Source organism: Myotis myotis, unplaced genomic scaffold (genome assembly GCF_014108235.1).
Source record: "Myotis myotis isolate mMyoMyo1 unplaced genomic scaffold, mMyoMyo1.p scaffold_m19_p_9, whole genome shotgun sequence".
Taxonomy (NCBI): Eukaryota; Metazoa; Chordata; class Mammalia; order Chiroptera; family Vespertilionidae; genus Myotis; species Myotis myotis.
The window spans coordinates 25,232,025-25,434,948 of NW_023416401.1; the positions used below are offsets into that span (position 1 = coordinate 25,232,025).

Here is a 202,924-nt window from a genome sequence, read left to right on the forward strand (position 1 = left end):
ATTCTGGTCAAAGGCATGAACCTTGGTTGTGGGCACATCCCCAGTAGGGGGTGTCCAGGAGGCAGCTGATTGATGTTTCTCTCTCATCAATGTTTCTATCTATCCCTCTCCCTTCCTCTCTGTAAAAAATCAATAAAATAGCCAAAACCGATTTGGCTCAGTGGATAGAGCGTCGGCCTGCGGACTGAAGGGTCCCAGGTTCGATTCCGGTCAGGGGCATGTACCTGGGTTGCGGGCATATCCCCAGTAGGAGAAGTGCAGGAGGCAGCTGATCGATGTTTCTCTCTCATCGATGTTTCTAACTCTCTATCTCTCTCTCCCTTCCTCTCTGTAAAAAATCAATAAAATATATATTTTAAAAAAAATCAATAAAATATATTTTAAAAAAAAAAAAGAAGAAGAAGAAGAAGGGCTGGCCTGGCTCTAAGCTTAGTCCAAGTGCCAGATGCCAAGTGTCTGATTTGGGACTCAACTCCAAATCAGAGCTTCAGGCGCCATCCAATGGCTATTGAAGAAATTGCAGGACAAAAGAGCAGATGAGAAAAACCCCAGAGAAGGCGGTCCTAGCCATCGCCAAAGGAGGGAGCTTTGCGCTCCTGGCCACCCCATCAGTTGGCGTCCTCAATCCAATCAGACCCCCCTAGGCTGCTGCCTGACCCAAGTGGGTTTCTCTCACTGCGTGATCTTGAGCAGGCAACTCTGCCCTCTAGGCCTGGTTCCCCAACTGTAAAATAAAGGTTTGGGGCAGATAAAGTCATAAGTCAGGCGCTGTGGTTTAGCACTTTAGCCCCTCAAGTCCATGTAAGATCTCAGTCATCAATTATTCCGTCCCCACATACTCCAGTCACTCCTAACCACACACGTTCATGCTTCATTCACCTGTGAAATCCTCTTTGGCTGGAAATCCTACCGAAATTCCAGCCACAGGGTAAGGCTTGGCTGGAAGGTCTGCAAAATGGGGGTGATAAAGGCAATAATTCCTACCTCACAAGGTTTTTGTGAGGATAAAATGCCAGTACCTGCAAATCACTTAGAATAGTGCTCAGGACTAAGCGCGTTAGCTGACATTATAAGAATAATTAATAGCTACCATTGATTGAGAGGCATTCATTGTGCCAGGCACAATGCCAGATGCCTTAGAATATTTCCTCAGTTCTCACCATCACTCTTGGGGGTAACAATTTCAATCCCCATTGACAGACATGGGAACAAAGAGTAATTTGCGACAATCACTCTAGGACTGGAAGCATTTTAATCTTTGCATTTTCTTACATGCACTTGGAAAATGGTACTGGTCTGTGCTCTGTACCACAGAGGGCTGGTTTTAGGGTTGTTGTTTTTGTGGTTTGTTTGTTTGTTTGTTTGTTTGTTTAAGGAGCAGAGGCAGAGAGTGTGGGGCACAGGCTGGGCAGGCTGAGGCCTGCTCTGCGCCGAGGTCCTGGCTGATACCCTCTCTTCTTCCTACCTAATGCAGGAGGGAGATGAAATCCAGGCGAAACTCACCTCTCCGCCCCCACCCCGTCCATTTAGGGGCTCAGTTACTGCCTCCTGCTTCCTCGCCAACTCCCCGCCCAGTTCCAACAGCTTTTCCGTCAGGTTTGGGGGCACCACGAGATAGGTATGGCCAGAGAGCGAAGCGTTTGACCCGCTGCGGAATGGAGGGGGCGCAGACTTGCGCAGACCCCAGGGGTTCCCCTGGAGGCCCCTCCCTTCCCGCAGCCGGCAGAAGGAGCCGTCTGTTCTGGCTGAATAAACAAGGAGGGGGAAGCGGTGCCCAGGCCCCTGCCCCCCAGCCCGACCCCCGCACAATGCGCCTTTCTCGGAGGAGACGCCACTCGGGCGCCGCAGGAGCGCGCTCCGTCTGGCCTCCCCTCCCCCTGGCGGCGTAGCAAGACCCACAAACCGACCCCGAGGAAACCAGATTTTTTTTTTAAGAAAAAGAAAACAAGCAAACAAAAAAAGAAATCCAACAAAGAACTGAGAGCAGAGAAGCAAGCGGCAGAGCGTGCGGACCCAGCACGCGTCCCCGGCCTCCGCAGTCAGGCTTGTGATCCGGGCGAGGCCAGCTCAGCGCTGGGAACCCGCCAGCCCCTGGTCCCCGACAGTCCGAGCCCAAGGGGCTCAGGCTCAGTCCCGCCCTGGCGCCCCGATGGCTCAAGAGGGGGCATTGTCCTTGGGGCCTCACCCCTGCCCGGTCCGGGCCACCGCGGGCCTCACATATGGGTGGCCAGCTGGTTCTCCAGATCCTCCAGGCGCGCCGTCAGCTGGGCGAGTGAGCGGTTAAGGAAACCGGCGGGGATCGAGGGGGTCCCGTCGCCTTCACTCCAGCCGGCGCCCCCAACTCAAAGGATATGGTTCTGAGTGAGACTCTCGAGCGCCCCCAGCGTGCGGCCCTGGAACTCCACGAGGCTTTCGCACTCACAGGGACTCCGAAGCTCTGTCCCGGCGCTGATGCCCTCCTCTGCCAGCCAGGGACAGAGAGTCAGGGGAATGAGAATCTGCAGGACCAGGGGTCCCTGGCCAAGGCCCTGTGCTCTGCCTCCACCCAGCCTGTGGTTGAGTGTATGGGCCTTGGGTTCAAACAGACCTGGGATGAGTCCAGCTACATACTAGTAGCTGTGAGATATTGGAAACCTCACTCAACCTTTCTAAGCCTCGTTTCCCCATCTGTAAAAAAGGATACGAGGAAATCTATTCATTGGCTGGTACTGAGGATTCTATCATTTGTGTGTGTGTATACACACCTTAGAAGAGTGTTTCTCAAAACTCGATGCTCAGAATCACCCGGAGATCTTGTTAAAATAAAATAGTGGCAAGAGTTCACAGCCGCACTCTCCAAGTGAAACTTTATGCAGTGATGACATGTTCCATATCTGCCCTGTCCTGTGTGGTGGCCACAAGCCACGTGTGGCTATTTAACACCTGAAATATGGCTTTGTGTGACTACAGAACTAATTTTTTACTTTAATTGTAATTAATTTAAATTAAGTGGGCACATGTCCCTGGTGGCTACCTTATTGGGAGCGCAGATCCAGAGCACTGCCTGACACAGTAAATACCTGACAGAGTATTTCAACTAGACCAGCGGTTCTCCAAGTGTCCCGGGACAGGAAGCATCAGCATCATCTGGGAAGTTATTAGAAATGCAAATTATCAGGCTCTACCTGGATCAGAAACACTGCAGTTGGAGCCCAGCAATCTGTGTTTTAACTGAACCTCTAGGTGAGTCTGACGCAATAAGTGCCTTATAATTAAATTTGGCCCCCATTTTTCTTAGCTACATAGAAAATAATGGTGAATTTGACAAAGGATGGTACCTTGGATTCATTGACATTCTGTAAACATGTGGCATTTTTAATGACAGCACAATGCCTGGGCCTCCAATAAAGAATTGCTGTTATGATTTTAAAGGTTACTTCTTAGTCTTGTATGCATCCTTAGCAAACTGCTGTATGTCATCCATTAATGGCCTTGGTGACTGTCCCACAAAGACTCCTAACTTTGCAGATGAGGAAATCCAGGTGGGGTGGGGAGGATCTGCCCAAAGTCATACAGCCAAGTGGTGAAGGGCCTCAACTCCAGATCCCAGATTTCTCTTAGGATTCTAGAGCTGGAGGCAACCTTGGGTAGCCAGCACCCTCCCCTGTTACAGAAGGGAAGTTGAGGAATGGGTGGGGATTAAGTGTCTTATCCAATGTTACACTGTGTGGGACATGAGAGCCAGGACAGGAAGGGCCCTGAAGGAGCAGCTATCCGGTGCCTCCCCAATGTGCTGGCTAATTATTAGAATTAGCCTGGGGGTGTATGTGTGCATGTGTATATGCATATACATACACATACACACATATACATATGTATCCACCTATATGTATGTATATACAGCTGACCCTTGAACAAAGCAAGGATTAGAAACTCTGACCCACTGCATAGCTGAAAATCTGCAGATCACTTAAGTCAGCCCTCTGCATATGCGGATTCGTTGACCTATGAACAACATGGATTTGAACTGAGCGAGTCTACTTACAGGCATACATTTTATCCACATATAAGTGGACCCATGCAGTTCTGTGTGAGAGAGAGAGAGGGAGAGAGAGAGAGAGAGAGAGAAAGAGAGAGAGAGAGAGAAAGAGAGATTCCCTAGGCCCAGCCTAGCTCTCCTGAACCTCGCTCTGGAGGTAGGGCCTGGAAATCTGAAAGAAGAGTCACATCTTAGGCCTGGGTTAGAGTCTAAAGACTCTATGGTAAAAGCTACCCCCAAAATCCCCTGTATAGCCTCTAAAGTACAGTTCACAAGGTTCAACAGCTCTCTTCTCCTCCTTCACAGCATTTTTTCAGCTGAACACCATGAAGTACAGATTGCATTTATGGGCTACATTGTTCAAACGAAAATACATAGCTTTGTGTACTTGAAACACTCCATCCTGCCACTTTGCCAAGTCTGTACAATTGAATTCCAAGTTAATGAACTATAGAAACGCTGGTTGGCATTCCTCTGAGAAATTTGCCCCAATCATTCTGAACACCCACTAGTTTGGGGGACAGGTCTAGCCTAGTCTAGTGCTTCTTAAACTTTAACATACATACAAACGTATTTGGTTCAAGTGCAAAATCTAATTCATGTGGCCTGGAGAGAGTTGGAAATGCTGTTCTAACAAGCTACCCAGCGAGGGCCCTGCTGCTGGTCCCGGGCCACACTTCGAGTAACAAGGCTCTGTCTAGTGAGGCCCACGCCCTGGCTGTAACTCTAGGAGGGGATGGGGGTGAACAGTAAGGGGAGATATCAGAGGTTAGGCAAAGAGAGAAGGGGAGGGGCCGAGCCAGACGTGCTCACCCGGGCAGATGCTGCCTTTGAGGTTCTCCAGCAGGTGCGTCATGGTGCTGAAGTCAGGGGAGTAGGACACGTGCAGCTCTGCGGGCTCGGAGGCGATCTGGCGCAGCTCCTCCTCCACCGCCTTGCCCACGCCCACGGCGTACATGACGATGCCTACGGAGGGTACAGGGGGCGCCCTACACCTCAGGAAAGTCACCTCCCCGCGTCCAACCCAACCCCACGCCAGCGCGCCTCGCGCCAAGCCCACCTTCCTCCTTGGCGCGCGCAGCCCACACTGAGATGTCATCCTGGGAGCGGCCATCGGTGAAGACCAGGCCCACGCGAGGTACATTGAGGACGCGGGGCCGTGCGCCCTGGGCCTCGGAGAAGCTGTGTTCCACCATGTGGCGCAGCGCCAGCCCAGTCATGGTACCGCGCTCCATGTACTCCACAGCCAGGACCGCCTGCTTCACCTCGGCCGTGGTGCCATAGCGGCCCAGAGGGAACTCTGTGCGCACTCGGCTGGAGAACTGCACCATCCCCACGCGCGTGCCCTCGGGGGACACGTCCAGGAAGTCCACGATCTGGTTCACAAAACGCTTCACCAGCTCGAAGTTCTGAGGGCGCACGCTCTTGGAGCCATCGACCAGCAGAACCAGATCCACGTGGCCCTCCCGGCACCCTAGGCAGTGAGGAGAAGGTCTTGGATGGAGGAGCAGAATCTTGGCTGGCAGCAGCCATCTACCCAGCTCGTCACTCATTCATTCTATAACAGACACCATGTGTGAAGGCCTTCCGGGGCCAGGCACTGGCATGATGTATTGTTATTATTATTATCAGCATCATTACAACCTTTGCCATTTATTGAGCGCTGAGCACAACAAACCAGGCAATATGCTGAAAGCATCTTAACAATAACAATAATAATAATAATACCCACAACTACAATCGTTAGTCTTTATTGATCATCTGCTATGTACCAGACAGAATCCTAAACACTTTACCAGTATTAACAATACAAAATAAAAACAAAAACATTATTATTTGACATCATACATGACGATGCTTACTGTGTGTCAGGCACTGGGCTAGGAGCTTTATATGTTGTTTCTCAATCTTCCCAATAACCTTGGGGATTATCCCCATTTTCTGTAACTCCAGGTTCTGAAGTATAAAGTGTTTTGCTCTGGATTCCATAGCCAGGGTTTGAAACTAGGTCTGTCTGGCCCCAAACCCATGCTCCTAAGCACTCTGTAATGTTGACTCCCCTGTTCTGAGCCAGGGACTTTGCTAGTCCTGAAGGTATTTCAACAATAAATGTAACATAATCCTGGTCCATAAGGAAATTAGGACAGAGCAGAGCAGTCAGACGTGCCCTATGTTACAGCAGAGAGCCTGAGGTAAGAATAATTCACTCTTCCTGGACTTGGTGAGGAAGGCTGCATGGAGGTGGTGACAGTTGACTTGGTCTTCAAAGAAGAGTGGGACTTCTCCAAGGCATGGAGGGACATTCTAGATGGCGGGGGCAGAATATGCCCAGGCATGGAAGTTCTTGACATATTTGGGGATAGACAGGCCAGTCTGGCTAAAGTGTTCAAATGTGGTAGGAGACAGGCTTATGGGGTTGGCTGAAGCTAGACTGTGATGAGCTAAGGCAGTCGTTTCAAAAATGTGACCACAACCCACAGTAAAAACAACAACAACCATAATAATACATCATGATGTACTACATATGCTCAATTAAAATTACGTTTCATGAAATATTTATTCTTTCTACATGCTGTAAACTCTATTTTTTCTTTCTTTCATGTTAATATTGGTTGTAACTCCCTAATTTGATTTCATTATCCACGAATGTGGTTGTACTCCCCATTTGAAAAATTCAAGGGTAAGGCATTTGATCTTTATTCTGTAGGCACTGGTGAGCCACAGATGGCTTTTGAGCGAGGGAAGAATGTGATCAAATACAGGAGTGGGCAAAAGTAGGTTATAGTTGTTTGTATGGAAAATAATAAATAATCAACAAACAATAATACAAAAATAAACTTTGTGTTTCACGTACTCACAAGTGTAATCTTACTTTTGCCCACCCATGTATGTATTTTTAAAAAATTAATCTTGGCTGGCCAGTGTTGCTCAGTGCTTGAGGGTCGATCAATGTACCAGGAGGTCACCATTCCATTCCTAGTCAGGGCACATGCCTGGGTTGTGGGCTCGATCCCTAGTACAGGGCATGCAGGAGGCAGCCAATCAATAATTCTCTCTCATCATTGATGTTTCTATCACTCTCTCTAAAATCAATTAAAAAAAATGGCAACAGGGTAAAGAATTGAAGAGAAAGAGATAGAGGCAGGGCAGGGCACACCCTCCAATGCCATCACCACCACCTACACTCACACATTCACACCACACCCACACCAAAGTCAAGGGTGCTCAGAACATGAGCAGTGGGGCAGGGACAGACAGTGTCCCCTCCCACCCATAACTCACGGTTGCAGCTCTTGCCATCTGCCTGGAGTTGCCGTCCATCAGGGCACAGGCAGCGGTAGGTGAGGCCGTCACTCACACACTGGAACTCACACCCATGGTCTATGCCATTGCAAAGGTCCCGAGCTGAAAGGAGAGACAGGTCGGGTTAAGTCAGGGTGGATTCCACTAGCTAAGACCCTTTGCCCCTCTGCACATGGCAGGAGACCCCTCCTCACCATGACAGCTCCTCCCATCAGGTAGCAACTCGTGGCCTTCTCTGCAGCGGCACCTTGGCCCACCAAGGGTGCTAACACACTCATGCTGGCAGCTGTGGTTCCCAAAGCTGCAGTGATCAATGACTGGTGGGAAGGGAAAGGCAGTAAGATATCGCTTCTGATTGGAGCCATTAGAGACCTCAATCCAGGGTACTAATGTGTGTGAGGGGGGCGGGCAGGGGGGGTGTCGCTCAACCCTGCAGCTCCTCTGGTCCTGCTGGAGTACAAAGCCAGCTCTGAGTCAACAGAAATAGGAACCTGGGGAACTGACACAGTGGTGCTCACAGCCATGCGTTTCTTCAGTGCACAGGTCAATGGCTGAGGAAGAGGGGAGGCTGGCATATACTTTGGGGGCTGCACTTCTCAGCCATGACAGCACAGCTTTTAAAAAATACCCACGCCCCAACCAGCTGGCACGGCTCAGTGGCTGAGTGTCACCCTATGAACCAGGAGGTCGATTCACGGTCAGGGCACATGCCCAGGTTGCAGGCTTGATTTCCAGTGTGGGATGTGCAGGAGGCAGCTGATCAATGATTCTCTCTCATCACTGATGTTTCTATCTCTCTATCCTTTTCCCTACTTCTCTGATGCCTGTACTGCAATTCCCAACTATCCTGATTTAATTAACCTGGGGTGGTAACCAGGCATCTGTGATTCCTATATGCACAGGCCTCCTTGCTCTGGGCCAGGTGGCCCTACCAGCTCAAGACCCAGATGCATCCCGGAGTGTGCCTTACTAAGCCAGGATTAAGACCGAGAATCCACAGCTGTGGAAGACAGGGCCCCTGCCCTGAAGATGCTCACTGACTAATGCAGGAGGACTAGATCCTGCCACTTCACCCATCTGAGCCTCCATTTCCCCACCTGCAAAATGAGGAAACAATGGAAGAGAGCCATTGCTATTTACAATTTCCTTCTGGGGAAGGTGAGCTATTGCCCTGCTGCGTATCTTGATGGCTTAGATGTGCAAAGATGGCCTGGTGCTGCACTGGGGAATAAGGGCTGGAGAGAGGTGAGTTATCCTGCATAAAAAAAAAAGTGAGAATTTGGGGTTTCTAGAAAAGAGGGGGAAGTGGAGAGAGGAAGAAGAAGAACAAGACAAATGGTGTGAAGATGAGTGGCTGTGTGGGTTGAGAATGCCAGTAAAAAAATCCCTTGCAGTGGGTGACCAAGGGCTTTCAGGGTCAAGGGTGCTTAGTATTCAATTATTTATAAAATGGATGTTTCAGGGGACATCTGTAATACTTTCAGCAATAAAGATTTTTGAAAAAGGATGTTTCCTTTGGTGTGTGTACTGGTATGTTTGGCTTTACTGAGATGTAATTCACACCTGTGTCCACCCCATCTTTAGTGAAATGGGCATATGCACGCACTTACAAGTACACACACATGTTGTTGTGTGCACAAGTGTGTGAACCAAGGAAGAGGCTGATTTATGCACATGGAACAAGGACAGCATGTGTGGGGTTGAGAAATTGAGAGAGGATCCAAAAACTGATTGAATTCTGCAGAAGCTCAGAGTGAGAGGGGGCCACAGAATGTAAGCACTTGGGGAATTCCCGGAGATCTGGGGGGCAGGGGGGGGGGGGTTGGGATGTTCATGGGTCATCACATGGGATTTCAAACCAGTTTTGTTAAAGTTCTAGAAACAAGAAACCCCCAGCGGACATTATGGGGATCACATGACCTCATTTTCCAGGTTGTGGTGAGGTTGGGAGATAATGTATGCAGTGCTCCAAGCACAATGTCTGATATTAACTTGGCACTCAGCACATGGTATCTGTCATTAAGATGAAAGGAAGGGACACAGATACATATGAAAAAGAAAGTCCCAATTGTACAAGCAAAGGCATTGTGTGTCGTGGCTTTTCCGGAGGCAAAAATAAAGAACCCGGCCTTGAAAGATTTGCAGGTGCAGGGAGGAGCAGGAAGAGAGCCCAGGTGAGCAGCCCAGGTGAGATGCAGAAGCAGGAATGACAGCATGTACGTGGCAGGGGAGGTGGTGTATGGAGACCATAAGTGAAGACTCCAACAGTGTCTAAGTTACAGAAACTGTAAAGACGTGCCTGTGAGAAGACACAAACACATTTGGGAGGTGTATTGGAGCCAGGCAGGAGACGGGAGGATGCAAAAAGCACACTTAATTGCGGGGTCACGGTTTCTAGCTGTGGTCACATCAAGGACTTGTGTGGCTCCAGGCATGCCTTCCCTTTCTCAGAACTATAAAGCGAGGGAGCTAGACTTTACTTCCAAAGACCTTTCCAAGCCCTGACCGGTTTGGCTCAGTGGATAGAGCGTCAGCCTACAGACTCAAAGACCTTTCCAAACGCATTGGGCTGATGCTGGGGCAATGGGGGGGGGGGGGGGGGGGGACAGGGGGGGCTCGGAAGGCTCAGGATGGCAGGGCGGGAATAGTTCTCACCCAAACAGCCCTTGTGATCTGCAGCTAGCTGGTAGCCGGGGTTGCAGGTGCAGTAGAAGGTGCCAGGGGAGCTGACACATTGGTGCTGGCAGCCGTGTCCCCCCTCAGCACACAGGTTCTTTCCTGAGGACACACAAGAGTAGAACAGCAGGGGGCAGATGGGCAGAACCCTCCAACAGGAGACAGCTGGGCGGGGTCAAAGGCAGGAACCATGATCAGGTTTGGACTTAGGTGGGATATGATTCACTCGAGAAGGGCCGATCTGAGTGGGAAGGAAGGCTTCGGGAAAGAACAGGGCCTGTTCACAGCCCCTGTGAATAGGCTCAGAAGAGGGAGGCTGGGCTATCTGTGTAATGGGCTGGGGCAGGACTATGCAGGTAGAGGCGGAGAGGCGCTGAATCCAGGTGGGCGGAGTCACCCAGGTGTGACGCAAACAGCTCTATCAGCTTGGAGGAGGAGCTAAGGTGCGAGCAGGCGGGGCCATGCCTGTGTGGGCGAGACATGACTCTTTGGAGTGGGTACTGGGCCCTCATCTTTGAGGGGCGGCGCTTCCAGTGCTGAGGGGCGGTGTTGGAGTTGGACATGAAGCCTGTGGTAAACCACAGCTCATCCTACTTGGAGAGTGCGCCAAACGTTGCTCCTGGTGGGTGAAGCCGAAGCAAAAGTGGCCAGAGCTGGCCTGTGACACAGCGTGGCTGCGCGGCTGCGTGAGGCCTTGGGCGCCTCCGCTCTCTGGTGGGCGGGGCCCCGCCTGGGAGGGGGGGGGGGCACTGGGGCAGGAATGGGAATGGAGGCACATTGAGCCTCGCTCCAGCGCTCCCCAACTCACCACACAGCCGGCCCTGGAACTGCAGGCCAAACTCCTGGATCAGGTCGAAGGACTCAACCAGGAAGACGTGCTCGTCCAGAGGGGGCGAGGCCATGGCGCGCAGGGAGCCCACGTCGGCGCGCTGCACCCCCACCGCATAGATCTCGATGCCGCGGGCGCGCGCCTGCGCCGCCACCTCCGCCACCCGATCCTGGGGCCGCCCGTCGGTCACGATCACAGCGACTCGCGGCACGCGCGCCTCCAGCGGGCGCGCGCCTTCGGCCACGCTGAAGGCCACATTCATGGCGTATTGGATGGCCAGCCCCGTCATGGTGCCCTGCGCCAGGGGCACCAAAGCGCGGATGGCGCGCTCCATGTCCTCGCGGCGCGAGAAGGCTCCGAGCCGGAAGACGCTCTGCACTTGACTCGAATACTGGATCACGCCGACGCGCGTGGCGTTGGGCCCCACGTCCAAGCGGCGGAGGAGGCCCACCAGGAACTGCCGCATGGTCTCGAACTCGAAGGGGCGCACGCTGCGCGAGCTGTCAATCACAAACACCAAGTCCAGGGGTCCAGTGCGGCACCTGGGACCTGCGAGGAGACCAGGAAGGACTTTTCTAGGTCAGCGAAGCCTCCTTTCCGAGGAGATCCCCAGGGAAAACCAGGGCGGAATGGCACCCTCCCTGCATAACAGCGCCCACACTTAACTACCCTGGCAACTGCACGGTAGATGCCTTCACTCGCCCAGCATGTGTGAGGGCCTGGGCCGGGAGATTTCACCAGTCCTCTATCCGACAGCTCTGAGGGCCATTTCGAGGAGGCATTACCCCTTTGGGAGAGGGAGAGGGAACGTCGCAACTCAAATGCCTGTAGGAGCCAGGCGGGCAACATAAATGAGTGAGCCGGTGGGGTAGGATGGCGGGCACCCAGAGAGCCCGTATCCCTCCTAGAATGGGCAGCTGCAGCCAAAATTGCATGCAGCCATGCAGATCTGTGTTAGCAGATCTTCGGATTTTTAAAGGGAAGTCCCAAATACGGATTTTTATGTGAAATCTCTTGATTTTTTTCAATTAGCTCTGAAAAATTTAACACCAAATGGGCATTCTGCATGAGCCCAATCTTGTTATCTCTAAGCCGCATCCTGCAGATGAGGAGACTGAGGCCCAGAGAGGTGAAAGGGTGAATTCAAACCCAGCCTGCGGTGTGTGTGTGTGGGGGGGGGGGGGGGGGAGGCGCTCCAAAGTCTGGCTTTTCTCTCCCAGCAGGCCTAGCTGGCTGCAGACAGAAAACCTGCTTCTGTCCCTCTCCCCTCGCTGTCAGGACTGGGCCCCTGCTCACCTTGGAACTGGAGCTGGGTTTCCCAGGGCTGGAGAAGGAGCAGCAATATGGGCAGTGGTGAGCATGGGAGGCCCCTCATGGCACTTGGGGGACAGGAAACGGGGTGTCAGAGCCTGGAGGGAGGAAAGGAAATGGCAAAACAATAGTATCTGCAGAACCCTCATTCTGGGTGAGGGGCACTTGGAGGTGTAGGAGGGTCCTGGGTTTATTTTACTAATCTCTCTACTTTCGTGTATCTTTTCACAATAATTAATTTTCGTTACAGTGAGATTGCTGAATTCCTTGTGCCAGGCACAATGTTAACCGCTTCTCACGCATTGTGGCATGTAGCCCTCTCAACAATTCTGAGACACGCTGTTTCTGTTCCATTGTACAGATTAGGAAACAGGCTCAAAGAATTTGAGCGCCGGAACCCAGTCTCACAAGAAAGTGGCTGCGCCGGGAGACAATCCTACACCCAGGGGACTGGTAGCGACGTGTTCCACGCCCTCGCTTCCCGGGGAGGAAAACCTCTGCAGAAGGAAGCCATTCCCCCCGCGGGTCCCCTTCCCCTCCCTGTACAAGGCGCCTCTGTGTGGCTGTCCTTCACACACACACCACACACACACACGCTCACACACACACACGCTCACACACACACTCACACACTCATACACACAATCACACGCGCGCGCACACACACACAATCTCGCTCACACACACGCGCGCTCACACGCACAATCACGCACGCACACTCACACACACACACACACACACACACACACACACACGCTCACACACTCAGCCACACACCGCGCCACCGCAGGCCTCCGGGAGCGCTGAGCGCTCCGGTTGAGAGAGTAAGGGGCGGGCACTGCGTGGCCAAAACCCACCGCGCACTTGAACTCCAGGCTTAGTGCCTGACTCCCCTCCAGCTCTCAGGAGAAGCCGCCAGGGGGCGCCTCCCGGGCCTGGCTTCGTTGGCTCGGTGGCCGTGGGAAGCCCACATCTGCCCGGCAGGTGCCCCTGCCCAGAGCAAACAGCGGGCCGGGAGCCCGGGGCCTTGAGATAAGGCGGGGGTAGGCTATATCCGGCATGAGGGCCGGGGAGCAGGCGCGCGCAGGGTTCTGAGGGCGGCGGCACGGGCGCACCCGGAGGGCTGTGAGGGAGCAGAACGCGGCCATGGACCCTGTGGGGGCAGCAGGTGAGCGTTTACCCTCCCGAGGCCCTTCGAGCAACACGAGAAAGACTCCCATTGTACAGATGGGGAAAATGAGGCCCAAGAAGGCTGCCCGCGGAGCTGCAAAGGAACCTGGGACTCCTTGTTCCCCTTCTTCCTTTTGAGTTGCCTGGCAACCTGGTGTCTAGGAGCCACTGGACCTCTTTTCTTTGCATTCACTCCCTCTGCTCTCTACCCTCTCCCGCGCCCCGGTATTGCTGTCTCTTGGTAGGGGGGCCAGCCGCCCCTAACCCAACCGCAGCCCCGCCCCTTCCCCCAGTCCGTGAATGGGCCTATTCTGAGCAAGGTCGGTGCCGCCGCTCACTCCAGGCGGCTTCCCGTCCCGGATCCTCTCCGCCTCCGCCTTCAGGCCGGTGGAGGAACAAAAATCCGTCTGGCAGAGACCGTCACGGAGGGTGACTAAGCCAGATGTGCCAGCTGCTGGAGGTGGGAAAGCGTGGAATGCTTTCTCTAGCTTGGGCCACAGCTGAGGCCAGCATCCCGCCTCCCCACCCCCCAGAGCAGGGGCGTTTTAAAGGCACAAGAGGCTTTTGCCACCTCCCATCCTTTCCTACTTTCAGAAGCCTCCAGGCTCTAAACCCAGTCTTGATTCAGGCCGCCCTTATCCTGCTCTTGGCGTGAGCAAACACCTCACCTGGCATCCTACTGTGGCCCAGGAGCCCTAGAAAATCAAAACAGCGCTGCCGCCAAGTTCATCACCTTTCCAACCCCCTCCTTCCACAAAGGAAGGAACTAGGTCCAGAGACACTGGTGTCTCTCCCAAAGCCACACAGCAACGTGGTGACAAGGCTGAGCTAGAACCCAGAGCTCCTTGGAGGGGTGACTCAGTCCTGGGTTAAAATGAACGATTTGGAGATGCCTTTCGGGTGGGGAGAGCGGGCCCCAGGGGGAGGAGTGCTGTGAATAATTCCTCAAGAGCTGGCTGAAGGGCGAGCACCTTGAGGAGGTTCCAGGAGGTTCCGAGGGGAGGAGAGTAGGGGAAACGTCCCCTCCCTTTTTGGTGGACTTGCTGGTGTGGACTCAACTTGGAAAGGGCCCCACGGAGGTGGGAAGGGCACTGCGGGTCAAGGGCGGGCACAATAGGGGTGCCGCCGCGGCTGAGTGCGGTCGCCTGGTCGGGCTGGTGGCCTGCTCCCCGCAGAACCCCCAGGCCCTCTGACTCACCTGAACCTGCGAGACGACTCGGAGGCGCGGCCGCAGAGCGGAGCCGACGGGCGGGGCCTCGCGGGCAGCTGGAGCAGGTAGGGCGCGGGCGGCGTGCCCGAGGCGGGGACAGCCAGGCAGCTGCCGCGGGCGCCGGCGGCGGCGCATTTAACCCGGGCGGCGGGTGGGGAGGGGAGCGCGGGCTGCGACCCTCCCACTGGCAGGGCGATCCCCTCGCTCCGAGGGCGGGGCGGGGCCTGAGCGGCGCCCCCGGCTCCAGCCCCCGAGGGAGCCGCCGACGCGGCCCGCAGGGCCGGAATTCGGTGCCGCGGGAGGCTGGGCGGCCGCCCCTCCGCAGGCGGGATGCGTTGGAGGCCTCGAGCCACTTCCCCGGGGGAGCCCCAAGGGTGGAGCGGGGCTTGGCCGGGCCGCCATTTGCCTGGCCCCGCTTCCGAGGGCGCGGCCGGCTCCTGCCCTCCGCTGCCCCCTCCAGGGGTGAGGAGAGGCCCTGGACGCGGGTCCTGCGAAGAGGGCAAAGGGTTCCGAACAGCCTTGGTTCATGGCTCTGCCGGGCCTCACTGGTCGTCCCTCAAATCTCTGCCACCACGGACTCCGTCACACGTTCTCTGCAATTTCTTAAGTCTTGGGCCCGCCCACCCGCACCCACCCTCACCCACCTTCATCCACCCTCACCCACCCACCCTCACCCACCCTCATCCACCCTCACCCACCCTCATCCACCCTCACCCACCCTCACCCACCCTCACCCACCCTCATCCACCCTCACCTACCCTCACACACCTTCACCCACACTCATCCACCCTCATCCACCCTCATCCACCTTCACCCACCCTCATCCACCCTCATCCACCCTCACCCACCCTCATCCACCCTCATCCACCCTCACCTACCCTCACCCACCCTCATCCACCCTCACCTACCCTCACACACCTTCACCCACACTCATCCACCTCCACCCACCCTCATCCACCCTCACCCACCCTCATCCACCCTCACCTACCCTCATCCACCTTCACCCACCCTCATCCACCCTCACCCACCCTCATCCACCCTCACCTACCCTCACCCACCCTCACCCACCCTCATCCACCCTCACCTACCCTCACACACCTTCACCCACACTCATCCACCCTCACCCTCCCTCACCCACCCTCATTCACTCTCACCCACCCTCACCTACCCTCATCCACCTTCACCCACCCTCATCCACCTCCACCCACCCTCACCCACCCTCACCCACCCTCACCTACCCTCATCCACCTCCACCCACCCTCACCCATTAGAACTCGCAGGCTGAGAAGCCATCAGGCCCTAGGCTCAGCCTGGCCCCCTCCACATGGCAATGGAGGCCCTGCAATCAAGGAAAGTACAACTGAGACAGTAACAGGCCTCTGCTCTGCGGAGGAAGGAGGGAGGGTTATTCTGACCAGGGAAAAATGGAAATGCTCTCCTCCCCCAATCCCAGGATACTGGGAACACGGGTTGGGGCCCTTCAGCCTTTGCAGGTGTCTGCCAGAAGGCAAGAGAGCACTCTGCTCCCTGGGTCCAGCAAAGGCTACTGTCCCCTGGCATCAAGACTTCCCTGGGTGGGTCCCCTCAGGGTGCAGGGAGAGCCAGGCGCCCTCACACAGTCTGCCTCCACCCCAAGGCCAACACAAGTTGGGTCTTTGTGCTGCTGGGCCATCTCCGCAATGCTCCAGGCGTGGAGCCAGCCCAGCAGAGTGGTGCCTGGGTGGTCCCGGTGGGCTCACTGAGAACCGCACAGCCCAAATATTTAGCTCACAACTTGCATGCGCCCACGAGTGGCCACCACTAGAACTTTATTTCATTCAACGTATGTGCGCTTCGAACTCCATGCCACCTCACCCTTTGCTGCTCCCTGCTGTGGCCTCCCAGGGCATCCCCAGAGCGCACCACTGTCCTGAGGGAAGGCGTACGCCGGTGCTTGCAGCTGCAGTGCGAGCAGACTGTGCGGATCCTGCACGCCAAGGTGGCCCAGAAATCATACGGAAATGAGAAGCGGTAGGTGCCTCATCCGCCCCTCCCAGGTCACTTTGGCATTTGGCCCTGTGCGCACCTCCTATTAAGCACTTTTGGAACCTGAGGAGGACTGGGGCTCAGCTATTGGCTGATCATGGGCCTTTTCCTTCAGCCACCAATAGTCCCCACTTTGGTCTTAGCAGAACCTCCCTGGGAATCTACAGTCTCCATTCATGCACTCATTCACCCATTCATTCATACTTTCATTCAACAACTAGTAACTGAGTGCTTGCCATGTGCCTGGCTCTCTGGGCACCGCTGGGCACTGGGCATATAGCTAAACAAGACAAATACAGTCCCTGCTCTCATGACATCTTCATTCTAGTGTCGAAGAGACAGACAATAAAGCCCCCGCAGTCAATGAACAAGATCCCGACGAAAGCTGGAAGGGAATAGATAGTGCAATGTGATAGAAACAGAAGGGAGGGTGCTTTTGCTAGAAAGGCCAAGCTAACGTCTGATCTGAGACTTGAATGTGAAAATGGAGCCGGACAGGAGAGAGTCTGGGGAATCGTGTTCCAATGAGGAGAAACAGAAAGTGCACAAACCGTGAGGCAGTACCAACACGGCCTGTTTGAGGTACAAAAGAAGTTCCGTGGCTGCAGTTTGAGAGGGGGTGGGGATGTAGGAAGTAAGTTGGAGAAGTAAGCAGGGGCCAGGTTATATGAGGACTTTGAGTCTAAACCATTGGAGGGTTTTAAGAAGATGAGTGACATGGTTGGCTCATGGTTTTACAAATAAAGATGTGGAGGTGCCAAGAAGCCAGTGGGTCCTGGGTATGTTTTAAAGGTGGAGTGGAGAAGGCTCGGATGTTCATGGGGTTCACAGTCTTGGAGGAGCCTGGGGAGGGAGGTGGGAAAGGTGGAAGGGGATTCTTTCAGGTTTCTGCTCCCTTTGAGATGCCTACAAGACAGAACAGGGGAGATGATACAGGAGCTCAACGCTTACATGTCTCCGCAGGTTCTTCTGCCCCCCGCCCTGTGTGTACCTCGCGGGTCCTGGCTGGAGGGTGAAGCCAGTGCCGGGCCAAGGTGAGGACAGACCCCAGGACTGGTCGCCTTCCTCGGTAGGGGACCACGCAGTAGGGATTGGGAGCCGGGCGATTCGCAGACCCAGTCTCGCCGCGCCCTCTGGCGGCGGAAAGTAGGCTTGCCTGGCACCTGAGTTCACCCGGAGTCCTCCCGAGCCCTCGGGCGTCCCTTTCTAGCCCACCCAGCAGGGGAACCGGGGCCCACTGTCTGCGGTTACATGGGACTGGACGGCGCATCCGGCAGCGCCGCCGAGACGCAGAAGTTAAATTTCGAGGAGCAGCCCGACTCCAGGGTGAGTGCATGGGAGGGGGTCCCAGTCCTGCTCCCACCCTCGCCTCTTCCTTGGGGAAGAGAGCTCATCTTCTCTGCAGAAGCCACGCGACAGGTAGGGAGGGTCCTGGACACCGAGGGTCTGCAAGGAGGGTGCACCGAGAGCTTGGACTAGGCCGCTTCCGTCACGACGGGGCGGACGTCAGATAACTGGGGGAGCAAGGTTCACCCGAGGCGGACAGCTGGGATGAGCCGGCCCCACGCCCTGAACCCCTAGGAATTCGGTTGCGCCAAGACCCTGTACATCTCAGACGCAGACAAGAGGAAGCACTTCCGGCTGGTGCTGCGGCTAGTGCTCCGAGGCGGCCGGGAGCTGGGCACCTTCCACAGCCGCCTCATCAAGGTCATCTCGAAGCCCTCACAGAAGAAGCAGTCGCTGAAAAACACCGACCGTGAGCGGGGCGGGGCTGGATCGTAGACGTGGCCGGGAGGTGCCCTCAAATCTGATGGGTGGGAGGGGTTGGGAGGGTGGGGGGAGACCTGGACTGTAGGGGTGGGGTCAGAGTGGAAGAGGCGGGGTCTGACCCGAGCGGTCTAGCTGACCCAGTGCCGCTGAGCTCTGGGAATAAGTTAGAGAAGCAAGGGCAGAGAGAAGAGGGGACCGACACCCGTCTTGAGTGTGCGAGTTAGGGACGGGGTAGTTGGGGGGCCTTCAAACGGCCAGCAGATACTGAACTAGAGACAGATTAAAAGTGACAATAAAACGACAAAGGAAATTCAGTTAAAAAATATTTACTCAGGGCTGCTCTATGCCTGGCTCTGTGCTGGGTGCTGGATCCCTATCAAACAAGGGCAAGTGTCTGTCTGGAGGAACACAGCGTCTCGCAGGGAGAGGGGCATGCATAGAGGATCAAAGAGGCAGTGTGAGACAAGTGCTGTCCTGGGAGCCAAGCGCTGGAGGATTTGAGACTATAAGGGGGGGAGCCTGGATGACAGTGACACCACTACACTCGATGGGAGCGGGGAGGGAGGGTTAGCTTTCCTGGAACACATTCCACGCACCAGCCTACTGGATGCTCACTGTGTCCCTGTGAGGGAGGTACTGTCACTGTTCCCATGTTGTAGATGAGGAAAATGGGGTTTGGAACGTTCATCCATTCATTTGAGACAAACTTGGGCCTATCCTCTTCCAGGTGTCTTGCCCAAGATTGGCAGCTAGGAAGTGGTCCAGCCAGGATTTGGGCTTGTGTCAATGTGACTCCGGAGCTCAGCTCTTACTCCTACACCACACTTCCTGTCTGTTAAGACCCCTGAAGGAGGTCTCCGATCCAGGCAGTGCTCTGGCTGACCCTTGGTATCAGGAAAGGGCCAGGGAGGAGTCGGTGTTATAGTGTGATGGGTGCAGGGCAGATTCTGGAGCCAGGTGGCCTGGCTTTGCATCCTGGCTCTACCCTTTGCTAGCCCAGTGACCTTCAGCAAGTTGCTCTCTTCAGGAGAGATATCATCTACCTCCGAGGGCTGTTGAGAGGTTCAAATGAACTAATACCTATAAAGCATTGAAAACAGTACCTGACCCACAGCAAACTTTAGCTATTATTCAGTGGATGGGAACTTGGGCTAAGTGCAAACTGGGCACCTATAGTATGCCTCGCGCTGTGAGGGGAGAGAGGGAGACGACCCAAGGCTTTCTCCCCAGGTGGTCAAAATCTAATCAGAAAACAAATTGTGACTCTTCCTATGTGAGAGACTGGAAGAGATCAATGTTAAGCCCTGGAAACATTGGACTGCTGTTTCACACCACATGGCCTCTGCTTATGCAGCCCCCCAAGCACTTCTACCTACTTCATGCTCCCCAGCTGAGAGTATACCCTCCTCCAGGAAGCCCTCCTTAACCCCATCCTTACACGCCAGACTGAAATTTTACATTTATGTCCCTGTTTTCCCTCTGAGACCGTGAGCTCCTCCAGAGCAAGACTAGATCTAGTTCTCCCTTTGAGGCCCAGCACCCAGCTCAGTGCCCACCACACCTAGTGAGTACTTGGTAACTGTGTGTTGAGCTGAAGGATGCCCAGGCAGCAAAAGGGAGCAGGCGCAAGTGCAGAAGCAGGACTAAGGCAGGTACTGGATAAGCAGCTGTGAAATATGAATGTCCACTGTGTCTAGGCTGGTGGGCATATGAGTCAAATGGGCACAGGGGACAGACCAGATGTGTCTGGCATGTCCAAGGGACCCAGCCAGGCCAGGGCACTGATTCCACCTCCCCTCTCAGTGTGCATATCCTCGGGCTCCAAGGTCTCCCTCTTCAACCGCCTGCGCTCCCAGACGGTCTCCACGCGCTACCTCTCCGTGGAGGACGGGGCCTTCGTGGCCAGTGCGCGCCAGTGGGCTGCCTTCACCCTCCACCTGGGTAATTACACCAGCGGGCAGGGGCTGGGCACTTGCATTCATTCGCTTCTTTGATCTTCACCACAACCCTTCAAGGAAGGTAAGCTCCGCCCTTGGAACTGAGGCTTTGAAACACAAAAAGACTTGCCAGGGGTCCCAGTGAGGACCCAAGCCCCTGACTCCAGTGTCCAGCCCAGGCCCTCACTCAGCCCGCCCCAGGGGTCAGACACTGGCGAGGATGGCCACCAATGACCCCCCCAGGAGGAGAATCTCCAACCATACCCACAAGACCCGCCTGCGAATGAGGTGGAGCCAGAGGCGAGACGGGCAGGGCTTGGAGCAGAAGCTTGGGGCACTCTGAGATCCTCCTCTTCCTCCCTTTCCCCCCTCACCCCCCAGCTGATGACCAGTCCTCCCAGGGGGACTTCCCACCTCGAGAGGGCTATGTCCGCTATGGCTCCCTGGTGCAGCTGGTCTGCACTGTCACGGGCATCACCCTACCTCCAATGGTAAGGGAAGGGAGAGTCTCCAGACCCACGCAGAGGGCGACCCACGTGGGCAGGGCTGGAGGGTGAGGGCCTGGGGCAGAAAGACACCTATTCAGTTCTCACCCAGGATACTCAGGGCTTTGTGGGGCTGGATAGAGGCAAAGGGCTGGCATGGGGCGGGGGGGGGGGGGGGTCCGCCAGTGCCCACTTGGCTATTGGAGTAGCAGAAAGCTGGCTGGGAGGGTGGCATCCGGCACCCAAGCATCTGGCTGTCACACTTCCTGTCACCTTTTTGTTGTAGATCATCCGCAAAGTAGCCAAACAGTGTGCACTCCTCGACGTGGACGAGCCCATCTCCCAGCTGCACAAGTGTGCACTCCAGTTTCCTGGGGGCCCTCCTGGAGGCGGCGGCACCTACCTGTGTCTTGCCACAGAGAAGGTGGTGCAGTTCCAGGTGAGGAGTAGAGATTATCAGCACCAAGCATCTTAGAAAGTCAGAATTCAGAGAACCACACACAGCATGTAAGACCACCATCGTCATAATGAGCTCTACTTCCTCCCAGGGAATGCCAGAGCCAGAGACTATGGAGACAGAATCAGAGAATGTGTAAAAAAAATAATATTACTGAGCAGTACTCCTTCCCAAAGACTATTAGAGTCATAGATGGTTGGAATATAAAATTGTAGACTGTAAGTAAAAACAACAAATAAGAGTATTGAGTATTATTGAGCAAAGTCCATTCGAATCATAAGATTGTAAGTCATAGAGCTGTAGAATGTTAGGGCACAGCATTGCAGCGTTAAACATAGAATTCTAGAATCCTAACAAAATAGGCCTTCAGAAGGCAGTTCACCCAGCGAACTTATTTAACTCTGGGAGAACTGAGGGCCCTTGTCCAAGCTCCAAGGGCAGGTAAACCGCAGCGCCTGGGGCTGGAACCCAGAACGCGGAAGCCCAGGCCCCGCCAACCAGAGCTCCCGCCCCTCCCCTCGCGTCTCCGCTCAGGCCTCCCCCTGCCCCAAGGAGGCGAATAGGGCGTTGCTCAACGACAGCTCTTGCTGGACCATCATAGGCACCGAGTCGGTGGAATTCTCCTTCAGCACCAGCCTGGCGTGCACCCGGGAGCCGGTCACCCCGGTGCCCCTCATCAGCACCCTCGAGGTGAATTGGGGGGGGGGGGGGGGAGGGCGGGTAAGGGGACTCTGGCGGGCTGCCTGCGCTGGCGGATGAGGCGCTGGGAGGGAGGGCAGCAGGCCTGTGGCCACCCCTTCCCCCACACCTCCCGGTCCCCCCTCTCCCAGCTGAGTGGCGGGGGTGACGTGGCCACGCTGGAGCTCCACGGTGAGAACTTCCACGCGGGGCTCAAGGTGTGGTTCGGGGACGTGGAGGCCGAGACCATGTACAGGTATGAGCGGGGGAGCCTCCTTGGGCCCCGGGAAGGGGAGAGGAGGGTGCTTGTCATCAGCCCTCCCGGATGTCACCGCAGCCCTACCCCCCCCCCCCCGCCCCGCCCCAGGAGCCCGCGGTCCCTGGTGTGCGTGGTGCCCGTGGTGGCCGCCTTCGGCAGCGACTGGCGCTGGCTGCGCACACCCATCACGGTGGCGGTGAGCCTGGTGCGCGCCGACGGCCTCTTCTACCCCAGCGCCTTCTCCTTCACCTACACCCCCGAATACAGCGCGCGGCCCGTCCCGCCGGGCGCGCCCCCGCCCGCCACCGACGCCGACGCCGACGCCGACGCGCTGCTGGAGAGCATTCACCGCGAGTTCACGCGCACCAACTTCCACCTCTTCATCCAGACCTAGGCGCCCAGGCGGCCCCGCCCGGCCCTCGGCCCAATTTGCCGGATGCGAGGGAAGGCCCAGCCCCAGCAGCCGCAGAGGCTCTCGCCATTGACACCGGCCCTGCGGGTCTTCCCCGAGTAGCCGGCTCCTCCTTTGACATCTAGGAAGATGCTCTTTGCCTGCACTCAGAGTGTGGCTCTCCCGCCTTTGTCTCCGTTTCACTCTCTAAATCAATCTGTCTCTCCCTCAGTAACTTTATAGATGTCTGTCTGTGTGCCCTGTCGCTCCATCTTTGACTTTCTCTGTGTCTCACATCGTTTCTCACGCCCAGGCCTGGCCTACAGACCCTGGAGCACGGGTCCTGATCAGAGTATGAGATCTGTCGGGAGTGTCAAGTGCCACCTGGACCCCCGGGTTCTACCCTGGAACACAAAGACCTGCCCTTCCTTGTACTCCCTATGGCTGGAGGCAGGCGCAGTGCCCTTGCCTGAGTTTCCTCTTTGGCTCACATCTTTAGTGGTTGGGCAGGTGCCGGGGCACTGGGAAGGTCTTGCCATCTTAACTATCCACACAGGCACTTCTCTTGTAGGCCCAATAAGATGCGGTCCTGAGGGTCAGGGGTTACTCTGCTGTGCTAGCAGCCCCGCCCCCCCAATCCAAGTGAGACTCTAATCTGTATGACCCACCTGCACAAGGAGAGGGGTGCCCAGTGTACTCCCCCCCCCCCCCACACACACACACAGAGGAGGAAACACAGTGCCGTGAGCAGACAGCCTGTCCTGTGGGCCCTTTCTAGAGAAGAAGCCAGCAGCCCTGACCCTCTGCCTGCCATGGGGGCCACCTGTCCACTCTGGCAATGAATTACCTCTCCCCCACCCCAAGCAAAGATGCGCCCCAGACACAGAGGGGAACACAGGACACAATAAAACTTTCCCAGGACAACTCCAGACACATCTGAGATCAACTGGGCAGTAACCCAGCTGCCAGAGAAGCTTCTCTGCATGAGGCCCGGAGACCAAGTCACAGGCCGTCCCTGCGCAGCCTGCCCACCCTCTGCCTGCTCTGTGCTCTCCAGGGAAGCAGAAGAACCAGGCAGGGTCCTGACTCTGGCTGCTGGAACCAGGCACACATATCACAGGTGCCAGCGACCTGCACTGGCTCCTCATGGTGCCAAACGGAGAGAACCAGTCTGAAATGTTGGTTCAGGGTTCTCACCTCCCCCCCCCCCCACCTGAACTTTCCTTGAACTCTGAGGAGGGGCTCATTTCCTGCAGAACTCCTCCCCCAGAACATGGAAAGCCCCATGAGAAAGAAGATGCTGACAATTCCCAAGAGGTTTGCTCTTTAGACTCCCCAGGACCTCGATCAGCAGGGTGAACCCCCTGTCACAGGGAAGGAGCAGCTTGTTCAAGGCCCCTTGTGGCCGCCGAGAGCGAATCCTGGTCAAGGAATGCAGGGCACGAGTTGAATGGGAAATGTCCCCGACTTGAGTGCACACCTCAGGAGAGCTTGGGCTCCGTGCCTGCGATGGTGTTGAAGCAGGAAGCCACTCGAAGGAGGCTAAGAGGAGTTTCGCAGCCCACCACACAGGAAGTTGGGGCTCAAGGGCCCATCCAGCCCTGCCCTCAAGGACTTCCTCTGCCACTCCACAGGCAGGCATGGTGGAAGCCAAGAACCTAGGTTGGCCTGAGAGCCCTGGCTCAGCCATGCAGCTTGCTTCAGGGCACCCTAGAACGCTTGGTCTCACCCGCACACCCCCCTGGAAGTCTATGACCGCAAAGCTCCAGCCCTAGCCTGAGTTCCAGCTGCTGGACTGTCCTTGGAGGTCCTCCTAGCCTGAGCCTGAATCCATGGAACATCAAACTCCCCTCCCTGCCCATCCCCTGCATAGCCCTTCATCTTTTATCTCCTCCCCCCCCATCACCCAGTTTCTAAGGTCTAAGGACTGACTCCACCCCTCCTTCCACACTAAAATAGGCTTCCTCCTTTCCTCTCCTGCCACTACCACCCTGTTCTCCAAACCCAGCTCAGATGGCACCAACTCCAAGATTTCCCCAAGGCAGGATCGGCTACACAATGTGTAGGGCCCCATGCAAGAAAATGTATGCCCCTTGTGCCAAAATTATTCAGAATTTCAAGACAGCGACAGCAGAGCCTGAAATTAAGGCAGGGCCCTGCTAAGCACAAGGCCTATTGTGACTGGACACGTCACATGACCATAAAGCAGGCCCTGGTTTCAGGCTTTCCACCTTGTGGAACACCTCACTTGGGACCATGTCGCCCTTGGAATAAAGGGCTTTATGTACATTTCAAGTGTCTCCTATAGACTATGAGCTTCAAGTGGAAAGCTCATCGCTGCATATCCTGGAGGGCGCAGTACAATGCTTGATTATTGAGTTGGGCTCAATAAATACCAAATTGCATTCCATTGCATTGGCAGTTATCTGGAGGTTGCAAGTGCAAAGTGAAATCAGCAGGTGGCACTGTTCCCTTCCTGAGAATTGAGTTTGCCTACTGTCAGGGTTCCTCAAGTTAATCTTCACTTTTTCAAGCTCTCAGGACCCGAACCTTCCAGGGTTGAGAAACATTGCTCCCATTCACATTTCCTCCTCATTTTTACAGATGGGGAAACTGAGGCTCTGAGAGAGAAGGCCCATGAAGTTCTCAGAGCAGGTTTGAGGACGGAGCCTGATTTGAATCCTATACTACTGATGCTAAGTCTGGTGCTCTGAGGTTCTTTTAATTCTCTACCTAAGAGTATTTAACACTTTTAGTTTGCTTCTAGCTGGGGGGGGGGAGGGGGGGGGGAGGGGGGGGTTACAAGGGGCAGAAAGCAGGCGGCAGGGCACATAGTGAGAATAAGGTTAAAAATTTGTTCCAAAATCTCCCAATTGACCAGCTTTCATGCTGCCTGAGGTTCCACCATGAACAAACTAACTTTCTGGCTTAAGCATGGACCTTTGGGTCTCTTGCTTTCTCTCGTTTAAATTGGGTTTCCTCAAAGAGAACTCATAACCACGGTGTGGGTGAAATTCTCAGGGACCTTCCTCCCTGGGGAGGATGTGGACTGCTTAGGCAATAGACCATGAAGATGGTAAGAGAGAGGAAGTGGCTTTAAGGGGAATGAAACCAATAACACAATAATAAGTTTTGCAAGGGTCAACATTGACCATACTCACCAAAAAGGCCCCACGGTAAGGCTTGGCTCTGTTCCAGGCCCCAATTGACAAAGGCAGGCAGGGCAGCGGTGACACAATAATGCTTTCAGTGGTGAAGTGGTAAACACCTGCTGTAACTGGCTGCTCGCCACCTGGGGCAGGGGTGGGGGATGGGAGGAGCAGGCAAAGTCCTGGAGAAAGGCACGACCTTGGGACCAAGCTCCTTATGGACTCACTTTGGTTATAAAATGTTGAAGTGGGGACCACTCTACCAAGCTCATCCCCAAACCCCTAGTGACTCAAAATGAGCAGGCAGTTTGGACAACACCAATGGAACAGATGTGAGGGCTTTTCCAAGACTCCAGTTACAAGGAGCAGAGACCCCCTCAAGCCTCCTGGGGCTCAGGAAAACCGAGTGTGGCAGGGGTCTCAGAAGAGCTTTGAGACCAGACTCCTTGCTTCAGAGCGGGTTTGTGGGGCCTGAGCAGCCCCAGTGAAGGAACCTTGACCCAAACCCTTGGATAGTGTGATTGTGAGCACTCTGGAGCCCACCAGCCAGGGTCTGAATCCATTGGTACGTGTGTCAATTTGGGCGAGTTATTTAACCTCTTAGCTAGTTTCCTCATCTGTAAAATGGGGGTGCTAACAGGACCTTACTGTGCGGAATTGTGACGATTAAGTGAGTGCAGGTGTTAGGCACAGAATGGACTTGCCGGTGGTCTGCTAGGTAAAAAGGATCTTACCCACCTCCCAGCGTTGCTGTGAGGATCAAGGATCAAAAGAATTGTCTAGAGTCCGCCAGTTACAATGCCCGCTGAGGCCAAGCTGACGACGTGAGTGAAGCTGGTGGACAGTCTGTGTCGAGGTTGAGAAGCCACGTGTAGGTGGACTCCTGCCTGCAGCAGCTAATTGTTGCCATGCTGCCTGAGAGTTGTCAAATCTTTTTCCCCAAGAGAAGTGAGGAACCTGGATTTTTATGGGAAATGGCCTCATTTCTAGTTGGCAACTAATCAAGGACTTCTGTGTGTTTGTTAAACACGGTACCATCTATGCAACACAGAGGTAGGCGTGCGTGCCCTGCAGGCCACCGGGCGCACACTCCCACTTCTTCCATCTTCTCCAGGCCTTTCCTGGCTTCCCACATCTCTGCCTCCACTGTCTGCCTCCCCAAAGGGCATTTGGGCAGGGCAGTCCTCTCAAGCTCCACTGAAGCCAAGGGAAACAGCCCGGAGAGAACTTCTTAGAAACTTTAAAACCACAGAGACAGGCGATGTAGAAAGTATCAGGTTTTATTATCTCTTTATCAAAAAGTCAGTAACAGACAACAGTGTGAAGGGCTACAAGAGGTGCTCACGTCCAACACAGCCAGAGGAAAGGACCTGGGGATGGGTGGGTGGGGGATGGAGAAGAGGACCCAGCCAGCTGGGAACCCTGGGTTGTGGGGGTGAAGGGTTCAGGAAGTGAGGCTGATTCCCCCCACCCCAGCCAGTGGGGTCAGAAGATGCAGCCTACTCAGGCGAGGCCACCAAGCCTCCTCTCTGGAAGGGAAGGCCATGGGTAACAGGCTCCGATCTAGGGCGTAGTCAGCCCTCCCCAACCCCGTCCTTTGCCCAAGAAGACAAAGGTCACGCCAGCAAAGCTGGGGCTGTGACTGCTAAGCCAGCTTAGTTCTCCAGCAGTGCTGTCCAACAGACAGAAATGGCCTCGACCTGCCTGCTCACTACAGTAGCCACTAGCCACATGTGGCAACTGAGCACTTGAAATGCGGTTAGTGTAACTGAGGAATGGGTTTTTAACTTGATGTAATTCTAACTGACTTAGCCACCCGTGGCTGGTGGTTACTGTATCGGCTAGCACAGCTCTCCAATTTTCTCTTAAATTTGGAGAAATGAGGAACACCAGCTGAGTTCAAAGCAGAAGCTAAAAGGAAGGCAGAACTATCTACCCTCAACTATTCTAGCCCCGTGAAAAGGCACCAGGAACGGGGCAAGAGAAACGGGCAAAAACCTCCCTCAACCATATAAAAATTCACTCACTCAACCGCCCAGCCAACTTCAAATGGGAATATCACACTATCTCCTGAAAAAATATATTTATCTATTTTTCTAGAACCAAGAAAGAATAATAATATATTACTAGAAAAGAGACACAAATATCCCACCATCCCTTACATTATATATTTGGGATCTGCTAGAAAACTATGTCTCAGCAAAATCCACTTCTTAGAGGAAGCAGCTTCAGAAAGGGTCAAAGTCATGAGCAGAGGACTGTAAAGTCTGTTTGATGAAATGGGGAGGGGACTTGAAGGAAAACAGAAAAGTGAGGCCCTGTCGGAAGCTATAAATAGTAAAAAAAAAAAATAAAAAATAAAAATCATATCTCCGGCTCTCCTCTCATTTTCGAGAAACAGAAACCAAAAAACAAAACCAAACAACCATTAAATACAAACTTAGCAGGTACGGTGGAAATGTGCAAGAGAGCAGAGACGGCCTCGGCACCTGTGCACTCCGGCCCAGGCAGAGGCTCTACACAAAGGAATGAACTGTTGAAACAAAAACAAAAACAAAAAAAACCCCTACTAAAAATAGATTTACAAAAATTCTACAAACCCATTTCAATATGAACTTTCAGCTCCCCCCGCCCCTCCCCAAATAAAAAAGGTTGATTTCCAAAAGTCACTTAAAGAGCCCAATGGCCCAAGGTATACCACAGAGACTCCTGTAGTGTGGACACAGTGCCCTTCGATGGGCACATCTCAAGGTGCGGATGGTTCTAGTTCCTTCTCCCAGTCCCTGGCAGAGGGGCCGGCTATGAAAGGGCAGGGCAGGGAGGAAGGCGCTGGAGACAGACCTCCAGCAGGACTCATTCGACAGCCTCAGAGGGGCTCTGGATGAGGCGTGGTCAGTACGGGCTCTAAGCAGGGCCTAGATTCTAAACTGGAAGATGCAGAAATAATGCAATCCTAGACTTGCCTTTGGAAAGGCCAAGTTGAGCCTCATTTTTTTCTGCTGGGACCATGGAGACCCAGCAAATCCAGAGGCAGGCAGGAACAGAAGATGATGTGTTTCCCGTCCCTTACAATGGAATCAGAGCTGAAGATGCTGACAGGTCAGTATTAGGTTGTCCTCCCCCTACTCTAAAGTCCACCCTCCAAAATCCTCCGGCTTCTTGCCCCCCTCGAGTCCAAGCCGTGTCCATGAGGAAGCTTCAGGCGTAGAACTCGTTGGTGGGGGCTTTTTTGTAGATGGGCTTCTTGCCCAGGTCGTAGCTGCCTTCATCCTTTTTCTTCATGCGGTACATCAGCAGCAGGACCAGGAAAATGGCAAAGAGGATGCCCACAGTGCCGCCCACAATCAGAGCTGGGGGGGAAAGGGACAGCAAGGTGAGAGCGGTTCCTCAGGCCTTCGGGTACCCTCCCACGGCTACAGTTGGTTCTCTTACGACGAGACATCCTCACCATCACACCGCCTGAGCCCTGCATGCTGAGGTCTTATTTGATCCTCACGGCCTCACTTATGAGAAGGGGTCATGGGGAGTCACTGAAGACCATAGGGCCAGAGTGGCAAAGCCACCATTCCAACCCCCATCTGTCCGAGTCCAAAGCTGGCTCTTTCCAAACACCAGGTCGATTCCCCAGGAGCAGCTTAGCCGTAACTGAGCCAGAAGCAAGAAAAACTGCGGCTGTGGAAATGGTCACAGACATACATTTACTGCGCAGTCCTCTAGCTGTGCCTGTGTGCCCCTGTACGCATGCCGGCCTACACTTCTATAGACAGTGTATATGCTACCATGCACAGGTGTAACACACTATCATGTCCATCCTGTGTCCTAGATAATTATAGATAGTGGTCTATGATCAGTGGTTAAGGCCTAGCGTCTCCTCCCATCTCCCCCCACTTACAGGTTGTGTGACTTTAAGTTCCTTCATCTCACCCATTGCAAAATCAAAATCATAAACTGTAAATGTTTGTGGTTTCTATCTGCATCCCTAGCACCCTGAGTCGCGCCTGATGCAACAGTAAAATGACTCTCACAGCTGGGCTCAGAGAAGAGCACAGCCCCGGGGCAGCTGGCCAGGGTCAGGCAGATGTGGGCTCCTAACTCCAGGATGTCCTCTGCACTCGGCCAAGAGGCCAGAATGGCTCCTTTCGTTTGTGGAGGGGGCAGGGATGTCTCATGGAATCCTTTCTGTGGCAGATTGAGTCCCCTAATTCGGACTTACTCAGGCTAAGGAGATTAATTTTCCGTCCCTGCACACACTCCAAAGCTATGCAGAGAATGGGGCCACGGGAGCCAAGGAAGGTTCTTTCTTGGCTAAAACTCTATGAAAAGCAGCAACAAAGTGCCCCCAGGAGATGCCAGGAAAAGGATTTCGAGTGCCAACCCCATTCTTGTCATCCGCACCTTTCCCTCCGAGGACCCCAGCTCTTCTAGTAGCTCTCTGCTGGGACTCCCCTCAAGGTCAAAATTCAATTACAGTCTTAGAAGTGACTGTGGTCCTAGATTCAAAGGCCAGGTCTACCACTTTCTGGTTTTATGACTTTGGACAAGTGATTTGGTTTCTCAGAGACATCGTTTCCTTCTCTGTAACAGAATCGATAACCATACCCATCTGATAGGGTTGTTGTGGGGACTCTAATGAGAGGAGAACAAGAATCACATGCACATAGCAAGCACTCGATAAACTCCCAGGTGCTGTTTAAAAAGGTGGGATGGGTCCTGGCTGGTTTGGCTCAGAGAATAGAGCGTTGGCCTGCGGATTGAAGGGTCCCGGGTTTGATTCCAGTCAAAGGCACATGCCCCGGTTGTGGGCTGGATCCTCAGTAGGGGGCATGCCGGAGGCAGCTGATCAATGATTCTCTCTCATTGATGTTTCTATCTCTCTCTCCCTCTCCCTTCCTCTCTGAAATCAACAAAAATATATTTTAAAATAAAGTAAAACAAAAAGGTGGGACGGGAGGGCCCTGCCTCGGCGAGCTCAACAGCATAACTTCACATGAAGATCGTGTACTAGTAGTTCTCTCTGCTGCAAGATGTCAGAGAGGGCCTAACTTCATCCTGCCTCTTGCTATGTGACCCAAGGCCAGTGGGTTGCCTTCTCCGGGCATCAGCTTCCCCTGTATAAGAAACAGTTGCTTAGAATAGATCAGTGGTTTTTAAAGCCACTTTTATGGGTGTTTTTTTTAAGCCATTAAGAAAAAAAGTCATAGAAACCTTAGTTGGTAAAAGCAAAACCTTCTGTGAATCCCACACATGCAGCCGAAAATGAAACTGCGGTTGAAGAAAGGTGGGGGAGGTTTTAAAACAGTTCAACCAAAGAGCCTTAGAAGAAACTTAAAAGACTAAATGGTCTCTAAGGGCTCCTCTAGTTCTGATGGCTCCCCCCCCCCCTCCCCCCGTGCATCACACAGAAAGTAGTGAAGGAAAATAAAAAGAGCACTGGCTCAGGTGCCAGGGGCCCAGGGGCAGGGCTGAGATGGACCCAAAGTCACCCGGGGTTAGACTTCCAGGAGCCTCATCTGCCAGGTGTAGGCAAGGTCCTTTCTTTTGCCCAGCCGGTGTGGCTCAGTGGTTGAGAGTCAACCTATGAACCAGGAGGTCACAATTTGATTCTGGGTCAGGGAACATGCCCGGGTTTCAGGCCAGGTCCCCAGTAGGAGGTGTGCAGGAGGCAGCCGATGGATGATTCTCTCCATCATTGATGTTTCTATCTCTCTCTCCCTCTCTTTTTCTCTCTCTGAAATCAATAAAAATGGAGCCGGCCCTAACTGGTTTGGCTCAGTGGATAGAGCATGGGCCTGCGGACTGAAGGGTCCCAGGTTCGATTCCAGTCAAGGGCATGTACCTTGGTTGCAGGCACATTCCAAGTAGAGGGTGTGCAGGAGGCAACTGATCGATGTTTCTAACTTTCTATCCCTCTCCCTTCCTCTCTGTAAAAAATCAACAAAATATATTTAAAAAAAAAAAAAAAAAGGAGTAGTTTGTACTACTCTTATTAAAAAAAAAAATGGAGCCGGAGCTGCCACATTGGAGAAACTGCCTTGCAGGTGTTACTCTTCAAACCTTTGCAATGTTAAAAATGGACAAAATAACCTTTGGAAGGACTGGGCCTAAAGCAGCATTGTATTCCAAGCAACTGTTCGCAAAGATAATGGGAAAGCAGATATCATGACTGAAAATGAAAGGCATTCTTTAGAATTAGCATCACTATGCTAGTTTATCTGTTTTCTTAGCTATATAACACCCATAGGCACTTCTTCCTTCTATTCATGTAATTATTCCCTTTCCCTATTTCATAAATACCCCTTGCCTTCACCTCCTACTCAGAACACTATTTGAGCCTGAATCGGTGCTTCCCGACTAGCTATTCTTTTGGATCTCAAATAAAACCCTTGCTGCCTCTCACCTTGACCTCATGTTTTAAGTTACCATACCATACTAACAAATCAGAATAGCCCTTTAGAGTTTGCCTAGTTATTTCAGATTCTATTTTCCATGGAGTCGTTGTACCAACCTCAGGAGGTGTCACTGTCCCCACTTAGAGAGGGGGCAACTGAGGCTCATCTCCACTGAGGTTCAAAAGCTTCTCAGCCAAGGTCAGAAGCCTGTCAGGTGATAGAGTCGGGGGTAGGGGGAGGTAGGGGGTGGGGGGAGCTAGCCTAATCCCAAGGAGTGTCTGGGCTTTCAAGGGAGGTTTTCAAAGAATGTTGACTTTTAATAATTAAATCCCTAAGTACCAAACCCAGGAGGTGAAAATGCTTTGAAAATAAGAGAGGGATTTAAGGCGAGTGAATGACTCAGCTTGTCTATTCTTTAGAAGACTTTGATGTGCAATTATTCTCCCCTCCACCAGAGTGCACAGTCACAGCCCCCTTGAGCCCCACCTTTAAGGTGGGACACCCTGAGTGTGGCTGTAAGGGGCCCCTGCCTGAGGCACTGCCTCCCATTGAGCCGTCCCTGTCCTGTGAGGAGCAGGAATCTTACCTGCCAGGACCTCTTTTCTCTCAAAGATGTTGCTGCTCTGGGCAGTGCTGGACATGGACACCTTGTTGGACACATCCTCGTTCCCTTCAAGCAGTGGTGAGAGCCCCTTCGGGATGACTTCATTCTCCTCCAGCTCCTTGGGTTGGGCGGGGACCCGGCTCCCAGGCCCTGCCCTCTCAGGAATGTGGTTATCTAAGGGCACCTGGATGGGGACAGAAGAGAAAGGCTCAGTACAGTTTGGGGAGAGACCCAGGGCAGGGGACAGGGACGTTCAGCCAGGCGGGGAATCTGGTTCTGCCTTCTTGCTGACTGAACCACGTGGCCCTGGAGCAGGAGTCAGCCACAACCTCAACAACTTTTCTAGTTAGTCTCTCAAAATGGGAATGAATGTGACCAAGGGCACAAGGAAGCAGGTGTCCCCACTCATTGCTGCTCAGTGGGTATTTTAAGAGTAACCACTCTGGAGGGAAGGTTTAGCCAAACTGCAGAAATTGCTTGCCCATTGAGGCAGCAATTTTGCCTCTGGGACTCTGCCTTAAGATGCTAATCAGATAGTTGTATCAGATGTTTGCTGTGGTGTTATAATTTCAGAATATCAAAAAGTTATAAACAACTTTTTCATCAATCAGGGGAGCTGGGTGAACTATAATCATGCAGCCTCTAAAAACAGGAAGAATATTTAATTATGCGGGGAAATACTCATGACCACTTTAAGTTAAAAATGTATGGCACAGAATACCCATACAAGCACAGAAAAGGGGCTGGAAACACATCTAAATGTTGAGTGATTATCCTTGTAGGAAAGATGGCCTACCCATGACCACAGTTGTGCCTGCCCCCAAGGATCCCAGGGTCACAAATAAAAGTCTTCTTGCAGAGTGAGGTCACATCCTCACTTAGTCTGCCCCTCTCAACAGGTGTTACAGAAGAGCAGGGGGAGAAGCAAGGCATGCGGTTACTTACCAAGGGTTGGATTACTTCGGGGAAGATCTTGGGGTCCTCTGAGTCATCTGTAAGTTCAGAAAGACTGTGTGAGTGTGAAGTCAGTTACCCCCAAATGAATGATCCTCTTTCAGCCATGGCTGCTGGGAGACCACACTTATAAGCAGCTCCCAAATGCTCAATGTCCAGCAAGTGACCCGTTTCCACTCTAGCCTCAGTCATCTCATCTGTAAAATGGGGGTCCTGACACCTGCCTCCCCGGCTCTTTCCCGGAATGGTGAGGAATGGTGAGCTGGTAGCTGGACAGATGCTTTGTCAACTCCAACCCCTTGCTCAGTAAAGGGTGGGTCCAGGGACCAACAGCACACCTGAGGGACCAGTGAGAAATACAGAATTTCAGGGCCCACTGAACCAGACTCTACATTTTAATAAGATCTCCAGGGGCATCATTTGAAAAGGCAAGACTCCAGATGGCAATATTAAACAGTAGAATTGCAATATTAAAACATTTACTTAGCACTCGGTATGTGCAGAGCTTCAAGTGAGTACAGTGCCCAAAACACAGATGTAATGTCATTTCTCTTCTCATTTTACAGACTTAAAAACCAAGGTTCAGAGGCCACAGGCTGACAGTTTGAACTCAGGACTATGTGAATCCAAAGCTCAAGCTTTGAATCATTCTGCCACCCTGCACACAGTAGGGATGTTCCTAGTAGCTGTCTAGTCCAGCATTCAGGGCCAGGAGGTCACCAAGGACCACACAAGACCCTAGCTCCAGGTCCAGCCCCAAGAAGCCAGGGTGCCTTCACCCACTCCCACTCCCTCTGAAGCAAGGGCTTATTCTTGATTTCCCACCCACACCTCTGCCCTGATACACCCCCAGGTCTTTTTCCTTTTCAAAGGAAGGAAAACACTCAGTTCTTCCCACCCCACCCCACTCTCACTACGTCCTAGGTCAATGGTTCTCAACCTTCTGGCCCTTTAAATACAGTTCCTCATGTTGTCACCCAACCATAAAATTATTTTCATTGCTACTTCATAACTGCAATGCTGCTACTGTTATGAATCGTAATGTAAATATCTGATATGCAGGATGGTCTTAGGCAAGCCCTGTGAAAGGGTCGTTCGACCGCCAAAGGGGTCGCAACCCACAGGTTGAGAGCCGCTGGCCTAGGTGGACAACCCAGGCTGCTGCTCAGAAAACCTAGAGCTACAAACAACCAGGGAGGGTCTCGGGGTGGAAATGGCTGATCCAGTTACTTTGCTTCCTCTTATTTGAGCAGGGAGGAGCACTCTAGGAAAATCCCCACAAAAGTCACCCTCCCATGAGGAGAGTAAACATTCCCTCCAGCCCCGTGCCCCCGGCCTGCCCACTGCACCCTCCATACCCAGATCTCCAGAGCCAGACAGCTCAAAGTCATCGAGTTCCTGCCCGGGCTCCCCCACGTCCTCGTCGTCTGGTAGGGGTCCGGAAAAGTATCGGCCTTGTAGGTCTTGGGGGTCGATGACCTCGGTCTCTCGGATCTAGGGTAAGAAAAGGAGACAGATCAGCCAATAGCCCCCACCGTGGTCTATAACAGCCCCCTGAGCCCCAAAAGGCAGTGAAAAGGGCATTCGAGAAAGTAAACTGAGGCGCTGGAAGGGGACCAGGCCAGAGCCTAGAGTCCTGGGCCTGGCCTCCAACTTGCGTGGGGCCTTAGGCAAGTCTCTTTCCCATAAATAATAAAGGTGGTAATAATCAGAATGTAAATACAGTACCAGGTACCATTTACTAAGCACTTGCTATGTGTCAGGGCCTGTTCTTTAACTTTAACCCTATTTTACAAGCAAGGAAAGTGGGCATTAAAGACATCAAATCATTTTCTTTCGGTGACAGAAGTGGCCGATGGAGGAGTGAGGATTCCATGTCGGGCCGCCTGACTTCAGAGCCAGTGTTCCCACCCACCCAGGCCGGCGGAGGATACCCTAAGCCGGAGTTCTGTGATGCCGCTGAGCTGATTCACCCCCGGTGGAGAGGGCTGCTGGCTCTGGGACCCCTTTCCCAGCTGAGTCAGACTTGGCTGGGACGGGCAGGGCTGGCTCACCCACACCCTGGGACAGCCTCAGGTCAGGGCGTTGCCCAGACCTAGTGACTCAGGAGTGCATAAACACACGCTAGTGTTCAGCCTTCCCAAGAGCTCCCACACATCTTCTCTGCCACCAACACTGTGCGGGACAGGGGGAGGCACAGTTCCTGCCTCAGGGACCCCCTGCTCCAGCGCCCATCAGTGTCTCTCAGCCCCTACCCATGGGGACCTACTGGTCACAGCAGAATCTTAGGTCCACCCCGACCGAGAAGCTTTTAAAAGGAAAGTAACAAAGGCCTAGCCAGGGAAGTAAAGAACCTTCTCAAGGTCCTATAGGACATCAGCTACTGGGCTCCCGACCTTCCTCTCAGCTCCTGGGCTAAGGTTCTGTCTGCCCACAGAACAGCAGTCCTGGGCCAAGTTCATGATTGCACTAATTAATTCAAATATTAAAGTGTCTACTATTTGCCAGAAGGGTTAGGGTTTTTGTTTTTTTTAATATATTTTATTGATTTTTTACAGAGAGGAAGGGAGAGGAATAGAGAGTTAGAAACATCAATGAGAGAGAAACATCAATCAGCTGCCTCCTGCACACCCCCTACTGGGGATGTGCCCGCAACCAAGGTACATGCCCTTGACTGGAATCGAACCTGGGACCCTTGTCCACAAGCCAACGCTCTATCCACTGAGCCAAACCGGTCAGGGCTAGGGTTAGGGTTTTGATTAAGTTCAATACACGCGCCCTCCCCCCGCAAACAGTGTCTCATCTTCTTTTCCAGAACCCCTAACTGCAGGAGGTCAGGGTGCTGCTCAGAACCACAGAATACCAGCTGGAGAGAGGCCAGGGACGTCCTGTCCTCTCATTTCACAGAATTTGAGAGAATACTAGCCCCGGACAGTCACTGACTGGCCCAAGTTCACATAGTGAGTTAGCTACATAGCTCACAGACCAAAGAGGCCAGTCTCAGTTCCTGATGCCCAGGCTGTCCTTCACCCACCAAGGCTGCCAGGGGAGCCCAGGAAGGAATGCTGGTTCCTAAGACAAGGCTACCATTGCAGGAAGGGCCCAGGAGCCTCCTGCACTCCCTCCGCTGGTTTCCGGGGAGAGGCGGGCAGAACCTGTCAGGCCCTCTTCCACTCCCACGCGGGCATAAGCTGGATTCTGGAAAGGGAGCGGGCCAGGCTGGGAGGAAGGCAGTGGGGAGGCACTGTACCTCCCACAGGAGGGGAGAATCTGCTGACCGCTTGGCACACGTGGGGGTGGGGAGCCAGAAGGGGTTAGGGATGACTTCATGGCTGGGGAATCAGGAGCTGTGAGCCGCTGGCATTGGAATTCCAGCCCCCGCGCACAGCCCTGTGCCTGCGGCTTTGGTTTGGCAGCTCAAAAGTAAGGCTTCTCCGCGATTGCACAAGGTGCCGGTCCCTGGGGAGGGGTCCCTGTCCTCTGGAGCCCAGGACCTGAGAGCAGGACCTCCGTGGCTTGCCTAGCTAAGCACTTAGCATGAAGTGTTCTGCAAATAGATGTGTTTTTCACAGAAGTGGAAAGGGCGTGAGGAGGGGTGGAGGTGGGGCTTAGAAAGGTAAACTCACTTGCCCAAGTTCACACAGGCCAAAAATGGTCACACTGGACCAGAACCCAAGCATGGGTCCCCTGTGCCTTTACCCACATACACACACGACACACATAGAGTGCCGGCCTACCCAGGGAGCCAGCCCTGTTCCATGGAGGTCAAAGCAGCTGAGGAGGGAAAGATGGTGCTATGGCCCCTTGTTGGCCTGGCCTGTGGGAGCCAGAGCTCCAGTCCTCAAGACAGCGGCTGGGGTCCCGACAGGGACTGTTTCAGGCTGAGATCCTCCCTCCCCCTGCTTGTCCCCAGGAGCCATATAATGTTGCTTCTGAGCCTGCCTTCCAGTATGTGAGTGTTTTGAAACAGCCAGGGTTAGCACACTGATTGGTTGATAGGAACTACGCCCGTCTTATGCTGGTAACATGAAGACTGAGGGGGTGGGCATGGCATTCCTGCAGCCAAATCTGCAAAAATGAGGCTGAACCAGATTTATTCCCAGTTCAGCCCTCTTTGTGATCACCTGGTCATCCATAGCCCTTCATATTCATACGAGGTTCCTGGAGAGGAAAAAGGACTTGTCTAAGGTCACACCAGGAGGCAAGTGCATGGTCAGGACTCGACCCCACTAGATACCTGTTCTGGCTGTAAAAGGACGGGGTCCCGAAAGGCTGCATTTGGTGAGCCTGCGTGCACTCCTACAGCCAGTCAGGGGCTTGGCAGAATTGTGAGGTGTGCTGATCAGAGGAAACAGGAAATTAAGTTCTTCTTCAACTCCAGCAGGACCCTTTAAGGCAAGGCCAGCAAGACAGGACTGAGTTGCAGGGGCTTGTGGGTAATCATCCCTCTGAGTGTAGAGGTGGGGTGCCAATAGCCCACCCTCTTATCAGCAAGGCTCATTCAGCCTGAAGTATCTTTGGAGAACCAGGCCACCCAGCAGCCAGGCCCAGCCCTGATCAGAGAAGGACCCCACCCTGCTCCTGGCTAAGGATGTGGTCTGTTCACCTCAGCTCACCCCATCCCTGCCCAGGGAACATGTAGTCACACGTGTGTTCACGCACAGGCATCCTCTCTGGGAACCTTGGGTCGCCCCGTCTTTGTCCCTCTCACAGACACACAAGAGATATCACCAGGGGAACAAGGCAGGGGCCTGGGTCTCATGGACCTGCCGGCCCTGGGGCTGGTGCGCACTGGGCTGGTGCCTGGAGGCTTAGAGATGCTGAGAGGTAGGTGCTGCTTTGTTCTAAAGGGACTAGCACCTGCCAACAGAAGGTATCTGAGGCCACCGAGCCCACGCGTCTCGTGTTATAAGCCGGCAGACAGATTAAAGGTCCAGGGGCTTGGCCAAGGTCACCCAAGCAGCTGGCGGCAGGGCTGGACTTGGAACGGAGGTCTCCTGGCGCTTGGGCTGCAGTTGTCCTCCCTCCCTCTTCCAGGGTTTTGGCTGCCCCGAAGGGTCTCAACAGGTCCACCGGCAGTTGCTGTCACTCCAGATATACCCCCTTCCAGTGCCTAGGCTAGAGGCATGAAGCTAGGAAAAGGACCCCAACCCTATCCCAAATGCTACAGCTTTCGTCACCCAGGACAAGCCTGGGGGCTGGGGCGGCTAGCACACGTGCCCTCTGCATGCCGGGCACCAAGCCGGGTTCTTCTCTATACGAGTTCGTTTTGTTGGCACAAACTGGTAGGGTGTTCTACCCATTTTGCAGGTTCGGTTGAGTTATTCATCTGAAGTCACAGAGCTAGAGTGTGACAGGGCTGGGATTCCATCCTAGATCTTTCTCGAGACTACGTCTTAGCCACAGCCAAACTTCTCGCTGCCACCCACGCTTCACCTTTCCACCCCAATCCCACAGCCCACACTGCCAGGCCAGGCCTCCAGGGCACCCTTTCCCCTGGCCAGCAAGTAAACAGAGTTGAAAGTGATATTGCTTAAACAAAAGAACAGAAAGTTGGCTAGGGCACCAGGGAGAAGTTCAGGGTCAGGGCTTGGTTAACTATGAACTGGTTCGAGGAGGGAGGAGAGCCTTCTCCCACCTGGCTCTTCCCTACGGGAGGTAGGGTCAGGGTCCGGGACACACTTGACCCTTCTTTCAGGAGGTGAGACCAGAAGGGCAATGGGTGTGTGTGTGGGGGGGGGGGGGGGGGACAGGTTAGTGAGCAGCTGGGCTCCGTGACTACACCCAGCAGAGTGATCCTGGCAGGAGATCTCCAGAAGGGACCACTGACACAGTCACTCTTTCCCCACCTCCCTTTGAAGGTCAGGCATCCCCCCCAGAATGAGCAAAACCTGAGGGCCACAATCAGGCCTCTCTACGCCCCGGCGGAAAGGAAGGCTCCACTAGAGTAGTTGCCTGAAAAAGCAGACTCATAAGCAAACTACAGGCGTCTGGGGCTGACTGCACATCTCGATTCCTCAGTTCGCTCTTTCGGTAACTAGGGCTCGGAGCGCCTGGCAGAATGAGGAGGACTAAGTGAAATGCATTAGTGTGTGCGAGGGGCCCAGCATGTGGCCTGGCACACAGCAGGTGCTCCATGAATAGCGGCTGTTATTAATCCCCACCTGTCTTCCTTCTGGATAAGGGGGTTAATGGTCAAAGGGTCAGAGGGTCCTGGGAAAAGTTGTTGAAGCAATTCCATTGCTAGAAAGAAGGGGGTTGGAGATACTTTGCAAAGTGAGAAGGGACATACACTATACTGGGTCAGAGACTTTTCCACAACCAATCACGTCCCCTTCAGGCTGTGCAGGGAGAAGGACCCTAAGATGGGCAGAGACCAGCCCAAGGTCACACAACTTGGAGCACCTGTCCTAAGCAGATGAATGAAAATTCGATGCCAGAGTATATCTTGACCAGACTTGGGGATGAAAAAAATATACAGCCCTAACCGGTTTGGCTCAGTGGATAGAGCATCGGCCTGCGGACTGAAGGGTCCCAGGTTCGATTCCGGTCAAGGGCATGTACCTTGGTTGCGGGCACATCCCCAGTGGGGAGTGTGCAGGAGGCAGCTGGTCGATGTCTCTCTCTCATCGATGTTTCTAACTCTCTATCCCTCTCCCTTCCTCTCTGTAAAAAATCAATAAAATATATTAAAAAAATATATATATATATATATATATATATATACACAGAAGGCAAAAACAGCCACACACCAATACACAACCTGGCCTGTGGTACCTGAAGGGTTAAGCCAGGTCTGGGGGTTCGAATGTCAGCTCTGCCCACTCTGAGGTCGGGTTACTGGAACACAATCACTTAGGAGAGTAGCCAGGCCTGGCACTACCAGCAGCCAGCTTTCCACCAAACCCCTGCCCGCCCTCCCCCTCCTCCACCCCAGGGCAGCCCATTCCCACAGCAAGGGCTCTAGGATCCTGGGGTGCCAGCTAGGAATGGGGGCAGGGGAGGGAGCTTCTAGAGCCTCTGGATGTCCCCCTGTCAGGAGCTGACGTCACACCCTGTCACTAACTCCCTGGGCGATCTTGGAAGATTGCTTCTCTGGGTCTTGGTTTCCCCACCAAAGACAGTTCTCAAAGAGACAAGCCTCCCTCTGTCTTGAGGCCTGGTAACCAAGCTGGGCACTGCTCCGATTACCGGTGGAGATAGCGGGAGGGGCTGGCTCCCGCCGGGCTGTGGAGACAGAGGTGCATTGAAGCTGGGGTTTGTAATCTAGGCGGCGGATCCTGGATCCGAGGTCCCTGCTGGATGGCGGGGAAGACATGAGCAAGCCTCCCTGTTCTCAAGAGCAGAGTCGATAGCCTTGTCTGAGCTGATTGGATCAGCTCTGGGTACTGGCTTCCTGCCCCTTCGAAGCCTCCCCTACCACTTGGGGAAGCCACCGTTGCAGACCAAGTCAGTCTGTCCCAAAGACATCTCAGCCCAGCTTCCCCTACTCCTGGTGACTCGCCCAGCCACTGGTCACCCCTGCCCCCATACCCCCAGGCTGGAGTGGTACAGCCAGTCCCTGCAGGCCTGGCCATGTCCAGCAGGCTCCATCAAGTCACTGTTTCCACACATACCAGCCTCTCCCTGCCTCCCCTTTCCATTACCCCAGGTGTCACCTGACTAGCAGCCGCTTCTGCTGTGCCAGAGAAAACTGGGGCAGCCCTGAAGGACTGGGAAGGGGACGTGCAGAGTGAGGGGGTGGGGCTGAGTTGGAGGGCCTGGAGGGAGGGTGGGAGTGGGGAGTAACAGGGACACAGCGGTGGGTGGGAACTTGGATGGGTAGGTAGGGGGACTGCAGAAGGCCAAAGCCAGAAAGAACTTCAGATCAGAGTGAGCTTTGGGGGACTCCTAGAGCCCTCTGGAAAAAAGAAAGTTTTGAACCCCAAGAACTGTAGCCATCGGTTTACATTTTCAACATGGGTACAGGCCACCTTTCCAAAGCCAGCCTGGGCCAGGTTAAGAACCCTTGTCTAGCTGGTAATACTAAACTAAACGTAAGCCAGCACTTTACAAGTTTGCCAAACTGCGATTATGACCCTCGAGTGACACAGGTGTTTTATAGAGGACACGGGCTCCCATCGGCAAAGTGACTTATTAACTAACTGTGAGTCGCTGAAGGGTGAGCGGCAGAGCTGGGATGGGACTCGGGCTGTTCTGGCACCCGGCCTCCAGCAGACAGGAGATGTGGGGCGGCACCCAAAGGTCAGCAGCGAGTTAATAACAAACCTGCCCGAGAGGTCGGGCTTGTCGTACGCCTTTCTAGGGTTAAATCAGGCCCAAGTGCTGACAAATGCCTCCTCTTCCATCCTCTCTAGGCACCAGGCAATGAAAACACAGGAAAACTGGCTTTTCAGAACACTACTCTTTCTGTCCACCGTCCCCCCCACCGCGGGCACACACACCAAAGCCCAGAGCCCGATCTTCAATCAGCCTCTAACATGGTCCTCCAACTGGGGAGGGGCACCCTGAGTCCGGGGCTGTGTCCCAGTGGTCTAGCCCCTACAACCCCCCTGCCCCCTCTCCTTCCAGGCTGCAAACTGCTCAACAACGGGTTCCTACAGATTGGCCCAGGAGGGTGGGCCAGGAGGGTGGTGCTGCCGGGAACTGGTTCTTGATTAAATATAAACCCATCAGATAATTAGCAAACAGCCACTTCTAAGATAAACAAATCAGATTTGGGCTCCATCAGCCCCACCCTGGACTCCTCCCTCACCACTTTGTGGCTCTGGGTTAGAAAGGGAGGAAGGGAAAAGGCTTCCCAGAGACCAAGGGGGTGGGTTCCTCAAAGGTACCAGGTAGCATCCAAGTGGCCTGGACAAAGCACACCTCCTCCTACCGCCACTTAGCACACCTCCTCCTACCGGCACGGTACTGGGGCCTTTATTTTCGGTCTTGTCATCTACAAGCCTCACCTCAATCCAGATCCTACAGACCAAGAAACTGAGTGGGTGAGGGGCCCACGCTGTCAGGTAGGACTTCACACCTCTGGAGTCCAGTCTGCCTAACCCAAACCAGTGTTCCAATGCCCTCTAGCCAGGGTCGGGAAGCAAGGAGGGGGGCGTCCAACACACCAAGATTCCTGGGGCCAAATCCAATCTGGACTGGACCAGCTTTGCTCTATAAACTCAGAGCAGTTGCAGCCTTAGTTTTGCAGAAAGAAAAGAAAGAAGAAAAAAGAAGAGAAGAGAAGAGAAGAGAAGAGAAGAGAAAAGAAAAGAAAAGAAAAGAAAAGAAAAGAAAAGAAAAGAAAAGAAAAGAAAAGAAAGAAAAGAAAGACCTGCTCAGCAGAGGCCAAATAACCAGTTCTGAGGAGGACAGGCTGAATTCTCTCCTTTCAAAGTCCACACACAGGGCCAGGCACTGTGAAGGACCTGTGTGTCCCCTCAAGGCCCTGGGCACTGAGATGCTGACTCTTTAACAGGCTTTCACAGGACAAGGTAAACCTCTGGAGCCCATGGCAATAGCCCCACCACAGAGCCATCCTATAGCCAAGAGGGGGAAAGGAATGGGTGACTCAGGCAAGCCAGGCCAGCTACCGCTTTTCTCCAGTGACTCACACAGCCCCGTCCAGCCCCTTTCCCCAATTTTAAACGTCATTTGGAAATCACACCCAGCAGTCCAGGAGGCCGAGGACAGCTAGGAGTCAATTCCTCCCAGGAGGGAGCTGGGGCGGGTAGCCCAGCCTGGCTCTCCCAGTCCCTCATTCAGGCCGCTCAGCACTCCAAGTCCTTGGAAAAGCCCTCTGTTTCCAGGAGCTGGGGATGGCAGGAGATGAATGTCCCTCCCCACCCCCAACTTCTCTTGTTCAGCTCTTTACCAGGAAGGCCAAGAGAGCGCTCTTCCCCCTAGCAGTCGGCTCTCAGGACAGGAAGGACCCTGAAGGGCATGGTCCAACCTCTTCGTTTTAGAGTTGGGGACCCTGAGATCCAGAGATAGGGCATATTGCTCAAGGTCACCCAGCAATTCAGAAGTAGAACCTAAGGTACCTACCTTCAACCCCGCCAGTTTCCTGATCTGGAATGTTGTCTGAGGTCGATCAAGGCAAACATCTAGCGTTGTCACACAGACCTTGTTCTGACCTTGGCAAACCACTACATTCCTTCGAGCATCAGTTTCTTGTAAAAATGGAGATAATCATGCCTACCTCACAGTACACCAGGAGGCATTCACATCAGTATTAAATAATCTCAGTGGGCCTTTTAGAATGAAGTTACATGCCTGAATATTACTTATTCATTCATACAAGCATTGCCTGAGTACTAGCTACACACAGGTGTTTCACTAAGAAGACACAGCAGAGTTCCTGCCTCAGTGTGTGTGGGTGGAAGTGGTGGGTCCACGTGTGTGGGTGGGGGGGCACAACTCAGAATTTGGTGGAGTAGATCATTCCCTCACCAAACATAACTTTCTTTGATACATCTTAGATGTCTTTATAGTTTCCAAAGCCCTTTCAGAATGTAGGTACTTAGCCATTAATAAAATACCCGAGCTGGAAAGGGCTCTGGAGGCCATTTGGTTCAAATCCCATTTGACAGATGGGGGATGTCTACCCAGAGAGGGAAAGGGACTCAACCTCATGGAACTCCCCAGCCCCCACACTGTGGCCCACATAGTCTCCTGGGTGCTTGGTAGCTCTCACTGGTCACTCAAGGGTCTTAGAACCCTGGGCTTCCTCCCCAACCCCACTTCTATGCAATCAAGGAGAGAATTCTCAAGGAAACCAGAAATATCTCTAAGCTAAAGTACACTGGTAGGTGGGGGACAATTCCCCAGAACCGATTGGGCCTGGACAGCCCCACCTGGGAGGTGGGGGTGAGACTCCCTAAACAAGGCTGCCTTTAATTGGCCAGGGAGGGAGTGGCAGGAAGGCAGTTCAGGGGAGTGCTCCCAGCTGGACAGGAAGAACTGGTTTAGGATGGCAAGCCCCACCCAAATGGAGAAGAGGCAGGGTGCTCAGCCCGGGTTCACTTCCCAAAGCTTGTGGCACCTGGGGGTGGGGGGACCACCCGAGGGGAGGGCAGGCCTTTGGCTTACACCTAAAATTTGGGGAGCGGTCCCAAGAGCACTATTGGAGGGGCTACTGGACAGATTCTGATGGTAGATGCTCTCTGCTACCTTGAAGTGGTACCCATTTTACCGCTTTCAGTTCCCTCGCCTGTGGAGTGGGCACAGTGCAACCCCCACCGGCTTCCTTTCTGAGGAGTGCTTCCCACATACCCAACCTGGCGGAGGAAAAGCACCGAGCAAATCATAACTGCTATCAGCAAACCCTCTCCCTGCGCCCCGTTTTCTCCACCTTACAAAGGAGGGCTGGCTGCGTCATCGCTATGGTCTAACCCAGTGGTCGGCAAACTCATTAGTCAACAGAGCCAAATACCAACAGTACTTCTTCAAAATAGACTCGCCCAGGCCGAAAACCGAGTTCTGCGCATGGGCCACGAAGTTTCAATCGCACTGTACATAGGCGCCCGCACGTGGTATTTTGTGGAAGAGCCACGCTCAAGGGGCCAAAGAGCCGCATGTGGCTCGTGAGCCGCAGTTTGCCGACCACTGGTCTAACCTACTGTGATGAGGTCTGATTTTTCTGGCCACAACCTTGGGAGGAAAGGGGGTGGTGGGGCCAAAAGGGGAAGCCCTCTGACCCAGTTAGAGGCGGAAGGTCGGTGACATTAGCCAGGAAGCGAGCACTCCGGTGAGGACGAAACAGAAGAACACCTCTCAGGAAGCAGCTGCTCAGGACTGACTTCTCCCCAAGCTGATGGGTCACCACACGCAGGGCTGACAGCCCTCCCCAGACCACATCCTTCGGAGACACAGCTGTCTGCTCCTCACTCAAGGACTTGCAGGCTCAGCAGTCCCTGAGCTGAGACTGGCAGGTGATTGCCCATGCACTGGCCTCACAATCTCCAGGGTCTTTCCTTTCCTATTGCCCAGGCCCATGGGACCCAGCATGGCATTGCTTTGGCTGCTTCCCCAACTGCTGGGCTCCAACACACCCTTCAGGCCTAGTAAGGACCTCTGCATCAGGGAGCAGCAGGCTTGGGATGGAGTCCCAGCTCAGCCACTAACTTTCTGGCAAGGTTGCCCCTAGTTTGGGGGAGTTATCACCTTCCACCGCAGAATTCCTTGAGGCTGGAACAACCCCAGATCTTTAGACACTAAATTAGTCTTGAGTTATCCGTGGATGGGACACAGCAGCAGCCACTCAGAGTAGCATCAGACTACAAGTTAAGATGAGAGCTGGGAGAATCTGCTCAGCCCCTAATTAGCTGTGTGACCCTGGACAAGTTAGTTCACCTTTCTAGCCTCAGGACCAGTTTAAGAGCAGTAAACAGGGTTGTCAAGAATTAAGGTCGTTGAAGAGCCATTAGAACTGCCATTAGACAGCGATTAGAACACTGCCAGGCACACCAGCAGCAGAAACTGTGCTGGAGGGTTATTCTCAGGGTCGCATTCATTCCTCACCCGAAGCCTGCCCTGCAGAAACGACTCTCCCCTAAGGAAGCCCAGAGAAATGGGAGCCCCACGCAGGAACTGACAACAGGGACTCTACGGACAGGAAGGGGGCACAGAGCCCAGGCCCTTGGAAGGCAGTGGAAGGCAGATTCGTTTGCCCTCAACTTCCCAGAGGTTGCCCCCCTTGTCCCCAGCTGGCTGCTGGGATGGAGCTTCAGGTGGCCCAGGGCTTTGTAAACTAGGACGGGGACCAGTGGGCAGCGAGAAGGCGGCTTCTCCGTGCCCACGGAGGCCCCCTCCCCCCAGCCCCCTTCACCTCACTCTCACTCCATGTGGGTGCTTCGATTTCCCGTCTGCACTGAGCAAAAATAAACACTCTTCTTACATAAAGCCCAGGGGAGGCTGGGGAGGTGGGGGCGGAGGGGGGGGTGCACCGCGAAGTGCCGAGCCCCAACCATCCCTGAGCCCCAACCATCCCTGCCGTTCACCCTTGAAAGAACAGAGTCTCAACTTTGTAAAGACGGAACCTAAAGATGCACTGTCACCTCTAGCCCCACTCCCCCAAGCCCTGGGTGCAGATGGGGAAATTGAGACTCAGCAGGGGCAGGACCTTGCCCCAAGTCACAAGCCAGTGGCAACGCTGCGGCCAGAGTGAGGTCAGGGCTCAGTCCTCCACTCCCCGGCGTGTGAAACCGGGCGCCGCGGAACCCTAACTCCTCCCCCTCCCGAGGACTCGCAGCCCCTCATCCCCAGGCATCTAGGGTTCTGGAGCTGCCCGCTCCCCGCGCCGAGGGGGCGAGGAGGAGGGCTGGGCCTCCGGGCCTGTCCCTGGATCACCAGGGAAGGTGCGGGGTGCGGGAAGGGGTGCGGGGGGGGGGCGGGGGGAGGAAGGTGACATCGGCTTAGTCACGTCCGAGCCTGGAGCCCGCGGCGGGGCGAGGCCTAGGGGAGGCGGGAAGAGCAACAGGGTGGGGGCGCACGGCAAGCGGAGGAGCCCCCCATTCCCACCGGGGCCTCCCTGGGACCTCGGTCGGAGCCAAGTTTCCAACAAAGTTTCCCCGGACCCGGCATCTCCTTAGGGGTGACGCAGCCCCCCGATCCCGGGCTCCCAGGAACAAAGGAGGTGCTGGTCCGCCCCCTCGGGGATCTCCAAGCACCTACCGACTCCGCGGCGGCGGCGGGGGCGCCCACGAGGAGCAGCAGGAGCGCGAGCAGGCGGGCGGGGGCCATGGCGTCGCGGTCTGGGAAGGGCGCGCAGACGAGTGGCCGCCGTCCGCAGCCGGCCCTCCTTATAGGCGGTGGCCGGCCCCGTCCCGCCCCGCCCCCGGGCCCGCACCCCTGCCCTCCTCCCCCAGGAATTCCCCGGGAAAGCTGGGCCTCCGGGGCGCAGCGCTCGCCCGCGGGGATGGAAACCCCAAGGGACACGCCCTGTGCGCGTCAGCCGGTCCCCACCGACCAAGTCACGGTCCTCCAGGAGCCCCCACCCCCTTATTGACTTGATCCCCTGCTAGACAGGCCCCCAAAGATCATTGCGTCTAAGCTTCTCATTTTACAGCGGGGGAAACTGAGGCCCACGGACAGGAGGGACTTGCCCAGGGGCGGCAATGTAGACCAGCACCCTTCAAACCAGGTACGCTCCCCTCGGAGGGGACGGAAGACATCCCAAACGGGGCGCGAACCAATTACTTTAGTCTTTGCCGGCCATAGGGCCTCTTGTCACAATTAGTTAAACTCTAGAGTTGTAGCTCAAAGATCCAATAAATACTTCAAAGAATGAGTGTGGCTGTGTTCTAATGAAACAGTAGTTATGGACACTGAAATTTGAATTTTATAAAAGTTTTACGTGTCGCTAAATAGCATTCTTCTTTTGATTCCTCCCCGCCTCCCCGCCCCCGCGCTCTGCCCACCCCCACCCCGCTCCCCCGAAAATCATTTGAAAATGTAGAAACCATTCTTAGCAATGAGCTGAACGAAAATAAGCCACCGGCAGACTTCTTGGTCTTAGGGTGGCTGAGCTCTGTTTTAAGGGATTTGTTTTCCCAGATTTTGAACTTCCTAAAAAGTTTGATCTCTCAGAGAACTGGTCTGCAAGTTTATCTCCATTCTCAGATCTGTGTTCACCTTTGTAAAAAAAAATAAATTCTGTGCATCCTCCCAACAGTGGGGGTGGGGGTGGCAGGGGTAAATCCTCCCGGGCCCCAAGTACAGGTACTGTTGGGATTATTAGGGGGAAGCATCCTATAATAGTCAAAGTACCAACGGTGCCTAGCCTCCTTAGCTCTTCTGTATTTTATATGGTATACAGATATGAAGATATGCTATCTAGAATAATAAAAGTGTAATATGCTAATTAAACCGGACGTCCTTCTGTCCTTCTGTCCTTCTGTCCTTCCAGTCAAAGCCCAGTCCTGGGTGCCAGCAGCAAGGGTGAAGGATGGCCTACTCTTGCACGAATTTCGTGCATCGGGCCTCTAGTATGATATAAAGATATATATATACCCGCATCGAATCCGAGTCACGGCACCAATAAAAGAAAAAAAAGATATATAGCCGCATATATAATGTGTCTTTATGAGAATATGTATATCTATCTTTCTAAGGCTGAAGCTTGGCTTCAGAGCCAGACTATTTTGGCCTCTGTTGGCATATTATGAATTCACACACTTTGTGAAGAGTTGGGAGTGACTTCCCCTCTTCCGTTCCATCCCTTAATGATCAAAGGATTAAAATCTTTTGAGGCAGACAGCCTTGACAATAAAGCAAGCTTCAAATGCTGCTCAGGCTTTTCCCCACGGACATAAAGGTAAGCAATTTTTTTCAGCTTGGATTTGGAAATAAACTGAGAAAATGAATGCATTTTCTATCAGAATAAGAATTCCTTTTGCAAGTCAGATGGGTTTTGCAATCTTTGCTGTCCACAGAATTGAAGGTGGTTTTAATCTAGTTGTCAGTAGATAGATCATTCAAAATAATTTTTGATGATGGATCACTATGTGATTTTCGTTATCTATCATCACATTGCTATAACAAAACCCCTTTCGTTCCCAACAGCTTCTCTAAGTGAAGAGGGTTTCTCAGTACTTACAGCCAGTGGTACGCTGGTAAATATTTAACAAAAAGTGGTGTATGGGGGAGAGAGGGGATAGTCAGGAAGTACTAATGTGTACCATTTGCTAATTTCTGGGTGTAATACTCCCACCATGGCTGATTTCAAGTTACCAACTTGTGATGTCACTGAATTTGGAGTTGGTTAAGGATGAGCGGTATTTCTACCACACAAATACAATAGGTGCAAATAATATCAAGAGCATAGATAACAGTAAAATGTAGACAAATAATTAGGCAGTGATGAGTTTTGGGTACTTATTTTCTTTGCTTCTTATATAGTTCGTTTAATTGTAAGTTTATATAATTTAAATTTTAGTAATGATTATGTTTAACTACCACCCACAAAATTCCCAAAACTTGAACCAGTACAAGCTGGTTTCAGCAGACCACTGCTCAACAGCTGTAAAAATTAGGAATGAAAAGTATTGCTAAAACGATCTCATTGTAGCACAAACAGTATTCACCCAGAGATATGTGAACTAATTGGGGAGGAAAATCACCCAATTTTACCTTTCGGTTTAATAATTACTTAGCAAACTTTGGGGATTGGTTTCATGAGTATATACATATGTCAAACTGTACACTTTAAATATGTGTAGTTTATTTTATATCAGTTGTATCTCAACAAAAGTGTTAAAAGTTTTTTTTTCTTTTTTTTTGTCTAGGTGTTAAACGTTTTGTTGGGACATTAAAAAACTGGAAATAATGCATTTCCATTATTCTGATCAATTGCATACTTATGATAATTATAATGATAGAAAAATTTAATACCTAATCTTATGGTCATAGAAAGTAAAATAATGATCCAATATTCACATATATTTTTAGACAGAGGAATATGGCAGAGTTATCAATAAGCTATTCAAGCATAAAAATACATATGGTAAAATTTTGTGGTGGAACATGGAGTGGACATTTGAGTTCGAGTAGAAAAAGGAATGATGTAGAGGAAAGCCTGTTCATGTATATTTTTTTTAATAAACAAGCTTTTAATACAGTGAGTAAGTAAAATACTGTACACTGGAAGAGATCTAGAAAACTAAAGCTTCAAGTCTTTTTTTTTTAAAAAAAGTCATTATGTTTCATTGAACCGCAAAGTCTAGAGTATAGACTACACTGAGGGCCAACGTGAGGCCTTGGCATCTACATCCCAGCCCTTCACGCAGAGCAGCAGCCTACTCGGCGGATACCACACTGACCTGCTGCATGGACACAAGCAGTGTGTCCAGCCTAGGGGAGGGCTGGTGAGCTACATCTGTGTTGTCCCTTGGGTATTCTCAAACTGGAACAGGACACTTTCTCAAACTGGAGAAAACAAATAAACAAACAAAAACAATACAAAACCAAAAAAAGACCAAGAGTCCACTGGCAAGAAGGATTAAGTTGGAACGTTCCCCCCCATTCGATGGAGCCACAGCCTTCAACTTCTGGGTTTTGGTTCTTCGTAGGAGCTGTGTTGGGTTCTTGTAAGTGTACTGTTAAACACTGTCGCCGGTAGGGCCTTATAGCTTGGTCTAATGGTGGTGACATCTGTAGCCCCCTCATGTCCTGTGGTCTGTTTCACTGTGTGCTGCAAAAGAACCATTTAGCTGACGACCTCTCACCATCCCTGCTGATCTATGCCTCCTGGACATCTCACAGGCCAGTGGCTTGAAATATTCTGGAAAACTAGTATATTCATTTCCATAGGGGACAGCGTAAATCCCTTTGTTTCCCATGCCTTCTCAAAGCTTTTTGAACTCATTTCTATCTCCTATCCAAACCAGCATGAAATGCATTATGTCAGATTTATGCTTGACAGCCTGCTGGAAAAGGGCTTGGAAAGTGGTGTCATTCACAATCTGGCCACACCCCAGGGAAAGAAGTGACTTGTTTTCATTGAGTTTCGGAATCTCTCTCATAACTTCAGTGTTCCTGAGCACATTCTGATGCCCAGCTGGATGAAAGTCAGGGCCACCAGGGTTGGTGTAGGCCCCATGGACCTGTAACACAGCTCAGCTTCCGCTTCTCTGGAGCCCACTCTAGCACCTTCTGTTCATCAGTGAGGTCAAGTGATTCACGTTGTTTTCCCTGATCTGCTGTGTACAGTTCCAGGAGATTGTTGAAATGTGAGGTCAATACCAGGGCTCCACTTTCCATTGGGTGAAGTAGCTGTTTTCGAGTCTCCCATCTTTGAGTCCAAGTCATTGCATACTGCATATAAACAGTCCTTGAAACATGTGGATCAGTCATTACTAGCCTGAGGAGAGTTCCTGAATAAGCTCACGGGCAGCATGAGTAGGATCCTTGTCCTCACAGAGACATATCTGAAATTTTTGCTCTCCTCATCCTCTAGAAGATCAAAATCAGTGGCAGCATCCAGTTAGGCCTGAATTAACCCCCTTCCAGGATTTCAAGGCTGGAAACTATAGTGCATCCACAGCACTCATGCCTCTTCCAATCACCAGCATAAGTTCCCGAGGCTTCTGACTCTTTAAGCTTGGAGACAGCGTTGTGGGCTTCCCCTCCCCCCCCCCCCCGGGGCAGGAGTGGGGGGGCATCACTGAAGACTCACAAATGTTATCAGAGGCTTGGCTCCCTATAGATGCCATGGAGTTTTGTATCCGCTCCAAAAGCTGCCACCGCTCTAACTCTGTTCATGTATTTTTTAAATGGATGGTTGTAAGTATCAAATTGCTAGGGTATTAATTAACTGGATAGATTTTAAAGAGTTATGTAACCATTTATTTTTAAGTGTATAACTTTACAATGTGTCAGAAATTACAACCTTTATAACTATGTCAACTTTTGATGAAAAAGGTTAGCTGTCAACTAAAAAGTGTACCAGGAAGTACATCCGTTTTCAATAATCATTTAGAGAGTACACTAGCAAAAAAGATCGAAGACTCCTAGTTACTGGAAGCTCTTCTATAACACTTCTATAAAACCCCCTGAAATTAAAAGAATTAAATTCCCCTTCTCCAAGTTCTGAGAATCTCTCTGAAGGTGTGCAGTATGTTTGAATACAGCTAATTGCGGCCTTGTGGGGTTTTAACCTGTGCTCCTTGGATTGGGGGCAAAGGGAACATGGATGGTCACTACTTTTTGGAAGGTATATCTCTATGTAAATGTTTCTGGGGCAAGAAACTTCAGATTCTCTCTTTAGATCCACAACAAAGTCATGATCTCCAAAGAGTTAAAAACAATTTGACCAAACCCTGATGCCCTTGAAAAAGTTCTAATGCATTCTTCTTTGTCTCCCAGAAAACAAAATGCAGTAGTCAAGGTTTTGTAGAACTGAATTGAAGTCCCCAAGTCTCTGTCTGAGACTGAAGTAACAAACAAACAAACAAACAAACAAAAAACACAAGAAAAACAAAAAGCCATCCAGCAAAACAAACAAAACCCACACAGGTTTTAGGATAAGAAGTTCTTGATTAAAATCCTTGTTCCATCACCTACTTAAAGAAGAAGACAGAGATGAAGATGAAGACAAAGACGAAGACGAAGAAGAATGAATGAATGAATAAATAAATAATAAGTAAATAAATCCTTGACATTTAGAGGAAAGTTTGAGAGTTACTTTGCTCCTCAGCAAAATGGGGTTAAAAGGCTAGTTCTTGGGGGTAATTAGGAGGATGGAATAAAGTGATGGCCAGGTCCATAGTACATGCCCCATATTGGTTCCCCCACCCCTTTCTTATTTTCTACCCCTGAGATGGAGTGAGTCTGGGGGATGTTCTTCACCCACCTTCCTTTCAAGCAAAGAAGTAATTTAAGGAGTCAGCAGGCATCCACCTCACACAGCTCAAAAAAGGAGCTGGAATCCAGCCAACAAGGGTGAAGGTCCCCTCCCCCTTCCCCAGGCCTCTCAGGCAGAGCCAACTGAAGCTGGGTGCACAACTGGAGCATCCGGAGACACCAGAGCCACGCGGCTACAGCTCAAATGCCTCCTCCTCTTGGAAGCCTTCTTAAATCCCTCACTCTGTCTAGCTCTCATCTCTTTCCCCTGAGGCCTCTGGTACTCTATCTGTCCCTGTCCTTGAGCAGACATTCCTTTCTCTTAAGTCACAGAATTCAAGGGCATAGGCTTCAGGGTCAGAGAGACCTGGGCTATAATCCTGGCTGAGTAACCTGGGGCAGGACACCTGACCTCTCTGTGCCTCTGTTTCCTCATTTGTAACTTGAGTCATTACGGTTGTTCTATCATGATTATGGAGAGTATGGTGCTTAGCACAGTACCTAGCATGTAAATGCGGTTTGTTTTTATGATCACAGAGGTCTCCTCTGTGTCTGGAGTTATCCCCCTCCCCAACAACTCCTCACACAAAGCAAATAGCAGTAATTATGTCACTATTTTCAGAACAGCTGAGAGAGTGGGTGTGGGGCTCTCTCCCAGAATGGCAGCAACCCTCCACAGCCTTCCTCAACATGCAAATCCTGCTCCAGTTCCAGACAATGAGCTTCCAGAGGCCATGGAATGTCCAGCCACTGTCTTGCATAACTACAGACACTGGGAAGGACCCTCCCAGACCTTTCAACCTCAGAGACAGGCAAATCGATTGTAAGATAGGCAAACCAAGGCCCACACAATGAGTCAGCATCCGTGTAAGGCATTTCAACGAATTCTAAAAATAACTCTCACCCCCTCGGATCACTAATTCTCCTTGCTTTTTTTTCCTTTTCATTATTTTTTGTTATAACACTTTCTTACTTGTCAGCACATATTTATTCTTTTACTTATGTATCATCTGTTTCCCCACCAGATGTAGCTCCATGAAAGCAGGGACACCGACCGTCTTGTTCACAGATGTATCCCTGGTGCTTTGCTCAAGTCAGTGTGGGCTGTATAGGTCACTAGACGAATGTCATTTGGATGTTGTCCTTAGAGGCAAGCATAGAAATGCATTCCTATGGTCATTTATCCAATAAACTTTTTTTTAAATATATTTTATTGATTTTTTACAGAGAGGAAGGGAGAGAGATAGAGTTAGAAACATCGATGAGAGAGATACATTGATCAGCTGCCTCCTGCACACCTCCTACTGGGGATGTGCCCGCAACCAAGGTACATGCCCTTGACCGGAATCGAACCTGGGACCCTTCAGTCTGCAGGCCGACGCTCTATCCACTGAGCCAAACCGGTTACGGCCCAATAAACTTTTGATGAACATCTGTGTAAGAGACCTTTTGAAAAATCCCGGTGAATGAGACATCTTCCTTGCTCTTAAGCAGTTTCCTTATGCATGAAAATAGCCCCCAGTGGGCTGGCAACTTTATGCCTAACTCCTCTGTGTGAAAGCAGCTCTTGCAATTGAAAGGAACCGTGTCTCAGAACTCTTTAAGAAAAAAGTGTGTGGGTTTTTTTTGAAGGATATAGGAGGGCTAAAGACTAAAACAGAAAAGACATCAAGAGCTAAGATGACTCCAGGGGCTGGCTGACTTCTCTCCATCTTTTGAAACCTGCGTGGTCTTTATTTAAGTGTCCCTTTTTTCCTGGATGTGTGCCTCTGATTCTTTGACTGGCTCTCTCTTCTCATCTAAATTTGGGGGACAGCCAGTCTGATGGTCCTTCATTGTCTCCTAGAGTGAGAGCTTTCAGGTCAGACCAGTTCTTGGATTACTAGTTGGCCTAGAGCAGTGGTTCTCAACCTTCTGGCCCTTTAAATACAGTTCCTCATGCTGTGACCCAACCATAAAATTATTTTCGTTGCTACTTCATAACTGTAATGTTGCTACTGTTATGAATCGTAATGTAAATATCTGATATGCAGGATGGTCTTAGGCAACCCCTGTGAAAGGGTCGTTCGACCGCCAGAGGGGTCGCGACCCACAGGTTGAGAACCGCTGGCCTGGAAGGTGAACATCGTCTAGCCCAGGGGTGGGCAAACTTTTTGACTCGAGGGCCACAATGGGTTCTTAAACTGGACCGGAGGGCCGGAACAAAAGCATGGATGTAGTGTTTACTGTAGTGACTAATATAAATTCAAAGTAAACATCATTACATAAAAGGATACGGTCTTTTTTTTTTTTAGTTTTATTCATTTCAACCGGGCCGGATCCAGCCCGCGGGCCGTAGTTTGCCCACGGCTGGTCTAGCTTCTAACATTCCCTGAGCAGAAGGTACGTTTAGTTAAGTGGGAGTGTTGAACATCATCTTTCCTCTGAGCCTGTAAAGTGGGTAGTATTTCTAACAGGCTCAGAGAGGAAAAATGACAGCAAACCTTGTAACAAAGCTGACCTGCAAACCCATGATTGAGAAATACATGCTTTTGCTGTTTGCCACTGAGATTTGGGGGGGAGGGGGGGGAGTTATTTGTTATGCAGCAACAGCTGACTAAGATAAGATTCAAATCCAGTTTCTTTGTTCTCCCCATGTCCCACTGAGCTTATGGGTCTGATTCCTGTTCTCCCCACAGAAACATTTTTTTTTTAATATATTTTATTGATTTTTCACAGAGAGGAAGGGAGAGAGATAGAGAGTTAGAAACATCGATGAGAGAGAAACATTGATCAGCTGCCTCCTGCACATCTCCCACTGGGGATATGCCCGCAACCCAGGCACATGCCCTTGACCGGAATCGAACCCGGGACCCTTCAGTCCACAGGCCGACACTCTATCCACTGAGCCAAACCGGCTTCGGCCACAGAAACATTTCTGAAGTGTCCTATCCTCAAAGGAGAAGAGAGGAAGGTGCTGGAAAAGAGGTTGAAAGATTTGTCCCTGAGAACCACCTGCATACTAAGCTCTTGCTTTCCCTGCATCCCACTCTGACAGCTAGAGAAAGGCATAGATAATAACAATTCTAACCATTGACAGAGTTCTACAGAGTTCTTCAAAGAGGTTTCATCTAGCTATTATTGCATTTGCACACCCAGACAGTTCCAGAGGGTAGCCAGGGCGGGTTTTATTACAACCAGTGTATAGTATAGCTGAGGAAACTAAAGCTCAGAGGGGTGAAATGAGTTGTCTGGGTTACAACGCTTCATCTAAACTCAGACCCCTTGGTTTCCAGCCTGAGGCACTTTCCACAAACTCCGTATTGCCTCTGAGTCTTGCTAGAGACCATTGTTCATCTGAGGACTTTTATGTGGTAGCACAGGGCCACGTGATTCAGGTGCCACAGCGAGTGCAGCTAGAGTGAAGAGCAAGACACTTTGAACCTCAGCTCAGCATCACACTGTAATAATCACTCATTTTCCCTTTCCTCCCAACTTTCTTTGCTCTTTTTTTTTAAAAAATATATTTTTATTGATTTCAGAGAGGAAGGGAGAGGAAGAGAGATAGAAACATCAATGATGAGAGAGAATCATTGATCCACTGCCTTCTGCATGCCCCACACTAGGGGACAAGCCAGAAACTCAGGAATGTGCCCTGACCGGGAATTGAACCATGACCTCCTGGTTCATAGGTTGACGCCAAACCACTGAGCCACGCGAGCCCGGGCATTTCTTTGTTCTTTTGAGGTCCTTTTCCCCAGCCTCCATCCAACGTCTGGTTAAGGTGGAGAGAGTGTATTTTCCAGATGCCACAGAACTCAGAATGTGCTCTTTGAAGACGGCAAGTGCTGTTGGTACAACAGAAAGGTAACAGGGCAGGAAGGTAAAGGACCTCGGTTGAAGCCTGGCTAGCCATTTGATTTATGACACATCTTGGCTTTCTATTTTCTCCTCCTATAAATGAGGATTAGCATGTGATGACACAGGACTGTGACAAACGCTCTGTCTCCTTTGCCTGCCACATTCTTTCCCTGGCTAACTTCACTCATCTTTCAAGTTTACCTCCTCACAGAGACCTTTCCCTGAGGTCAAATTGTGTTCCTGCCCAAGTTCCTTTTTTTAAAAAAATCCTCACTTGAGGATATTTTTCCCATTGATTTTTAGAGAGAATGGAAGGGAAGAGGAGGAGGAGGAGGAAGAGGAGGGGGAGGAGGAGGAGGAGGAGGAGGAGGAGGAGGAGGAGGAGGAGGAGGAGGAGGAGGAGGAGGGGAAAGAGACACATTGATTGGTTGCTTCCACCATAACCAGGGATCAAGCCTGCAACCAAGGTACATGCCCTTGATTGGAATCAAACCCAGGACCCTTCAGTCTGCAGGCTGGTGTTCTATCCACTGAGCCTGACCAGCTAGGCCCACATTCTTTTATATTACTTCCTGCATAACACTCACTGCCATTTATATTTATACAATTATTTGTTTTCTTGCTTTACTGTGTGTCTCCTCTGCTAGATCAGAAGCTGCCTGAGGGAAGGGGCTGTGTCTGTTTTCTATATTGACACTAGCCTAGTGCCCACTACCTAGTAAGCACTCAACAAATACTTGTTGTGCCCTGGCCGGTGTGGTTCAGTTGGTTGAGCATCTTCCTGTGCACTGAGAGGTCACTGGTTCCATTACAGGTTAGGGCACATGCCCAGGTTTCGGGTCCAATCCCCAGTAGGCGTGCATGCTGGAGGCAACCCATCAATGTTTCTCTCTCTCTCTCCCTTCCTCTCTCTTAAAACATATTTTTAAAAATATTTGTTGGATGAGTGAATGAAGCTGTCCCCCTCTTTCTACCCCTCCCACCTACTCCCACCCCTACTCCCCTTTCTCACCTCCCAGGGGGTGTGGTAAGGTGATAATGAACTGTAAGCTGGAAATTCTTGGGCGAGGGTTGGTGGCTGGAACCTCCACTCCTTCCTTTGTTCACTAAATTCAGGTGACACTGGCCTCCTTGCTATCTCTCCAATATGCCAATCTCACTCCTGCTTCGGAAGAACTTCGTTCCCTCTATCTGGAATGCTCTTCCCAGATAATCAGTTGGCTCCATCCTTCACTTCAATCAGATCTCTACTTAAAATGGGAAGTCTTTCCTGATTGCCATTTCTGAACTAATTCCTTATCATTTTTGTTCTCTATTCCTTCCCCATTTTCTGTCATAGCACTACTTGATGTTGTTGAATATTATCATTTGGTTGACTTGTTTATTGTCCGTCTCCTCCATGATAACATAAAGTTTTCATGAAGTCAGAGTTTTTATCTTTCTTCACTTTATTTGTGCATATCTGTATCACCCAGACCAGTTCCTGATAAATGCCAATGAATATCAAGTGAATGATTGAATGAAAAAATGATAATGAAAAGAAGGTGAAGAACACAGCTTTTCTTCTTAAAATGCCCTGAATCCTTCAAGGTCAGAGGAAGGAATAATTTCTAGTTAGGGTCAAGACCAACTACACCCGGCTGTCAACTAAGTGAGCTTCAGTTTCCTCATCAAAAAAGTGGGAATATTGTATCCACAACTCACAGGCTTGTTTTAGAAATTATATAAAGGTCAAATGAGCAAATATAAATGTCTGGCACACAGTAGGTGCTCAGCAAATACTCCTTCTCAAACATGGAGCCACACACAGCCCTTCAAAAAAGCCTAGGTAACAAAGGATTCTCAATCTGGGGGAGAAAATAGGCAGCTGATGAAGTCTCTCTCTCCAATTTCACTTCTACGAGAGGAACTCGCGGCCCAGAGCCCAGGATGGTCACTGATGCAGAGGACAAGGAGCCAAACGCTGGCCTCCCACATAGGTTCCAAAAAGTGTGAGTGTGGGGTTATATAACCTGTCCCTGGGGCACCCATCTCCACTGACGTGTTTTCACCAAACATTCTTTGAAAGGGATCATGTGAGCTGGGCTGTAAGGTAGCCTAGGGAAGGGAAAAGGAAGAAGGTAGGGAGCTGGAGACCCTTGGGCGTGGGGTGGGATTAACGAGAGGGTACCACATTTACTGAGCTTCTACTACGTGCCAGGCACTGGGCTCATTCTGATAGCTACCTAGATCCTTGCCATAAATCTGAGAGATCAGGTATTGCCACTCCCACATTCCAAGAGAAGAAAAATAACAATAATTAATATCACTAACACTTACATAATGTTGACTGTGCATCAGGTAGTGAGATAAGCACACATTTGACACTCTAGGCAGCCCATGACATGGGTACTATTCTGATTCTCATTTTATAGAGGAGGAAACTGAGACTCAGAGAGATGAAGTGACTCCCCCAAGGTCACCCAGCAAGACAGTAGTAGAGCCAGGATTCAAATACAAGCAGGGTTCCAAAGTCCTTAGACCTGTATGAGGACACTTCCCAGGGGGTTTGTGGGGGTGGATCTGGAATGTGACCCCAGCAGCAGTTGTCCTCACTTGCCCATAGCGGGGGCCCAGTGTGGGAGTGACATAAGTGGCGTCACCAAGTGATCAGAGGCTCTCCCCCGGGACAGTTTGTCCCAGCTTGTGGCTGTTTGTCATTCTGCCTCTGACCTCAAGTTTAAAATTTCATTCATAAGTTTGGAATCGCAAAATTGGCTGCAAGAGAAGGGCCCTTAGAGATCAGCTATTCTAGTCCAACCCCCTCATATTACAGATGGAAAAAAACCCTGAGGTCCAAAGAGAGGCACACACATAGCAAGGTCACAGAGCAATTTTCTGCTAGGAGGAGGAGTTGGTTTGAAGTCAATTACAGATAATCTTGTTGTGTAATTACCAAATATAGCTGTACCTCTGAATCACTGGGGAGCTCTTTAGATTTACAGATTTCTGCACTCTGCTTCTGAAGATTCAGACTTTGGCTTGCAACAGGGCCTGGGAATCTGCTATATGATATGTTCCTGAGGTGATTCAGATGGAACAGGGCCATGGACTGCCTTTGCAAGTTGAGTCCAATCCCCTCTTTCATTTTACAGTTTGGTGTTCTAGGAACCAGCACAGGACTTGCCTAAGGTCACATGACAAGTCAGTGTAGTCCTAGCTCAGGCTTTGTGGTCTGAACCCAAAGCTCATTCTTCTTCTCCAGCTGCCTGTGGTCAAATCCTTAAAATGGACCAAGGAGGCTGGCCAAGGGAGTGACTGCGGCTTCCCCAGTGCTTGGTTTCCTTGTTGCACCTTAATAAAAACACAGGAGGGTGCCCATTTCTAGGGCTAGGAATGGTGAGAATTCAAGAGCTGGCATCCTTCACTGGAAAAGGAAACTGCAGTGGGCTGTCCTGCTGGCCCTTGGGGGTTTCCCAGAAACAAAATTCCAGGCTCTAAGGACACCAGCACCAGCTATCCAGCCTGCCTCAACTTCGGACATTTTCCATTTCGGAGAATGGGCAGGGAGAGCCTTCCCTCTGTGGGAGGAGAGGCGGTGGACAGGGTCCAGCTGTGACGTCAGGCGACACACCTCAGGAAGAGCCACACGTTCCAGCACCTGGCAGGAAGACGAAGCTGCTTTCAGGAACTAAGTTAAACCTCTCAAGCACTTCTGCTGCGCCTCTCCTCCCACCACCCTTCCTCCCTTACCCAGAGCTACCTGAGCTGAGGGCTTCACTGTTCCTTTTCCACTTCCCATTACTCCACCACTCGTGTCAGCATGTCAGTTAGCTTTCTTTCTCTTTTCTTTTCTTTTCTCCTTTCCTTTCCTTTCCTTTCCTTTCCTTTCCTTTCCTTTCCTTTCCTTTCCTTTCCTTTCCTTCCTTTCTCCTCTCTCTCTCTCTCTCTCTCTCTCTCTCTCTCTCTCTCTCTCTCTCTCTCTCTCTCTCACTTCTGGAAACGTATCTTGGTGTTTGGAGTCAGATGTCATGGGTTTGAATCCTAACTTGGCTTCCTATGTGCTTCTGACCTAGGTAGAGTCACCCCCTTCTCTGAGCCTCAGTTTTTACTTTTATAAAAAAGGATAATATCTATCTTTTTGGATTGTGAGGCTGAAACAAGATCATGTAGGTATTTAAAAATATGTTTTCTCAGAAACACTAGATCCTGTAATTAGGGACCCGAGGATTTGAATATATGCAGGGTGTGCAAAAGTGGGTTTACAGTTGTGGGTTTACACTAAATATAGTTTATTCTTTATTATTCTTTATTGTTTTATTTATTACTTATTAGCCTACTTTTGCCACACCCCCGAATCTCCTCCCCCCCTCCCCCCAGTGAAACAGTTTTGAGGCATAAAAGCACATGTGTTTCTATCACATAGGAGGGGGTGGCATTAGGATCCTGGTTTCTAAGATAAAATTCTGTCTATCTTAGACACAGCTTTTATCACAGCTTCTTGGGAAATGAATTAGAAAAGGAGCAAGACATAGCCTGGAAAGCAGACCATTACTGTTGCTAGGAAGCCATAAAGGATGGGAACATCTTATTCAAATTAGTGTACATTTAATAGAGCCCAAGGATGAAGAGCATGGTGTAGGCAGTGATGCTGGCATCTCTTTCCACAGCGAAGACTCACCCCTAAAGGGAGGCAGCCGGACGGACTTGGCAATTTTGACTGTAGCAAATATTGGGGCTCCTCTGTTCTCTCTCTGGATTTCCAGTTCAGTCACCCCTCTCCCTGAAGAGGAAAGGCAGGGTCTAGGTCATTTGTTTAATGAAGCTGGCCAGGTTTATGTCCCGTTCTGACAAGCTTGCACGCCCATGGGTGCTCAGGGTGCTGTGGACCTTGTTGTACACATTAAACCACTCCGGATGGTGGTCCCGTTTCTCAGCCTGCAGGGCCACTCTTGTTATGAAGCCAAAGCCCCGTTGGAGGTTTTGAAATGGAACTGCTTGAAGATAACATCTCGGCTTTCCGCCCTCAGGTTTGGCAGCAGCCTGTCCCTCTCCTCAGCACTAAGCCTGTGTGCTGTGCCAGCCCACGGGGTGAGCAGCAGGTGGCGATAGCGAGGGCCCACCCCTGTATTTTCATTGAGCCGAACTGAGGCACCTAAGAGGCTGGTTGAGCTGGAAAGTCCCTCAGAAATCTTCGGGCCTTCATAACTTCCAAACTGGAGGCTAAGTGAACTGTTTAGAGTATTTCCACATGATAAGGGAAATCACATACTTTCTCTTGATAAAGTCTCAAGTTTCTTTACTTTTGTCTGGAATTGTATCACCCAAGGTGATAATACGGTTATCGCATGCTGTTCAGAAGCTCTGGTTGGTAGTTACATGGGTCTTTGGTACTTTGCTTAAATGGGAAAATAGTTAGCAGAGGGTAGATGCAATGCTGGAAAACATTAATGTCTAAACCCCCCATTCCATAAACAGGGAAGCGCAGGTTAGAGAAGGAAGTGGCCTGCTAGTCATGCAGCTCCTACCGCTGGTTGGGAAACTCACGGTGCCTTCCTGGAACCAGTTACGTCCCTTCATTTCAGGGGGGGCGGGGGGGGGGGCTATTATCAATGAAGTGTGTGTGTGTGGGGGGGGGGGTTGTTCTGCCGGTGAAGGAATAAAGTGACTCATCAGTTTGCTGTTGCCCTTTCTCTGTTCTTGACTCATTCAGCAAATATTTACTGACTGTCCACACTATTTGGGCTCAGAAGAGAAGCCTAAGAGGAAACAGTCATGGCGGCAAGCAGTCAGGATCTGCTCCCAGGACCTTCAGGGCTTCTGAACCTGTTGTTTTTTGTAATTTTCAAAATATAAATATAAATAATATAAATATAAATTATATGTATATATAAATATAAATTATATATATATATATAAATTATATATATGGATAAAACACCCACTACTCTGTCTGAGAGCAGGGACTCTCTGTAGTATGAGTCCCAACCTTACCGGCACCAAATAGGTATAAAATCCATGCTGTGGTGTTGCCAACACCTGGATTCGAATCCCGAGGGCCACCAACTCATGTCTTGGACGCAGACAGCATGTTGCTTTCCTTCACTGACCCTCAGGTCAATCACCTGCGGAACGCGAACCATGGCAAAATCGTCGGTGGAAGCATAGATTCATTACAAACATCCCAGACTTTAAGGGAAAGAAAATCCTGGAAATCTTTGCTAAAGAGAGTCAACATTTCCTCTCCCTGGACTACCCCGCTTCCTTCTCCCCTAGTTGCTCTCTTTTTCTTCAAAATTCCCCTCTAGAGGGCACGCGAGCTCTACGATCCTCCAGCCTCACTTCCGACCGCCGTCGCGCCTCACTTGACGCACGCGCACACCCCCGCCGCGCCGCGCCGCCGAGCCGGCACCCACCGCGCCTGCGCAGCCGCGGTCCCGCCCCTCCGCCGCTGTCCCCGGAAACGCTTCCTTCCTACGCAGCCGCCGCAGCCGCTCGGGTCGCAGGAGCTTTGCCTCTCTAGGCTGGTAGGGCCTCTCCTCCATGGTTCGGTCTGTCAAGACTGTTCCGGGGGTCGGCCGGTGAGGCAGGCTGGGCCGCGCTCGGACCTTTGGATCCTCGAGTCGGTCACCGGTGAGTGAACCCCGGGGGAGCCGGAGTACGGGCGGGGCCCGGGCAGCCGGACGGGCAGGGTTTCCCCTCACTCTGGGAATGGGTCTGTCCGTCCCTCCCCCCCTCCACTCCCGAAATGGGCTCGCCTCCTCCGTCCCGGCCCCTCCTCCCGGGCTGGGTGGTGTTGCCATGGTGACGGCCGGCTGGCTGAGGCTCGGCATGTGTCCTGGCAGGTGCCGGGGCGCCCTGGAACCCATGGCGGGGCCGCTTTGACTCAGGCCCCCGGCGGAGGCCGACCCCTGCGGGCAGGCATGGCGGGCCAGTTCCGCAGCTACGTGTGGGACCCGGTGCTGATCGTGTCGCAGATCGTCCTCATGCAGAACGTCTACTACGGCTCCCTGGGCCTGTGGCTGGCGCTGGTGGACTGGCTGTTGCGCGGCAGCCCCTCGCTGGACCAGATGTTCAACGCCGAGGTAGGGTCCTCGGGCGAGCGCGGCGGGTGCCTCGGCTTCACGCAGTGAGCTTTGCGGTCCGACACCACCGGGCTGTCGACCTGGCTGGGCCACCTTCCCGCTTTGAGGCCCTGGGCAAGGCCTCCCCGTACTGAGCCTTTGCTGCCCCGCCTGTAAAATGGAATGGCGAGTGGCTGATTCAGTACAAAGGAAGGGGCCGGGTCCTGGGCAGCCTGACACACCTCCTTGCTGACACTCTGGACTTCACTTCTCTGAGCCCCAACATTCTCAGATGCCAAATTGGGGAGGGGGGACGGGTGAAAGCATTCAAGGAGATGTCATGGAAACTGCCCGGACTTGGAAGTCGGGCCTCCGTTTAAGGTCCACTTACGAACTGGGTGACCTGGGGCAAGTGTCCTCATATTTCTGAACCTCAGTTTTTCTGTTCACTACGTGATGAGACCAGTGGCAGAGAGGCCGTGGACTGCAGTGCAACGAGCCTGTATTTTTTTTTTATTCAAAAAAGCTAGGTCTTCAATCTCGGCCCAAACATACTAGCTCCGGGACTTTGGGCCAGTTGTTCCACCTTTCTGAGCCTGTTTCCTCTTCTGGAAACCAGACAGAATAACCCTCAGCAGAACATTACGAGGCCCAAAGGGGCCTAGGGGTATGGAAGTACTTTATAAAGTGTAATGGGGGCCTGAAAGGTGTTTGCATCTGAGAGGCAGCTGTGGTGTATCGTAATGAGCCCTGTTGGAGCCCTGAGATCTGGGACGGATTCCCTACTCCTGTTGCTTATTCTCTGTGTAGCCCTTGAATAAGTTTTATTCAAAGAGAGGTAAGAATAACAGCAAAAACAATAGCTTTGTGAGGTTGTTGCGTGGATAATATGAGATTACGGATTTCAAAGGCCTTTGTGGGCGGAAAGGGTTGTGCAGGTGTTTGGTCGTCAGTATTTCATCAAGAGGGGTGGAGGTTACACCCCACAGGTCCCTAGCAGCCCCTCTGAGGAGCCTCTGTCCCCCTGAGAAGGGCATGTGGGAATCCGGGGCTTTGTTGAGCCATCTCATGCACACACAACCTGAATTCTAGACCAGGGGTGGGCAAACCTTTTTTTAAAGGATGAGCTAGTAAAGATTTTCAGTCATAACTACCCAACCCTGCCATTGTAGCTCAAAAGCAGCCTTAGACAATACTAAGTTAATAAGTGTGGCTGTGTTTCAGTAAAACTATTTACCAAAAGAGGTGCCTGGCCCTGGGGCCATAGTTTGCGGAACCCTGTTCTAGACCTCACTCTTGCTGTTTACTGACTACAGCACTTTGGGCAAGTTACTTAATTTCTCTGAGCTTTTATTCCTCCTTTGTAAGATGAGAGTTAATAACACCTTCCTGGCTGCTGTGAGGGTTCAAATGAGATGCCATGATGGATGTTTGTGAAAGCACCTTGTGGAATAGGCTGCCGTACAGATGAAGGGGCATATTGTCTTCTGTGCTCTGGGAAGAGTTCTTTAGGGTGAGGTACTGGAGCCTGGAGCTCTACCAAGTCACTTCTCTAGCATGTTTCCATTTGTGATTCCCCCTCAGATCCTGGGCTTTTCCACCCCTTCAGGCCGGCTCTCCATGATGTCCTTCATCCTCAACGCCCTCACCTGGTGAGTATCACCAGTTTTGCTGTCCTGCTTTTGGGGTCTTAGCACTGGACCTAACTTCCTACATTTGGACATGAGACGGTTGGCATTCGTTCCTGGGGAGTGGACTAACATGGGTGGCAGAGGCCAATTCCGGGACTGGCTCCATCACAGGGCTCCTTTCATTGCTGTTTGGACTTAGCTTGAAAGTTCTGTGTCACTCTGTGCATGCTGCCTGTGGGACACCTTCTGTCTCAGATCACTTCCTTGATGTGGAATGAGGTGAGGAAAGGAGTAGATTGGGAGTCAGGAGAACTGGGTTCTATTCTTGGTCCCTGTGACACTGGCCACGTTACTTCCCTCCTCTCTGGGCCTTGGGCTCCTCATCTGTACACTGAGGGGTTTCACTGGGTAAGGTCTAATGTCACTCATGACCACTGCCTTTCTCTTGAGAGGCAGGTTAGCATAGTGATTAAGATCTCAGACTCTGGAGGCAGTCTCACTTGGCATTGAACCTCAGCTTTCCCATTAGTCTAGTGACTATAGACAAGTTAATCTGTCTAAGCCTCAGTTTTGTCATTAGTAAAATTAAGCTAATAATATTACCCATTTTATAGTTATAAGGATTAAATGAGCTAATTCATGGAAGTACTTAGAACAGTACCTTGCACATTACTACTCTTGATCTTACACTGGAGGTTGAAAACTGGTGGGTTGACTCCAATTTGGCTTCCAGATATGTTGTTTGGCTTTCACAGTTGTCAGTACATGCATGGTATTTAAAACATTTTCCCACTTAGTTAAAAGGGTATACTAAAAAATCCAGATTTCTGGCTTCTCTTGAAAAATGAGAGGATTGATTCTAAGCCACACTTCTAGCATGATGATTTACCCAGCTGTAAGTAGCGCTTGTTCCCACTTTAGATGGAACGTTTATGCTTCAGGGTACCACAGTCCTCACCAATTCCTGGGATTCCCCTGAGTGACAGTTGCCATTTGTCATCAACCTGGTCTTTTGCTTTTCTTCTACCCAGCCTGACTCACTCTCAGCATTACCTGCCAGTTTCCTCTAGGCATTAATAATGTAACCCTTGCTTCACACTTAGCTCGCTTGCTTCTGATCTCTGTGCTGTCATCCTAATTGTCCCCACTCCCCAAATAACCTAACTAAGGCCAGGACAACCCAGTGACAACTCACTGCTGTCCTCTCCCCACAGTGCCCTGGGCTTGCTGTACTTCATCCGGCGAGGGAAGCAGTGTCTGGATTTCACTGTCACTGTCCATTTCTTTCACCTCCTGGGCTGCTGGTTCTACAGCTCCCGTTTCCCCTCGGCGCTGACCTGGTGGCTGGTCCAAGCCGTGTGCATTGCGCTCATGGCTGTCATCGGGGAGTACCTGTGCATGCGGACGGAGCTCAAGGAGATCCCCCTCAACTCAGCCCCTAAATCCAATGTCTAGAAATGGGTCCTTTGGACACCCTGCTGGGCAGTTGGCCCCCCAACACATTGGGCTGCTCAGACCCTCCAGATGAGGTCCAGCCCAGATCTGAGAGGAACCCTGGAAATGTGAAGTCTGTTGGTGTGGGAGAGATAGTGAGGCCCTGTCAAGAAGGCAGGTAGCAGCCAGGATCACAGCTGCAAGATTGGCCTCCCATCTGCTGAAGCCTTGGTATCTGGGAGGTCAGCAAAGGGATCTGAACTTGGTATCTGGGAGGTCAGCAAGGGGACCTCTTTCAGGGTAACAGAATTGGAACCATGTCACTCTTGAGCCATCATACCTGTCACCAGCCTGTTATTTAAAAAAAAAAAATCAAGGATATCTGATTGGAGCATACCACTCTTCTAGTCATCTGTCTTGTCTCCTTGGGACAGTGTTATCTTTGTCATGTTGTTGTAGCTATTCTGTTTGGAGAAACACTTGATGTCTGGATTCATAACCCCAGAAAACGATGTAGGTTCAAAGTATTAGGCTGCTGTCAGGGAGAGGACAGCAGATGGAGGCAATCAAGCAGAAGGAAAATGCACAACCTCTGTTGTGCTGTGCATGTGTGCGTGCACCCATGAACCCATGACTAACGCAGTTTTCTCTACTGGGTAGCCCCTCCCCCCCTCCCCCTGCTCCCAGCTTTCAACATAGCAGGCCTTAGGACCCAAAGAAGAGTCCCAGCATCGCTCTCAACCTAACCCTCTTAATAAAATCTCTGAGAATGATCAGGCACGACAGCTCCCACTGAATGTCAGTTCTGGCAATAGGTCCTTCTTCCTGACTTATTTGGAACTCTTCAGTGACAGGGGTATGATGGGTGCCCAGAGATAGGAAGCCCAACCTTCCAGCTCAACCGGTACTTACAGGGCTGAGGGAGATAGGAATTTGCTGTTAAGATTTTTCTTGGGAGTGGAGTGTCCTCTGTGAGGGGCTGCAGCTGTCCTTCCTATGTACATAATACAGTTTTTTCCACGGTTCTGCCTGTATTTACTTGGTAATGCCATGGTTGGGACTGTGAGAGATCAGCATAGCCAGGCAAGGGAGCTGTATGGAAAGAATTATTAAGTAACCTCCGCCTTTGCTGGACCCAGATTGTTCCTCCATTTGGTTAAAATACTAAGTGCAGGGAATTCCTATGTCCCACCCCCTCCACCTGCAGGCTCCTCTGCTACACCTTGGGGGAACTGCCATGACTCTCAGGACTCCTTTCTCGTTTGCTGGTGATTTCTGAACATGTCCAGGGGAACACACTGGTCTAGACCCACTTCTGCATTGAGACCATTGGTGTTCCTCTTTGGATCCTCTGAAGTCTGCCCAAGAGAGCTGTCAGTTTTCAGATTTTAGTGTTAGGGCTACACAGGTGCGTTTTGCATCCCCCGGGAAGCCTTTCTAGCTTCCTGGCCCCAGCCCTCCAGAAGAGGGCATTGAGGCAGACAAGATGAAGGTTTACGAGTAAATGTGCCTGGGCAGAGGCTGGGAAAGTGCAAGGGTGAGCACCTCCCTAACTCAGGGCGCTCTAGTTAAGCTGGAAGGAAGCAACCTGTTAAGAGTATTCTAATCCTGGCTACAAGGTCCAGGAGGCAAGGCCAGCTGAGATGACTTCCCTAGGTTGGTGGGTTTCCTTCCAGACACCACAAACTCTAAAGGCAAGTGACTAACTTTATTTTAAGGAAGGCATCAGCACATTCATGTGGCTGCCATCTCCTTTGGTCACCTGTGGTGGTCGCTTCATCTGTGATGGCACACTTCTGGGGGGTTTCCTTTGAGAGCTTGTGCCGTTCTGCATATTTCCTGTGATGAGAAATCTCTGCCCCTCGAGTGTTAATTTGATTTTTGGATAAGATATGTGACCTCAATGAGATTTATTTTTTATTTGTAAAGTAACAAGAAAAGCAGTATCTAGAAGTTCCAGAGAGAATTGGGCAATGGCAGTGATGTCATTTTAGTAATAAAAAGCGTCTATTGAGTGCTTAATAGATGTACAACAGTGGGCTAAGTGTTTACATCTTCTTGCTCATTTAGTCTTCACAACAACTTCCTGGAATAGAAAATATCTTCTGTATTTTACAGATAAGGAAACTATAAGGAATTTGCCAAAGGTTACAGGTTAGGAGCTGGCAGAGCCAGGATTTGGGCTCCAGTAGTGACATTAATAAACTCATTCTGAAGACTAATAGTTAAAGGTTGTATAAATTCTTATTGGTTAAATAACCTATCACCTTATAATCATACCTCCACACCCTACTCTCCTGTTTTCTGTTTTGTTTTTAAATATATTTTTATTGATTTCAGAGAGGAATGGAGAAGGAGAGAGAGAGAAATTGATAGGCTGTCTCCTACACGCCCCACACTGGGGATCGAGCCTAAAACTCAGGCATGTGTCCTGACCCCGAATCAAACCATGACCTCCTGGTTCATAGTTCGACACTCAACCACTGAGCTACACCAGCCAGGCCCTATTGTACTGTTTTAAATACTAAGAATGTATAGTGCTTTGTAAACATTACTAGCTTTCTAAGAAAAACGGATATACATTTTTTAAAAAAAAGAAAGAAAAACTTATATACTTTAAATACGGTCACAGATTTCCAAGTAAACAGAGGAATGTAGGAAATGTTTTTCTTTGCAAGGATAAAGGAAAGTTGTATCCACCCCACCAGTGAGTTGGTGTATCTCTTGACTTTCTAAGGGTCTGAAGTCTGGAACTCCTTTTATCCTACTCACTACCTAAACGCGGGCCATTTGGAGAGAAGTGGAGACTAGTGCATAGCAGGTGCTCAGAATAGTTTATAACCCATGAGAAGGATGGGAAAGGAGAGAGATGGTGCCTCCGAGAGTGCCTCTAACTTCTAGTTCTGGGCAGCCCTGTCCAGATCAGAGCCAAATGGGGCCAGATGGCAGTCAGTAGGCAGCAGGGGTGGGTGGGAAGCTCCAGGTCCCCATGAGACCTCTGGAGTGCACAGCTCCAATAGGCGCCCCTGGGAGCAGTTTCTTAGACGTTGGACTGTCCTTCAGTGACTCCCAGATCAGGCGGCTTCCTTCTGGCAGTCACAGAAGGCAGTCAGTGTGCAGGCAAGGAGCTCCTGCCCAAGGACCACAGAGCCTTAGGAGCTGGGGGGAGGGGCAGATTGAAGGCACAAGAGCGGCTCTCTGTGGAGAGGGTCTTAAAAGCCACTGTGGTGCTTGAGGTTTTCTGTAAGAAATTAGTGAAGGGTGGTGCAAACAGCATTGAGATGAGGGGGTAGACGGAGAGGAGAGTTTCAGTCCCTGCCCCTACCTGGGCTAGTCAAAATTCTAGGGGTCTAGTACTGAAGACTTTAGAGAGCCGTAATGGAGTGCAGAGTTAAGTCCTGGAGCCCCATTACTAGCTGTGAGACCATGGCTAAGCTACTTAACCTTTCCCTACCTTGGTTTCTTCATTTGTCAGCCGAGAATGATAATAGTACTTCCCCGGGTGGTTGTGAGGATTCACTGAGTCTCATGTGTAGAACACTCAGCACTGGGCCTGGCACTTACAGGAAGTGGTCCACAAGTCTGTTACAGTTTTGCCCTTCCCTGCCCCCAATTGTACAGAGAACACACCTTTCTTCTGAGCCAGCAAGTATTGAGCTCCTCTATGCCATGCACTGCAAAGTGACACATGTATTCTCACTTAATGAAAGAGATAGGCACCATTATTTTCCTCATTTTGCAGACAAATTGAAGATAAGGAGTACATTGAGAGTAAAAGCTAGGCCTGTCTGCTTCCATAGCTTCATATTTTCATGTTCCAGTTATGTTTGAGTGGTACATGACTCAGCTAGGGAGAGGGAAGTGTCGGGAATCCAGATGCCACCTTAGCCAAAGGTTGTGAATGTGAATGTAGTATTGGCTTTTTAATAAACCGCTTGTTTTCTTTAGTGGGCAGTGAGGCAGCTGCTCATTAAATGAGAAACAGGGCCAGTACTGGCCTTGGGGCTTTATTATGGTGCAAAGCCAGGGAGAAGGCATGGAAAAAAGGCCAAACATTTGTTCAGTACCCCACAAGCTGGCCTTGCCTACATCAAGCCTGATTTGCTCAAAGCCCTCTGGAATGGATATTAGTATTCCCGTTTAATAGACAGATGAAATAGCCTCAGAGAGGTCATGTGACTTGTTAAGTCACCTAAACACTTTAATCCCCCTTCTTGTCTATTAACTGTTAGGAAGCCATTTCTGGAGTGGCTTCTGATCCCAAATCAGGATCTGAGCCCAGAAGAGAAGCCTCAGATTGAAGTGGTTAAACAAAGGGATGGTGTAGTGGGGAGACCCCAATTGTGGGATTGTGGCAGGCAGGTTGCCTGAGGACCAAGTGCCAGTGCAGGTGGGGATAAGGCTGGAAGAGGCACCTGCTAGGAGTCACACTGGAGGCCTGCATCCTTGCTCCCCCAGGTGCCCTGGGCACAGTAGAGCCCAGCCTGGGCACACAGGCTCCTGTCTACTTCATAGCATTCCCTGTGGGCAGCTCTGGCTCCCATGGGGCAAAGCCAGAGCTGCCAATCTTAGGGCCCCCAGTTGGGGTTCCCTGGTTAGGCTCCCACAAAGAGTAGTGCAAGTCCTGTCCTTGCCCTCCCCCTGTTTTTGGTTGGGAGCGCACTGTCCTGACCAATGGCCTGCTGAGAACGCAAGACAGAAGTTCACAGAAGGTGGCATGAAAAATGGAAAGTGTTTGCGAGGAAAGATGGAGTAGAAGTTATTTCGAAGATTGATGATGTCCAGCAAGGGAACCAAAATGGAGACTCAGGAATTAGGCTGGATTGCAAGCTGAGTGGGAAGACAGCTCCAATTGAGGTTACTGGGGCGTGCTTGCACAGAAGTTGTGGGGGCTAGGCAGGGAGTTGGGGAGTGGGGGATGCATGGTAGATAGGGGAGCGCTGTGGCAGGAAGACAGCCTGCTGCCTTACCCAGGCAGAGCCCTGCAGAGCAGAGCAGCCAGTGCAGGGTGCCCAGGCTGTCCCACTGCCCCCAGGGAAATGTGTTCCATTTCCCGTTGGTTCTCAGTTGTGCTGAACACCAGTGGGGTGAAGGATTACGAGTAGGAGGGTTCAGGGGTAGCCCCTCATCCTTTCCCTCTCCCAATCTGGGGAGCCCTCTCCATAACTGTCCTGGCTCCTGAGGGTGGGGTGGGGAGGGGAGTGGGGTCAGGGATGGCTCTGCTGCTTTCCTTGAGGCATCTGTTCAGCACATCCTGCCTCTAGGGCAGTGGTTCTCAACCTTCTGGCCCTTTAAATACAGTTTCTCATGTTGTGACCCAACCATAAAATTATTTTCGTTGCTACTTCATAACTGTTATGTTGCTACTGTTATGAATCGTAATGTAAATATCTGATATGCAGGATGGTCTTAGACGACCCCTGTGAAAGGGTCATTCAACCGCCAAAGGGGTCGCGACCCACAGGTTGAGAACCGCTGCTCTAGGGGAAGGAATAGGGAGGATTGTAGTCTTAGAGAAAGCCTGGGCTTTCCTCTTCCCAACTGCATGGTTAGGGCCCTATAGCTTCTACTGACAGAGGGTGACTCCCACTGGATGGATGGACCAGGGCTTGGGGTTGGATGATGTATATGCCAGGTCATATGGGAGCAGTAGGGACACAGTGCCAGGTTTCTGCCTGACTCAGTGCTTTCCATGATCTGTGACTCAGGTGGGGCCCAGCAACACCCATTTATTGACACCAACTCTGTGATAATCAGGGCGCAAGCATGTGCGTGATGGCTGTTTCCTTTGTTCTGAAAAGGGAATGGGGAGCAGCTAGGAGACTGAGGTCAGAATTCTTGCTCCACCTCTCCTAGCGGTGTGAGCCTGGGCAAGTATTTGCCTTCTCAGCACCGTGGTTTCCTTCTCTCCTGGGCTTGCAGGGCCATTGTGAGGCATCTGGCCCTCCAGGGAACACCCGAAAACACCCAGGAAATTTTCCCTTTCTGTGACTTCATAGAGTACTGTCACACGGTTCGGTGAGGTGGGGAGGGGTGCAGCTCTCTGGCTTCTTTGTTCCTGGCTGTAGTCTAGACTGACCTTAGGGGCCTGGGAAGGGGCTGGAAGAAGCCTGAGAGTGATACACACTTTTCCCCCACCTCTGCGGAGGGCCTCTTTCCTCCAGCCTTTCCAGCCCCAGGGAAATAGGCAGAGCCAGCGAAGTATTCTTCAGTGCCATATGGGAAATTTTATTTGTATACTCTCAAATTTTCCCGTCCAACCCTCCCATTCAGATGATTGTATGATTTCCATCCTCTGCTCACAATCTGGCTCCCATCCGAGGTCTACGCTACCTGTGAGCGAGATGTCGGTGTTAGGAGCGAAGAAGGCCTCTAGGAGGCGCTGCTGTCCAAGGAGAGGGCTTAGGCGCAGTGGTTCTCAACCTTCCTAATGCCGCGACCCTTTAATACAGTTCCTCATGTTGTGGTGACCTCCAATTTCATTGTTACAAATTGAACATAATTAAAGCATAGTGATTAATCACACAAACAATATGTAATTATGTGTTTTCCGATGGTCTTAGGCGACCCCTGTAAAAGGGTCGTTCGACCCCCAGGTTGAGAACCGCTGACTTAGGGACTGGACACTGAAATGTCTGGCAGGTTGGAGATGTGGGTTTTGTGAAGGGGAAGCTTCCCTTTCCACTGGACTCCCAAGCCCTTCACCCCCTTCCTTTCTTGGGACCTGATTCTCTCTTGGAGGGGCTGGAGTATTCTTTTTCGTGCTAAGGAACTTTTTCAGAGTACATCTTTTTTGAAACATGAATAAATAAAACAAATGGAGAGTTCACTTGGTCTGAGTGTGGCAGAGCCCTACTTGACCACATCACCTTCCCCCACATTTAGGAATTCCTAAACTGCTTACTCAGACTTCTGTGAGATTCCGAGTCATAGCAGTTTGGCCCCTCTTGAGGCCTCTCCTTCCCTAGGGCCCTAGTTGGATCCTGAGAGGCTCCAGCCTAGCCACTAGGCTGGTGTGTGGTCTTGATCAATGGTTTGCCCCTCTCTGAGCTTCCCTTTCTAGTCATAAAGGTGGGGCCTCCCAGCACTGCCAGCAACAGCCCCCAAGACTGTATTCAGGGGCCCAGCTCTGGGCCTGGCTTGAGGCCTACATCTCACCCTGGCCTGGCAGTGACGTCATCACACCCTGTATGGATGGCATTTCGGCAGCCCAAGTGATGCAGAGCAGAAGCGGGTGCAGCAGCGCTTGACCAAGCGCATGGTGGATGGCCTGCACATCACCCGGGGTCCTGGGAGGTGGATTCGCCTGGGCAGCCCCTCAAACCAGTTCCACTGGTCAGCTACTTGCAGCTGCTCCGTATCCCCTCGGTGGGGCTTCAGGAAGATGACTCCAGGGTCTCCAGTGGGTAGTTGCCTCCCCCAGGCTCCAGGGCAAGTGATCGATGTCTTTGGGACCTCAGGCTCCACTTGTTCTCCATCTGGCACTGCTGCATGTGACTGCTCGACCTTTTCCTTCTCTGGCACCCTCACCTTGGACTTCAACTTCTTAGGCTTCCCTAAGTTCTTGGACTCCAGTTTCTTCTTGGAGCACTTAGCTTCTTGGAGTCCATTATTCTGGCCCATTTTAGTGCAGACAGTGTTGTTCCTGGCAGGGAGAGGAACAGCAGTCAGTAGAGCAGGACTAAGGCCTGGTTCTCTTGCCTGCCCCCAAGGCACTGCTGTGCAGCCAGCTCAGGGGAGCCTGTGAAGAAAGCTGGGGAGGGCCTGGAAAGGAACTTCTCTACCACCCAGAGGCCTTGCACCTCTGGGCAGGGGATGTGGTACCTATCAGCAGCAGGGATGTGAGAGGTTGGGAAGGCAAAAGGCAATGACTAATAAGTTGGACACCTGGGAATATTGATGGTCTGCATCGGCCACTAGGTTAGGGTTCTGTCTGTCTGGATTTCACTTGATGGGGTGAACTAGTCCAATGTTTTGTTTTGTTTTTCAGATTGTGTTCCAAGAAACCCGAGGGTTCTGAGGAATTCCTCCTGTATCCCCTAATGGCCGGGTAAAGGCAGGAGACCTTCCCTCACAACACAACTGGGGTTTGGGGACAGATTTTGAAGAGAGGTTCTGCTGCTTTAAAAGGGTGGGAAAACAATGGGACTAGAGGACCCTGACCCTCGGGCTCAGTGTTTCCTGATTACCTGCATCTAGGAAGCCAACTCAGAGAGAGGAGCCCAGAGAGGTGGCGTTATCCAGAGTATTAAATGCTGGCAGGGATGTGTCTGTCATAGATTGGGTCCCCTGCAAAGCAGCAGCACCGCCCTAACTGAGTATGTGAAGAGGGGCGAGGCCTTGGGCTCAAGGTAATGACAATACTGATGATGATAATGGCCATTGTTGGTTGAGTGCCCATGTGTGAGGCCTGCACAGTGGGATGCAGTGAAGCAGCAGAGTGGCTTGGAGAGCACAGGCTTTTGGAACACAAGCTGGGATCAAATTCGCTTCTGCCTCTTACCATCTATGTGATGAGGCAAGAAATGTAACCTCTCAGAACCTTAATTTCCTCATCTGTAACAGTGGGATAACTGTCTACCCATAGAATTGTTGTGAATAATAAACTAAATGGGAAAATGCTTGTAAAGTACTTAGCATAGTACCTGGCACTTACCAGGTGACTAAAAAATGGAAGATTTCTTAATATTCTGTTGCAACTGATGAGGAAACAGCCCCAGCAGGATGTCTAGTCTACAGGTGAATGTCGGGGCTGTGTTGACCTGAGAGGGGGAGCAGGAGAGGTACCCTCGTGCTCAATACCCCAGGTGGTAGTTAGTCCCATAATTGCATGATTATGACCATGGTTATGATCACAGCTCTGATGATCGACAAGAATGGCTTCAAATTCTAGCTCTGCCACTAGGTCGGATAACTGGGACAAGTCGCTTCATCTCCTGAGCCTCAGCTTTTTATTAGTAAAATAGAGGTCATAAATACCTTTCTCCCAGAGCCTTTGTGAAAATTGGGTTTTCTAAATTCCTTAGCACAGTGTCTGTTCCTAGCAGAGAGAGCTGTTGGGTCCATGTGGGGCCGTGGATGGACTGAGCTCACCTGGAGGAGATCTGGAGGGCCTTCCGAACGTTGAGCAGTGAATTCCAATACCTTCTGGCCAGGCTATATAGTTCTTGGATCCGAGGGTTTGAATTCTTGAGTAGCCTCAAGAGTGACAAGTTTTTTAACACCTGCCAGAGTTGAGAAACCAGAAAAACAGATGTTTCACTCCCCATCCAGACTTTGGCTCAACTCAGCCTGGAGACCCTGGAGAAGCAGTACTGCATGGGTGCCCAGGCTCTCCTCTGCTGGGACCAAAATGGGCCTCTTACCATTCTAAGTCGGTTCCGCTCAGTTAATTTGCTGATAGGCTGCTGTATCTTGTCCTGTGGTTCCTCATCTTGCATCTGAGAGAGAGAGGGGGGGGGGGGGACGCTAACACGGAAAAAAACCCACCCCTAAATGCCTCCATTATACCTCTCCATTTGGCTCAGCATGATTTGACTAACCCCAGACTGAAAGTGTCACCTCTGTTTGGGGGCAGAACAAGGGAGACCATTCTAACTCCTGACCTCCCTTCACCCCTCAGGGCTCCCTTTCCCTCCACCTGCCCTGGTATGGTTGGACTCTTTGTAAGGCCCCTTCTAGATCCAGTCCCTAGTCCAACCTTGAAAACCACACTATTCTGGGGCCTCTTCTTTGCTGATGGACTCATACTGGGGCTGTGATGCCTCAAAGACGACAGATGGAGCAAAACTGGTACCAGGTACTGCCTGAGCCCTGCCCCTCTCAGTTCAGCCAGTACCCAGGCTGGGCATTAGGATGGTCGTGCTGCATCTCCCAGGGAGGGGAGCTGTGACATCACTGAAATGTGTGACAACAGGGCTGGGTCTCCAAGGAGTGTGTGTGGCAGGGGTGAGGGTGAGGAAGAAACGCTCACCTGCAGAGAAACCTGGTAGGTGACAGGCAGAAGCGTATATTGTTACCACCTTCCTGTGAGGTAAGAGAATTATCCCCTCTTTTTAAATAAAAAAGCCGAGGTTCAAAGAGGCTAAATAATTTACTCAAGGTCATACAGTTGGATAAAGGTAGAGCTGGAAACCTAAGGTCTGACAGTCTATCCATGAAATCAGGGGTTCCCAACTATGCTCCTCTATTCATTCATGTCACATGTGTTAACTGTACCCTGGCTACATGTCAGGTGTTCTAAGTACTGGAATAAAAGAAAATTCCTACCCTTAAGGAACTGACATTTCAGTAGAGGGCAAACAAAACAGTGTGTGTATCTGTAAGTGTTCAATCATTGGCTCTCTAAAACAAAGTGAGTGTGGGTGTGTGTTACAAATTTTACTGATAGACATCTACAATAATGAAATTTGACAATACTTTTTATTGTAAATTCCATATAGCCAGTTGGTTCTTACAGTACACTTTTCTTGACTTATGCTTAACTCTTGTATCCATAACCAACCTATGGTTGTAGTGGATGAACAAGTGTAGTTCCAGCACAAATGTTGATATTTTCATTTACACTAGGAGTATGAAAAGTGAAAAAATGAAAGAACAATGATGTTGGAATTCTACCCAATCATCAATGACATGATCAACTTATTTGCTGTATTGAATTATAGTTTTCATATACTGGAGGTATATTTTCTCATTTTGGGGTGTGTGCGTGTGTCCATTTCCATGTAACAGCTATAGACAGGACATGTTTATATTGAATCTGCATTATCAACATTTGCATTACTTTCTTAAGGCTAGACCAGGGGTCGGGAAATTTCTTCTGTAAAGGCCATATAGTTGTAACTGCTCAGCTCTGCTATTGTAATGTGAAAGCAGCCATAGATAATATGTAAATGAGTGGGCATAGCTGTTTTGCAATAAAACTTTACTTACAAAAGTAGTTGATGAGCTGGATTTGGCCCATGCAAACTTCTGGTCTAGACATCAACAAAACAATCAAACCTGATTTATCATGTTACCTATGTCTGTGGTGTAAATACGCCTTCCACCGCTGATTTTAAGCTACCAATGTGATGTCACTGAAAGCAGAGTTGAACAGAAATGAAGAATACCATACCATTATATGTTACATATTTCTACAGATGTAAAGACTCTCAAGAACATAGATAATAGTAAAAGGCAGTAAAAAACTAGAAAGTGATGAGTTTAAGCATTTTCATCTTTGCTTTTAATATAATTAATTAAGCTTGTATAATTTAATTTTTAATAATGGCTATGTTTAACAACCAGCCAGCAGAGTTCCTGAAAATGTAATAGGCTTTTGCGAGCCCTAATGAGTCAGTTCCAGCACACCACTATTCTGTCAGATGGGAATAAGTGTGTGGAGAAAATTAAACAGGGCAGAGAGGAGAGGAGAGCAAAGGTAGAAGGTTTGCTTTATTAAAAGGGTGGAATGGGAAAGATTCACCAATAAGATGAGATTTGTGAAGAGACCTGAGGGAGGTAAGGGAAGCGGAAAGTGGCAGTGGCAGGAGATGAGGGCAGAGGGGGAGCTGTGGTGAAGGGTTGGGACAGATCATAGGAGACTTTAATTTAAACTCTGGCTGCTTTGAATAATCTGCCTGGCTGGCTGCATCAGAATAGTCAGCTTCTCAGGTACCACCCATAGAGCTGGCCAATCTGATACCCATCCAAGTACGGGAATCACTTCACAGCTTCTAGGGCAGAGAGGTGTGCATGCATAGGGAGTGCTTAGCTCCACCTTTTAGTAACAATGAACCAAGACTAGATTGCAGACAGCTTCTTACTGAGGCAAGGTGGTTGGATTCGGCACTGGGAGCTGGTCCAGATGCCTCTGCCATTATGTTCTAGTCCAGACTTTTTACCCCTCACAGGCTTCTCTCTCTTCAGCTGTGCCTACTTAGGGAGTTCATCTCCATGGGGTCAGGGAGTTCTCTACCACCAGACTTTGTACCCCAGAAATGGCTCCCAAAGCCATTTTCCATATTCCATTGTTTGTTCCTTCCATCGACATGGGAAAAACCATTTGTGCAGAGAGAGATGTATCCAGTGACACACAGCTGGCAAGCCTGTAGACTAACTCCAAGGCTCTTGAGTGGAAAAGCACCACTGTTTTCCCCCCTTAGTTGTGGTTAAGTCATGTTAAGTACATTCACATTGTTGTGCAACCATCACCACAATCCATCTCCAGAACTCTCTTCATCTTCAAAACTGACAATACCTAGTAAACAACTGTCCATTTTTTCCCTTCCCCAGCCACTGCAAACACCCTTCTAATTTCTATCTCTATGAATTTGACTTTTAGGTACCTATGTAAGTGAAATTATACAATATTTGTCCTTTTGTGACTGGCTTGTTTCACTTAGCATAATGTCCATCTATCAGGGGTCCTCAAACTACGGCCCGCCGAAAACATTTATCCAGCCCGCCGGGTGTTTTGCCCCCGCTGCCTGTCCTGCTTAGCAGCTGACTTGTCCCGGCCCGCAGTGCGCATGTGTGGAATGTCTGAGGGACAGTGAACTGGCCCCCTGTTTAAAAAGTTTGAGGACCTCTGACTATGTTATAGCATAGGCTAGAATTCCCTTACTTTTGTAAAAATCGATTTGAGAGAGAGAAATATCAATCGGTTGCCTTCTGTTTTGTAGATATGGAGAGGGGGAGGAAGGGAGAGGGAGGGAGGGAGGGAGGGAGGGAGGGAGGGAGAGAGAGAGAGAGAGAGAGAGAGGAGAGAGGAGAGAGGAGAGAGAGAGGAGAGAGAGAGAGAGAGAGAGAGAGAGAGAGAGAGAGAGAGAGAGAAAAGAAAAAGAGAAAAGAAAAGAAACAAAACATGGATGTGAGAGAAACATCAATTGGTTGCTTTTGGTACCTGTCCTGACTGGGGATCAAACCCAGAACCCAGGCATGTGCCCAGACTTGGAATCATACCTGCAACCTCTTGGTGCACAGGATGAAGCTGCAACCAACTGAGCCACTACAGCCGGGCACACCTATAATTTCCTTAGAGGTCTTTTACCTGACTGAATAGTACCCTGAAGCATTGCCTTAAATCTTTCTGCAGTGTAAACAAAAGGTTTTATAGTCACATTCTCAGTTTCACTTTGGACCATGTTTTCTTGTTTGTTTGTTTTTTGCATTGTCCTGGATTTGAGCTTTGGAAGAAAACCATTTCTTAATTTTACCATCATTTCATAATTTTGCCATTTGGAGAGCTTGAGAATTTTCTGCCATCATGTCCTGGCTCTTTTATACGTAACAGTCCTTTCTTTTATTTAGTTCAGGGTTTCCCAAGCTCAGCACTGTTGACATTTGGGGCCGGACAATTCTTAGATGTGGGAAGAGGGTTTGTCTTGTGCATTGCAGAATATTTAAGTATCCCTGGCCTCCGCTAAATAGAAGCCAGTAGCAACCTCCAGCTTTGACAAGCAAAAATGTCTTCAGACATCACCCAATGTCCCCCAGGAGGCAACATTGCTCTCATTTGAGAACTGCTTTCATTTCTCTGTCTCCAGTTGCATTTACTCTAAGCAGCAAGAAGAGTTCAGGTGGCATCTTCAGCACCTTCCTTGGAAATATCCTTAGCTAGATCACTCAACTCATTAGGTACATTTTCTGCTTTCCACTTTACTGCAACACTTTATGCCACAACATAAGAATTCTTCCCCAGTTTCCAATAGTATTTATTTCACTTTCCTCAATGCCCTGACTGCAACCATATCAAAGGACTGAGGCCTCTAGTAACAGCTTTTTCAAGGCACTTTAGGTCTTTATTATACTCTTCTCAAAGTCTATTGCCCAGTTCTAATGTCACTCCCATACTTTAGAGCAGCGGTCGCCAACCTTTCGGACCTCACTGACCACACAAATGGTCCGCGGACCACCAGTTGGCTACCACTGCTTTAGAGTGCTGTGACAGCAGCCCTCTACCCCAGGGCTCAAATCTCTATGTTATCTATTGCTACACAGCAAATTATCCCAAAAGTCAGCAGTTTAGAACAAGAAATATTTATGACCTCTAAGGTTTGGCGTATCAGGACTCCTGGGAATGCACTAGCTCAGTGGTTCTCAACTTTCCTTATATGTGGGAAGAGGGTTTGTCTTGTGCATTGTAGAATATTTAAGTATCCCTGGCCTCCACTAAATAAAAACCAGTAGCAACCTCCAGTTTTGACAAGCAAAAATGTCTTCGGACATCGCCCAATGTACCCCAGGAGGCAACATTGCTCTCATTTGAGAATTGCTTTCATTTCTCTCTCCAGTTGCATTTGCCGTGACCCTTTAATACAGTTCCTCATGTTGTGGTGACCCCCAGATTAATCACAAAAATATGTAATTATATATGTTTTCCGATGGTCTTAGGCGACCCCTGTGAAAGGGTCGTTCGACCCACAAAGGGGTCTCGACTCACAGGTTGAGAACCGCTGCTCTAGCTGAATGCTCAACCTGTTTCTCACAAGGTTGTAGTCAAGCTGCTGGCCAGGGCTGCACCATCTCAGGCTCTATGAGGCCGATGAACCTGTTCCCATGTTCACTCATGTGGTTGCTGGCAGGCCTCTGTTCTCCTCTGGCTGTTGGCTGGAATCATCAGCTCCTTGCCAGGTTGGCCTCTTTGTGGGGCTGTTGACAACATAGTAGCTTGCTTCCCTGAGAGTGAGTGATCCAAGCATAGACCGAAGATGGAAGCAGTGTTCTTTTTTTTTTTAATTTTTAATCTTAAATTTGGAAGAGATATAGACCATCATTTCTGCCGTGTCTTATTGGTCGCATAGAGTAACCTTGATACAGATAGGAGAGAACTGTACAAAGGTCTGAATGAATAGAAGGCAAGGAACATTGGGAGCTCTTTAGGTGGCTGGCTGCAGCATTTCACTTTTATTCAAGATATTGTTCTAATTTCCTTTTAACTTCATCTTTGACTCAGGGAATATTTTGAAGTGTTATGTTTCATTCCTAAGTGTTGTGCTGTTTTCCAGATATCTTTGTTATTATTTATATTTTAATTTTTTTGTATAGTCATAAAACATGTTTTGTATGATTTAAATTCTTTTAAATTTATTAAACTTTGTTGTTGTTGTTTTGGCCCAGAATATGATGTATCTTGAATGTTTTGTGTGCAGTTGAAAAAAATGTTTATTTTGCTGTTGTTGGGTAAAGTGTTATAAAATGTCAATCAGAACAAGTTAGTTGATAGTGTTCAGATTTTCTATAGCATTCATTTTTTAACTGTATTACAGATTTTTCTTTTTTATTTTACATCTTTAGATGTTTAATTAATGTGTTTTTGAAGCTCTGTTTTTAGATGTATACACATTTATGACTGTCAAGTCTTCTTAGTGAATTGAACCTTTTATCATTATGTAATGTCCCTCTTCATCCCTGGTAATTGTCCTTCTTTTGAAGTACTTTTTATGACACTCTAATTTGCTTTGATTAGTGTTTGTATGGTATATCTTATTTCATCTGTTTACTTTTAACTCATATATTTCTTTATAGTTAAATTGGGTTTCTTGTAAACAGTATATTATTGCCTCTTGCTTTTATTCCCCCAATCTAGTAATCAGTCTTTTAATTGGTTGTCGCTACATTTGATTAAAATCTTCCATCTTACTATTTGTTTTATATTTTTTCGTCTGTGCTTTCCTTTTGCTTTTTCCTATTTTTCTTCCTTACTTTGGATTGTTTATGCTTTGTCATGGAAAAAACCTTAACCTCATGGGTACCAAAATGAGACTTACTGTATGCAGGCAAGACACTTTATTACGCATAGCACATCAAACAACATGAACATTAGCATCATTTTGTGTTGGTTCCCTCAACCCTAAGTCCAACAATGACACAGTGGTCCTAGATGCACAGTTCACATATAGTGTGACTGAGAAACCCAGATCCGGCACTTTTATAGCAAGCAGTAAACAAGCTTGCCTTTGTTTTAGAAAGACTAATCTCACCTCTCAAAATTGCCACCTGTATTAACAATCCTGAGCAAGGGTCCAGGTGAAAGAGAAGTCTTGACATATTCAACCAGTCATACTGAACACAGAGAAGCCCAGGTAGGATGCATTCCAATATTTTTACGATTCCATTTTTTTATCTCTACTATTGGCTTGTTGATTATTTCCCTTAAAGGTTTTTTTTAAGTGGTTGCCCTTGCATTTATACCATATATCTTTAATTAATGAAGTCAGTCTTCAAATAATATTATACCACTTCTTATATATGGTAGCATAAGGACTCTTTAACAGTATATTTCTAATTCCTCATCCCATCATTTTTTACTATTGTTATTGTCATACATTTTCCTTTTATATATCTCTGAACCCACAGTGAATTGATATTCTTTTGCTTTACACAGTCTATTACTTTTAAGGTGATTAAAAACAGAAAAATGTTTTGTTTGTTTTTTTTTAAATATATTTTATTGATTTTCCACAGAGAGGAAGGGAGAGAGATAGAGAGTTAGAAACATCGATGAGAGAGAAACATCGATCAGCTTCCTCCTGCACATCTCCCACTGGGGATATGCCCGCAACCCAAATACATGCCCTTGACCAGAATCGAACCTGGGACCCTTCAGTCCGCAGGCCGATGCTCTATCCACTGAGCCAAACCGGTTTCGGCAGAAAAATGTTTTATATTTACTGTTATTCCAGCCATTTCCAGGAATCTTCATTTCAATATGTAGATCCAGGTTTCTCTTTGGTATCATATTCTTTCTGCCTCCGGAACTTCCTTTACTGTTTCTTATAGTGCTGACCTGCTGGTAGTGAATTTTATTTTTGTTCATCTGAAAAAAGTGTTTGTGTACCTAAGTTTGAAACATATTTTTGCTGGATATAGAATGCTGGGTTGACAGTTTTTTCTTTCAGCATTTTAAATACCCCATTCTATTGTCTTATGGTCCTGTAACTTCTAATCATATAACTTCTCTGATGAGAAGTCTGCTTTAATTCTTACCTTTGGTCCTCTGTAGGTAGTGTGTCTTTTTCCTCTAGATGCCTTCATGATTTTATCTTTGGTTTTCAACAGTTGGAATATGTAAATAGGTCATAGTGTGTGTGTGTGTGTGTGTTTATCTGTATCTCTTCTTCTGGGATTGAAATTACATATTTATTAGCTCTTGGACGTTCTGTTCTGGTTTTCTGTTTTGTTTTGCTTTACTCTTTTTTCTCTTTCTATTTCAGTTGGGTGGTCTCTGTTGACCTATCTTCCAGTTCACTGATTATCAGGTGTGTTAAGTTTACTGATGCCCTTGCCAAAGGCATTCTTTGTTACGTTTTTAAATTTTCTAGAATTTTCCATATGACTTTTTTTATAGTCTCCATTTCTCTGCTAAAATTCCCCTTCTGTTTATGCATGCTGTCCACATTTTCCAACAGACTCTTTCACATATTGTTATAATTGTTTTAAATTCTCTGTCAGATAACTCCAGAGAGTTATCTGGGTCTTCAGTCTGGTTCTGTTGATTACTTTGTCTCTTGACAATAGGGATTTTTGTTATTTGTTTTGTAAAGTTCCATTTTGTATATGTGTTGTAATTTTTATTGATTTCTGGACATAATGTATAGAACAGTAGAGACTGAAGACAAATTGTTTATACCTATAAATTATCATCTCTTTTTAAGCCATTACTGTTGAGGACTGAGTCAATTTTGTCAAGAGTTGAACTATGTTTGGGTTTTATTGTTTCCATGATTACATTTAGCATCTGCGGACTCCCCCTCTCAGCCTAGCCACACTGGGCCTTTAGTAATTCAATAAAAACTATAACTGCACTCTCCTTACCTGCTTGTGTGGAGACCTTGTCTTCCTCCTGCTTCATAAGTGTGCCAGTGCCTGCATCCCATTTCTTCTTGGAGGCTCCTGTCCTTCTTTGGAATTCAGGTTAATTGGCTGCTCTGCAACCTCAGCTCTCTGATGGATTCAACAAAAGTTACAATTTTATAGATTACCTAACAATTTAAAAAAACTATTAGTGTGGTAATGATTTTTCTTCCCAGCTTTCTGCATCCTAAACGGAAGCCAGGAATCTAAGCCATCTACTTTTTCACTGCTCCTTTCAACTTCCTTTGCCATCCACTCCTAGGTGCACTGCCTGGGTCTGTCTCTTGGCTACACTTTTCCAGCATAGCCCCCTGAATTATTTCTAGCTTGGATGCTATCTTCCCCCTCAACCCTTACATCTGGCAAATATCTGGCCAGAAGAAGGGACAGAAGTTCCTGATCTGTCACTATCTTGGGGACAGCTCAAAATAATCCATGGAGTCCTATTCCTAGGGATGAGCCTGAAAAGGGGGGAGATGACTTTATGAGCTGAGTTTTTATCCACTATACTCCTAACTTGGCCTTATTCCTCTGTGCTTGGAAATAGGACCAAGCATCTACTCCATCCATTAATGAGGAGTAAGAATCAACTGACCAAAACATTCCCTGGAAGCCGAAAGCTGCCACAGGGTTAAAGAGGAACAGACGGGAGTAGTGCTTATAATCACAGTCTCTGGAGGCAGCCTACCTGGGTTCAAATTCCACCTCCATCACTTACTAGCTGTATGGCCTTGGGCAAGTCCCTTCACTTCTCTGCATCCTAATTTCTGTATCTGTAAATTGGAAATAATAATAATACTTACCTCACAAGGTTGTTAAGAGGATTAAAAGAGTTAATATATACAAAGTACTTACAATAGTGACAGGTGCATAACAAGCTCTGTAGAAGTATTAACTATTAAAGCATACTTCTCTAATTTCAGAAATTCGTGGAAGAAAGCAGTTTCTTCCCTCTCTTAGAACCCATTGCATTCAAAACAGCTAATGTTTACTGAGTACCTCCAAAGTACCCAATTCCTGTACTAAGTATTTTATATGAATTATCTCATAAGGTAGAGATTAATTATTCTTATCTAACAGGCATGGAAATCCAGGATCAGGGAAGTTAACTGTTTACACAGCTGGCTTGACAGAGCTAGGCTTACAACCTAAGAGGGTCTGACTACCATGCCTGTGCTCTCAACCACTGCACTTGTTTCTTTCCACAAACTAGTTTCCTTGCTTGCAAAATAGTGGGAAAGCTGCTTGCTGTGTTTATCTCACAGACTTGTCTTGAGATTCTAATAACAATAGAAGAAGCAGTGCTTTAAGTATTTGTACAGAGTGCTGGTCCCCTGGCATGGAAACCTGAATGTCTCATGAATTTTCACTTCCATTCTTTTCCCCCTCATCTCAGCTTGTTGAACTAATTTATTCAAAACTCAGCTCGGATATCAAGCCTAGATACTATCCTGACAACAGAGGGACTTAAGCAGAGGGTAGCATGTCAGACTTGCCTGTTGAATGATGATTGACTGCAGTGTGGGGAATGGAGTGGAGCCAAGGGAGAGATGGTGGTGGAAACTGAGAGGAATGGTGGATGGGAAAGGTATTTAGGAAAGAGAATCGACAGGAAATTCACATGCATTTTAAGGAGGGCAGCGAAGGACAGAGAGGCGACAAGGACGAGTCCTAGTTCTTGGCTTGCTCAAGGATGTTCGTTGAATGATCAAGTGACCCCGCTGCAGAAGCTTCTCCAACAGACACCTGCCCGCCCGCTCCCCCGAGGAGGACGGGGCTTCTGGAGCTAGGAGCACCACAGGATGGGTGGAAGGGAGGAGGAAGAGAATGGGCACAGTCTCTCGGTCCGGGAACTGCAAGGATACTGGCACTGGTCTGGAACAGAAGGCGCTGCGAGGGAGCAAGCTTTTCCCCTCTCGGCCCGCAAGTTGCACCTCTCCCCTCCACCCCCGCAGCCCGGGCGTGCAGCGCCCCTCTTAGCACCCTGCAAAGCGTTGGCTCACCGCCGGCGTCTGGGGGTGCGGCGCGGAGGCCCACCCCTCTAGCCCTGACCCGCCCCGTCCGGGCGCCCACCCCGCCCAGTGCGCTGGAAGGTTGGGCGTTGGTTCTGCCCAGTCCCGGACCCTGGAACCGGGCTGCCTGGTGAGTCCTAGGGTCAGGGGTCCTCCGCCCCAATGCACCTGCCAGACGGCCGCACTGGGTCGATGCCCTTCCCCTCCGGCCCGTCCTCAGCCTCCCTTTCCCCGCTTGCGCCCTCTTGAGATGTGCGCGCATCAACGTGCGAGTTTGGCCGAGGGTGCCGGGGTGCGGGTTCGCGCTGGTTGCTTCGGGGCTTCGGGAGTCCGAAAGCAGCAAGTGTGCGTGAGCCGGGAGTCCCGGAGTCCGCGCGTGCTCCCGCGCGTGTTCCCGCGGCGGGTCTGCGCTGGCAGCGGGGCGCGGCCAGTGGAGCGGAGCGTGCGGAGCCCAGCGCGCGGGCGGCGGCAGACGGACGCGGAGGAGGCGGGCTGGGCGCGTGGAGGAAGGATGCGGGTCGGGAACTTTTCGCCCGACCTGGAAGTACGAGCTTTCGCGCCCGAAGGGGCTCCCCGCGACCGCCGGGCGAGAGGCGAGAGCGTGTGCCCGCCGCCCCTCCCCCACTTCCGCCTCCCGCCTCTTCCTCGTTCCCGGCTCCCAGGGCCGGTGCGTCCCGGGGGAGACCGGCGGCGCAGCCCCACCCCGGCCGGCGCGGCTCGCTCCCACGCCCCCGCTGCCGTCTCGCCGGAGCGGACAGACTGAGTCAGCCGGGGCGCTGGCGCGGCAGGTAGGGGCTGCGGGCGCAGGTGCTGCGGGAGGGCCGGTGTGTGTGGTGGGAGGACGCGAGCCCGGGCGGCCCGGCCCGGGGAGGGGGGCCGCCGTCACCTCCCCTCCCTTCCCCGGCCGACAGGCACGTCCCTTTTTAGGGAATTCTTTTGCTCTCTCTGACTACAGTGCGGGTGGGGCCAGGAGGGCGCTCTCCTTTTCCCTGGTCCCCAGCCGGGCCCCTGGCAGCCTCCTGCCCCCAAATCTCTTCACCCCTCTCCCAGCACCTTTAGTGGGGTAAACAACTCCCTTCTTCTCTCCAGCACTCAGCTCTGGGGGTCCCTGGGCGGGCAGCTCCTTCAGTCTTGTGAGATTGATGGGGTTGGGGGAGGGGGGAAGAAGGGGCGCCCGGAGCCCCTGGTCCCTGTCACTTCCTACCCTCTTACTTGCCCTCCCCCAACCGCTGCTAAAGCAGTCAGCCTCAGGGGCCCGGGTATTTTTAGCGTTGTGACCTGGGCCGCAGATCTAAGCCTTTCCCAGGAATCAGCGTCAGCGCCTTCCTCCTCCACGGCCAGCCCAGCCCAGCCCGCGGCCACAAGGTCTCCCCACACTTCCTTGGCCCTGCCGGGTCCACTGGGTTTGGGTCCCTCTCGGCCATTCCAGCGCTTGTTGAGCTGACCAGGGTCTTGAATATGCTTTGAATACAAACGAGGCGGGGGAGGTTGTCTGCGGAGGGGGAAGATCTTGTCCTCAGGTTATAGATACTACTCCCTTGCCTCTGGCGATGGGCTCTCAGCCGAATGCCTGGAAGGAGATTGAGCGAATGCGAGCGAATGCACAGGGCCTGGGCTGGCCCAGAGCTCTGGTGTTCCAGAAAGCTCTTAGCACTGGGTGCTTGGTCCGAATTGGACCCAGGACCTGCCCTTCCAATTGCTACTCACTGACTAGTGGGAAGATAACAGTGAGATGTGTCAGTGGAGACATCAGTGCAAATGAGAGCTGTGGGAGTGCAGAGACAGCTTTACATTTTACAGAGCACCCTCGCAAGCAGTGCCTTGTGTTTGAGGCAGGTAGGATGATTATGCCATTTTCAGTGGTGGGACTGAGGCTAGAAAGATGATGTCCTTAGGCAAAGAGCCAAGTCTGGAAGTCAGTCAGGTCTTTGACTTCAGAGCAGGGTAGGGAGGGAATGGAAGTGGAGGTGATGGGGTATGTGAGTGTAGAGCGAGGGAGAGGAGGGGAGGGGGCACTTTAACTTTTGTCTGGGTTTTGAAGAATGGGCAGGAACCACACCACTAGGGGAAGAGGCCCTTCCATCCTGAGATCTCTGTCATACCCTCTGCCCTGGCCTCGGCAGACAGGCAGGTGGAGGCATGAGTGGATAAAATGCCTCCCCTATTTGGGGATGGCATGATTCTGAGACTTGGCCACTGGCCCTGTCCATCTCCTGAACACAGAGGAGCCTCTCTGGCCGTGCCTGGAACTGGCATCCCCTTTGTGGAGCTAGGTCAGCCCCGCCTTTGTATGAGGCTTGAAGTTTGTGGTAATGGACTTTGCTTTAGGGAAAGGGAAGAAGGAAGCCACATCCAGAGGTGTCCGGGCTGGAACCAGAGGCCCCTCTGCTGGCTGCTGGCTGCAGTGGGACTCCCCAAACTCAAGACCCCACTGCATTGTCTCTCAATTCCATAGCTTCCTCTTCTACCTCCAGGAGCTGACATGGACCCAAATCCTCGGGCGTCCCTGGAGCGCCAGCAGCTCCGCTTGCGGGAGCGGCAGAAATTCTTTGAGGACATTTTACAACCAGAGACAGAGTTTGTCTTCCCCCTGTCCCACTTCCATCTCGAGGCACAGAGACGTAAGTCCTGGGGAGAGGGCTGGAATAGGGAGCAAGTCTAATAGAGCCAAACTCCTGGGGGCCCCTCCCCTCTTATTTTCGTGGCCCTCTGAACTTCTGTCTCTGGACCTGACAGATATCTCTGACCATCCTCTTGGCTCCAGCCTGGGTCCTCCTGACTTGTCCCCTTCTTGATCTGCAGCCCCCATAGGTAGCATCTCATCCATGGAAGTGAATGTGGACACACTGGAGCAAGTGGAACTTATTGACCTTGGGGACCAGGACGGAGCAGACGTGTTCTTGCCTTGTGAAGATCCTCCATCAACCCCCCAGACATCTGGTATGCTACTGTGCTGAGTCTTGGGCACCAGTTAGCCAGAACCGGATGTTGGGGCTCTGAAGTGTAGGGACAAGACTGGGGAAGTATACCCGTAGGGGCTGGAAGGGGCGTTTCCACCAATGAAACGGCTGTCTGCTCTGATTTTAGGGAAGTTGACCAGAAGGGCAACTGTGTTACAGATCCCCAATCCAGAATTCTAGGAATGCCCAACCCCCACTTAGCCTTGTTGATTTTACATTTGTAAAATTAATATAATTAAAAGTATGTAAAAATGGAATTTTTATATTAGAGAACTTAAGCAGTTTTAGGTCATCCTAATAATATAGTATTTATTGAGCACTTTATTAAGTTTCTAATGCTCTGTTAAAATGCTCTACATAAATTATCTCAGTCCTCACAAATGTCCTATTAGGGCAGATAGTATTATCTCCATTTTATAAAGAAGGATATTAGACTCAGAGAAGTAGTCACATAGAAAGTAGAAAAGCTGGGTCCAGACCATGGCTTTCTGACTCCAATGGCTTTCTGAGCCCATATACTTAACTTATTAATTGCTGCTATTAATTACTAGCCTATTACTATGTGCCAGACATTTTATAAGCATTATTATATTTCATCCTCAAAACTCTTCTGGAATGGAGGAATCCCTTTTTGTACAGAGAAGGATCAGAGTCCTTGAGAGGAAAAGTGACTTTCCCAAAGCCACTAAGTAAATAAGTGACATAGGTAGAACTTGAAATCTTGAATTGATTGACTTGACTCTAGAGCCCAGATGTGATCCCAGAAGTAGAAGGAGGTGGGAGTCCGGAGACCTGGCTCTTCACTGGACTGGCTAAGTGACTTTGGACAAGTCCCTGTCCCGGCTTCAGTCTCTCCTGAGCAGATCATCCCTGAGCGTCCTCGAAGCCCTGTTTGTGGCCCTGACCAGCTCTTGTCTCTGGACAGGGGTGGACGACCATCCAGAGGAGCTGCGCCTGCCGATGCACACGCCAGACAGGACCACATCCCGCACTTCCTCCTCGTCTTCTGACTCCTCCACCAACCTGCACAGCCCAAATCCCAGTGTCGGCGGAGCAGACACACCCTTGGCACAGTCTGACGAGGAGGATGGGGATGAGGGAGGGGCAGAGCCTGGAGCCTCCAGCTAGCAGTGGGCCCCGACCTATGGACTGACTGAGCTGGCTATTCTCCACCTGAGACCCTAGGCCCAGCCAGAGCTCTTCTGGGAAGACCAGACTCTACTTGTAGTAGACACCAGAGGGAGGAAAGGAAAGTGGGGTGGTGTCTCTCCTTGGGCGTTTGTTTTACTGCTAACCTTTTCCTGCTGCAACATTCCCACTAGTGCTTGGCTTACTCCTGAGGTAGAGCTTGCAAGCAAGGAGATGGAAATGAGGTAGGACAAGATGCCATTGCTTTTCTTAGCATTCCTTCTCCCCAAAACTACCCTGGCAGTCTTCTAACAGAGTCTCCTACACCAGTGTCTCTAAATGGACATGAACTCTTTAGCACTCAAATGAGGTGGTACTCCAGCCATCCTGCTTCCTTATGTCCTTTTTTTGGAATAGGGCATGGTATAAATAATAAATAAATGATAATATACCAACCATTCCACTTCATTTTTCACATTGCAACTGGTGTCAAACCCAGTGTATTTGTTTAGCTCTGTAACCAACACCATATCCCCCTCACTCATTTGTTTCTTTTATTCTAGAAATATTTATTGCATACCTGTGCTGGGCATTTGGAATACAGTTTTGAATAAGACAGGCTGTATCCCTGTCTCCATGGGGTTTGCTGTTTCTAGAGGAGGAGATAAAGTAAATACCAGAGTTCACAGTGCAATAAGTAGCATGACAAGGAAGTACTCTGGTATCAAAAAAAGGACATCTTAACCTGGCTTGTATGGTTGTTGAAGAGCTGATTTTGAAGCCGAAATCTGAAGGGTGAGTAGGAGTTAGCTAGTTGGGGGCTGTATTCCAGGCAGAAAGAGCAGCTTGGGAAGACTTTAAATGGAGGGAAATAGCTGTGAGGAACTAAAAAACAATTCAGTTTGGCTGAACTGTTGAACTTGAGGAGGAGGTGAAGGGAGAGGTAAGATTGACAATGATCAAGTCATAAAATGCTCAGAAGCCTGTATCCAGTTTCAGTTTGACTGCTAGGAAAATATCTGTAGCTTAAGATACAGATTTATGTCCTCATCTTAAGTCCAAAGTACAGGGCTATCTGACCGTTCCTTAGTGGGCACCAGGGACCGGTTTGGCTCTTTTGCTCAGCCATCCCAGACATGTAGCTCGAATTCTCATTGATACTTCATGTCTAGGATGACTGTTGAAGCCCCACCATCATATCCTTGAAACTGGCAGAAAGCAAGAGAAGAAATTGGAGAGGGGCAAAGCACACCCAGCAGTCAAGTCCCATGTCAAGAAGCATTTTTGAAAGTTCTGTTCACTTTCATCTCATTGGCCAGCACTTGCTAACATAAGAAATGCTTTATGTATGGACATTTTATAAGCATAGGGACATGGCCCTGTCTAGAAGAAAGGAAATTCTGACCATTGGAAGGACAATTACCCTTTCAAGTCACTAGATTACCAATGCATCTGATTGCTTTTCTACCTCTCAAACCTCAGAAGCTCGCTGGCTACTGGGAAGGCTGGGATAGTTCTTTAGTAGGGCACACTGGTATCTTGATAAAATCAGGGTTATATTACTAAGGAACAAGAGGACAGCAGTCTTTGGATCGGTAACTAGCAGTGTACATGTTAGAGGCCACATTAATGAATTTGAACTCTATTGGGAGAAATGAAATGATACAAGTGGTAAGATTTGCTTGTTAAAAGGATAATTCTGGCTGCAGTATAGAAAATATATTGGAGGAGAACAGGGTCAAGAGAGACATATAACAACACAATAATCCATGCATGACATAACTGTGGCCCAGAAGATTGTGGTGATGATAAGCTTAACTGGGTATAAACAAATGACACTCGTTCAGTAAATATTAGATGTCAGTGTGGAACATGTGCAAGACATTGAGCATGGGCCTTAGGACTAGTGGCAAAAAGACACAGTCCTGCTGTTACAGAGTTTAGAGTTTGGAGGAGGCCAAGTGTAAAGTTGCAACTCGGGTGCTAGGCAGGAGTTAATAGCCTATTCAGAGGCCACTAGGTGTTTCCCTTGAGGAAGTGGCATTTGAGCTGAGATCTGAAAGATGAGTAGGAGTAAACTAGGGGAAGAATGGCTAGAAGGGCTCCTTATGGAGTACTGATGGGAGAGGACCAACGTGGATGTCTGGAAACCCGAAGATGATTGCAACCAATGAGATCAGAGGTAATGGACTAGGGTGAGGGTGGTGGGAGGTAGAAAAGCGGAAGGAATGAAGAGATATTTAGGAGGCAAATTCCAAAAGATTTGATAGGTGGGTGTGAGAGAGGAAGGGGCCCAGGGTGCCATCATTGTTTCCGTCTTGTACAACAGGGTGCTTCACCCAGATGGCGAGTTTAGGAAAGAACCAGGTGTGGGAAGAAGGTCATAAATTTGGTTTTGGACATGGTGAGTTTGAGGTGTTTTTGAGACATCAAAGGGGTCATGTTAAGTAGAGAGTTGGACCCATGAGTGTAGGATTTGGATGAGAGCATTGGGCTGGAAAGATAAATACAGAAGTTATCAATGCATAGGTGGTAAGTGAAGCCACGGATGCCCATGAGCTTGCCCAGAGAGAGAGTGGGAATGAAAGAAGGGGTTATAGGATCCAGCCTTAAGGAACATGAAGTCTTTTCTCACATTAGAAAAAGCAAATCATTCCACCCTTTATTCATACATCAAACACTAACCATGGATCAGTGACCTTTAGCCTAAATCCCAAAGCTCTTTGTGTCACCGAGGCTGAGTGACAGGGCTGCAGTCTTCCCATAGTTCCATCCTGCTTTCACCCCTGCAGGAGACCATTGTAAGTGACAGTTCTTATGTGCTTTTCCTAGTTCTAGGGAGAAACTTGTGGGAGTTTTGTATTTCTTTTGTCTAAAAGCCTCTCTGTCCAAGTTGAGATCATCCATTAAGTTGGGTTCGGGCCCAGTATGTTGAATTGTGTAGTTCTTTTGGTTGCTTATGACTGTGGTGTACACATGGTCTCTGTCCTCTTGTGCTTTCTCCCTTTGGAGCAGCAAGGCTCAACCTCCTGTCTGACTGGCTGTGCATTCTCCTGAGCTGCAGCCCGTAAGCTCTGCAGCTTTGCTATGCAGGGGTTCTCAGCTCCTGGGGTCACCCCACTTCCCTCCAAGGTGAGTGATGAGAAGCTAGACTAGCTTGGTTGCTGTCAGTATATTAACAAACCTCTTAGTACCCCAGGCATGTGATGCTAGGATCTGTGGGGCTTGAACAGAAGTCTGCCTGGGGAGAGGGGTCTATATACAGCCCTCTGGAGAGGTGGAATTGTTTGTGAACCGATGGGGAGCCTTCATTCAGCTGTTATGAATCTCAGCCCTGCCTGGAAAAGTCTAGGGTCAGCCGAGACCCCAGGACCACTTCCTGGTTGGACAATGACCTCTTCTTCTGCCAAACCACAGGGGCTTGGCTGGCCTTCCGAGCCAGCATCTCCAGCTGGCTTCAGGCCACACAGTGCCCTTGGAGATGGGAGGATGATTTGGAGCCAATTCCGAAGCAAACAGCCCAGCTTTTAGTCTCTCAGCCACAGTGTGGCTTCTTCTGTATAAACTAATCAGAGCCTGGAAAGGAGGAAAGAAGACAAACTCATTCTGTAGAGTCCTGTGTGTGGAACAAATAGAAGAGACCACAATGCAGGGAAGATTCCCTAGAAGGCTCACTGTAGCAGTCCCCAGGAGGGCGCGGAACTTGATGCTGTGAACAGCACGGCAGCATGAGGCAACACGGGACTGCGCTATGATGTTGTGTGTTCGTTCAGCATTACCGAGCACCGACTATATATTAGCCTCCTTGCTTAGGCAACAGACATACCAAGGCAACCAAGAGTCCTTCCAGGAGCAGACGTGGCCAAGGATAATGGGAATGTAATGTGGGCTATAGCAGAAGTGCACAGAGGACTGTAGCACACTAGAGAGGACGAAGGCAAGTCTTCTCTGGGGATAGCTGGGTCTTGAATGATGGGGACAGGCAATTTCAAAAGGAAAGAAAGCATAGAAAAACAAAATCCTAATCATAGTGATGGCAGCCACTTTTTTAAAAAATTTAATTTTGAGATTGATAGTGTAGCCTTTAGTCCTGGCTCCATCCCTCCTTCTGACCTTAAAACAATTTTCTCAGTTTTCTCATCTCTGAGCTGGATATACTAGTAATAGCACCTACCTCAAAGAGTGTTTAATTAAACGTTATTAAGCAATTACTACATTCCAGATCCTCCATGTACATACTTTTAATCCTTACAACAACCCTGAAAGTAGGCTTATCCATTTTATAGAGGAGGAAGAGTGACATTCAGGTTGCTCATGCTCATATGGATTAAAGGCTGGTGGGAGATTTGAACCCATATTTGTCTGACATCTAAACACATGGCCTTCTAGTCCATGTCTAGTAGGACAGGAATACTGGATGGAAGTAAAGTGACATCATAATGAGATAATGACACCTTTTTGACATGTCCTCTCTGGTTGGTTGGGGTATATCTTGGCAGACCTGCCTGACACCAAATTTGGCTCTTCACTGAAGTAATAGTTGTGAATTTTACTAAGAGACCATATGCAAAATTCTTTGTGAATGTGTTCCCCATAGGGCAGCTGGAAAACCTAAAGCAGGAATTAACACTGGAACCCCTACAAGTCAACAACAAAAAGGCAAACCAGCCAGTAAACAAGAGGGGAGGGTGCAAAAACATTTTAATAGACCTATCACTGAAGAAAATACATGAATGGTCAATAAACACGTGAGAAGATGCTCAACATCATTAGGTACCAGGGAAATGCAAATTAAAACCATAATGAAATACCACTACATACATTCCCACATGGCTAAAATGGAAAGAAAAAAATATTAAGAACAAATGTTGACCAGAAACTCATACATTGTTGGTACAAGTATAAAATGATACATTTTGGAGGAAGGTCTGGCAGTTCCTTATAAAATTAAACAAAAAGACTTGGGATGATGAACACACAATACAGTGTACAGATGATTTGTGGAATTGTGCACCTGAAACCTGTATAATTTTGTTAACCAGCATCACCCTAATAAATTGAATAAAAAATAAATAAACTGTGAAATTTAAAAAAGAAGAAAATACTAGTTGCTATATTTGAAGTTCCAACAAGAGCAAAGGTATTTTTCCTACAATTTTCTAGTACAAATTGCCATATTTTCAATAAACACTGTATAATATTTGTGATTTAGAATCAGATTCAAAACCTTATCTTTTGATACACAAGCAGTCGAGCTTTTTCTGGTACTCAGGACAAGCAAAGGAAGTTGGTACTGAGCTTCCTGGGCCAGAGAATGTCCGCCCAACGTGCTCCTCCTGGAAACATCTTGAAAACAAAATGATTCCCAGATCCTCCCATTTCCCTTGGTTACGGCAGTCAGAGCCTGTTGGCTTAACTCCTGTGTGCTATTGGAGATACACCCCAAGCAGAAGAAAATAAACCCAGGGATCCTGATTTATTTGAATTTTAATAAAAAGGTTGCAAAGGATTCTGAAATTTTTGCTACAAGATTCATTTCAGCTGAATGCACATTAGTCTTTTACTTGGGAGAGATTCTCTGTAAAGAGGCAGGGACAGCAAGAGAGAGGAGTTGGAGACCTGACTTTACTCTGCCAGGACCGACAGCCAGCTGTATGTTGACTGTGGTCATGCCATTTCACTACCCTCTCTTTAATTTTTATTTGATTGACTGATTTTAGTAAGGGAAGGGAGGGAGGGAAGCATGGGGGAGAGAGAAACAGAAGGGGGTTTGGGAGGGAGAGAGAAACATTAATTTGTTGGTCCACTTATTTATGCATTCATTGGTTGCTTCTTGTATGTGACCTGATAGGGAATTGAACCCCCAAACTTGGCATATTGAGTCAATACTCTAACCACCTGAGCTACTCAGCCAGGGCTCACTTACTCACTCTTAACTTAATTTCCTTAGCTGGATAATCCGAGTATTCATCATCTTTAATGTCTTTTCTAGTTCTAAAATAATATGACTTGGTGTTTATGACCGTGTGATTTGGCAGAAAGTTTGAATAGATCTGTCGCCCAAGAACAAACTGGCAAGAAAAAATAAATTAAACATACACCTAACCTACACTTTACTACTAAAAATTTACCCAAGGTAAATGATAAACGTGTCTACAAAGTAAATTGCACAGTGGTCTAGTTCATAATAACTAAAAACTTGAAAGAGCTCAGGTATCCATCATCAGGAGAATGGATAAACTATGGTATCCTATCTAATAAAAGCCTAATATGCTAAGTGTCTGGTCGTCTGTTCAACCAAAGTGTAATATGCTAATGATATGCTAAGGCCCTCAACCACTCGCTATGATGTGCACTGACCACCAGGGGGCAGACACTCCAACCAGTAAGTTAGCTTGCTGCTGTGGTCCAGCTGATCAGGACTGAGTGAGATGGGCCAGACATGCCCCTGGAGCCCTCCCATGGTCCCTCCCCAGCTGGTCAACCTCCTGTGTCCCTCCCCGGCCCTGATTGTGCACTGGTGGGGTCCCTCTGCCTGGCCTGCACCCTCTCACAATCCGGGACCCCTCAGGGGATGTCTGAGAACTGGTTTCAGCCCGATCCTACAGGCCAGGCCAAGGGACCCCACTGGTACACGAATTCATGCACTGGGCATTCATATAATGCAATACTATACAGCAATAAAAAGAAACTGCTGATATAAAAACATGATCTCAAGGACTATATATATATATATATATATATATATATATATATATATATATATTTATTTATTTATTTCAGAGAGGAAAGGAGAAACATCAATGATGAGAGAGAATCATTGATCGACTGCCTCCTGCACACTGGGGATGGAGCCCGAAACCCAAGCATGTGCCCTTGACCTGAATCAAACTGGGGACCCTTCAGTCCGCAAGCCGATGCTCTATCTACTGAGCCAAACCAGCTAGGCCTCAAAAATATTCTTGCCATGAAAGAAGCCTTACACAAAAAAGTATACATACTAATTATTTCATTTATATGAAGCTCTGCAACAGATTAACTTATTCTATGAAGAAAAGTCAGAACAGAGGTTGTCTCAAGGTGGGGAGGGGGAGGAATGATTGGCAAGGGGCGTTGGCTGACTTTCTCAGGCTTTAGGCATGTTCTGTATCTTAAGAGTTTGGGTACACAGGTGAAAAGTATTTGTTGGACTCAGTGACTTTTCCCTTCATAGTTGTGCATTTCATTGTATGTAAATTTTACACTAAAAGAAAAATGTAAACAAATATTGAACTCTAGTTAATGATAAGCATGCTGAAATATTTACTTATGTCTGCAATTTATGCATTAAAACATACGATGAGCTGAGGGATTTATAGACGGATATGTGATGAAGCAAGTATAGTAAAATGTTAATGGTGGAATCTAGAACAGGTGTTCATTCTTTCAATTTTGCCATATGTTTGAAATTTTTCATAAGAAAAGGGCCAGTTATTTGGGGGTTTGCAGGAAAGCTCTGCCACCAGAGGAGCTAGTTCTAGGACAGAGCAAATGAAGACACTAGAAGCTGAGGGAAGCAGGAGCAAAGCCCTGTTACCTCGCGAAAGTAATTCATCTTTTTCAGTCTGTCTTCTCAACTACCACCGAGGCATTCGGTGATATTATGCACTTTCTCGTGGGTGGGGCTTCGTCAAAGTCGGGGGAGCCTCAATCCAGCGCCCAGCCACGCCACAGACCCACCACCCTCCCGACCCTCCCAGCGCCCAGCCCACTTAAACGCGCCAGCCCTCAAGGGCCTCGCCTGCCCGTTGCTCTGGTAACCGCACTCCCGTTTCCGGGATGGTGCCGGAAGTCACTTCTCATACGCTCTTCCGATTGGAGACTGGTCTTTCGTGGGGGCGGGCGCTGTTGGGGGGCGGAAGCAGCCGCAGGCATGGCGGCAGCAGTGCGGCTCCCGGTGCTGGTGCTGCTGCTCCTGGGGCCAGGCGGCCGGGGCCGTGCAGAGCCCCCACGCGACAGCCTGCGGGAGGAGCTCGTCATCACCCCGCTGCCTTCTGGAGACGTAGCCGCCACATTCCAGTTCCGCACGCGCTGGGATTCGGAGCTGCAGCGCGAAGAAGGTGAGAGGACGGCACTGGACGGAGAAACTAACTGTGACACCTGCTGGGAGTGGGTGGGGGCAAGCCTTGCGGGAGGGGCCTAGTCCTGGTGGGGTTCTGGCCCGTGGGCGAGGAGCCGGACACAGTGGGTCGGTGGGGGGAGGATGGGATAGTTATTGAAGAATCTCATTGTACCGCTGATGAAGCCAAGGTCCGGAGAGGGGCAGCGACTCCCAGCCCAGTGCTCGCTCCGCGGCTCCAGGCTGCCACTCTGAACTTCAGTTTGAGCCCTCTGTCCACAGCACTGATGATGATGTTGCCGGTTGCCATTTACACCGGGTGCTACGTTCTGGGAAAGATTACTAGGAAGAAATTAGAGGTGTAGAGCGGTAAAGGCACTTGCTTAAGATCGCATCGCTGGTAACAGTCTGGTCTGGAATTCAGATCTCTCTGATCCCAGAGCCTGGGGTCTACTGCTTCTTTGGGGTGGCCGGGAACCCTCCCATCAGGATCATCTCTCACCTGCTTCCCCCTTCTCTAGTTTCTCATTATAGGCTCTTCCCCAAAGCCCTGGGGCAGTTGATCGCCAAGTATTCTCTCCGGGAGCTGCACCTGTCGCTCACTCAAGGCTTTTGGAGGACTCGGTACTGGGGGCCACCCTTCCTGCAGGCCCCATCGGGTGCCGAGCTCTGGGTCTGGTTCCAAGACACCGTCACTGAGTGAGTGCGCACCTTGAGGCCTGTTGCAGGCCATGGCGGGGCTGTGGCAGGGGAAAGTGTTATCTTGCCTCTGCCATTGGGGACAGCAGTTCCAGCAGGCAGTAATTCCATGGGGATAAAGCTGCCGTGGAAGTAAGAAATATTGTTACCACGGAGTGACATGCTTTACTTTGCTGAATATACTTCTTTCCCCTACCTACTTCCAGACCGGAGGTAACACAACACATAAGTATCTCTGCAGAGGCAGATAACAAATAATTGAAGCTTACTTGGATGTAAGGCCAAACAAAACACTGTTGGGCTAGAATGGGCTTATAAGATGCCAGATTTCTATATTAGAGGAATTGCTTTTGTTTGGGAGGGGTTGGAGTTGGGTATTGCTACTGTACCACAATTTCCTCTTAATTCCACTAGGAGAAATCAATTGCACAAGTATGATAAGATAAATTTTAGGGCGATAATAGGGAGTGGTGGGGACTGTGGCAGGCTACAAAGCTTGAGAGGATGGCTGACACTCGTCCCCCCTGGATTGTTGGTATGGGAATAGAGGCCTACTGTTGTAAGATACTCTCATGTTTGTTTGTTTTTTTAAGAGATACATGAAATCTAGATTTTATTGTGAAAATTGGCAAATTTAAATATCAGTAAGAAATTAAAAATGTAAGACATGCTATGTGGGTCAGTGTTGTGCACACCAAATGAAACACGATTCTGGTTTGGGTTGAGCTTTCAGGCTTCAAGTGTGCAATCTTTATATGAGGCTCAAAGCTTGGAGCGATTGAAAAGCCCTGAACAGAGGATTATCGGAAAGCACTAAGGTGATATCAAATGAAGAGCAAGCAGTGCCCCCCCCCAAACTTGCCAAGGCTTCTACCTGAACACTAGTCCCTACCTTTCCCCCACCTGCTCTGCCATCACTGTCTCCCCTCAGCTCCTAACTGCCTGTAATATGGAGCTGATGTTTAGATGCCTAGTTTTGTGCTTTCTATGATTAATATAGAGAGCAAATCTGGTTTGGCATTTCTCTACGAAGAAAATACCTAATTTGATAATGCTGTGTTTTTGTGTGTTTTATTTTTTAAAATCCCAGAATATTTGTTTCCCCTTGTTCCATAAGTCTTTATAGATGTAAGACCTCCCACCTTGAAGATAGAACCCAGACTTACTTACCTTCCTGCCCAGGGTCCAGAGAAGTATGGATCAACGAATGTTGTCAGCCTGTGAGGCGTGGGCACTTCACATGGTGTTGTGAAACCCATAGGCGACTCAGACTTGCTCCCTGTCCCCATTGCTTACAGCCTCCTGGTTGAGGAGAAACGATGCTTAAGACAAGATGCTGCCACCACTTAGCCATTCCCAGGAGAGTCTAGGGAGAGGCTCAGATGGTCAGAACCACAGCAGCACAGTTGGAGGCTGTGGTTGAGGAGGGAGCCTCCTTAAGAGTGGGCAGAGAGGAGTAAGGGGGGCGTTCCCAGGCAGGAAGAGGAATCACCTGAGCAGAGCTGAGTGGCTCAGGGAGCGAGGATGAAGGGGCTGGGGCAGGGGCAGTGATGCCGTTCCAGCTCCATCAACTAGCCGGTCTAATGGTGTAGCAGCCAATGCAGGCTTTGGGACAGGAGCAGAGGCTGCTCTGGGACAGTGGGGGGTTTGTGTCTCCATCCAGTGTAGATACATCTTGGAAGGAGCTCAGTAACGTCCTCTCAGGGATCTTCTGCGCCTCTCTCAACTTCATCGACTCCACCAACACGGTCACCCCCACTGCCTCCTTCAAACCCCTGGGGCTGGCCAATGGTGAGAAGCCCTATGGCCCTTTCCTTCTCCTTGTTACCTCTTCCCCAAACCCTATGCTTCCTTTCCCTCAGCTTCCTCTTTCCTCCGTGGGGCCAGATCATAAATCCCCTGGGTGTGCAGGCCCCAGAGAAGGCTTCCCAAGACTGTGCTGTCTGTGCATTGCCTTCTCCAGGGGGAGGAGAGGTCCCACTCCCAGCTGGGACTGTTAGGGTGGTGGCGCCAGAGGCGTATGGGGAGCAGGAGAGTGGGTCTGGAGGAGTGGGGCCCCAGACAGGCCTCTGTCTTCCGCAGACACTGATCACTATTTCCTACGCTATGCCGTGCTGCCGCGGGAGGTTGTCTGCACCGAGAACCTCACCCCCTGGAAGAAGCTCTTGCCATGTAGTTCCAAGGTGAGGCCAGAGTGGTCTGAACATGGGTGGGAGCACTGGAGAGTGGCTGGAGTTAGCAAATGCCCTTTCACTGCCCGTCAGCCAGGTGTGTTTACAGATAACCTCTGCCTCATGCCCAGGTGCCCAGGGCACTGACCTTTCATCTCTTCCCGCCTCCTCCAGGCAGGCCTCTCTATGCTGCTGAAGGCTGATCGCTTGTTCCACTCGAGCTACCACTCCCAGGCAGTGCATATCCGCCCTATTTGCAGAGTAAGTCAGGGGAATGGGGGTGGGTGCCATCCAGAGGCTCTGAGAGAAAGTGCAGGCAAAGCACGTAGCCCAGGCTGAGCCAGTAGTAAATGGTAGATGCAGTGATGACTTCTTGGGACATTGGCCGCGCACCAAGGAAACCAAGTGGTTGCCTGGCAAGCGTTCAATAAATCTTTGTCATGGAGCTTAGTGGTTCAGAATAGCCACGCAGTGTACCTGCTAGCTCAGCCACTCGCCGGCTGGCATGACCTTGAGTGAATCATTTTGTTTTTCTGAGCCTGGTTTCCCCATCTGTCAAGTGAGAGTAATGGTAGTAGTTCTTCCCACGGTTGTTGGCAATGGTTCCAACTGATGCATAAAGCTGCTGGCACAGGGTATGGCACAAGGTCAAGTGCTCAGTAGTGAGTGGTAGCAAATCAATGGGTAGGAGGATACATTGTAGACAAGGGACCACGTCCGGGTAGAGTCCCAGCGGCTCTGGGGTTGGAGTGATATGTCCTCATTGCTGCTGTCTGGCCCTTGGATAGAATGCTCGGTGTACCAGCATCTCCTGGGAGCTGAGGCAGACTCTTTCCGTTGTATTTGATGCCTTCGTCACGGGCCAGGGGAAGAAAGGTAAGCTACCATGGCAACCTATCTCTGCTCACCCGTTGCCAGCCCCACCCTGTCTGTGCACATCAGTCCTAGTCCCAGCCCCTGCTCAACCCTGCTCTCTTCTCCCCAGACTGGTCCCTCTTCCGGATGTTCTCCCGAACCCTCACAGAGCCCTGCCCCCTGGCTTCAGAGAGCCGAGTCTACGTGGACATCACCAGCTATGGCCAGGTACCAAGGTCTCCAGCCATAGCCGTTGCCCCATCCCCAAGGCTGGTCTGCCCCTCTGCTCACTTCTCAGCCCTGCCCTGTGTCCCCAGGACAATGAGACATTGGAGGTGAACCCGCCTCCCCTCACCACGTACCAGGATGTCATCCTGGGCACCCGGAAGACCTATGCTGTCTACGACTTGCTTGACACGGCCGTGATCAACAGCTCCCGCAACCTCAACCTCCAGCTCAAGTGGAAGAGACCCCCGGAGAATGGTGGGTGAGGGTGGGCCACCACACACTGAGATGTCAGCTCATCATCATGCGATAACAGGCTAGTGTTTAGCTCAGATCTCTAGAGTCAGCATCTGGTTCTACCTCCATTTCTCCGAAGCTCTCTGACTGTGGCCAGGTTCCTAACCTTACTGCCTCCTCTGGAAAATGAGGACAGAAACACCTCGCAGATTGGATGAGATACCTAATGTACTAGTAAAATAGGGAGTTTGTCCATGCATTCATTTCATCAACAAACATTTTTTGAAGACAGAAGATAGCATCTGCATTTGAGAAACAATGTCTGCTAGTTGAGGCAGACATCAAACAATTAATTAATTGCGATTGAGTTCATTGTTACCCAGGAAAAGTGCAGAATACCATGAGAGCACCTGGTGTGGTTGGCAGGGGCACAGAGCTCAGCACATACGCGTATTTAGGAAATAATAGTAGTTCTGTGTCGCTGTGGGCTGGGGGAGATGGGGATGATTCCAGAACGCAGGTTTCCCAGTTCTGATAGCAGAGTTCTTCACCATGTCCTCTGGCTCTGAGACCTGAGTGGGACCTGGGGAGTGGCAGTGGGGAGTGACCCTATCCTGGAGGAGCTATTAACTGCTGACTTTGGCCTACGCAGAGGCCCCGCCAGTGCCCTTCCTGCACGCCCAGCGGTACGTGAGTGGCTACGGGCTGCAGAGCGGGGAGCTGAGCACGCTGCTGCACAACACCCACCCGTACCGGGCCTTCCCCGTGCTGCTCCTGGACATCGTGCCCTGGTACCTGCGGCTGTATGTGCACACCCTCACCGTCACCTCCAAGGGCAAGGAGAACAAGCCAAGTGAGAGCTCGTCTCCCCACCCCTGCCCACCCCGCTCTCTCTCCCCCAGGTCTCCCAAACCCTCATTTCTCAGGGTAATTCCTGAAGTCCGTACCCCAGAAAAACTACACAGGCAGAAAACGTTAGGGATAGTTTGACAAATGGAAAGGGTAGCCTCACTAATGCCAGGTCTGGAGTAATTTATAAAGCAAAAATGATCCACACATAGACTGGTGATTCTTAGTGAGCCCTGAGGAGGGCGGTAGTTTCCTGTCTTTTTCACTTTCTCCTTCCTGGGGCTCCAGGCACAATCTTTTGTGATGGTTCATAGGCTCTTTCTGCTAGTGGAAGGGCTAGCAAGAACAGCAGAGTATTGGGAATAAAGAAAATTACAGGCCTGGAGGTGATGGTTTTTGCTTCCTTGGGCGGGAAGAAGTGTTGTTTTTAAACTTTATTTTCTATTATTTTTCTGAAGGGGAGTCAATATTTCCTGATTGCTTTTGTTAGGTGCCAGGATGGCAATAAATAAAGCACTTATTCTCTGGAGTGGGGAGAGACTGATGCTTCAGAAAGGGCTTCTCAGGGAAAGTCATCGCACCCCCTGATGGCCAGGCTTCACGTCTTCTTGAAACCCCTCTGTCGTTTCCTATGCTTTCAAGCCTGTGGTTAATAGTTTTACTCACTGTCAGCACCACTACTTGTACCACCTTCAAAATACCTGCTTTGAACATCCTATCTATGTATTTTGTAGGGTTATTTATTTTTTCTTTTTTTTTTCAATTATGTATGAGACCAAGCGTCCCTGGCTGCTACAGGAGTCTAGCAGACAGGTATAGTTAAGAAACAACTTTATTTTGAGCAGGGGGAACGATGTAGGGTTATTTTTACCTTTTGCTCTGGAAAACTTCAAACATAGCTGGAATAGTGCAGTCAGCTCCCCTGCACCCACCAGCAGCTTCAGCAGTCTCCGGCTTCCTTTCATTTTTTTATCATCCCCCCTTCCCCCTCCACACACACTTTTTTTTGGTGTGGCTGTTTTTCTGCTGGAGTATCTTAAACAAGTCCTAGACATCATGTCACTTCGCCTTTAAGTATTTTAGTATATGTCTCAACAGATAAAGGACTTAAAAAAAATATGGCCTATCATTATTATTCCTGTTTCCCCCAATATCTTAAAAAAAAATCTCTCTCTTTTTTAAAAAAATTATTGATTTGAGAAAGAGAGAGGAAGGGGGAGAGAGAGCGAGAGAAATACCAGTTTGTTGTCCCACTTGTTTATGCATTCATTGGTTGATTCTTGTATGTGCTGTGACCGGGGATCAAACCTGCAACCTTGGCGTATCGGGACAAGGCTCTGACCAACGGAGCTACCCGCCCAGGGCCTGTCTCTTTTAATCTGTAACAGTTTCCATTTTTTGTTTTGTTTCGTTGGGCAAGCTGGGTCATTTGTTGTACGGAATGTGCTACATTCTGGATTTGTTCTGTGTCAGTGTTTACATGTTCCTCCATCCCTGTCTTTCTTGGGTACTGACGGTTAGTGTTAGAGACTTCCTTAGATTCAGGTCCCCTGTTTTTGGCAGGAAAATGCCCAGGTGGTTCTGTGAACTTCTTGTTGCATCACTTCTGGCACTTGATGTCTGCTGCCCAGTTTTCGTGATGTGGAGATTGATCCGTTGCTTGCCTGGATGGCTGCCCTGGAAGCACCTTTTTCCTTTTTTAAGACCCTGCTCCCTTCCCTGAGCCTGCCCGGCTTCTCTGATCCAGAGCCCACCTCCAGGTGCCCAGATCCGGGCCTCAAGGCCTCGATAGGTGGGACAGGAGGTGCAGGTAGTCTGACCCCAGGGAGGAGGTATGGGGGATGCTTGAGCCGTGCCTGTCTCCAGGTTACATCCACTACCAGCCTGCCCAGGACCGGCTGCAGCCCCACCTCCTGGAGATGCTCATCCAGCTGCCGGCCAGCTCTGTCACCAAGGTCTCCATCCAGTTTGAGCGGGCGCTGCTCAAGTGGACGGAGTACACCCCGGACCCCAACCACGGCTTCTACGTCAGGTGGGCGCTGACCCCCACGTGCTGCCCCCGCCCTCCGGACCCACCTTATCTGCCACCAACCCTGCCTCACGGAATACCCGCCCGCTTCTTTGCAGCCCGTCTGTCCTCAGTGCCCTCGTGCCCAGCGTGGTGGCGGCCAAGCCTGTGGACTGGGAAGAGAGTCCCCTCTTCAGCAGCCTGTAAGTGTGACCTCGGGGGCAGCGGCTCAGATGGCCCGGTTCCTGCAGGGTGGGCCGGGCTCAGTGTTGCCGGTCCCCCAGCAACGTGGGGATTTCACTCAGTCCTAATAAGAGTCCCAGTGGCCTGCCATGTTAATACGGACTTATAAAATGATTCTAACGTTTCCAGAAGAATAGATAGGCGAGAAGAGCAGTATCTAAAGCCTATATTTTCTCACTGATGCTCTTAGCAAGTATTTGGTTGAGCACTTATGGAATGCCAGGAACTCCAGAGAGTGCCTGCTGCCCAACAGTAAACAAAAGGCTTGCCCCTGCCCGGCGACTGCTAAGCACCATGAAAACGAACCATCCTCTGCCTTCTCTAGGGACCCCGAGAACCGCCAGAGGGGAGGCTCTGCTCTAGAGAGCAGCGGGGTCCCAGGTGGTGCTGGGAGTGACCTGGTGGGTGTCCAGGAAGGCTTCTCCGAGGAGGCGGCCTTTAGCTGAGAACGACGGCGGCTGTGGAAGAGGCAGCCAAGTGAGGGCAGGGCCCTTTCCCGCAGCACAGGCAGCTCTCCGTCAGCTTTAGGTGTGGGCCTTCATCTCAGATGTCTCCTGTTGGAAAGGCTGGGAGGCTAAGAACTTTGGAAATCCTGACCGCCGAGCATTGGCCCAGTGCAGCCCGAGGGGAATGGGGTACGATAGGGAGGAGCAGGGGTCCTGCCTCACCACTCCTCACTGACCCCCAGGTTCCCAGTCTCCGACAGTTCTAGCTACTTCGTGCGGCTCTACACGGAGCCGCTGCTGGTGAGCCTGCCAACGCCGGACTTCAGCATGCCCTACAACGTCATCTGCCTCACGTGCACGGTGGTGGCCGTGTGCTACGGCTCCTTCTACAACCTCCTCACCCGGACCTTCCACATCGAGGAGCCCAGAACGGGCGGCCTGGCCAAGAGGCTGGCTAACCTTATCCGGCGTGCCCGCGGCGTCCCCCCGCTCTGAGACCCTGAGACCTGACCCTCATAGCCCGGCTGCTCTTTCCCTCTGGTGAGGTGGTGTGACCCCAAGGACTGTTTCTGGAACTTGCTCTCTCCAAAGTGCCCCTGGGCTGGGCCAGAGCTTCGAGCTGCTCTGTGTAGTACAGTAGCAACCAGCCAGCGTGGCATTTGAATTTAAGTTAATTTAAATTAAAATTTCACTCCCCCCCACTGTGCTAGCCACGTTTCAGGTGCTCAGTAACCAGAGTGGTTAAGTGGCTACTGTACTGGGCAGACATTTCCATCAGCGCAGAAAGTTCTCTCGGGCAGCACTGGCCTCGATCCCGGCTGTGGTGTGGTAGATGGGATGTCCTGGTTGTGAAATAAAAAATGACTGTTTCCTTGGTTCTTTGCCTCCTGTCTCTTTAAGGCTGGGAAGAACTGGGCACTAGGGCTTGTTTGCTAAACTCCCCTATCTCCTCCCACTGCAGCCAGTCTGCTTACTCCTCCCCTACTGGCCTCCTCTGACAGTCGTTCCGGAACTCCCCGGGTTTGGCTGGGAGCGTTTATGTAAGTACATCCATGACCATGAAAAGGAATCATCCTCCGCCTTTTCTAGGGGCCCTGAGAACCGGTCCCCTATCGGCAAGGGCAGAGCTGCAGCGGCGGGAGCTGTGTGTGGTGGTTTTCTAATGATTGTTCACAACTGTTTGTTTCCCACAAGTAAGTGAAAATGACGCCGTTTCCTGGGGTCCAGACCGTATGGATTCAGTTGGCCTGGTGTAGCCCGGCCTTCGAATTTTCACCAGGCTCCTCACGAGCTCGTGTTGCAGGAGGTCCTTAGGGCGCCCACGGGCTTTGAAGCCAAGCCCATTGGGTTGAAGCCTGCCCTTGCCCACCTCCCCTTCTGGTTATATAATTCTGGATTCCTGTAAAACAGGTCCTGAGGTGGATGCCCATCCCTGCCCCATCTTCCATCTCTTCCTCTGGCACAATTGGCATCAACTGTATGAGTGACATGCGGTCTGTCCCTCCCCCCCATCATAGTGGCTTGGCTAAGAATGCCCTGTTCCACCAACCACACCCCCCATTCAACTGCCTGAGCCACTCTTACAAAACCAGATAAGTTGTTGCTTCCTCCGGGAAGTCTTCCCTGAAACACTGGGCTGCTGTAGGTGCCCCTTCCTTCTGCTCCCACAGCTCCCTGACGTACCTTGACATATTCTTTATCACCCTGGGTGTTACTTTCCTTTAATTTCCATTAGACTCCGGGCTTCCTAGAGGCTCGGGCTGACTTCCAATCTGAACCTGATATAGGTCAGAACATGTAAGTGCTCAGTTAGCAAATGATAAGTGTATGAAAGGGTACAGGCTATTCTGGCTTGGGATTTGGAGTCCAGGCGTAGGGATGGATAGGGCGAGGGGCACCTGTGACCCCACAAGTAGGAGTGCGACTGCCTTTACACAAGGTGGCAGTGATGTCGTGGAGCCAACACAGATGGGGCTGCTTAGGTTGCCTCTGAGGGTTCCCAAGAGCCCTCAGGACACGTAAGCGATGTGTTCATCGACGTGTGAGTACGAAGGGAGGGAGCAGCTTAATCAAGATGCCTTGACTTGAGTTTATTCCCAAAGCAGTAAAGCAGGTGTAATGCGAAGGGCAGGCATGTGGATGTCTGAAGCTAAGTGGTCTTGGCAGTCTGCCTGGAGCATGCAGCTGTGGCCTGGCTGCCTTTTATACCCCCTGCCAAGGCAGTACCTGGAAATGACATCCACTACCGTGTCATATGTAATCTGTGCGGTGACAACACCCCATATCTCTAGCCTAGACCTCCTCCCTGAATCCAGGTTGCCACCTGCACGGGGCTGTCTAAGGGCCTCTCAGATATAATATCTCCAAAACTGAGCTTATAATACCCTCTCATGCTCACCTGTAGTTGGCTCATCTCTGTTAATGGCACCTCTCCTCTTTCACTTGCCCCAGCCAAAAACCTTGGAGTCATCCTTGATTCTTCTCTCTCACACCCCCTGTGGGCCCCATCAGCAAATCTGCTTTACCTTCAGAATCCAACTCCTTGTTACTACATCTCTACTATCAAGTTATCAGTGAGATAGACAAACGCAAACCAAAAACACATTAGAATCAGTGCTGTGATTCAGGGAACCAGGGAAGGGTTGATGCACTTTTCTGGGAGAGAAGAAAAGGATGGTTAGTTCTGACTTGGCACATAGCAGGTACTCAGTTCTCTCTCTCTCTCTCTCTCTCTCTCTCTCTCTTTTTCCCTCTCCCCTCCCTCCCTCTCCCTTTGATGCTCAATGTCATTATTTATTAGTGAAATCCCACTGAATTGCTACTTTAGAATAGTTAATAGTTAATTACATATTTTATCAATTTTATCTGGATTTTGTCTTAATTAAACTAAAACAATGGGTGGATTTATACACTAGAAGTTCCATCTCTTGAATTGATGTGACCTACTGACTAAACACTATTGTATGTGTTATTTTTATTTTAAAATACTTTAAAAATGTATTTTTTTAAAAAATATATTTTATTGATTTTTTACAGAAAGGAAGGGAGAGAGATAGAGAGTTAGAAACATCGACGAGAGAGAAACATCGATCAGCTGCCTCCTGCACATCTCCTACTGGGGATATGCCCGCAACCCAGGTACATGCCCTTGACCGGAATCGAACCTGGGACCCCTCAGTCCGCAGGCCGACACTCTATCCACTGAGCCAAATCGGTTTTGGCTATTTTTTTTTTTTTTTTTTTATTGATTTCAGAGAGTAAGGGAGAGGGAGAGGGAGAGAGAGAGAGATAGAAGCATCAAAGATGAGAGAGAACCATTTGATTGGCTGCCTCCTGCACACCCCACACTGGGGATCGAGCCTGCAACCTGGGCATGTGTCCTGACCAGGAATTAAACCATGACCTCCTGGTTCATAGGTCGATGCTCAACCACTCTGGCACTCTATCCAGGCTAAAATAAATATTTTAATGTTCATATTTTAAAAACTATATAAGCACCCGGAAATATAAACTACTTTAAATATCAGTCAAAAGCTATCCTCAATCTTCAGAGTTCAAATTTCTGAGTAACAGTTAAGAACATGAAAGGGAGTAGGGAAATAAAGGGGAAAACTTCACCTTTCCACCTTTCTCTATATTCATTCCGTCCTTGAGCTCAGGACAAGTTAGGCTTCTCAGTTTCTAAGAATTAAGAATTCTAATTAATATGGGAGGAGAATATGTTTTTAGTAGAACATGACCTAAGGCATGGAGATACATTTTGGGGTGGGGGCAATAAAATAAAGTAATTTTGTCCTGATACAAAGTTGTTTTTTTCTGAATGAGTAAGACAACAAGAGACAAAGTACAGAAAATTGTCGAAAGTGTATGAAAAAGGAATCTAAGACAGGAATTTTATGTGTAACCAAGTTACTTAGATTGTATAAAGTTGTTATGAGTGATTTAAAAATTAAGATTTAATATAAATAATGTACATTGTAAAACTAAGACAATTTTTTAATCTGCAAAAAGAACGGTTTTTGGACTGTTTGCTCTTGATAAGGAACTGTAAAATATAATCTGGCAAGAAAGCAAAGATTCTGTATTTTATCAAAACAGTTTTCCCTGTCTTCTGACAACTTAATCAGGCCTTTGATTACTTAAGAAAATGCAATGTTGCCCATTGGAAGAGCTAACCTTCTCTAGTTGCCTTTGAAATTTTTTGTTACTTTGGTCAAATACATAAGTATTGTTTCATAATAATCCATAATCCTATCTAGTCAAGTATCCAAACATGAAGCCTCTTTGTGCTGCATCTGTATAGGTATTCGGTAGAAGTGTTCCAGAAACTGTGTAAAATTATTAGAAGCCTGATATCTCTTGGCAGAAAATATTGTCTGTCATCAAAATAACCACTAAGAGGACTGAGCCTGAGTTTCGGGGAAACGCCTTAGCTGACTGTCGTGCAAAGGCAGCCACAACACAACCTAGAAAGATTGTGGCCCATGTGGATGACCTCCATTCTGCTTCTGCAAACATGACCCCTCAGTGTCAGGTTCTGCCACCCTGCTGCCTTGGTAAGCAGGGAGCCATCTGCTCCTCAACCAGAGACTCAAAGATGGGTCTACAGATAGCTACAAATTAGGTCTATCACCCCAAAATCAGGAAGTTTCACAGGTGGGGCTTGAGCGTTCAGAACAGGCCTCCTCAGGATGTATTACTTTGGCATGTGAGCTATTTTGTGCTGAAGGCAATCCTGACCCTGTGACTCAAGAGAATCTTTTATCTCTCCCTTAGAAAATTTAATTTGGGTTTTTTTCCAAGTAAGATAATAAGAATTATTACCAAATATAACTATCACTTACCTATCTGTGGCAGGCCAACATCTACTAGTAATTACTGGACAGCTATCTGATCTTTTTATCAATCTGCGAACGACCCTCCTCCCTTAGAAGTCCCAAGGATCTTACCTCACTCCTTGGCTGAGAATGCCATATATACCTTATTATACCTTCCTGTCTCTGACTCTCTCATGTATGTGGAGTTCCCATATGTGTATATGTAATTAAATCTATTTATTTTCTCTTGTTAACCTGTCTCCTGTGAATGGAATTATTAGACCAGCCCCCAAACCCTAGAAATATAGAGGAAATTTATTTCTCTCCCACAGGTGTGATAATGATGATCAAAATAGGAACCCTAAATTACCGAGCCTTTACTCCCCAGGGAACTAAGCTTCCTTTATTTATAAATCTCAAATTGATAAATTTATTTATCACCCTCACAACATGAACCCTAAGAAATAGGGTTGATTTTATACACAAGCCTATTTTACAGATGAGGGCACTGAGGCCTAGAAAAACTAAGTAATTTGCCAAATCCCTGTCCCCTGATGGTGAAACAGTCAGTCTGACCCTGCACTCCTAGTTGAGTTTATCTCCAGCATGTCAAATGAACTAAAAATGAGTCTGAGGCTTCCTGGGAATAAATGATAAAAGATTTATTCAAGGGTCTTAATGGTTTCAAAACCTAAAACATGACTTGGGAATTCCCAGAAGGTTTTTGTTTTAATATATTTTTATTGATTTCAGAGAGGAAGGAAGAGATAGAAACATCAGTGATGAAAGAGAATCATTGATCAGCTGGCTCCTGCACGCCCCACACTGGGGATTGAGCCCACAACATGGGCATGTGCCCTGACCAGGAATGGAACCTGGGACCTCCTGGTTCATAGGTCGACGCTCAACCACTGAACCACACTGGCCAGGCCAGAAGGTTTGAAGAAGAAAGAAAAGCTACGAATTCTTACAATACAAAGTACATTCTCAAGAAGAATCTGTCCTGCATCCTTAGCCTCTGGGTTAGTCTGAGATGGCGATCCTCTAGATCGGTGATTTTCAACCTCTTTCATCTCATGGCCCACACAAACGATTACTAAAATTCTGCGGCACACCAAAAAATATGGTTTTTGCTGAGCTGACAAAAAAATAGGTATAGTTTTGATTCATTCACATCGAATGGCTATTGTGTTGGCTGTTGCCATTTTTTATTTGACAATCTAAGGGAAGAAGTCAGTGCCTCTGACTAAAGAGTCAGATGTTGCCTGTTTTAAAAATCCTTACAGCACAGCGGGTGAAAATCGCTGCTCTAGATGGTTGGTGGTCTGGATAAGGGGTCACAGGCCATCTGGAAAACGGATGCAATGTGGTCTGGCTCTGTGAACATCCGTATCTTAGTCCTTCAGGAGGTAAGCGGAGGACTGTCTGGAGGTTTGATGTATATCCAGGTGCTGACACAGGACTGGAAAGTTCAAAAGTGAAAGTTTCTAGGCTAGTTAAAACCAAACAGAATTCTTCCCCTATGTGTCATCCTACTTGATTTTTGTAATTTACCAGCTTGACTGTAGTGACTCCATTTGTGTTTCCTCCCCTAAGGGTACTTGCAACTTGCTAGTGGGTCCTGGCAATTCAGTCACATCCAGGCCAGAGGGTCTCCCTGTAGTAGGTGGGGGGTGACACTGTAATGCTACGTCTCACTAGTTCCTGCCTGCTGGGTGGTGTGGTGCACGTTTATGAAAATTGGCTCAATTCCTTAATCCTCTGAGGGAGGTGGCTTGGAGGGGATTCATTCATTTTTGCAGAAGAAACCAAATGACTGGATACGTGGCAGATATTGTGACCATTCCAAAGAAGTAAGGTGCAGGCAGAGGAGCAAATGAGGGGAGCAAATTTTGGAGCTGTCTGGCTTCACCTCTTCCTGCTGTGGCTCCTCTGCCACTTTCCCAACGTATGTGGGTAGGGTGGCTTTCTCTTTGCCTGCATCCCTTCTCTCACTGTAAGTTTCCTCCAGGCTTGTTACTCCAGAGTGGCTTTGTGGACCATGTTATAGACGAGGAAGGGGCTGGGGAAGCGCCGTAATGGGGGCCCTATTAGAAATGCAGCTTCTCAGGCCCCACCCCAGACCTGCAGAATCAGAACCTGCATTTCCACAAAGTCGCCAGGGGAGTTGCAGGCCTGTCAGGGTGTGAGAAGCTCTACTGCTGAGCATTTTGGCCCCAGAGAGAGAAACAGGAAGCCTGGGAAGGTGAGGAGATTGTAGGAGGAAATGGACTGATCCCTGCTCCTCCCGCTTCTCCCCTCCTCACCAGTTCCCACCCCTCAGCTGGGATGTTAAAGCTCAGCCAGCACCCAGGCTTTCTTGGGAGCCTCTCTCAAGGCTGTGAGGAGGAGCCGACTGCCTCTCTGCAGCCCTTCTCGTCCTCCTGAGCAGCCTGGTGGCTGGCACACAGGGGAGTGAGCCCTGAACTCATTTCCAACGTTAAGGCCCAGCTGACTTGTTCTCTGTGGACTGGGGCAGAGAATGAGTTTGTGGAAGGGGCTAGGGGGACAGGGGGGGCAGGTGGAGCCAGTCTTCTCTCTCCAGATTTCTCCTGGTAAGTTGGGAGGTTTTAACTCGAGGGACATTTCATGACTTTAAAAATAACTTGTGGCCCTAACCGGTTTGGCTCAGTGGATAGAGCGTCGGGCTGCGGACTGAAGGGTATCTATCTACCTTGGCTTCGGGCACATCCCCAGTAGCAGGTGTACAGGAGGCAGCTGATCAATGTTTCTCTCTCATTGATGTTTCTAACTCTCTATCCCTCTCCCTTCCTCTCTGTAAAAAAATCAATAAAATATCTTTAAAAAATTATTTAATTAATTAAATAAAAATAACTTGTGTTTTCAGCTTTAAAAAATTCTTCTGGTTGGGATACAGACAATAATGTAGGCCTGGGGACGGGGCGGGAGTGGAGTGAAGGAGTTAATGGTTGGGGCGGGGGGTGGGGGAGCGTGGAGAGAAAGGAGGATATCTGTAAGACTTTCAACAATAAAAATAAACTTTAAAATAAATTAAATAGTTAAATTAGAAAAAATAATTCTCCTGCTTAACAGGCATCGAACAGTTCAACTAGATCCCTACTCCAACTCTGAGACTCTCTGTTCCTGGATCCTGCCTCCTCCCTCAACCTCACTGCAGTGTAATAAAAAGGTAAATATTTCATCTGTCTAGGTTCCTGGCCCAGGCCTCATGAAAGTCTTGGAATTTGCTGTCTTTTGTTTGGTAGTGAGATGACTCAATGAGGGGCCTTAGATGGCTTGGGGATGGAGCCTGAGAAAACCTTCCTGGTGACTAGATTAGAACGTTCTTTCTTTCTTTTTTTTTTTAAATATATTTTATTGATTTTTTACAGAGAGGAAGGGAGAGAGATAGAGAGTCAGAAACATCAATGAGAGAGAAACATCGACCAGCCGCCTCCTGCACATCCCCCACCGGGGATGTGCCCGCAACCCAGGTACCTGCCCTTGACCGGAATCGAACCTGGGACCTTTCAGTCCGCAGGCCGACGCTCTATCCACTGAGCCAAACCGGTTTCGGCTAGATTAGAACTTTCAATCCCCCCACCTCTGGGGAAGAGGAGATGGTACTGAGATTGAGGTCAATCAGCAACAGCCAATGATTCAGTCAATGAAACATCAATAAGAACTACCCCCCCCCCTTCCCCCAAACATCACAGGTGTGGAGAGCTTCCAGGTTGGGGAAACACCCCGAGGTGTTATGGCATGACATACCCAGAAAGGGAGTGGCAGCTTGAGCCCTCCCCCTTCACCCTCCCCTTGCTCTGTTGAATTATCAATCTCATAAAATTATGGTGAGCATTTAAATGATGTATTTGTAACATGCTTTGTACAAGTGCCTGACAGAGTAACCCCTCAATGAATGGCAGCTCTGATAACAGTAATAATAATACTATTATCAAGTAATAATAAGTTATTTAATTATTATTGGTCATTATTCATTAATAACTGCAATAGTAATGGTATGAATTAGGAGAGTTTGGCTTCAGTAACTCTTGATGTTGCTGTGTGATCTTGGGCAAGTTGCTTCATCACTCGGATCCAGTTTCCTTCTTTGTAAAATATGGTGATGATTTCTGCCTTAAGAAATTCACGGGTTTGGGTATTTTTGAGGACTATGTTCATTATGGTGCTGAAGTGTTTTAAACACTATAGAACAAAGCAGCTTATTGAAAGCACATAGGTTTTTAATTCCATTGACTCCTGACTGCTTTTGTTAAAAAAATATATTTTATTGATTTTTTACAGAGAAGAAGGGAAAGGGATAGAGAGTTAGAAACATCGATGAGAGAGATCAATCAGCTGCCTCCTGCACGTCCCCCAGTGGGGATGTGCCTGCAACCAAGGTACATGCCCTGGACTGGAATCGAACCTGGAACCCTTCAGTCCGCAGGCTGACGCTCTATCCACTGAGCCAAACCGGTTCGGCTCCTGACTGCTTTTTAAATGTGCTGGCTGCTGCTTTTAAGAAAGGAACAAATAACATTTTCTTGTGTAGTGTCACCTCCTGGAAGTCATCTATGGGAAGTCCCTCCAGTGCCCAAGGAGAGCCACAATTTCTTTTCCAAATGGGTCACAGTCTTCCTCTGGGGTAGCATAAAGCCCACTGGCATCAGTGATAAGCCTCACCCTGGTCCACTACTGTACCCATTCCACCGTGTTCTTTATTTGACTCTCTAGTCTCTCAAAAGTGTGCACAGGAGGTGGAAGATACTGCTGGTTTTCTTTGGAATTAAAGTCACCCCTTCTTCAGCCACTAGGAACCACTCTTTATGGAAGCCCTGCCTGCCCCCTGGTGGCAGTAGAAGGAAATGCTACCTCCACCTGAGCCCCCATCCCCTTCTCTTATGACCAGGATGATACATACTAATTTTACTTACTTACTTATTTATTTTTACTTAAAAATGTTAAATTTTAATAAATACTCTTTTTTACTCATCATGGGCAGCAAATTATGCACATTTTACTGAAGCAATATTTAATGGACACTTTTTTTATTTTGTGCATCACAACTATAAAAATGTCTTGAACAGTTCCATTTAATGGTTTATAACATGCAACTGCATAATATTCTGCAGTTTATCTGGAATGTGATGAATGTATCATAGCTGCCACTTTCTACCACCTCTGAAAAGGTCTAGATGTGTGAAAAAAGACTGTTCCCCATACAAGAGTGACTATGTCAAGAGCTTTAGCCTTTTTTTCAACATTCAGTCCCTAGATGATTGTATGGATAGGTCTTACTCATCGTTTGGATCTCAGCACAAATGTCAATTCTTCAGAGAGCACTCCCCCCCCCCCCCCAACTTACAATGACATAATTTTTTACAGCATTTATTGATAGTTTCTATTTAGTAATTTATTTGCTTATTTTCTTCACTAGAGAATATACTCCAAGGGCAGATACCTTGTTCATCTGGTTTACCACTGTTATGGTGATCTATTGTGCACAATGAACCATCCCCAAACTGGTGGCTTAGAACACTTTGTTATTGTCTTTTGTGGTCTTGTGGGCTGACTTGGATCAGCTGGGTTCTGGATGAGGTTCGGTCAGATGGCGGCTGAGGCGATAGTCATCAGAAGGCTTGATTGAGCTAGACGTCCATGCTCCGTCACAAGACTAGCATTTGGTGCTGGCTGTTGGCTGGGAGCTTAGTTGGGTTGTCCACTGGAGCACTCACAAGTGGCTACATGTGGAAAATGGATGGAATAGATGGAAGAGGGGCCAACATAATACTTGGACGAGGCAAGAATGATGGAAATGGTGAGAAGTAGGTTCTGGAAGTAATTACATATTTAAAGCCAGAGTCAATAGGTTTAGCTGATAGATTTCTGTGGGTTATGACAGACAGGGAGGAGTTGTGGATGACTATATGGCTTTTGGCCTGGGCACCCGGGAAAATCAAGTTGCCATTGATGAGATGGAAGAAGCCTGGTTAGGAGGAATCAAGAATTTGATTCTGAGATGTTCTGTGTGGGATGCAGGTTAGACAGCCAAGTGAGGATATACAATAGGATGGAGTTAGGAAGGATCGGGGGTGCATGTGATCATTCAGCCCTGAGGTAACAAAAGCCTGTGCTGCAGAGAAGCCAACAGATGGGTGTGAGAATGTTCAGAAGGAAGATTGGATGTGGTGACGTTGGACAGGGAAGAAGAGGAAGTGTCAACAGTGATGCTGCGGTTATGAACCTCTTGCCCTAAATAACGAAGCAGGAGCTTTAGCTGGTCTTACCGATAAAGGTGTTGAGTTTAAGAAGATGGGACACCCAGGTGAAAATGCTCTATCCCAGGCAATGTGCAACGCCAACAACCGAGGGTGAAAAACAAACAAACAAAAGAATGGAAAAAGATTGCGTATTGTAGACTCAGAGGAGTGGTTATGGAGTGGAAAGTGACATGTACTGAGCACCTACTGTGTGCCAGGCACATTGCTAGTGCCTTACACTCATAATTGCAGATAGGCTTTCAAAGGTGCCCACTGGGATGGCATCATCATCCTATTTTACGTGCAGGAAACTGAGGCTCAGACAAGGTATGGGGATCCCCAATTGCTGGGTACCTCAGAGGACAAATGTGGTAGAAAGTGTCTTGACGTGGGGGTAAAGTCTGTGAGTAACTCTGAGAGAGGTAACCTCTGAGAGTGGTGTAATATAACAGAACAATACCCAGCACCACTTATTTAGCACATATTGTGTGACAAGTGCACATGGATGTTCATCTTGAAACCTCACAACAACCTTGGGAGGTTTTTTTTCCCATTTTAAAGACAAAAAGTTGAAGCTCAGAGCCTTAATCTGTTCTCCGAGGTCACATAACCAATAATGACAGGAGTTAGGAATCAAATTCAAGACCCTTTGATGCCAAAAACTGTCCTCTGAAAGAGGTTTGAAAGCTGTGCTCTCAAAACCCTAGGGATAACAAAGGGGGCTCAGGTCCTTCAAATAGGGAAGCTCTGCTTTTCATGTTTTGTGGGGTTTTGTTTGTTGTTTTTGTTGTTGTTCTGCACTGAAACTATGTGGGAAAATAATTTTTGTATAAAGAATTTGGTTTGTGTCATGAAGGCCTTAACTGTGAGTTGGGGTGTGGGGTGAGGGCTGAGAAAAGGCCATTGGATTTGGAAATGAGAAACTTGGTGGTGGCCTGGGTATAGGCAGTTAGATCTCATGGATTGCTGGCAACAGAAACTAATTATGGCTACTATAAGCAGAAAAGGAATTTGTGAGAATGGTGTGGGAATCTATTCTCCCTTCCTTAAGTTCGCCTCTATTGGATACTTCATCTTGCAACTAGCAGAATTGGAGGGAAGGCTAAACGAGCCTGACTTGGAAAAAATGGTAAACAGGGCAAAACGGAGCCTTCCCAGGGCACCTCTGAATGAGAGAAGTACATTCTCAGGTCTTTAGTCATTCATTGCTCAAGGTTAAAAATCCAGGGAGAGCATCTGTTTGGCCAGTCTTTGTCTGGTGCTAGGGCAAGCACTTTGATCACCAAGTCCCGCAGCCTCACCTGTCCTGGGTAGAGGAAGAGTACTGTTATCAGAAAAAGGACAAACGGATGCTAAGAAACAAAACAACAAAATAGCCAATATACTCAGAGAGAGAGTTTTCTGTGGTGTGAAGGAAGTTCGTGTAGATCCAATGGTCCAAGAGGATGAGGCCCCATTGTACAGTTAAAGACACTCTGGTCCTGGGAGTTTTTGAAATCTTCAAGGTTAACTTGTTTATAGTCATCTTAGAGTGGGTGTGCCTATATCTGACTAATATCACCTCCCATTGTAAACCTTTCTTGCTTTATTTCCTTGCTTCCTTTTCTTCCCTGGTAAATATTATTTTATGCTCATGTCCAAAATCTTTGATGCATCATCTGTGCTAACCTCAGATGTGTGTGTATAACATTGAAATCACTGTGACCATATGACTACAGGCATTTGGCAAGTGTCTTCCTTCTGGTTTACTGGCTATGTTTCCTCCAGTAAGTCACTTTCATAACTGAATTTCAGTTTCTTCACTTGTAATCTATAATAATAAAAGTGTAATATGCTAATTAGACCAGAGGACCTTCCGGATGAAGCCAGGGCTGCAAGAGCTGAGCCCCTTGCATGAATTTCGTGCATCGGGCCTCTAGTACCGTAATAACAATACTTAATTCATAAGACTGTTAAGTAAATACTAGCTACCTTTAACTGAGTACTTACTATGCAACTACCCCAGAGGTCACAATTTAAACATCCTCCAGACCAGGCAAGTAATGTGAATGGAAGTAGCTAGAGTGAGGATGAGGGTATGTGAGACAATAAGGAATAGTGGAGAGTACAGGAAAGTGGAAAGAAGTCTCCCTCATAAAGTGAACCAGCTAGAATGCAAGTTCTCAGATTCCACCTGTCAACGTAAAAAAGAGTCTGAAGGCTTTGCTAGAAATAAATGATAAAGATTTTTTTCAAGAGTCTTGGGGTTTGCAAACTGGAAGCATAACTAGGAAAAGACCCAGAAGTGTTCCGAAGAAAAGTTAAGAGTTCTTATAGTAAAAAGTACATTCTTGGGAATAATCAGTCCTCCAGTCCTAGACTGGTTCACGATAGTTATCAGTTAGATGCCAGGCGGTGTCTGGTCATGCCCAGTGATCTGGACAATGGATGTCAGGTGGTCTGCATACGTGAGTCCATCAGAGGGCTATCTGGAGATTTGATATATAACCAGGCATTGATGCAGGACTGGAAAGTTCAAAAGTTTAAGTTCCCAGGCTCGTTAAAGCAAGAATGGAATAGTTTTCTCATATCTCAACTTACTTGATTTTGGTAACATAGCAGCTTGACTACAGTGATTCCATTTTATTTCTTTCCCCTACTCCTGATGTCCCAGACCTACCGAATCAAAACTCTAGGGGTGGACATCTCCAAATCTGTGTTTTAACAAGCTCTCCAAGTGATTCTGATATTCGCTCAAATTTGAGACCCACTTGCTGCTACATAGGACTGTAAGACTATGTTGCCAGATCTTTTACTTTTTCCAAGAGAAGCTAGAAATGTATTTTTATGTGAAATCCCCTGCTTTCAAATCTTGGGATGAATCCAAATTTAAAAAATATACTGTGTGGGATAACAATAGATATGTTTTAGCCAGAGTTGCAACCTCTGGTTTATGCTTTCCCCCCTTTAATCCTTAAAATAAGATGTAGGAAGAAGATGTAGATCCAAAAAGCGAGTGTCCCTCTAAGTCAATAGCCAGGAAGTGACCAGCCTCTGATTTGGCACGAAATGTATTTGGTTCTAAAGCCTCTGTCCTTTTTACTTTTTATGTAGAAGAGAAAATATAGAAAATATATAAATGTCCCTAGCACAGAGACTAGCATCATAAAAGTGAAACATCTTTTGCATGCCACTGGCCATTGACTAATTAAAATTTCTTCTCCATTCTTTGCCCCACCCTATCCCTTCAGCCTCAGGCTAATCCTCATTCCTGTAAAAGAGAATCAATCATGGGGAGGTGGGGGGAGCTCATGAGGGCTGGGAAGTGGTGAGGCTGGGCAGTTTCCTGGCTCAAGGAACTGGTAGGTGCCTGAAAAAAGCTGTGGGCAGCAGTGCCTAAGGCTGAAATGCCCAGTAGCCAGCTGGGTCCACAGGCTGAAACCGGCTGCTCACCAGAGTCCTCTGTGTTCCTTAGACTGAGTTTCAGGAGCTCACCCAGCGGGTGCCCTCACCTGGCTCCTGCTTCATTGCTGTTGACTTCTCTGAACTCAGAGTAAACAGTCCTTGCCCCTCCCAATGAAGGCATGTTTCTAGTCCCAAGGCTGGCATGGGCAGTTGGGGGAGGCATTCTCAGCCTTACCCATCTGTGAGGACAATGCCTGGAAGTGAGCCCTACTCACCTGTCTTCCCAGTGAACACAGCCCCAGACCCCCTATAGCCTTCAGCAGCAAAGCCTCCTGGGACTTAGAGAATCTCAGATGGTTGGAGTAGGAGTATTGGAAGGCACTTTCTTGTCCAACTCCCAGGGTAACTCTGTCTTGTCATTTGCTTGGCATATACTAACGTTTGGTATATACTTACCAGTGTGCTTAGTAATAGTAGACACCATTTATCCATTGTGTATCAGGACTGGTATCTATGCCCATCAAGTGGACCTAGCCCTAATGAGTACACAGCGGTCTCATATCAGGAATATTACATTCATGTTCTCATTGCAGTCTGATATTGCTGTCTTCTTTGTAGATGACAAAATAGCAGCTCAGAACAGGGGAGTGATTCATTCAAGGCCCCTCAGCTGGAAACTGGGGAAGGTTGTCAAACCTGGACCCTCTCACCTCAAGGCCAATGCAGGAAATTTCCTTTGATTCCTTTCTCTAAAACAAGGGCCTTGCCCCATATGTGTCATATAGTGGGAGCCTGGAGAGTATTTATGATGGAATGGGAAAAAGAAGGGCTCGGACAGAAGGACACCTGGATTCAAAACCTTGTTAGCATTACATAGGAGCTTTCCAGGGGCGGGGTTGTGTGTGTGGGGGGGGGTCCTAAGCCACCCGACACCCAGTTCGTCTGTCATATACAGCTGATGACAACAACAGCTCGGCAGTCATAGGTTTGCTGGGACTCCATGAAACAATGAGCACACAGCCTGGCTTACAGTCTGCGGCTACCTGGCTGGGGTGGGAAAGAGAGGAAGAAACAGCCCCAACTGCTGGAGACTGTGAACAGGCAGCTCACCTTTGTGGGCCTCAGTTTCTTGTCAAATGGGTTCATGTATTCATAACAGTTGCTTTTTTCCCTAGCCCTTACTCTGTGCTCTTTATCACTACACTAGCTCATCACTAATCCCTGGCCCCAATTCCAACCCCTTAATCCCCAGGCTCCACAGTGTCTTTGTGGGTCCTGCCCTCTCCCCCTCCTCTGACCCTGAGCTTTATGGGGAGACCCAGGGTCTTGGAATAGGCACCCAAGAGCCTTGGGCCAGGCCCTTTCCTCCCGCAGCCCAGCCCTCGGCCCCAGGAGGGAGGAGGGGAAGGGGAAGTGGACAAGGGTCCGGCTGCAGCTGGTCAGCGGCGCCTGCCTGGAAGCTGATTAGGTTCCTGGTTCCCACCGGGGCCAAGAGTGACACCTGATCCCAGGGGATTGTGAAACGGCAGGAGGTGGCCGCCCGCTTGCGGTACGGAGCGTCTCCCCCGGCCGGCTCGGCCCCGCCCCTGCCCCCCGCCCCCCGCGCGCGCCATTAAATCCCCCCAACCCGGCGACTGCGGCTCTCACCTGCACCCCGCTGGGCGCAGCACCATGACTACCTGCCGCTACGCTCTGCTCGCCGCCCTCTTCCTGGGCCTGCTGCTCAGCGTTGCCGCGGCCACAGGTGAGAGGGCAGGGAGAGGCCGGCGCCCGGAGGGCCGGGCCAGGAAGGCCAGGGGAGCCGCAGAGGCGTAGCCTCTCTGCGGGCTGGAGAAGTAGGGGTTCCTGGGGCGGAAGTGGGGAGACCCATGAAGACGAAAAATTGGGGATCCCTGGTGCTTAAGGTGGTGACCCTTGTCGTGAGGCTGTGGGGCCCGTTACGGTGGGCGGGGAGAGGCTTTGTGCCGCAGGCGAGACTGTGTCCGGAGGGGCACCCTCTGCGGGACCCGATGGCTCCTAGGCTGTCAGCCGTGCGGGGTGCGGGGCGGGGTGGGGGCGAGTGGTCCCCTGAGGATAGAGGGCTCCGGGGCCAAGGCTTGGGAACTCCTGCGCGCTCCGGGGCTGGGGACCCAGGGCCTGGAAGCGGGGTCTGCTGACGGCTGTAAGGGGAGTGCGCAGGGCTAGAGGCTGAGAGTTCCTTGAAACTTGAGATTTGGGGTCCCCGGCGCAGGAGGTGGGCGTCCTCGGGGCCCGGCTCCGGCCTCCCACTGACTGCCTTACGTCCCCTCCCAGGCGCAGGAGCAGGGAAGGCGGGCGTGTGCCCCGAGCTGAAGGAGGAGCTGAACTGCACGCAGGAGTGCGGCTCGGATGGAGAGTGCGCCGACAACCTCAAGTGCTGCCGGGCGGGCTGCGCCGCGGTCTGCCTGCTGCCCAACGGTAACGCCGGGAGCCCGCGGGCGGGGCCGGGAGGCGGCGGGAGCGGCGGGTTCCGGCAAGGGGGGCGCTCCGGGACCCGGGGACCCCTGGCCAAGCCGAGGCGGATGGAACCAGATCGGCTGGCGCTCGCCCCTCTTGACCCCGGGGGAACAAAGGCGGCGTCGCTGAGGCGCGACGCGAGATGGGGTGCCCCCCTCCTGCCTGTATTCCAGTCTCTGGTGCGTGACGGGCTTCCGGGCACGCACAGCGGGGACGTTGTTCAGAGCTGGCGAGCGAGCCGGTTCCAAGGCCTGGGGCGCTCATCCATCCGGGGTGATTCTCCGGGCCGGAGGCGACCTTGCAGATCCAGGAGAGAAAGTTCTGGCCCAGCTCGCATGCCAGCTCTCGCTTCAGCAGGAGGCATAGCCAGCGGGTTCACCTTTTGCTCCGCTGGTTTGACGAAAGTTGGGACTCTTCCCTGAGCACGCCTCCCCCTCCCCCCTCTTTAAAACGACCTCCTCCACTGTAGGGATGGAGGGAGAGGATGCGGGAACGCTGGGCGCTCCATGGAAAGTACTTGCAGGAGCGCAGTCTCTCCCATCGGAGCCGGGAGTGGCATTAGGCTGCATGGAATCCTAGCTTCTGGGTGTTCACGGGGAGAACTGAGGAATAGACGCAGGGCTCTGACCTGGGGTACCCACTGTTGAGATCACTAGTCCTTACCCAGAATACTTCGTTACTTCTCCAAGGTGCCAGCAGGGGCTGGGAAGGTTTGTAATGAGAGACCTCAGACACTTGTGATCAGGGAGGGGCGAGGTAGAGAAAGGACTGGCCCCTGGGTCTGGAGGCCTTTAATCCGGGCCAGAGGGAGGAGGGGCAGAGAGCTGGAGACCAGGAGAGGAAGCTAGAGGCAGATGACAGGTGAGAGAGGTGGATGCCCCCCGCCCCCCAAAACAAGGAGTCTCTGCTGTTAGGTGGAGTCTGAGACGGACAGACTGAGGCAGGCAGAGGGCCCGGGCCAGGTGGCCTCCTGAACTAGAATCCTGGTTCTGCCACCTGCTAGTTGTGTGATCCTGAGCGAGTCACTTCCTCTCCGAGCCTGTGCTCTCTCGTCTCTCACTCAGATGTTATAGGAGTGACATGAAGCCTAAATTAGGTAATATGTGTAGGATGTCTTGTTAGAGAGCAGATACTCTATACCCAGTGCCTTGTTTTGTCAGGAAACTGCTGGCAGCTGGGTGTCCAGAGGCCCAGCCTTTTTCAAAGGGATGGATTTCTCTGTGCTAGGAAGTCACCGCCCCTGTCCTCTGCACCCGGTCCCGTGCCTGTGGGCGAAGTTTGGCTGGGCTTGCTCCTGGGGCTTCTGGGAATGAGCCGAGTTCCCTTCTCCTTGACCCAGGAAACGGAGCGTAGGGTGTGTGTGTGTGTGTGTGTGTGTGTGAGAGAGAGAGAGAGAGAGAGAGAGAGAGAGAGAGAGAGAGAACACGGATGTTGGGAGGCTGGGCTCAGGCCTTGGTTTTACTTGTGACCAGCAGTGTGGTGTTGGGTGGTGCCTGCACATCTCTGTGCCTCATTTTCTTCATCTGTGATAGGAACGTGGTTAGAAATATCCCCTACAGAGGAGATAATTGACATGAGGATGAAAGGAGATAATGCATTTACACAAAGAGCATTGCAAGTGGCATATCTCTGCAGCCTTAGCTGTGTGTGTGTGTGTGTGTGTGTGTGTGTGTGTGTGTGTCTTATGGAGAATGCTTGGCTGTGTGTGGATGAGGACTGTGCTTGGGGGAGTGATGGAGTGTGTACCAGGCATATGGGAGTGAGTAAAGAGATTGTGCACCGCACTTTACAGTTTACAAAGCAGCACAGTGCAGGGCACACAGACTCTGAAGCCAGATTCCTGGCTTTCAAATCCTGCTCCTACCCTTAAGCAAATTACTTAACCTCTTGGTGCCTCGGTTTCCTCATCTGTGCCCTGAGGGAGTAGTAACGACGCCTCTCCTCTTCTTTTAGGACTATTGTGAGGATTAGCTAAGTCACTACACAAGTTAGTGCACAGAAGTGTTTAGAATGACACCTGACACACAGAAGGAGCTCAGAAAATGGGAACTGTTCTAGTTACTCATTACAATTATTGTTGTTGCAAAGGAGTTTGCGTTTTCAGAGAGAATTAATACAGGTCTACATTGCCCCATTTACTTTCACAACACTGTTCTCCTGTGGCACCTGAAGCACTGGGCCTCTGGGGAGTTTCTGGAGCTGGGGTCCTTCGATTCTGAAACCAATGGTGGAGGGAGCCCGAGGGGGAGGGGTTTGCGGATGGTCTTCCAGGGTGTGGGGCGGTGGGAGGTCAGGCTGTGGGTAGGTGTTTATCTCCTGGCACATCCTCTGCCCACTTCCCCTGACTTCCTTTTCTATGAAGAAAAGCCCGGCTCCTGCCCCAAGGTGGACTTACCCTTGACCCCGCTCGGCCTCTGCCGGGACCAGTGCCAGGTGGACAGCGAGTGTCCCGACCAGATGAAATGCTGCCTCAATGGCTGCGGGAAGGTGTCCTGCGTCACACCCGTCTTCTGAGGTATGTGGATGGGAGGGAGGAAGTGCCCTTATGTGATGACACCTGCAGGAGGTGGAGAAGGAGGACCCAGGGCAACCAGCTTTCATCCACTCAACAGATGCTTCTTGAGCACCTGTTCTGTGCTTTATTCTGCTGTTGGTGCTGGGATGCTTCATGAATGACCAAACCAGACATAAATTCCTCTCTGCTGGGTTTATAAGCTAGCAGACAATAATCAAAATAAGCAAACACGTTCGGTAGAATGTTAGAGAGAGATGAATGCCATGGAGGAAAAGAAAACCGAAGAGGGATAAGGAGCACTGGGGTGGGAGTGGGGTGGGCAGGGAGCAGGGTTATCATTTTCTCACATGAGATAGTTGGGGGATGGGAGAGCCATGAGGACATCTGGGAGAGGTGCAAAAGCAGGAGCTGTGCTGGCTATCAGTGTAGGAGGAGAGGGTCAGAGAGGGAACGGGTAAGCGAGCAGCTTGTTACGGGCCTGACAAGCCACTGTAAGGACTTTGGTCTTGACCCAGATATGTTGCACTATTGGAAATGGACATGCTCTGACTTAGATTTGAAAAGGTTTGCTCTGGCGGAAGTGTGGAGAACAGACTGTAGGGGCAGCAGCAGAAGCAAGGGGGAGGGGCGTGGTGGGGGGAGAGGGAAGCAGCTAGGAGGCTCCTGCAAGATGCCAGGTGGGAGATGACAGACCAGGGGAGATCCATGGCTGGGTTTGGGACATACGTGAAGATAGATTGAATTGGGCTGTGAGGGAAAGAGATTTACTCCTTCATTTCCTTAACACAGCACTTAAATAAGTCAACAGCTGGAGGAGCAGCTGGATCTTGGGAGCCCCTGGGGAGGTAGGAAGCTCTTGGCATGACCAGTGGGAAGCAGGAGAGTTGATACTTTTGCCAAGAAGCTTGGCTTTTTAGGACGGACATGGTAGAGATCAGTGTACTTCCTCAAATGTGTGTCTGTGAGTGCTGGGCCCTTCTGTGGCAGGCGGGGCTGTATTCGGCCACCTCTAAAAGGAAACGGTTGCGGAGCCTCTCTGTCCCCATCTATAACTAAAAATAAAACATTAAGTCCTAAAGTAAACGTGAGGAAGTAGAGCCCGGAGACATGCTCAGCCAGCTGACTGGGTGAGTCAGCCCCGTGCCACCAGCTGCCAGGTGCTGGGGCACAAGGTAACTGCTGCCCTTCCTCACAGAGCTTGCATCCGCTTGGCTGAGGCGGAGAGATGGACAGACACTCCCAGTGCTGCCGTGGAGGGAAGGGCGGGGTGCTGTGGGAACAGGGGAGGAAAACCGCACTGGGTAGGATTGGGAAGAGGATGGAGCAGACTTCCCCGAGGGGTGGCCCTGAGCCATTCCTAAAGGACGAGTGAAAGGTGGCCAGCCTGGTGAAGTGCAGGCAGAGGTGGCCATACTGGTGAAGTGCGGGCAGAGGTGGCCAGCCTGGTGAAGTGCAGGGAGGAGGTGGCCATACTGGTGAAGTGTGGGCAGAGGTGGCCAGCCTGGTGAAGTGAAGGGAGGAGGTGGCCATACTGGTGAAGTGCGGGCAGAGTGGCCAGCCTGGTGAAGTGCAGGGAGGAGGTGGCCATACTGGTGAAGTGCGGGCAGAGGTGGCCAGCCTGGTGAAGTGCAGGAGGAGGTGGCCAGCCTGGTGAAGTGCAGGGAGGAGGTGGCCATACTGGTGAAGTGCGGGCAGAGGTGGCCAGCTGGTGAAGTGCGGGCAGAGGTGGCAGCCTGGTGAAGTTCGGGCAGAGGTGGCCAGCCTGGTGAAGTGCGGGCAGAGGTGGCCAGCCTGGTGAAGTGCAGGCAGAGGTGGCCAGCCTGGTGAAGTGCAGGGAGGAGGTGGCCATACTGTGAAGTGCGGGCAGAGGTGGCCAGCCTGGTGAAGTGCAGGGAGGAGGTGGCCAGCCTGGTGAAGTGCAGGCAGAGGTGGCCATACTGGTGAAGTGCGGGCAGAGGTGGCCAGCCTGGTGAAGTGCAGGCAGAGGTGGCCAGACTGGTGAAGTGCAGGCAGAGGTGGCCAGCCTGGTGAAGTGCGGGCAGAGGTGGCCAGCCTGGTGAAGTGCAGGGAGGAGGTGGCCAGACTGGTGAAGTGCAGGGAGGAGGTGGCCAGACTGGTGAAGTGCAGGCAGAGGTGGCCAGCCTGGTGAAGTGCAGGCAGAGGTGGCCAGCCTGGTGAAGTGCAGGGAGGAGGTGGCCAGACTGGTGAAGTGCAGGCAGAGGTGGCCAGCCTGGTGAAGTGCAGGCAGAGGTGGCCAGCCTGGTGAAGTGCAGGCAGAGGTGGCCAGCCTGGTGAAGTGCAGGGAGGAGGTGGCCAGACTGGTGAAGTGCAGGCAGAGGTGGCCAGCCTGGTGAAGTGCGGGCAGAGGTGGCCAGCCTGGTGAAGTGCGGGCAGAGGTGGCCAGCCTGGTGAAGTGCGGGCAGAGGTGGCCAGCCTGGTGAAGTGCAGGCAGAGGTGGCCAGCTTGGTCAAGTGCGGGCAGGAGGCTGCTTCGGGCAGAGGAAACAGAATGAGCAAGAACCTGGAAGCGCCCTTTGGTTGAAGTCTCACTGTTGATCTGCTGCTGCTTCTGACAAGCTCTCAGCCAAGGGATGGGTGGTCACAATAGAACCCAGTATTGCACAGAGAGACTGGAGCCCAGAGAAGGGGATGGTCGTGCCCAAGGTCCCATGGCTGCTACTTCAAGGCATGACCTTCAGTGCCGGAGAGGGAACCATGGTCTTCCCAGAGCCCAGAGCACTCCAATGATTCCAACCCTCTCTTACCTCCTTGAGTGCCCACAGCATGGCCAGGCTTCTGAGGCAGGAAGACACAGGTTCAAATTTCAGCTCTGACACTTAACTAGCCTTTCATCTCCCTGAGCTGCAATTATTTTACTTATAAAATGGGATAAATATTAGTTTGATGAACCCAAAGAAGGGAGGCAAGATGGAGCTTCCTGGTGGTAGAGGGACTCAGGGAGATCAATGGCCCATGGCTCCTCAGGAAGGCCATGTGTGCCTGAGGAATGGTCTGAAGCAGAAGAGGTGAGTGTAGGACCCGCAGAGAAGTACAGGCAGAACCCCAGGGCCTCAAGAAGGTGAAGTGTGTGTGTGTGTGTGTGTGTGTGTGTGTGTGTGTGTGTGTGTCTCTCGAGGTGGGGGGGGGGGGGGGCGGTATGGTGGCGTGAGGAAAGCTTTGGTCCAGAACTGAAGCTGCAGGTACTCTCGTCTAGTATTGTGGATATTGTTGTTGATGGTTTTATTATGATTCTCTCCTCCAGTTTCAGCCACCACAGCCTGAGGAATGAGGGAGTGGGAGTTTCTACCTGGCCCCGTCTGACTCCAGCCCAGCTGCCCTCCCTTCTTTCTGGCCTCTGCACTCCCTCCTGTGCTGACCACAGTTTCTTTTTCCAACCAATAAAGTGACCACTTCCAGCACTGGTGGGGCCATGGCCTCCATTCTTATTCTGCCCCCTCCCCCCCACCCCTGATTCTGGGTTAAGGTGGGGGCGGGGGGGCAACCAAATCATCCAGGCACGAAGTCCAGAGAGGGATCAACTCTGAACAATGAACACATTTACAGGGCTCGTCTGGTCTGGGGTTGGTGGTTATTCTCGAGGATGATGGAAGCGAACACTGAGGCTCAGAGATGATGGAATGCTTCTAAGGTCGCCGAATTGTTGCTGGGCGTTCTGATAGCAGCAGCAGCAGCAGCAGCAGCAGCAGCACGGACTGTGCTCCAGATGCAGGGCTGGGAGGTTCCCTGGTGAGAGCTCCTGGCTCCACAGACGCCCCAGAGGGGTGATGACAGCCCCAACTTACACACCAGGTCTCTGCCAAGTTACTTGCTTGCGGCCACAGAAAAAGAAGGTGGCAAAGGCAGGGTCCTTTGTTGTTATTGTTGTTTTAAGTCAAATCATTGTTTGGTACAAACAATATATTGGGTCAAAATTTAAAAGGTAAAATGAAAAGCATCTTTCACCCTTGACTTCCTTCCCCCAACCCCAGCCAACCAGTTGTTTTCTGAGGATGAGACCAAGATCAGTTTCTTGTGTATTCTTTCAGAGATATAGCTCCATCTCTCCATCTAGCCTCTCTTTCTATATTTGTTCTCTCTTTTCTTCTTTCCTCCTCTATTCCCTTACTCTCTCTATCCCTCTCTCTTTCCCCCCTATTTTCCCCTCTTCTCTCTACTCACTCTCTTTCCCATTTCCCCCTCTTTTTATCCTTCTCTCCCTCCCTCCATCTCTCTTCCCACCCTTCCCCGTCTCTCTCCCTCTGTCTGCCCCACTTTTCTCTTCTCTCTCTATACCCCCATCCTCTGTCCTCCTCTATCACCTCTTTTCTGTCCCCCTTCTCCATGGCCTTCTCTCAATACTCACAGGAGTTAACGGTATCATCTCCTCTACACCCAATGGTGTCTAGCATCGTCCTCATTGTGCAGGTTGGGAGACTGGGGAGGCCTTGAGAGGCACAAAGGCTTTTCTAGGACACAAAACTGGTAGGAAAAAAGGAGGCCTGAACTCAGCATTCTCCTAAACGCTGGGAAATTGGTACATTCCCAGGGAGCTGTGCTGGATATCGGTGTATGGGTATGGAGATGACATGGGCAAAGAGGGTGAGCAGCCAGCAGCCCACAGGGTCTTTGGGTAGCTCTGATTGGAAGAAGGAGCCCAGGTAATGGACCTTGAGGGATGCCCTCACTTCCTTGGTGACAGACCCCAACAGAAGTGTCTATGGAGAGACACTTTGAGACTTTGTAAATATCCTATTACTTCTTAAAATTTTACACACTGGTTTTAGCACTCACTGGTGATTCTTGCCAAAATTAATGATTATTTCATGGTTGTTAAACAATGGTTTTCTAATTCTATCCTTCTTGAGCTCTTTTTTTTGGGAGGGGGTGGTGGGCTTCCATCTCCTCTAGCCTCAGTGTGAGGGATGGTACTGTGTTGTCTACGCTTCTGAGCCTGGGGGCTTGGTGGTGTAGGGGGTAAGCTTCATAGTAGGTTTTGAGATCTCGCCTCTGAGTTTTGATTAAATGTCCCAACTCAGTAGTATAATATCCTACTCTTGAAAGGGGGTTACCCTTAGGTCTTCTGTTAACCCACCCATTCTGAGCAGAGCTTGGGACCCCTCATTCCTTCCATCCTCCCTCCCTTCCATTCTTCTTTCTTTGCTCTCTTCCATAATTCAGAGATGATGAGACTCATAGCATTCATGCATAGTTTAAAACCTTAACTCCAAAAATAAATCCCAGGTTCCTCCTTCCCTCCATTATATAATCTCTATGAAATGAATCAACAAGTGCTTGCCACCTCACTCCAGCCATCAAAGTTAACATCACCTGTAACCAAACAAATCAACATCATATACTCTGTGCGTGTCACTTTTCTTGGCTCAGTGCAGGGGAGACGTGTGTAAGGCGAATCCCTGACTTCAGGAACCTCCAGAGCCCTGGCTGGTGTTGCTCGGTTGGGCGTCGTCCTGTGCACAGAAAGGTTGCTGATTACATTCCTGGTCAGGGCACATGCCTGGGTTGTGGGTTCAAACTTCCATAAGAGGCAGGCAGGAGGCAGCTGATTGATGTTTCCTTCTCACATCAATGTTTTTCTATTTCCCTCTTCCTCTCGCTCTAAAAATCAATAAAATATATATATATATTTTTAAAAAAGAATCACCATATGTGAACCTGCAAAGGTAGAGGCAGGCAAGCCCAGAAGATCTCTGTTGTCTATATGGAGAAAGGGGATTTTATGAGATGGAGAGGTAAGCAGGGACTGGGTGGTCATGGCCAAGCTGAACGTTAATGATAGCAACCTGATTAAGAAAGAACATGGACAAGTGCTGGAGAGGATGTGGAGAAAAAGGAACACTTGTGCACTGCTGGTGGGAATGCAGACTGGTGCAGCCACTATGGAAGACAGTATGGAGTTTCCTTAAAAAACTGAAAATGGAACTCCCATTTGACCCTGTGATCCCACTGCTAGGAATATATCCCAAGAAACCAGAAACACCAATCAGAAAGGCTATATGCACCCCTATGTTCATAGCAGCACAATTCACCATAGCTAAGATCTGGAAACAGCCTAAGTGCCCATCAGTAGATGAATGGATCAGAAAACTGTGGTACATCTACACGATGGAATACTATGCTGCTCTAAAAAGGAAGGAACTCTTACCATTTGCAACGTCATGGATGGAACTGGAGAGCATTATGCTAAGTGAAATAAGCCAGTCAATGAAGGAAAAATACCACATGATCTCACTCATTCATGGATAATAGAGACCATTATAAACTTTTGAACAATAATAGATACAGAGGCAGAGCTGCCTCAAACAGATTGTCAAACTGCAGCAGGAAGGCCGGGGAGGGTTGGGGGGCAGGAGGTAGGGGGGTAAGAGATCAACTAAAGGACTTGTATGCATGCATATAAGCATAACCAGTGGACATAAGACATTGGGGGATAGGGGAGGCTAGGGGACTGTCTAGGGCGGGGGGATAAAATGGACACATATGTAATACCCTTTGTAATACTTTAAGCAATAAAAAAATAAATAAATAAATAAATAATAGCAAACAGAATTAAAAAAAAAGAAAGAAAGAACATGGGCGCTAGAGTCAGACACCAACTTCGTTCCTTGCCCGTTGACTATTTTGGGCAAGTAATTTATCTTCCTGACCTTCAACTTTCTCATTTGTGAGATACAGTTTTAATAGAATCTTCCTCTCTGGGCTGTTGGAAATATTAAACGAGATAGGGTATGTAAAGCACTTAGCTTGGTTCCTGGCATATCAGAAGTGTGGCTACCACCAGGGCCCTTGTTCCCTTGCTTGGTCACTGGATGGGTCCCTAAATGGACAGAACCGGCCCTAGACCATGAATGAGAGGGACTGGAACTGAGCCCCAGGCTGCTTCACAGCCAAGATTGAGGTTCATAGACCTGGCTCTGGAGGCCCATATGGGTGTGCTCCCTCCAAGGGCTTCAGTGGGCACACCAGGGCAGGCTGGTGACATGCACAGAGCCTCCTGATCACAAGCCCCTGCCCCCCTGTTCAGGTGCCCAATTCCCACCCAACTGAATGCTCCATCCCCCAGTACAGAGGAAGCTTGGGAAAATTATAGAGTGGGCACTGCAATGCAGAGAATCAGGTCTTTTTCTTGGATTAATGATACCTCAGTTTCATTCCTCTCGTGTGGTTTTAGAGAAGTCTCTGCCCACCTTTGGTCTTCCATTTTCCACTCTGGATTTAGATAACTGAACAGATTATTCTCATGTTTTCTCCTTCCCCTCCACGTTGCAATAGTTGGTGTTGCTTAAGGTAAATCAAGGGACTCCTCTCCCCGAGTAGCCTATGGCAGGACTATGTGGTGTAGCCTTAGAAGATAAGGGCTTTCATAAAGTTTCATTAATTTTTAAATTAAAAATAGTCTTAATATCTTCAGGTTCTCCCCCATTTTTCTTTATTCTTTGGTTTCTTTTCTTCCCTTATTTGACAAGAAATCTTTTCCTTGTTCAATGTAGGTCCTTCCAATATGATGCTGATCACAAGCCCCCAACCCCCTGTTCACCTGCCCACTTCCTGCTGATCTCAAGCCCCTGCCCCCTGTTCAGGTGCCCAATTCCGGCTGAACACCTGCCCCAACCTCCTATTGACCTGCCCACTTCTGGGTGATCATGAGCCCCAACTCCCTGTTCACCTGCCCACTTCCAGCTGCTCACTTGCTCCTGCCCACTATTCAGGTGCCCACTTCTGGCTGATCACCTGCCCTCCACCCCCCTGTTCACCTACTCACTTCCAGCTGTGCCCACTTCTGGCTGATCATGTGTGCCCGCCCCTGTTCATGTGCCCACTTCCGGCTGCTCACTTGCCCCTACCCCCTTATTTAGGTGCCCACTTCCAACTGATCACAGGCTCTGCGTCCATTTCATGAGCCCAGTTCCGGCTGTGACCACTATCAGCTAATCAGAAGCCCCACCCCCCTGTACACATGCCCCTGCCCCCTGGTTCAGGTGCCCACTTCCACCCGATCATGTGGCCACGCCCCCGTGGCAGCACGTGGAGCCACCTGTGAGCTGGGCTGAGTTGACGGGGACATAGGCCAAGGCCAGAAACCTCTGCTCCCCTCTCTGAGCCTCAGTTTTGGCATCTAGAATCTGGGCACTAAAACCCAGTTGCTGGCTCATGTCAACGCAGGTGCTTTAGGAAGGGGAGCCCCATGGGGACTCAATAGAGGAAAGACCTGGGAGGTAAGGGCGGGCTTTGGAGTACCCCTTGTCATCCTACAGCCTGGGGCTCGGCAAGGGGAGGAGTCCCTGAGCCAAGTTACCTGCATTTCCCACCAAGCAGCCTGCCCTGGTGTGCCCACTGCACTGTCACTGCCGAGGGGCTCCCACAGGTTGGGGGAGAGGGAGACAGGGCCGAGGCACAGACACAGGGATGGATCTCCCTGTGAGCCACTGCAGTCCCCAGAACCAGGTCACGCCGCAAAAGGAGGGACAAGGGGGTGTAAATTTCCTGAGGCTGCTGCTCGGATGACTACAGACTGGCCTAAACCTACAGGAACCAGTGCTCTCCCCACCTGGGTGCCAGAATCTGAAATCAGGGCGTTTAGGGCTGTGCTCCCTCGGAGGGCTCCAGGCAGGGTCCTTCCTGCCTGGTCAGCTTCTGGGGGCTCCTGGTGCTCCTGCCCCATCCCTTCAATCTCCCCTCGCCTTCACGTGGCCTCTCCTCCATCCTCACGTGACTCCTCCATCTTCAGGTGCCTCCTACTCCGTCCTAACGTAACACCAACCTGTGTTCACCTGCGCACTTCCAGCTGATCACGTGGGCCCGCCACCCTGGTCTCCTGCCCCTTGTACAGGTGAAGCTACTGCGGCACAGAGAGGGCGAGTGGCTTCTCCTTGGAGGGTGCACAGCAGTAAAAGGACGGAGCTGAAAATAGACCCCTCTGCCGCCCAGAGCCTCTGTCTCCTTGACCTGTGACCTCTGGGTAAGCGGCCCTTCACCCTGCGGCCATTTGCTCTGATGGGCTTCATCCTTCCCCCCACCCCCCTTTCCACCCCTAGCAGACAGGGGTCCTGTCATGGCACCAGTGCTCCTGGGTGGCTGCTCTCTTTGTCCCAAGGTCCCTCCCAGCTGGAAATCTTGGCCGAGTCCCGCTGCATTGGGGCGAGGGCCTTGCGTGGAGAACATCCCGCCTCCCCTCGCCCTCTGTGGCTTAGATTACAAAGTACCATTATCTTTCCCGGTCTGGCTTACGCCGCCTGCCTCTCTCGGCAGATTTTGTTTTGCCTCGACATGAAATTGATTCGGGGTCTGCAAACCAGCAGACTTCCTGCATTCGCTCTGTGAGACGTGGCTCTGCCCCAGCGCCTCCTGGTCCAAGTCCCCGATGCCTCCCCACCTCCGTGGCAGCATCTCTCATCCCCTGGGCACCCCCTGCACCTCCAGGGACTTGCTGAGCCCGAGCCCCAGCCGGTCACCAGTTCCCCAGGTCCTGCCTGCAGCCCCAGGGTCCTCAAATCAGTCTGGGAGGGGTCGGGGGGGGTTGACCCCCTTAAGCAGAGGGGTGCAGACACCAGGTGGGCACTCTGCCCCCACACCCCGCCTCCCCTCTCCCCGGAGGAAATGCCCAGAGCCCCGAGTCTGTGCTGACGTCCAGCTCCTGGAGGGCTCCGCCTGCGCAGTGCGGCCACCAGAGAAGACCCGTCTGCACGGTGGTAGGCAGAACAGGCCTCACAGGGCAGCTGGATACCCACCTGGCACCAAAGCCATCCTTCAGCCTCCCCCTTCCCCCTTCTGAAGGGGAACCAGGTGTGGTTCTGCCCAGCCCTGCTGCCTGCCTTGGGAGGCGGCAGGGGCTGTTGCCCTCTGCTGGCCAATTCCTGTTACTGCAAGAAAGTAAGAGTCACCCTGCCACGCAGCCTTTGCCCACTGGGAGGCAGCAAGGGTCCCATTTCACAGGTCAGAACCAGGCCTGGGCGCTTCCCTCGGCTGGGATGGAGCAGAGCTGGATTGGGAATCAGGACGGTCTCTGCAGCTGATGTGTGTGGTGCCCATTTTCACAAACCCAGGAGGCGCCAGGGCCCTCTGTGCATTTGTAACTGTGGCTGTATTACCAGAGACCCCTGCAGGGCACAAGCTGGGACGTGGTGGCCAGGACTGGTACGCAGCCTCTAGGATGGGAGCCCTCTGCTCTTCCCTCCACATGCTGCAGGGACATCCTGCCAGGCGCTCCACTCAGAAATAAGAGGGCACCTTGCCTCCAGTGGGCAACAGACTCAGGCCTGTGGGCATGGAGACGGCCTCTGAGCCGGCTCCAAAGGGGATGAGGCAGCAGGTGCTGGAGCCCAGGCTCAAGTGGAGGCGGCAGGAAGCTGGTGGGCTTTGCTCCGTGCCCAGGCCTGTGCCAGGTGCTCACGGTCCAGATCCTCTCCAATCCTGTGAGAGGTGTTTCTTTGCTCCCTTCCCTCCCTCCCTCCCTCCCTTCTTCCCCCCTCTACCCTCCCTCCCTCCTTCCCTTCCTTCTGGCTTTACTGAGCACCTGTCTGTGCCAGGCGCTGGGGTCCAAAGGCAAAGCTAGCATCCCCAGGACCTCACTGCCCCGTGAGAGCATCATCAAGAAAAAGGCTGTGACCGCGGTGGGTGCAGGATGCAGGGGGAGCCCCAAGGGACTCAGGGAAGGTTCTCCAGTGGAGTTAAAGCAGCCGGCTGGGACCTGAAGGCTGAGGAAGGGCATTCCAGAGGGCGGGAACTGCATGGGTGAAGGCAGGGAGCCCGCCTGGTCTGGGAACTGTGGGAGCCCAGGTCCAGGAAATCTGCTGGGTGAGGTTGGGGTCCCAGAACCCACTCCCTGGACCCTCTGCCTTCTTGACCTCCTTTGCTCCTGGCTAGGAAGAGGCCCCGGCCCAGCTGCACAAATGAATGCATGACATTGGAGAGAGGGTGTAAGGAAGGAGGGGCCAGCTGGTGTGTGTTTTGGGATTGCTTCTCAGAAATCTCCTCAATCTCCTCCTCCTCCTCCTCCTCCTCCTCCTCCGACACACCATGGCAACTGCAAGGCAGCTGGGGAAGCCACGTAGGAGCTGGGCTGAGTTGAGGGGGAGGTGGGCTGGTGGTAGGGACCTCTGCTCCCCCTCTCTGAGCCTCAGTCCTGGCATCTCGAATATGGGCATGGCAACCCAGTTGTGGGTTCCTGTCAACCCAGGAGCTTCAGGAAACCCTGGCCCAGGCAGGACTCCTTAGAGCAGTGGTTCTCCACCTTCCTGATGCCGCGACCCTTTCATACAGTTCCTCACGTTGTGGTGCCCCCCAATTTCATTGTTACAACTTGAATATAATTAAAGCATAGTGATTAATCACAAAAACAATATGTAATTATATATGTGTTTTCCGATGGTCTTAGGCGACCCCTGTGAAAGGGTCGTTCAACCCCCAAAAGGGTCGTGACCCACAGGTTGAGAACCGCTGCCTTAGAGGAAGGCCTGGGAGGAAGATAAGGGCGGGGCTGAGGAGTGCCCTGCATCATCCTACAGCCCAGGGCCTGGGCAAGGTCGGGGGGGGGGGGGGGGGGGTGTCCCTGAGCCACGTGGCCTGCGCTTCCCACCAAGCAGCCTCCCACCTAGCAGCCTCCCACCAAGCAGCCTCCCACCAAGCAGCCTGCCTACTATGCCCACCGCACTGTCACTGCGGAGGAGCCTCAGGGAGCAGGAGACAGGGCCGAGGCACAGACACAGGGATGGATCTCCCTGTGAGCCCTGCAGTGAGGGCTGGGCGGGAGGGGTCTCCCCTGCCTCAGAGCACAGGGCTCAGCTGTTCCCAGAACCCAGTCAAAGCCAACAGGAACCAGTGCTCTCCCCACCTGGGTGCCAGAATCTGAAATCAGGGCGTCCAGGGCTGTGCTCCCTCAGAGGGCTCCCGGGCAGGGTCCTTCCTGCCTGGTCAGCTTCTGGGGGCTCCTGGTGCTCCTTTGCTCCTGGCCCCATCCCTTCCATCTCCCCTCATCTTCATGTGGCCTCTCCTCCATCCTCATGTGCCTCCTCCTCCGTCCTAACATAAGCCACACTGTGTTCACATGTGCACTTCCGGCTGCCCACATGGCCCTGTCCCCCCCGCCCCCGTCCCCCCCCCCTTCATGTGCCCACTGCTCACTTGCCCCTGCCCCCTTATTCAGGTTCCATTTCCACCTGATTATGTTACCCCACCCTTTTGGCAGCTGGTGGAACCCCCTGTTGTCTGGGCTGAGTTGAGGGGTAGGTGGCTAAGGTTAGGGACCTCTGCTCCCCTCTCTGAGCCTCAGTTTTGGCATCTAGAATCTGGGCAGGACAACACAGTTGCTGGCTCCTGTCAACCCAGGTGCTTCAGGAAGGGGAGCCCCAGGCTGGATTCAAGGGAAAGGCGGGAGGCAAGGGCGGGGCTTTGGAATACCCTGCATCATCCTACAGTCTGGGGCTCGGCAAGAGGAGGAGTCCCTGAGCCAAGTTACCTGCACTTCCAACCAAACAGCCTGCCCTGGTGTGCCCACTGCACTGTCACTGCCGAGGAGCCCTGGGGACTGGGGGGTCGGGGGGCGGGAGTCATTTGGTCCTTCCTCCATCCTCTCCTGACATCTCTGGCATAATCACCTGCCTCCACCCCCTTGTTCACCTGCCTGCTTCTGGCTGATCAGGAGCCCCCCCCCCCCCGCCCCCCCGTCTTGGTGCCCCTTCCTGCTGATCAGTGCCCCCAACCTCCTGTTCATGTGCCAGCTTCCAGCTGATCACAAGCCCTGGCCCCCCTGTCCAGGTGCCCACTTCTGGCTGATCACGTGCATATTTATAGAAGTTCAGGCACAGAGGTGAGTAGTTTTAAGAACACAACAAGGACTATAAATTTGGTGTGGAGAAATGCATCTCATGTTCACAAAAACACCTTTTATTGCCATAGAGCAATCCTGACTCCAGGGAATACTGTGCTCTTATGAGGAAATCAGATGTTCTTGCACGTTTTCTCACATGCATCTTTCTTCAAAAAGTTGTTCCCATTGCCATTGCAGCCTCCGAAGTGAAACAGCATACATCCATAAGTTGATGAGTTGTAAAACCACCGTGGGAGTTTGGCTCGACAAGGGCCCTTTTCCATTGGAAGTTTGCAATCTTCTGGGGAGACACTCGGTTGGTGATTCTGATGGTGAGTCGATTGGCCTAAATAGAGAAACTGGTTGAGATCAGCAAAACTTATCAAAACCTTTCCCTTGTTGGCCCATATGCTCATATGCCAGGGGCTAGGATGGCCATGGGCACAACTGTGAGGCTATACACAGCAACTGAGCTCTGTACCTCTTCCCATCCAGCTCATCTGGCCCACACAGCAATGGCCTTATCCATCTCTACAGAAATTGAGGTTTTTCATTTCTGGAAGTAGACCGCTGTGCTAAAAACCCCAGACTTGAGAATCCTGTTCTAGTGGATTCAAATCCACTTATTACTGTGGGATAACCGTATCAACTTCTCCAAATCTTCATTTCTTCATTTTTAAAATTAGGGAGTTGAATTCCATCATCTCTGAGCATCCTTTCAGATCTGATTTTCTAGGATTTGATGAGTAAGCTCTCCCAGGCTTCCACCTCCTGTCTCCTCATCATTCTTTAGAATAGATACCCTGTATGAAAGGACTGACTTAGAATCCGAGAGTGGGATTCAAAGTTTATTCAAATTTCTAGCTGTGTGATCTTAGACAAATCACCTATATCTTTGGCACTCAGATTCCTTCCTGTAAAATGGGGGTGTAATATTCACACTTTAGACGCACCAAAGGCTTAGAGATAACCTATGGACAGCATTGATAAATAGAAGAGCACCAGTAAATAGTGGCTGCTCTCAATCATTCTTTTCCTTCCTTGACCAAGAGGACTCTTGAGAGCAGGGATCTCACCCTTTGCCCAGTTCTAGGTTTTCTCTTCTCTATAGCACGTTTATCATCTATTACGTGTATTATGTATTGTCTGTCTCCCTCCCACTGGAATATAAATTCCACAAAGGCAGGATTTTTGCTTCACTCATTACTTTAGCCTTAGCACCTAGCACAGTACTTGGCACACTGCATGCACCCAACATGTATATTTGATGAAGTGAATTGAATTGACTCCCTACGTTATGAGATAAAGAACAGACTCTCTTTGTACTGCCGCCCCTCCCCCCTCGCCCCCCCCTAGTCCCAATCTATTCTTGGAGCTCCCACTTCCATACCAACCTGTTCCTGCTTCCGATTGAAACTCTTGGCTGAAGGTGAGAAATAGAAGAAATGGAAGAGCGATCCGGAGCTGCATGGTGCCACCCAGCCAGTGGCCCAGCCTGGGGTTGGCATTTTAGGGAGAAAGGGGACCAATCGGGAGAAGTCTGGCTCCACATTCAGCTCACTCACCCCTAACTCTTGTTAATCACGAGTTTGGGCTAGCCCTGGGACAGAGTGTCCAGCCAAAGCACATCTCTGACTTTTTTCTTTGACCTTATCTGATCTTTGGCCTCTATCCAAGGCCACGTTATTACACTTCAGGGTGGAAGCTGCTGTAACAATAATAAAACAATAAGTACCATTTATTGAGTGCATTTACCTTCCCAAGCATCATAGAAACTACTCTTCACATATCACCTCCCTTGAACCCACACAGGATTCCTACAAGGCTTAGAACCCCCAATTTGTACACGAAGAGAGGTTAAAGTTCATTGACCATTGTCACATGGATAGTGAGTTTCAAAGCCAGGATTGGGATCCTCGTTTGTCCAGCTCCAATGCCCTTGTATTATTCATTCATTCATCAAACACTTAATGTGCTAAGCATGGTTTTAGTTGCTTCCTCCCTCTCACCTGAAGTCTCCCAGGGAATTATGAGAGCAACATTGTGGTGTAGAAGGGGCCAACTTTGTCTGGTTAAGAGAATCATCTGTCTATAGACACACCTCAATTGCCAGGAACCAGCACATTCCCACCCTCTTCCTTTCCCAGATCCTCTAGACTCTAGACCAGGAGTCCTCAAACTTTTTAAACAGGGGGCCAGTTCACTGTCCCTCAGACCGTTGGAGGGCCGGACTATAGTTAAAAAAAAAAACAAACTATGAACAAATTCCTATGCACACTGCACATATCTTATTTTGAAGTAAAAAAGCAAAACGGGAACAAATACAATATTTGTATTTGCATGTGGCCCGCGGGCCATAGTTTGAGGACCCCTGCTCTAGAGATCTGATTTTTTAAAAGGCAAAGCTGGCATGCTTTGGTGGGATATAGTGAGTGTGGGATATGAAGTCTAAGGTTGTGCTTTTGAGTTCAGGTGCTCTTGACCTTGGGCAAGTCATATGATCTCTCCGAGCCTCAGTTTATCATCTATACATTGAGATTAATGATACTGGTTTAGCATACTTCCGAGAACTGCACAAGTGTTCAATAGATATACAAATGCTTCATATATTATAAATGCACACACAGACACATGCCATTTGCAGATGTGTGTGTGTATGATAATCTTTGGAAATGGGAGTGCAAACTAGGTTAGAACCATACTTGTTATCTATAGAAATGTGTTACCCATCCTTGCATATTAGTGGTAACTCTTCCTTCTTTCTCTTTAAATCCCCTGCAGCCATGATGATACTCATTCCTTGGACATTGCTTCTCCAAACTATAGTTCACATAATGGTGGGTCAACCCTCTTATGGCCTGCTCACCTTCACTGCTTCCTCTGCCTTTATTTTCTTAAGACTCCTCTAAAAGCCTGCATTTCAACATCTCGGTGATACATCCTTTTTTGCACTTTATTGGGTCCACTACTATTATTCTTGTCTCTTTCCTTAGCTCTCTTGGATTATCAAATCTGTTAGTCAGAAACCAAAATAATGGCAGAAGGAGGTCCCCAGGGAGCGAACAGACTGGCAGTTGCCATTCCAACAGAGGAAAGGCAGGGCTGCCTACCGGTGCTCTTGGAAGAGGCCTCCCACATTGCTCCCTCTTCTAGAGCAGCTGACCAGGAAGTGAAAACTGACCGTTTAAAACACAATTCAGAAGAGCAATTTTCATCCGGGGAGGAGGCGATTCTAGCCCCCAGGACACTTGGCAATGTCTTAGAGACATTTCCGATTGTCACAACTTGCGGGGGATGGGGGCGCCTACTGGCAGAGGCCAGTGATGCTGCTAACCTAACCATCCTGCAATGCACAGGATAGCCCCTCAACAAAGAAAGAGCTGCCCCCAAACGTCAATAGTGCCACAGTTAGAAACCCTGCAGAAGAGTTATGGGTATAAGTGTTTTTTAATTATAAAAATATTTCCAACATGAGCAGTGTGATAAGGACTCCATGCAGTGAGGGCAGTGCTTGATGAGATGTGCCTGTACTTATTTGATGTATTTGATGTACTTATTTGGCTGAACAGGCCTTGTGGGTGGAGTGGGAGGTACTGGCCTTTGAAAACCACTCTGTACCTGGGTTGCCCTGGGGGATCTTTGGCCTCATCTCATCTTGGCTCTTCCTCAGGTGATTTGGGTGGTAAGGTTACTAACATTCCAGAACATGGAGGACAAGTGTAAGATTTATTAAAAGCACACTCGAGAAACTAGCAGGAGGCTCTTGCTAGTTATTTAGCACTTGTACTCATCATAGGAGTCTTACAAACCCTATGTCAACCATATATGTGTGTAAAGAATGAAATTACTTTTGATTGAGAGCCATTGATTTGGGTGGCGTAGAGATGGGGAAGTAAATGTGGGTGGGATTGTGAAAGAATAAAGTTTTCCCAGTCAGATTCTAAACTCCACAAAACCTTTATCTTTTCTAGAAGGGAGAAGGAAACTGACATCACTTCAACACCAACAATATGTCAGAGGATTCTCTGCCTTTTCTCATTACACTCTTCTAAAAAAGTCCTTGGGAGAGATATTATCATCATCTTCATCTTACAGAACAGGAGAACAGGGACTTAGAGAGAGGACTTGCTTATACATATAACAAATACATTTATTATAAGCATACACGTACTAAGAAAGTTTATTTCTATTTTTTTACCTTATTTATATGCAAAATAAATGTGTAGGGAGCAAAATAAGGTTGATTACTTTAAGAGGAGAGTTAATTTATATCTTCTGAAATCCAAGTGGAATTTTTACAGAAGATAATTATTAGCACTCTATGCCAAAGAGCTTGAATATAAATAGAGGAGGGAGAAAGGGTCTATGAACCCAGGAGCCTGGAGCTTTATTCACAGGACATGGAAACTGTTCACAGTGGGAAGCTCCAGGTTGACCCCTTTTCTGGAAGCTGTGACCCTACAAGGTTTGCATCTGAGTAGCTGATATCATAAAGGGGTGCCTACCTTTTTTTACTGTGTTTGTTCTAATAATAATACTAATCTTTTAAAAAATATATATATTTTATTGATTTTTTACAGAAAGGAAGGGAGAAGGATAGAGAGTTAGAAACATCGATGAAAGAGAAACATGGATCAGCTGCCTCCTGCACACCTCCCACTGGGATGTGCCCGCAACCAAGGTACATGCCCTTGACCAGAATCGAACCTGGGACCTTTCAGTCTGCAGGCCGATGCTCTATCCACTGAGCCAAACTGGTTAGGGCAATAATACTAATCTTTATTGTTTATGGAACATTAACATCCAAGGCAGTATGTTATGCACATTTTACATAACTCATCTTGTGTGCTTGTTAAAAACTCTATGACACTGGTTTTATTGTTTTGCATATTTCATAGATGAGGACACCAAGACCCAAGGAAATTATATAAATCAGAAGTGTGATATTAAATCAGAAGAGTTTTAGACCAGTAGTCCTGAACTTATATCAGAGTCACCTTGAGACCTTTCATTTTATTTTAATTCAGTTTTTTAAAGACTCTATCTCTGAGTTTTTAATGCACTGGTATTGGTCAGCCACTTAGATGATTTGGCTACAGAAAAAAATCCTTGACCTGCTCAATGGCAAACAATGAATTTAAAAGATTCTATGATGTTTGCCCATCTTCCTCAGAAGACTTGCTCAAGTTGTTTGAGATATCTTACAGCAGTTCATATAGCAGTACTTGTTAAATTAGAGAGGAAACTGTCCTTCCAACACAAAACCCAGGTCTCAATAACAGTTATATTGACTCAGTTCTCCCTTCCTGATATGTTATTGCCCTAGAGTGCCGCTCTCCTGATGAGAGGCAGACATAGCACAAGGGCTTGGACTCCCAGGTCTTCCTGGAACGTGTGTGGTCTACAGTGCTTTACTGGATCACCTATTGCTGGGCACAGGTCCACACTTTTCCCATCACTAACACCACTGATATATTTTGAACATCACTGGGGCCAGTAAGGATGAAAGCCAAGGAAGTGCCCCAGTGATGTGAGGAAGGTCCTTCGTTTGTTCTTTCCCAATGGTGCAAGTATGGTAACTGGGTCCCAGAGAGAAGAATGACTTGCTTATTGTCCCCTAGAAATTAATGGCTGGGCCAGCATTAGAATCCAGATGCCCAAGCCCAAAGCCTTTTCTATTATTCATGGAACTAGTCTCACTTTATCCTGTTATTTTGGAGAAAATGTTCTCTCTGATTCCTACACAAGCTCCAGTTCTTTCCAATGCCCAGATCCTCCCAATAATCATGTAACCAAATCTCAGTATTACATTTTCTCTTGAAATACTGAGTATGGTTTCTGTGTCCATTACTAAACCCAACCAATAGAGTGAGAGTCTGGCCTTTCAACTTTCATAATGGAACACTGGTGTTACTTTACACAAAAACTCCCCATGGTAGGGAATTCTTCAACTGTAGGAATGGCATTAAGATGCTGAATACTGGGGGGCAGGGGAAGGGGACATATGTAATACTTTAAACAATAAAGATTTTTTTAAAAAGAATTTAAAAAAAATGAAAAAAAGAGATGCTGAATATTAAAACAACAAAGTGACAAGTAGCCATTATATCCACCCTGATTTCCAACAAGGCTGTGGGATCTGGCAACACCTTGTTACACTCAAACCTGGATTTTAGCTCCAGTTTTGCTGTTGATTTGCTGTGTATCTTGGATGTCTATTTCCTACTAGAAGCTTCCATTTGTACATGTATAAAAAAACAAGGAGGGTTATTTGGGCCGGTGGGGCTCTCTAATATCCTCAGCTTGGACATTTCCTGAATTTTCAAACCGTCCACAGCTTCCTCTGGGCATTTCTGGCTCTGCAGGAAGCTTTGAGGTGAGACTAAAAAGGAGAGGAAGATGAGGGGGATCTCAGGTCTGCATGGCACCATGAATAACACCAAAAGATTCCACTCGAGGTGTTCCCTAGGTTTTAATGGGCAGAGAAATGAACAAACAATTAACAAAGACATGCAGCATCTTTCACTGAGGTCTTAATAAGGCATGGAGTTCCCTGTACTCAGTCACAAGGGCTCTGGGCTCATTCTCAGCAGGTGAGCAGATACTACCTACTACAGGGCACACTCTGGCTATTTCCAAGGACCCCTCTGGTTCATGAGCCCCTAGGACGGATGATTCTGTTCCAGTCACTCATGTACTTCAACCCCAAGCAAGGATTGAGAAGCACCAATGGGTTGGAAAAGCCCCAGGTGCTTATCAAATTGGCCAGGGCTCCTGAGCTGCCTTATCTTCTCAAATTTAGAAGTATTCTTTGACACTAGTCCACCACCTTCAACTCATGGTTAGAAAACTGAGGTCCTGAGAGAAGCAGTCCTGCACCCTACCCTGTCCCAACTAGGCTTCTTGATGGAATTGTGCAAAAGAGAATTTAAATTCCTGTGTTTTTAGGACACAAATATCAAGTATGGCTGTGCATTCATGCTTCTATTGTATGCATCCCAACTACAACCAAAATAAAAGTATAATAATTTTTGTTCAACCATGTTCAACAAAAGACTGAATTATCTTTCCACAGAAATTGAGTTTTGTAGAATTGCTGTCATATATGTAAAAACTTAATAATTAATCTATATAGATCTTATGCAACATCTGGTATTTGTTAGCTTTTTAAAATTTGCAATTGGTTGCCATTTTCTTTCTCATTTGAAGAATATTCACTTTTTAATTTGTATTTGTTTATGAAATGAACCCCCTAACTTTATAAGCTTTAGACCATACAAAACATGAATCGGCTCTGGTTCCATTCTTAAGCATCTTATGACAATTTTATCAGGAAACAGTGTCACCAGAGTTCTCAATTTGCAGGATTTTTGTACTCCTCTCTCCCTCTTTTGATGTCCCCAGGAGATCCAATGACCTCTTTTCCAAAAACTGCACCAGGGAGCAAATGTGAATTATTCAGCCTCAGAGATATCAGACCTCACGGAGCACTTTATTAGGGAAAACTGGAGGCTTCCAACGGATAAATGGGGGCCCGAGAGTTGAAGATACAGGGTCAAAGGGCGATGGGCATTATATTTGAAGAGAAGCTGAGCTGCAGGAATAAACAAATCCTGGGGATTGGTGTTTGGAACAGCCAAGGTCTTGGCAATGGAGACTTGGCCAGCAAAAACCAATATGGGATATCAGTCAAGCACACATGGAGAGAGCTGTATTATGAGCCAAATTCTGGAGGTGGTTTCAGCTTAGGTTATCCTACCCAAGACCACGACCCTGTGAGATAGCAGAAAAGAAAAGGGTGAGATACTTGGACTTTAATCCCCATATGAACTAAGTCTTGCAGTTAATGGAAAAAGAGAGGTAAGATCTGCGTGTGTGTGTGTGTGTGTGTGTGTGTGTGTGATTTTTAGAGTATGTTTATTAATTCTGGGGAAGGTGAAACAAATGAAGGGCTTAGGGTAGAAGAAGCAGCAGGAGATAGCTAAGTGGTGTCCTGCTTTGGCTCTATAGAAACATAACAGGAAAGAAGTGAGCCATGCAGGCCAGTGTGTACTCACTGAGAAGTAAATATCAGTGACAGAAGTGAGCCTAGGTGGGGCTTCTGTTAGCTCATTATAAAGTCAGAGAAAAGGGAGCCTTGAAGACAGGTTCAGGGGATGAGCCCGGGATGCGCTGCCACTGCCCGCTGCTCCCCTGGTTGCAAGTCTCGCCAGGATCCTTAGCATTTAGGAGAAACAGAGATAAGATATATGCCTGAGAAAGAGAGAAGAAAGGTGTGGAAGTGTTTGAGATAAGATCATTTGGCATCTTTTCACAGGAAGAGGAAACAGAAGTGGAGTGACTTCAGGGGCTCAGAGAGTGATCACATGTTCTGGTTTTCCATTAAAGTCCCAGTTTATGTCCGTTTTCCCAATAACATAATTAATGGTATTTCCTTTTGCTCTCAAAAGTATCTTCATGTCATCAATGTAGCATGTGGTTGTCCTAGCTATAATCAGCTTAAGAAGGAAAGGGAAGAGAATTGTTGATGCGGTTTGGTGAGAAGTAATGTCCTGGAGTGACTGTCTGATTCATGGTGCCGCTTATTTACTGGGCCTTCTTCTGACTTGGTCTCAGACCCTTCACCACTTCAGCTTTCTATGTACCCTCTATTCATGTCATACTTGCCAACTTTGACCACTGCTTCCCTTCCCACCCTCTTTTTCTTCCACTTACCCCTTCAAAGGTGCATTCTTATTTCCTGATTGAATTGGTTATATCAGCCCCAAACCTGCCAAGTTCCTAGAACAGACCAGCCAACACCCAGATCTCCCAGGGTAGCCCAGGTGAGCATGGGAAATGGGACCCGTGGGACTTACTTTCTTTTTTTTGCAGATGGTCTTGCAGATAGATTCAGATTGGAAGTTGTTATCGTTCCCTAGGCAACCACCATAGATGAATTTGGAGCATGCCTGAGTTTCCTTATCATACCACCAGCGTGGAAAGAAGGCCAGGCAGGGGCCAACTACCTTTGGCAAACTGCATATGTCTGCAAGGAGATTGCAGAGTAGAGCAGTTTGGGTGCCTGCCTCCCTAGAGAACATTTCAGACATGTGCAAAGTCATGGAGGAGTGGCCTCTTACACGCCTCCATGCCTTTGCACATGCCTGGAGTGTCCACCTCTCTCTTGCCCACCAGGTACATCCCTTTTCATTATTCAAACACTTCTCAGTCATCACACACTTCTATGCTGCCTTTCCCGGCTCCATGCTTCACTCCTTGCTTTTCTGTATTGCTTCTCAGTCTTGCACACACATTTGCCACTTCTATGTAATTATTTGTTTGTATTTTCTGACTCCTCCATGAGAATGTGAGATTTGTGCCTTATGTCATCTTGGTACACCAGTTCCTTTAAGATAATTAGGCACTGAGTGGATGCTTCAGGAATGTTCACAGTAAAACACACACACACACACACACACACACACACACACACACACACACACACAACGAATGAATGAATGAATGAATGAATGAATGAATGAATGAATAAAAATAAAATCGCCAATGTGGCTCTGTTGGTTGGGCATCGTCCTCTGCACTGAAAAGTCACTGGTTCATTCCTGATCAGGACACATTCTGGGTTGCAAGCTGATCCCCAGTAGGGGGCATACAGGGCATAGCCAATCCATGTTTCACTCTCATATCAATGTTTCCCTCTCTCTCCCTTCCTCTTTCTAAAAATCAATTAAAAATATTTTTAAAAATCAAATGTATCCTGAACTTCAAAAAACATTTATAGAGCACATGTTTTGTACATAGTGCTAAGGGGAATAAAGAGAGGGTTTTTTGTGTTGTTTTTTTCAGAACCGTATCATTTAAGACCTCACAGGTCTTAAATTGTGGATCTTTTTACCTGGAAAAACTTTACTGAGTTCCCTGGCTACACTGAGCAAGTGGAGCCTATCATTGGTGTCAGGGGAACCAGTAAATATTTGTAAAATGAATGAATGCATGAGTACTCCTTGATGGTCTTCTTTAGAGTTCAATTATATGAGCAGAGAGGAAAGAGTGAAGGAGGACAAAGGTGGTTAGGGAAGGCATTTTGGATTTATATAGACAAAGAGGCCTAGAAAAAGCACAACCAGGAAATAAAAATTATATACCTGTGTCATAACTATTCTATCACCTGGCTCTCTGTTGGCATTTGATGGGACTTCACTGGCTATTTGGCATCTCAGAGGATCACAGAAAAGCAGCCAAGAGACAATGTGATCTAATGCCCACTTCCCCCCTCCCATCTTTCTTACAGATGGGAAACTAAGTCCCATAAAGGAAAAACTCCATTACCCACATCACATACCTAAATATGAACAGAAAAGAAATAAAACCCATGACTCCCAACACCCCCTGCTTCCAAATCCAGGATTTGTATTAATTAAAAGATGCACCCACACTCTTGATCAGACACCAGCCATCAGTGAACCAGGGAAGTGGTCTAGTAATGTCAGTGTAGGTGGGCAGAGATTAGGGGTAGGGTGTGGAGGCATTGGATAGTTCAGAGGATTTCTGAGTTACCTTGTTTGAGGTTTAAACATTTCCTTGCACAGTTAAAGTTGCAACACTTCATCTTCTCTGGGCATTGTCTGCTCTTTAGACATTGGTTTATTTCGTTCGTATCACAATGTACTTTGATTTTGGGACACGTGTCTAAGGGGAGGGAAGAAAGGACTTTGAAGGGGCCAGAACACCATTCCCAGGTCTAGGGCACCACTGCAGACTTAGGGTAGTTTGTTCACTTCATTGTCCACAGAAAGTAGTGATCTTCAGAGGGCTTATGATTGGCACACTGCTGCCCCCATCTCCACCCCATCACAATTTACCATCTAATCCCTAAATTCAGCCTTCTCCCCTATACCCACCACCCACAAAGTTTTATAGGACACTCTCCCCTAGGACTGTTCTGTTCACTTAACCTTCCTGTATTTGGACATTCCTTGAGGGTGGGGTGGGAGGAGGTGCTAGAGCTTTCGGTGATTGAGCTCTCCATTTTTGGAGTTAGATGGCCGAGTTTCTGAATTTTGTGCAATCTTTGGTATGGCAGGCACCATCTCTGATCCTCTATTCCCTTATTTGCCTATGATTGTTTTGATGATTGTGTGACAAAGCTAGCAAAGCAATTGGCAGGCTGCCTCAGGCATAATAATAATAACTGATATTAATGAAGTGCTTACTATGTACTTGTATTTTTCTCCTTAACCTTCATGACAACTCTATGGGTAAGCCCTATTAATATTCACATTTTAGGGCCAACCCTGCTGCCTTGACAAGCAGCGTGCACATCCTACCCAGCCATCTTGACACATGGCCCACCTGGATGCATGGACCTTCAATAAGAATCAATCAGAAATGAAAAATGACATAGCTGAAATAAAAAATACCCTGGATGGAATCAACAGTAGACTGGAAGAAGCTGAGGATTGAATCAGCGAATTAGAAGACAGGATAGAAAAAAACACCCATTTAGAGCAGCAATTGGAAGAAAAATTAAGAAGCAGGAGGAGAGTTGAAGGAAGCTTTGGGACAACATACTATGTAACAACATCCACATCATAGGGGTGCTGGAAGAATCTGAGCAAGGAATAGAGAACCTGTTGGAAGAAATAATGACAGAAAAACTTCCCTGACCTGGTAAAGGAAAAAGTCACACAAGTCCAAGAAACACAGAGTGTCCCAATCAAGATGAACCCAAAATGACCCACACCAAGACCCATCATAAATAAAATGCCAAATGTTACAGACATGCCGAAACCGGTTTGGCTCAGTGGATAGAGCGTCGGCCTGCGGACTGGGAGGTCCCGGGTTCGATTCCGGTCAAGGGCATGTACCTGGGTTGCGGGCACATCCCCGGTGGGGGATGTGCAGGAGGCAGCTGATCGATGTTTCTCTCTCATCGATGTTTCTAGCTCTCTCTATCTCTCTCCTTTCCTCTCTGTGAAAAATCAATAAAATATATTAAAAAAAAATGTTACAGACAAAGAAAAAATATTAAAGGATGCAAGAGAGAGACAGAAAGTTACCTACAAGGAGCTCCCATTAGACTTCCAGCTGATTTCTCAATAGAAACACTTCAAGCCAGAAGGCAGTGTCATGAGTATACAAAGTAATGAAAAGCAAGGGACTGAATCCAAGACTACTCTATCTAGCAAGGCTATAATTCAAAATTGAAGGTGAAATAAAGAGCTTCATAGAAAAAAAAAAAAGGCTGAAGAAGTTTATTACCACCAAACCAGCGCTGCAAGAAATGCTAAAGGGACTGTTGTAAGAAGAGAGAGAGGAGCACAGGCATAAAGAATAAAAGCGGCAACAAATAAATACCTATCAATAATAGCCTTAAATGTAAATGGCTTAACTGCTCCAATCAAAAGACATAGGGTAGCTGAATGGATAAGAAAACATATTACCTGCCAATTGCTTTACTAGCTTTGTCACCCATATATACGTTGTCTACAAGAGACCCACCCCAGAACAAAAGACTCACATAGGATGAAAGTGAAGGGATGGAAAAAATTTTCCATGGAAATGGAAAAAAAGCTGAGGTAGCAATGCTCATCTGACAAAATAGACTTCAAAATGAAAGCCAGAACAAAAGACAATGAAGGCCACTTCCTAATACTAAAGGGACTGATACAATAAGAGGATATAACCCTAGTAAACGTATATGCATCTAATATAGGAGCACCCAAATATATTTTAAAAACTTCTGGCCTTAGCCAGTTTGGATCAGTGGATAGAGTGTCAGCCCTTGGACTGAAGGGTCCTGGATTTGATTCTGGTCAAAGGCATGTTCCTCAGTTACAGGCTCAATTCCTGGCCCCAGTTGGGGCATGTGTGAGAGACAACCGATTGATGTGTCTCTCTCACATTGATGTTTTTCTCTCGGTCTTTCCCCCTCCCTTCCACTTTCTCTCTAAAAAAAAAAATCAATGGAAAAATATTCTTAGGTGAGGATTAACAACAACAACAAAACAAAGAAACAAATAAAAGACTTCTGGAGTACTTTAAGGGAGAGATTGACAGCAATCATAGTAAGGGACTTGAACACCCCTGACATCACTGGATGGATCTTCCATACAAAATATCAACAAGGAAACAGGGACACTAAATGACACACTAGATCAAATGGATTTAATTGACATTTACAGAACATTTCAACCAGAGCTACAGAATATACATTCTTCTCAAGTACACATGGGACATCCTCAAAGATAGACCACATGTTAGGACACAAACTAAGTCTCTACAAGTTCAAGAAGATTTAAATCATATCAAGCATCTGCTCAGGTCACAATGGCATGAAACTAGAAATCAACTACAATAACAACACCCCAAAACATTCAAACACATGGAAGCTAAATAGAAAGTTATTAAACAATGAATGGGTTACCAATGAGATCAATGAAGAAATAAAAACACTTCCTGGAAACAAATTAAAATGAACACACAACAACCCAAAATCTATAGGACACAGCAAAAGCAGTCCTGAGAGGGAAGTTCATAGCACTATAGGCCTATCTCAAGAGACAAAAAAAAATTTCTAATAAACTATTTAACCCTACATCTTAAAGAATTAGAAAGAGAACAAGAAAATCCCAGAGCAAGTAGAAAGAAGGAAATAATAAAGATCAGAGTGGAAATAAATGACATAGAGACTTAAAAAAAATACAAAAGATAAATGAAACCAAGAGCTGGTTCTTTGAAAAGATAAACAAGATTGATGAACCTTTAGCCAGACTCATCAAGAAACAAAGAGAGCCCTGGCCAGTTTGGCTCAGTGGATAGAGTGGTCGGCCTGTGAACCAAAGAGTCCCAGGTTTGATTCCTGGTCAAGGGCATGTACCTCGGTTGCAAGTTCCCCAGCCCCAGTAGGAGTGCATGCAGGTCTCTCTCTCGCTCTCTCTCTCTCTCTCTCTCTCGCTCTCTCTCTCTAGAAATCAATGGAAAAATATCCTTGGGTGAGGATTAAAAAAAGAAAAAAGAAACAAAGAGAGATGACCCAAATAAATACAATCAGAAACTAAAGAGGTGAAGTAACAACTGACACCACAGAAATACAAATTGTTGTAAGAAAATACTTTGAACAGCTATAAGCAAACAAAGTGGATGACTTGGATGAAATGAACAAATTCCTAGAAAAATATAATCTGAAATCCAAAACTGAATTAGGAAGAATCAGAAAACCTGAATAGGCTGATAACAACTGATGAAATTGAAGCAGTAATAAAAATACAGGAAACAAAAGCCCTGGCCCAGGCAACTTCACAAGGGAATTTTATCAAATATTCAAAGAAGAACTAACATCTATCCTCCTCAATCTATTCCAAAAGATCCAAGAGGGAGGAACACTTCTAACCAAAACCATATGAAGACACTATACCAAAGGCATATTCCACAGATCTAGAATACTCCAAAAACTCATATGGAACCTAAAAAGACCCTGGATAGCCATAGCAATCTTGAGAAAGAAGAACAAAGTTGGAGAGATCACAATATCCAATATCAAACTATACTACAAAGCCACTGTAATCAAAACATCCTGGTACTGGCACAAGAATAGGCATATACTAGTAGATCCATGGAACAGAACAGAGAACCCAGCAATCAACCCAAGCTGTTATGCTCAATTAATATTTGACAAAGGAGGCAAGAGCATACAATGGAGTAAAGACAATCTCTTCAATAATTGGGATAATTGGACATGTAAAAAAAAAAAACATCCAAGAAAGTATACCACCAACTATATCATACACAAGAATAAACTAAAAAAATGGATAAAATTCTTAAATGTAAGATGTGAAACCATAATAATCCTGGAAGATATCATAGGCAGCCAAATATCAGACATTTCAGGCAGCAGAATTGTCACTGATACAGAAGCTAGGGCAAAAGAAACAAAGGAAAAAATTAACAAATGGGACTACATAAAAATAAAAAGCTTCTGCACAGCAAAAGAAACAAGCATCAAAATGAAAAGGAAACCCATTGAATGGGAGAACATGTTTACCAATGATACATCAGATAAGGAGTTAATTTCCAAGATACATAAAGTACTCATAAAACTCAACAAAAGGAAGACAAACAATCCAATTAAAAAATGGGCTGAGGACCCAATAGACACGTCTTCAAAGAGGACATACAAATGGCCAAGCGACATATGAAAAAAGGCTCAGCGTCACTAATCTTCAGAGAGATGCAAATTAAAATCACAATGAGGAGAAGTGCACAGGGGCCACTGTGGTAGGCAGGCGGACTGGTGTTACCCAGGCCAGGCAGGGTGCGGGGTGAAGGCACCCCCGCACAACACCTTCCAGACCAGGCCCTGACATGCCTGTTCTTGTGAGCCTCATGGTAGAACTGCTGTTTGACCCATTCAAAGGAAGGATGAAAGCTCTATCTAAAACATGTTGTGAATGGAAGAGACCTGTCATTATGAAAATGGTATGGCACTCGGAACAGACACTTAGAACAGCTCTCATCTCAAAGAACCCAGTGCTTGTGTCCCAGTAGGAGAAGGTTGATGCTGCAGAGTGGTGTTTGATGAACGAAGACTTCCAACCAGCCAGTGATCTCTTTGGACCCATTACCTTGCATTCTCCATCAGATTGGATCACCTCTCATCCTGAGCCTCCCCAAGACCTTGAAGAGTTTTCAAATGATCCTTCCAGAAAGATACCTTCTCCAGAGAAACACAGTATTTATATACAGTGCACTGGATCTCTAGGAAACACCAGAATTATCAGTGAAAAATCTATTAAATGGCTCAAAGGCTACTGTGAAGCAATTTTCTATGGCTTGACAGTAAAATGCCTAGAACCAGTTCCTGTCTCTGCAACGAGTTGTTCCTTTACAGTCAATGATAATATACAAAACCTTCAAATACATGCAGGGCACATCCTGAAGTTCTTAAAAAAGAAGGAAGCTGAGGATGACTTCTGTGTTGCGGGAATAACAAGGATACGTCTTCACCCAAGAGACTCCTGAAATTTTGTCTTTGGACAGGCCTCTCTGACAGATGGTGTGGGGATATTCAGCTTTGTAAGATATGGCAGTGATTTCTACAGCTCAGGCTATGAAGGCAATGTGAAGGTGTCGCAGAAAACAATCTTCAAGTGGCTACTCGGTGTTTGGTAACTATTATACTCCTGAAATGACTGGTGTTTTGCTGCTTCAGTCCTGTCAGGCTTTAGTACATGAAATTAGACACGTATTTGGACTTCGACCCTGCCAGTGGATTGCATGCCTAGAACAAGCACTTGGAAGAAGCTGACCAGTGCCCCCTAAATCCGTGCCCTGTCTGTTTACACAAGTTGCAGTGTGCTATTGGCTTCAATGTTGTAGAAAGATACGAAGGGCTGGTGAGGTGGATTGATGATGAATCTGCTGACTCACCAGTCACTCCAAAACATAGTCGTGAGAATAATGTGCATTTGCCCTGTGGGAACCTTTACACAGTGGATAATGAAATGCCTTGCTGTTGTCCAAAAATAAGAACCTTCAAATAGGAGTAATTAAAATAAAAATTTGCACATTAAAAACAAAAACAAAAAAATGACAATGAGGTACCACCTTATACCTGCCAGAATGGCTACCATCACTGAATCAACAAACAACAAGTGCTGGTGAGGATACAGAGAAAAGGGAACCCTAGTGCACTGCTGGTAGGAAGGCAGACTGGTACAACCACTATAGAAAACAGTGTGTCATTTCCTCCAAAAATTATAAATGGAACTGCCATTTGATGCAGTGATCCCACGTCTAGGAATATATCCTAAGAAGCCTGAAACACAAATTAGAAAGAATTTATGTAACCCTATGTTCATAGCAGAATTTTTTATGATCGCTAAGATCTGGAAACAGCCCAAGTGCCTGCCCATCAGTAGATGAATGGATAAAAAAGCTGTGGTCTATTTACACAATGGAATACTATGCAGCTATAAAAAAAGAAAGATCTCTTACCCTTTGAGACAACATGGAGAGACATGGAGAGTATTATGCTAAGCAAAATAAGCCAGTCAGAGAAAAACAAATATCACATGATCTCTTATAAGTGAAATCTAATGAATAAAATAAACTGAAAAATAGATCCACAGACATAAAAGTATGCAACAGACTGATGATTCTCAGAGAAAAGGGAAGAGGACTGGAAGAGATTAACCAAAGAACTTATATGCATATATGCATAACCCATGGAGACAGACAGTAGTTCCATGAAGGCCTAGGGGTAGGGGGGAGAGCAGGAGTGGGCAGGCAGGGGTCAATGGGGGAGGGGAGAGGGGAGAAAGGGACATCTGTAGTACTTTCAGCAATAAATCTGTAGTACTTTTGCCTGGGGTATAAGTATTTTCAAATATAAAAATATTCACATTTTATATCAGAGGAACCTAAAGCACAGGGAAGTTAGGAGAACTTTGCCCAGCATCACACAGCTGCTAAGAAGTGGAGCCAAGATTTGAACCTGTGAAGTATGGCTCCACTGTGGTCTGAATGCTCTGTATGTTTTAGCTGCTAATTATGAGGGTCTTCATATCTCAGCATTTCAAGGGGCTTCCAGAGACCATTCTTTACCCCAAAGGCAAGGATCCCCTGTGGGTGTGGGAAGACTTTTGGGGCCTGCAACAGGGAAGGGTAGTACTAGGGGGAGTGGCCTTTCATATGGAAAAGACCCTTAAGCTTCCCAGTTCCCTTAGTTTGTTTCATGAGCTCCAGGTCCAGGCACTTTCAGGAAGTGAAATCTCTCATAATGATGGTGTGGGGGTGGGGGTGGGGGGGTCAGCTGCCACCGACTGTTTCCTGCATTCCTGGAGGCATCTTACCTGAAAAGAAAACTCCAAATATCTCCCCTCTTTCCCGCCCAAGATCCCAGGCTGAGATGGGGGAAAGCATTTCTCAGGGGTAGAATTCTTTGTTCCTTCCTCCCAGCTGAGTTCCATTTCTCCACTGGGAGGACTGAGTCCCCAATACTTACTGAAGAACCCCTCAACCAGCCCAGGTTCCTGGACACCCCCCAGGAGGATGAACGGTACCAGTATTGACAGAAGTCCTGAGAGCCCCATTTTAGGAGGGGCTGGCCTGGCTGGTGGCACCAAAACTAAGAACAAGTGCTAAGCAGCAGCCTCAGAGCTTTTGGCTGCCCGGACACAGCTTAACACTCCAAGAGGTACACGTCACTGGAGACCAGCCAGCTACTCTCCCTCCTCCAAGGAACGCCAAGTCCCCGAGGCCATGAATGGGACTAGCTGACACCCACAGCACCAACCCTGAGGGAAGGGGCTCCTGATAGGCAGCATTTAGTCCTCAAGTGAGCTGAGGCTCTCTGGCTGTCTGGTCAACCAGAGAGAGAAAGTTTATCGGGGGCTTCTTTAGCAGAGGGAATGTTCGATTCCAAGGTCTCTCATTTTTCAGGGAGAGTTTGGAGGTCAAGAGTATCCCAGGTCTTGTCTTTCTTTCAGAACTTACTCTTCTGGCGTGTTTATTTTTCTGTCTGCTAGTTTTTCTCACGCTGTTCATTTTCTTCTCTTTGTGCCTCTTTCTTTTACTCTGTCCCTGTCTTTTTCTCTCTCTTTTTTTTTTTCTGTGAGTCTCTCAGTGTCTGGGTCTCTTTCTCCCTGCCCTTCTATTTCCCTGTGGTCCTTTTCCTCTTTCTTCTCTTTGGGCCATCCCTTTTCTTTAACCATCGTCAAAGAGTAAAGCTATTGCCACGAATAGCATGGAAGGGAGGAGAAGGTTGATTCCAGATTGAACCAAATCTTCAGAGTGCCTATCAAAATCATGATACTTTGAAAGCAGGAGAGAATGTTAGGGCTAACGGAGAACTTCTATCATCGGGTTCAATTTGGAATAGGTGAAGCAGGAGGGAAATAGTAAATAGCAAATAAATGTCAGTTGTTACCTCAGAACCAGCTGTATCAATGGGTGGGGCCTGAAGATTATTCCATTGAACTTTCCAATTTAAGGCTTGAAGCATCAGTAAGACATATTCTCAGCTCACCTGCAGCTGCAATTCTAATGTACATTTTTTTCTAATCCATTTTTTATAATTGAGATGGAATTCACATTATATAAAATTAACCATTTTAAGTGAACAGTTAAGTGGCTTTTTATTACCTTCATGATGTCGTGTAACCATCACCTTTATTAGTTCCAAAACATTTTTATCACAAGAGAAAACTCCATACCCATTAGCAGTCACTCTCCATTTTCCCCCAGCCTTACTCCAGCCCCTGGCAACCACTAATCTATTTTCTACCTCTATGAATTTGCTTATTCTGGATATTTTATATAAATGGAACCATAGAGTGTATGGCCTTTTGTGACTGGCTTCTTTCACTTAGCATAATGTTTTTGAGGTCCACCCAGTGTGGCATGTATTCATGCTTCCTTCCTTCTTATGGCTGAATAATATCTAGTGCATACTGATAGCTTTCCACGTCAAGCATCAGGGTCTCTACTTCTCTGCTGAGACTTTTTTCTGGCTCCTGGGAGCTTGCTCAGATTCCATACAGAACAGCCTGGAAGAATGAGGGATTTCATGCTCCCCCCACCCCGCCCCCCAGGCATCCAGGAGGGTACGGGAATCAGTGGATACACACCTCAGCTTCCCTATAACTACAGATGGAGACATGTTTTACATGATCTTGTGGAAGATCTCCAGTAGAATTAAGCTACAGTTTGCACCGTGGTAACCAGCTCATTATCAACTCCTCGCTTTCCTATATCACTTACCTACTCCTCACATTTATCTCCCAAATAAACTACTTTTACCCATGCCCTTTTACCCATGTCCTAGGATCAGTTACTGGGGTATCCAAGCTAAGGCAATGCCCAGGAGCCCTTATCATAAAAGGGTCTTGCAATTTTTTGAAGAAACAGAGGAGAATAACAATATCCCTGGGGTATCAATTTTCAAGGTTCTGATTTTCTTCACTCCCTTTAATGGTGTCTTGAGAAGCCTCAGTAAGCTTTTACTCTCCACAAACCATAACGTACCAATAGATGTGAGTCATTCAGCCTTAGAGGCACAGGATGAACCAGTATTTTATTGGGAAAAATTGGGAGCTACATAGGTATAAACGGGGTGCTAGAAGTTGGACTTTAGAAATGGGATCAAAACAGGATATTTTATATGAAAAGAGACTGAAATGGAAGAAGGGGGAAGCAGATCCAGGGGTTTAGTCTTGGGAAGGGCTAAGGCCTTGGAATGCTGGGAGTGGAACAGAGGAAGCCAACTTGGAGTGCCGATCGGGCACATAGACAGAGCCTTGAATCATGAGCCAAATCCTGGTAGTGTTCCAGTTAATCCATATGCATTCAGGATTAGAAGCCTGTTGACAATGTAGACCAAGACCAGCTGAGCATCTTGGGCTTATCTTCAGAACTAGTCTTGAAGTTGTGTTTGAACATTTCCACAGGACATTAAACAGAAGTGAGTTTACTTTGGGAAGTTATACATCTCCTTAGAGGAAAAATGGATGTGGATGGGAGTGGATTACTAGCAAAACATTGTAATGAGGAAATTAATGGCCTGGGTGGTTGGTCAACATGCCCAGTGCTAGGTTGGGTGTCATGTGATCTCTCTGAAGGTGGGTCTCTGATATTTCACCAAATCTGCACCCTCCCTCCACTCCTCATACTTGCCAGCTTTGATTCATGACCACGTTTTTCCCAGTCTCAGTTCCCACTAAGCCCCTGTCCAACCCTCTGTGAGGTATATTCTTACCTCCTGGTTGAAGCTGATTGAGCCAAGGATGCAGCCATCCTAGAATGGACTAGCCAACACCCAGACCTCCCACGTGGCCCTGGGGAGGGAGGATGGGAGGTCGAGGCCCTTGGTACTCACGTTTTTTGGAGCACATATTCTGACACAGGTCTTTGGTTTGGAAGTTGTTATTGTTTCCTTGGCAGCCACCATAGATGAACGTGGAACAGGTATCATTCTTCTTATCATACCACCAACGACGAAAAAAAGCCATGCAGGGACCAGGATTTTTCGGCAAACTGCATATATCTGCAGGGAGATCCCAGAGTTGAGAACTTAGAGTGCCCACCCGGAAAAAATACAACTGTTACTGTCCCTTTGGCAACCCCCGTAGGATAAAACCGAGCCGTCTCCTCTTCACCTGATCACACCTTGGGGCCCAGCCCCATTTATGTATTGTGCACATTTCAGGGAGACCGTAAAGTGGAGCTGTCTGGGCAACTGCCCCCCTGGGAAACATCGGTATCTCCCTTCCCTTCTGGTCACTGGCCTCATTGTCTCCCCTGAGAGTGAGGAGATTCTGGCTTCAAGGTTCTTTTCCTAATTCAGTGTCTGCCCATCGACCTCCCACATTACCTCTCTTGTCCTCGACTCCCATTTCTGTAAAATGGAAACGCAAAGTCTCACCCTGCGTGTTGCACAGGGCTGTCCTGAGGGCAAGTGAGACCACCCTCATGGCCCTCTAAGTTGCCAGCTCTTTGACTGTATCTGAATGTGCAGCTTTGAGCACAGTGCTTGGCAGAGAGTAGCTGCTCAAAAAACATGCCCTGAATAAATAAAAGATATGGAAATTAGAAATTATAAGCCATTTACTCTGCCTTCCACAGCATGCCAAGAAGAGACTATGTGATCATGAGTAAAGTGCAAGTCCAATGCAGGGAAGGCGAGAGTAGTTTTTCAGATGGTCAAGCCCCCTTTCTTCTTGTGGTTAGTTTCATTCCTGTTATGAAATGAATTGCATCCCCTCACCCCCCAACCCATTTATATGTCAAAGTCCTAATCCTCAGTACCTCAGAATGTGACCCTATTTGGAAATAGAGTTGAGTTATACTGGAATAGGGTGCATCTCTAATCCAGTATGACCAATGTCCTTAGAAAAAGGAGAAATTTGTTCAGAGACACACACAGAGAGAACACCATGTGAAGTTGAAGACAGAGGTCTACAAGCCAAAGAATGCCAACTGTTCCCAGCACACCCCCAGAAATTAGGGGAGAGGCATGGAACAGATTCTCACACACAACTGAGAAAGAACCAACCCTGCCAACACTTGACCTTGGACTTCGAGCCTGCAGAACAGTGAGACAATACATTGCTGTTGCTAAAGCTGCCCAGTCTGTGGAACTTTGTTTCAGCAGCCCTGGCAAACCAAACAGGTCTGAACTAAACTGCTAGTTCAGCTGAACAGTCAAGTCCTGTTGATTTTCACTTCCTCACAGCCTACCTCTCCGCCACTCTTTTTCTTAGTTTCAGGTGTGCAGCATAGTGGTTAGACAATCATATACTTTACAAAGTGTTTCCCCTGATATTCCCAGTATCCAACTGGCACTAGTCTGAAGTGGTCAGAGGAGGTTTGCTGGTGCTGTTAGATTTACCCGGTTAGGCAGAGAGGCGGGCACTCTAGAGCAAGAAGCTAGATGATACCATTTGCAGCAACAATGTAGGTATATGGTGGGCCAACAATGGCCACTGGGGACTCAAAAGAGTAAGAGTGGAAACTAGCCAAGAGACTATCATCACACCCTTGCACCCCTTTGCAGGGGAAAGCGAAGCCCAGACAAAATGAAGACATTACCTAATGCCAGACATCATATTAGGGGCGGAGATGAATGTAGAGCCCACGTTTCCCAAGTCCAGCAGTGTTGCTCAGACACCTACCCTTAGCACACCAGGGACAAAGCCAGCCCAAGTGGGCAGACGGTGAGGGTTTGGGTAGAAGGGTTGGTTATTCAGAGGCTAGTACCTTGTTGGAGGTCTAAACATTTTTTCCCACAGTTGAAGACACAGCACTTCTTCTTGTCCGGACAGGTTTTGTTCTTCGAACATTCATCCCTTTCTTTGAATTGGCATTTCTCTCGGATTCTGGGGCATCTCTCTGTGGAAGAGACAGTTTTACAACCATGAGTCATGGAGGGCACAGTGCCCATCTTCTCCAGACCCAAGGCAACTCTGGGGAGTCAGGGAAATTTGCTTTTACTTTGCTCTTCCCAGGAGTCCTTTTCCTCAGGGTGTCCTCATGTATTTCCCAGCACTGCCTGCACTACCCTCCTTCCTGACCATCCCTCACTCTCTACCTTCTGATCCCATCCCTAGCCCCACCATCAGCCCAGCCCGCCTAAGGGAGGATTTCTTATCCTTGATACTAGTGACATTCCAGTTGGATAATTATTTGATGGGAGAGAAGAGCTGTCCTGCGCATCGCAGGAGGTTTAGCAGCATCCCTGGCCTCTACCCACTAGATGCCAATAGCACACCCAGTTGTAACCAAAAATGTCTCCAGACTTTGCAAATGTCCCCTGGAAGGCAAAATCACCCTGTTAAAACCCACTGGTCTGCGCTAATCTGGTCATTTTGGCCGGGTCAGGGAGTCACCGTTCAGGAATTCCTTCTTGAGGGGGAGGGGTGTATTGTACAGTGATTAATACCACTCAACCTGGCGTCAGACAGTTAGGTTTTTAAATTCTTAACTCTTGGTTTACCACTTACTCTCTCTGAGCCTTGGTTTCTTCATTTGTAAAATCGTTTTAGCCTCACAGAGTTATGAGGAAGAAAAGAGACAACACATATAAAGCTGTAATTACAGTAACTGATACACAGTCATATTAACTCGCATTTAATCCCCATGATAGTTTAATTAATATCCCCATTTGGCAGATAAGGAAACTGAAGCAGGTGGAGTTTAAGTAACTTGCCCAAGATTACATGGCTACTAAGTGGTGAAACCAGAATTTGGACCCACCAAGTCTGACTCCAGATCCCTCTCTTTAAATCCCTACTTTCTGAGTGTTCTGTAAATGGTAGCAATTAACATTATTACTATATAGTCATGGAATATTACTGTCTTAAGTTCGAAGGAACTTCTGGATACTGTCCTTTATCCCAAAGTCAAGGAACCTTTTGGGGTGCAGAACTATTTTATAGGACTGTATTTGAAATAATCAGGAATTGATAGGGATGATGTCCCAAGAAAGGGAGCTATTTTTGTGTGGGGTAAGAGGAAGGCCCCTTAAGCTCCCAGGGTTCCTATAGACCCTCCCAGAAATGTTATATTCTATGAGTCTTCCCAGCCCCTCCCCACCTTCCCCCAAGAAAGACCCTCTACTTCAAAGGGGCAGTAAGGGTTGCCTTTTCTGGATTCTTGAATTCATAGAAGAGATCTTCAACAGAGAGAGAAATAGGATGAAATATTCCAAATATCGCTCTCCTTTCCCAACCCAGGACCAAGGCTAAGATAGTGAAAAGTAACTCTATTACTTGAGACCCCATTACTTACTTGGAGAGAACAAGTTAGTCAGACTAAATCCTTGGACATTCTCTAGAAGGATGGATACCACCAGGATCCTCAAAAGTCCAGAAGACACCATTCTGAAGAAGAGCTGGCCTGTCCGTCTGGTGGTTCCAGAACATAAAAATGTCTGGCTGCCTTTGTCTAGCCTATTGTTTCAGTAGTCAGTATTTTGGATATGAGATCTGGAGTCAAGCCAGCCACTCTCTTTTTCTCCTGGGAACACCACGTTTCTGAGATTATCAATGTGGCAAGCTGGCAGCTATAACCCACAGCCCTGGGGAAAGGTCTCTTATTGGATGGCTCCTGGTTCTGGTTCTTAGTCCCCTGGGCTGGGCTGGGTCCTCTGGTCAGCTATGGGGTAGGGGTGAGAAAAGTGGGCAAAGCTTGTCTCACTTTCCAGGCTACCTTGGAAGTGAATGGGGTCTTCTTGATAACATTGAGAGTTGTGGAATGTCCTCATTCTCTATTCATTTTCCATTTTATCTGCACACTAACTGGCACACCCCTTTTGTTTCTGACAATGTGTCTTTTTGATCTCTTGGTATCTCTTTGCTTCTCTGTGTCTCTGTGTGCCTCTGCTTGACTTTTTCTTTTTCCCATGATCTCTGTGTCTCTTTCTCCCTTTCCCACACTCTCCTCCCATCTCTCTCCCTTTTCTCTTTAGGTCACTTATATTGTTTGACTAAGGCCAAAGAATAAATATGTTGCCCCAGAGCAGGGTGTGGGGAAGGAAGCAGCTGATAGAGTTTGCAGACAGAGTTTGTCAAGGTTGTGTTGCTTTGAGAACAGGAGAGAATGTCAGAGCTTTTAGAGAGCTGCTATCATCTGGCACAAACTCCCTGTTGTCTAAGGAAGAACTATCAAATGAAGAAATCTGCCTGAGAGACCACAATACAATAAAGGTCCATAAGACAACAGAGTTGTTGGATTCTAACTGGAATAGTGGAGGAGCCATTGGAAAGATAAGTTTTCCTATAGCCACGGAATCCAAAACATGAGCCAGTCAACCAGTCTTCATAGAGGGAGACACTCTTCAAAGAGTTAATGTCATCTCTAAGGTTCCTATTCCCTTTTCTAACTAGGTATTGCACTTTTGGGACAAGCTTTGTTCTCCCATTGTCCTACCCGGTGGACAGAAGCCTTGTCATCAGTGGGTGACTCTCTGGTCACAAAATTTAAGATCAAAGGCAGAGCCCCTCAGCCTATGGATAGTGATGTCCTTGACTAGGAATGCCTAAGGCACTAGGGCAGCTATATTCACTCATGTAGTGAGCCCCACGGACATTCCCTCTACCACCACCAGGACCAATGTGGTGCTTGGACCAGCCCTGTGATTCTTATTATGATTGCAGGACCCACCACTACTAAACCATCAGGGAACTTTGGAAGAACAATATTTATTACTCACAGGTCCCAAAGGGTACATGGCAGACTGGAGGGCCACACAGCAAGGTTGAGGGCAGAGAGAGGGGCAGAAAGCGTGAACCTGGGCTCTGTCTTTATTAACGTCCACGTCTGGGGTTCCATAGTTCACTCTATTAGATAATTTAAAGCATAACATTGGGAATTAGAACATGGGAAGGGAGAAGCAGGACCACTCAAGTGTCAGTTATCTAGGTTACTCAGGGCTTTCTAAAAGGCAGCCTGGTTCTTTATCTAGTTATTTTGCTCACAGCTATGTCTTACAGCTGGCAATATGTTTACTAGAGGTGAGTGTCTTTGAAATGAATGCCTTGGCAATCAAAAGCTTACTTACATAACTATAAAACATGTCAGACACTTACACTATACAATCCCATCCCACCAACTTCACAGTCTCACTAGATCCCACAAAGAGACTAAGGAATAGAATTTTTAATGAACAACCAAGATGTGTTACGCAGCCCTGTCCCTCTTATTCTACTACGTGCATTCTCCCAAACTTAGCCCTGAAGGGAATAAAAAGCTGAAATTCCTAAATGGAAGGACTCTGAGGGCCCATCAGGTCCCATGTCCTCATCTTACAGGTAGGGATCATTAAGGTCCAGAAAAGTGAAAGAGGCTGACTCAATGTCACCCAGCAGATGAGTGTCAGACATGACGTTAAGAGGGAGCTGAGTGTCTAAGTTCTTACCACAGGTCACCAGGGAATTTTCTAATATCGGTGTGAATATAATATTTTACTATGGAGTTAAAGGTAGAGAGGAATAGTGGGTCCAAAGAGAATGAAGGTTATGTCCTTAGTGAGGGGCAGGGGCTAAAGACCCATGGAGTCTGTAAGTGTCCAAATACTCCCCAGGGCTCCCAATCATGGTCAAATTGTCTCTACATTTTCTGGAAAGTAAATGAAAACTCAGAATTTCTTTTTTTTTTTTAGCAGAAGAAAAATTTTTATTTCTATCAAATTAAAAAGTTTGAATCATCCTCAAACAAGATAATCAAAGTAATCAATAATACCATGAACAGTTAGAAGAGCGTTTACAGATTAGGTTTAGACACTTTGAATTAAGCACATACACCCAAACCAAGGGGCGATGGTTTTCACATGGGCTCGCCATAAGCACGTGACTTCCGGGACAGTGGAGCTGACATTTCCCAGGACAATAAACCAGAAACAAGTCATGAGGTTAGAGAACTGATTTGAGCTTGAGAGGGATCACAATGAAATGCCATTGGAACTTGACAGTTTCCCCCAGAGATCTGTTCATCTCAAAACCAAAAGTATATAAACATCAGCAGTACAAATTCTCCTAAAACTAGAGAAGCCCTCAAGCCCTGACACCTCGGAGCTGACATAAAGACTGAGTTTTTGCTTTTCTTCCTTTTACTCTTCTTTAAGTTAAATACCAACCAGTTTGTTCCTATTTAGTACATTTTTTGTCTTTACAGCCAGAGTTTAAAACAAAAAAAAAGGAGAAAGATTTAATGAAATGGAGTTAGATACACACTAATGCCAGGGAGAATCTCCTAGGTGCACTGCTCCTTTGGAAAGTTCACCCAGAGAATCTTTTATTTCAAGAATGATGCCTCCTGGAACAGCCTAATGATCACTAAGGAAGAAAGGACTATCGATGCCATACAAAAACTTTCTCCCTTTTGGAAATGTTTTATCATCTCTACCTCTTTCTCTCACACACACTAATTATGTCGGGGAATTTGCGGAAGCATACAGAGAACGGCATTTGTTTGGGCCAGAATTGTGCGATTTGTTAAGGAAAGATACGGTATGGCATTTACAAATCATCATCATTATAATACATCGCAGCAGATGCAGGAAGCAGATTTTTCTTTGTAGTTGAAATACGGCTTCATGGTTTCCCAACACCTGGGTCTTGCATTCTTTTCCTTTGCAAACCAAACTGGCTGAGTTATATACAGAAAGGGATGAGAACTTATGTCCAGATCACGTTTCTGTACTAATAGAAGTCTCCGTCACTGGGTTCTTCTTTTGAAAAACCAAATAGATAAGGAAGTTACTAAAAATGGAGAGGAAGAGAGAGAAAGCAATTCATACTGTGAAAATGACTGATTTATGAATAGTTTCCCTGGCAAAAGTAACTGCAGCAAGAAAAGATGCTGTCTGTTAAATGAAAGGTAATAAATGAAATTCATCAGGTAGATACAGATGCCTCCCAAGATCCTGTAATGCAGCAGAGTTGAGACATATGCCCTCTGCATATACAGGGTGCAACTACCACCAGGAAACCCATTTCCTGTCTTAGCACCAGAGCGCCAAAAGCAAAGATCCCAGGAGGGAGCAAATACACCGTTCCGCCTATTAATAAGAATAGAGAGCTCAAACTAAAGAAAGCAGTCCCTTTTGAATTTTCTGATTAATCCCTGTAGGTACATAAAAACACAAATTCACATAAACAGGATTATTTCAGCTCTGGCCAGTTCACTCAGTGGTTTGAGCATCGGCCTGTAGATCGAAGAGTCTAAGGCACTGGTTGGCAAACTCATTAGTCAACAGAGCCAAATATCAACAGTACAACGATTGAAATTTCTTTTGAGAGCCAAATTTTTTAAACTTAAACTATACAGGTAGGTACATTGTTATTAACTTAATTAGGGTACTCCTAAGGCTTAGGAAGAGCCATACTCAAGGGGCCAAAGAGCCGCATGTGGCTCGTGATCTGCAGTGTGCCGACCACTGGTCTAGGTTTTGATTCCCAGTTAAGGCTGCGTGCCTCAGCTATGGGCTCAATCCCAGTCAGGTGCATTGGGAGGCAACCAATCAATGTGTCTCTCTCACATCAATGTTTCTCTCCCTCTCTCTCTCCCCCTCCTCCTTCCTCTCACTCTCTCTAAAAAAAAAAAAAAAAAAAAAAAGTCAATGGAAAAAATATCCTTGAGTGAGGATTAAAACACACACACACACACACACACAGAGAGAGAGAGAGAGAATTATTTCAGTTTTTAAATACAAGGAGGCAAGAAAATTGAAATAATATCTATTAATTAGGTTTAATTGTTGAGGATTTAATTAGACAATGCAAGTAATGTGTTTAGCATGAAGTACCGGTAAACAATAACTACTAAGAATGCCTATTCTGTAACTCGTTTGGAAATTTGTGGTCTTTATGATTTGAGCAAAGACCTCCAGCAGGTTGGAATCTTTGGAACAGAAAAAAAATTCAGATTTTGTTTTCTCATAATTGTAAAGCTGTCATATTTAGTCCAGGCACAGCCAGCAAAACGTGTTTCCTCAACTCCATGGGCTCCATTCCCTTTACTAACTACTTACTATGTGCGTAGGTTACTCACAGGAGAAAAACACTGTCAGCATCAACATTTAGCAGTATTTTCAAAATAAGCTTTTTAAAATCTTGAATAAAAAACTGAATTATTCTTTTAGTCCAGTAATTCCATATGGTCTTATTGCATCTATACATAACATAGGACCTTTTCACATTATGTACAAGCCTATTTCTTTTCTTTTCTTTTCTTTTTTTGAGGATTTCCAAAAGACGCTGTGGATTTTATGTTTTCACAAAAATGAAAGAAATGGTATTCACCCATGAGAATCAGAGCAGCAGTTTAAGCATACCCTCTGCAGAGCTCAGTTCCTGGTGTGTGAACAATTCAGTATCGCCCCCTGGTGCTCAGCTCTTAGAAAGAAATTTCAGAGGGACAAAAGCAGTAACTATCTGTATTAATAGCCTAGGGAGGGAAGAAACAGAAATGGAAAAAATGCAGTCTAATAAAAAAATAGCAGAGCCCTCGCTGGTTTGGCTCAGTGGGTAGAACATTGGCCTGCAGCCTGAAGGGTTCCGAGCTTGATTCCAGTCAAGGGCATGTACCTTAGTTGCAGGTTCCCTGGCCCTGGTGGGGGTGTGTGCAGGAGGCAACCAATTGATATGTCTCCCTCACATAGTTGATTCTCTCTGTCTCTCCCTCTGCCTTCCACTCTCTCTAAAAATAAATGGAAAAATATCCTCAGGTGAGGATTAACCAAGAAAATAAAAATAAGTAAAAAGCAGAAATCTTTCTTTCATTCCAGAATGTCTGAAAAAAAGAGATTCTGTGGAGCATGGATGCAGAAAAGAAGGTGTTACCCCTAAGAGAGAAAAAACTGAATTGTGGACACAGTCACTCAAAGTCATAAAATCGACCACGGAAAGCAACTGGCTTCACCCTCATTGTCACCAGGGGGGCACATACCAGAGAACATGGGACAAACCCCAGGCTACAGCCCTTGGCATTCCCATGTCTACTGGTGCTATGGTTCAACAGCCTTTAGGGGATGGGGGAGACCCAAAGACCACCACCATCATGGCTACTATGACAACAGCATGACTCTCAGATGAGCTAGAGCTTGGGTTATACATGTTTGAAATGCAGCCTGTATTTGCTTCCTTGTGAATGGCTTGACACATGTGCAGAGATATCTTCAACGTGTATAAGTGACCCTTCTTTTGAAAGGCAGTTAAGAGCCTCCTCATTAACTCTTTCTACTCATTAGTTTTCAAATCAGTTCACCATTTATACTAGAAGACACTGCAAGATAGCTCAGCTAGCTTCTAATTGGGACACCACACCAAAACTACACATATAATTGAAAGAACCACATCTTCCTGGTTCTTCCACTGGGCGGGCTCAGTATGCTTCTTTGGATTGTATAGGTGTGATCTTGTTCAAGAAAAGCATGTAGACACAGGGCCAGCTTTTGTTAGTCTCCATTCCAGAAAATTGGTGGAACACTCCTGGGCTCTTGTATAGTTTAATGACTGGCTTTGCCACATCCTTGTCCTTTCTTAGCCAGGCAGCAACTGCTTCAGGATTATCATCCTACTGCTAGATGAATGGTTCACCAGTGATGTCATCAATCCCATGTACCAGTTCCTAGAGCATGAAGTGATTGAACATTGTCCACCTAGCACTCAGCTCTTAGAAGGAATTTCAGAGGGACAAAAGCAATAACTATCTGTATTAATAGTCTAGGGAGGGGGGAAGCAGGTGTAAAAAAAATTCTAATAAAAATAGCAGCAGCCAAATTCTTTCATTGCAGAATGTCTGAAAAGAAGAAATTCTATAAAGCATGGGGTCAGGGCACATATAAGAATCATGTACAACTTAGTGAAACAACAACATGATGTTTCTCTCTCTCTCTCACACTCTCTCTCTTTAAAAATCAATAAATAAATTTGTAAAAAAGAAAATATTTTTACTTACTATCTAGGGTTGAGGTTCCAGGCACTTTAGTCCACAACGTGAGCAGCACTTGTCCCCCAACTGGCAATCCTCATCTCTCTGGCACTGGGGTTTATCAATCTTTAGACATGTTGGGGGCTTTGGTGGGCAGGAACCTGTTTTGACTTTATGGGATACAACAAGGTACTTAAACTTTAAATACTTGATCATAAAAAAATAAAAATATCACAGCTTTTATCTCTTTTATTATAATACTAGAGGCCCAGTGCACGAAATTTGTACGGGTGGGGGGGGGGGTTGTCCCTCAGCCCAGCCTGCAACAACACCAGTGTCCCTCACCCCGGCCTCCAGCCCAAGGCCTCTCCCCTCCTCTCCCTCCACGTGGCCAGGGCACAGACACTGGGCTCGCATTCCCGAGGTGACGCCGCCAGCGTTCCTCCCTGGCCACTATGGGCGCTGCCATCTTTGTCTCGGATTGATGGTTAATTTACATATTACTCATTTATTATATAGAATCAGCATGTAACTACAGTGGGGCCTTGACTTACGAGTTTAATTCGTTCCGTGACAGAGCTCGTAACTCAAATTACTCGTATGTCAAATCAACAGTGAACGAGTGAGACACGTGATGCTGGGCTGATGTTGTGGCGTTCACTGTGACGTTTGCTGCACCATCTAGCGGTGGGGTATCTGAAGCTGGCTCGTAACCCGAATGTTAGCTCGCAACTCAAAGCAAAAAATCAGCTAAGAGACAGCTCGTATCTCGAAAAACTCATTAGTCGGGACACTCGTAAGTTAAGGCCCCACTGTATAATATTTCACATTATCCTGGATTAACCATAATTATTGTGCTAATACTTATAAAATTGAAAAATCATTAAAAAATAAGTACTTGATCATAGTTTGAGACAAATTTGGAGTCTCTTGGGAACCCTAAAAAGGATTTTCTTCTGATTAAGCCTTTTATCTTTCCCTCTAGCATAACAATAGAGTGAAGGAAGCAGAGTATCAACTTTCTATGGCTAATAATTTTGAGGGACATCAAAAAGTTTTGCCATCTCTTACTTATAAAATCTGATAGTATTTCTACCTGTCCCTAAAGAATTAATGGATTTGGGTTATCTAATTCCATAGTACCAGAGGTAGAAGAAAGAGTATTAAAGATTATCAGAAGTTCCTTGTTTTATAAACTATAGAAATTGAGGACCATAGAGGGGGAAGTGAGTTGCCTAAGCCCACACAGAAAAGTTGGAAGTCAGTTGAAAAGACTTGACTCCTTCCATCATACCATGCTGTTCCTCAAAACACTGACAATCCCTGGGACAAGATCATACCATCTGAACAGTCGGGGGCGGGGGGCGGGGGGAATGAACACTAGCCTTAGAGGCTGGAGAGTTTACTTCTAGCCCAACATATTTTGCTACCAATCTTTTCCCTAGTACACCTTACAGGGTGTGAATATGCTGTGCATGCTCTGAAGTTCTCTGCAGACTTACTAGGAATATACTCAATGGTTATGATTTTTGGTATGAATAAGTGCATCCTGTCACCTTGTAGGCTTTTGCAGAAAGAGATTCAGAATAAATGAGTTTTCATGGGGAAAAAATGGGGAGTGATAACACACATGATTGACTTTGAAGAACAGCATAATAGTCTCCTGAGATCAGGAGGGCAACATGAGCGCATTGTTTGGGTATTAAAGGGGGAAAGGTTCTCAAGAGAACTCTAAGGTTAACCTAAGACTCAGCACAGCATCCTCAGCTCGTATACTTTGGGAGGCATACCCGGTACTCACCTATCCAGAAGACGGAACAAACAAAGCCACACATGGATTCACAACATTTCTCATTCTCAGCGCAATCATTGTCACTCTTACACGAACCCGAACATTGCATACGGTCCTTGGAAGGAAAGAGTGGGCACTGTCCTTTCTTGACTAAAACAAGAGCAGATATGAGCTCCTTAAAACCCCATCCCATTGCCCCGCCCTCAAGCAACTTCTCCTCTTCAAAACTAGTATTTCTGTGACTTGGTTCATTCTGCCTACGGGTAGTGGGCTGTGGAGGAATGAAACGCCTCACATTTTATGGGATGCAATAGACCAGGGGTCCTCAAACTACGGCCCACAGGCCACATGCAAATACAAATATTGTATTTGTTCCCGTTTTGTTTTTTTACTTCAAAATAAGATATGTGCAGTGTGCATAGGAATTTGTTCATAGTGTTTTTTTTTTAAACTATAGTCCGGCCCTCCAACGGTCTGAGGGACAGTGAACTGACCCCCTGTTTAAAAAGTTTGAGGACCCCTGCAATAGACAAAGAGTTAGGATTGGTGTTTGAAGCCCCAAGGTAAAGTCCCAGTCCTGCTTCAGTTTCTCCTATACCAGTAAAATAGAAGTGTTATGTGAGATCTACACAAATCAATGTAAGACATTTTCGGGGATTTGGTTTTACTTTGAATGAGGAGTGACAGGATGACTCACATTTTGAAAGGATCGTTGTGGCTATTGTGTAATAGATTGTAAAAGGGGAAGGATAGAAGCATGGAGACCTGTGAGTAGGCTGAAGCCATACCAGGTGAGAAGATGACACCTCCTACCAGGGTAGCAGCTGTGGAAGTAGGAAGAAGCAGTCAACTCCTAGATCTATTTCCCTAACTAAACGGATGTTGATTGAAAAAGGAAGATATCATGGGTGATTTAGGAGTTTTGTGTTGTTGTTTTTTACAACTAAGATGGGGTGATCTATGGATATGGCAGGTTTGAGATGGGAGAGTTAAGGTATTCAATTTTAGACAAGTTAAATGTGAGGCATTTATGAGATCCAGATAATCTCAAAGTCTGAGCCTTTAGCAGTATGGGTTTTCTGTTTCTAGTTAGACTAGGCCCTCAGATGGCCAAGGACATTAGTCTTACCAGTTAACGAGCAAGCCTTCATGCAGTCTTCCTTGCTGAGGAAGTTGTTGGAATTTCCATCACAGCCTCCATATTTAAAAGGTTTGCATAACAAATTTTTTAAATCATAATGCCAGCGCCTATCAAAATGCTTACAGTTTCCTTGATCGAATGATAGCATGCAGGGTTCTGAGGGCAAGAAGCAAAGAGGGAAAAACATAAAAGGTAGCAAAAGAGGGAAGGGGTCAGGCCCTCGGCATTTTTATAATTCATGGTGTTACCATTCACATCATAGAAAGAGCCATGGTCAATAAAACTTCTAGTCTTCACTCTACTACAAATGCTCTGTAGTGAATAGCATCTCTGAGCATCTTTTCTACCTTGCAAAGGATCTCATAAAGAGTACATGAGAATGCTTTGGAGCTGATATTTCCACTTCTCTGAGCTTTGGGTGGGCAAGACTCGTTCGGCAGCTATATCCAAAGTGCCTAAGACAGTGCCTGACACATAGGAGCGTTAAAATACTGAGAAAGAAAAAAAAAAAGCACCCGCTCATGCCTGGAAACTTACCTGATGCTCACAGCTAAGTCACGTTGTTTCTCTGTAGGACATAAACAATCTCACAGAACAGCCACATCAACCAAGGTCACTCTGAGACCAGTATAAATTGAACCAAAAAATAAAAATCACTGTGAAACCCACAAAATAACAAGCACCTTTGAGTGATTTATGCTTCTCTACTGACTACACTCTATCCTCATTCTAGCCTGTCCTCTCTGTAGATAAGATTCACCGAGGTACTCATAGAATTGCCCCACTTTCTGATAGCATCCAATCTAGAGCCAACCCCCACTTCCTTAGACTGTCCCTGAAATAACCCTATCAAAGCCTCAATCCCATAGTAGATTCTTTCTAACAGCTTCTTAGTGAGATGCCTCAGGTTGTCTGTGATGAACATTCTCCCTGACTGCAATGAGTAACAAACCCAACTTGTTTAATTACAGGTGTGTTTCTGGTTGACTTTGGGCAAAAGACATTGACAATAGATATTTGTTGAGTGGACTTATATAAAATGCAGAGTTCCCTACTATTAGATGGTCAATAGCTTGAGTTACCAGAAAACTTCCTTGTAGGCCAGAGTCCAACAACAACACCAGCGTCTAAGCTGACTGAGGTTTATATTTGGGACTGTGTGTCTCTTGACACACAGTGAGCATGCACTTGAAAGTTGGGAGTCTAATTAGAAAAGGTGCACAACACGAACCCTGGCCTCTTTATCCTGCCATCCTAGGGAATGTTCAGCCAGTTCTGGACCAGTAAGAAGTAAGGTGCCTCAAATGACACCTCTGCCTTCAGCCTGGAAGCCACTACCTTCGTATGGATCCATGCACTTCTTCCTACAGGCAAATTGGCAGCACTTCAAGTGTTCCTCACAGCCATAATCCCCTGCACACGATCTTTGAATCTTAGTCTGACACTTGAGTCTCTCTTCAGGGCATATTCCTGGTTTCTCTGCAAGAAAGGTATGTCTGAATTTACAAACAACTCTTGAGAGTTTCAGCTCTTCTGCCATAGCAAAGGTGAACAGTGAAACTATCTCAGTCCTATCCTCTGCCTTTAATCTTTAGTTCTTGCTGACTGTATTTAGGGACTGGGTCTGCCTCTCACCACTCTCAGCCCATTGAGATAGATCTGAATTAGAAATGTGTGCCCATGTAGAACTAAAGGGGAAGCCTCTTAGATTCCAGGGCAGGTGGTTAAATGGTAACCAAGATCCTTGCCTTAAATTCAGGAGCTCTCTCCTCTTGAAACTTATATTTTAATGCTTAATTCCTGTCTCTAGTATCTTAGTTGACAAGGGGAATTAATTAGTGGGGAGTAGCAGAAATATGGAAATAGGACTCAGGAGGCCTAATTTTAGCCCCTAACTCCCTGTAAGTTCAAGACCAACCTGAGTTCCACTATATGATTCACATTTCCTGTAAGGGGGAAGGAAATGTTGGAGTGGAGGAAGCACTGTAAGCAAGACAGATCTGGCTTGGGAGTTTGACTCAACACAACCAACTAAATAATCTTGGAGAAAATGTCTTCCTTCGTCTGTGTCGTAATTTCCCAATCTGCAAAATGAGAATTACAATCTCTACCTTATAGGCTGCTTAAAACAATGAAGTGGGATGATGCCAAAATGTACTTATCGTGCCTGGCACATGGTAAGCGCTTGGCACATATGGGTTTACTTCCTTTCTATTTAGGGCTAGATATGGCTTCCTTATTTCAGCTCTTGTATGAGGCAGAATTCCAAAGTTGTACCCTCAAGATTCCGATCCTCTAGTTATTGGATCAAACACCCATTTAGATACTGCTGTGAAGGGATTTTGTAAAGGGAATTAAAGTCTCAAGTCAGTTGACCTTAAGATACATTGATTATTTAAGTGGGCCTGATTCAATTTCTTGAGTCCTTAAAAAGAAGAGGGTTCCCCCCCCCATAATTAGTAGAGAAGAAAAGACCATAAAGATTCAAACTATAACACAAATCCATTATGCTATTCATAGCTTTGAAGCTGGAGGAGGCTCAGTGCCAAGGAATGAGGGTGGACTCTAGAAGATGACAGCCAATAAGGAAACCTCAGTCTGCAATGGCAAGAAAAGGATTCTGCTAACATCCAGTGATCTTGGGAGAGTCCCAGAAGACAACAGCAGCCTTGCTGACACCGTGATTTCAGCCTGGTCAGAACCTGAGCACAGGATCCTCCTTCCTCCTACAGGTAACTGGTTATGCAGCAACAATGCTTAATTTTGCTTCATGCTCATTACTTCTCCAGTGGAACCTGACCAGAGAGGCATGATCCTTTTAAACAATACTGAGTCTTGGAACTATAGATGTTGAGAATTACAAACACCATAATAATCATTAGCATCAACCTTCTAATTTCATAGGTTTAAAAACAATAAGGTCAGAGTAGATAACAGTGAATTAGGGGGAGGTCTGGGACTTCTAATCCATGGCTCACTCCAGAAGATCCCACATCTCCCCTAAGGACTGGCCACTGAGACTTATAATATTTTCAACTATATTTCTTACCTCTCAGTCCACCCTTAATATTCCTCCAAGGATAGCCTGAAGCTAAGAAGAGCATATGGTTCCCAACCTGAAGTGCACAACAAAATCATCTGTGCATCATTTAGCAAATATAGACCGTGAACCGAATCAGAATGTCTAGAAAGTGAGGCCCAGGGACTCAGATTTTTCAAGTTGCTCGGTAATCTTGAAGCAGCCAACTGGGCACCATGATGTAGGCTACTAATTGGGAACCAGTGTTCTAGGTTTGGGCACAGAGTTAAGCAAATCACACAGGACACCTCCAAAGAGGTAAAGATGCATAAAAACCTTGGGATTATGAAGACAAACTTCCCTTCTCACTAGTGCTGACTCCAGCCAGTTCTTCCTGCTCCCTGTTTTGGGGGCTATTTAAACCTTTCTTGGGGTTTCAGTCATGGTAGCCTCTTACCCCACTTTCAGCTTGAACTCTCACTTAGAATCCTCCTTCCTCCCTGTCAGCCCTTCTCAGCCACTTACCTTGTGTGTACAGTTTCCATTGTGATACACACCCCAGGAGTTCCTCTGCTGTTACTGGGGATGGTCCCCAAAGTTCTGGTCTCAGCCCTCTCCTGTCATTACTTGACACGTACTTCCCAGATGACCACGTCCATTCCTGTGACAATCCCAACTGTGATTCCTTTATCTCCCCCAGACCTCTCCTCTCTTCCAGGCTAAGACACTTATATCCAGCCACCTGGGGACAATGGCATTTGAGCATCTCATAAGCACCTCTGTTGCAAGATGTTTAAAAAGAGCCAGTGTCTCCCGGTGCCAAAACCGTGCCTTTTGTCTGTTCCCATTTTGACATTTGGCAGCAATAGTCCCCATGAAATAAGCTCCTCCCTTTCCATCAGCCTAGCATCCTATCAGTCATGGACTTGGGTCGATTCAATCTCCTAACTCTCCAAACCCCTCCCTTCTCCCTCTTTACTATGACTTCCTCTGACCTTTCTTAACTATTCCAACAGCCTCCTCACTGGTCCTCTGCCTTCCAGCTCTTATCTAGTGACTGATTAATTTTTTTAAATTAAACTTGGAAAAAACACATATCGGGAAAAGTTAGGGAAATAATTTCCAGGGAGCAGGTGAGGGAAGGATCTGAAGGGCCCAAAGTGGGTGAGTAGGACTTGTTCTCTGAAACCGTAGTGGAAGTGGCTTCATTGAACACAAGTCCTTGCCTCACGCCGAACCCTCAGTCCCTGAGAATGCCTGCTTAGGATGAGCAGCTACAGCTTTTCTGAACCCACGTCTGATTCTTTGGCGTTGCGCCGCAAATGTCATCTCCAAAGAGAGGGAGAGAAGCAGCAAGAGAGCTCTGCTCCTCCTGGAGACGATGGCGGTGTGGCGAGGAAGGGGCCTGTGTGGGATGAGAAGAGGGGCAGGGGTTAGGCACAAACCAGAGAGAGACACAAAGCACATGCAGATGAACCTTAGAAATAATCCACCAATTCCCTTAGTTTACAAATTTAAAAACTGAGAATCATAATGGAGAAGGGGCTTGTCTCTGGTCACATGGCAAGTAGGACAGGACCTTCAGTCCCAGGACCCTCCCCATGGTCCCACACTCTTCCATGGTACAGGATGTGATCTACCCAGACACTTGCCCATATGGCTCTGGGTGAGAGGCCACATGTGAATGATCACAGTGATTCCGCTGTAGCAGTTACAAGGCTAGTTTGCCCACAGTCACTCCTGGGGCAATCCCAGGCTCTAAGGAGCACTTTTCTTTGTACCACTCATGACAAGAAACAGATTTTCAGGAGAGAGCCTGGGCATATGGCCCTCCATCTTAGGAGGAACAAGGATCCCAGATGACCTGGGGGTAACAAAAGGATCCCTTTTATTCCTTCTGGTGTTATCCAAGCCTGGGAACTTATGATCTTAGACAACCACATAAATAGATGATATTTCCCCACTAACTCACATCTCCATTTTCTAGGTCTCTTCCTGGCCCTTAAGTATTTTTAAAATATTATGATGGGAAGAACTGCTAATGCCTTACTGTATTAGCTCTCTTGGAGTAAATGCATTTTAAAAACAGTAAGAGAGGAAGATGGCGGCATAGGTAAACACCAGAAATTGCTGCTTGCACAACCACTTCGAAAATACAACTAAAAGACAAAACTGACATCATCCAGAACCACAGGAAGGCTGTCTAAGTGAAAATTCTACAACTAGAAGGAAAGCGAAAAGCACACTGAGACCCAGAGGAGTTGCGGAAGTAAAGTGCAGAGGTACGGAGGCGCACGTGGAAAGGGCTGGCAACTGAGGACATGGTTGTCTTTTTCAATCAGGAGGGAGTCTCAAGCTCCCTACTGCTCTGAACTCCTGTTTCAGGCAAGTCTCTGGAGACCCCACTCATACGGGGAGAAACTGGACTGTCTGGCAGTGGGTGGAACTCGAGGGCGGCTTTCTCTCAGAGGTGCTTGCAGCCATTACCGTGGGACACTGAGACCCTGGGCCTCTTAGGGTAGGACTGAGGATCAGCCATACCTGTTTGCTCCACCCTGTTGATTCCCTGAGACCCCGCCCTACCCAAGCTGTGCCCAGAGGCTTTTGCATATGAATGGCCTGACCCTTTGCAATCTGAAAATTACCTAACAAACTGCAGCTGGGTCAGAGAGACCCAGAACTTCCAAAAGAAGGCCCAAGGCCCCACAGCAGCTTGCATTGCTTCACAGCTGGGCCTCATCTGGGCACCTCCAAACCCCAAACAAAGAAGAGGAATCTGCAGATCTCTCCATAGATCCTGCTGGGTAGCTTCAGGAAGAGGCTAAATTAGCACCTCCTTAGAGATCCAAGAGCCAGTGTACCCAGTGGTCAGAGGGGGACCATCCAGATTACAACTCCTCAGATCCATAAGGGACACACTTAGGGGGCAGACTCAGTGAGCACCAAAGCCCCACTGAAGTAAGTCTTGCCCCAGAAGGGTGTCTCCAGCACAGAAGTTCTCCCACTGTCAACACAGCTGATTCTCACAGACAATTGGCCTGGAGGTCAATTCCTCCCAGTGATACCTACAACAATCAAGGCTTAACTACAATAAGACTGTGCACAAAGCCCACAAAGGGGTTCACCAAGAGTGTCCACCTCAGATAATTGGGGAGGCTGAGCCACTGGGCCCTATAGGACACCTAGCACAGAAAGCCACCCTATCAACACAGGGAAGCATAAAAAATGCAGAGACAAAAGAAACAGGTCACAAATGACAGAAATGGAGGAAAGCAAACTACTGGATATAGAGTTCAAAACCACGGTTATAAGGTTTTTCAAGAATTTTCTAGAAACTGCCGATAAAGTTAATGAGACTCTCAAGAAATCTAATGAGACCCTCAAGGATATGAAAAAGGACCATATAGAAATTAAGCAAACACTGACTGAAATAAAGAATATTATACAGAGTTCCAATAGCAGACTAGAGGATCGCAAGAATCAAGTGAAAGATTTGAAATGCGAAGAAGCAAAAAACACCCAACCGGAAAAACAAAAAGAAAAAAGAATCCAAAAATATGAAGATAGTGTAAGGACCCTCTGGGACAACTTCAAGTGTGCCAACATCCAAATTATGGGGGTGCCAGAAGAAGAAAGAGAGCAAGATATTGAAAACCTATTTGAAGAAATAATGACAGAAAACTTCCCCTACCTGGTGAAAGAAATAGACTTCCAAGTCCAGGAAGCGCAGAGAACCCCAAACAAAAGGAATCCAAAGAGGACCCCACCAAGACACATCATATTAAAATGCCAAGAGCAAAAGACAAAGAGAGAATCTTAAAAGCAGCAAGAGAAAAACAGTTAGTTACCTACAAGGGAGTACCCATAGACTGTCAGCTGATTTCTCAACAGAAACTATGCAGGCCAGAAGGGAGTGGCAAGAAATATTCAAAGTGATGAATAGCAAGAATCTACAACCAAGATTACTTTACCCAGCAAAGCTAGCATTCAGAATTGAAGGTCAGATAAAGAGCTTCACAGATAAGAAAAAGCTAAAGGAGTTCATCATCACCAAACCAGTATTATATGAAATGCTGAAAGGTATTCTTTAAGAAGAGGAAGAAGATGAAAAAGGTAAAGATACAAATTATGAACAACAAATACACTTCTATCAACAAGTGAATCTAAAAATCAAGTGAATAAATAATCTGATGAACAGAATAAACTGGTGAATATAATACAATCAGGGGCATAGAAAGGGAGTGGACTGACTATTCTCAGGAGCACAAGGGGTGTGGGGGGTGCGGGAAGAGACTGGACAAAAATCGTACACCTATGGATGAAGATAGTGGGTGGGTGGGGGGGTAAGGGCAGAGGGTGGTTTTGGAACCGGGTAGAGGGGAGCTATGGAGGAAAAAAAAGAGGAACAACTGTAATAATCTGAACAATAAAGATTTAATTAAAAAAATAGTAAGAGACGGACAAAGGGAGGGAGGAAGAAGGAAGGGAAGGGGAGAGAGAGAGAGAGAGAGAGAGAGAGAGAGAGAGAGAGAGAAGGGGAGGGAAGGAGAGGGGAGGGGAGGGGAGGGGAGGGGAGGGGAGGGGAAAGGGAAGGGAGGGGAGGGGAAGGGGAGGGGAGGGGAGGGAAGGGAAGGGAAGAGAAGGGAAGGGAAGGGAAGGGAAGGGAAGGGAAGGGAAGGGAAGGGAAGGGAAGGGAAGGGAAGGGAAGGGAATGAATGTGTCTCTATGCCATTTATGCATCTGTATTATTGGTAGAACTTCAGACACTAAGAGAGGGATAGAATCTTTGCCAGATATCCTAATTGGCTGCCTAAGAATAAAGACCTGTGACAATGTTTTTGTTGTTGTTATTTTTCAGAATTAGAATCTAGTATCCTTCCCAAAATTTTACAACAGTGCCTGGACTGCTCAGTAATGAGAATATGGGCCAAGACACAGTTGGTCCTGGCTTGGTCATTTATAGCTGTAGCTGTATCTTGGGTCCTAGTTTCCTCATCTAGAAAATGGAAGTAATATCACCTGCCTAGCAGCTCTGTTGTCGATGTGAAGAGTGGATGAGATAGTGTGAAGAGTATTCATGAATGGGTATGGTATGATCAAAACTTAGTTTAGACTTGGACCTGAGTTCACATCCTGAATCCCCCTCTTACTAGCTATGTAGTCTCAGCTCAGTTATTTATCCTTGCTGAGCCTCGTTTTTCACAAAGGGAATAGTATTAAAACCTACTTCATAGACATGAGAATTAATTGAACTATTGTGTAAAGCATAGTGTGGCTCAGTGGTCTCAGTTCGATTCCTGGTCAGGGCACATGCCCAGGTTTAAGGGGGCAGTCAATTCGTGCTTCTCTCTCATCACTGATGTCTCTCTCTCTCTCCCTCTCCCTTCCTCTCACTGAACTTAATAAAAACATTTAAAAAAAGAAAATCACTTGTGATTTGTGATCAGTATTCTAACTACTAGGAAACAAATTCTTTTGTAAGTATAAGGTTTTCTATTGTATGTCTTTATAAAAATTAAAAGAGACATTAATCAAGTTGATTAATATTTAAATTAGATATTTAAAATATTTTTTATTATAGAGCATTATGAGATTTTTGGCAACTAACTAGAAGTTCAAAGAACCAAGTGACATACCAATAATGAAATTTTATTCCCATGCACTTATATATCATTGAAATATGCATTCATTACCTATAGAATTTTGTTTATCAATAAAATTTTGTGTATTTATTAATATTCAATGTATTTATTTATATATTCATTATTATTATATTATTTAAATAACAACTGGAACAAAAAATAAAACCATAAGAAAAAAATTTATTCCTAGTGTTTTATAGTCCCAGTAGATGTAAACAGTGAAGTGTAACTTATATGCATGTTTTTGTTGCATAAAAGTATGAAAAGTCATGAAGAAAAAAGTTTTGAGCATAACATTATATTCCATGACATGAAAGGTCTAAGCAAGAGGAATGGAAATAGGAGTTCAAGAGGAAGAAAAAGTGTTTTAAAATTTCCAACTATTAAGGTGGTTTTTATCTATATGTATATATTTTTTATCAGTACAGAGGTCTTTATTTTGGCACTCGTCGTGCCATGAATTCATAGGAAGCGGGTTCCAGCCACTCAGGCTCCTTCCCATTGGTTCTCACAAAGTGTGCTGGTCTGAGTAGAGCCAGCTGGTGCTTCAGCTGGACGTAGGTATCTTTCTCTTGGGCTTCCTTTTTTCTTTTTCCTGATCATTTTTCTTCACACCCTACCTTTCCCCATGTGGCAGAGGTTGCTCTTTGCAATAAATCCAGGAGCATTTTGCAACTGACAGATCTACAGATGTCCAGGAGCTGGGGGAACAGTGTGAATTTCCAGGTTACAACCTTTGAAAACTACAGGTAAGGCCCCATCATGGTCCCCTATTGCTCCCCCACTGGGAACACACACACCCTGCCTCAAAGTCCTGTTTTGTTTCCATGCATGAAAGCTCCTTGTCCACATCTTCCTCATTCCAATAGCATGGTGGGTTCTGCTGCATGGCTACTCAACCACGAATGTGCCTTTAGCCTCAGCCATGAGGCAGGAGACCTTGAGGAGGATAATTAGCTCTGTATGTCTCTCTCTCTTTTTTTTTTAATATATTTTATTGATTTTTTACAGAGTGGAAGGGAGAGAGATAGAGAGTTAGAAACATCGATGACAGAGAAACATCGATCAGCTGCCTCCTGCACATCTCCCACTGGGGATGTGCCCGCAACCCAGGTACATGCCCCTGACCGGAATCGAACCCAGGACCCTTCAGTCTGCACCCGACACTCTATCCACTGAGCCAAACCGGTTTTGGCTGTATGTCTCTTTAATAAACCTTGCCTTAAACTCAGAGTAAGTAGCTGCCTCCTCCAAAGACATAACCTTCTAAATAACTCCTACTCAGTGATCTACATTCTGACACTGAGGAAGGGCAGTCTCTCAGTGCAGAGCAGGGTATATCTCCATTGTGTGTTGTTTAAATGTCTTAAATCTTTCTAATTTTTGTTCTCATTGACTTAACAATAATTGAGAAAAGTATATTGAGGGCTCTTCACACAGCCATGGATTTTTCAGTTTATGCCTGTAATTCCATTGATGTTTGCTTATTATATCCTGATTCTATTGATTTAGGTAAATATGAATGAATTCCTGGCGGGTTGAATTTTTTATCATTATATAGTGACCAAATATACCAAGCACTGGAACAGCTAACAATGAAGGAAGGAGGAGATATCCTCTTAGAGGAGGCACTGCACTGTAAGATTGGAAAAAGCACAGAATTGAGGCTTTTTCTCTAGGAGGGAAGGGAAGACGTGAAAGGGGTTTAGTCCCCAGCTTTATTGTGTACTCCCTGCAGAGTTGGTCTCTGTCTTGCTTTATATCAAGTACTACTGACCAGTAAAGGTGTCTCTCAGTCAAAACCAGTTCATAAAGGCTGGGAGAGGCAGCCACTTCTTCAAATGTGCAGACAAGAAAGCAAACTTACAGGAACATGAAAAATCAAGAAAGCATGACACATCCAAAGGAAGAAAACAAATTTTCAGTAACCAACCTAAAAGAAATGGAGGTCTTTAAATTGGCTAACAAAAATGTCAAAATAATTATTTTTTATAACTATAAAAGAACACAGATTCACAACCAAATGACAAATTTTTTTAAATGACATATGAACAAATTGATAATGTCATCAAAGAAATAGAAATGATTAAAAAAGAACAAAACAAAAATACTGTAGGTGAAGAATACAATAAATAAACTGAAAAATTCACTAGAGGGGCTTCAAAAACAGACGTGGTCAAGCAGAAGAAAGATCGGTAGACTTAAAGACAGGTCATTTTAATTATCTGGTAAAAACTGAATTTAACAGCAGATTCAAAGGATTATACAACATGACTAAGTGGAATTTATCCTTAGGAGGCAAGGAGGCAACATCTACAAATCAATCAATGTGATTGACCACATTACCAGAATAAAGGATAAAAATCATCTGATCATCAATAGATACAGAAAAAACATGTAAGAAATTCATCATCCTTTCATGATTAATTTCTCTACAGTAAAGGTCATATATGACAAGCCCACAGCTAATATAATACATAGTTAATATCATACTGAAAGCTTTTCCTCTAAGATCAGGAACAAAACAAGGATGCCCACTCTTGCCACTTCTATTCAACACAGTACTGGAAGTCCCAGCCAGAAAATTACACAAGAAAGCGAAAGAAAAGAAAAAACATTCAAATTAGAATGGAAGAAGTTAAATTGTGTTTGCAGATGGCATGATAATCTATATATATAAAAGCTGAATTTGCTAAGTGTCTGACCGTTTGACTGTTTGAGCAGTAGCTATAACACACACTGACCACCAGGGCGCAGATGCTCAACGCACAGGCATGGAACAGACTGATGAATCTCAGAGGGAAGCGGGGTGGAGGGAAGGCGGGAAGAGATTAACCAAAGATCTTATATGCATACTAGAGGCCTGGTGCACAGATTGGTGCACCAGTGGAGTCCCTTGGCCTGGCCTGTGCCACTTGCAATCTGGGACCCCTTGGGGGATGTCGGACTGCCGGCTTTTGCCCGATCCCCGCAGGCCAGGCCTAGGGACCTCACCAGTGCATGAATCCATGCACCAGGCCGCTAGCATATATAGAAAACCCCAAAATTCAGTTAAGTTGCAAAATACAAAATCAACCAACAAAAAATCAATTCTGTTTTTATACACTAACAACAAACTATCAAAAAAAAGAAATTAAGAAAACAAAATTATTTCTAATAGAATCAAAATTAATAAAATATTTAGAAATAAATTTAACCAAGGGAATGAAAGTTCTGTACACTGAAAACTATAAAACAGTGATGAAAGAAATTAGCAAAGACACACAAAAAGTGGAATGATACCTCACATTCATTCATTGAAAGAGTTAATATTGTTTAAATATCTATGCTACCCAACATGATATAGATTCAATGAAATCTCTATCAAAACTCCAAAGACATTTCTCACAGAAATAGAAAAAAACAACACATAAAATTCATGTGGAGCCACATAAGACCCCCAATAGCCAAAGCAATTTTCAGCAAAAATAACAAACTAGAAGAACCACACTTTCTGATTTCAAAATATATTACAAAGCTATAATAATAAAAACAGTATGGTATTCTTTTAAAAGCACAGTATAGTATTGACAAATATAAAACACATACACATATAGACCAATGGAACACAATGGAAAGCCCCAAATGAAATCCACACATTTATAGTAAATGATTTTTGACAAGAGTGCCAAGAACACAGAAGGTGGAAAGTATAATCTCTTCAGTAAATGGCATTGGGAAAACTAGATATCCATGTTCAGAAGAATGAAATTGGGCCCTTATCTCACAATAAATGCAAAAATTAACTCAAAGTTCCCGAAAGCCTTAAATGTAATACCTGAAACTTTAAAATTACTAGAAGAAAACATACAGGTAAATGCTTCTTGACATTGGTCTAAGCCAGCGGTTCTCAACCTGTGGGTCGCGATCCCTTTGGGGTTGGAACGACTCTTTCACAGGGGTCGCCTAGGACCATCGGAAAACACATATATAATACATATTGTTTTTGTGATTAATCACTATGCTTTAATTATGTTGAATTTGTAACAATGAAATTGGGGGTCACCACAATATGAGGACTATATTAAAGGGTCGCGGCATTAGGAAGGTTGAGAACCACTGGTCTAGGCAATGATTTTTTTTGGATATGACCCAAAAGTACAGGCAACAAAAACAAAAATAGACAGGATTGCAAACAAAAAACCTTCTCACAGAAAATGAAACAAACAACAAGAGACAACCTGCAGAATGAGATAAAATATTTATGAATTGTATATCTAATAAGGTGTTAATATCCAAAATATATAAGAAACTCAAAGAATTCAATAGCAAGAAAACAAACTAATTAATAAATGGGCAAAGCACTTAAATGGACACTTCTCAAAAGAAGACTTACAGCCCTGGCCAGATGGCTCAGTTGGTTGCAGCATCATCCCATACACCAAAAGGTTGCAGGTTTGATTTTGGTCAGGGCACATACTTAGCTTGCAGGTTCAATCCCCAGTGTGGGTATGTATGGGAGGCAGCCAATCAATGCTTTTCTCACATTAATGTTCTTCTCTCTTTCTCACTGTCAACATATCCTCAGGTGAGGGTTTGAAAAAAATATGACATACAAATGGCCAACAGGTACATGTAAAGGTGTTCAATATCACTAATAAAATACAAATCAAAACCACAATGACCTATCATCTCATACCTGTTAGAATGGCTATTATAAAAAAGATAAGAAATAGCAAATGGCCCTGACTGGTTTGGCTCAGTGGATAGAGCATTGGCCTGTAGACTGAAGGGTTCCAGGTTCAATTCCGGTCACGGGTACCAAAAATAAAAAATAAAAAAAAAGAAATAGCAAGTGTTGGCAAGGAAACTCTGTACGCTGTTAGTGGAAATATAAATTGATACAGCCTGTTTATGGAAAATAGTCTGGAGTTCCCTCAAAAATTTTAAAATAGGCCTACCATTTGATCTGGCAATCCCACCTCTGGGTACATACAAAAAAAAAAAATGAAATCAGTGTTTTGAAAAGATATCTTCACTCCCATTCATTGTAGCAATATTCACAATAGCCAACATAAGGAAACAACCTAAGTGTCCATCAATAGATGAATGGATAAAGAAAATGTGATATAGATCACATTTATATATATCACGTATATATGAAATCCTAAAAAGTTGAAGCTGAGCCCTAGCTGGTTTGGCTCAGTGGATAGAGCATTGGCCTGCGGACTGAAGGGTCCCGGGTTCGATTCCAGTCAAGGGCACATGCCCAGGTTGTGGGCTCGGTCCCCAGCAAAGGGGCGTGCAGGAGGCAGCCGATCAATGATTCTCTCTCATCATTGATGTTCTCTCTCTCTCTCTCTCCCTCCCTGTCCCTTCCTCTCTGAAATCAATAAAAATATATATATATATAAAAAAAGTTGAAGCTGATACCAGAATGGTGGTTGCCAGAGACTGTGGGATGGGAGAAATGTGGAGATGCTGGTCAAAGTGTAAAGCCTTCAGTTATAAGATGAATAAGCCCTGGGATCTAATTACAGCATGGTGACTGTGGTTAGCATTGCTGTATTATATACTGGAAATTTTCCAAGAGAGTAAAACTTAAATGTTCTCACCACAAAAGAAAGAGGTGACTATGGGAGGTGATGCATATGTTAATTAACTTGATTGCCAAAATCATTTCACAATATATGCCTATATAAAATCATTATGATGTAGACCTTAAATATATACAATTTTTATTTATCAATAACACCTCATTAAAGCTGGGAAAATATGTTAATTTTTTAAAAGTTTCACTGGGTATTCAGAACTAGACTAACAGTTTATTTTCTATCAGAACTTTGAAAATATATTTCTGCTGTCATTAGGCTTCTGTTGCTACTCTAGTCAAATGGTTCTGTTTTTCTTTTCTTTATTTTATTTTTTTACATGCAGTAAACATTAATATTTCAAGAAAAACTATTTTAAATATAATAATGTGACATTCAATAAGCATTAATATTTCAAGAAAAATGTTTTAAAATGTAATATTACAAGCAGTAAACATTAATGTTTCAAGAAAAACTATTTTAAATATAATAATGTGACATTCAATAAACATTAATATTTCAAGAAAAATGATTTAAAATATAATATTACAAACAATAAACATTAATATTTCAAGAAAAACTATTTTAAATATAATAATATTACCAAAACTGTACTAACATAGTATAATATCATAAAAGTTGTAGGAACTATTAAAAATCTGCAAATAACAGGATTACTTCTATTATATTCTAAAATATTTTTTCCTCTGGCTCTAAATGATTCTTTTTCTTTGTTTTTTACTTCAGTTACATATTTCGTTTCTAGGTGTTCTATTTGGCACTTTTTCAACATTCTGATAATTTTTATATTCTCTTTAACTTTAGTCATGCTGTTATTGCCATCTTTGAATTCCTTTCCTTTCCATTTATTTCCTAGGCATTTTAATTTTGTGTTCTGTATGCAATAATCCCAGTATCTGAAGTCTTTGTGGGTCTCTACTGTTTCTCTTGACTTTTCTTCATCTTTTATTGTTTTGTCAAGCTGTGTGTGAATTTTTTTCTGTGAACCCTCATATTTAATAGAAGCACTTGTTTTTTATTGATATTCATATTGAGATTTAGAGAGAGAGAGAGAGAGAGAGAGAGAGAGAGAGAGAGACATCAATCACTTGGCTGCCTCCTGCATGTACCCCGACCAGAGATCAAACCACAACCTAGGTATGTGCCCGGACTAAGAATCAAACCCACCACCTTTCAGTGTATGGGAGGATGCTCCAACCAACTGAGCCACAGCAGCCAGAGCTTTGGAAACTTAACTTTAATGGCACTTGATCTGTGGAATTTCTTGGAATCCTGTATTTAAGGAAGCATTTTCAAAACCAGTTTGTTAAACCAGTCACAACAAAGCACCCTATGGTATCTGTTTTTTTATAATACTCCACTTATATGAGGTTCCTAGAGTAGTCAAATTCATAGAAACAGAAAATAGAACAGTGGTTTCTAGGGGCTGAGGAGAGGGAACTGGAGAGTTATTGATTAGTGGGCACAGAGTTTCAGTTTTGAAGATGAAAAGAGTTCTGCAGATGGATGGTGGTGAAGGTTGCACAACAATATGAATGTACGTAATGCCACTGAACTGTGTGCTTAAGAATAGCTAGGATGGTTAACTTAATGTTGTGTGCATTTTACCACAATTAAAAATAATAGAAAAAGGAAAGGGACTTCTTGTTTCTGCTCAGAGGTGTAGAGAGCTGAATAAAGTCCCAAACTTACATGGACAAAAAGCTGGACAACTTTTCTTGAGCTCACCAGAATGCTGAGGTCACAGGGCAACCAACCCCGCCAGAATCTAGGGGAAGAGAGGCACCTGCAAGGAGAGAGAAGCATGAGAAGTGATGACCAGCGGGGCGTGCAGCCAGGCACCAGTACGTAGAGTTCAGTTAGGATGATCAGCAAATTGCTGGAACAAAAGAAAGTGAAGTCCCCGGGGCTGCAAATACAGGCAGTCATACCCTCTTGTAGACTTTTTCTCCAGGAACCCCACTGAGCACTTAGAAGATATTTAGAGATTGAAAGTCTCCCTTGTGATGCAGAACTGTGGAGGGGAGGGGAGGCAGCAGCCACTGTGGATGGGGCAAAAAATTCCAACTGGAAGCTTTCCTTTCTTTCCTACTGACAAAGCTTTAATCTTGGGAGAGAGGAGCAACACTGTTCAGAGTAGAAGAGCGATCTCGATGCAGCTGCGGGGAGGGCAGAACTACTAGCCAGGTTCGGAACTTTGTCCTGGGCATCTAAGGAAAGGCAGGATCACTAAGAAGACAACATGCCTGAAACCCAGGGACAGTGTCTGCCTAAGACCCAGACTTAATCAGAACAACAGAGAACGGACCCCCAACCACCACCACCCCACTAACCCCCAGACTAGGAACATGTAGTAGCAAGTAACCTGCAAGAGCCGGTCATTCACTGAGAACACAAAGCTGAGAGTGGAGCAGTCATCTGGAAACGGATCATCTGGTAAACCCAGCTCCACCCTAAACACAGGTACTTGTGTTCTGAAGAAGGAATTTGAAGTCTGGTGCACTCGAGGTAACCACAGCAACAATAAACCAATAAACCGCCAACTCAGCTCCGAATGAGATGAACACAAATGTCCATACAAAGGCCTTCTAGAAGGGAAGGCAAACCCATTTCCAGACCTAAAAACTATTTCCTGGTTCTGATTCCTTCTCTCTCCCGCTATAAAAAACTGGAAAGTAAGTAATAGCAGGCAGATTGGGAAAGAAGACTAGAATTCAAGCGCATTGCTGGTGATGAGTTTACTGGGATATTTTTCATCTGGAGTCTCCTGGCTAACCTAGAAATAAGGGTGCAGATAGAGAGAGCTTCAGGAAAAAACCTATAATTTTGGTTTGATGCATGGAGAGGGGAACTTAGGATACTCAGAAGAGGTTCAGAAATCTCCTAGTTTCTTCCTTCCTCCCTTCCTTCCTTCCTTCCTTCCTTCCTTCCTTCCTTCCTTCCTTCCTTCCTTCCTTCCTTCCTTCCTCTCTCTCTCTCTCTCTCTCTCTCTCTCTCTCTCTCTCTCTCTCTCTCTCTCTCTCTTTCTTTCCCTTAAGAAATTCGATGGCAGTGATGGCACCAGCTGATATGGGGTCTGAAGGAAGGGAAATCTTCCTCTGTTGGATGTACCTGTAATTCTAAAAAAGTGAATGGATCCCCACTGCTATTGGATAAAATATTCTGTATGTGTCTGTTAGGTCTAGTTGGTCTAAAGTATGGTTCAAGTCCAACGTTTCTTTGTTGGTTTTCTTCATGGATGATCTAGCCATTGTTGAAAGTGTAATTTTTAAAGCCCTCTATTCTTACCATATTATTGTCTATTTCTCCCCTCAGATGTTAGTACTGTCTTAATCTATTTAATTGCTCTGGACATAGTTATATGTTCTTAATGAATGGAAACCTTTATGGTTATATAAGTGCCTGGTTTGTAATTGTTACTGTTTGGGGCTTAATCTGTTTTGGCTCAGTATAGCTACATCTGTTCTCTGTTGATTTCTATTTGCATAGAATAGCTTTTTCATCCCCCCATTTTGTGCCTATGTTTGCCCTTAAAACTAATGTGAGTCTTTTGTAGGAAACATATAATTAGTTCTTGTGTTTTTAGTCCACCTATTACTAATGCCATTCTACTCATAATTTTCTATTTTATACTTCCTGTGCTCCTTCCTTCCATTCCTGCTGACTTCCTTTGTGAATTGATGATTTTAGGTAGTGGTATGTTTTGTTTACCTTCTGTTTATCTTGTGTGAATACTGGAAGTTTTTGCCATAAAGCTCACAGAAAACATAAACATGAGCCTATTTTCTTTATGCTGATAACAATTTAACTTCAATCTCATATAAATATCCTTTTACTCACCCCCTTTTAAATTTTGGATGTCATAATTTACATTTTCTTATATCATGTATTCCTAAACAAATTATTGTAGCCATAGCAAATTTTGGTTTTCCTTTAACTTTTCTGCTAGAGTTGAGTGGTTAACACACCACTATATTACTACTGTATTATTGTATTCTCAATCTGTCTATATACCTTTGCCAGTGTGTTATATATTATCATATGTTTTCATGTTACCAGTGAGTGTTTATTTCAGGTTGAAGAAGTACTTTCAGCATTTTTTATAAGGCAGGTCTAGTTTGATGAACTCCATCTGTTTTATTAGGGAAAGTCCTTATCTTGCCTTCATTTCTGAAGGACAACTTTGCTGGGTAAACTACTCTTTGTTAGTGGTGTCTTTCAGCATTTTGATATATCACCCCATTCTCTCCTGGCCTGCAGGGAGTCTGCTGGGAAATGCACTGATAGCCTTATGAGGATTCCCTTGTATGAGAAACACATTATTCTCTTGCTGTTCTAAAATATTTCTTTCTTTGATTTATTCAGTGAAGAAAATCAATTTGGATTGAAATTTGTGGGTGACTTATTAGCTTTATGAACTTAGCTGTCCAAATATCTGCCCTACTTTGTGCACTTCTCAGCCAACATTTCTTTAAATAAGCTTTTATCCCTTTCTCTTTCTCTTTTTTCAGCTGAAACTCCATTGATGTATAGATTATTTCTTTTAATGGTGTCCCATAAGTCCTGTACACTTTCCTCATTGCTTTTCATTCTTTTTCTTTTTGCTCCTCTGACTGGATCATTTCAATTGATCTGTGTTCTAGCTAATTATGTTTTAGCTAACCTCTGCTTGGCCAAGTGTGTTTTTGAAACTCTCTATTGAATTCTTCAACTCCAAAATTTCTGTTTGGTTCTTTTTTTTATCTTCTCTACGATTTGTTGAACTTCTCATTTTGTTCTTGTACTGTTTTTCCAATATTGTTAACTTGTTTATCTGTGCTCTCTTCTAGCCCTCTCAGATCTTCAGAACAAATTGTTGGATTCCTTGCTGGGCAGTTCCTATATCTCCACTTCTTTGGGGCCACTTACTGGAGGTTTACTGTATTCCTTTGGTGGAGTCCTGGTTCCCTGACTCTTCACGATCTCTGTAGCCCTGCTTAGGTGTGTGAGCATTTGAAGTAGTCACTGCTTCCACACTTTATTGACTGACATCAGTAAGGGAAGACTTTCACCTGCAGGTGGAGTCAGCTGGAGCATGCTGTGACCTTGGGTTTAGTGGTGCAGGGTCCCCGAGAGCATGTGATGGCACCGAGTCCAGAGGGGTGTGATGTCACTTTGGCTCAGGCTGCAGTGGCTGCAAAGGCTGTTGGGGGTCCTCAGAAGCACCTCCAGGTCCACGGGAGGCAGTGGTGGTGGCCAGAGCTGAGATGTGCTTACACTTAACTGCAGGTACCAGTGTAGTAGGAGGGGCCAGTTGCAAACACATGCAGTGATGGGGTCCAGAGCATGGAGCAAGAGCCAGAGCCAACTGTGGGCTAATTGGCAGCTGCAGGGACCTGGCTTTCAGCATGCTCTTCCATGATGGCACAGTCCCCCTATCCCCCGCCCAGAGTGTGGGGACTGCAGTGGCGGCTGGTGACAGGTGTTAGACTGGCAGCATGCAAGTGCACAGCTGGAAGGTCTCTCCTCCCCACGCACACTGCTGTGGGCATCAGCTGCAGGGGTCTAGATTGGCATCTTTCAGTCATGCAGCCTCACAGGCCTGGACTGGCTGCCAGTACAGCCCTGAGACTCCAGCAGGGGCGGCGGGTAGGGAGCAGCAAGGGCCTCAGATGCTGGTGTCAGGGACTGCAAATGCCTGGGGGGCCAACACTACTGACATCTGTGGGATGTCTGTGGCGGCTGGGCTGCGCCTCTGGCCAGGAGTCTCCCCAGTGGTGAAATCTGCTGGGTTTGCCTGCAGAGCAGGTCACTGTTTACCGCTGTCACTCCTACCAGGTGCTGCTGCCCATCGATCGCCCTGCTTTTCTGTCCTGTGGCCAGCTGTCTGTATAGGTCTCCGCTTTGCCTGTCTGTGTGTGAGGCCAACTTCCCCAGCCTTCCCAGGAGCCACACAGAGGTCTGGCTTTGGTTTCATCCCACTGTTCCTTTCCTGATGAGGGGAACTCTTTCCAGCTGGGAGGTTTCCACCTGGCACCGAGCAATGCCAGCGCTGGGAATGGGATGCTGCTGGCAAAATGCAGCTGTTCTTCCTCCTCTTCTCGGCGGGTTTCTCCGTGTTTTTCTTCCACTGTGTTGCTGAAGATTCCTTTTTTAAACTTCCTTGTTGAGAGTATGACAGGTGTCCCCTTTTTGCTGAAGCTTTTTACGTGGACGCCAGACTCTCCTGGAGCCACGTGTTCATAGATAACTGTCCAACTGCTGATCTCTGTGGGGGGACGGAGACAAAACGTCATCATTTTGTTGATACCACTCTGTATATATATTTTTTGATATGTCATATTTTCACTTTTTAGTGCAAAAATCTTTTCTATTTCCTATCATGATTTCATTTTGACCCATGGTTCTTAGAATTGCTTTGCTTAATATTTAATCAGATGGAAATTTCTTCTCCTTTATTTTATTAATTAGTTTGATTTTAATTTCTTGACATTTGTTGAGATGGTTTTTAAAGAAAAATGTAATGTATATATTTCCCAGTCATTCTGAGTTCTTTTTTATATAAGTTGATTATATGGAGTCACCTTTTATTTGTAATTTGAATCTTGTGTATGCTGCCCAGCCTCTGTGGCTCAGTGGTTGAGGATTGACCTATGAACTAGGAGGTCACAGTTTGATTCCACATAAGGGCAAATGCCCGGGATTACATGCTCGATCCCCAGTTTGGGGCGATCCCCAGTGTGGGGCATGCAGGAGGCAGCCAATCAATGATTCTCTCTCATTGTTGATTTTTCTATCTCCCTCTCCCTTTCTCTCTGAAGTTAATGAAAAAATATTTTTAAAAATCTTCTGTGTTCTTACTGATTTTTTTGGGCGGTGGTGGGAGTTCTTATTCCATCAGTTACTGAGAGAAGTCTGTTAAATTGTCTGTTGGCAATGGCAGGCCAATTTACTTGGGACAAATCCTTCCAGTAAAGCTAAAATGAGATCCCCTGAGGGACTCCCAGCCCACATCTTTGCATGCCAACCACCTCCTACTTCTGCAGCTTCCAGAGTGGGTCAACTGCAGGCTTTGAAACAACACAATCAAGTGCAAAGGCTCTTGATGTTCTTTAGTGCACCTGGGGTCTAATGAGAATGTTCTATCTACCAGGTGGCCCCAGAGTTTTTCTCACTGCTTTTTGTTGGTAACTGCTCAGCTGCAACAGTTCACTGATTGTGTCCTGAGACAGGAGGATAGGGGGACTGTGCCATCATGGAAGAGCATGCTGACAGCCAGGTCCCTGCAGCTGCTTGTAGTCCTGGATCAGGCCCTGTCTGTCTACATTTGGTGGCCAGTATCACTGCATTCACTGGCAGATAGCCCCTCCAGCGGTACAATTGCACACCCCTGGTCCAATTCCCATCACAGGCTTCCACTGCCACGAGCCCTTGGTGAGGCCCAGCAGCCACAGGAGTGTACACCAGTTGCCAGGGCCCCTGCAGCTGCCAATTAGCCCACAGTTGGCTCTGGCTCTTGCTCCATGCTCTGGACCCCATCACTGCATGTGTTTGCAACTGGCCCCTCCTACTAGACTGGTACCTGCAGTTAAGTGTAAGCACATCTCAGCTCTGGCCACCACCACTGCCTCCCGTGGACCTGGAGGTGCTTCTGAGGACCCCCAAAAGCCTTTGCAGCCACTGCAGCCTGAGCCAAAGCGACATCACACCCCTCTGGACTCGGTGCCATCACATGCCCTCAGGGACCCTGCACCACTAAACCCAAGGTCACAGCATGCTCCAACCCTCCTCCCATCTGGCAACCACCAAAATATTCTCTGTACCTGAGTCTGTTTCTGGTCTGCTTGTTTGTTTATTTTGGTTTTTAGAGTCCACATATAAGTGAAATCATATGGCATTTGTCTTTCTCTGTCTGACATATTTCACTAAACACAATATGCTCTAGGTCAGCGGTTCTCAACCTGTGGGTCGCGACCCCATTGGAGGTCGAAGGACCCTTTCACAGGGGTCACCTAAGACCATCGGAAAACACATATATAATTACATATTGTTTTTGTGATTAATCACTATGCTCTAATTATGTTCAATTTATAACAATGAAAATACATCCTACATATCAGATATTTACATTACGATTCATAACAGTACAAAATTACAGTTATGAAGTAGAATGAAAATAATTTTATGGTTGGGGGTCACCACAACATAAGGAACTGTATTACAGGGTCACGGCATTAGGAAGGTTGAGACCCACTGCTCTACGTCCATCCTGCTGATACCACCTAAGCATTAAGCCTCTCCCCAAATCCCATATTTTTTACTGGTCCAAAACCTTCCCTCTCTGACCCTTCATTATCCCCATTTTCTTATCAAAGACCCCAAACTTTGACTCAATAAGGACCTCCTATTCCTCTTGTCTATTTTTTCTTGATCTAAAATATTTTCCACCTCAAACTAAATGAATGTGTTAAAATATTACCCTTTTGGTCTTCATCAAAGGATCACTCTGATCAGGCACAGAGATTCTGAAAATAGGGGCTCAGAGGGAACCTCTGTGCTGGTGTTTCCACTACCCAAGGTGGTCTGACATTGGAAAATATCACTTCGTGAGCTAATGGAATGTAGACAAAAGCTACATTGCCTTTCCAGAACCCAATGTTGTTTTCAGATCTGGGAGAGGGAGCTTGAAGGGGTGCCAGATTGGGAACATCCAACCTAATCTTTCTTGGATGTCTCTGCTTTAAGAGGGTTCTGGTCCTTTGAAGGGTGAACCTGGAAACTGGGCCCTGAATCACTTATGCCGACTTCCCAGGCCTGGGCAGAACACCCTCCTCCCTCATCACACACCTAAGTTCCAGACACCTCCCAGCACAGGCAGAAGCGTCACAGCCCCACAGATGGACATGATGAGGAGGAGAACCCAGGGCTTCATGGTCGTCTCTGTGTGTGTTTGGGTTAAGTTCTGGCACCAGACAGGTCTTCTCCAAATGCTGCTAGAGGTAGAAAAGGAATCAAGGAGAAGAGGACAGGAAAGACAGAGAAAGTGCTTGTGAGTATTGTTATTGTTTCTCCTAATTTCCTTTTCACCCTCAGGCACCTACAACATATCAAGCTAAGCATTGGCTTCCCCTGACTCCTTTCCCATCTCACATTACATACAGCTTCCTTTCCATATTATTTTTAAATGCATTGCTATTTTTCCTATTAAAAAGCAATAAATCTTCAAATTTTATAATTTCTAAGACACAAATAAAATAAAAAGAAAATGAATAAGCGTTAGGAATTCTACTACCCACAGATAAGCAGTATATGTGTATCCCTTCATCTTGTAGCCATTATTTTTATAAAATTGGAATAATAGAACACAGTGAGTGTACTGATTTTTTTAAGAGCATTTGTAACCAGATGATCTAATTTAGTCAAGACCCTAAAATAAATAGTACCAAAGGGATCCCAGGGTGAGTGATGAGGTGCATCACTCAACAGGACTTGAGAAAAGATGATGGCCTACAACTGTTCAAGGGACTCCTAAATCTCTCATCTACATAGATGGTGTAAATGTCACATTTAGGCATGTGAATCATTGACTCAGTGACTTTGAAGCAAATAGGATTTAGGTGACTTGAGGAGAGACAAGAGCAAGAAAAGATGATTGTGGCGATAAAAAAAAAAAGAAAGAGAGAAAATCCCTTAAAATGTAAGAGATCAGTTTTTGGGGGGCTACCACTCTTAGACACTTATATATGATCTGCAATCTACTCCATTCAGAACCCACACCCTTGCCAACTTGTCTTGGCATAGCTTGATGAAGGAAAATTGTCAAGTTAAGGCGTTTAGGTTTCATTTACCACTGGGCAATGTTTACATCAAAGGCTATAACTTAATTGGTGAAGCTCCAGGCCAAAGAACCATCTCTGAGCATGGTGGTCTTCCAAAATCCTATAAATCACTTGCAATGTTTTGCGCAGGAAAGCCAATGAGCATAGACAGTTCCTGAGTGTGGCTCAGAGTCTTCTTCTGATCCTCCGAAGGCACCAGCACAGAGCAAGACAAATGTGCAAAGCAGATAGCCTGTTAACCACTTACCGGTGAGGGTATAAGGTCTGAGGGAACTGGATAAAGATGAGCATGGATTGGGATGGCTTCTGGATTTCTGGCACCTGCTTTTTGCTCAAAGAAGGAGGAAGACTGGCACAGAGTGACAGAAACACATTAATTCCAAAGCTGTTTATTGGTATTCAAAAGGATCATCTAGACCTGAGTTGTTCAAAGCTCTGAAGTTTGTTAATTTAAAAGGCCTCCTGCTTAGTTCAGTTTTCTGAGTTTCCTACTTGCCCTCGAAGGATTATCAGGACTTGGGGATGCCCAATCCCCTTCTTTGCACAACTCAATGTACTAAGTGATCCCAGAGAGGAGAAACATCATCACGCTGAGGCTGAGTACTACTCACATACAGAGTTCTGGGTGAATTCTTTAGCCATCCTGAGGTAAAGTATAGACAACAAAAAGGTCTCTGAGTATCACAAAAACACAGAACTACAGCTCCCCACAAAATTCAGGATTTGGGGGCTTTCCAGATAATGTTAAAGGAGAGAAAGTGTTGAATTCAAGTCAGGAATGCTGGTGTCTTCTTTCATCTCTGCCCTTTTTACCTATGGGACCTCAGGTAGGTCATATCACCTCTACCTCCACGTCTTATTTGAACAACAGAGGCAATGAGCCCACCTCACAGGAATAATGTTGACATCACCTGAGCAGGGAACTCATCCAAGCAAGCCACAAATAAAAGCTTATGCCTCAACACCCTTACCCCACCTACCTCTAAAGGTCTCTGCGTTGTGTCTGCAGTAACTGGCTGACAGTTCTTTTAGCTGGACTATTCTTACATGGGGAGGGGAAAGGCAGTTGGGTCCTGGAACAAGAAGAGCCGAAAAACAAAGGTCAAAGACCTAGATCAAGGGTCCTCAAACTTTTTAAAAAGAGGGCCAGTTCACTGTCCCTCAGACCGTTGGAGGGCCAGACTATAGTTTTTTGTTTGTTTGTTTGTTTTTTTATTATTAGTTAAGGTATTACAAATGTGTCCTCATCCCCCCCATTAACCCCCAACCTCCCCCCCCCACACAAACTCATGCTCCCATCCCCCTGTTGTCCATGTCCATTGGTTTGGCTTATGTACATGTATACAAGTCCTTCGGTTGATCTCTTCCCCTTACCCCCGCCCTCCCCTACTTTCCTTCTGGGAATTGATAGCCTGATTGCTGTTTCTCAGTCTTTGGGTCTGTCCCTTTTCATCAATCTATGTTGTTCTCTATAATCCACAAATGAGTGAGATCATGTGGTATTTATCTTTCTCTGACTGGCTTATTTCACTTAGCATAATGCTCTCCAGTTCCATCCATGCTGTTGCAAAAGGCAAGAGTTCCTTTTTTTTTTTGCCGCAGCATAGTATTCCATTGTGTATATGTACCACAGTTTTCTAATCCACTCATCTGCTGATGGGCACTTAGGCTGTTTCCAAATCTTAGCTATGGTGAATTGTGCTGCTATGAACATAGGGGTGCATATATCCTTTCTGATTGGCGTTTCTGGTTTCTTGGGATATATTCCTAGTAGTGGGATCACTGGGTCAAATGGGAGTTCCATTTTTAGTCTTCTGAGGTAGCTCCATACTGTTCTCCACAGTGGCTGCACCAGTCTGCATTCCCACCAGCAGTGCAGAAGTGTTCCTTTTTCTCCACATCCTCTCCAACACTTGTTGTTTGTTGATTTGTTGGGGATAGTCATTCTGACAGGTGTGAGATGATAACGCATTGTCGTTTTGATTTGCATCTCTCGTATAATTAGTGACTTTGAGCAGGTTTTCATATGTCTTTCGGCCTTCTATATGTCCTCTTTCGAAAAGTGTCTATCTAGGTCCGTTGCCCATTTTTTTATTGGATTGTTTATCTTCCTTTTGTTAAGTTTCATGAGATCCCTGTAAATGTTGGAAATTAAACCCTTATCAGTGGCATCATTGGCAAATATGTTCTCCCATGTAGTGGGTCTTCTTGTTGTTTTGTTGATGGTTTCCTTTGCTGTGCAAAAGCTTTTTATTTTGATGTAGTCCCATTTGTTTATTTTCTCTTTAGTTTCCATTGCCCTAGGAGCATTATCAGAGAAGAAATTTCTTCAGCATATGTTTGCGATTTCGCTGCCTGTGGATTCCTCTAGTATTTTTATGGTTTCCCGTCTTATGTTTAAGTCTTTTATCCATTTTGAGTTTATTTTTGTGTATGGTGTGAGTTGGTGATCTAGTTTCATCCTTTTGCATGTATCTGTCCAATTTTCCCAACACCATTTATTGAAAAGACTGTCTTGACTCCATTGTATGCTCTTGCCTCCTTTGTCGAATATTAATTGGGCATAGTGGTTTGGGTTGATTTCTGGGGTCTCTATTCTATTCCATTAATCTATATGTCTGTTCTTGTGCCAGTACCAAGCTGTTTTAAGAACAGTGGCTTTGTAATACAGTTTGATATCTGGTATTGAGATCCCACCTACTTTGTTCTTTCTCAGGATTGCTGCAGCTATTCGGGGTCTTTTTTTATTCCAGATGAATTTTTGGAACGTTCGTTCTAGATCCGTGAAATATGCCATTGGTAATTTAATGGGGATTGCATTGAATCTATAAATTGCTTTGGGTAGTATGGACATTTTGATGATGTTGATTCTACCAATCCATGAACACGGTATATTCTTCCATCTGTTTATGTCTTCCTCTATCTCTTTTTTCAGTGTCCTGTAGTTTTCAGCATATAAGTCTTTTACCTCCTTAGTTAAGTTTATTCCTAGGTATTTTAATTTTTTTGGTGCAATGGTAAATGGGATTGCTTCTGTAGTTTCACTTTCTGTAAGTTCACTATTGGTGTAAAGAAATGCCATGGATTTCTTAGCATTAATTTTGTATCCTGCTACATTGCCGAATTCATTTATTAAGTCTAATAATTTTTTGATGGAGTCTTTAGGGTTCTGTATGTACAGTATCATGTCATCTGCAAATAAGGACAGTTTTACTTCTTCTTTTCCAATCTGGATGCCTTTTATTTCTTCTTTGTGTCTGATCGCAATGGCTAGTACTTCCAGTACTATGTTGAACAGGAGTGGTGAGAGGGGGCATCCCTGTCTTGTTCCTGTTTTTAGGGGGAATGGTTTTAGTTTTTGCCCATTGATTATGATGTTGGCTGTGGGTTTGTCATATATGGCTTTTATTATGTTGAGGTATGATCCCTCAATTTCTATCTTGCTGAGAGTTTTTATCAAGAAAGGGTGTTGGATTTTGTCAAATGCTTTTTCCGCATCAATTGATATGACTATGTGGTTTTTCTCTCTCAATTTGTTTATGTGATGTATCACATTTATTGATTTGCGGATATTGTACCATCCTTGCATCCCTGGGATAAATCCTACTTGGTCATGGTGTATGATCTTTTTGATGTACTGCTGGATCCGATTTGCTAGGATTTTGTTGAGGATTTTGGCATCTATGTTCATGAGGGATATTGGCCTATAATTCTCTTTCATTGTATTGTCTTTATCTGGTTTTGGGATTAGGGTGATGTTGGCTTCATAGAATGAGCTGGGAAGTGCTCCTTCCTCTTGGATCTTTTGACATAGTCTGAGGAGGATAGGTTTTAGTTCTTCCTTGAATGTTTGGTAAAACTCCCCTGTGAAGCCATCTGGCCCCGGGCTTTTGTTTGCTGGAAGCTTTTTGATTACTGCTTCGATTTCCTCCATAGTTATTGGCCTATTGAGATTTTTAGATTCTTCCTGGTTAAGTTTTGGAAGGTTGTATTTATCTAGAAATATGTCCATTTCCTCCAGGTTGTCTAGTGTGTTGGAGTAGAGTTGTTCATAGTATTTTCTAACAATCCTTTGTATTTCTATGGGGTCTGTTGTTATTTCTCCTCTTTCATTTCTGATTTTGTTTATTTGGGTCCTCTCTCTTTGTTTCTTGGTGAGCCTGGCTAGAGGTGTATCAATCTTGTTTATCCTTTCAAAGAACCAGCTCTTGGTTTTGTTGATCTTTTGTATTGTTTTTTTTGGTCTCTATGTCGTTTATCTCCGCTCTGATCTTTGTTATTTCCTTCCTTCTGCTTACAGTGGGCTTTTTTTGTTGCTCTCTTTCTAATTCTTCGAGTTGTAGAGTTAGGTCATTTATTCTCATTGTTTCTTGTTTCTTGCAGTAGGCTTGTAGAGCTATGAATTTCCCTCTCAAGACTGCTTTTGCTGTGTCCCATAGGTTTTGGATTGTTGTGTTTTCATTGTCATTTGTTGCCATGATGTTTTTTATTTCTTCTTTGATCTCACTGGTGACCCAGTCATTGTTTAGTAGCATGCTATTTAGTCTCCATGTGTTTGATTTTTTTGGATTGTTTTTGTTGTAGTTGATTTCCAGTTTTATGCCTTTGTGGTCTGAGAAGATACTTGATATGATTTCAATTTTCTTGAATTTGAAGAGACTTTGCCTGTGACCCAATATATGGTCTATCTTTGAAGATGACAAATGTGCACCCGAGGAGAATGTATATTCTGTGACTTTGGGGTGAAATGTTCTGAAGATGTCAATTAATTCCATCTGATCTAGTGAGTCATTTAGGATTGATGTTTCTTTGCTGAGTTTCTGTTTAGAGGATTTGTCCAGTGGAGATAATGGGGTGTTAAGATCCCCTACTATGATTGCATTGCTGTCAATCTCTCCCTTGATCTTCTCCAGAAGATTTCTTACGTATTTGGGTGCTCCTATATTGGGTGCATATATATTTACCAGAGTTATTTCTTCTTGTTGGACTGCTCCCTTTAGTATTATGAAGTGGCCTTCTTGATCTCTTTTTATGTCCTTCACTTTGAGATCTAATTTGTCAGATATAAGTATTGCTACCCCGGCTTTTTTTTTCACTTCCATTGGCCTGAAAAACCTTTTCCATCCCTTCACCATCAGTCTGTGTGCGTCTTTTTTTCTGAGGTGGGTTTCCTGTAGACAGCAGATATATGGGTCATGTTTTCTTATCCACTCATTTACCCTATGCCTTTTGACTGGGGAATTTAATCCATTTACATTTAAAGTTATTATTGATAGAAACTTGTTAATCGCCATTTTTGTTCTTTACCGCTGCGTTCCTTCTTTGTTTCCTGTTTTTTCTATTTACAGCAGACCCTTTAGCATTTCTTGCATTGCTGGTTTGGTTGTAATAAACTCCCGTAGACCGTTTTTGTCTGTGAAGCTCCTGATTTGACCCTCAATTTTGATTGATAGCCTCGCTGGGTATAGTATTCTTGGATTCAGACTCTTCCTTTGCATGACTTTGTATATTTCATTCCATTCCCTTCTTGCCTGATGTGTTTCTGTTGAGAAATCGGTCGCTAGTCTGATGGGGGATCCTTTGTAGGTAACTTTCTGTCTCTCTCTGGCTGCTTTTAAGATTCTTGCTTTGTCGTTGGTGTTTGCCAATTTAATTATTATGTGCCTTGGTGTCGGTCTTTTCGGGTTCATTTTGTTTGGGACTCTGTGAGCTTCTTGGATTTGTGTGAGTTTTTTCCTCCCTATATCAGGGAAATTTTCTGTTACTATTTTTTCAAACAGGTTTTCTATTCCTTGCTCAGTTTCCTCTCCTTCTGGCACCCCTATTATTCGGATGTTGTTTCGTTTAGCATTGTCCCATAGTTCTCTTAGGCTCTCCTCCTGCTTTTTTTTTTTTTTTTCTAGAAGCTGTTCTGTTTGGGCATTTTTTTCTACCTTGTCTTCTAGCTCGCTGATGCGGTCCTCTGCTTCTTCTAGTCTACTGTTGATGCTTTCTATTGAGTTCTTTATGGCAGTGATGTCGCTTTTCATTTCTTCTTGGTTTCTCTTCATTTCCTCTTGG

General features: G+C 47.6%; 9 protein-coding genes and 3 pseudogenes across 22 annotated transcripts; 6 read left to right on the forward strand and 6 right to left on the reverse strand.

Annotated features, from left to right (window-relative positions):
- Positions 1-1,915: 1,915 nt before the first annotated feature.
- Positions 1,916-14,388, reverse strand: MATN4 (matrilin 4). 3 transcript variants are annotated; one of them, XM_036322358.1, is made up of 9 exons: positions 12,123-14,388; positions 10,806-11,375; positions 9,977-10,099; positions 7,516-7,638; positions 7,301-7,423; positions 5,079-5,492; positions 4,832-4,984; positions 2,354-2,461; positions 1,916-2,272 (listed from the first exon to the last, which is right to left on the reverse strand). In XM_036322358.1, exons 1-9 carry the CDS (start codon positions 12,199-12,201, stop codon positions 2,214-2,216), a joined length of 1,752 nt encoding a protein of 583 aa, XP_036178251.1. In that variant the 5' UTR covers positions 12,202-14,388; the 3' UTR covers positions 1,916-2,213. The 3 variants fall into 3 exon arrangements, with proteins under 3 accessions (XP_036178251.1, XP_036178253.1, XP_036178254.1); XM_036322361.1 differs by lacking the exon at positions 1,916-2,272 and adding an exon at positions 3,060-3,126 and having other exon boundaries at positions 2,357-2,461; XM_036322360.1 differs by lacking the exon at positions 1,916-2,272 and having other exon boundaries at positions 2,339-3,126.
- RBPJL (recombination signal binding protein for immunoglobulin kappa J region like) lies at positions 13,284-22,654 on the forward strand. Its single transcript, XM_036322682.1, has 13 exons — positions 13,284-13,305; positions 13,651-13,767; positions 14,444-14,582; positions 16,402-16,527; positions 17,506-17,576; positions 17,753-17,868; positions 18,124-18,298; positions 20,116-20,253; positions 20,631-20,740; positions 21,021-21,173; positions 21,726-21,881; positions 22,022-22,125; positions 22,237-22,654. The coding sequence occupies exons 1-13, from the start codon at positions 13,284-13,286 to the stop codon at positions 22,520-22,522; spliced, it is 1,713 nt and encodes a 570-aa protein (XP_036178575.1). The 3' UTR covers positions 22,523-22,654.
- Positions 22,655-26,928: 4,274 nt separating this feature from the next.
- On the reverse strand, positions 26,929-47,423 carry SDC4 (syndecan 4). The gene is made up of 5 exons (XM_036321146.1): positions 47,275-47,423; positions 34,974-35,109; positions 33,607-33,653; positions 32,644-32,845; positions 26,929-29,018 (listed from the first exon to the last, which is right to left on the reverse strand). Exons 1-5 carry the CDS (start codon positions 47,341-47,343, stop codon positions 28,867-28,869), a joined length of 606 nt encoding a protein of 201 aa, XP_036177039.1. The 5' UTR covers positions 47,344-47,423; the 3' UTR covers positions 26,929-28,866.
- Positions 47,424-50,209: 2,786 nt separating this feature from the next.
- LOC118663236 lies at positions 50,210-51,761 on the reverse strand (annotated as a pseudogene).
- Positions 51,762-60,781: 9,020 nt separating this feature from the next.
- Positions 60,782-63,305, reverse strand: LOC118663237 (annotated as a pseudogene).
- Positions 63,306-63,653: 348 nt separating this feature from the next.
- SYS1 (SYS1 golgi trafficking protein) lies at positions 63,654-89,350 on the forward strand. Of its 9 annotated transcripts, none has more exons than XR_004970003.1 (4): positions 63,654-63,845; positions 65,409-65,476; positions 74,880-74,939; positions 89,214-89,295. XR_004970003.1 is itself a non-coding variant. In XM_036322624.1 (4 exons), exons 1-4 carry the CDS (start codon positions 63,684-63,686, stop codon positions 89,218-89,220), a joined length of 282 nt encoding a protein of 93 aa, XP_036178517.1. In that variant the 5' UTR covers positions 63,654-63,683; the 3' UTR covers positions 89,221-89,350. The 9 variants fall into 9 exon arrangements, 7 of the variants coding, with proteins under 7 accessions (XP_036178517.1, XP_036178516.1, XP_036178519.1 ...); XR_004970002.1 differs by lacking the exon at positions 89,214-89,295 and adding an exon at positions 77,459-77,828; XM_036322624.1 differs by lacking the exon at positions 74,880-74,939 and adding an exon at positions 84,088-84,132 and having other exon boundaries at positions 89,214-89,350.
- Positions 73,072-77,469, reverse strand: TP53TG5 (TP53 target 5). Its single transcript, XM_036322629.1, has 3 exons — positions 76,255-77,469; positions 75,983-76,113; positions 73,072-74,534 (listed from the first exon to the last, which is right to left on the reverse strand). The coding sequence occupies exons 1-3, from the start codon at positions 76,327-76,329 to the stop codon at positions 74,069-74,071; spliced, it is 672 nt and encodes a 223-aa protein (XP_036178522.1). The 5' UTR covers positions 76,330-77,469; the 3' UTR covers positions 73,072-74,068.
- On the forward strand, positions 84,110-91,283 carry DBNDD2 (dysbindin domain containing 2). 3 transcript variants are annotated; one of them, XM_036322619.1, is made up of 4 exons: positions 84,110-84,132; positions 89,214-89,360; positions 89,542-89,679; positions 90,625-91,283. In XM_036322619.1, the coding sequence occupies exons 2-4, from the start codon at positions 89,222-89,224 to the stop codon at positions 90,825-90,827; spliced, it is 480 nt and encodes a 159-aa protein (XP_036178512.1). In that variant the 5' UTR covers positions 84,110-84,132; positions 89,214-89,221; the 3' UTR covers positions 90,828-91,283. The 3 variants fall into 3 exon arrangements, with proteins under 3 accessions (XP_036178512.1, XP_036178513.1, XP_036178511.1); XM_036322620.1 differs by lacking the exon at positions 84,110-84,132 and adding an exon at positions 86,846-86,869; XM_036322618.1 differs by lacking the exon at positions 84,110-84,132 and adding an exon at positions 87,391-87,527.
- A 7,421-nt stretch (positions 91,284-98,704) lies between these two features.
- PIGT (phosphatidylinositol glycan anchor biosynthesis class T) lies at positions 98,705-107,536 on the forward strand. Its single transcript, XM_036322179.1, has 12 exons — positions 98,705-98,926; positions 99,447-99,624; positions 101,288-101,415; positions 101,707-101,807; positions 101,970-102,056; positions 102,584-102,671; positions 102,781-102,878; positions 102,968-103,133; positions 103,765-103,965; positions 105,828-105,993; positions 106,089-106,172; positions 106,901-107,536. Exons 1-12 carry the CDS (start codon positions 98,740-98,742, stop codon positions 107,151-107,153), a joined length of 1,737 nt encoding a protein of 578 aa, XP_036178072.1. The 5' UTR covers positions 98,705-98,739; the 3' UTR covers positions 107,154-107,536.
- Positions 107,537-107,805: 269 nt separating this feature from the next.
- WFDC2 (WAP four-disulfide core domain 2) lies at positions 107,806-129,530 on the forward strand. Of its 2 annotated transcripts, none has more exons than XM_036322181.1 (4): positions 107,806-107,851; positions 123,415-123,558; positions 125,960-126,112; positions 129,374-129,530. In XM_036322181.1, exons 1-3 carry the CDS (start codon positions 107,821-107,823, stop codon positions 126,109-126,111), a joined length of 327 nt encoding a protein of 108 aa, XP_036178074.1. In that variant the 5' UTR covers positions 107,806-107,820; the 3' UTR covers position 126,112; positions 129,374-129,530. The 2 variants fall into 2 exon arrangements, with proteins under 2 accessions (XP_036178074.1, XP_036178073.1); XM_036322180.1 differs by lacking the exon at positions 107,806-107,851 and adding an exon at positions 122,713-122,866.
- Positions 129,531-139,014: 9,484 nt separating this feature from the next.
- LOC118663238 (papilin-like) lies at positions 139,015-177,793 on the reverse strand. The gene is made up of 12 exons (XM_036322685.1): positions 177,786-177,793; positions 177,109-177,218; positions 174,133-174,273; positions 172,783-172,950; positions 171,663-171,803; positions 169,902-170,031; positions 163,220-163,335; positions 161,690-161,821; positions 159,810-159,977; positions 149,492-149,623; positions 147,789-147,962; positions 139,015-139,280 (listed from the first exon to the last, which is right to left on the reverse strand). Exons 1-12 carry the CDS (start codon positions 177,791-177,793, stop codon positions 139,066-139,068), a joined length of 1,635 nt encoding a protein of 544 aa, XP_036178578.1. The 3' UTR covers positions 139,015-139,065.
- On the forward strand, positions 154,403-155,461 carry LOC118663438 (annotated as a pseudogene).
- Positions 177,794-202,924: the final 25,131 nt, after the last annotated feature.

Bases quoted from the DNA above. Each gene is read 5' to 3' on its own strand.
- MATN4 (XM_036322358.1), bottom strand. From the start codon at position 12,201: ATGAGGGGCCTCCCATGCTCACCACTGCCCATATTGCTGCTCCTTCTC. The intron at 11,376-12,122 runs GTGAGCAGGGGC...GTCTCCTCGCAG, and splicing joins AACCCAGCTCCAGTTCCAAG to GTCCCAGGTGCCGCACTGGA. The intron at 7,639-9,976 runs GTGAGAACTATT...CCTTCCCACCAG, and splicing joins AGATCACAAGGGCTGTTTGG to TCATTGATCACTGCAGCTTT.
- RBPJL (XM_036322682.1), top strand. From the start codon at position 13,284: ATGGACCCTGTGGGGGCAGCAG. The intron at 14,583-16,401 runs GTAGGGCGCGGG...GTGGCCTCCCAG, and splicing joins CTCGCGGGCAGCTGGAGCAG to GGCATCCCCAGAGCGCACCA. The intron at 20,741-21,020 runs GTAAGGGAAGGG...TTTTTGTTGTAG, and splicing joins GCATCACCCTACCTCCAATG to ATCATCCGCAAAGTAGCCAA.
- SDC4 (XM_036321146.1), bottom strand. From the start codon at position 47,343: ATGGCCCCCGCCCGCCTGCTCGCGCTCCTGCTGCTCCTCGTGGGCGCC. The intron at 33,654-34,973 runs GTATGGAGGGTG...CTGAACTTACAG, and splicing joins GTCTGGCTCTGGAGATCTGG to ATGACTCAGAGGACCCCAAG. The intron at 32,846-33,606 runs GTAAGTAACCGC...GTCCCCATCCAG, and splicing joins CCGAAGTAATCCAACCCTTG to GTGCCCTTAGATAACCACAT.
- SYS1 (XM_036322621.1), top strand. From the start codon at position 63,684: ATGGCGGGCCAGTTCCGCAGCTACGTGTGGGACCCGGTGCTGATCGTG. The intron at 63,846-65,408 runs GTAGGGTCCTCG...ATTCCCCCTCAG, and splicing joins ACCAGATGTTCAACGCCGAG to ATCCTGGGCTTTTCCACCCC. The intron at 65,477-66,669 runs GTGAGTATCACC...CTCTCCCCACAG, and splicing joins ATCCTCAACGCCCTCACCTG to TGCCCTGGGCTTGCTGTACT.
- TP53TG5 (XM_036322629.1), bottom strand. From the start codon at position 76,329: ATGCAAGATGAGGAACCACAGGACAAGATACAGCAGCCTATCAGCAAA. The intron at 76,114-76,254 runs GTAAGAGGCCCA...CAACTCTGGCAG, and splicing joins AGCGGAACCGACTTAGAATG to GTGTTAAAAAACTTGTCACT. The intron at 74,535-75,982 runs GTGAGCTCAGTC...TCTCCCTGCCAG, and splicing joins GCCCTCCAGATCTCCTCCAG to GAACAACACTGTCTGCACTA.
- DBNDD2 (XM_036322619.1), top strand. From the start codon at position 89,222: ATGGACCCAAATCCTCGGGCGTCCCTGGAGCGCCAGCAGCTCCGCTTG. The intron at 89,361-89,541 runs GTAAGTCCTGGG...CTTGATCTGCAG, and splicing joins CCATCTCGAGGCACAGAGAC to CCCCCATAGGTAGCATCTCA. The intron at 89,680-90,624 runs GTATGCTACTGT...GTCTCTGGACAG, and splicing joins ATCAACCCCCCAGACATCTG to GGGTGGACGACCATCCAGAG.
- PIGT (XM_036322179.1), top strand. From the start codon at position 98,740: ATGGCGGCAGCAGTGCGGCTCCCGGTGCTGGTGCTGCTGCTCCTGGGG. The intron at 102,057-102,583 runs GTAAGTCAGGGG...GCCCTTGGATAG, and splicing joins ATATCCGCCCTATTTGCAGA to AATGCTCGGTGTACCAGCAT. The intron at 103,134-103,764 runs GTGGGTGAGGGT...TGGCCTACGCAG, and splicing joins GAAGAGACCCCCGGAGAATG to AGGCCCCGCCAGTGCCCTTC.
- WFDC2 (XM_036322180.1), top strand. From the start codon at position 122,794: ATGACTACCTGCCGCTACGCTCTGCTCGCCGCCCTCTTCCTGGGCCTG. The intron at 122,867-123,414 runs GTGAGAGGGCAG...GTCCCCTCCCAG, and splicing joins CAGCGTTGCCGCGGCCACAG to GCGCAGGAGCAGGGAAGGCG. The intron at 123,559-125,959 runs GTAACGCCGGGA...TTTTCTATGAAG, and splicing joins GGTCTGCCTGCTGCCCAACG to AAAAGCCCGGCTCCTGCCCC.
- LOC118663238 (XM_036322685.1), bottom strand. The intron at 171,804-172,782 runs GTAAGACTAATG...CTCTTGTTTTAG, and splicing joins GAAGGCTTGCTCGTTAACTG to TCAAGAAAGGACAGTGCCCA. The intron at 163,336-169,901 runs TCAACCCTAGAT...TGGAACCACCAG, and splicing joins GGACTAAAGTGCCTGGAACC to ACGGACAGGCCAGCTCTTCT.